This window comes from Anomaloglossus baeobatrachus, chromosome 5 (genome assembly GCF_048569485.1).
Source record: "Anomaloglossus baeobatrachus isolate aAnoBae1 chromosome 5, aAnoBae1.hap1, whole genome shotgun sequence".
Lineage (NCBI taxonomy): Eukaryota > Metazoa > Chordata > Amphibia > Anura > Aromobatidae > Anomaloglossus > Anomaloglossus baeobatrachus.
Window position 1 is genome coordinate 403,527,272 of NC_134357.1, and position 288,358 is coordinate 403,815,629.

A 288,358-nucleotide genomic window follows, 5' to 3' on the forward strand; every position below is an offset into this window, starting at 1 on the left:
ATCCTGCTATGATAGAGCCCCTGCCCTCTGAACACTGGCCCACCGTAATGGCCGCTCGAGGGGTGGTAGATGTAAAGAAGGGGAGAGTGCCCGTGAGGGTGCTGAACTGTGGGGAGGAAGAAGTCAGGCATCCCCGGTATGCCACCCTTGCCAAGCTGCTCACCCTGGATCCCCACACTATCCACGAGACAGCTCCCCCAGTCTCCCCACCCACTACTAGCACTCACCCACCCAAGGGGAGTTAAATGAGTGGCACCAACAGCTACACGTGGGCACTGACGATACCCCTACACATCACAAAGAAGGGGTGTACAGGGTGGTGCGAGAGTATGAGCAAGTTTTCAGCAAACATCCATTAGACCTCGAGCAGATTAAAGGGGTCCAACACCACATCCCCACCGGTGAGCACCCCCCTATCAAAGAGAGGTACAGGCCTATTCCCCCTGTGCATTACCAATGCGCCAAAGATATGTTGAGGAACATGAAAGAGGCGGGGGTTATTCGAGACAGCTGTAGTCCCTGGGCCGCCCCGTTGGTGTTGGTCAAAAAGAAAGATGGCACCATGCGGATGTGTGTGGACTACCGGAAGATTAACCAGATAACGCATAAAGATGCTTATCCACTGCCCCGTATCGAAGAGTCTTTGGCTGCACTGAGAACTGCAAATTACTTCTCTACCCTTGACCTCACCAGTGGATACTGGCAAGTGGCAGTGGCACCGGAGGACCGGGAGAAAACCGCCTTCACCACCCCAATGGGGCTCTGTGAATTCAATAGTATGCCGTTCGGGCTGTGCAACGCCCCTGGAACCTTCGAACGGCTGATGGAGTGCTGTCTGGGACATCTAAACTTCGAGACCGTCCTGTTATACTTGGATGATGTGATTGTGTACTCCCAGACGTATGAAGCCCATCTGGAGCACCTGGCCGAGGTGTTCGCGTCCCTTGCCAAATACGGGATGAAGTTGAAGCCCTCTAAGTGTCACCTGCTGAAACCCAGAGTGCAGTACCTGGGGCATGTAGTGAGTGCAGAAGGTGTCGCCCCCGACCCTGAGAAGATCACTGCCATCCTAGGCTGGCCAAGCCCAACCACAGTGAGGGAAGTAAGGCAGTTTCTGGGTCTGGTGGGGTACTACCGGCGCTTTATCAAGGGGTACACGAAGATGGCTGCCCCCATGCAAGATCTCCTCGTGGGGCAGACCAAAGGTGGTAGACCCATAGGAGCCCCACTGATGTGGGAAGAAAGGCATGAGGAATCCTTCCAACAGCTGAAAGCGGCCTTGACCGGAGAAGAAGTCCTGACTACGGCTGCCCATTCATCCTCTACACAGACGCCAGCAATGTGGGATTGGGGGCAGTCCTGTCCCAGGTCCAGGATGGGAAGGAGAAAGTGATTGCTTATGCTAGCCGGAAGCTCCAGCCAACTGAAAGGAACCCTGAGAACTACAGCTCCTTCAAGCTCGAGCTCCTGGCACTGGTATGGGCTATCACCGAGCGGTTCCGCCATTACTTGGCCGCAGCAAAATTCACCGCTTTCACGGATAACAATCCGTTGACTCACCTGGACACGGCCAAGTTGGGTGCGTTGGAGCAGCAGTGGGTGGCCAGGCTAGCCAACTATGACTTCACAATCAAATACAGGGCTGGTCGTGTCAACATTAATGCTGATGCACTCTCTCGGATGCCCCACTTGTCAGAAGAAGGGTGCGAGGATGACGACCTCGAAGAGATCGAGTTGCCTGCATTTCACCAGCCACCAACTGAGAAGGTATATGTCCACCAACAACGGGTGAACCTGGACCCACTGCCCAGTTAGGAGTGGCAGGAAGCTCAAAACCAGGCGCCCGCTGTCTGCCTAGTCAAGACCCTGGTGGAACAAGGCGCTGTGGGAATGGACCCTGCCGCCCCAGCTGAAGCCCAACGCTTGTGGAAGGAACGGAACCGGCTGTATCTACATCAAGGGAAGCTGTACCGTGAGCTGATCAACCCGAAGACTCAAGAGAAAATCCGCCAGTTGGTTATTCCCCAAGCTGACGTGCCCACTGTTTTGCAGGCATACCATGATGGTGCCGGACACTTCGGATGGAAGAAGCTGGAGATGCTGTTGAGAGAGCGGTTCTATTGGAGTGGGATGCAGGAGACTGTAGAGGCCTGGTGCCGAGAGTGCGGTCCTTGCACGCTGAGGAGGAAGGACGAGGCTAGCCAGAAGGCGCCCCTACACCCGATCATTACACATCAGCCGCTGGAGCTGGTTGCCCTGGACCATGTCAAGCTCACCCCCAGCCGAAGTGGGTATGCCTACGCGTTGACCATAGTAGACCACTACTCGAGGTTCATGATGGTTGTCCCAGTCAAGAACCTAACTGGTCGTACTGCCGCTAGAGCGTTCCAGGCTTATTTCTGCCGACCACCCGGATACCCAGAAAAAGTGCTTACTGACCAAGGTCCGGCTTTTGAAGCAGAGGTGTTCCATGAGTTCTGCCAGTTGTACGGCTGTAAGAAGATCCGGACCACCCCTTACCATGCCCAGACCAACGGCATGTGTGAGAAAATGAACCACTTGGTCCTGGGACTCCTCAAGACGTTACCGCTGGAAGAGCGGAACCTGTGGCCAGAGAAGCTACCCGACTTGGTCGATATGTACAACAACATCCCGTCCAGCTCAACGAAGTGCACCCCAGCATATCTGATGAGGGCTCGCCCCGGCCGACTGCCGGTGGACCTGGAAATGGGACTGGAGGTCCCAGAAGCATTCCCTTCGACAGCTGAATGGGAAACTCGGCGGAGGGTACAATACCGGCAGATTCAAGAATATGTTGAGAAGAACTTGAGTCGGAGTCGGGAACTGCAGGAGCAGCGCTTCAATCAAAAGGCGTCTGCTGGCCCTTTTCAGCCCGGAGATGTTGTATTGAAGCGGAAGAGGAGAACCCACAAGCTGGATGATCAGTGGGAACAAACCCCGTACGTCATACAGCCCACAGGATGGGAAGATGGGAAGGCCTACCAAATCAGTCGTGACCAAGGGGGCACTTTGGCCACGGTCTCCCGGGACCATCTGAAAAGGTGCCCACCAGCCTTAAGAGCGGCGGCTGAAGAACCAGTTCCCCTACCAGAAGAGAATGCAAAAGAGGGGATCCACACTGCGATGGGAGACTTCTCAGCAGACTGGCCTACACAGAACGGCGTGGTGATTCTTCCAGTGATACTGTTCCCACAACCCGTGGATGAAGAAGTGATGGAGGTGGTCAACCGTGAGTCAGTGCCAGTGCCCAGGGATGAACCTGTACCCAGCTCCCCTATGCCTCCGCCTGCCCCACACGATAGCAGGGAGGAGGAACTGATTGTTCCCTCTGACCCACTGCCTAGTCCTACTGACACCGGACCCTGGAGGTCCACCCGTCCTAACCTAGGTAGACCCCCGCTTAGGTACAGGGAAACCGTCCTTTAAAAGGGGGGAGGAAGTCTGTGTGTGTTTAAAAGTTTGCAAAAGTTGAAAAGTTTTTGAAGAAAATGAAAGTGATTACCGAGAAAGTAACCTGATTTGAACCGTGATTGGAACCAGCCATTGCCGGCATTGTTGTCCCGTGGGGACCATCCACAAAAAGTTGCATAGAGAACTTTCTATGGACAAGCCCGTGAACTTGCAGGACAACCACAAACGTTAAGTGGCTTGTAAATAAAAATGTTTTCGTTGCAGCACCGTTACCGCCTCCGGAGAGGCAGGTTGGAGGGAGGGCCCGCAGTAGAGCAGGCTGGGGCCCAGCCACCACAGGAACCGGTGGCTACCCTCTGGAGGGGAAGGACAGATCCCGCTCGGGTAACTGGTTCAGGACTGGGGTCAAGGGGTGCTGCCTGTTTCTTAGAGGCAGCATCAGGGCCAGGTTACTTGGGTGGGAGAGAGCGGCAGCAGCAACCGTTTAAAATGTTCCGTAACGTTTAAGTACCGTACCTCCCGCTGTGGGATGATGTTTTTCTAATTGTTCAAATGTTTATCCTTTTTTCAGAAAAATAAAACCGGTGTTGGACGGGCAGCCCGCGGACGGTCTGCATTTTGCTAAGGGGGAATGTGACGCCCTGGGCAAGCCAGGGGTCACAGGTCATAACACCATCACACCCTACACCCCGGATAGGTACACCAAAGCTACACAAAAATCCTTGTTGCCTTCCTCCAGGGGCTGATGTCCACACCAGGGGGTGGGCCAGGCGGTTGGCTCCGCCCTCCGAGTAGTTCACAGCCCTGGAGGCGAAAAACCAGGCAGATCAGTTTAGGGAGAGTGAGAGTAAAGAGGGAAGTGGTAGAGGAGCAAGAGAGAGGAGTAAAAGTGAAGGAGAAAGTGACAGTTGAGAAAGCCTGAAGTTGGTCCGGGTGTGTGCCCCGGACTGACAACAGCAAGGTCAGCAGACGGCGGTGACCGTCTGCAGGAGAGGCTACTTGGAGGTTGCCGAAAGGACCGTGCACGGGTGGTGGCCCGGCGGTACCGGAGCGGTATACGAAGAGAAGCCAGCACCATTGGCAGGGGCCTTTCGGATCCCGGCAAGGCTAGGAGTCGCCGTGAATTTGCCAAATCCGTCAGTGAAGGGGACCTCTGGGTCTCCCAACAACCAAGTCCCGATTGAAGGCAACAGTCCGACCGTTAGAGAGAGACACCGCCACCGCCAAGGCACCAGTTTCTCAGGGCCAGCGCCTGAGGGCAAAGAGGGGCTCCTCCGGCACATATCCAAGCCGGGGAGCGGGTTACCGGTGGGAACCCATCGCTACCAACATTTCACTAGGTGCAGGAAAAGTGACAGTCACCGTCAACTACCGGGGAAAAGCAACAGCAGCCGTCCGTGGGAACCATCTTTCCAGCCGTGTGTTTTACCGAGAACTGTGTCACCGTCTCAGGCTGAGCGAGTACCACAGTGCCGTGAGGCACAGCGCTGCCCCCGCGTCCCTGCACCCCACCAAGCCCTGCACCGGCCCCGCCATCCCTCATCCTCCAACTCATCACTGGGCCCCGGGACAACCACCCCCTACCCACGGAGGGGAGAACTAACAACTTTGCTGCTCCCTGTCACCGCTCCCGGGATTCCCATACAGAGCAGCGGTGGTGTCCCTACAATCACCACAACCGTGGGTGGTGTCACGGACAATAAACTATCCCAAAAACCAAACCCCTTTCACTCACGGGCGAGGAGCGCCGCTCGAGTCCCCGGGATCCGGCCCATCGCTCGAGCCACCGAGCAGCAGCAGGCCGCAGCAGCAGCGGCAGCCGTACCCGAGCAGTAGGAGAGTGCAGCGTCCCCTCCTCCGCCCGCGACACTGCAACATGTGCAGATTGAAATTCCTGCATGTCCGCACATCGCATTTCAGGCAGTGAACCGCCAGACCGAAAGACTTCTGGAGCGATGTAAGTTGTTGAGCTGCTGAGTGTGAATGGTGGAAGTGAGCACATAGTGAGCATGGCCGCTGCAGAAGCCCATGTAGGCCGGGATGGTGGTTTAAAAATTGCTGGAGAACCAGGTTCAACACGTGATCCATACAAGGCACATGTGTCACATTGTCTGACAAAGGGCCGCACCCAGGTTTGCATCATTGTTGCACACGGCTGTTAAGTCACCACTGGAGTACGCTCCAGCAACTTGTACTCCGATCGCCAGGTGACACCGTGTTCCTTTCGTACATAGTGCTGATGATGGGAGAGGAGTTGATGCCAGCGGCGCCAGTGGCCGCAGGTTACACACAGCCACTGGACTGGGTTACCTTGAGATCTGCTGTACCACTGGCTGACTGTAGGTGGTGGTTGTCTCACAGCGGAAGTACCATCATTCAGCTACAAACAATGGGAAGACACCACACTTTTTTTTAGGCCCCTCCTGTGTGCTGACCACTGCCAGACATAGTTCTGAGCTTCAGGTTCCTGTTCCACCCAGTTCTGTTTTGCGATTTTGTGTGCTGACTACCGCTTGTTTCCTGACTATGTCTCCTGCCTGCTGTTTATGTACCTTGTTTACCGATCCGCATTTGACCTCTGCTTGTTTTCTGATTAAGTCCTGGCCGTCCGATTCTGTACATGTTCCTCAATTCATGGTTTGATCCTGCCTGACTACTACTCTCTCGGACTGCAGCCTTCCACAGGTATTGATCACCTTGGGCCCTGTGTAATTCCAAATCCCTGTATAGGGGTTAAAGGGTTTCAGGATTCTGGGGGTCCTGCTTGGTGAGTAGCTTCCCTCAAGCCTATCCTTTACAGACCATCTGAGTGTGTGGATCCAGGCAGGCATTACACCGTGCCCTCTGCAGAAGGCCAAGTAGGCCGGGATAGTGGTTTAAAAATTGCTGGATAACCAGATACAACACTTGAGCCATACAAGGCACATGTGTCACATTGTCACGGCGAAGGGCCGCACCCATGTTTGCATCATTGTCGCACCCGGCCTTCCCTGACTGCTGGTTGAGTGGCGCAACCATTGATGAAACTCAGTCTCACTCTCCAGAGCTTACCGTCCACAAATCCTCAGCGGTGTGACTCACATTTCACAGACATTTCAAAGTAAAGAGTCGACCACCTGATGCCGTTGAGCTCTGCTGCCAGCATAGTAAGGAAGTGTGCGGGATTCCTTGTGCACAGCTACAATGCCGGTGGCCTTACAATATAGGTTTTGAGCCGAGGTGGAGGACCTAGACGAGATTGAGGAGGCAGAAGCAGTGGAGGAAATTCTACAAACAGAGGAAGGATTGTCACACAACTCATGGGGATGGCAAGACTTGGACAGCAGACCCTTCTCCATCTCTCACCATAGTTACCCAGTGCCTAGTCAGCAACATGTAATGCCCCTGTCCATGCTTACTGGTCCAAGTATCTGTGTTGAAATGCACTCTGTCACACACATAGTTTCTCAAGGAAGCAGTGATGTTGTGTGCGACATGCTGGGTTAGCGCGGGCACCCCTTTCTTTGAGAAGGAGTGGCTACTGGGCATCGGCTCATGGGGCACTGCGATGGGCATAAGGTCTCAAAAATCCTCTGTTCAAAAGTTTGGAAAGGCAGCATTTCTGTAGCCAACAGTTTGCAGATGCTGAAAGTCAACCTCTTAGGCATGTCATGCCCTTCTAAAATCATGTAAAACACAGCAAGGGGACTCCAACCACAGTCTCCCTCGTTTCCAAAAATTGGGCCACACACACCACTTGACTGGCATCAGTTGTCCCCCAGTTGCAAGCTTAAAAAGATGCTTTGCATGAAGAACTCTCAAAAATACACCAGACTTTCTCCTCCCCTGGCTGACACAGGGGAAGAAAAGTCCTCTGTGATCCATGACTTGTTCATCTTGGTTCTTTTTGAAAAAAGCAAGGGGACTCCAACCACAGTCTCCCTCGTTTCCAAAAATTGGGCCACACACACACACACACACACACACACACACACACACACACACACACCACTTGACTGGCATCAGTTGTCCCCCAGTTGCAATCTTAAAAAGATGCTTTGCATGAAGCACTCTCAAAAATACACCAGACTTTCGCCTCCCCTGGATGACACAGGGGTAGAAAAGTCCTTTGTGATCCATGCCTTCCTCATCTTGATGAACATTAGTCTGTCCACATTCTCAGTGGACAGATGCGTGCGCTTATCTGTCAGTACACCCCCAGCAGCACTGAAGACAGAACGCTGGCTGCGGGACACGACAAGATCCCCAAGGCGTAAGTGGCGAGCTCAGGCAATTTATCCAGATTGAAAGCCTAAAATGAGCAAGGCTCTAGTTGCACAGTAATGGCATCGATGTTCACTTGCATATACTCACATATCTGTGTATCCTCCTCTTTTTCCTCATCCAGCTGTTTTGTTTTTGCATGAGTATATGTCTTTGTCACTTTCCCATGTGTTTGTGGTGTCTTGGGAGTTGTTAGTCATCTTTTGGACACCTTTGAAGGTGTTTTCTATGTGTTTGTATGTGTTTGTGTTTGCCTCCCATTCTTTCAATGGGGTTCAAGAGGTTTGTCGAACGGTTCGTCGAACCGAACTCGAACGCGGCATCCTTTAAATGAACCAAACCGAACTGGAGCCTTTAGGGGGTGGCTCATCATTAGCTAGCACCTTTAACCGCTTAACAACACATGATGTACTTGGGTACGTCATGGATCGTGTGCGGTTAATCCCCACTCCCTGCCGTGGGCAGGCCACAGCGATCCGCGCACATTTCAGCTGATTTCAACAGCTGACATGTGTGCCTGCTAGTCGCGTGTGTAATCGTTTCCACCCGCGACTATTAACCCCTTACATCTCACTGCCAAAATCTGGCAGTGAGATGTATATGCGCTCCGCCATTATGCTGACTTACCCAGCCCCCATCAGAAGTCACGTGACATGATCACGTGACTTCCTGTGCTTGCCATGGTAGAACAGGGTCATGTGATGATGCCTGTAGCTAACATGAGTCCCATGCTCTCAATGCCGGAATACTGCCGGCATTGAAAGTAAAGCAGCATATCTGCAGATCTTAGCTCTGTAGCTGTGATCTGGAGATATGGCAGAGCGATCAGATTGCTGATCACTATAACCCCCTAGGGGGTCTAGTAAAATAAAAAAAAAGTTAAAAAAAGTTTTAAAAAAATTAAAAAACCTAAAAGTTCAAATCATCACCCTTTCACCCCAATGAAAATTAAAGGGTTAAAAAAATAAAAAATATACACATATTTGGTATCACTGCACTCAGAAATGCCTGATCTATCAAAATATAAAATCAATTAAACTGATTTATAAAGGGCGTAGCAGTAAAAAAATTCCAAACGCCAAAATTACATTTTTGGTTGCCGCACATTTTGCGCAAAATGCAATAACAGGCGATCAAAACACAGTATCTGCACAAAAATAGTACAGTTAAAAACGTCAGCTCGAGACACAAAAAATAAGCCATCACTGACCCAAAGATCCAGAAAATGAGAACGCTACAGGTTTCAGAAAATGGTGTAAAACGTTCGTCACTTTTTTTGGACATGCTTGTGAATTTTTTTTAACTCCTTAGATACAAGTAAACCTATTCTTGTTTGGTGTCATCAAACTTGCACCGACCTCAGGCATCACACTGACACATCAGTTTTACCATATAGTGAACACGGTGAAAAAAAATATTCTAAAAACTATTGTGCGATCACACTTTTTTTTGCCATTTTCCAGTACAATGTATGGTAAAACTTATGGTTTCATTTAAAACTACAACTCGTCCCACAAATAACAAGCCCTTATATTGCAAGATTGACGGAAAAATAAAATAGTTACAGCTCTCAGAAGAAAGAGAGAAAAAAAAATAGAAAAACGCAAAATGCCTGAGGGCTGAAGGGGTTATGCGTCTTAGCGTTAAGTACAAAGAATTAAAAAAAGATTTGAAGAGACTGGAGATGTTTTTGACAAGCCCAGGTCAGGCAGACCACACAAGACAACTGCTCAGAAGGAACGTTTGTTGGTTAGAAAATCCAAAGCCAGCCCCTCTTCCACTGCAGAAGAGCTCCAAAAGGCCTGGTCACCTCAAGTTCCTGTGTCAACTAGAACAGTTTGTAGGATTTTGTCTCAAAATGGCCTCCATGGTCAAATCAATGCCCAGAAGCCAGCACTAAACAAAAGGCAATTAAAAAACTGTGTGGCATTTGACAAGTCCCACAGCCTGCTAAACAGATGGATGCTGGAAAAGTGGCAGAAGGTGGATTTCTCTGATGAATCTTCAGTTGAATTACACCACAGCCGCTGCAAATACTGCAGGAGACCTTATTGGAGCCCGTATGGATCCAAAATACACCCAGAAAACAGGTAGGTTTGGTGGTGGAAAGATCATGGTCTGGGCTTGCATTCAGTATGGGGGTATGCAAAACATTTGCAAGGTGGAAGGCAATATCAATAGCCTAAAATTTCAAGAAGTATTAGCTACCTCTTACATTCCCAATAATGAAGGGGGTCAAATTCTGCAGCAGGATGGTGCTCCATCTCATACATCCATCTCTACAACAAAGTTCCTCCTGGCAAAGAAGATCAAGGTGCTCAAGGACTAGCCAGCCCATTCACCAGACATGAACATCATTGAGCATGTTTGGGGTAGGATGAAAGAGGAAGCTTGGAAGACAAAACCAAAGAATCTAGATAAACTCTGGGAGGTGTGTAAGACTGCATTCTTTGCTATTCCTGATGACCTCATCAATAAATTGTATGAATCATTGTTAAAACGCCTGGATGTACTTCTTCAAGCTCATGGAAGACACACAAAATATTAAATATGGCTCTAATAGCACCACAACTTCATTCACCAATGTTATGCAATATATCTTTGTATTAAAGATTAATTATTTGTTTGAATTTCACATTAATTTCTGTGGGCGACAAAACTTTTGTCTTGCCAAAATCTGACCTTTCTGTGTTCATTAAATGATCAAAATTTCAGCTTTACTGCAACTTTATTTTCATAACCTAAACCAAATTTGGGAGGATTTCAGCTTTTAAAAGAGTAATTTATAAAACCAATGGATGAATTTAAAGTCAGGTTAAAGGCTTTTATTTAAATAGCATGGGTAAGCGACAGAACTTCTGTCAGGGAGTGTATTGCTGGGTCTCAGGAAATGATTGATAACTTTGGTAGGCACATAAAAGATTTCTTCTTGGGTGAAGTAACATGGTGCAGTGTCTTCAAAACATAAGAGGCAGTCAATTTATTACATCTTTGAGCGTTTTAGAGTCAACTAGATAAGATATAGAAGTTTTCCATATACAAATCTGGCAGTCTCATTCAATCTGGTTTTGTTGTCTTGTGATTTGAACAGGAAATTTTCCACATTGAAGTTCCCAAGGATTTCCAACTCTTGGAGGACAAATGTCTGACGTTTTATGACTTATTAGTCAAAATTTACTTGGTTAGAATTGAAATAATTAACAGTCACACAGGCACAGACATACAGTAGTATTATTAGACAACTTCAAAAGTTGTTCTAGAAATAGCATTCGATCATGTAACAAATTTTAATGTATTTGTCCAAATTTATGCAGTGATCCATTAATAAAAATGGTGATATCCCCTTCCTGAAAAGCATATCAGCATATATCAATCAATGTATTTTATAATTTAATGTATAGCTGATTGACAACACGTACCGTAAGGTTTTTTTCCCTTCCTCTGGATCAACATGTTGGGCTACGGGTTGAACTAGATGGACTTAGGCGGGGTTTGCACACTACGACATCGCAGGCCGATGCTGCGATGCCGAGTGCGATAGTCCCCGCCCCCGTCGCAGCAGCGATATGTGGTGATAGCTGCCGTAGCGAAAGTTATCGCTACGCCAGCTTCACACACACACTCACCTGCCGTGCGACGTCCCTGTGGCCGGCGACCCGCCTCCTTGTTAAGGGGGCGGGTCGTGCGGCGTCACTGCGACGTCACACGGCAGGCGGCCAATCAGAGCGGAGGGGCGGAGATGAGCAGGATGTAAACATCCTGCCCACCTCCTTCCTTCCGCATATCCTACGGAAGCCGCAGTGAGGCCGGTAGGAGACGTTCCTCGCTCCTGCGACTTCACACACAGCGATGTGTGCTGCCGCAGGAGCGAGGAACAACATCGGACCGTCGCGTCAGCGTAATCATGGATTACGCCGACGCTGCACCGATGATACGATTACGACGCTTTTGCGCTCGTTAATCGTATCATCCAGCCTTTACACACTGCGATGTCACATGCGATGCCGGAAGTGCGTCATTTTCAATTTGACCCCACCGACATCGCACCTGCGATGTCGCAGTGTGCAAAGTGCCCCTTAGAGTCTCCCTTCAACCTTAAAAACTATGATACTATGATACTATGATACCAGAAAGAATATTGACTATTAACCATATAAACATTAACTACATCAATCATTTTGCTTCACTTACATTATAGCTTTGCTTTGTTGTTATATTTGGTTATTATCAGTTATAACACGGTCAAAGTTTAAGAATTTATTTGCACTAACTGATAATAACCAAATATAACAACAAAGCAAAGCTATAATGTAAGTGAAGCAAAATGATTTATGTGCTTATAGTTGTCATGTGTCCACATAGTAGATAAATCATAGGCATATACAGTACGTCATAAATGCAATAAATACTTAAAAGAAGAAAAAATGGACTACAATGCAGTCAGATCCAAGTAAAAAAGTATATATTTTGTTAATAAAAAACCATATATTTGAAATAATGTAAAAAATTACAGTGTTAAAAATGAGAATCAAAGAATATTGGTGGTTATGGTGGTTTCCTTAAAAGAGCCACTACTTGGCTAGGTCCTTCCCACAGGGATATCTGGCTAGTTTCTGTGTCGAGACTCCTAACAGAGGCTCCACGGACTTTTTTTGATTTGCATATTTCACAGGGGGCAATGCACCTAGGATTTCACTGTGTTGAGTGCCCTCATTGGCTGCCGGCAGTGTTTTCTCTGGCTGGTCTCCTCAAGATCAGTGATCGTTTTGTCTTGTTGGTCTGCTAGGCATTGCTCCCACCTGGCCAGAATCCTACTCCACACTGATGAGGGGCAATACTTCAAAACAGCTGTCTGTGGATGGATACCTGGCCTTGGTATTTCCCTTGTCATATCTTTTAACTCGTCAAAGAGGTGGATATTGACTAAAAGGGCCACTTAATATGGTGGTTATGGTGGTTTCCTAAAAAGAGCCACTCCTTGGCTAGGTCCTTCCCGGAGGGATATCTGGCTAGTTTTTGTGTCGAGACCCCTAACAGAGGCTCCACAGACTTTTTTGATTATCATAGAATAATAAATGATAATAAGTTCTTTAATTCAACACAGTGTGTAAATGATTGGTGACGTTTCGTTCATAGATTAGACCTTCATCAGAATCACACAGCTGTTGATGTTGTCAGTGGGTATATAGTATCCAGCGTAGTGTAAATAAGTGATCGCGTCACTAGGGAAGGGCCATTCAGGATCCCAGCAAAGATGGATGAAGAAAGAAACAAACTTCTCCTGATTTAGTAGAGAAATGGAATATTGCCTTCTAGAACCTCGAAACAAGCCATTACATAAGATCAAGGAAAATACTTTTGTCTTACTTCTGTAAACTAACACCATTTTTGTGCAATGAACTCTTTTATTTTTTTTGTCAATCATTTTTGTCTTATATAAAATACATTTATTTATAAACCTTAAAGTCTACTTTTGCTGAGCTTCATCACATTCTTACTTAAAAAAATATTACCCAGAGGAGCATTGCAGCTATAAGACTCCTCACCACTGACAGCCAGATTTGTTTGTCAGTCTCTGCAAGGAGAAATGTTTTCCCCTTAGACCCCAGTAGAGCTTCTCATTCAGCCAGATCAGATCTCATACTTTACACTGACGAGGGACTATCATCCCGAAATACCGTGTCTGCAAATTGAGGTTCTGTTCTGGCATAAATCCTAGGTCATATAAAAAGGCTCATTAAAAGGCCACTTTTAACTTTTAGGATTGCTACTTCCAATAGGTGGCATTAGGCTACATGCGCACGCTGCTTTTTTTGCTGCTTTTTTGGCTGCAGTTTTGGCTGCAGTTTTGTCAGCAGAATTTTCTGACATTTGACTTCCCAGCAAAGTCTATGAGAAGTCAGATTTGTCATGCGCACATTGCAGTTTATTTGTCAGCGTTTTTTTTGTCAAAAGTTTGTGACAAAAAAAATGCAGCATGTTCATTCTTCCTGCGTTTTTGTCAACATTTGTCACCCATTGAAATCAATGAGGGCATCAAAAACGCAGGAAAAGTGCATGCTAATCAAAAGTGGTGCATTTTACCTGCCTTTTACCTGCGTTTTTGGTACCAAAAACGCAGGTGATTTGTCAGGAAGTGAGGCAACAGGCAAGTGGTCCCGTCCAGTCCCATCCTCCACGTGTTCCCCGAAGTACCGCTGTCCCCAGCTCAATGTTTTCAGCTGCCAATGTCCATCTCCCTCTCGCTGCCGCTACCGCCACCGCTGCTGATAGTCCCGTCCTCCACATCATCTCCCCTGTGCGTGCATGCTGGGGACAGCGGTACTTCGGGGAACACATGGAGGACGGGACTATCAGCGGTGGCAAAGAGAGGGGGATGGATATTGGCAGCTGAAAACATTGATTTTTCCCTCTCGCTGCCGCCGCCGCTGATAGTCCCGTCCTCCACGTGTTCCCCGAAGTACCGCTGTCCCCAGCGTGCATGCACAGGGGAGATAATGTGGAGGACGGGACTATCAGCGGCGGCGGCAGCGAGAGGGAAAAATCAATGTTTTCAGCTGCCAATGTCCATCCCTCTCTCGCTGCTGCCGCTGATAGTCCACGTGTTCCCCGAAGTACCGCTGTCCCCAGAGTGCACGCACAGGGGAGATGATGGACCCCTCTCGCTGCCACCGCCGCCGCTGATAGTCCCGTCCTCCACGCTCCTGTCAGCTCCACGCAGTAGCTTGATCAGCTGAGCTGTCACTGAGGTTACTCGCGGCAACCGCTGGATTCAGCGGTGGCCGCGGGTAACCTCAGTGACAGCTCAGCTGATCGCTGCGGCTCTCTTCAGTTGCTGCATGGAGCTGCCGGAGCTGCGGTGTCTGCTGCTTCTCCGGTCACCTCCATGCAGCAGAGCTGGAAGCGACGCTGGACCATCCTGGATTACGCCGGACATGGAGGGCTTTGTCGGGCTTATTAAATGGGATAACGAGGGAATTTGTTAGTGTTTTTTATTTCTAATAAAGGATTTTTTCAGGTGGGTGTTTATTTACTGTAACTTACAGATTAATCATGGAAGGTATCTCGGGGAGACGCCTGACATGATTAATCTATGACTTATTGGCAGCTATGGGCTGCCAATAACTCCTTATTACCCCGATTTGCCAACGCACCAGGGCTAATCGGGAAGAGCCGGGTACTGTCCCAGAACAGCCGCATCTAATGGATGCGGCCATTCTGGGCGGCTCCTGACTGATATTGTTAGGCTGGGGGGCTCCCCATAACGTGGAGCTCCCCATCCTCAGAATACCAGCCTTCAGCCGTATGGCTTTATCTGGCTGCCATTAAAATTGGGGTAGACCGCACGCCAGTTTTTTTTTAATTATTTATTTATTTCTAATTTTTTTTTTTCAATTCGACAAGCTTTATGGGCTTGTTTGAATTGAAAAATACATGAAACAATTGTTGACAAAACTGCAGCCAAAAACGCACCAAAAAAGCAGAAAAACGCACCAAAAAAGCACCTACATTTTTTGTGACATTTCCAGGCTCTCTCTGACAAGGTGCAGTTTTGGCTGCAGTTTTGGCTGCAGTTTGTGAACACGAAACAGAAGCAGCATGCGCATGTAGCCTTAGAGTTTGTCTCCTTCTTCCCTGAAGAGACAATTTAAAAAAATAAGTAAGACATACACTTATATACATTTTTTTAGCAATCCACCACCACCAAAATGACCATATTACCAGAAGAGGAGGATAAATCTGTTATGAAATCTGATGAAATGTCTGTCCAAGTTTAACTAGGAACACTCAAAAGCTGCAAACATCCCGAAGGGTGAGAGTGAGATGCCTTAAAGCGTGCACAGGTGGCACAGGCAGACATATAGTTTATTACATCCCTCCGGATTCTAGGCCACCAAAAGCGATGCAATATGAGATCAAGAGTACCTTTAACCCCAGGGTAGCCAGCCAGAACAGAATCATGATGCTCTCCCAGAACCTTAAGATAAATATTCAGGGGAACAATGACTTATTCATTGGAACCCCAGAATGCGCATTACCTTGAGCCTTAGCTATTTCAGACTCAACATCAGTACCGAGTGCTGACACCATGACTCACTTCTGAACAATGGGGAAAGTTTCCTCACAGGGTTCCTTCCCCCCCCCCAGAAAACTCCTGGATAACGTGTCAACTTTAATGTTCTTAGAGCCAGGGCGATAGGTTACAAAAAAATTAAACTTATTGAAAAACGATGACCACTGAGCTTGTGTCGGTGAAGGATACTTAAGGCCCCGTCACACTAAGCAACATCGCTAGCAACATCGCTGCTAACGAACAACTTTTGTGACGTAGCAGCGATGTTGCTAGTGATGTCGCTGTGTGTGACATCCAGCAACAACCTGGCCCCTGCTGTGAGGTCGTTGGTTGTTGCTGAATGTCCTGGGCCATTTTTTAGTTGTTGCTGTCCCGCTGTGAAGCACACATCGCTGTATGTGACAGCGAGACAGCAACAACTAAATGTGCAGGCAGCAGGAGCCGGCTTCTGCGGAGGCTGGTAACCACGGTAAACATCGGGTAACCAAGAAGCCCTGTCCTTGGTTACCCGATATTTACCTTCGCTACCAGCCTCCGCCGCTCTCACTGTCAGTGCCGGCTCCTGCTCTGTGCACATGTAGCTGCAGGACACATCGGGTTAATTAACCCGATGTGTGCTGTAGCTAGGAGAGCAGGGAGCCAGCGCTAAGCGGTGTGCGCTGCTCCCTGCTCTGTGCACATGTAGCTGCAGCACACATCGGGTAATTAACCCGATGTGTGCTGTAATTAGGAGAGCAGGGAGCCAGCGCTCAGTGTGCGCTGCTCCCTGCTCTCTGCACGTGTAGCTGCGTGCGCTGGTAACCAAGGTAAATATCGGGTTGGTTACCCGATATTTACCTTAGTTACCAAGCGCAGCATCTTCCACGCGGCGCTGGGGGCTGGTTGCTGGTGAGCTCACCAGCAACTCGTGTAGCGACGCTCCAGCGATCCCTACCAGGTCAGGTTGCTGGTGGGATCGCTGGAGCGTCGCAGTGTGACATCTCACCAGCAACCTCCTAACAACTTACCAGCGATCCCTATCGTTGTTGAGATCGCTGGTAAGTTGTTTAGTGTGACTGGACCTTTAGTTGCCTCAAGGTAAAGAATGTTTTTATGGTCGGTAATTACTATATCAGGATAGATAGCTCCCTCCAGAAAGTGTAGCTATTCCTCAAACTCTAATTTAATCACAAGTAATTTCCTGTTGCCAATATTGTAAATACGTTTAGCTGAAGATAGTTTCTTAGAAAAGAAGGTGTATGGACGCAGTTTTCCAAGAGATGGACTCTGAGACAACACAGCTTCCACCCCCACTTCTGATGCATTAACCTTCATTGTAAAAGGTTGAGATACTGTATATCAGGTTGTATCAATACGGGTACTGATGAGAAGCATTTTTTAGGCAGTCAAATGCGTACAAAGTATCCTCAGATCAGTTTGAAAAGTCTGTACCATTTTTAGTAATGTCAGTCAGAGGTCTTGCTATGGCAGAGAAATTGTGTATAAACTTCCTGTAATAATTTGCAAAACCTAAGAAAAGTTGCAGAACATTAAGGTTTTCAGGTGTCAGATCTGGTGGTTTGCATGGTGGTGGGTGCCATGGCAGGTCTCCGGGGGTCAGGGAGGTTAATGCTTCTCATACCTCTGCACCCAAGCGAGTCATTTGTACTGCTGGGCATACTCTAGCTCTCCATCAGGTCACTTATCGCCCCTCACAGCCATTAGAGGTGGGGTGACGCCTCCAGGGGACAGAGCTAGTGCACGTACTCGCTCTGGCCATGTTTTGTGCTCTAAGATACTCACTTCATGTTGTGACATTGCTGGGAGGCGAGATGCCATGGCTCCCAGAGATTATGCAGTACAGGGATCCAAGGACGCCGGGTCCTCTAGTGTCAGCTGTTGCCAGGGGATATGGGACGCCATGTCTTCTGGTTCAGCAAGGTGATAAGAGGTTCCTTCCAGTCAATCTTCCTCACCCCCTCTTTTGCCACTCTGGGTTGAAGGTGAAGACTGGGAGTTACCTCAGCAGTGTCAGCTGATCCATGAGAGGGATATTTAAACCCACCATCTCCTCTGGTCAGTGCTGATTATTTTCAATTGTGCTTGATAGTAAGGTTACTAGTGGTGTTTCTGCTTGTTTGATCTCTGCTCTGGTCTTTTTATTTTGTCCCTAGCTTCCCCTAATACCTGTTTTGCTGTTGAAGTGATGGGCCAGGGGCGCCTCTGGCCTTGTAGTCGTGGCCTTTGTAAACTCAAGGCTCTCCCCTGACTCCATCACTACTTCAAGGTCGGGAGATGACTCGGTGGGGCAGAGTGTGGTGGTGCAACGATCATCCAGCACAAAAACACGCTTCAAGCAGGGTTCGATGCAAATAAACGACATGTTTTATTTTCACACTTCTTCTCCTCCAGAAACAGTGCAGTTGTAAATACCGGGTACACTTGCTTGAGCTGGGGGGGGCAACCTGCCCTGACCCTCCCTCTGATGGGGTGTGACCGGTTACTCCACTTCGCCGGGCTCCCACTAACAGCTACCCACAAGCCGGACCCACACCGGCTGCTTCACTTGCTAAGGTATCGTCTCCTCCTGTCTTCTCCGGCGTCCCCGATCAAATCAGCTCCCACACTCTGCCCCCTTGTTGTTCACTCGCTTCTCCCGGGCCCAACTGCACTTTCTACCCTACACACACTTTTTATCTTCCCCTGGCTTCTGCCGGCTCCTCCTCTTTCCCTGTGGCGACAGCCGTCCCACCCGGCCACTAGGGGGTGCCCTAACACAATACAATACAATACAATACAATACACTTTTATTAAAACAACTTTAACATTTCCGGATGATGTTTCTTTTGTAGGGGTCTGCCCACCCACTACACACCTCCCCTCTTAAAACCCGAGCCTCCCGGCACGGCTCCAACATAAAATAACACACATATTTAAAACTACGAACCAGTTCAGCGCCCGGAGTTCAACTGGGAGCTCCCGGTCTTTGGTGGCGCCCGGAGGCTGAGCAGCGCTCCCGGTCTTTGGTGATGCCCGGAGGCTGAGTAGCGCTCCCGGTCTTTGGTGGTGCCCGGAGGCCAACGTGGCACTCCCGGTCTTTGTCGTTTAAACAAGAGAACCACAACACTGAAACAGCACTTTTCCCTTTCGGCAACGCGGAGGAGCTCCTGGCTCAGTCCAGCCGCAGACTCCCTCCGAACTTAACATAACTTCTGCCGGTCAAACAACAACACCGGTCTTCACACGAGCCGATCAGGACGCTTTACGCTGGAGGCCAGGCTTGCTTCCATTCTGCTCTTTGTGCCTGAATGTAGTCGGACAGGGACTGCCCGGGCTGTCGACGTAACCTTCGGAAAGGTTCAGGAGCAGCGGCGGCCTCGGCTGTCGCGATCTCTTCATTCCCCGGCGGGGGTGATGGGGTCGCTCCCCGGGGTGGTTGAGGCACGTCCAGAACAATCACCGGGTGGTTGGTTATGCTCTGGTTGACCGCCAGTACCGCCGGGGTCTCTCTTTCCGGGCCAGGAGTCGGTCCGGGCATCATCTCCGGAGCCACCGCTAGTGTACGTCGGGGCTGAGAGGCTTCAGCCAGCACCGGTCTTGCCTGGGTCCGCCGCCGGCTTTGATGTTCCTCCCACTCTATCTCCTGTTGCCATTGAGCGGCTTCTCGTGGGGTCGGCATTCTGGTCACGCCGACCGCGAAGAGGCCGCGGCTTCCCGCCTCAGGTAGGAACTGGACTTTTTCACCCGGATAGAGTGTGTGGAGGCGCTGTGGCAGACCTTCCACATCCAAATGGACCCGGTTGTAAAAGTAATCGTCTCCGGTTGCCTCTTCCCGGATAAAGCCATAGCCTTCTTGTTGATTGAATTTTACCACTATACCAGTGGTAAACTGTAGCGCCAGCTCTTCGCCTCGGGGACCGGCCATCATCTCCCGGGCAATGGTTTCTGCAAGCAGCCGCTCCCGGACGGGGTCTGGTACCGGAGACGGAGGCCTTGAGTGAGGTATGGTGGACGGCTGGACGGGGTCCCAGAAAAAACCCCAGGGATCTTGTTCCAGCTTCCGGGCAATTTCTTCTGCCGGAGCCTGCACGGGGACGGCTGGTGCTGCGGCCGCAGGTAGGGGTGTCTCCAGGACGGGATAGGAGATCCCCAGGGGCCGATTCCCCACTGGTAACTGGGTGGCGTAGGTCGCCCGTACCTCGGTAGTAGTGCCTCCTGTCGCGGCGTCCCAGGTAGTTAGCCAGGTCACCTTAGCCGGACGTTCTGATCCTCCTGACGCGACCGGGATATCAAGAGGGGACACTTCTGCAGCATGTTTAGGACGCCCTCGGCCCAGGTTAGCGAGGGCCATAGCGGTCACTATTTCCTGCTGTTGTCCGGAGGTCTCCATCTCGTGAGCTTGCGAAGTCTCTAGTAATGGCGGCGGGGTCAGTGGAGAAGGAAGTGGAGGCGGGCTTATTTTTCCCGCTCTTGAGCAGACTCCACCCCCAGTCTCCCACATCATAACGACCCCTCCGCGGCGGTTCTTCTTTTCCTTCAAAACACCGCCCACTGTACATGTTCTTCTGCGTGCCCTGGGACTGGCACCTCCCCTCTTTGGGCGGAGTACTCCGAACTTCTTTTTCGGCACCGGCCAGCCCCAGGCTCTTCTTTTGGCGCCAACTTTTCGCGCGCTTTCTTTATCTTTACAGAAGACGGCCATCTTGCCGCCATCTTGTGCCCGGTCCAACGCTGCAGGCACCGTATCTTCTTCCCACCATGGGACTGGAAATCTTCTCGCATAGTCCGGATCCTGTGCCTTAGGCACCACTTGATCTCCGGCTTCTTGGGTTCCTGGCAGGGAATTCGTATCCTGCCGACTACGCCACATGAAGTGATGGGCCAGGGGCGCCTCTGGCCTTGTAGTCGTGGCCTTTGTAAACTCAAGGCTCTCCCCTGACTCCATCACTACTTCAAGGTCGGGAGATGACTCGGTGGGGCAGAGTGTGGTGGTGCAACGATCATCCGGCGCAAAAACACGCTTCAAGCAGGGTTCGATGCAAATAAACGACATGTTTTATTTTCACACTTCTTCTGCTCCAGAAACAGTGCAGTTGTAAATACCGGGTACACTTGCTTGAGCTGGGGGGGACAACCTGCCCTGACGCTCCCTCTGATGGGGTGTGACCGGTTACTCCACTTCGCCGGGCTCCCACTAACAGCTACCCACAAGCCGGACCCACACCGGCTGCTTCACTTGCTAAGGTATCGTCTCCTCCTGTCTTCTCCGGCGTCCCCGATCAAATCAGCTCCCACACTCTGCCCCCTTGTTGTTCACTCGCTTCTCCCGGGCCCAACTGCACTTTCTACCCTACACACACTTTTTATCTTCCCCTGGCTTCTGCCGGCTCCTCCTCTTTCCCTGTGGCGACAGCCGTCCCACCCGGCCACTAGGGGGTGCCCTAACACAATACAATACAATACAATACACTTTTATTAAAACAACTTTAACATTTCCGGATGATGTTTCTTTTGTAGGGGTCTGCCCACCCACTACATTGTTACTACATTCCTTGTTGGTTTTGGTGAATTTGATCTGACTGTGGCCTGTGTGCAAAGTCACCCCACTATTGTCACACTCTTCCAAAGTCCCCCCTCCAGGACCGGAATGCAAGTGAAAGTACCCCGGCCCTTAAGGGTGTACAGCTGCAAAGAGTGTCTGGCATCACTACCTTGGCATTACAGCAGTACGGTCCCATTTCAATGAAATATAATATAATATAAAATATATTCAATAATTTAGTGGGATCCATCCTAAAACTAGAAGCAGAATTTATGTAATCTAAAAACAGAAGTTCCTGAACGGCAAAAATTCACTTGTTCAATTTCGCATACCACTTATTCTCTCTAAGAATTTGCAATACCTGTCAGACATGATCCATATGAGACTCATAATCACATGAATTAATTAGAATGTCATCTAGATAAATTATTACAGAATTCCTTAAAAGAAGAGAAAACACACCATCGTCAAGTTTTGTGGAAAATCTCTGTTTGACACCTAAAAAGTTACCAGAGCTCACAGCGACCGGGTCTCCTGGCAGCTCTGAGACCCAGAAACCTTAAAAAGGAAGGATAGATCCAGCGAGCCAGGCTTGTGATAAATAAAAAAATCTTTTTTTTTATTTCAAATATAGATTAAAAATCTTTTCAATAGCAGCATAGTAAAAATACAGACAGAGATGAAAAATTAATGCTGTAGAGCGCACGGCAAGACGCGTTTCGGCTAAACCTTTATCATTGCCATGGTACACATTGCTATTTTACTGGGATATAAGAACAAAAAACTCCTAAGGTAGGTGGTGCTATAGTTAATTTGTCCGTAATTGATCACACTTGTGAGCTTCCACCTATGACATTAACTATTTAAAATCAAGTATTAACCCTAAAAAAGGCTGATACGCTAGCAGTAATATTTCTAAACAGTTTACAATACATGATATAACAAATTTTGTATAAAAAATTTTTTTCTTTCATCATATTAACATATGCAAAGAGAAGAAACAATTGACCCTCAATATAACTTTAGCATAGTGGCAGGTATTAGATCTTTGGGAGAGAGATTGGGAGAATGGGTCGATCATTATTTGCAGCCTCTGGTGAGAGAAATCCCTAGCTACATCAGAGATACTAAAGCCCTAGTCACCATGATGAAAAATTTTATGTGGGATGATCAATACTCCTGGATTACATGTGATGTAGTCGCATTATATCCATCGATCCCTCATGGAGTGGCCATGGATTCTCTAATCTATCATCTAGAAACATTCAGTAATTATGCCTTAGAAATTAAAGATTTTTTGGTAATGAGTAGAGATGAGCGAACCGGTCGCGGTTCGGCTCGAGTTCGGTTCGCCGAACGGAAGTCCCGCTCGAGTTCGGTTCGGCAAACCGCTCGAACCGCATAGGAAACAATGGGAGGCAATCACAAACACATAAAAACACCTAGAAAACACCCTCAAAGGTGTCCAAAAGGTGACAAACAACTCACAACACAACACAAACACATGGGAAAGTGACAAGGACATATACTCATGCGAAAACAAAAGAGCTGGACAAGGAAAAAGAGGAGGAGACACAGATATAGGCATGGCACGCCCTTCTAAAATCATGTAAAATACCGCAAGGTGACTCCATGCGGAGTCTCCTTTTTTTCCAAAAATTGGGCCACACACACACACACCCCTTCAGTGGCAGCACTTGTGCCCCAGTTGTACACTTCACAGCTAGATTTGCATCAAGCACATTCAAAAATACGCCATCCTTCACCGTCCCCAGGATGACACCAGGGTAGGTGGCAACGTCTTTGCTGATCCCAGATCTGTTCATCTTGGATCATTTTTAAAAACACAGCAAGCAAGGGTTACTCAAAGCGGAGTTTCCCTTTTTTCCAAAAATTGGGCCACACACCCACCCCTTCAGTAGCAGCACTTGTGCCCCAGTTGTACACTTCACAGGTACATTTGCATCAAGCACATTCCAAATCCACAAGCATTTACTCTCCCCAGGATGACACAGGGGTAGTAAACTCCTTGTGGATCCATGACTTGTTCATTTTGATGAACATTAGTCTGTCCACATTGTCACTGCACAGACGCGTGCGCTTATCTGTCAGCACACACCCAGCAGCACTGAAGACACGTTCAGAGACAACGCTGGCAGCTGGACACGACAAAATCTCCAAGGCGTAAGTGGAGAGCTCTGGCCATTTTTCAAGATTTGAAGCCCAAAATGAGCAAGGTTCCATTTGCAAAGTAATGGCATAGATGTTCATTTGGAGATACTCCTGTATTATCCTCTCCAGCCATTGACTATGTGTCAGACTTGTTGTCTCTGGTGGCCTTGCAAAGGAGGGTCTAAAAAAATTATGAAAAGATTCAATAAAATTGCTGTTACCAGCACCAGATACGGTGCTACTGGTACAGGTAGACTGTTGAAGATGATGAGACCGTCCCATGTTTTTCAAGTTACAACTGGGAGATTCACTCCCTGCACCTGCACGGTTGTTTGGTGGAAAAACCGAGCTAAGATCGAGTAACAGCTTCTACTGATACTCCTGCATACTTGCGTCCCTTTCTATGGCTGGAATTATGTCACAAAATTTGGACTTGTACTGGGGATCTAATAGTGTGGCAAGCCAGTAGTCATCATCACTTCTAATTTTGACAATACGAGGGTCATGTTGGAGGTAGTGCAGCAACAAGGCACTCATGTGTCTTGCGCAGCCATGCGGACCAAGTCCATGCTGTGTTTGTGGCATAGAGGTGCTAACCGTTCTTTCTTCCTCTGACATCTTCCCCCAACCTCTTTCAACTGAAATTTGACCAAGGTCTCCCTCATCCGCTGAGTCTTCCATGTCCATGGACAGTTCGTCCTCCATTTCTTCATGTTCTCCTGCACCTTCCTCAACATTTCGCCTGCTACCATGCGCCCTTTTTGATCCCTGTCCCCCATGGTCGCATGCCTGCCGCGTTGGTGATGATGAACGTCTGGACCTTGGTGATGTTGTTGTGTCTTGTGCATATGAATCCTCCTGTAGTTCCTCCCCTTCCTGTTGTCCCACCCCCCTGACTCCGAATAGTGTTTAGCGTGTGCTCCAGCATGTAAATGACTGAAATTGTCATGCTGATAATGGCATTGTCAGCGCTAAACATATTCGTCGCCATGTCGAAACTGTGCAGAAGGGTGCATAGGTCCTTGATCTGAGACCACTCCATCAGGGTGATCTGCCCCACCTCTGCATCTCGTTGGCCCAGGCTAAACGTCATGACGTATTGCACCAGGGCTCGACGGTGCTGCCACAGTCGCTGTAACATGTGGAGAGTCGAATTCCAACGTGTCGGCACATCGCATTTCAGGCAATTAACCGTCAGGCCGAAAGACTTCTGGAGTGATGCAAGTCGCTCAGCAGCGGTGATTGAATGGCGGAAGTGAGCAGACAGTTTTCATGCCCTGTTCAGAAGGCCATCTAGGCCGGGATAGTGTGTTAAAAATTGCTGGACAACAAGGTTCAACACGTGAGCCATACAAGGCATGTGTGTCACCTTGCCCAAGCGAAGGGCCGCACCCAGGTTTGCAGCATTGTTGCACACGGCCTTACCAGGCTACAGGTTGAGTGTAGACAACCATTTATTAAACTCAGTCTCCAGAGCTGCCCACAACTCAGCCGGTGTGTGACTCTTATTTCCAAGACATTTCAAGATAAAGACCGCCTGATGCTGCTGCGCTCTGCTGCCAGCATAGTAATGAGGGGTGCGTGATTCCTTCTGCGCAGTTACAACGCTGGTGGCCTGACCAGGCAGGCTTGGGGCGGAGGTGGAGGACCCAGACGAGGTGGAGGAGGCAGAAGCAGTGGCGGAACTTGGACAGACAGAGGATTGACACACAAGTCGTGGGGACGGCAAGACTTGTGCAGCAGACCCTTCACCATCTATCACCATAGTTACCCAGTGCCCAGTCAGCAACATGTAACGTCCCTGTCCATGCTTACTGGTCCAAGTATCGGTGGTGAAATGCACCCGTTGACACACAGAGTTTCTCAAGGAAGCGGTGATGTTGTGTGCGACATGCTGGTGTAGCGCGGGCACACCTTGCTTAGAGAACTAGAGGCGAATGGGCATCTGGTACTGGGGCACAGCGACAGACATAAGGTCTCTAAAATCCTGTGTGTCCACCAGGCGGAAAGGCAGCATTTCGGTAGCCAAGAGCTAACAGAGGGATAAAGTCAACCTCTTAGCTTTGTCATGGGTCGCAGGAAATGGCCTTTTATTTGTCCACATCTGAGGGACAGAGATCTGGCTGCTGTGTGTAGACGGTGTTGAGTAGGGTGTCCCTGGAAAAATGTAGGTTTGTGAGGAAAGTGCAGGCGTAGACAGGATGTTGCCTTCATCCAACGTTGGTGCTATAGATGACTGAGAGAGCTGTACACACGCACTTGTTTCCCCTTCCAAACCAACTGATGACCTACCAAGCAAACTGCCTGTTGCGGTTACAGTGGTGGAAGTTGTGCGTGGAAAACCAGGTGTGACAGCTGTCCCCACAGTCCTAGAAGATGAAGAGTGCACGGATGCACTGGAAGGGGCAGGCGGTGGATGGTTCGCTCTGCTAGGCCGCATTGCAGCACGGTGAGCTTCCCACCGGGACATATGATATTTGTTCATGTGACGATTCATGGAAGAAGTTGTCAAACTGCTGAGGTTTTGCCCTCTACTAACAGAATCACGACAAATTTTACAGATCACATGATTTGGGCAATATTTTGCTATGTCAAAAAAGGACCAGGCTAGGGAAGGCTTAGAGGGCATGCGACCTGCTGATCCACCCCGACAAGTGCTCAGAAGCACAGGGGTGGCTGAGGATGCAGTTGTAGACGTGCTACCATTGCTCCGACTCTGTCCAGGAAGGTGACTTCGTTGTCGGTTGCATCCTCCTCGACCGCCTCTGTTAACCTCCTCGGGTGCCCGACTGTGGGTTGACAGTAGGTGGGATCTAGAACTTCCTCATCAATTGTTGTGTTTGCACTCCCCTCACCCTCAGACTGAGCCTCTTCTTGCCCTGACAGAATATTTAAGTTGCCATCCCAATCTGGTATCTGCGTCTCATCGTCATCAGTATGTTCCTCATTGTCTATAACAACAGGTGTTACAGTTAGTGAAAAAGGGTCAACATTATGCTCAGAAACTTGGTTCTCACGGCCTGAAACAGAGTCACAAAGGTTCTGGGCATCACTGCAGACCATTTCCTGGTCTGTACTCACGGTAGCTTGGGAGCAGACCTCTGATTCCCAGGCTATAGTGTGACTGAACAGCTCTGCAGACTCAGCCATCTCAGTTCCACCATACTGTGCAGATCGGATGGGGACTTCAGAGCTGGGAGAAAGCAAGTGTGATTGGGCTGACAACTCAGAGGACTGGTGTTTTTTGGATGCGGTAGTTGAGGTTGTTGGACCACTTGAGATCCATTCAAGCATTTTCCTTTTTTGGCCATCATCTATCTTTGTTCCAGTTGTTCGTGTCCGTAAAAAAGGGAGCACATCGGATTGTCCACGGTAAGTAGTAGACATCTTACTTTTGCTGGAAGATGGTCTATCTTCAGCAGATGTTAATGGAGCTTTGCCACCTTTGCCACCTTCCCCACGGACAAACCCTTTTTTTTCTTTTCCAACACGCCTCTTCCCCTTTCCACCAGCATCTGTCATTTTGCCACTCATTTTGATTGCGACAAGATTGTGCACTTAAAATGCGGTAGTAAAAATTGAGAGGTGGTGTAGATTGCAGCAGTGGTCTAGCTTTATTAACAGCAGAATAAACAACAATAATTATCCCTGACAATGCAACTACGGCCCTTAAACTGGCATCATAGTTTGCTAGTTCAATGGCTTAGTAACAATGAGTTTGAGTGTACAATGTAGAGGTGCTGCAAATAGCTTTGCACTAGTGGGACACTAATGGAAGTCCAACTGCCACTTTTAGGATGCCACTAAGTTTACTCAGTGTTTGCTAGTATAATGGCTTAGTAACAATGAGTTTGAGTGTGCAATGCAGAGGTGCTGCAAATAGCTTTGCACTAGTGGGACACTAATGGAAGTCCAACTGCCACTTTTAGGATGCCACTAAGTTTACTTAGTGTTTGCTAGTATAATGGCTTAGTAACAATGAGTTTGAGTGTGCAATGCAGAGGTGCTGCAAATAGCTTTGCACTAGTGGGACACTAATGGAAGTCCAACTGCCACTTTTAGGATGCCACTAAGTTTACTCAGTGTTTGCTAGTATAATGGCTTAGTAACAATGAGTATGAGTGTGCAATGCAGAGGTGCTGCAAATAGATTTGCACTAGTGGGACACTAATGGAAGTCCAACTGCCACTTTTAGGATGCCACTAAGTTTACTCAGTGTTTGCTAGTATAATGGCTTTGTAACAATGAGCTTGAGTGTGCAATGCAGAGGTGCTGCAAATAGATTTGCACTAGTGGGACACTAATGGAATTCCAACTGCCACTTTTAGGATGCCACTAAGTTTACTCAGTGTTTGCTAGTATAATGGCTTAGTAACAATGAGTTTGAGTGTGCAATGCATAGGTGCTGCAAATAGCTTTGCACTAGTGGGACACTAATGGAAGTCCAACTGCCACTTTTAGGATGCCACTAAGTTTACTCAGTGTTTGCTAGTATAATGGCTTAGTAACAATGAGTTTGAGTGTGCAATGCAGAGGTGCTACAAATAGCTTTGCACTAGTGGGACACTAATGGAAGTCCAACTGCCACTTTTAGGATGCCACTAAGTTTCCTCAGTGTTTGATAGTAGTGATGAGCGAGTACTAAAAAGCTCGGGTGCTTGAGGCTCGGGCCGAGCATCCCAAGATACTCGTGTACTCGGCCCGAGCACCGAGCCCAATGTTATCCTATGGGACACCCGAGTATTTTTGTGAAATGACCCCCGGCAGCATGTAGAAACCCTAAAAATGGCACAAAAGTCTCAGAAGAGTGCTCAAATGACATGGCAACAGCATGGGGAAGATCCCTTGAAGCATTTATCACTCAAAAGTCACAGCTGTGAACAATTTTGTCCGCGTTTTACGCCATTTTTATGGACTCACCAGAAAACTTTCAAAAATGACACCAAAATGAATTTTCATGGCGGAAATGTTAAGGGCACATACCCAATAGTGAGATAGAGCTAATGTATGTTACTTTTTGAGATTAATACATGAAAGATTTTACGTAAAACATTGTGTGGCACTCCGATGTCCCTGAGAAGAGACGTACATAAAGGCCTCTGAGTCTAATGTGCCCATTTTGAGGAAGTGAGTCTTTGTAGTATTTTCCTTTGCCAGGGCAGTCCAAAATTGTGAGGTTCACCAATGCCCCTGCATACAGACGTGCATGAGGGCCTGTAAACCTGAAGTGCCCATTGTAAGGAAGTGGGTCTATTGTAGTATAGCCCTTAGGCAGGGCAGCCAAAAATTGGGAGGCTCCACGTTGTCCCTGGATAGAGACGTGCATGATGGCCTGTAAACCTGAAGTGCCCATTGTAAGGAAGTGGGTCTATTGCAGTATAGCCCTTTGGCAGGGCAGCCAAAAATTGGGAGGCTCCACATTGTCCCTGGATAGAGATGTGCATGAGGGCCTGTAAACCTGAAGTGCCTATTGTAAGGAAGTGGGTCTATTGTAGTATAGCCCTTTGGCAGGGCAGCCAAAAATTGGGAGGCTCCACGTTGTCCCTGGATAGAGACCTGTTAGGTTCTTAGTGCTTCCGTGCTTGCATTTAAAAACCGCACGTGTGTGCCTGTTGGTGGCAGCTTTCCGCTGCACTTGTGTGCGTTTTGCAAAAACTTGGATATAACGCACAAGTCTAGTGAATACACATCAGCACAGCATTGCAAAATGCGCAAGGGCGTTGTCAACGAACAAGGAAGTGGACGTGATGGTGGTGCAGGCAGAGACCGAGGTCGTGTGCAAGCTCTAATTTCGCCACAACAAAGGGCCACATCTACTCGCTCGCACGTCCTGTCCCAAATTCTTGGGGACCGCAGCAGTACACCGCTCTTGAACCAAGACCAGTGTCAACAGGTTGTTAGTTGGATAGCGGATAATGCTTCCAGTCAGATTGGCACCACCACAAACACTCTGTCTTCCACACGGTCAAGTGTCAGTAGCCGTGCTACTGCACCGCACATTTCAGAACCTGATCCTCCTTCCTACCACCAGGCCGAGTATACGTCCACGGACATTACTGATCCCACACTTTGATACTCGGAAGAGCTGTTCGTTCACGTTTCCATTCACACATTCTGGCCTCTCGCCAGCTCCTGTTGAAGTGGGCCATGACGAGATTGTATGTACAGATGCCCAAATATTTGAGCAGCCACATTCTCATGAAGTTGGCAACGTGTCTCAACAAGGGGTGGACGATGATGAGACACAATTGTCAGGAAGTCAGGAGGAGCAGGGTGCGGAAGAGGAAGACGACGTGGTGGATGATCCAGTAACTGACCCAACCTGGCAGGAGGATATGCAGAGCGAGGACAGCAGTGCACAGGGGGAGGGAGGCGTAGCATCCCAACAGGCAGTAAGAAGCAGGGTGGTGGCCCCAGGCAGACGTCAGGCAACTGTTCCCCGGAACAACACGACACAAGGTGCCTGTACAAATGTTAGGTCTTCCCGAGTCTGGCAGTTTTTTAAGTTGGCTCCAGATGATTCTAAAAAGGCCATTTGCAACACCTGCCGTGCCAGCATCAGCAGGGGTACCAAAACTAGCAGCCTGACCACCACCAGCATGATCAGGCACATGTCAGCCAAGCACCCGACTTTGTGGGATGTACAACAGAGTCGAGGAGTAGTGCTTGCTGATGTCACTGCTACGTCTTCGCTTGTTGTGCATGCGAGCCAATCCCCTGTCCATGCTGCCCGCGAACAAGCCTCCTCCGGCCCTGCACCTGCAGTTGCCCACGCAGAAATAACACCATCATCAAGCACGTCCTTGTCCCAGCGCAGCGTTCAGTTATCCATTCAGCAAACCTTTGAACGCAGGCGCAAATACACTGCCAACGCCCCACATGCCACACTTCTAAATGATATATAAGCGAATATGTCTGGCTCACAATAGAAGTGTAGGTGCCCAGAAAAAATAGTAAACGATCAATATAGTAATAAGTGTGCCAGAATTATTACTATATTGAACACTTCTAAATGATAACATTTCGTGACTGCTTGCGCTGGAAATGTTGCCTTTTAGGCTGGTTGAGACAGAAGCATTCCGCGACCTGATGGTGGCAGCTGTCCCACGTTACTCGGTCCCCAGCCGCCACTATTTCTCCCGGTGTGCCGTCCCTGCATTGCATAACCACGTGTCACAAAACATCACACGTGCCCTGAACAACGCTGTTTCAGCCAAAGTCCACCTAACCACAGACACGTGGACAAGTGCATGTGGGCAAGGCCGCTACATCTCGTTGACGTCACACTGGGTTAAAATTGTGGAAGCTGGGACCCAGTCTGAGCGAGGGATGGAACACGTCCTTCACACACCAAGTTTTGCAGGCCCTACCTCAGTCAGGGTTTCACCCACACTCTACAGCTCCGGAATGTCATGCTCCTCAGCCTCCTCCTCCTCCTGCGCATCCTCATCCACTTTACCCTCCACACCAGTCCCAAGCTGGAAGTGTCGCGGGCGGAGGAGGGGACGCTGCGCTCTCCCACTGCTCGGGTCCGGCTGCCGCTGCTCTACGGCTGCTGCTGCTCGGTGGCTCGAGCGATGGCCGGATCCCGGGGACTCGAGCGGCGCTCATCGCCCGTGAGTGAAAAGGGGTCGTTTGGGTTTTGGGGATATTGTCCGTGACGCCACCCACGGTTGTGGTGATTGTGTGGACACCACCGCTGCTCTGGACGGGGATCCCGGGAGCCTGTGACAGGGAGCAGCTTTGTTGTTATTTCTCCCCTCCGTGGGTAGGGGGGTTGGTTGTCCCGGGGCCCGGTGATGGGGTAGAGATGGATGACAGGCAGGTTGCGGGGCCTGATGAGGTGCAGGGTCGCAGGGGCAGCGCTGTGCCGCACGGCACGGAGGTACTCACTCAGCCCAATGATGATGACACAGTTCACGGTAAAACAAGTGGCTGGATGGACGGGTCCCTCGGACGGCTGCGGTTGTTCCTCCCTGCAGGTTAGTGATGACTGTCTCTCCCTGCACCTAAGTTCAGTGTTGGTAGTGATGGTTTCCCACCGGTAACCCGCTCCCCGACCTGGATATGGGCCGGAGGAGCCCCTTTTGCCCACAGGCGCTGGCCCTGGGAGATGGTTGCCCTTGGCGGTAGCGGTGTCTCCCCTTCACGGTTGGACGGTTGCCTTCTATCGGGACTTGGCTGTTTGGAAACCCTGAGGTCCCCTTCACTAACGGATTTGGCAAATTCACGGCGACACCAAGCCTTGCAGGGATCCGAAAGGCCCCTGCCAATGGTACTGGCTTCTCTTTGTATACCGGTCCGGTACGGCCGGGTCACCACCCGTCCACGGTCCTTACGGCAGACTCCAATCGGCCTCGACTGCAGACGGTCACCACATCCTGCCAACCTTGCTGTCCTGTCCGGGCCACACACCCGGACCAACTTCAGGCTCTTTGCTGTCACTTTTCTCCTCTCTACTACTTTCCTCCTTCCACTTCCTTAGCTTAACTCTCACTGCCTGTGTTTTCCCTCCTCCTTGGTGGGTGGAGACCAACCGCCTGGCTCCACCCCCTGGTGTGGACAACAGCCCCTGGGGAAGGCAACAAGGATTTTGTGTTTTGACTATGATATGCCTGCAGGGAGTGTGGGGTGTGTAAGTGTTGTGCTCTGTGACCCCTGACTTGTCCAGGGCGACACAGAAGCACTGTAGCACTGCCTCGGCGAAGCGGCAACAGGCTGTGCTGAAGCTAATCTGCATAGGTGACAAACCCCACAATGCAGAAGAGGTGTGGACAGCTCTGAAACAGCAGGCAGATCACTGGCTCACAACTCTGAACCTAAAGCCAGGAAAGGTCGTGTGTGACAATGGCCGGAACCTGGTGGCGGCTTTGAGGCGAGGCCAGCTGACACATGTTCCATGCGTGGCCCATGTGCTCAACCTCGTGGTTCAGCGGTTTCTAAAGTCATACTCAGAGCTGTCTGATCTGCTGGTAAAAGTTCACCGCCTGTCTGCACATTTTCGAAAGTCACCTACTGCTTCAGCCGGCCTTGCCGGCTTAAGACGCCGTTTGCATCTTCCGGCACACAGACTGGTGTGTGATGTCCCCACGCGTTGGAATTCAACTCTGCACATGTTGGTCAGGATATGTGAGCAGAAGAGGGCAGTTGTTGAGTACCTGCATCACCTAAGCCGTCGGGAAATGGGTCAAACTCCACACATAACACCTGAGGAGTGGAGATGGATGTCCGACCTATGTACCATCCGCCAAAACTTTGAGGACTCCACCAAGATGGTGAGCGGCGATGACGACATTATTAGCGTCACCATACCGCTTCTCTGCCATCTAAAATGGTCTCTGCTCAAAAAACAACCATGATGCATTGCAGGCGGAGCGCGATGAGTTTGAGCAAGAAACAGTAGTGGGTGTGGGTGATAACACACAGCCCAGCCTCGTCTCATCACAACGTGCAGTGGAGGACTATGACGAGGAGGAGGATGAAGACATGGAGCAACTCTCTGGCCAAATTGAGGATATGACATGCAGTCACTCTGTGACTCACACTATTATGACATTTCAGTGTATAGTGTGCGTGAACAGCGCCTTCAGATCACTGCTGTTTGTATAATGGCGATCGCCATTTTTTTTTTTTATTCCTTGTCTTCCTTCCCTAAGCGCGCGCGTGTAGTGGGGCGGGCCAGCATGTCAGCCAATCCCAGACACACACACAGCTAAGTGGACTTTTAGCCAGAGAAGCAACGGCATGTGTGATAGGATGTCCATGTCACATGTTCCTGCATTATAAAACCGGACATTTTCCTCCAGGACGCCATTATCTCTTCTGCGTCATGGGTGTCAGACATCACTGTCGCAGCTCTGTCCTTTGTCCTATCGCCGATACTGCTGTATGCGCTCCATACACAGCGCTGGACAGCTTAGGGAGAGCACTTTCTATCAGTCCTTTTAAGGGCTCAAACCGGCAGGGTCAGAGCCATAGGTGACAGGTCCTGAAAACAGCGACAGCGTCTGTGTAGCCAAGGTCAGGGATTTCGTCGCTGCATTTCCCCATTAGGAGGGAATAGAAAGACAGGCTTCCATTCCTCTACCCAGAGCCCCACAATCCTGGCACTGTACCCTCCTGTCCTCTGCACACTCCAACTATTTTTAACTAAGCCATTATACTAGCAAACAGTCAGTGTACCTAGTGGCATCCTAAACGTGGCTATTGTACTTTTGTGTAGTCACACTAGTGGAAAGATATTTGCAGCACGTCTGCCTGCATTGCACACTCAAACTCTTTTAAACTAAGCCATTATACTAGCAAACAGACAGTGTACCTAGTGGCATCCTAAACGTGGCTATTAAACTTTTGTGTAGTCACACTAGTGGAAAGATATTTGCAGCACGTCTGCCTGCATTGCACACTCCAACTCTTTTTAACTAAGCCATTATACTAGCAAACAGTCAGTGTACCTAGTGGCATCCTAAACGTGGCTATTGGACTTTTGTGTAGTCACACTAGTGGAAAGATATTTGCAGCACGTCTGCCTGCATTGCACACTCCAACTCTTTTTAACTAAGCCATTATACTAGCAAACAGTCAGTGTACCTAGTGGCATCCTAAACGTGGCTATTGGACTTTTGTGTGGTCACACTAGTGCAAAGATATTTGCAGCACGTCTGCCTGCATTTCACACTCAAACTCTTTTTAACTAAGCCATTATACTAGCAAACAGTCAGTGTACCTAGTGGCATCCTAAACGTGGCTATTGGACTTTTGTGTGGTCACACTAGTGCAAAGATATTTGCAGCACGTCTGCCTGCATTTCACACTCAAACTCTTTTTAACTAAGCCATTATACTAGCAAACACTCAGTGTACCTAGTGGCATCCTAAACGTGACTATTGTACTTTTGTGTAGTCACACTAGTGGAAAGATATTTGCAGCATGTCTGCCTGCATTGCACACTCAAACTCTTTTTAACTAAGCCATTATACTAGCAAACAGTCAGTGTACCTAGTGGCATCCTAAACGTGGCTATTGGACTTTTGTCTAGTCACACTAGTGCAAATCTATGTGCAGCACCTGTGCATGACACCCTCCTGCTCTGTTTTTAATAAGCTATAATGATAGCAAAAAATACTGCCATTTAGTGGCATCATAGAACTGGCTGTTGTATTCCATTAGTGCCCCACTGGTGCCAAGCTATTTCTAGCACCAGTGCATGACACCCTCATGCACATTTTGCTACGCTAATGTTATAGCAAACTCAGGGAATTCATTGCTGCATTTGATAATTCGGAGGGATAGAAAGTGAGGCTTCCTTTAGCTTTTCCTTCTGTTCATAGACAGCATCTCCAAGTTCACACCCGAAGAGCAGTTTCTCCTCCACGTCTTTGTGTGGAGAGGCAGGTAGTGCGCATGCGTGTGCCGATTTACCCCAGCTGCAGCCTAACTACAGTGTTTCGCCTAGTGAGTATGCTCAGCCTGACTGTGCCATTCCTGACGCTAAGTCTTCATTTCGGGATACAGCGCATGCTCCCACACTAAGTTTCAAAAGCCTCTTTGCACAGGTACTTGCATTCCGTGCCGGGTCTAAGTCCTGTTTTGTGCCTAAACACCATGCTAAAGCTGATAGTCTTTTTTCAGAGACTGTATTTCATGCTACTGAGCATGCTCAGGCACTTACTGCATCAGAGACTAGGTCCGGTAATGAACTCTTTGGCCCTGCCCCTGATGTGGGGGTCCCATATAGACCACAGGGCATCAGGTGTCCTCCCAAATGGCTTGCAGAGGCCCACCCCTATGACTTGTCACCGCATTATTGATGGTCAGACGATGACTGGTGAGGTGTTTGGGTCATGGCAGCCATGAGGTCATCATTGAAGTTGCGGTTCCAAATAGGACGCTAGTTATGCCACTCATGACGTGTCACTCTACTTTTGTCTCCAGGAGGTTCATTGTGGTTCACCCTGGTTTGGGGCGGACCCAGGTTATAAAAGGGGCTGGAGCCAACAAGGAGGTGCGCATTCTTCTATTATGCTCCGAAAGAGCACACCTCCATGTGTTGAACCCATTGCGGCTTTAGGCCAGAGGTAGGCAGGGATAGGGTGTCGATGCAGGCCACCACCACAGTTGGTAACGCAGAACGGTTAAGACCAGCTCCTGTCCTACCAGTCCTGCTTGTGCAGCCCAGTGGCATTAACAGGCCTGCTGCTGCTGATGCGCCTGCTGTCCACAGGTGTGGCCCCTACGCACACGGTCAGCGTACTCAATGGCTCCTGTGTTGTTAACAGAGAGTTCCTGGGCTGGGTGGGCATGTGGACCCTGTGACGCTAACAGGGCTTCCAGTCTCCAGATCCGAATGGCGTCTAACTCGGTTCAGGCTACTATTAGTTTCATAGCCACACAGCTCTGTATCCTCCACCAAACCTTCCAGTTGCCAACCTCTCCTTTTCCAACTGGGAGCACGGTGGACACTGACTGCTGATGGGGAGATATACCTTTCTTTTTCTTTTCTTATTAATTTTCGTTATATAGCGGTAACATAGTATATACCACCTTATCCAAATCTGCCAGTCCCACTGTAACAGATGGTGTTTCTTCATCAAATGTTACTTTTGCTTAACCACCAAATCCACGGACCAAAACTTTTTTCCCCTTTCAAACACACCTGTTCCCCTTCCCACCAGCATCTGTCCTTTTTCAACTCATTTTGGTATATGACCAATAGTGCAACTCTGCAGGGACACCGTACTCAACGCCATCTCAGCACAGCAGCCAGCCCTCGGTCCCTCCGATGTGGACAAGGAAAAGACCATTTCCTCCTATCCATGACAAAGCGTTGAGATTCACTCTGTGCAGCACTGGTGTTTAGTGGAAAAGCAGATCTAAGATTGCGTACCACATTCTGCAGATACTCCTGTATACGTGCGTCCATTTCTATGGCAGGAATTATTTCTCCAAATTTTGTCTTGTACCGGGGATCTAACAGTGTGGCAACCCAGTATTCAGGATTACTTCGAATTCGTACAATCCGAGGGTCATGTAGGTAGTGCAGCAAGAAGGCGCTCATGTGTCTTGTGCATCCAGGAGGACCAAGTCCTTGGTGTGTTGGTGGCAGAGAGGTGAGAATCATGCCTCCTTCCTCTGCCCTCTCCCCACAACCTCGCACAACCGAAATGTGAGCAAGCTCTCACTCATCTGCTGAGTCTTCCATGCCCATCGCCAGTTCGTCCTCCATTTCTTCATGTGCTCCTGCACTTTCCTCAACACTTTTTGCTGATACTATGCACCCTTGTTAATCCCTCTCCCTCACCATGACTGCCGCATAGGTGCCGCTGACCATCTGGACCTCGTAGATCTTGTTATCCCTTCCGCATATGACTCCTCCTGTACTTCCTCCCCTTCCTCTTGTCCCAACACCTGACTCCGAATAATAATTACAGTGTGCTCCATCATGTAGATGACCAGAATTGTCACGCTGAGAATGACATTGCCAGTGCTAAACATCTTCGTCGACATTTGTAAACTGTGTAGCAGGGTGCATAGGTCCTTGATCTGACACCACTCCAGCAGCGTGATCTGCACCACCTCTGGATCAAGTTATCCCAGGCTATATGTCATACCGTATTTCAGCAGGGCTCTGCGGTGCTGCCACACACGCTGCAACATGTGCAGATTCCAATTCCTGCGTGTCGGAACATCGCATTTCCGACGTTTAACTGCCAGACCCTAAGGGGCACTTTGCACACTGCGACATCACAGGTGCGATGTCGGTGGGGTTAGATTGAAAATGACGCACTTCCGGCATCGCATGCGACATCGCAGTGTGTAAAGGCTGGATGATACGATTAACGAGCGCAAAAGCGTCGTAATCGTATCATCGGTGCAGCGTCGGCGTAATCCATGATTACGCTGACGCGACGGTCCGATGTTGTTCCTCGCTCCTGCGGCAGCACACATCGCTGTGTGTGAAGTCGCAGGAGCGAGGAACGTCTCCTACCGGCCTCACTGCGGCTTCCGTAGGATATGCGGAAGGAAGGAGGTGGGCAGGATGTTTACATCCTGCTCATCTCCGCCCCTCCGCTCTGATTGGCTGCCTGCCGTGTGACGTCGCAGTGACGCCGCACGACCCGCCCCCTTAACAAGGAGGCGGGTCGCCGGCCACAGGGACGTCGCACGGCAGATGAGTGTGTGTGTGAGGAGATAAGGTATGCACACCAGTGACTATGGAAGGGGAATACATGGAATAGCAGAAACTGCTGTGTGAATACTGACATGAAAAATTCAATAGCTATCTGCAAGAATGAAATGTGAAAAATGGAACCTGCATTACTGCCATGAACATATGAATAAAGAGAAATCTAGCTACTGAATTGATCAATGCAGAAGAGCCCCAACACTACGCCAAAGTATTTCTCTACGTTGGGGTCCCTAGCTTGTGTGTGTCCTCTCATGCAGTTAAAAAACTTACCGTGTATGGGACGCTGAGACCCAGGCTATATATGCGTATAATGTGGATTGGCAATAGGTGTGTATGGGGAGGGTTCACAAACGAAAAACTACTAACATTAAGGAATAACGTTTGGAACTCTATTCTATGTCTGAACTGGGTGCAAAAAACCTAAAAAACATCACTATGGGGAGATAAGGTATGCACACCAGTGACTATGGAAGGGGAATACATGGAATAGCAGAAACTGCTGTGTGAATACTGACATGAAAAATTCAATAGCTATCTGCAAGAATGAAATGTGAAAAATGGAACCTGCATTACTGCCATGAACATATGAATAAAGAGAAATCTAGCTACTGAATTGATCAATGCAGAAGAGCCCCAACACTACGCCAAAGTATTTCTCTACGTTGGGGTCCCTAGCTTGTGTGTGTCCTCTCATGCAGTTAAAAAACTTACCGTGTATGGGACGCTGAGACCCAGGCTATATATGCGTATAATGTGGATTGGCAATAGGTGTGTATGGGGAGGGTTCACAAACGAAAAACTACTAACATTAAGGAATAACGTTTGGAACTCCATTCTATGTCTGAACTGGGTGCAAAAAACCTAAAAAACATCACTATGGGGAGATAAGGTATGCACACCAGTGACTATGGAAGGGGAATACATGGAATAGCAGAAACTGCTGTGTGAATACTGACATGAAAAATTCAATAGCTATCTGCAAGAATGAAATGTGAAAAATGGAACCTGCATTACTGCCATGAACATATGAATAAAGAGAAATCTAGCTACTGAATTGATCAATGCAGAAGAGCCCCAACACTACGCCAAAGTATTTCTCTACGTTGGGGTCCCTAGCTTGTGTGTGTCCTCTCATGCAGTTAAAAAACTTACCGTGTATGGGACGCTGAGACCCAGGCTATATATGCGTATAATGTGGATTGGCAATAGGTGTGTATGGGGAGGGTTCACAAACGAAAAACTACTAACATTAAGGAATAACGTTTGGAACTCCATTCTATGTCTGAACTGGGTGCAAAAAACCTAAAAAACATCACTATGGGGAGATAAGGTATGCACACCAGTGACTATGGAAGGGGAATACATGGAATAGCAGAAACTGCTGTGTGAATACTGACATGAAAAATTCAATAGCTATCTGCAAGAATGAAATGTGAAAAATGGAACCTGCATTACTGCCATGAACATATGAAGAAAGAGAAATCTAGCTACTGAATTGATCAATGCAGAAGAGCCCCAACACTACGCCAAAGTATTTCTCTACGTTGGGGTCCCTAGCTTGTGTGTGTCCTCTCATGCAGTTAAAAAACTTACCGTGAATGGGACGCTGAGACCCAGGCTATATATGCGTATAATGTGGATTGGCAATAGGTGTGTATGGGGAGGGTTCACAAACGAAAAACTACTAACATTAAGGAATAACGTTTGGAACTCCATTCTATGTCTGAACTGGGTGTAAAAAACCTAAAAAACATCACTATGGGGAGATAAGGTATGCACACCAGTGACTATGGAAGGGGAATACATGGAATAGCAGAAACTACTGTGTGAATACTGACATGAAAAATTCAATAGCTATCTGCAAGAATGAAATGTGAAAAATGGAACCTGCATTACTGCCATGAACATATGAATAAAGAGAAATCTAGCTACTGAATTGATCAATGCAGAAGAGCCCCAACACTACGCCAAAGTATTTCTCTACGTTGGGGTCCCTAGCTTGTGTGTGTCCTCTCATGCAGTTAAAAAACTTACCGTGTATGGGACGCTGAGACCCAGGCTATATATGCGTATAATGTGGATTGGCAATAGGTGTGTATGGGGAGGGTTCACAAACGAAAAACTACTAACATTAAGGAATAACGTTTGGAACTCCATTCTATGTCTGAACTGGGTGCAAAAAACCTAAAAAACATCACTATGGGGAGATAAGGTATGCACACCAGTGACTATGGAAGGGGAATACATGGAATAGCAGAAACTGCTGTGTGAATACTGACATGAAAAATTCAATAGCTATCTGCAAGAATGAAATGTGAAAAATGGAACCTGCATTACTGCCATGAACATATGAATAAAGAGAAATCTAGCTACTGAATTGATCAATGCCTCCCCATACACACCTATTGCCAATCCACATTATACGCATATATAGCCTGGGTCTCAGCGTCCCATACACGGTAAGTTTTTTAACTGCATGAGAGGACACACACAAGCTAGGGACCCCAACGTAGAGAAATACTTTGGCGTAGTGTTGGGGCTCTTCTGCATTGATCAATTCAGTAGCTAGATTTCTCTTTATTCATATGTTCATGGCAGTAATGCAGGTTCCATTTTTCACATTTCATTCTTGCAGATAGCTATTGAATTTTTCATGTCAGTATTCACACAGCAGTTTCTGCTATTCCATGTATTCCCCTTCCATAGTCACTGGTGTGCATACCTTATCTCCCCATAGTGATGTTTTTTAGGTTTTTTGCACCCAGTTCAGACATAGAATGGAGTTCCAAACGTTATTCCTTAATGTTAGTAGTTTTTCGTTTGTGAACCCTCCCCATACACACCTATTGCCAATCCACATTATACGCATATATAGCCTGGGTCTCAGCGTCCCATACACGGTAAGTTTTTTAACTGCATGAGAGGACACACACAAGCTAGGGACCCCAACGTAGAGAAATACTTTGGCGTAGTGTTGGGGCTCTTCTGCATTGATCAATTCAGTAGCTAGATTTCTCTTTATTCATATGTTCATGGCAGTAATGCAGGTTCCATTTTTCACATTTCATTCTTGCAGATAGCTATTGAATTTTTCATGTCAGTATTCACACAGCAGTTTCTGCTATTCCATGTATTCCCCTTCCATAGTCACTGGTGTGCATACCTTATCTCCCCATAGTGATGTTTTTTAGGTTTTTTGCACCCAGTTCAGACATAGAATGGAGTTCCAAACGTTATTCCTTAATGTTAGTAGTTTTTCGTTTGTGAACCCTCCCCATACACACCTATTGCTAATCCACATTATACGCATATATAGCCTGGGTCTCAGCGTCCCATACACGGTAAGTTTTTTAACTGCATGAGAGGACACACACAAGCTAGGGACCCCAACGTAGAGAAATACTTTGGCGTAGTGTTGGGGCTCTTCTGCATTGATCAATTCAGTAGCTAGATTTCTCTTTATTCATATGTTCATGGCAGTAATGCAGGTTCCATTTTTCACATTTCATTCTTGCAGATAGCTATTGAATTTTTCATGTCAGTATTCACACAGCAGTTTCTGCTATTCCATGTATTCCCCTTCCATAGTCACTGGTGTGCATACCTTATCTCCCCATAGTGATGTTTTTTAGGTTTTTTGCACCCAGTTCAGACATAGAATGGAGTTCCAAACGTTATTCCTTAATGTTAGTAGTTTTTCGTTTGTGAACCCTCCCCATACACACCTATTGCCAATCCACATTATACGCATATATAGCCTGGGTCTCAGCGTCCCATACACGGTAAGTTTTTTAACTGCATGAGAGGACACACACAAGCTAGGGACCCCAACGTAGAGAAATACTTTGGCGTAGTGTTGGGGCTCTTCTGCATTGATCAATTCAGTAGCTAGATTTCTCTTTATTCATATGTTCATGGCAGTAATGCAGGTTCCATTTTTCACATTTCATTCTTGCAGATAGCTATTGAATTTTTCATGTCAGTATTCACACAGCAGTTTCTGCTATTCCATGTATTCCCCTTCCATAGTCACTGGTGTGCATACCTTATCTCCCCATAGTGATGTTTTTTAGGTTTTTTGCACCCAGTTCAGACATAGAATGGAGTTCCAAACGTTATTCCTTAATGAGTGTGTGTGTGAAGCTGGCGTAGCGATAACTTTCGCTACGCCAGCTAGCACCACATATCGCTGCTGCGACGGGGGCGGGCACTATCGCACTCGGCATCGCAGCATCGGGCTGCGATGTCGTAGTGTGCAAAGCCCGCCTAAGACTTCCGGAGTGATGAAAGTTGTTGAGCTGCTGTGTGCGCACGATGGAAGTGAGCACATGGCGAGCGTGCCCGCTGCACAAGGCCATGTAGGCCGGGATGGTGTTTTAAAAATTGCTGGAGAATTAGGTTCAACACGTGAGCTATACAAGGCACGTGTGTCACATTGCCCTGATGATGGCCCGCAGCCAGGTTTGCATCATTGCCGCACACGGCTGTTAAGTCACCAACGGAGTACGCTCCGTCAATTTGTACTCCGGTCGCCAGGTGACAACGTGTTCCTTTCATGCATAGTGCTGATGATGGGAGAGGAGTCGATGCCAGCGGCGCAGGTGGACGCAGGTTATGCTCACCCACTGGGCTGCATTACCTTGACAGATGCAGAATCTCTGGCTGAATGTAGCTGGTGGGTATCTCACAGATGAAATACCATCATTCAGCTACAACCAATGGGAAGACACCACACCCTTTTTTATGCCCATCCTGTCTGCAGACCACTGCCAGACATAGCTATGAACCTCTGGTTAATTTTACCCCCAGTTCAGTTTTATGATTTTGTGTGCTTGTTACCTGACTACTTTTCCTGCTTGCTGTTTATGTACCTTGTTGGCCGATCCGCATTTCACCTCTGCTTGTTTTCTGATTAAGTCCTGGCTGTCCCATTCTGTTCCTGTTCCTCAATTAATGTTTTGACCCTGCCTGACTACTATTCTCTGGAACTGCAGCCTTCCACAGGTATTAATCACCTTGGGCCCTGTGTAATTCCTAATTCCTGTATAGGGGTTAAAGGGTTTCAGGGTTCTAGGGGTCCTGCTTGGTGAGTGGCTTCCCTCTAGCCTATCATTTACAGCCCATCTGAGTGTGTGGATCAAGGAAGGCGTTACACCGTGCTCTCTGCAGGAGGCCATGTGGGCCAGGATAGTGCTTTAAAAATTGCTGGACAACCAGGTTCAACACGTGAACCAAACAAGGCACGTGTGTCACATTGTCACAGCGAAGGGCCGCACCCATGTTTGCATCATTGTCGCAACCGGCCTTCCCTGGCTGCTGGTTGAGTGGAGACAACCATTGATGAAACTCGGTCTCCAGAGCTAACCGTCCACAACTTCTCAGCGGTGTGACTCACATTTCCCATACATTTCAAAGTAAACCTTTGAACGCCTGATGGCATTGAGCTCTGCTGCCAGCATAGTAAGGAGGTGTGTGGTATTCCTTGTGCGCAGTTACAAGGAAGGGTGGCCTGACCACACAGGGTTTGCGCCAAGGTGGAGGACCCACACGAGGTTGAAGAGGCAGAAGCAGTGTATTAACTTCTACATACAGAAGAAGGATTGAAACAACTCGTGGGGACGGCAAGACTTGTACAGCAGACCCTTCTCCATCTCTCCCCACAGTAACCCATTGCCCAGTCAGCGACATGTAACGCCCCTGTCCATGCTTACTGGGCCAATTATCTGTGGTGAAATGCACCCTGTCACACAGAGTTTCTCAAGGAATCAGTGATGTTTAGTGCGACATGCTGGTGTAGCGCGTGCACGCCTTTGTTGGAGAAGGAGTGGCGCCTGGGCATCGGCTCTTGGGGCACTGCGATGGGCATAAGGTCTCGAAAATCTTCGGTTAACAAGGTTGGAAAGGCAGCATTTTGGTAGCCAACAGTTTGCAGATGCTGAAAGTCAACCTCCAAGCCATGTCATGCCCTTCTAAAAGAATGTAAAACACAGCGAGGGGACTCCAACCACAGTCTCCCTGTGCCTGTGCAATACGCGTGCCTTTCCTGTCCCCTGGCTGACCCAGGGGAAGAAAAGTCCTCTGAGAGCCATGACTTGTTCATCTTGATTCTTTTAGAATCACAGCGAGGGCCTCCAACCACAGTCTCCCTCGTTTCCACTAACTGGGCCACACACACCCCACTTGACTGGCATCGGTTGAGCCCCCTTTTGAAAAAGAAAAAGATGCTTTGCATGAAGCACTCTCAAAAATACGCGTGCCTTTCCCGTCCCCTGGCTGACCCAGGGGAAGAAAAGTCCTCTGAGAGCCATGACTTGTTCATCTTGGTTCTTTTAGAAACACAGCGAGGGGACTCCAACCACAGTCTCCCTCGTTTCCACTAACTGGGCCACACACACCCCACTTGACTGGCATCGGTTGAGCCCCCTTTTGAAAAAGAAAAAGATGCTTTGCATGAAGCACTCTCAAAAATACGCGTGCCTTTCCCGTCCCCTGGCTAACCCAGGGGAAGAAAAATCCTCTGAGAGCCATGACTTGTTCATCTTGGTTCTTTTAGAAACACAGCGAGGGGACTCCAACCACAGTCTCCCTCGTTTCCACTAACTGGGCCACACACCCCCCACTTGACTGGCATCGGTTGAGCCCCCTTTTGAAAAAGAAAAAGATGCTTTGCATGAAGTACTCTCAAAAATATGCGTGCCTTTCCCGTCCCCTGGCTGACCCAGGGGAAGAAAAGTCCTCTGAGAGCCATGACTTGTTCATCTTGGTTCTTTTAGAAACACAGCGAGGGGACTCCAACCACAGTCTCCCTCGTTTCCACTAACTGGGCCACACACACCCCACTTGACTGGCATCGGTTGAGCCCCCTTTTGAAAAAGAAAAAGATGCTTTGCATGAAGCACTCTCAAAAATACGCGTGCCTTTCCCGTCCCCTGGCTGACCCAGGGGAAGAAAAGTCCTCTGAGAGCCATGTCCACATTGTCAGTGGACAGACACGTGTGCTTATCTGCCAGCAGACCCCCAGCAGCACTGAAGACAGGTTCCGAGAGAACGCTGGCTGCAGGACACGACAAGATCCCCAAAGCGTACGTGGCGAGCTCAGACAATTTATCAAGATTGGAAGCCTAAAATGAGCAGGGCTCAAGTTGCACAATAATGGAATCGATGTTTCCTTGCATATACTCATATATCTGTGTGTCCTCCTCTTTTTCCTTGTCCAGCTGTTTTGTTTTCGCATGAGTATATGTCCTTGTCACTTTCCCATGTGTTTGTGTTGTGTTGTGAGTTGTTTGTCACCTTTTGGACACCTTTGAGGGTGTTTTCTAGGTGTTTTTCTGTGTTTGTGATTGCCTGCCATTGTTTCCTATGCAGTTCGAGTTCGGTTCGTCGAACGTTCGACGAGCTGAACTCGAACGGGACCTCCGTTCGGCGAACCGACCTCGAGCCGAACCGGGACCGGTTCGCTCATCTCTAGTCAGGAATCAGTGGACAACCAAGGCGTACAGCCGAGAGGGGCACAAGTCCAATCCGCCAGAGGTAGGGGAACAGTCTTTAAGATGTGGGACAGTTTTCTCAGCCCCTCACATACCACAGCCCCTGAGGTGCGGGGTAGTGCCACAAGAAATCCTAAGTTTGCCCAGATGCTCAAGGAGTACCTTGCAGATCAAACAACTGTACTCCGACATTCCTCTGTGCCTTACAATTAATGGGTAATAGTGATGAAAACCGGTCTTTGAGCGCTAATGATGGATTAGAATCTGGATGTTCTATTGAAATAAGGCTTTATTGTTAAAAGGATAAAGCTCTTGTTATCACTTCACAACGCGTTTCAGCAAGATCCCCTTGCTTTCCTCAGGTGCCTTATCTTCAATAGAACATCCAGATTCTAATCCATCATTAGCGCTCAAAGACCGGTTTTCATCACTATTATCCATATTGTCTACTCCCGAAGGGGAATCCGGCAAAGAGCTGCTGAGGATTATAGAATCCATCAGTTCACCCTGAACAATCCAGCGGGAGGACGGAGAGCCGACCTGAAGCTTCAGGATCAAAGGAGTCGGTGAACCAGGAGCTATCAGCGGTAAACCTCCGACTCCATCCAGCCAGAAAGGATCAGGTAACATCAGTTACTACAGCCCCTCAATTCCAGAGGAATTACACGCTCATCACCGGGGTTGTGCGAGGGCGCACAACAAAACCAGGTGAGCAGCTTCTAACGACACATCTTTAATTAAGTATCTCGGGTGCTCCTTAGATTGCGCTATTGATTTTATTTTGACAGTTTACAATTAATGGGTATCCAAGCTGGACACGTGGCATGAATTGGCTCTCTACGCCTTGGAAGTCCTGGCCTGCCCTGCCGCTAGCGTTTTGTCAGAGCGTGTTTTTAGTGCCGCAGGTGGAATCATTACAGATAAACACACCCGCCTGTCAACTGTAAATGCTGACAGGCTGACTCTGATCAAGATGAACAAGGGTTGGATTGGGCCATACTTCACCACACCACCAGCAAATGACAGCGGAATTTAAAGTTTGTAACGGGAATTTGCCATGTACCTCCACTCACCCATGGTTACACACTTCTGGACTTTGGCTAATCGCTGGGCTGCTCCTCCTTCTCCTCATGCGCCATCATGATGACCGTTACAATAGTTAGGCCGTTGTTTCAGGTATACCCCCAGTGGTAAATGTTTCGCCCATTCTTTCAGAATGGGCATTACAACGACAGGAGACCCGCTCCTTTGCAATGGGAACAATGTTTTGAGGCCCTCATGCACATCTCTATCCAGGGACAATATGGAGCCTGACGCTGCCACCGACAGGCACACACGTGCGGTTTTTAAATGCAAGCACGGACGCAATAAGAACCTAACAGGTTTTTAGGAGCGACAATTACTGAGAAGTCTGACACTATCAGACACTGCTGACTGACGTGTATTATACACTAGACTTGTGCGTTATATAATAGTTTGTGCAAAACGTGCACCTGTACGCTGCCACCGACAGGCACACACGTGCGGTTTTTAAATGCAAGCACGGATGCAATAAGAACCTAACAGGTTTTTAGGAGCGACAATTACTGAGAAGTCTGACACTATCAGCCACTGCTGACTGACGTGTATTATACACTACACTTGAGCGTTATATAATAGTTTGTGAAAAACGTGCACCTGTACGCTGCCACCGACAGGCACACACGTGCGGTTTTTAAATGCAAGCACGGACGCAATAAGAACCTAACAGGTTTTTAGGAGCGACAATTACTGAGACGTCTGACACTATCAGCCACTACTGACTGACGTGTATTATACACTACACTTGTGCGTTATATAATAGTTTGTGAAAAATGCACACAAGTGCACCTGTACGCTGCCACCGACAGGCACACACGTGCGGTTTTTAAATGCAAGCACGGACGCAATAAGAACCTAACAGGTTTTTAGGAGCGACAATTACTGAGAAGTCTGACACTATCAGACACTGCTGACTGACGTGTATTATACACTACACTTGTGCGTTATATAATAGTTTGTGAAAAACGTGCACCTGTACGCTGCCACCAACATGCACACACGTGCGGTTTTTAAATGCAAGCACGGACGCAATAAGAACCTAACAGGTTTTTAGGAGCGACAATTACTGAGACGTCTGACACTATCAGCCACTGCTGACTGACGTGTATTATACACTACACTTGTGCGTTATATAATAGTTTGTGAAAAACGCACACAAGTGCACCTGTACGCCGCCACCGGCAGGCACACACGTGCGGTTTTTAAATGCAAGCACAGACGCAATAAGAACCTAACAGGTTTTTAGGAGCGACAATTACTGAGAAGTCTTACACTATCAGACACTGCTGACTGACGTGTATTATACACTAGACTTGTGTGTTATATAATAGTTTGTGCAAAACGTGCACCTGTACGCTGCCACCGACAGGCACACACGTGCGGTTTTTAAATGCAAGCATGGATGCAATAAGAACCTAACAGGTTTTTAGGAGCGACAATTACTGAGAAGTCTGACACTATCAGCCACTGCTGACTGACGTGTATTATACACTACACTTGTGCGTTATATAATAGTTTGTGAAAAACGTGCACCTGTACGCTGCCACCGACAGGCACACACGTGCGGTTTTTAAATGCAAGCACGGACGCAATAAGAACCTAACAGGTTTTTAGGAGCGACAATTACTGAGAAGTCTGACACTATCAGACACTGCTGACTGACGTGTATTATTCACTAGACTTGTGCGTTATATAATAGTTTGTGCAAAACGTGCACCTGTACGCTGCCACCGACAGGCACACACGTGCGGTTTTTAAATGCAAGCACGGACGCACTAAGAACCTAACAGGTTTTTGGGAGCGACAATTACTGAGAAGTCTGACACTATCTGGACTGTTTTAGACTGTGTACACCAGCCCCAGATATGATGAAGGCTGGTATACGGTCACCACTAGGAATGGCTATATACCCTGCCTGCCTGCCTGCCTGTATACTGCTACAATAGTCCTGACAAGGACTCTTCTGGTCACTAGCCTGTATTCCGACCTGGCTATACCCTGCCTGTATATAGCAACAATAGTCCTGAGAAGGACTCTGCTACTGTACTCCGACCTGGCTATTCCCTGCCTGCCTGTATACAACTTATTGTATGTCCTGAGAAGGACTTCTGGTCACACTGTTTGCAGCCCTGCTCCGGAACTAACTATAAAGGGCCGCAAACCTTTCCCTGAAGCAGCAACCCTCTCCCTGCACTGACTGTCTGGATGGCTGTGAGCAGAGCACAGCGCGCCCGCCGGTATAAAGGCTCGGTCACGCTGTGCGGGCCGGCCAATCACTGCAATTTCACAACTAACAGGGCTGTGGCATTGCAGTGGTCTGCCAGCCAATCCCTGCATGAGGGCTGGCTCTCAAAAGAGCGCCAACATGCAGGGATGAAGACCACGAGTACAGCACGAGTATCGCGAGATTACTCCATTCCCGCCGAGTAGCCCGAGTACAGTGATACTCGTGCGAGTACCGAGTAGTAACAAGCATGCTCGCTCATCACTATTTGCTAGTATAATGGCTTAGTAACAATGAGTTTGAGTGTGCAATGCAGAGGTGCTTGAAATAGATTTGCACTAGTGGGACACTAATGGAAATCCAACTGCCACTTTTAGGATGCCACTAAGTTTACTCAGTGTTTGCTAGTATAATGGCTTAGTAACAATGAGCTTGAATGTGCAATGCAGAGGTGCTGCAAATAGATTTGCACTAGTGGGACACTAATGGAAGTCCAACTGCCACTTTTAGGATGCCACTAAGTTTACTCAGTGTTTGCTAGTATAATGGCTTAGTAACAATGAGTATGAGTGTGCAATGCAGAGGTGCTGCAAATAGATTTGCACCAGTGGGACACTAATGGAAGCCTCACTTTCTATCCCTATTAATGGGGAAATGCAGCGAGGGAGTCCCTGACCTTAGCTACACAGACGCTGTTATCTTGTGTAGCTGTTAAAATCTGTTTCCACGGACCTGACTGTCACCTATGGCTCTGAGCCTGCTGTAATTAGCCCTTACAAGAGCTAAAAGAAACTGCTATCCCTATTCTGTATAGCGCTGTGTATAGAGCGTACACAGCAGTATCGGAGACAGGGGCTACGCCAGCGGTGACTGACACCAAGACGCAGAAGGCAGATAATGGCGTCCAGACGGGCAGATGCCCGTATTTATAATGCAGGGACATGTGACATGGACATCCTATCACACATGCCGTTGCTTCTCTGGCTAAAAGTCCACTTAGCTGTGTGTGTCTGGGATTGGCTGACATGCTGGCCACGCGTGCGCTTAGGGAAGGAAGACAAGGAAAAAAAAAATGGCGATATCCATTATCTCAGCAGCAGTGATCTGAATGCGCTGTTCCCGCACACTATACGCTGAAATTTCATAATAGTGTGAGTCACAGAGTGACTTACACTATTACAGCGGAAAGCCAGCTGGTAATTAGCTTGGCTTTTTGCTGCTAGAACCGTTCTCGAACGTAACTAGAACTATCGAGCTTTAGCAAAAAGCTCGGGTTCTAGTTCGATCTAGAACAGCCCCCAAAATCCCTCGAACCGCGAACTGGAGAATCACGAACCTCGAACCGCGTTCAACTCTAGTAATGAGGAAACAATTGACCATCAATATAACTTTAGCACTGGATTATATTTGTGAACCTAGAAAGAAACGGTCCATAGTTATTAACACTAGGAACATTATATTTAGATTATTAATAAATTCTAATTAAATTTTCTTTATTATTTAAGCCTATTGGCATCCTAGTTTCTAGAGTAAATATCCAAGCGGACTCTCTATTAAGTAGTTTACGTTTTCTATTGTCCCCTCCGGTAGATCGTGTTACTAACTCGATTGCTTTAAACCTGAAGCTGTCAAAATTACTAGAATGACATTGTGAAAAATGTCTGGAGACCGCTAATGGGTTGAAAGTGGAAGGGTTAATAGCATCAGAAATGTGCCTTCTGATTCTTTTTCTCAATTTTCCCGTTGTACAACCTATATACTGTTTTCAGCATGATGTACATGTAGTCAACCAAATAAACAACGTAGGTGGAATTACAGTTCAAAAAATTATTGATGGAATATTCCTTGTTCTTATGAAATGAAGAGAATTTGTTAGTTTTATGTACATATTGACAACAAGTAAATCTCTTGATTCCACATTTGAAAAACCTTTTCAATTTCAACCAAGTGTTGCTGGTCTCCAAGGAAGAATTCAGATACAGACTTGGCGATAATTTATCCTGAAGAGTAGATGCCTTTTTTGCCACATAAGAAATTTGGTTTTCTGCAATAATTTGTTTTAGTTTTGGATCCTGGCTCAATACTGGAATGTATTTTTTACTATTTTGTTATATTGAAGACTATATGGAGTAGAAAAAAAAAAAATTCTTTGGAGGTTGAAGTTTTTTTTATTTTATTATTTATTAACAGATCTTTCCTATCGATGTCATTGACTATTTAATTGCTCTTTGTAACATCCAATCTGGATATCCTCTGTTTTTTGTCTCATATTAACTGATTCCTGTGCGTTTTTATATGTTTTGGGGTCAGTAGAATTGCGTTTATATCTTATCATCTCTCCTATGGGAATGTTTTTTATTACATGTTGGGGATGGCAAGAATCTGCTGCCAGCAGTGTATTTTTGGCAAGACCTGCTGTTAGTGTAACGTCTAGAAAATTCACTGAGTTTTTATTACAATAATATGTAAAGGCTAGATTGAAATCATTCACATTAATGCTATTTATGAAGCTGGAGGCTTCCTCCTGTGTTCCTTTCCATATGATGAAAAACGAAGAACAGGTTTGGGCTAAGAAATGCACTCCACTCACTAATATACTTAAATTTTCATACAAGTTTATTTAGACAAAAAGATAAAAACATATTAAAAGCAAAGTGCCATCCATCGTAAATTCAGCATAAATAGAATTAGGTTGTCATGAGCAAAGTCGCTATGCAGCAATAAATAAACAGTGGATACAATATCTACACCAGGCTTAAACAGTCATCAAGATTATCCACATATAAAAGCCCTCAAAAAAGACATCAAGGCTGGAAATAATCTATGTCACTGGGATCCGATAGGTAATTATAATTCATAGCAAATATCACCCAAAAGTATTCAGTATACAACCTGTATCAGATACCCATGCTGCCACAACCAGACGGACAAAGACATCTCATCATAATGCAAAGAAAAGTGCTGACATGATGTGGAAGTTAGTAAATCCCCACCCGTGTTTATTTATTGCTGCATACGGACTTTGCTCATGACAACCTTATTCTATTTATGCTGAATTTATGATGGATGGCACTTTGCTTTTAATATGTTTTTATCTTTTTGTCTAAATAAACTTGTATGAAAATTTAAGTATATTAGTGAGTGGAGTGCATTTCTTAGCCCAAACCTGTTTCTTCGTTTTTCATTAACCCCCTTTTGGGCTCATGCACCCTCACATTATTAATCAAACATTATTTATTGCTGTGCATCCCCAACCTTGTTGTTTGCCTTTCCATATGATGACTAAGTCGTCTATATAACACCCCGTCCACACTAGGTTGTTAGAAAACAGACTGGAGTCAGCATATAGGACCAATTCCTCCCATCTGGCCATTACTAGATTAGCCAGAGACGGGGAGAATTTGGCCTCCATGCTGACTCCAGTCTTCTGCAGAAAAAATCTGCTATTGAAAGAGAAATAGTTATGACTAAGTAAAAACCTAACTGCCATTACCAAAAAAATCTTTAATTTCTAAGGCATAATTATTGAATGTTTCTAGATGATAGATTAGAGAATCCATGGCCACTCCATGAGGGATCGATGGATATAATGCGACTACATCACATGTAATCCAGGAGTATTGATCATCCCACATAAAATTTTTCATCATGGTGACTAGGGCTTTAGTATCTCTGATGTAGCTGGGGATTTCTCTCACCAGAGGCTACAAATAATGATCGACCCATTCTCCCAATCTCTCTCCCAAAGATCCAATACCTGCCACTATGCTAAAGTTATATTGAGGGTTAATTGTTTCTTCTCTTTGCACATGTTAATATGATGAAAGAAAAAAAAATTTGTATACAAAATTTGTTATATCATGTATTGTAAACTGTTTAGAAATATTACTGCTAGCGTATCAGCCTTTTTTAGGGTTAATACTTGATTTTAAATAGTTAATGTCATAGGTGGAAGCTCACAAGTGTGATCAATTACGGACAAATTAACTATAGCACCACCTACCTTAGGAGTTTTTCCTTCTTATATCCCAGTAAAATAGCAATGTGTATCATGGCAATGATAAAGGATTAGCCGAAACGCATCTTGCCGTATGCTCTACAGCAGCAATTTTTCATCTCTGCTTGTATTTGTACTATGCTGCTATTGAATAGATTTTTAATCTATATTTGAAATAAAGAAAAAGATTTTTTATTCATCATAAGCCTGGCTCGCGGAATCTATCCTTCCTTTATATCAATTGCTGGCAAGAGCTCCTGCCATTTATCCGTTGCTGAGTGTCTATATGGAATAGCAGCCTATTCATTGAATCAACTTGGTAAGCTGGCATTTTTTCCTCTTTTTTCATAGAAAGCTTGGTGTTGGCTATGAGCTCTGGTAACAGTTCACAGCCTCAATGAATGTTAAGTTACAGGGTTGAAAGCTGCTGGGAAATCCGGTGGTGGAAGCTCTGGTAACAGTTCAAAGCCTCCCAGATGTCCCAGCAACTAGTAACTCAATCAACATTAAAGGCCCCCTTAAAGTCTCCATAAAGGTTTTCGGGCCTCCCAGCTATTGGACTGTAGGACTGCTGGGCCTCCGTTTCCAGCAATCCAACAGTCCGGCAATCCGGTAGTGAGATCACTGGAGTTCACAATCACAGTATCCCAGGAATCCAGCAGAGGGTTGTGGTTGTGGTGAACTCCAGTGACCTGACTACCGGATTGCCGGACTGCTCTGCTGTCGTGTCCTGCAATTCGGCAGTGGGTTCACAGGTTCATAGACCAGATTGACATCACCATTAATCGCAGCTGGGTCCATTGCTGCCCTCAGTGTGTCCCAGGAGCTTCAGTAATTTTCATGTTTTTAATAACAGCAGCTTCTAGATGTAGCAAAACTGGGATCATCATAGGACGTCATGTGGATAATGTCAGACCTACAGGAGTATTTGGGGGTGTGAGGAAAGAGTTAACTTTTCACTGGTTAGGAAAAATCATAGAAATTCATTCTCATTTTGCAAAGAGCACAACCAGACTTGTTTATGTAAAAGACTTTGAGAAAGTTTCAAGGACTTGGAATGTTTTGACTTAGAAGAGAGAGAAAAACACCTTGTTATGGGTAACAGACTGTCTTGGGAATAAAAGTCATCATGTTAATTTCTCTTGCTGGGAACATGTAATCCACGCCTATGATGAATGTAGACTAATGAATATGCATGTTACATAGTTACGCCCTAATTGTTTTTTGTATAACCCTGTGTATGTAAACAAATCAATACAGTTCTTTTTGGAGCGCACATCTCTTGCTTCTGTGTAGATATCAGCGCGTGCCTGTATCTCGCTAGAGCTGAGGAAGCAGGGGGGATTACCGGGACTCCCTCTGCATTAGGTCATCACTGACAAAAGTTATGACCGTTTGGTCAACCTAACATTTCTGGCACCCGAAAGCAGGAACCCGTTTCCCAGGACCCGGTGGATCGTCTTGCCAACCCGAGGAGGAGGTGACCAGATGTGGGGACCAGAAATACCTGGCCAGGTAAGAGTTGAACGCTTTCTGCTCTTTGCTCTTCTCCCCATCTCTGTTCTCTTCCCTCCTCAACGTGCAAGAGGTACACTGTGAGTAGATACTGGGTAATTGGTGGGTCACTACTGAACTCTGAGAGAACTTTTGCCAGCAGATGTTTTCTGTGTCCTTGTCTGCTGCTCTGTGCTTTGCCTTTGTTGTCCGTCCAAGATCAGAGGAGTTGGTAACATCTGGTTCCTCCAGGCTAAAACTGTGTGCCCAGGGCCAGACCGGACACCTTCGGGTTACGGGCGAGTGTAGTGGGACCAGTGCCAGTGCTAAAACCACCTTGGGACGAACCAGATAACCAACTCCATTGGCCCTCACGTCAGTGAGTGTTGCTAAGGGAACAGTGTGTCTGCCCTGTCCAATGGATGTGATATTCACTGCCCTAGTGTCAGTTGGAGGAACCCTGTTTGCCATTGCTATCGGATATAGAGTGTACCTTTGGTACAAGAAGGGTAACCCAGCGCCATTCAACATACTCAGCCCCCTCTGAACAAAGTTAGGACACCACCTTTCAGTAGGAATACAGATCAAGAGTCAGTCTCTGGGTACTTCCAGGATAGGTGGTTCTAGACCTCACCTTAAGTAGGAATACAGATAAGCAGTTAGTCTCTGGGTACTTCCAGGATAGGTAGGTCTAGTCCAAGGGACGTTCAAGAGTCTAAAAGCTGAAGAAGATAGACGAAGAATGGGGCAAGGAATATGAAAGGACAGAAGAGCTGGATGCACCCTGCAACATCTCATTACGTGTTATCATGGCAAAAGAACAGCCAGTCAGTTCAAGGAAGTTTTTAAGACATTTGGATTGAAGGGGAAGGATCAATTGGACCCCAACAAATGGGACAAAATAAGAGATACTAGAGCAGGAGTAATAGCAGATAGATCATGGACTGAACTGGTTAGAACTCTTTCTGACATGGCCAAGACAGCCCACGATCAAGGTCGGATATACCATGAAGAATCAGATACATGGGAAGAAACTGGGAAGAAGGCTAATGAGGATCACCAGCCTCCTCCGTACCTGTCAACTACTCCTGCAACAACTCTAAAAATAGCAGGACCCTCGGGATGGACCTGCACAAACTGTGGCCAACAAAATCCGGACTGGAGTGAAACATGCCTAGCCTGTGGAGCCCCACAGCACAAGCCACAAGCCACAGCACCAGTGCCTCTTTATCCCATAGTCGAAAGAAGAGTCCTAATAAGACCACCTGTTAATCCACAAAACCCAGATGCTCCCAGAGATGCCGTTCCTTGTACGTATGAAGACTACGTACCCTGGACTCCAGCCGAGCAGATGGCTTTCCTGCAAAATGCTCCAGACCTGACTAGAAACCCAGTCAGTTTTTCACGCTACCTGAACCAAATACAAGTCTCTTACAGAAGCACTTGGTTGGACATGGAGGGCTTATGTAGAGTTAAAATGTCCCCTGAGATGTATGCCAAACTCACTGCCCATCTGACAGGACATGTTCCAGCTGATACCCGTACTGTGGAATCGGGCCAAGACTTCATGACAAGACTCAATCTCTTCTGCGCCCAGGAGCAACAAACTAAGGGCACAATGGGACCAGTGCATCAAGGTCCTGTGGAGAATGTCAGCTCATTTTACTATAGATTAATGCAGTCATTCGCAGATGAAGGGTTTGACTTGCAAGAAGGCACAATACGTCGCCTGATGGTAAGATCCTTCATGGATGGAATACATGCACCTCTGGCAGATAGATTGAAAGCATGCTGCCCCGAATGGAGAAACATGAAAGACATAGATCTTCTAGTCAACAAAGCAAGTGGCTTGGAAACCAACGCAAAGGTTAAAAGGACCAACAAGAAAGTTGTCATAGCAGCAGTGGATGGTCAGCCAGAAGGCGCAAGAAAAAAGGCACCGACATGCTACTATTGTGGAATGAAAGGACATGTGATCAGACTCTGTAGAAAAAAGAAGAGGGACACTCAAAACCAGCCCGGGAGTCAGGAAGAAATGACTGCCTGACTTGCGGCAGCACGGGATAGGGATGCCAGAGGTCCATTTATACACGTCCCCCTCCAAATTGGCAGCAAGGAAATAAGGGCTCTGGTGAACTCAGGAGCCTCATGCTCCGTACTCCCTAGGAACCTGGTGCCTGAAGGCTCCATCTCATCTGAAGCTACTATAGTATCCGATTTTGATGGACAAACCCAGATAATCCCAATAACACATCCACTGAAGGTGAAACTGGGACCACACATGTTCGTGTCCAAATTCTTAGTGTCCCCCCTGGGTGGAGATGCCTTAGTGGGAGCAGATGTACTATCAAGATTACAAGCTCAGATTGTATACAGTGAAGATGGATCTGCTATCCTACAAATTCCGGAAGATATTCCAGAAGAAGTCCTGTGCACTCTTCAAATGATCGAAGATCAACCAGAATCTGATGTCACACAGGAAGCAGACACGGATCCAGTACTTCTACAAGTTCCTGCAAAACTCTGGTCCACATCGAAAACTGACCTTGGCACACTACCCGTGCCCCCCGTAAAAGTTTCAGTCAAACCTGGAATTACACCACCACAGCTGAGACAATATCCTCTTAATGCTCAACGGGAAGCTGCTCTGGATCACCAAATAAAAGAACTGTTGAAGTTGGGAGCTCTCAGAACATCTAAGTTTCCTTACAACACTCCGCTGTTTCCTGCCAAGAAGAAACAAGTGAAGAAAGGTGACCCAGTCACGTACCGGATGGTACACGATTTGAGGGCAGTGAACTCAATACTTGAGCCCCTCACTCCTGTTGTTTTTAATCCACATACACTGCTCACACAGGTACCGGCTACATCTACCTATACGTAGGTAAATGTGCACCTGTGTATGTTAGTAGCACTTAGCAGTTTGAACAGCAATAGTATTGTAGGTTAGTGAATTTAAATCATGGCAACTATTGCAATTTATTTATCTACTGCTGCTCAAACACCAGTGCAGAACAAAGAATTACTCCATATACAGTTAGGTCCAGAAATATTTGGACAGTGACACAAGTTTTGTTATTTTAGCTGTTTACAAAAACATGTTCAGAAATACAATTATATATATAATATGGGCTGAAAGTGCACATTCCCAGCTGCAATATAAGAGTTTTCACATCCAAATCGGAGAAAGGGTTTAGGAATCATAGCTCTGTAATGCATAGCCTCCTCTTTTTCAAGGGACCAAAAGTAATTGGACAAGGGACTCTAAGGGCTGCAATTAACTCTGAAGGCGTCTCCCTCGTTAACCTGTAATCAATGAAGTAGTTAAAAGGTCTGGGGTTGATTACAGGTGTGTGGTTTTGCATTTGGAAGCTGTTGCTGTGACCAGACAACATGCGGTCTAAGGAACTCTCAATTGAGGTGAAGCAGAACATCCTGAGGCTGAAAAAAAAGAAAAAAATCCATCAGAGAGATAGCAGACATGCTTGGAGTAGCAAAATGAACAGTCGGGTACATTCTGAGAAAAAAGGAATTGACTGGTGAGCTTGGGAACTTAAAAAGGCCTGGGCGTCCACGGATGACAACAGTGGTGGATGATCGCCGCATACTTTCTTTGGTGAAGAAGAACCCGTTCACAACATCAACTGAAGTCCAGAACACTCTCAGTGAAGTAGGTGTATCTGTCTCTAAGTCAACAGAAAAAAGAAGACTCCATGAAAGTAAATACAAAGGGTTCACATCTAGATGCAAACCATTCATCAATTCCAAAAATAGACAGGCCAGAGTTAAATTTGCTGAAAAACACCTCATGAAGCCAGCTCAGTTCTGGAAAAGTATTCTATGGACAGATGAGACAAAGATCAACCTGTACCAGAATGATGGGAAGAAAAAAGTTTGGAGAAGAAAGGGAACGGCACATGATCCAAGGCACACCACATCCTCTGTAAAACATGGTGGAGGCAACGTGATGGCATGGGCATGCATGGCTTTCAATGGCACTGGGTCACTTGTGTTTATTGATGACATAACAGCAGACAAGAGTAGCTGGATGAATTCTGAAGTGTACTGGGATATACTTTCATATCTTCATATACTTTCAGCCCAGATTCAGCCAAATGCCGCAAAGTTGATCGGACGGCGCTTCATAGTACAGATGGACAATGACCCCAAGCATACAGCCAAAGCTACCCAGGAGTTCATGAGTGCAAAAAAGTGGAACATTCTGCAATGGCCAAGTCAATCACCAGATCTTAACCCAATTGAGCATGCATTTCACTTGCTCAAATCCAGACTTAAGACGGAAAGACCCACAAACAAGCAAGACCTGAAGGCTGCGGCTGTAAAGGCCTGGCAAAGCATTAAGAAGGAGGAAACCCAGCGTTTGGTGATGTCCATGGGTTCCAGACTTAAGGCAGTGATTGCCTCCAAAGGATTCGCAACAAAATATTGAAAATAGAAATATTTTGTTTGGGTTTGGTTTATTTGTCCAATTACTTTTGACCTCCTAAAATGTGGAGTGTTTGTAAAGAAATGTGTACAATTCCTACAATTTCTATCAGATATCTTTGTTCAAACCTTCAAATTAAACGTTACAATCTGCACTTGAATTCTGTTGTAGAGGTTTCATTTCAAATCCAATGTGGTGGCATGCAGAGCCCAACTCGCGAAAATTGTGTCACTGTCCAAATATTTCTGGACCTAACTGTATTAACCTCGGGAGGCAATCTGGCTAATAAGGCCTAAGCCACACGGCGAGAAAAACAGTGCGAGTGGAGTGCGATAAAACATCGCATTCCCCTCGGACCAATTCTAGCCTGTGTGTCAGCACACATGAGCGATTATTTTCTCAGCCCTAATCGGACCGAGAAAACAATCGCAGCATGCTGCGATTGTAAGCTGAGACTCTTTCTCTCGCACCCATTCAAGTGAATGGGGCGAGAGAAAAATCGCACTGCACTCGCGGTACACCGGTGTACTGCCAGTGCAGTGCGAGAATGGCAATATCTGACTACGCAGGAGAGAGGGAGAGAAATCCCTCCCTTCCCTCCTGAGTGCCGGCACGCCCCCCCGCAGCTGAGGTCTACTCGCACGAACGGACCTCAGTTGCAAGGACACACGCATGACACTCGGCTCAGCTGTACTGCCAGCACGAGCCGAGTGTCATGCAAGTGGATCGCAGTAGTCCCCGTGTGGCCCCAGCCTTAGGCACATACTAAAAGGTGCTCCACTAAGACGATCTAAATATAGGTGGCATTCAGACACCTCACATGAGGGCTTGTTGATCAACAATCCATATGTAGCCCAATCTCATAGCAATGGCCATTCCCTGATGAAGCTGTAATGCGAAATTCGCATTGGAGGCATACGAGGTCCCATCTAACTGCTGCATAATTGACATGGGTAAATTAGAATCAATTCACAGGTTGAACGTATTGTGAGCTATGAGATTGGGCTACATATGGATTGTTGATCAACAAGCCCTCATGTGAGGTGTCTGAATTCCACCTATATTTAGATCGTCTTAGTGGAGCACCTTTTTGTATGTGCCTTATTAGCCAGATTGCCTCCCGAGGTTAATATATGGAGTAATTCTTTGTTCTGCACTGGTGTTTGAGCAGCGGTAGATAAATAAATTGCAATAGTTGCCATGATTTAAATTCACTAACCTACAATACTATTGCTGTTCAAACTGCTAAGTGCTACTAACATACACAGGTGCACATTTACCTACGTATTGGTCTTTATGGTAATGAAGGAGTAACTCCTTGCCCCGCACTGGTGTTTGAACGGCAGTAAATAAATAAAAGTGCAGTAACCACCACGATCTAAAATCACTAATCTGTATAGATTACTATTGCTGTCCAACTGCTAAATGCTGTCAGCACATAATTGGTGTACATTTACCCACGAACTAATATGAATGGGTCTAAACAAAATGGTGGATTAACCCTTTATGTGCAAAAAATGTTGAAAAATTAAATACACTCCCTATTTTCGTTGCACATCAAGGACTCAATTAGTCTTTATCTAAATTAACACAGCTGGAAACCTGGAAATCTACTACACATGTTGAAAACTGTATGAGATTTTTTGATTCATTTGGGATTTGTTTCTGCAGCATGATGTGTGAACCTGTTTCTTCCTGGATCATGACTCGTTGCTTGAGATCTCACTTGTGCTTTTTTAGGATGTTTGTAAAATGTTTCTCTTACTCTAAATAAAATAACTTTTGATATTTGTAAAAATACATGGTTGCATTTGAGACTCTTTTTCTTCCTTTTTTTGTGTTAAATCTCTTTGCATTCATGCACAAGCAAAATCAATACACGTGGACCAGGCTCCCACAAGGGATGCAACATTCCCCTACGCTATATACTCAGGCTATGAGTAGTGTCCTTCAAGGCTGGCAGCCTCCTGAACGCTGTGTCCTCCTCCAGTACGTGGATGATTTACTACTGTGCTGCCCTAGTGAAGAAGAATGTAAAACGGCTTCAATAAGCCTTCTTATCTTTCTAGCAGAAGTAGGCTATGTGCGCACAGTGCGTTTTTCGCGGCGTTTTTGCGCGTTTTTCGGGTGCGTTTTTGGCCTCAAAACTGCAGGACTTTGCTTCCCCAGCAAAGTCTATGAGTTTTCATTTTTGCTGTCCGCACACATCTGTTTTTTTTACCTGCGTTTTTGAGTTAAAAAAAAAAATAGACATGTCAGTTCTTTCCTGCGTTTTTCTGCGTTTTCCCCCCATGCAATGCATTTGAAAAACGCAGAGATCAAAAACGCAGCAAAACGCAGCCAAAAACGCACCAAATCGCGGCAAAAACGCATTTTTTGATGCGTTTTTTCGACGCAGGTGCGTTTTTGTGCATTTTTAGCGGCCAAAAACGCACAAAAACGCAGCATCAAAAAGACGCAGTGTGCGAACCTAGCCGTAGGCTGCAAAGCAAGCAAAGATAAACTACAATTCTGCAAAACGAGGGTCACTTTCCTGGGTCACTGTCTCTCTGCGGGACAAAAACACCTCAGCCCGGACAGACAAGAAGTGATTAAAAAAGCAAACATTCCCAGGAATCTCAAGCAACTCAGAGGATTTTTAGGACTAATATTATTCTGCAGACAATGGATTCCCAATGCGTCACTACTCATGCAACCGTTGTATGATTGCACGAAGAATGTTCCTTTCTGCCTTACAGAAGAAGCTCGACAAAGCTTTCAACAGCTCAAGGAACTAGTGATTGATGCACCTGCTCTGGCACTATCAAACTATGATCTCACCTTCTATCTGTTTGTAGCAGAGCTTCAAGGATTTGCTGTAGGAGTACTCACCCAGAAGACGGACAAACCTCACATAATCGGGTACTACTCCGCTCAACTCGACAACGTCACCAAAGCAGCACCAACCTGTGTCCGTGCTGTTACAGCAGTTTAAAACATACTGCAGAAAGCATCTGAAATCTCACTCGATTTCCCGACCACCATCCTTACAAGCCATGACATCTATGCTATTCTCAATCAAGTGCAGTTGAAACATCTCTCCATGGCAAGACAAGTCAGTGCACGCTGTTGCTACCCCCAAACATCTCATTTTCTCGAGTTACAAGTCTAAACCTCACTGATCTGCTGATCTTCACAGGTTTAGAAGGGGGGATAGAGGAAGAGAGCGCACCATTTGATCATGATTGTCAGGAACTCATCGAGCATGAGGCAAAGCCCCTGCACAATATTCAGGCAACACCGCTTACAAATCCAGACTTTGAACTTTTTGTGGATGGAAGCAGATATGCCGATGACACAGACAAGTTCCACACCAGATTTGCGGTAGTAACACTATATGCAGTCTTAGCCAAACAACCGCTACCTCCGCGCATATCTGCCCAAGAAGCGGAACTTCTCGCCCTCATCTGGGCAATTGAGTTTCTGGAAGAACGAACAGCGAACATCTACACGGACTCAGCCTATGCACACGGCATTGTGCACGATTTTGGCACTATCTGGCAGACTAGAGGGTTCCTCACATCAGCAGGAAATCCCATCAGGCATGGAGCCTCAGTGAAGAAACTAATGGAAGTAGCCTTGATACCAAAGCAGCTAGCAATCATAAAGGTTGCTGCCCATACCAAGGCTCAAACACCCGAGGCAAGGGGAAATCGCTTGGCCAACCAAAAAGCAAAACAAGCTGCCTTACTCCCTTTGAAGGAGACGGAAACAGTATCAATGACGGAGGAAGAAACGCAGAACCTCTCTGAGACAAAGGAGAACGCCTCTGAGGAAGAAAAGGCTGGATGGCGGGCCAAGGGGGCAGAAAAGGTGGAGGGGATTTGGCGCCTAAACGGACTTACCGTCCTGCCACGCAGTTGGTTCCCTGCCATTTTCCAAATACTCCACTAGCCTACGCACGGTAGCACAACCTCAATCATGAACCAGATGCAACCTCATTGGGTAGCCCCCGGCTTTAGACAATACACCTCCCAGAGAATAAAAGCTTGTCACATCTGTCAACAGCAAAATCCAGGCCAGCTAACTAAAACCCCGCAAAGACACATGCCAAATACGTCTGCCCCATTTCAAAGAGTACAAATAGACTATATTCAGCTGCCAAAACATGGCATCTATGAGTTTGTACTTGTCTGTGTAGACCTCTTCTCAGGATGGCCAAAGGCCTACCCTGTCAGCTCAGCCACGGCCAGAATCACAGCAAAAAAACTGGCCTGTGAGCGGGTACCCCGGTTTAGACTTCCTGAAGTCATAGAGTCAGACCAAGGTACCCATTTCACTGGACAAGTTTTCCAGAATATTTGTGCCCTGTTAGGCATTCAGTCAGCCTTACCACATACAGTCATCAGGGAAAGTGGAAAGGTTAAATGGAACTCTAAAGCTTAAACTAGCCAAGGCAGTGGAAGAGACTGGTAGACCATGGACAGAATGTCTCCCCATAGCTCTTTATTCCTTAAGGACCACCCCACAGGGAAAGAACAGGCTCTCACCCTTTGAAATACTCTTTGGTAGTGCACCCAGATTAGGATGCTACTTCCCACAGGAGTTACACCTGCAATGTGATAGCCTAACGTCTTATGTTGTTTCCCTGCAGAAGAGGCTAACTGAGACCCACCAAAGGGTCTATTCTTCTCTACCTGACCCTGATGCCGTTCCAGGACCCCACTCCCTAAAGCCTGGTGACTGGGTCTACCTAAAGAAGCACATGAGAAAGACCCTTGAGTCACGATTCGAAGGGCCTTTGACTGTCCAGCTGACCACTTCAACCTCTGTCAAACTTGAGGGGAGATCGACATGGGTCCATGCCAGCCACTGCAAGAAGGCCTAATACGGCTGATAAGTATTTCTATGTGTACTTCCTTTTTGGGGCCTTCTGCACCATGGCAGAATTCATTTGAGACCCATCATGAAGTGTTAGCTGAAAAACTTGAGATCACAGACTGCTGGATATGTACACACGCACCTGTGACAGCCTCTTCCATGCCTTACTTAGCCATACCAGTCCCAATAAACGAAGTGTTCCAATGGGGAGGCTGTTACAATAGACTATCAGTCAATGACACCAAGTATCAAAAACTGTGGAACACTAGTGTGCCCATACCAATAGTAGGATGGGTAGATTTCCCCTGGTGGCAAGGCAACCTTACTACTGGCCTTCCAGGAACCCAGCAATATTTAGCTTTTGAAGGAAGCAGCTAGGTACCCCGTAATTACACAAAAACACCTATTATGGGCAAGATTCCAACAGAAGGAATCAAAATAGGTTTTGGGCGAACCTCTGACAGAACAGATGCATTTAAACCCTTGCTGTTAGAGAGACATCTGCATGACCATGGGTGGGTATACAATTCATTGTTTCCAGAAAGCACAAATGATACTTGTTACTCCCAACCCAGAAATTTATGGTGCAATGATTGAGACCCATATGTGCCAGGCCGAGAAACCTGTAGTGAACAGTCCGCAGGGTATTGTACTGATGCAGAGAAAACCTCGCATCACCTCTTGTGGGTGCTCAGGTGAAAAATAAGTCAGACAGTATAGGAACTCCGGCACACTCACTATCACCCTTAGAGACACAGAAAATCGGAAAACATGAAGTTGATGTCAAAATCCTTTTCTTTTTATTTTGTAGTGAAAAATGTGCAAAAAGTGCTGTACAATAGTCCGCCAATCACAACGTTTCGGCCAATATGGCCTTCTTCAGGTCGGACAGGCTGAATATAATATATACAAAAAAACAAAACAAAAATACAGGACATCCATCAGTATAGAATATTGGAACAAATGAAGACATCATAACATGCATACTAGGATAACAGAAAATCAAAATAAGAGACAATGATATAGAATCATGGGTACACTGTGTTAGCAAACGCGTCAGCATACATGATTCAGAGTGAAGTAGAGAAAAAACGTTGAAAAAACATTGAAAAAATGTAACTAACCAAAATGGGTGTTCCCATGCGTCCATAGTAATATGTGTGCGTTTGTATGATGTAAATACTATGTGACGTATATGGTAAAGAGGCTCACCTTAAGAATAGAGTGACACAAAGTGGATGAATATGCACAGGACACTATTGTTTGACCTATGGTATAATAGAATTGGTCATATTATGAAATAATGGCGTCAGGATGTCACGTTTAATAGATTGTTGTGTAACTGTACCAATGCTGGGATGCTGTATGGATCAAGAGATGCAAGATAGTCAGTTTCGGAATGCACTATAGGTAGAAGGTAGCACTAGGGAAAGATAACAAATATATAAAATAAAGGAAATCAAGACTATGTGTGGTTTAACGTGCAATGGTTACCTGTTATCAAAACGTATCAATCCCAGACATTGTATTTAAATCAGTAGTATGGTGGTGCATGGTCATGCACAAAGGGTCTGGATTACATCGGAGCCAACACCTATAGCAGATGACATATATCCTGGTAAATGTGATTCATAAGAGGAATGTCATAGGGGATGACAAAAAATCGTAAATTACCTCAGTGATCCATAGTATGTGGATAAGTCTCTGACGTAATCAGAAGTCTAAGATGGCCTATGGAATGCGGTGATTTCTATTGAGGACCAGAAAGAGGGGGAGAAAGAGAGGGAGAAAGAGAGGGAGAAAGAGAGGGAGAAAGAGAGGGAGAGAGAGAGGGAGAGAGAGAAAGAGAGAGAGAAAGAGAGGGAGAAAGAGAGGGAGAAAGAGAAAAAGAGAGAGAAAGAGAGGGAAAAAGAGAGAGAGAGAAAGAGAGAGAGAAAAAAAGAGAGAGAAAGAGAGAGAAAGAGAGAGAGAAAAAAAGAGAGAGAAAGAGAGAGAAAGAGAGAGAAAGAGAGAAAGAGAGAGAAAGAGAGAGAAAGAGAGAAAGAGAGAGAAAAAGAGAAGAGAAAGAAAGAGAGAGAAAGAGAAGAAGAGAAAAAAAGAGAGAGAAAGAGAAGAAGAGAAAAAAAGAGAGAGAAAGAGAGAGAAAGAGAGAGAAAGAAAAGGAAAAAGAGAGAAAGAGAAAGAAAGAGAGAAAGAGAGAGAAAGAGAGAAAAGGAGAGAGAAAGAGAAAGAAAGAGAGAGAAAGAGAGAGAGAGAGAAAAAAAGAGAGAGAAAAAAAGAGAGAGAAAAAGGGAGAGAAAAAAAGAGAAAAAAAGGAAAGTAAAGAAAAGGGGGGAGAAGAAGAAAAGAAGATAGAAGAGAGTAGATATGTCAACATATGAAATAGAGTAAATACCAGATATGAATAAACAATGGGGATAAACAGACAGATAGTTATAGTATACCTGGAGTAATATATAGGGGCCAAGGGTAAGAGGCCACAATGTGGTCACAATTGTCAGCAATTGGAAGAGAATGGATGTTGGTTCAGGTAACTACCTGACTGTATGAGAAAAAGAGAGGATATTGAAAAATAGAGCCAGAGAAAGGATACTATGAGCCATGAAAGATGGAAGAGCATAGTGGGAAAAGGATCTATACCTGAGACTCCACTGGTATTTGGTCTGGATAGGGGTCCTTGAGGTACAGTGGTAGGAGTCCGGGTAGCTAATGGATTAAGAGTAAGAGGGAGGAGGGATCGCTCTGTAAGTATCAATGGCCTAATGAATGTGTCCCAATCATCAAGATGAGCCACTTACCATGTGCCTGCGTGGTGTCAGGGGTGAACCGCTCGTCCTATGGGTAGTGAGACCTGGCTGTAAGTGATCTATTTAACAAGGACGGTGTCGCAACGTCACTTCCGGTTTTGGGCTGTCAATCCACAATGGAGCCGGAAACGCATTACTGCGCATGCGCGGAGGGAAGAATACACAAGCCAGTTGTTGTGGGAGGTGGTTGCCTGGCAATAGGCGTCATGCCACTGGGTGGAGCGTAGGGTGGGAGTGTTAGCGCGCTCATGTGCCTATGAGGGCGTGTTTTCAAGGCACATAGTGATGCCGGCCGGTGGTCCCAGATGAAAACAGGGCATAAGTGCAGGGGCGAGTGAAAGGCTAGTGGTGGCCCAGGATCATATATAAGGTGCCCCACCACAGAGATGTTGTTAGTTCTGTAAAGGAGCAAAAAAGAAGATAAAATTAGAAAACATGAAATGCAATAGAAAGCACATATAACATCAAACCAGTGAATGACATCTATTTTAGGTACATTCTTGTTGCTGTGAGGATGTGGTATATTATCGGCTGTATAATAAATGTCATAATAGTGCAACAATTGAGTGACAATGTCAACATCATTACCAGATAAAGGACTCTGAGAGATCCTATGCAGGAGATGGCATGTAAGTATACATAGAGGGAGAGAACATATTAGTACATTGTGTTAATACATGATGGATAAACGAGATCACAGGTATGTAAAATCATCAAAAACCTAATTCATATTTGCGATTCAGACCATGGGGTTCAAGAGTCCCCAGGGTATGAATCCATCGCGCCTCCCTTTCGCGGAGTAGTTTAACCCTATCCCCACCCCTACGGTGCATGCCCCCCTGGTCAATGACCTGGAATCTAAGTTGAGAAATCCTATGCCCTGCTGAAATGAAATGGGAAGGGATAGGCAACAAAGTGCGTCCACATCTGATGTCGGACTTGTGTTTGTTTATGCGGTCTCGGACATGCTGGGTAGTCTCCCCAACATATCCGAGACCGCAAGGACACTTTATATAGTAGACCACGTAGGAGCTGTCACATGTGAAAAAATCTCTGATTTGGAAAGATTCACCTGTTCTGGGATGAGTGAAGGAGCTGCCCTTGGTAACATTTGAGCACTGTGCACATCTGAGACAGGGAAAAGTGCCAAATTGTGGGTTGTGTAGAAATCTCTGTTTGGGGACCTGGGTGGAAGAGCCTATGTCGGCTCGGACAAGTTTGTCCCTGATGTTGGGTGACTTCTTATAGCAAAATAATGGGGATGCCTGAAATTCATTGATCTGTGGATAAGCGAGGCCTAAAAGTGGCCAGTGTTTCAATACTACTTTCTTCACTAATGGAGAGAAAGGATGGAAATTATTCACCAAAGGAATCCGATTGGATTGTATTGATGGATCAGATGGACGAGATGTCTTATTGTTGGCTATATTGGCAGGATATCCTCGCTGTATGAATTTGTTGCCCATCTCCCTGTGTCTCACCATGCGGGCCTCACTACAACTCACTATACGGTCAACTCTAGTGTGTTGGCTAATCGGTAGGGAGTTTTTGGTGTGTTTGGGATGACTACTTGTAAAATGGAGAAGGCTGTTCCTGTCTGTCAGTTTTGTGTAAATGTCAGTTGAGATAGTGCCATCACTGTTTTTAATGATCATGCAGTCCAAGAAATTGATCTCATTGGTACTGTGATGGATGGTAAATGTTAAACCTGGTAAAAATGTATTGATCTCACTAAAAAATGTCATCAAAGTCTCAAGGGGGCCGTCCCAAATCACAAAAATATCGTCGATATATCGACGCCATAATAGAGCATGACGTACGATTAAGGGATGAGAGTGTATGTATTTGTCTTCAAAGGACGCCATAAAGATGTTTGCATAGGGGGGCGCGACATTAGAGCCCATCGCGGTCCCCCTACGCTGCATGTAAAACTGGTCCTGGAATAGAAAAAAGTTTTTTTCAAGGATAATCTTAAGGAGATCCATGCAGAATTCCTTATTATCGGCCGGTAAGGTAGTAAATTGATCCAGGAACCAGTGTACGGCCAGTAGGCCATCGTGATGGTTAATGCTGGTGTATAATGAATCGACATCCAATGTGACAAATTGAGCTGTGGTCGGGACTTGACGTAAATCAGTGAGTATCTCTAAAAAGTGAGATGTATCCTTGAGATAAGATGGTGTTAGAGGGACAAATGGTGATAAGATTTTTTTAATAGTTTTGGCCAGAGGTGAGAGAACTGAATCCGTGGAAGCCACTATGGGTCTACCGGGGGGTTGAGTCAAATGTTTGTGGATCTTTGGAAGGGTATAAAAAACAGGGGTGATGGGATGTGGATTATTCAGGAAATCTCTTAATTTTTGATCTATTGTGCCACGTTCAAAATATTGTTGGGCCATGGATCTGACTAGGGAGGCAATATCCGCGGTGGGATTATGAGGAATTGGTTCGTAAGTTGATCTATCGGACAGTTGTCCCATAATCTCGGTGATGTAGTACTGTCGGTCTAGGATGACTATAGCGCCCCCCTTGTCAGCTGGTTTAATTATGATTGACTGATTGTCTTTAAGACTCTGTAGGGCTCTAGACTCCTCAATGGATAGGTTGTTTTTAATGTTGAATTCACCTGTGTGAATCCGTTTGTTTAGTGCCTCAATGTCATGTGAACCTAATGAAATGAAGGTTTCAACTGGATGATAGGTCCTGGGAGGCATGTAAGGGCTATTTGTTTTAAGTTGTAAATTTTTAGGTGAAAAGCAAAAGGAAGAAGTCGGTGGATCATCACCTGCAGGGTATTGTAGTCCCCTAGGCCAATATCCCGGATGGTGTATGCTGAGAAACATATCGGCCTTTATAGATATAGTACATAGACTCATACTCCAACATTCGGCCATCTGGGATCTCCCGCCGCAAACCTACTGGGTTTGTGGTTATAATGCCTACAAATGGCTACCAGTAGGAGTAAATGGCGCCCAAACAGGGACCTTTTTCTCTATCCCATGATAATGCATATGTATGATCAGTTGGTGGACAGCACTGACTAGCTTGATGATCAAATTTTTGAGGTTCTCCAAGCAGTAAATAGTACCATTGCCATACAGAGACAATTAATCATTGTAACCAACCAACATACTTTGGTACTGGATTACCTCACTGCGGCCCAAGGGGGATGTGCCAAATAATAGGTTCTAGCTGTTGTCACTACATAGATCCAAAAGGAACCTTAAAAGCCCAAGCCAGTTTAACTGAGATACAAAAGCTAAGGAAAAAACATGATGAGGAGGTACTCAGAAGCTCAGATGCTTAGTGGAGCAATACCTTTTCAATGTTCAACCCTGCAAACTGGTTTAAGGGAATAGGAGGATGGTTAATGGGGATACTGCAATCAGTATTCCAAGTGCTACTCTGTTTATTAGTTGCCTATGTAGTGTTTAAGTTGCTAATGGCTTTGTTTTCCCACTGCTTGAGGAAATGCAAATACAATGATTATTCAACACCCCTATGAAATCACTAATATGTTTTTTTCTCTTTCTCTGCTCTTTCCTCTAGAAATCACCTTGGCGTATCATGATGCGACACCTGTCGGGAGGCTTGCAGGCAGTTTTCTGGAGGATGGATGTGGACGACACTCCCTGAGCAACCCGCGGCTCAGATAGTATCTAGTGGCTAGCCTGCTTTAACAGCTTCTCGATGGGCCCCCGTCCATCAATCACGCTAAAAGGGGGGATTGTGAGGAAAGAGTTAACTTTTCACTGGTTAGGAAAAATCATAGAAATTCATTCTCCTTTTGCAAAGAGCACAACCAGACTTGTTTACGTAAAAGACTTTGAGAAAGTTTCAAGGACTTGGAATGTTTTGACTTAGAAGAGAGAGAAAAACAGCTTTTTATGGGTAACTGACTGTCTTGGGAATAAAAGTTATCATGTTAATTTCTCTTGCTGGGAACATGTAATCCATGCCTATGATGAATGTAGACTAATGAATATGCATGTTACATAGTTACGCCCTAATTGGTTTTTGCATAACCCTGTGTATGTAAACAAATCAATACAGTTATTTTTGGAGCGCACATCTCTTGCTTCTGTGTAGATATCAGCCCGTGCCTGTATCTCGCTAGAGCTGAGGAAGCAGGGGGGGGGGGGGGGGGTTACCAGGACTCCCTCTGCATTAGGTCATCACTGACAAAAGTTGTGACCGTTTGGTCAACCTGACAGGGGCTTAATATGTTGGTGAAAGAAAGGTGTTTTTTATTAATTAAAATAAAGGACTTGTGTGAGTTTGTGTTTTTTCTTTTTAGTTACAGGGTTAATAATGGGGGGTCTCATAGACCCCTCTCCATTACCAACCAAGGGATTGATGGCAGTTGTGATTTTTTACAAATCCCAGCTGACATCAATCCCATATATTACCTTGATTACCACTATATCAGGACAATCAGGATGAGCCGTCTAAAGCGCCACAATTGGCACATCTAATGGATGTGCCAATTATGGCCAACTGCGGATTGCTATTTTTAGGCTGAGGAAGGCCCAATAACCATGAAACTTCAAAGCCTGAGAATACTAGTCCACAGGTGTCTATTTTATCTGCACTGGTTATCAAAAATGGGCAGGAGCCCACGTGGTTTTTCAAATTATTTATTTAAATAAGTTTTAAAACAGTTTTGGGGGAGGCTGTATTTTTTCAATTTAGCCAAGATAAAGCACACAGCTGGGTGCTGCAGCCCAAGCTGTCTCCTTTACCTGCACTGGTTATCACAAATAGGCAGGTGTCACATGGTGTTTGGCTCTAAACTCGCCAAGTATCATGATGGCATCTGACGTTGTTGACACTGCAGAGTCCGACACTCCTCACCATACCACCTTTGCTGCTTTTGAGTTACATAGACAGGCTCGGGTGTCAAGCAGCTGTGTTCTCATTAGTGATCTAGCTTGCCAGAGTTAATTTCTGCTACCATGCTGGTTACATCTTTTATCACATGTTGTGGGAAACCTACTCCCTGCCTTTTTAAGATGTAGGAGCTTATCTTTCTAAGCCAACTATAGCTTTAGCTACACTGGTACATGTGCTGTTGTATCTCAGTTCTGCTGGTGATTTGTTTGCTTTATGCGTGGAGTTGTTATGGAGAGCTCTCTCATCTGGTTGTTTCCTTCCTGCTCATCTTTTCCTCCTTATCACTGGTTGTCTAATACCTCTGTGTGAGCATGCTGAGTGATCGAGTTTTGGGTTCCCCTGTTTGTCCTTATCTGTGTGGCTATATCACTTCTGTCCTACCCCTCCCATGGGGTGATGGAAAAGAGGTATTAGATCAGGGCTGTACAGGATCAGGGCTAGGAAGGTGGCCCTGACATTGTCACCATCAGATGTTTCTCTGGGATCTAATAAGCTTATGTTTTTTTAATTGTTTTTATACTTGTCCATGTTTTGGTGTTTTTTTCTATGTAATAAATGATATTGTTCGCTATACTTGGTGATCCCACTTTTTGCACATCTTTTTCTTTTGCATTAAGTTTCTCTGGGATCGGGGACAGCTAGGGCTTCCCCAGCCTGAAGGCCAGTTTTGAAGCCATGATCCCTGGTTATTCCATCACATCCCATGAAAGCAGGGCATTGGACATCAAAGTGGTGTAATACTCTGACAACATTGTTCTCAGAGGTGACCTGTATTTCAGAGATGCATCCAGGCATCTTCCCCAAGCTGTTCCCATTCAATTTCAGCACTTTTCCATCCATTTCAGCATTTTTACAACTCCGCCAGACAACATGAAAGGGTCTGCCAGAAAATGAGTTGCATTAGATTCGTTATTCGCTATGAAAACGAAAGTGGTACGAAATATTTGAGAAAAATAATCCGAAACCAAAATTGCTTTCCTTTTGGATTTTACTATCTCGTGTCACTATTCAGAGAAGAATTTTTCCTGACATTTATTTAGTGTAAAATTCATTTTATCTCTGTCTTTTTATGTTTTATTGTCACTCTGTAAAAGTTACATGATTCTCTGAAAACATTGTTCCTAAAGGCCCAGTCACACACAACGACTTACCAGCGATCCCGAAAATGATGCGACCTGATAGGGATCGCAGGTAAGTCGCTGGGAGGTCGCAGGTGAGATGTCACACAGTCAGATCTTACCAGCGATGCAGGAACAATACAGGTCGCAGTAGCGACCTGTAAAACGATCTCAGCAGTCACTGTGACCTTGTCACACAGTGTCAAACGCAGCGATGTGTCCTGCCCAGCAGGACATCGCCTTTGAAGAAAATAGCGTGGACCATTCTGCAATGACTAGCGATCTCACAGCAGGGGCCTGATCGCTGGTAGGTGTCACACATAACAAGATCGCTAACGGGATCGCTACTGCGTCACAGAAACCGTGACTCAGCTGTGATCTTGCTAGCGATCTCGTTATGTGTGACGGTACCTTAACAGTTCCCATTCCATTGAGCATTGTTTCCATCCATTTCAGTGATTTTATTACCCCCCAAAGATCTCCTAGAAGGGTCTGCTGGAAAAATGCTTGAGTTTACCATTGATTTCTATTATACTTGCTGCTCAAGATGAGTCCGTCTGACCTACTCGATTCTAGTAACGACCACTATAGCATTTTAATGCCCGCTCATCATTAGTCAACATGTGTCACACCCAGTGACCTTAGATTCCTGTTTCTGGTTAGAGATGTGATTTGCAATGGGGGAAAGAGGAGACAATTTGAGGAACGGATGACAGGTGGCAAGCAGTGAAGGTGGCAGACAGGTTATCAGTGAGTATAATTTTTGTTTTTCCAACTTTTTCCCTACCAACTATGATTCTGCAAAAGGTGGTTTTCAATATGACTGCAAGTGCTAATTATATCTTTTTCTAGAAAGGTTTTAACTCCTTTAAAATAATTTTGCAGTTTGCCAAGATATATTGTAATCTACATACATTTGTTCTAACAATCTAAATACATTAATACTAAACTAAACAAAACAATAAGCATAAACTATTAGGGATGAATAAAGAAAAAAATGTAAAAAATTAACCTAAAGAAAAATGAAAAGAAATGTTTTGTGTTTTTATTAAGACATATACACATATTTATTACATGGCAGTCATTTTTCTAGTAAAATTTCCTAAATACGTGATCTTTTTCTAATAAAGTCACAAAAAATTATTTGACTTTTGTAAATATATACTGTATCTAAAAATAAATAACATTAATAAATTCAACATATATAAGAAAGAAACAGATTGATTTGGTTTTTAAGAATTATTTCTGATGGATGGAGATCATATGATCCATAGGCTATGGTCATGTCCCAAACATCAATTACACCGACGTTAAGTCCCCTGAAGATTTCCTTCACCAAGAGATATTGAACGTATCCATGAAAATCACTGAATCGTTCAACATCATTCTTCATTTCTCTGGTGTTTTCTGACTTTATGATGACTTTTGTACCCGGGCTTCTTAAAAATAAATTTTCAATGGCTTGGCGTATACCAAGAACTCTTCTGATGAACAAGTCAAGAGGAAAAAATCTGAAATGGTGTCCTACAGTAATGACTATTATAATGTTAGGACCTCCACCAATTCGGTCGATTTCTTGAGCAATATAAGCTTGGTCCTTCACTGAATAGTAGCTGTCAGTGCAAAACGGGTGTCCATGTCTCTTCCACTGGATATAAATATGATTTGCTAAATCGAGGTGTAAAACTGTCCCGTGCGCACCATTCCCATGATTATTAAACCACTTGAGTGCTGCAAACAAGAGGAAAAAATGAATAGCTGTTAAAGGCAAAAGAGATAATGAAAAAACACTAAGATATACGTAAATTGAATATAATTTAAGGTAATATTCTTAGATTATTATTAACATAACTAAAGTATTATCTATACAGGTTCTAAAATATAAATCTAATAAACTACAAATCCAAAATTATATTATTACTGCAATCACAACTTTTTTTTATTAAATGTCCCTTTCATTACATATCATTTATATGGAGAATGTCAATCTATTTGAGGCAATTTCAAAAGCATTTTCCATTTTTGCGCTTTTGTTTTTCCTCTCCTTCTTCCAAGAGCCATAATGTTTTCATTTTTCTGGCACTACAGCCATATGAGGGCTTGTTTTTTCGTTGTACGAGTTGTACTTTTTAAAGAAAACATTCATTTTACTATATAGTGTACTGGAAAATAGTAAAAAAAAAATTCCAAATGTGGTCAAATTGCAAAAAAGTGCAATTCCTCGATGTGTGTGTGTCTTTTAATTTACCTTGATACCTACTATATGGCAAAACTGTCATGGTAGTATGATTCTCCAGGTCACTTTGAGTACGTAGATACCAAACATTTAAGGTTTTTTTCAATTTAAGTAGTGAAAAAAATAATAATAGTTTTGTAAAAAAAAATACAAATTTGCTTTTGATTTTTTATTTTGATTTTCCAAGAACCGTAACATTTTTGTTTTTCGGTATCTGTTAAGTGATGGGGTTTTTTTTTTTGCAATCTAAGCTGATTTTTTAACTGATACCATTTTTGGGTAGATGCAATTCTTAATCGCCTCCTATTGCACTGTATTGCATTGTTATGGCAGCCAAAAATCTATAAGTCTGTCACTTTTCTTTTTTGTTACGTTGTTTATTGATTGGTATAATTTATTTTATATTTTTATAGATCAGACGATTCTGAAAGCAATGATACTGAATACGTGTAATTTTTTTAAATTATTTTATTTTCAATGGGGCAAAAGGAGGTGATTTGAACTTTTGGATTTTTTTTTTCAAAACTTTTTTTTCACTTTTTAGCATTTTTACTAGTCACCTTAGGGGACTTGAAGCTGCAATAATCCAATTGCTTGTGCTATACAGAGCAGTGTGAGATGAATCAGCATTTGGCCACTTGTGTGGGAGTGAACTGTTCTTAATAAAGCCAGACGTATGGGTTGTATTGTTTGTTAATTCAATAGAAGTTAACCATTCTTTTTTCCCAGAATGATTGGAACTTTACTTCTGTAAATGTGTATTCCCTCAGGCTTTCTAACTACATAGTTCAGAGCAGTGGCGTAACTAGAGTTTGATGGGCCCCGGTGCAAAGTTCAGACCTGCCCCCCCCCCTCCACGTACACCGACACTTGGGATACGGGATAATAACGGGGTATGGTATAAAAAGCACCCAGGTTTCCCATGATCTGAAATATCTCTATCAGCGTTCCTATGTTCTGATATCCATCTTGTCTTTGGCAACCAGCTTTCCCATGCTCTGCTATACATCATTCCCTCAGCACCCAGCTTTCCCATATCAGAGCACGGGAAAGCTGGGTGCTGAGAGAAGATGTATAGAAGAGCATGGGACAGCTGGGTACTGAGGGAAAGAGCCTTTTTCGCTCAGCACAAAACATTCCAATCCCATGCTTGTATCTTTGTCCCCCTTGTATATAGTTCTCCAAATACTATAATGTGTTACACCTCGTGGCTCTCCTGTGGCAAGGAATGAGACAGTCTCCTTGCCTGCCACAAGCGCTCCTGCTCCGCAGCGCCGAAGGTCTGCCAGACTGCGCAGAGTGCAGGAGAAACCTCCTCAGAGAGGCAGCACAAGGGTGACACCTAGTGGTACTCCTGTTGCAAGAAATGAGGCGGTCTCCCATTCCTTGCCTGCCACAGCTCCTCCTGCTCAGCAGCCTCGAAGGTCTGTGAGGTTGCGCAATGTGCAGAGATTTGCTACTCAGGGAAGCAGTGAGACTCCCGTTATCTCTACACATTGTGAGACCGAGGATCCCGCCTCTATTTCCCAGAGGCAGGAGGGTGAGCATGTGCTATGCTTGGTGGATCCTGATTCGCCCACTGACGTCACACGGCTTGATGACAAGGCTGGTGACGTGGTGAATCCTGACTGGCCAGGCTGGGATGTCGTGGATCCTGATTGGGTCAAGTCCGTCATCTCCGCCTCGCGCCCGCCCTTGGCTGGAGCTACACCTCCTTAAAAGCTCCTCCTGCCATCATGGCGGCGCGCGACCGTCCTTCTATGTTTGGATGTCTGGCAGCGTGCTGCCACGCCACTGCTCAGGCATTATCTTCTTCTGTGGGCTTGGCCCTTGCTGCTTAGGCAGCACCTGGTTTGCAGGCCGTGTCCCTGCCTTGCTGCTCCGGCAGTAGCTCCTTCTACAGGCCGTGTTCCTGTCCCAGGTGAGCTCCTCGAGTCTCCACTGGACTCAAATGGTTATTGAAAGCACACGTGCGTGGGCACCTCTGTGCTACCCTCGTGCCATATTCTCGTGACTTCCACTGGCACACGTGCGTGGGCACCTCTGTGCTTCCCCGTGCAACAGGTACACCGAGCCGTGTGATCCCTGCCGTACAACCCACACGGGTTAGGGCAGACCGGTGTACATAGATCGTCTGTGACATTCCAGACGATCGCTAGCAGCAACCCGCTCACTCTTCACCCACCATAGCAGCGGTCCCTTACACCGCACAGTGGACCTTGACCGGCGGAAGCTGTCCATTCCCCATCTTGGCACGCTTCCCCGGGTCCCCCTCGTAACAATAATGGCCCGCTCATAGCCATCTAAATAGTATAAAGGGGCCCACATAATCCTTCATATATTAGAATGCACCTCCATAGTCCTCCATGTATGCATTTTCCATAGTTCTCCATGTATTATAATTCACCCCATAGTTCTCCATATATTATACTGCACCACATAGTCCTCCATATATTATAATGCACCCCTATAGTCCTCCATGTATAAAGTAGCCCTCATAGCCCTCCAATTATTATAATGAATTTCTCATAGTTCTCCATGTATTATAATTCAGCTCATAGTACTCCATATATTATACTGCACCACATAGTCCTCCATGTTTTATAATGCACCCCCATAGTCCATGTATAAGGTAGCCTCCACTGTCCTCTATATATTTTAATGTAGCCCCCATAGTCCTATATGTATTATAACGCAACCCCATAAAACGTCATATTGTATTTTGCAGCCCCATACTCCTCCATTTATAATGTACCCCTATATTCCATGTATAAAGTGTCCTTCCAGCCCCTAGACCTCCATGTATAATGCTGCCCTTGTCCATATATAAGGTGTCCTTCATGTTTATAATGTAGCCCCCCCCAGACCTCCATGTATAATAATGCAGCCAGCCTCCCCAGGCCTCTATGTATAATAATGTAGCCAGCCTCCCCAGGCCTCCATGTATAATAATGCAGCTTGCCTCTCCAGGCCTCCATGTATAATATAGCAGCTAGCCTCCTCAGTCCTCCATTTATAATAATGTAGCCAGCGTCCCTAGTCCTCCATGTATAATATAGAAGCTAGCCTCTCCAGGCCTCCATGTATAATAATGCAGCCAATATCCCCAGGCCTCCATGTATAATAATGCAGCCAGCCTCCCAGTCCTCCATGTATAATATAGCAGCTAGCCTCTCCAGGCCTACATGTTTAATAATGCAGCCAATCTCCCCAGGCATCCATGTCCAGTATAATGCAGCCTCCTCATGCCTCCATGTATAATATAGCAGCTGGCCTCCCCAGGCCTCCATGTACAGTATAATGGAGCCTCCCCAGGCCTCCATGTACAGTATAATGCAGCCTCCCCAGGCCTCCATGTACAGTATAATGCAGCCTCCCCAGGCTTCCATGTACAATATAATGCAGCCTCCCCAGGCCTTCATGTACAGTATAATGCAGCCTCCCCAGGCCTATGACCACCGTGTACTCACCAATATATATATATATATATATATATATATATATATATATATATATATATATATATATATATATATATATATATATATATATATATATATATATATATAAAAACAACAAGTAGTCACCGCTCTCCTCCTTCCACCGCTGCTCTGTCCTCACGTTTCCTCTTTCCACCACTGCTGTCCTCACCGCTCTCCTCTTCCACCCCTGCTGCTCCGTCGTCCCATCTCCTTGCTCTCCCTGTGCTTCGGTCGGCGTCCTCCCTCCCTGTGCTTTGTGCACTCAGCACAGCAGTCGTACAGGAGTGACGTCTCCGCGCAGGCACAGGGGGAGAACGATGATGCATAGAGCGCTGCCGGCCGCTCTATGCTTCATAATTACTGTGCGCGGTGACAGGGGAGGGGGGCCCCAGTGCCACCGTTGACACTGGGCAAGGGGGCCCGGTGTTGGCAGCGGGTCATATAGTGGCCGCGTGCACTATGACAGATTAGCGCAACTCCTCTCTCACTGACAGGAGCTGGCTGCTGATCTGCCGGGCAGCCGCCGGGCCCCTGACCTCCCGGACCCGGTCACAATTGCGACCACTGCAACTGCGGTAGTTACGCCCCTGGTTCAGAGGAAAACTGTTCAGTTGGATAGAACTTGTGATCAATGATATAACAGCCATCTCCAATCAATCCTGTAAGACCCAATACCCTCAATTGAGAACTAAGAGCTAAAAGGGCTTTGCTTCTGTCACCAGTGAGAAGGATTCTACATGCTCTTGGACAATGAACTTTGGATCCAGCTACGGAACCACCGAACTGGTTTACTTCAAATATTCTACAGGATTTCAGCTTAGGATCCAAGGTTCCAACTGAAGGTTTACAAAAATGCTTTCCTGTTCAACACTGAACCCACAAATTCACCTGGAGAACCCAGGTTGGGACTACTTGGTTGCCTGGCTACATATCTGCTGTGCTCAGTAAGCTTCTTATGCATGCTACTGTGACGCCCCAGGGGCTGTGGGGTACTCGGTCCCGGGTATGCGGTGCGCAGTGGGGAACAGTCGTGGTCGAGCTCCGGTTCCGTGACCCTGGGGGTTCGGCCCTCAGAAAAAGGGGTAAAATGAAAATAAAAGAGTTCTCGACTAGGCCACTTGCGGTATGCAGCCATGTTATTAAGGCCGCTGCTGCAGGATCTTGCTGGGGTTGATGGAATAGTGCAGCGTACAGTGCTGGCCAAAAGTATTGGCACCCTTGCAATTCTGTCAGAGAATACTCAGTTTCTTCCTGAAAATGATTGCAATCACAAATTCTTTGGAATTATTATCTTCATTTAATTTGTCTTCAATGGAAAAAAAAAAAAAAAGTCAAAAAGCCAAATTGGATTTAATTCCACACCAAACATAAAAAAGGGGGTGGACAAAAGTATTGGCACTGTTTGAAAAATCATGTGATGCTTCTCTAATTTGTGTCATTAACAGCACCTGTAACTTACCTGTGGCACCTAACAGGTGTTGGCAATAACTAAATCACACTTGCAGCCAGTTGACTTGGATTAAAGTTGACTCAACCTCTGTCCTGTGTCCTTGTGTGTACCACATTGAGCATGGAGAAAAGAAAGAAGATCAAAGAACTGTCTGAGGAGTTGAGAATCCAAATTGTGAGGAAGCATGAGCAATCTCAAGGCTACAAGTCCATCTCCAAAGACCTGAAAGTTCCTGTGTCTACGGTGCACAGTGTCATCAAGAAGTTTAAAGACCATGGCACTGTTGCTAACCTCCCTAGATGTGGAAGGAAAAGAAAAATTGACGAGAGATTTCATCGCAAGATTGTGCGGATGGTGGATAAATAACCTCGACTAACATCCAAACAAGTTCAAGCTGCCCTGCAGTCCGAGGGTACAACAGTGTCAACCCGTGCTATCTGTCGGCGTCTGAATGAAAAGGGACTCTATGGTAGGATACCCAGGAAGACCCCACTTCTTACCCAGAGACATAAAAAAGCCAGGCTTGAGTTTGCCAAAACTTACCTGAGAAAGCCTAAAACGTTTTGGAAGAATGTTCTCTGGTCAGATGAGACAAAAGTAGAGCTTTTTGGGAAAATCCATCAGCAGAGAGGTTACAGGAAAAAAAAGAGGCATTCAAAGAAAAGAACACGGTCCCTACAGTCAAACATGGCGGAGGTTCCCTGATGTTTTGGGGTTGCTTTGCTGCCTCGGGCACTGGACTGCTTGACCGTGTGCATGGCATTATGAAGTCTGAAGACTACCAACAAATTTTGCAGCATAATGTAGGGCCCAGTGTGAGAAAGCTGAGTCTCCTTCAGCAGGACAATGACACAAAACACACTTCAAAAAGCACTAGAAAATGGTTTTAGAGAAAGCACTGGAGACTACTAAAGTGGCCAGCAATGAGTCCAGACCTGAATCCCATAGAACACCTGTGGAGAGATCTCAAAATGGCAGTTTGGAGAAGGCACCTTTCAAATCTCAGGGACCTGGAGCAGTTTGCCAAAGAAGAATGGTCTAAAATTCCTGCAGAGCATTGTAAGAAATTCATTGATGGTTACCGGAAGCGGTTGTTCGCAGTGATTTTGGCTAAAGGTTGTGCAACCAAGTATTAGGCTAAGGGTGCCAATACTTTTGTCTGGCCCATTTTTGGAGTTTTGTGTGAAATGATCAATGATTTGATTTTTGTTTCATTCTCTTTTGTGTTTTTTCATTGCAAGCAAAATAAATGAAGATAATAATACCAAAGAATTTGTGATTGCAATCATTTTCAAGAAGAAACTGAGTATTATCTGACAGAATTGCAGGGGTGCCAATACTTTTGGCCAGCACTGTAGGTTTTGGGCCCTCCGCAAGCAGGGACAAACCCCTGAAGTGGATGATGGGGATTGTAGTAGGGAATCATCTGTGTACTGGTGTCCATACCAGTATTGCAGTTTCAACTTGCCTTGGTTTATTTTGTTTTATTATTATTTTTATTATTTATTATTATAGCACCATAATTACATGGCACTTTACAAGTGAAAAAGGGTATATATAAAAACTAGTACAATAATCATTAACAGTACAAAACATACTGGTAAAGGAGGAGAGAGGACCCTGCCCGAGAGGACTCACAGTCTACAGGGAATAGGTGAGGGTACAACAGGTGAGGACAGAGCCGTTTGCGCAGTGGTGTACTTGACTGAGGGTAATTGTAGGTTGTAGGCTTGTCGGAAGAGGTGAGTTTTAGTGCTTAGACCCGCTGGTTTCGGTTCCAGGTGTTCACGCTCCCCTTGTTCTCCGTACCAGCTGTGACCTGGGTTAGCTGTCCTCCGTGCACACTTGTTGTTAATGGGCTCCCGTGGCCTAGAGCTGCTTGGGAGTCCCTTCTCTTCAGTCTTGGTCCTATTGCAGGCAGCCTGGACTATTCAGTCCCTGGTCCCCTCTTCGCTACTGATGCTTCAGACTCTTTGGGTTTGCGATGGACCCTGGAGATCTTCTTGCCTGGCAGATTTAACAGTTGACCATAAAGTGTCACGCTGTCCTAGGGTTTGCACCCCGCCTTGTGCTGAGTCCTGTGAGCCTTTGTTCCAGACATCCACAGGCGTCCCGCGGTTCTTAGAGTCATACACTTCCACAGGTAACACTGGTTCCATACTCCACAGTCCCTCACTCCTATTACAGCACTCCGTTGTTACGTCAGGTCTTTCTGTACTTTTACTCTCAACTCCTTCTCTCTCTCCTCACAACTCCTCTACTCCTTCCTTCACACTCCTCGACTCTACTCACTTCTCTTAACTGACTGCTACCTCCATCAAGCAAGAGATCTACGTGCTAGATTCTCTGAGAGAGGATATCCCCCGGATGTTCTAACTAGGGCATATAAAGGAGCAACCGAGAGAAATAGACATGATCTCCTTATCCCCAAGGAGAAAGAAACCTCTGAACAGATAGTGCGTTTGATCGGTACTTTTGATAATTGTAATCAGGAGGTGCTGACAATCTTACGCAGACACTGGGGTATCCTTAGGGCTGACCCAAGTCTACAAGACTATGTTCCACCTAAACCATTGGTAACATTCAGGAAAGGTAGAGCCCTTAAAGATCAGCTAGTTCATAGCTTTTAGAAGGCCCCAAAAGCTATGGGAACATGGTTAGACAGGAAACCAACAGGAACCTTCAGGTGTGGACACTGCAAATTTTGCAAGTGGATTGCCCAGAAAAAAAGAAATACTAAGTGTCAGCACAGGAAAGAGTTATCAGATACGGGAATTCGTAAATTGTGGTTCCGAGGGAGTGATATACTTGATTACCTGTAGTTGCCCTTTGAATTACATAGGGAAAACGAAGAGGGAATTCCGTAAACGAATAGGAGAACACCTGGGGGATATACATAATGCTAGGGATACCCCAGTGTCTAGGCACGTTAGGCTTGTTCATGGGGGAGATCTACAGAGTGTAAATTTTACCGCAATTGAACAAGTGTCACCTTCACCAAGAAGAGGGGATTGGAATAAAATCCTGCTCCAAAAGGAATGCAAGTGGATTTATCGATTCAGATCTACTAGTCCTGATGGTCTGAACGAGCAACTGGTTTTTAACTGTTTTCTGTGATTGTGGCGGTGCACTCCGGGGAGGGATTGTCGGTTTCTGATACATAGACTGAGGATGGTTTTGAATTTCCTGTCTGGGGGTCATCCCACATATAAATAATTTGATATGATTTTTTTCCTGATGTTGTCCTTTGAGTAGGGTCCAGTCTATTCCCCCTCTTTGTAATTTGATGCACACATGCGTATTGCCTTACTAAGAGCCTAATATAATGTGAATGCATGGAAATATATTATAGGAATTAAGTGGATGAAGCTTCCTTTGTGTTGCTTTTAGCAATTGCATCTCTTTATGAGAACTAGGTTCTGTATACCGATGACATCTACTGGTGGCTTTTGGAAAGTGCAGAGGCATTAAATGAATATAGACCTATTGAAGATAAAATATATTTATATAATGATAATATTAATATCTGCCACTGGTCTGCTCTTTCTGGCTCTATTAGTACCAGATAGGAGCGCTTTTGAATTAATTTTCTATATATTTGCTAAAAGAATCAAGGCTGTGCCCGACGTGATCCTGGCACAACACCCCTCCATAAAACACCAACACCTCTATGACGACAAGCACCTAAACAAACAAGGGGTCAGCCTACTGGCCAAAGAGCTGAAGGACATTATACTAAACAGAGACCCCATGCCTGGACTCAACAACAACCAAAATCCCATGGAAAGACCCCCAACAATAAAAAGACAGGAAACCCCAATTTCATCACAGGAGGCCAGAAACAAAGCCCTTCACCCAACATCGGGCCATCAGAGGAGGAGACCACCATGGAGGGGACCATCAGCCCCACACAGAGACATGCAGGGCAGAGATATGGAAGAGATTAGAACCCTGCTCAGTACATTGTGCAGGAAACTAACACACCTATAAACCAGTCGTAAATCCAGAGTGTCTTACACAGCCGCACTCATTACAAGGTATATACACATGAGGTATATAGAAAAAAAAAAATGACCTAATTCACAATCAGCAGCTGGAACATCCAAGGCCTGAGCACCTTGGCCTTTGGATGTAAAACAAATGACCCCGACTTTATTCAAAGACTGAAGAATATAGACATTCAGATCCTCCTGGAAACATGGACCAGAGCTGAAAACGAATCTCTGGTGCCAATCTGATACAGGGAAATCTCTTTCCCTGCCCTTAAAAATAAAAACACCAAACAGGGCCGCTGCTCAGGAGGAATACTGATCTGGTATAAAGAAGAGCTCCACCAGTACATCAAACCAGTGAAGAGAGGAGGCAGCCACATATGGATCAGAATCAGAAGCTCCATCCTCACCTCTCAGTCCGATGTCTACCTTTGCACCACCTATATACCACCGCCAGAGTCCCCCTACTTCAATCCAGACAGCTTTGAGATCTTACAAGAAGAAGCCACCCATTATCAGGTCCTGGGAAAAGTTCTCATCTTTGGAGACCTCAATGCAAGAACAGGGAGAGAAAAAGACTTTCTGACCACAGATGGAAACATCTACATATTTGGGGCAGAGAACGACAGTCACGACTCAGAACACTCAGAGAGAAACAGCTATGACAGTACAGTCAACAAAAGTGGCAAAAAGCTCCTGAACTTATGTAAAAGTTTAGGTCTTCATATTCTTAATGGACGTACAAAGGGAGACTCACTGGGAAGATATACACTAAACTCCCATGTAGGAAGGAGTGTAGTAGACTACGCCATTACAGATATGGACCCGGCAAATATTAGCGCCTTCATAGTCACCCCACAAATGCACCTGTCAGACCACAGCCAACTTCTCCTGTACATAAAATCTACAGAGAAACCATCCACACAAAAGCCACAGCAGAGCAGCCTCTACAACCAACCTCAATCCTATAAATGGTCCAAGACGTCAGAAGTAAAATATAAAGAGGCTCCCAACAGACCGGAATTACAGGAGATGCTCCACAACTTTTACAGCTACAAGTACAAGTCAAACCCAGAAGGAGTGAATCAAGCTGCAAAAGACCTCAACAAAATATTCCACACCATGGCCAAATTGTCCGACCTCAAACAAGTCAACTATAAGAGGCCAAAAGAAAAGCAGATCAATGGTTGGTTTGACAAAGAGTGTAAAGCCGTTCGAAAGACGCTGAGAACAGCCTCAAACAATAAACACAGAGACCCCAACAACCCAGACCTGAGGGAAGCCTATGACACCATACAAAAGCAGTACAAAACCATCCTCAGGAGGAAGAAGCAGAGCTACATCTCTACCAAACTTAGCCAACTCCAAGACGCCCTCCAAGACAACTCCTTCTGGGAAATATGGAGCCACATGGACACAAAGAGCAAGAAAAAGAATGACACCCATATCCAAAATGGCAACATCTGGCTCCAGTACTTCAGAGACCTCTACAAAGACATCCCAAAAGAAGGACTAAGCCAAGAGCAGGAAAACATAACATCAAAACTAAAGGCAATGGAAGAGAAAATCAAAAACTTCCAAAACCCACTGGACACACCAATTACATTACAGGAAGTTGCAGAGAAAATCACTTCCATAAAGTGTAAAAAATCTAGTGGTCTGGATGGAATCCCCCCAGAGATGTTGAAGTACAGCCCACCAGAAATTCTAGCTGCAATGGTTAAACTGTTCAACATTGTGCTGAATGGTGGTTACTTCCCTCGTACCTGGAACCAAGGACTCATTACACCGATCCACAAGAGTGGGGACAGGTATGACCCTGCCAACTACAGAGGCATATGTGTCAGCAGTAACTTGGGAAAACTGTTCAACAGCATCCTAAACAAAAAGGTTCATCAGTTTCCTTACCGAGCACAATGTCCTGAGCAAAAGCCAAGCAGGGTTCGTGCCAAACCACCGCACCACGGACCACATCTACACCCTGCACAGTCTCATTCAGAGCCACGTCCACAATACAAAGCATGGGAAGATATACGCCTGCTTTGTAGACTTTAAAAAGGCCTTTGACTCAGTGTGGCACCCGGGCTTGTTCTTAAAAATGCTGGAAAGCGGAATAGGAGGAAAGACCTACGATGTCATCAAAAGCTCCTACACCGAGAACCTCTGCAGTGTGAGTGTGAACGGTAGAAGAACGGCTTATTTCCAGCAGAGCCGAGGAGTCAGACAGGGCTGCAGCCTAAGTCCAACGCTCTTCAATATTTACATCAATGAGCTGGCTACTGCTCTAGAATCTTCACCTGCTCCAGGTCTCACACTCCATGACGCCCAGGTGAAATTCTTGCTCTATGCAGATGACCTACTGCTGGTGTCACCAACCGAGAAAGGTCTCCAAGACAACCTACAAATTTTGGAGAAATTCAGCTCCACATGGGCACTACCGATCAATCTAAAGAAAACCAACATCATGGTGTTCCAGAAGAGAAAAAGAAGATTTGACCAGCATCCTTCATTTGTCGTAAACGGCTGCACTCTAACAGGAACAGACAAATACACCTACTTGGGCCTGGAAATTCACCAGTCAGGGAGCTTCAAACAAGCCATAGAGACCCTGAAAAACAAGGCCTGCAAAACCTTTTATGTCATCCGAAGGAAATTGTATCATCTGAAGCCACCAGTGAGGGTCTGGCTAAAAATCTTCGATTCCATCATTGCCCCAATCCTCCTGTACGGCAGCGAAGTCTGGGGCCCTCACACTTACCCAGATTGGTCAAGGTGGGATTCCAGCCCAACAGAAATATTCCACCTGGAATTCTGTAAGCACCTTCTCCAGGTCCATCGAAGCACCTCCAACAGTGCCTGTCGAGCTGAGCTGGGCAGATTCCCTCTACACCTAGCAGCTCTGAAGAGGTCACTATCATTTCGGGCTCACCTACAGAGTAGCAATCCAAGCTCCCATCACCACAAAGCTCTGATATATATACGTGGGCCAGATGAACCAGGACCCCTGGCACAGCTCTCCCAAACCCAACTGGACAAAATAACCAATCACAGCAGCCTGACAAGAACCAGAATCAGGAAGATGGTAGACGAGGGCCAGGAGAGGTATGTCAGTGACTGGAGGACCGACATCAACACCTCACACAAACTGACCATGTACCAGAGACTACAGAGAGACTACAGACTGGCCCCATATCTGGAAAAACTCCCGGATCCCAGAGACCGCAGGACCCTGAGCCGATATAGACTCAGTGCCCACATTCTAGCCATCGAATCCGGTCGACACAAGCAGAGCTACAAGCCCAGGGAGGACAGACTGTGCCAACACTGTGACCTAGAGGCCCTGGAGGATGAAACCCACTTCCTGCTACACTGCACCAAGTACTCAGCAGTGAGGGACACTCACTTCAGGAGACTCTCCCATCTCTTCCCGGATTTCAGCTCCATGAAGGAGGAAGAGAAAATATATCTCCTGCTGGGAGAAGAAGAGAGCGCAGTGGAGATAGCAGCGCAGTATGTGAGCGAATGTCATAGACTTCGAGAAAGAGAACTATGATAAGTCATGGACTTCCATAGCCTCCCATCCCAGATGTGGCCCCCCCAATCCCCACCCTGGATATGCCCCAACCATCGTTACTACAGTCCCCACCCTGGATATGCCCCATCATAAGCCATGGACTTCCATAGCCCCCATCCTAGAAGTGCCCCCACAGTCCCCACCCTGGATGTGCCCCATCCATCCTTCCTACAGTCCCCACCCACCATCCCCACAGCCCCAGTCCCTAATGTACACTTGCTTTGGCAAAACTAATTTGTATTTGGTCCTGCCAATAAAGCTTATTTGATTTGATTACTCCATTGCTAGGCAGGAGTGAGATGATAGAGGGAGCTTTTATCTGAAAACATATCTGTGTTTATTTCTTGTCTTATTGATTGGGTGTCTGAGATATAGGTAGTCTTCACCACTAGAGAGACTTTTTTGAATATAGTTGAATAGGGTGAGAGAAGGGATTTTTAAGGGAGAGCCGCCGAGGAATGGGGGCATCGGTTAAATGAGGATGTACTCCATTGACAGGCAGGAAAAGTCCTGGTTAGGGTAAGTTTAAGGACATGGCCATTTTTTCTACCTGTCTCCCTGTAATATTGATGGAGTATTGCTCTAAAGTATGGTAATTTCCCTCCCTTCCACTCTCTAATAGTCTCAACTATAAGTGGCTTAGACACCTTCTTAAGTTTTCACTATATATTTGTTGTTTGTCTAGGTCCGGCAAATAATTTTTTAATGCATATAAATAAAGAAAAATTTTAATGAGTTATTAATTGAAAATGGGTATATTCTGACACAAAACTGACTGTTTCCTCCCCCAACTTCCCAACTATCCACTGGCCCCACCCCCTCGCTGAGTCTCTCCCTACAGATTGGGTGGCGACTATCCAATCAGTGCCCATCCCTTTTACCTGTTGCTAGGCAGTCTCCCAGTCTGGTGTTGGGGTTGTGTATGTGGCCTGTAAGTGTTGGTGTACTGACTGGCATGGATATTCCGGGGTTTGGTTTTCAACGTTCACATTTTGTGGCACCTGGTATCGTAGGGGTGCTGCACCACTATCTCTTCTCAGTGGATGCCCGCCAAAAGTGGGGGGCTGCTGGACTGGGATAGTTGGCCTTGGGAGCATCAAAGTCACAAATACACTAATCCCTGGCTGGCCAGCGGAAGGATGAGACTCTTGTTGCTTGTACTATCTTGTGTTCTTGCTGGGAATATACAATATGATTTTACCTCTTGGTGAACCAGTAAAATTTTACCCATGTGTGTTCACTCACTCCGTGTTGTCTGAGTAGTGTTTTGCTCATGGGGAAGGAGTGTGAACATTCAGTTGGATGAGCCGTGGTTCGTGACGTTTTTCTGAAGACAGCCAGGCCAGTGGACAAGAGCACCCACTGACCCTCGCATCTCCACACAGTGCCTCAACACTACTCAGTACAGCAAAAATGATGACTTCCTATGAACACCAGCTCACAGCCAGCATTCACAGGAATTTGGTCATGATAGACAAAGAGGTCATTAGCTGACCATCGGCTGTCATGATTACTCATTGACACCCTTGGATCACGTCACGGGGCTGCCGATGGGAGCAGGGAGTGGAGGTGCAGAGATAATCCCCCCACCTCCGTAAATTGCTCAACGCAATCAGGCAGTGCTGAAATTAATATGCATTGGAGAATGCAGTCATACAGCTGCAGAGTTGTGTACAGTTATCCAGGATAAGTTTGATCAATGGATGTCTCCAATGAAGCTTGGAACCAGGGAAGAATGTGTGCAATAATGGTGTGAACTTGGTGACAGCTCTACGCCTGGGCAACTTCACACAATGAGTGCATAAACTTTCAGGGTAGGAGTCTGACACTTTTTAGAAATGACACAAAATTTAGTTAGAGGCCCTCCTCTAGATCTCTTGCTGCGTGTACAATCCTTCCATGGAATTCTTGATAGACCATTCTTCCAATGAGTGCATAGGCTTTATCAGGGTAGGAGTCTGAATCATTTTAGAACTGACACAAAATTTAGTCAGAGGCCCTCCTCTACATCTCTTGCTACATGTATGTCAATAGGCCAGATCAGTTACCCACACTTTGCACTGACGAGGGGCAATCACCTCGAAACACCGTGGATTCTGATCTGGCATATTTCTTAGGTCATATGAAAAGGCTTGTTAGAAGGCCACTTTTGACTTTTAGGATTGCTACTTCCAATAGGTGGCGCTAGAGTTTGTCTCCTTTCCTGGAGCGACAATTTGAATAATTCCCAGAGGGGCATTGCAGCTATAAGTCCCCTTACCACTGACAACCAGACTGGTTTGTCAGGTCTCCATAAGGAGAATAGTCTTCCCCCGTGGTCCCCCATTAGCTTCTTACAGGTCAGATTAGTTACCCACACTTTGCACTGACGAGGGCAATCACCCCGAAACACCGTGTCTGTAAAATGGGATTCTGATCTGGCATATATCCTAGGTCATATGAAAAGGCTTGATAGAAGGCCACTTTTGACTTTTAGGATTGCTACTTCCAATAGGTGGCGCTAGAGTTTGTCTCCTTTCCTGGAGAGACAATTTGAATCTCATCTGAGAATGTTTTCTAGGTTTTGAACTGATTGCATAGCTTTTGCCAGTTTTGGTGTCAGATTCTTTGTAATATCGTTCCAGCATTGGATCAGCATATCTCCTCTACATCTCTTGCTGGCTATATTGCATTACCTACCTCCAATTTTTGGCTGCCCTTGCACAAGTCTAAAGGGGGCTTTACACGCTGCGATATCGCTAATGATTTATCGTCGGGGTCACGTCATTAGTGACGCACATCCGGCGTCCTTAGCGTCATCGCAGCGTGTGACACGTACGAACGATCTTAAACGATCGCAAAACAGGCAAAAATCATTGGTTTTGGAGAGGTCGTCCTAAAACCAAATATCGTTGCCTGTTTATTAGCGATATTGTTCCTCGTTCCTGTGGCATCACACATCGCTGTGTGTGACACCGTAGGAGCGACGAACATCTCCTTACCTCCGTCTACCGGCAATGCGGAGGGAAGGAGGTGGGCGGGATGTTACGTCCTGCTCATCTCCGCCCCTCCACTTCTATTGGCCGGCCACTTAGTGACGTCACGATGACGTCGCGGTGACGCCGAACGCACCTCCCCCTTGAGGGAGGGATTGTTCGGCAGTCACAGCGACGTTGCCAACCAGATATGTGCGTGTGAAGCTGCCGTAGTGATAATGTTCACTACGGCAGCGATCACCAGATATCGCATGTACGACGAGGGCGGGTGCTATCGCTAGCAATGTCGCAGCGTGTAAAGCCCGCTTAAGAATCACACTTCTTAAAAATGGTCAAAAAATGTTGTCTGAAGCCCTCCTCTATGTTTCTTCTAGGGGGTATTGCAGTTACTTCTTCTAATTTTTGGCAGCCCTTGAACTTAGTGCATAGCCTTTATGAGTGTAGCAATCCCACTTCCTAACAATTTTACCAGAATGTGTATAAGTCCCTGCTTTATGTCTAATACAGGGTGTATCAGAGTCTCTCTTCTTTTTCATTTTTTGCTGTTCTTGCATAGTCCGCATAGGCTTTGAGCGTTTTAGAGTCCATCCTTCATAAATTAAGCAGAATGTGCCTGACCATGTCACACACATCACATGCCTAGATAAAGTAAAATATTAAAATCACATTTACCGGTGACTACCAGTGGATGTAGTTTTATTTACCCCTATACTATGTCATCTACTATAGAATCAGTATAATCTGAAAATATTTCATTCGAGTCGCAATTAATTGATTTTGACATAATTCCATCAAAGTATATGAGAAGGGAAAAACTCCAAACAAAGGATAAAGTAAAAAATAAAGAGTTCATATCATAACCCAAAACAATGAATTAAAAACAGACATTTTATTAGATATGACAAAGTAAAAGCATATGAAAATTATTATGAAGGCTAAAGTGCTGAATCCAGATGGTGAACCAGTCGATCCTGCAATAAAACTATATAGAGAGGGTAGCAGCAAGCTAATATGAAACATGTACTATGGAGTGTGGCCTAAATGACAGTGGATTAATACATATCTCAAATAGAAAGGTGAATTACTGTTGTTGCATGCTAAGTTTATTTGGACAAACATACTGAAAGACTATGTCTAGCATTATTCCATTTACTAATATTAGTATTCCCATATGGTCTGGAAATAAACAGCTTCCTTACCCATACTACTCTGTGTGTGGATCAGCTGGACATGGACCCCAACACGCATTTTGCGTGGGCTTCCTCAGAGGACTATGATAACTTTGTGTTTGGGCTGCTATATACATGTTACAAAGTGCAGGTAAATATTCTCGGTATCTGAAAGTGGTGCATGCTCACACCATGGACTCCCCCACTCTGCGCATCACTTCCGGCTATCACAATGATGCGGCCGGTCAAGAAAAATCCAGAGACATCACTGGACACAGGCATATCATCAACATATGTATAGCAACCTTCTACACATAGTTATCATGGTCGCCCGAGAAAGCCCACACAAAACGCACATCGGGACCTGTGCCCACCTGGTCCACACACAGTACTATGGGTAAGCATGTTTCGTCACTTTTTGTACTTTAAAATCCCTTTTATCTTGGGTTTTGTATGTTTTATTGTCAGTCAGTAAAAGTGGCTTAATACTCTGAGAACTTTGTTCTCAGCAGCGACCTAGGAGTCAGAGATGTGTCCAGGCGTCTTCCACATGCTGTTCCCATTCTATTTCAGCAGTTTCCATCAATTTCAGTGATTTTCAGGCACCTGCAGACATCCTGGGAGGTCTGTCAAAAAATGCTTGAGTTTAACTTCAATTATGCTTTATACTCAAGTCAAGCAACCGAGCATTAGAAATTACTCTACTCGAGTAACGAGCACCCTAGCATTTTACTGCTCGTCCGTCACTACTCGTTACGAGTACCGAGCATTTTAGTGCTCACTCATCACTAATTAAGGCACACTTCTTTGGGGCAAGATCATGCCCATCTCTACATTAAGTATAAGTACAAGCTTCTCAGAGGTTCTAGGAACTCTAATGTGGATGTGGATTCATACACACCTCATTTATAATATTTAATTTACTGGTCATAGGAGGATGTTCTTGGAAAACTCTACAGCTTTCTAAAATTCATCTAAATAAATATAAAGGATAAACAGGAGATAAAAGAATACAGTAATATCATACATACTCTTTACGATGTTCGGGATGTAATCGAACCATTGATGAAGAGTTGAATCTCCCATTAGGTATATCATTTTGTTAGCAAGACATGATGACATATGAGTGAAGGGTTCATAGGTTGATAAGTTACAGTATATTGGAAACCATTGGTTATTAAGGGAATATCCACTGGGAAAAGGGGGATGCATCCCAATTTGGCATTTTGTTAACACTTTCCTTGAGCGATCTGTAAAATGCATTTACGAGAAATAAAAATTAGCATTGTTTCCTAAAAGTCCATGCTGAGAAATTAATATTTATCCACTTTAACATTACTGCAAGTAGAATACGAAAAATTAGGATGAGTGTAATAAAGGTCTGACTTTGCAGCCAAGACAATAATTAACTGCAGGGACCAGAAGGTGAATCCTATGGCTAATGCACTTCATCCGTAACATGTAAAAGCTGTAATTTAGTATAATAGTCATACCAAAATTTTATGGAGAAGGTTACAGTCACACAAACACAAAAATACAAACTAGTCAGAACTAGTTGAAGATGACCCTTTAGTCAGCAGAGAATTTTTTTTCTTTACAATTTCATTTTTTTCCTCATCTTCCTTGGGCCATACATTTTTATTTTCCATTGATATAGACGAGCTTTTTTTTTTTTGGTGTGAAGATCTGGAATTTGTATGATGTCATTCATTTTAATATTAAATGTACTGAAAATGAAGAAAAAATCAAAGTGGGATAAAAAGGTGAAAAAAATACAATTCCACTATTTTAAGGTTAATTTTTATAGCATTCACTGTAGTAATGACTTGTTTGAAACTTTATAAAAAAAATATTCTCCAGGTCACTGCGATTACAGCAATGATAAACTTGTCTTGATTCATTTCTATTTAAAGCATAACTGTTGTTTACATTTTAATTTAATAAATCAATAATACACATGAAAATCAGTAACTTTGCAATGTATCTTATCAGACAAATTTGCTTTTTTCTCTTCCAGAATTGATCAGTCATTATTGGGGATGAGCGAGTAGTGAAATACTCGGACTCGCAATACTCGTAACGAGTAGGTCCTAATACTCAGGTACTCGTTACGAGTAGCGAGTCCGATGCAAGTCAATGGGAAAGGCGAGTAATTGTCTAGGGGCTAAGTAAAAGGCCGTGGGGGGCTGTAAAATAAAAAATATAGTTAATAATAAACATTGTCATTATACTTACATGTCCTACGACGCGTCCTACAGCCTCTGTCTCCCGCCGTTTCTGCTTCCAAGTCCATTTATCGCTGTGCCGCACGGTAAACAAAGGACCTTCCATGACATCATAGCAGGTGACCAGTCACATGTGAATGTTCTGTTACCTTATTGGCTAGAGACCGGTCACATGGCTATGACATCATCCTAGGTTCTGTCAGTGCATCTCGCCGGTATCTGGTGCTCGCCCAAGCATCTCAGTACTCAGTATACTTGGCGAGCGCCATGTACCGGCGAGATGCTCGGGCACACACCTTGGTTCCCCTCTCTGCATGTCGGTACTCTTTACAGTCAGCCCACATGCAGGGATCAGGTGATCGGAAATCACCATTGCTATAGTATCCCGCTCTTTAGGTTACTATGGCAACGGTGGCAACGGTGGCAGCAGTGACATCATCGCTTACCAACCCGCAGCCTTTGCTCATTCATTGAGTTATTAGACTGCACTGGGAGGAACAGTGCTTTCCTCCCCGTGCATTCTGAAACAGCAGAGCTAGATGGGTTGAAGAAGATAGAAGACCAGAATCGTGAAGGGGTGAGAGGGAGTAATAAACATGGAGTAGCTAAGTGTGTCTGTGTATTTATTTTATTTTAAGTATTTTTTCTCTGTGTGGTGTCTTTATTGGAGATTCTTAAAGGCCGGGTCAAACTTGGCTTGACATAAAGAATCTCGGGCTTTATACCAGCTGGTAAAACAAAGCTGGTATTAACCCCTTATTACCCAGCGTGCCACCCAGCACCAGGGCCATTAGAGGAGAGTTGGATACTTCTATGAAAGCGCCAATTTCTGGGGCGGCTGCAGACTGTAATTTGCAGAGGGGGGCCCAGAAAGCTTGGGCCACCCTGCGCTGAAGATTCAAGTCCCCAGTTGCCTAGTTATACCTGGCTGGAGACAAAAAGTGGGCGAAGCCCATGTGTTTTTTTTTAATTATTTCATGAAATAATTAAAAAAGGGCTTCCCTATATTTTTGGTTCCCAACTGGGTACAAATAGGCAGCTGGGGGTTGGGGGCAGCCTGTAATCTGCCTGCTGTACCTGGCTAGCATACAAAAATATGGCGGAGCCCACATCACTTTTTTTTTAAAAAAAAGGGCTTCCCTGGATCTTCTATTGTCAGTGAAGGTAACACGAAGCACTGAGGGTTAGAGGCAAGTAGCTGCTTGGATTACCCTTAGCTAGTATAGAAAATGCGGGAGCCCACACATTTTTTTTTTAATTATATTTTTTAACTACTAAAAAAAAAAAAAAAAAAATAATGGGCTTTCCTGTATTTTGATTGCCAGCCAAGGTAAAGCAACGCAGATGGGGGTGGCGGCCGTAGTCGTCTGCTTTATGTGCCCTGAGAATCAAAAATACCGCGGCGCACTACGTCATTTTTTTTATTTATTAATTATTTATTTCTTTTTATACAACTATATATTGTGTGTGTGTGTGTGTGTGTGTGTGTGTGTGTATACATACAGTATGTACACATTTACATACACATGTACATACACATACATACATACATACATACATACATACATGTACATACACACAGCTCTGGCAAAATTTCAGTGACCTCTGCAAAATCTTCAGTTTTTCTGATTTTTCTCTTTATATTTTTGAGTGAAATATAAATTGTTCTTTTATTCTATAAACTACTGACAACATCTCTGAATTGTCAAGCAATACATTTTGTATTTATTTTCTGAAAATACTAGTTTATAGAATTAAAGAGCAATTTACATTTTACTAAAAAATATACCTATAAAGAGAAAAATCAGGAAAAACTGACAATTTTGCAGTGGTCTCTTAATTTTGGATAGAGCTGTATATTATTATATATACACATAAATATATATATATATATATATATATATATATATATATATATACACACATATACATACACATATATACATACACACACATATACATATACATATACACACGCACACACACACACACACACTATATATAGTTGTATTAAAAGAAGTAATTTTAAAAAATTATGTAGCTCTCTAGGTATTTTTGAATCTCAATGCAGATAAAGCGGGAGGCTATGGGCTGTCATCCCCCTTCCATCTGCCTTGCTTTACCTTGGCTGGCAATCAAAATACAGGGAAGCCCATTATTTTTTTTTTATTAAAAAAATAATAAAAAAAAATGCGTGGGCTCACACCGTAATTTGATCGCAAGTCAGGTAAAGCCAGGCACCTGGGGGCTGGGATTCTCCGCAGCCCGCAGCCGCCCCTGGAAATGGCACATTGTTTCTTAGCGCCATTTCCAGGCGCTCTACCTGGCTTGGCCAGTGGCACTGATGGCAGTGGCACACTGGGTAATAAAGGGGCTAATACCAGCTTTGTATACTCAGATGGTACTAAGCCTGAAATTCATGGTGTCACGCCAAATTAGACATGGCCACCATGAATTTCTAGTAAACAGTAAAAGAAAAACACAACTCAGAGGAAAATATTTTTATTAGAAATAAAACAAAAGAAAAACATTTAGAGACTCCATTTTTATTATAAACAATCCTTAGTCCACAGGTACAGCAATGTCACATCTGCTTCATCACTCTGTACAGACAGTCTATACAGTGTGAGAAGCAGAGAGAGCAATGAACAATGTCCACTCTGCTACATCACTCTGTACAGACAGCCTATACAGTGTGAGAAGCAGAGAGTGCAATGAACAATGTCACCTCTGCTACATCACTCTGTACAGACAGCCAATACAGTGTGAGAAGCATAGAGAGCAATGAACAATGTCATCTCTGCTACATCACTTTGTGCATACAGTCTATACAGTGTGAGAAGCAGAGAGAGCAATGAACAATGTCACCTCTGCTACATCACTCTGTACAGCAGCGGCTATACAGAGTGAGATGAAGGCTGACACTGAGGCCGGAGTTCCACTTACGTGTGACTCATGCAGTCTCCCATGGGCATCTCCCCGAATGGACTGACACTCTCCGGACACGAGGGTTGACTGCTCCTGTCAGGAGAGTGTGCCGCCCGTATCGGGTGATGCTGATGCGACACTAGCACAGTAACTGTCAAAGTTCAGTTACCAGAACCTTTGAGACATCATAGTCATGTGACCAGTTTGTAGCCAATGAAGTAATACAGAATTCACACGTGACTGAGTTATATGGTTATGACGTCATTGAAGGTCCTTTTGTAGAGAGTGCTGGTTACCAGGCAGCATAGCAATGATCGGACAGGCTCGGAAGGAGAAGCGCTGGGAAGCAGAGTCTGCAGGACGCGTCGCAAGACCTGTAAGTATAATCATAATGTTTTTTAATAATGTGATTTATCTATCTTTATAGTTCAGGATCGCCCATTACTACTCGCTGCTCCTAACGAGTAATCACAAGGATACTTTTGGAGTAACGAGTAGCCCGAATGCCGTACTACTCGGCAAGTACCGAATAGTAACAAGTATACTCACTCATCCCTAGTCATTAACAACATCTCAATTCTGAGGTAAAATCTGTATTCAGTGAATACTTTTCTATTACTGAGATAGGAGATGATGGTTGGTACTGATGAGATTCTATGTAGCTAGAAAAGGGTGGATGGATGAAGCTCAGCCTCTAGCTCCTCCCTCTCCCTCTATCTCCTCCCTCTGGCTCTAGCTCCTCCCCTCCTCCTGTTGTAATAGAATCTCATCAGTAACAGCTGCCATCTCCTCTCTCAGTGATTTGAAAGTCTTCACTGAATACAGATTTTACTTCAGAATTGAGAATTTTGATAATGACTAGTGATAATTGAAGCCGTTGATATTCAAGTTCCCCAAACCAGTATGGACCCCCGAAAAATCGGGTTCAGCAGCCAAAATTGACCCTGAACCTGACCCCAACATCGAACCTCATGCAAGTCAGTGGAGATCTGAAGTTGAGGGCTGTAAAATGGTCATAGTAAGGGCTAGGGAGCTGCAAAAAGAACCTAAATTGGGGGTAAGAGTATGTCAATTGCCCTGCAAACAAATGTGGATAAGTAAATTACCATTTTCACCATAGCAATTATGGTTAAATAACAAGTAAATGAAAAAAACTAAAAATTTTAACACTGACCCCCATAGAGATGTATTTCAGAGATTTTCCACAGACCAACAATTTCTGACCTTGGATATACTGGTGTGTCCTATTTTAACATCACGTAACGACCAGGGATGTACCAGTACGTCCTAGCAAACGCGTGGGCACAGGGCGCAAACTCAATCGCGGCCAGTTACTCGGCTTACCCGACAACGGAGCCTTGGCCCTCAGAGCCAGGGATGGTGCCCACACCATCTATGGCTGTTTAATCCTCTAATTGCCACGCGATCATTATCGATCGCAGCACTTAGGGGATTGGACGAGGGATCGCGCTTAGGTCCACGCGATGCAATTTTAAAGGCTTGATAATTGTCATGGTGACCCATGGTCGTCTTGATGACCTCTGGGTCAGCTGACTTTGGAAAGCCTGTGTAATAGTGCCTACACCATGATCACACAGGGTTTCAAAGTGCAGCTCTGACAGCTGCGATGTACTGCAGTGATCGAGCACTGCAGAACATTGCAGCTACGCACAGAGTCCTGTGGGGGGATGTCCCATAAAGGGACTAAATGAAAACGTAAAACAAAGTAATAATATATAAAAAAACACCCAGAAAATGAAGAACAAAAAAAATGATTCCAATAAAGTTATATTTGTATTAAAAATATACAAAAAAAATACACATATTTGGTATTTCCACGTCTGTAACAACCTGACCTATAAAACGGTTACATTAGTTAACCCCTTAAGTGAACATCGTAAAAAATAAATAAAAAAGTAGCAGCGACCATAAAAAAGTAGCAAAAACTATATCTTTTCAACATACAGCTGACAAAAAAGGTGGAATAAAATATGATCAAAAAGTCATATATACTATAAATAAAAATGGTACAGATGAAAAATTCATCTTGTCCAGGAAAAAAGAAGCTGTGATACATCAGCCAAAAAATAAAAAAGCTATAGCTCTCAGAATACAGCAATGCAAAAACAGGTTTTTTTCTCTATAAAATTGTTTTTAAGGTGTAAAAGTGGCAAAAAAACTATACAAATATGGTATCATTGCAATCATGCTTACCAGAAGACTAAAGCTGTCTTATTACTTTTATAGCACGGGGAACAGCATAAAAAAAATATTCCTGAGTTGCTGTTTCTTTTTGATTCTGCCTAACAAAAAGTGGAATAGAAAGCGATCAAAAATTATGTGGCCAAATATGGTACCAATAAAAACTCCAGAAAAATAAAAAAAACTATAGCTTTCAAAATTCAGTGATCCAAAAACCCTTTATTTTGTAAAAAGTGTTTTTTAGTGTGATAGTTGACAAACCTAAAAAAAATATATATAAATCTGGTATTGCTGTAATCATACTGACCTTAGGAACAAAGTTGCCTAATCACTTATACCACAAAGTGAATGGCATAAAAAATAAATAAAGCCAATTCTTCAACCACTATTGATTTGTTGATTCTGCCTATAAAAGATTGCGGTACGGCACGGCTCATATTTTTTTTTTAATATTGTCTTTTATTGAAATTCTCTCAAAAACAAATGCACATATTACTTGAAACATGCATATATATGACAAGGGCTAGGCAATGCCTGCAATCACATGCAGGCTGCATTACCATCAGATAATAAGTAGTCAAATATATATTCCAAATAGGGTTACTTTGACTCAAAGAAGAATAAACCAAAAACTTGGAGGGGGGAGGGGAGAAGACAGCACATCTGAAACAGGTACCTGTCTTGCATGTAAATCACCCAACATGGGTCTACACTGAGCGCTTACACCGGGATTAGGTGTTAAGGTGTGTGCCCACAGTCAGGAATAGCAGCATTTTGGATGCAGCGTATCTTTGCTGCATCCAAACCACTGCTTTGTGCAGTACCCTGTGGCGACCCTGAGGCTTCAGTCACCACAGGGTACTGCACCTCAGCAGAGGTGCAGTATGCATCCCGGATAAGGAGGAGGTCATTGCCGGTAAACCACCACAATCCACCAAAACACACAGTTAGTTGCCTTTCCACTGGGACTGGGTTAGGGTAGGGTCATTTGGATGGTCACCACAAGATATGGGACCTCCCACCCACTAGTTCAGTAACCCCGGGGGTGGAACTAGACAACAGGGAGTAAGGCAACATGCAGACTCAGACAGCCAGTCAGTGACAGTTAGTCAGCAACAGTGAACAAGTGAGGCATAGGGAGAACATGGTCGCTGAGGGGAGAGCTGCGCCATAGCTCCCTTAGGAGCGAGCACACAGAATAAGGTGCGAAGCCCTAGGCTGGTGGGCATTGCATGTCCCGCCAGCAGAAACCACCGGGCAGAAGATTTCAAGTCTTCTGGCCCACACAAAGTGCCAAAGGCACAGCAGCATATAGAGCCAGGAGTCGTAACAAAAGAGCGGCACCAGTAACGGACTCACGCTGCCTGCCATACGGGACAGGAATGGAGCTAATCCAAGGACTCGGGTCCCAGCGTAGCTTCAAGCCACAGGAACTCACACAACACTGCGCAAGTAGGAAGGACTCACAGAAAGAAACATCGGTTCTGGCCTCCTCACTATCTAGGATCGGCTGGAACCCATGACAGCGGAGTCCGGCAGTCCAAAGGCGGTGACATCTCAGTTAGTAAAAACTTTAATTGCAGACCCTGTGTCACTCCTTTTCTTCGCCGCCTCTGACCTTGCGCTCCGCCGAAAGATTACTACTACTCCCAACCTCCCTGTGGGCCTCAGCTCTGCCTGTGGAGAGTTGTACCAACCTAGCTGCACTACAATCGGCCCTCAGAGGAAACCTCTTGCAGCGGCGGCTCCTATTATAGCCACACACCAGAGGTGGTGTCATAAATAACTACTATCCCTATAATTATGCCCCCCTTTATTGACACTGCCGGGGTCACTTAACCGGGCCTAGCTTCTGTGACATCCCAACCTCCTACACCGGCCCAGTGATGAGTAACCCCCCAGACACCATGGGCGCGTCACAAGCACAATGGATGGATTTAGAGATATATCATGATCATGTCCACTGTGCTTCTTTTCTCTGCAGAGTAAACTGACATATTGTGCGGCTTCCCTAGATGCAGCATGTGAATTTATGCTGTGGAGCTGGGAGTGTCCTCAGCTGGGAAAACAGAAAGAAAATTGTCAATCCCCCAAATCCTGATCATGGTCATGGGCAGCTGCAGTCTCCTGCGGAAAACACTTGCGTCTCCACAGTGGAAGAAACGCTACGTTCAAAACGCAGTGTGTGCGGATTGTGGATACATACCTTAAGGAGATTCAGAAAAAAAATCCTAGTGGGAAATTCACTACAATGAGGAAGAGGGAGTCACTTGGACCTCCCATCTGGCCTGTGCTTCGGCGGTGTCCATATTTTTATGCCTCCTTTTAGTTGTGCACAAAAGTGCGGCTATCAACAGTTTTGTTCACCTTTGAAAAGGCATACTGCGGTACAGGCTTCGTCTGAATCACGTATTTCGAAGATGTAGATGGAAACCCCGATGTAAATCTTCAGCATAGAGCACAAGATAAATGTGAACTGATCCAAAATGTTCTGTAACAAAATTGCCACCAAATAGCATTCAACTAAACCCACAGAAACACAAGTCCCCACTCAGGTCCATCATCTGTTAAAGGAAATATAGGGGCATTCCACAATACTGGTAGCAAAAGCTGTCAAAAAACGCTATGGCAACCCCCCCTTAAAAAGTAATCCAGCAAAATCTGCACTCCCAAATCCAAATGCCCCCCTCTCTTCTGAGCCCCACAATGTGCCTAAACCACAGTTAGCATCCACATGTTTGGCATTGTTGTAGTGCGAAGAGCCCCCTTAAATGCATGGGGTGCAAGTTTACAGAAGTATGAGGTGGGCACAATGTACGGGCACTAAAATGTACTGGGCACAACAAGGACTTACTTGCAATTTTTAATTCTGCAACATTCACTGTGTTTAACACCATGGGTGTTTCTCAGAGACTAAATCATAGCTGCACCTGTTAGGTCCAGGAGGTGGAGCCACTGGACCGTGCACCCTACCGGAGGCCTGGGTACACGGTAGCCGGAGCACTAGCGTGGCCGGGACAGCGTCCCACAGTGGACGGGAAGAACAAAGTCACCGGGGTCACGGAGTTCCTTAAGACAGTACGGACTACTGGTACAGGTGCCGGGTAGTAATGACAAGCAGTAGTACAGGTAATGGGACACGGCACAAGGGGACCTGAGCACCTAGCTTTCAAGACTAAGCTTCAAGACACGTTGATCAGGCCCCGCCCACATGGAAAGGCCAGTCTTATATACCCAGCACAGCCCTACGTCATATCCTGCTTCAGGTGTGCTGGGCCCATAAGACCAGGAGAGTGGGCGCGGCCCGGTCCTATACAGAAGCATGAGTCTAGGACTCAGAGTCAGACACATGAGACTGGGGACAGGACACAGGAGAGCACGAGCGGGAGCGGCAGCCGTGACCGGTGGACACGTGGACAGGATCAGTGGTTAAGGAGTGGTGAAGTGACGATGAGGCCGGATCAGTGGGTAAGGAGCGGTGCCGGGATGGTGCGACCGGATAAGTGGGTAAGGAGCGGTGCCGAGGCATCGGGAGCATGACAGCACCCATAGATTAATTCCTTGAGGGGTGTAATTTGCAAAATTTGGTCACTTGAGGAAGATTTATCTGTTCTGGCACTTGGGGTTCTGCAAATTATGTCCGTAAACTAGTCTTGGAAAATCTGTGCTCCAAAAATCAAATGGCGCTCCTTCCCTCCCGAGCCCTGTGGTGTTCAAGAAACATTGTGTAACATAATACGGGGCCTTTTTTTACTTATTCCCCTTGTGAAAATTGGAAATCAGGTTAAAACAACTTTTTTTGTGGTAAAAATGAAATTATTTTTTGTTCACCACTCAAAAGTAAAAAATTTTGTGACACACCTGTAGTGTCAATATGTTCACGACAAACTTGGATACATTTATGGAGGGGTGCAGTTTGTAAAATGGTGTTACTTGTTGGGGATGTTTGCTGTTTTGGCACCTCTGGGGCTCTGCCAATGTGACACGACATCCGCAAACCATTCCAAGTAAATCTGCACTCCAATATGGCAATCTTTCCCTTCCTCCCTTTGTACTGTGCCTCAAAAGTTGTTTTTGACCACATATGGAGTGCTGTTGTACTCAGGAGAAATTGCACAACAAATTTTATGGTTCATTATGTCCTGTTACCCTAGTGAATTTGAAAAATATGGCTTTAACGCAATAGTTTCGAGGTTAAAAATGTCTTTTTATTTTCACAGCTCAACATTATAAAACTTTGTGAAGCCGTCGGGGGAGTTCCAGGTGCTCACCAACCATGTAGATAAATTTCATGAGGGGTCTAGTTTCCAAAATGCAATCATTTGTGGGGGAGCTCTACTGTTTAGGCACATCAGGGGCTGTACAAACACGACATGGTGTCCGCAAAGGATTCCAGCCAATTTTGCTGTCAAATGTCACTCCTTCCATTCTGAGCCCTGCCATGCTCCCAAACAGTTGATTTCCAAAACAGGAATTGGCTGCATACTCAGGAGTAATTTTATGATGCATTTTTTCCTTATACCCTTGTGGAAAAAAAGCTATCTGGTTGAAGTAACAATTTTGTAGTAAAAATGTTTTTTTTTATTTTCATTGCTCAACATTATAATTCTGTGAAGCCCCCGGGATTTCAAAGTGCTCACCAAATATCTAGAAAAATTCCTTCAGGAGCCTAGTTTCCAAAATGGGGTCACTTGTGGGGGAGTTACACTGTTTAGGAGGTCTCCAAACGCGACATGGCGTCTGTTAATCATTCCAGCTAATTTTCTTTTAAAAAATTCAAAAGGCTTTCCTTCCCTTAATTTCCACTACATATTTCCACTATAAATTTTGGAAAGGGCAAAAGTAAAATTTTTATTGAAAAAAAGTAAAATTATCATTTTTTCCTTCAATATTGCTTTGGTTCCTGTGAAGAACCTAAACGGTTATTAAACTACTCAGAGGTGGTTTTGAGCAGTTTCAGGGATGCTGTTTTTAGGATAGGGTCAATATTTGGTATTTTCTTATATAAGCCTCTCAAAGTCACTTCAAATGTGATATGGGACTTTAAAAAAATGGTTTTGTAAATATTGTTGGAAAAATGAGAAACTGCTGATAAACTTTGAACCTTTCTTCTAATATCTTAAAAAAATAATGTTTCAAAAATTGTGTTGATGTAAAGTAGACATGTCGGAAATCTTATTTATTAACTACATTGTGTGACATAACTCTTGGATTTCTGGGCATAAAATTTCAAAGTTTGAAAATTGAAAAAATTTCACCAAATTTCCTATGTATCCTATATATTCACAAATAAACGCAAAAAATATCGACCTAAACTTACAACTATCATGAAGTACAATATATCACGAAAAAACAGTTAAACTCACCGGGATCCATTGAAGCATTCCAGAGTTATAACCTGTCAAAGTGACACTGGTCAGAATGGCAAAAAAATGGCCTGGTCATTAAGGTGAAAATGGGCTCAGGGGTAAAGGGGTTAAAAAAAGTGCCCTTGCAGAGCCTATATTCCTGGTTCACACACAGTCAAGCTTGCCAGACACCCCCCACAGAGCTAGAAGTTTAACAAATTTGCCCTTGCAGAGTCTGTATTCCCAGTTCACCTACACAGTCAAGATAAGCAAAGTTGCGCCACAGAGTAACAATTTTAAAAAAGCTCATATGGTGTTTGTCCATAGCTCCAGCTCGGTGGGGAATTTTAACAACACATGAGTCTCAGAACAGCCTGCGGTTGTTTCCCCCTGGTTGTGCGGAGCTGAGGTTGGTCATACAGGTGTTATCCTGACTGGATGAGGAGGAGGTGGACAAAGCGGAGTAGTAGTAGGAAGAAACAGAGAAATGTGCACCAATCCTTGGTGGTGATAGGACATGTGTGACACTCTGGCCTATCAGGTCGTCACAGGGTATTGTGCAATCTGCCTTTCTGCACAGTATCCACTCCTCCTTGGTTACGGATCCTGGTCCTTTGGTGTTGCTAACAGCTTAGGCAGTCAAAATCCTAGAAAAACTTTACACTGAACCCACCAGACACAACATTGGGGGAAGAAAAACAAAAAGCCAGCACTAAATGTGCACTTCAGCACTAAAAATTCCAAACTGTACTTATTATAAAAATGTTTTGAGATTTTTGGCCAAAAATTGCAATTTCTTGAGCTGCCTCGCCACGTCACGGCAAATCTCATTTGAGGCAGTCCTACACTAAAATATTTTTATAAAATGTGCCATACGGCCTCACATATGAATAGTAGAACTGCTCTTAGCAGCACTCACCTGGTCTATTTCAATCCCGTACCCATGACTGAGTCATGGCTGTGGGCGGGACAGGTCCGAGCAAATGCTGCATGAAGTAAATAGCCTGTGGACAAGGCCTGATGACAATGTGAACAGTCACCAACCGCCAAAATCTAGACAGATGGAATACATCCCAAATTGGGGTGCATAGCATGGTGGGGGTCAGCCACCGACCAATTCAATGAAGAAAAACAATAAGCCAGCACTAAATGTGCACTTCAGCACTAAAAATTCCAAACTTTAGTGCTGAAGTGCACATTTAGTGCTGGCTTTTTGTTTTACAACATTGGGGGGCCTGAAGGGAATAGGGCCGCCCATATGGGGGGTTGGTAGAGAGAAGTGTGAAAGTGACAGAGAAGTGAAACAGGAGTGAAAGGAGGAGGAGGTGGAAAGTGACCCTCTGGGAGAGAGAGGTCACTGGTCCGGAGCAGGGCTCCTGGAGTTACTAGGTGGCAGACGTTGGTCTGGGCCTAGTAGGATCTGGAACCCTGGTTGCAGGGGATCATGTCAAAAGGCACGGACTGCCGAGGAGGGCAGCCGGCGGCCTTGAGCCATCATTGGGAAGGGGCCAGGGCACGACGTGGTACATGGACCCTAGCCCGGGAAATAGCTTAACGCGTCCCGGTAATTTACCTGACGGGGGTGAAGACTTCAAGATTCATCCTCGACCTGCTCCAAAATCGGGGTACCAGCGCACCGATGGGATAGGACTTTCCCAAATACAGTCCAAAGAAATCGTACGCGTGAACCATGAGAGCAAGCTCACTTCGTTAGCCATACGGGTGAGCGGAACCCGAAAAGTTTCAAGCTTTAGGGTCCAACTAGTGAGAAGGTGCCACGGAAAAGGCCACAGGCTAACAGTAACACCAAGGGCACGGATCCCAGCGTGCTCCCTACAGGCTGCAGTGGTGCTCAGAATTCTAGTTTACAAGCTGTCGGTGTCATTATTCGTGGGCTGAGTGAGTACGCTGAAAAGCCCCTTTTACTCTTTTACTCTATCTAACGGCACCCCAAACACCAACACCCAATGGGCCCTGGGGCACAATCCCCCTACCCACGGAGGGGTTAAACATCCTGCTGCTACACCATTGCCACCGGGCTCCCCCAAGAGCAGCGATGGTCTCTTACATTACCACACCGTGGGTGGCGTCACAAACTTTCGATATCCCTGTAAATATCCCCCTTTTTCTGAGTGGCCACACAACCCCCGGGTCCGGAGACACCTCGAGCTACCGTGGATCTGGATCGGAGCAGCCCGGCTGCTGGCACGGGGACGGCACACCTCAGATTTTCTGGCATCACGAACAGGATACGAGCAGGACCCACTTACCTGGGTGACGTACGCCTTGAAAGCCGAAGACTGGAGGTCCAAAGTCCTTTTCCCGCCAATTCCGCCATTGTTCGCCATCTTTTCGCTCCAAAAAGCTGTATTCATCGGAAAAGTGCGCAAAGCCTAAGCCCTGCCCTTTGTCTTCCTTGTGATGCCGGAACCGGAAGTTCCCAGAGGGCCACGGTCAGCGAGAGAGTGCTGCAAAAAGACAGAGGGGGCGGGCCAGAATGCGTTACTAGCAGAAGTGGAGCAGGGACGCCAGGACTCTGTGACAATGTTCCTGGAAGATGCAGTGGCAAGATGGCGGAGTGAGACTGATCCCCAGAACGTGCTGTCCCTGGGACCGCGACATGGATAGAGGCGAGGAAACAGAGCAACTGTGCAGGTGAATGCGGACGCAGTTCCGGTTCATTCTGAATCATTGGAGGGAAGAGATGAGGAGCCTGGCAGTGGCGGTGCGAGCCCGTGAGATTGGAATCCCACGTGAAGAAAGGGTAAGCGGTTACCCAGTCCCTATTGATTTCCCAAATCCGGCCAGAGCGGACGCCGAGCTGCCCACACCAACTCCCACAGTAAAACCTTCAGTGTATCTACAGGAAGCTCCAGCTGCAGAGATCCAGACCAGAGCCCTCATTTCAGTCACGGCAGCAGTCATCCAGACACCGGCCAGCCAGACCTGGCCGCATTACTGGGCCCGTCCTCAGAGGTGGAGTACCCGGACCCTGCAACCCCGGCTGCGGAGCAGTCGGTTCATCAGTTTACACATGCGGGAGCGGAACCAAGATGTCACCTGGTCCGGAACCGCGAGGCTTCCTGACGGCTGTTGGGGCCGCCAGAGTCCAAGTAAAGCCAGAGCCAGATAGGGAGCGGAGGCCGGATGCCGATGCCCCCTACTGGGAACGACAACCGCACCAACAACAGATAACGCCAGCAATGACCACGCAAGAGCGACAACAGCAGGAGAAGCTTGCCCGAACCTGGAAGGCCTTAGAGTACCTAAGGAAGGCCACCTTCCATGTCCTTGGGCCGCAGCACATAGGGTATGTCAGGCGGTTCAACCCTGAGAAGGGATGGGGTTTTCTATGGGAAGCGAATCTCTCCGAGGAAGTGTTTGTCACACGCTGAGATGTTGAGCAGCATCTCCCCAGTGGTCACCCAGGTCGTAACCTGGAGGCTGGAGAATTGGTCAGCTACACCCGGCATTGGCGTGAACGCGCTGGTACGCCTTGGATGTGAAGCAGCTCGCTATAGTCGATGAGCGAGAGTACCAGCCGCCGCTGTTGATTACCTGCCTCCTAGTGAGCGGAGCTGAGTTAAAAAAAATGTTGCAGTACCAGTAGTTGCGATACCATAGAATTGTTAGGTATCGGTGCTTTCGTTTGTTATTTTTCATAGTTTGTTATTTTCCATATAGAAAATGTTAGTGAATAAGTGCCTAATCAACCAGTTTTAATGAAAAGAGTGAAAGTTACCAGATTTACAAGTAAATTGTTGAAAAGTGTACAATCGGTACATGGACTTCGTTTAAATTTTTATGCATAGGTAAAAATGGACCACGGTCACAGAACCGCCGGCTGGCACGGGGGCGGCACACATACACTAAACCAATTTTCATCTAAGGCACAGCCCATATTACATTACATCTTGCTGACTATGTTTTGACATTTCACCATCACAGGCAAGATTGGAAAAGTACTCTCAGAGAACAATATTTTGTTTAAAAAAGGGCCCGAAAGAGTTTGTTTTCCAAGTCCCTCCCTGCAAAGCCTAATTTTGAGCTCATGTTGTTTACAGCATAGCTGTTTCAGTTAAAAATCTCATAGTTCGATTTGTAATCTAGTTGGTGGTCCACCAGCTAGACTTGCTACCACCATTCCCTGGCATTTAGCCTTTAGGCGTCTTCCCGATGCGGTTACTGAGTGTCCCCTGGCCTGAAGTATTTATTTTTAATATATTCTTGTTCAAAGCAGGCAGACGTACAACATAGGTGTGACGCCCCAGGAGCGCTGATCCTGTTCGGGGACGCCACAGTGCTCCTTCAGCAGGACAACAGGTAAGTTGAGTTTTACTATCTTAGTCGTGACACCACTCTCAGTTTTGCGGTCAGGGGTGGGTGACCGCCACTGCAATTTAACGAGCGTCTGGGGCTGGTGGATTTCTGCAGTTAGATGGTGTGGCCTCCCGAGAGTGAGGCTGGCCCCAAGGGCTCGGGTGTATGTGTGTGGAACCACAGGTCGCAGAATGACTCAAACACAGTCCACAAAGTGTTCTAACTTGTCTACTCACTGTTTGATGTTCTGTGAGAAACCCAGGCGATGCTGTGGTAGACCAGGGGGAACCAGGTATCCTTTCAGACCAGTCCAGGGGTGACTGTCAACTTGCTTTCCTAGCCCTTCTTGTTTGGGATGACCCCTTACCTGAAGTACTGCAGGAATCATCCAGGGAAGTCGCAACTTTTCTCCCCTTTCTGGCCCGCTTGCTGACAGCGTGGACCAAGTAAAGATGGCTTCTTGCCCTATCTCACTTATGGGCCCCCTCGTTGCTGTTGATACTGCGGACTCTGTGTTGGTTGGTGAGGCACATCCAGCACCCTTACCGGCAGGTTTAGCAGACCAAGTAAATGGGTTTCTGCTCTGGGGACCTGTTTCCCCGTGCGGGCCTAGCCCTCCAGAGGTCTCCGTACATGACCAGCTGATTTCCTCAGTGTCCTCCAGACCAAATGGCTTCCTCAGCGTCTTTCTGTCTAACGTCTGGTGGCCGTTCTCCCCCGCCGACAACCACTACACGTACAGTGTCTGACTAGTGACTCTGCACCACTGTGTCTCTTCTTGTGACCACACACTGTGCTTCATCACTTCAGACCGGCTCACTACTCCCTCCCCTCTGTGCCTGCCTCTGCAACCTAGCAACCAGCTTCTCTACCACACCCCTTAATTGGATGTGGAGGCCACACCCCCTCCTGGGTCAGCTCAGGGGTCCCTTCAATGGTATGTGTGAGACCTGGTCACTATGTGTCTGTGTGTTCACACCCTATTCCAGCCTTTAGGATTACCTGTTTGCACTCACCCAGCATGGTTGCAGTACTCAGTGGTGCCTGACCAGGTCAGGGGCGCCACATAGGTATAGTTTACTCACAGAGCAACTAGTTTAATAAATAATTTCCCCTATATAGCCTGTATTCCCAGTTCACCCACACAGACAAGATTGACAAAGTTCTCCCACAGACTATTTGTAAAAAGACCATGAAACATCCTGTTTACCAGGTTGATCCTCACAGCTTTCATTGCCTGAGATCCAAAGCATTCATGTTAAAAAAAAATTCTTGTTCAAAGCAGGCAGCTCTGTCTGAATACGACAGCTTTGAATAATGGAATAAGACTCTGTTTCCATTCTCGGGTTGGTACTGTGGCCGTAATGAAGAGGGGACACGGTCAGTGATGGAAGTAACCATGGCACCTTAAAGTAGTAGTGGGAATCCAGCATTGTGGCTGTGAAGCCCCACAGGTGTTGTATCGGTGCATACCTTCAGGGACTCCACTCGGCTGGTTCTGGTCACAGGTAGGGAATCTTCGGTTTTGATCGTGACGCCACTCTCAGTATTGCGGTCAGTGGGGACCGCCACTGCAGGTTAGGGGACGCCTGGGGCTGATGGTGGGTGCAGTCGGATGTAGTAGCCTCCTGAGAGTGAGGCAAGCCCCAGGGCCCGGTGTAGGTTTGTAGTACCACAAGTCGCAGAATGACTCACACAGGCAGAACTGTCTTTCAAGGGCTTTACTCACATTTGATGGCAGGGTGAGTAGCCCGGGCGTAGCTGGGATGAACCAGATGGGAACCAGGTATCCTTCAGGCTGACTTTATGAGGGTGACTACTGACTCGCCTTCCTTAGCCCTTGGTGGTTTGGGGTGACCCCGACTTTGAGTCCCTATGGGGGTCACCCAGGGAAGATGCTGCAGCCTCTCTCCCCCTTTTGTTTGCCGTTTGCTTGTTCCCCGGACCAGGCCACTCCAGCTGCTTGCCTCCTGTGACCTATGGGCCCTCACTGCGGTTACGTGGCTGCGGCTTTTGTGGTGTTGTGGTGTGGGCTTTGAGAGCCCCACACCGGCAGGTTTAGCAGAAGAAAGCTGGATCTATCTTCGCTTCGGGATCTGCCGCCCGGTTGGGCCTGGTGCTCTCTAGCAGTCTCCTTACTTCCCACTCCGTGCTTTCTCTCTAGCTGAAGCTGGCTTTCAGGTAGCACTCCTAGTTGACCGTTCTCCCCCGTCAGTAGCCACTGCGCGGGCGCTGTTAGACAGCATCAACCCCACAGGTCTGCTCCTCACTGAGCCCTCTGGAGTTCTCCTCTAACTGACTCACTGCTCCTCCTCTCCTGTTCTTGCCTACGCCACCTAGCAACCAGATTCTCTTACCACACCCCTTGAGAGGAGATGGAGGCTTTTGGCCCCCTCCACTATTCCAGTGAAGGTCAAGGCTTTTCCCCCTCCTGGGATCCCCAGGGGTCCTCTCATGGGTACATGTGTGAGACCTGATCACTATGCGCCTGTGTTCCACACCCCTGTCAGCCTTCTGGATTACCTGTATTGTACTGTCCCCAGCGTGGGTGCAGTACTCAGTGGTGCCTGACCAGGTCAGGGGCGCCACATTCCCCCTTAGTTATCACCAGCACGTCCTCGGGCTGCAAGACAACATTTTAAAATGCATATAACATTAAAACATGTAAAACATTTTTAAAAGCACCAGGTACCATACATCACCACCCTCCACCCACAAGTCCGTTAACCCACCCAAAACCCTTTCACGTTGGCCGCGACTTCAGCCACTTCTGGCAGGATGTAGAGGCGGCTTTCATGGGCTGGTGGTCTTCAGGGTATACCTGGCCTGGTGGATCCGCGCCTTCAGCCTCTTCTGGCAGGATGCAGAGGCGGCCTCCACAGTTGGTGCTGACCAGGTACCCTCTTTGTGGTGGTGAGCCAAGGCCCCATAAACAGGCGTGCTCTCTGGTCGCAGGTGAGCCAAGGCCCTATATACGGACGGGCTCCTCCTGGTTGCAGACGAGCCAAGCCCCTAAACAGGCTGACTCTGGTGGCGGTGGTGCCCTCTGGTGTAACTATTTACACTGCGAGAGTTTGTGGCTATAGCCAGTTCATAGCCTTAAGGTTTATGGTTTTCTCACAATAGTTTTTGTGGGCACATACTTGAACTTGAGAACGTTGCAAACCAAAACTTTTCAAAACTTCATCTGGTAACTTCTTTCTTTACTTTACTTTACTCCTCTTTACCAGGGCTTGAGCCTGTATGGCTGCGTCACTTGCTGCTTTCCTGCTCTTTATCGTCGTCTGTGGTCGTCTCATCTGTAGGTTCCTTGTCTTTTCTCTCTTGATCTTCATCTGTGTCTCTATCTCTGTCTTTTCTTTCTTGTAGCATGGGGTGGCTGTAAGGTTTGCTGGTGCATAGTGCTACGTCAAGCGCATACAATCCTCTTTCGCCTTGATGCATAGTAAACTGGACTGAATCTCCCATCTTTAGATTTCTGCCAGGGTGTCCTCTGGGCAGATTAGCTCTGACGTCTCTCCTATTGACGAAGATACCTTCCTTTATGCCAGGTGCAACGATGAATCCATATCCACTTCTCAGATTAAAATCCTGGTTTGGGGTGACCCCGACTTTGAGTCCCTATGGGGGTCACCCAGGGAAGATGCTGCAGCCTCTCTCCCCCTTTTGTTTGCCGTTTGCTTGTTCCCCGGACCAGGCCACTCCAGCTGCTTGCCTCCTGTGACCTATGGGCCCTCACTGCGGTTACGTGGCTGCGGCTTTTGTGGTGTTGTGGTGTGGGCTTTGAGAGCCCCACACCGGCAGGTTTAGCAGAAGAAAGCTGGATCTATCTTCGCTTCGGGATCTGCCGCCCGGTTGGGCCTGGTGCTCTCTAGCAGTCTCCTTACTTCCCACTCCGTGCTTTCTCTCTAGCTGAAGCTGGCTTTCAGGTAGCACTCCTAGTTGACCGTTCTCCCCCGTCAGTAGCCACTGCGCGGGCGCTGTTAGACAGCATCAACCCCACAGGTCTGCTCCTCACTGAGCCCTCTGGAGTTCTCCTCTAACTGACTCACTGCTCCTCCTCTCCTGTTCTTGCCTACGCCACCTAGCAACCAGATTCTCTTACCACACCCCTTGAGAGGAGATGGAGGCTTTTGGCCCCCTCCACTATTCCAGTGAAGGTCAAGGCTTTTCCCCCTCCTGGGATCCCCAGGGGTCCTCTCATGGGTACATGTGTGAGACCTGATCACTATGCGCCTGTGTTCCACACCCCTGTCAGCCTTCTGGATTACCTGTATTGTACTGTCCCCAGCGTGGGTGCAGTACTCAGTGGTGCCTGACCAGGTCAGGGGCGCCACATGGCCACCCAGTAATAAGTACTGGTAACAGTCAGGGGAACTTGACGGTCACTTTGCACACTTGGCAGTCACTGAAACAAGGATTTGCTCATGTTAGCCTCTAACCCTCATATTTTAAAAAGGTCCCTAAACAACCTCTTTATTTGGTTTACCCTCAATGTCAAGATTGCTCAAGATCCAACACTCTTGCACAGTGCTGTAATGGTTTTCAGAGCTCCACAACACTGTGCTGCCTATAAATGAAAGTGGAAAAAATCCAGCAATGTGAAACAGCAGCTTACAGGTAGTGTGATTTATTCGCTCAGTCTACCAGAAACCAGAGTGTGTATAGCGTGCCTTGCTATTATGTAAATATCTCTGAAACCTCATACTGTGTTGCATCATACAGCTTTGCATACAGGCAGTGTAATTTATTAGCTCAATCTATCAAAAACCCGAGTATGTACAGCATGCCTGAATTTGGTGGTGCAGAGCTTCCTGGAAAATTATGTGACCCCCTGGCCTATCAGGTCATCACAGGGTGTTGTGCAACCTGCCCTTCTGTGCAATGACATTTCCAGGAGGGATTTTCCGGTCGTTGATTCCTATATTATTCCCAATTACCCTTACCCGGTATCAATAATACACGGACACTGCTTGCGACTTGGTAAAATATGGCCACAGCAGCCCTTTATTGCCTATTGTTTACACACTAACACAAGGGGGCGCCGTCCAACGGGCGTCCCCAACATTTAACAATAGGTAATACCATAATAATAATAATACAGTACGTAATACAATACGTAACCCTGGGTAGGCCCGGTCCAGAAACCACCTTCCACCACCAAAACATGATCCCTGGCCGCAACACACACCGGGCCGGAGATGAGGTATGAATCACCTACGGATCAATACCCCCCACCTTGCAGGACCCATGCCTGCAAGATCCTTGTAACCGGAGCCACTATATCCTTCAAGTGACTCTCCAATCAAACAACATTATCCGTTAAACCGCCTCTGGACCAGACCTACCCCCGCCATAAGTCTGGTCCAGAAGCCATACTCCACCACCAGAACACAATCCCTGGCCGCAAGACACCGACCCAGAGATACGAGGCATTAATCACCTACGGATCAATACCCCAACCTTGCAGGACCCCATGCCTGCAAGATCCCTGTAACCAAAGCCACTGTATTCCGCAAGTGACTCTTCAATCACACAAACCGTCAGAAAACACGATCCCTGGCCGCAACACACCGACCCAGAAATACGAGGCATTTGTGTAGCCCCACAAGTGCAGTGTCGGTGCATTACCTTCAGGGACTCCACGCAGCTGGATCTTGTCACAGGTAGGAAATCTTCTATTTGTCGTGACGCCACTCTCAGAATTGCGGTCAGTGGGGACCGCCACTGCAGATTGAGGGATGCCTGGGGCTGATGGTGGGTGCAGTCGGTTGTAATAGCCTCCTGAGAGTGAGGCAAGCCCCAGGGCCCTATGTAGGTGTGTAGAACCACAAGGCGCAGAATAACTCCACACAAGCAGAATGTCTTTCAGGGGTTTTACTCACAGAAGGTGGCAGAGTGAGTAACCCGGGCGTAGCTGGGATGAACCAGGCTGGAACCAGGTATCCTTCAGGCTGACTGATGAGGGTGACTACCGACTCGCCTTCCTTAGCCCTTTGCGTTTTGGGGTAACCCCGACTTTTAGTCCCTATGGGGGTCACCCAGGGAAGTTGCTGAAGCCTCTCTCCCCTTCGTTTTGTCCGTTTGCTTGTAGCCTGGACCAGGACACTCCGGCTGCTTGCCTCCTGTGAACTATGGGCCCTAACTGTGGCGACGTGGCTGCGGACTTTGTAGTGTGATCTTGGGGGTGTGAAGTGCCCCCTCAAGCAGGTTTGGCAAGGAAAGGTGGATCTATCCCTGCACTGGGACCTACTACCCGTTTGGGCCTGGTAACTCCCTAGCAGTCTCCTTACTTCCCACTCCGTTGCTCTCTCTTTAGCTGAAGATGGATTTCGGGTAGCACTACTAGGTGACCGTTCTCCCCCGTCGGTAGCCACTGCGCGGACGCTGTCAGACTGCAACAGCCCCAGGGGTCTGCTCCTGACGTCTGCTCCCCCTGAACTGCACACTGAACCGGCTCACTCCTCCTCCTCTCCTGTTCTTGCCTACGCCACCTAGCAACCAGGCTCTCCACCACACCCCTTGAGTGGAGATGGAGGCTTTTACCCCCTCCACTATTCCAGTGGAGGTGAAGGCTTTGCCCCCTCCTGGGATCCCCAGGGGTCCTCTCAAAGGTACATGTGTGAGACCTGATCACTATGCGCCTGTGTAGTCACACCTCGGTCAGCCTTCTGGATTACCTGTGTTGTACTGTCCCCAGCATGGGTGCAGTACTCAGTGGTGCCTGACCAGGTCAGGGGCGCCACACATTAATCACCTACGGATCAATACCCCAACCTTGCAGGACCCCATGCCTGCAAGATCCCTGTAACCAAAGCCACTATATCCTACAAGTGACCCTTCAATCACACAACCGTCAGAAACACGATCCCTGGCCGCAACACACCGACCCAGAGATGGGGGCATTAATCACCTACGGATTAAAACCCCCCCAAGAAGCATCAAGTATCAACCGTGTCTCAAAACCTTACATTCCTCTTTACCTCCAACTCAATATTATCCCCGGCTGCAACCTCCAGCCCAGAGATATGAGGCATCACCTACGGATCAATCCCCCATGTGCATGACAGTAACTGTGACCTCAAAAACCTTAAAGCCCATTAGCGACTTTAATCCAACAACATCCCCGGCTGCAACTAGCCCAGAGATAAGAGGTATTAATCACCTACGGATCAAAACCCCTATGCCTTGCAGAACCACGTGCTTGCACTGCACTTGGATCCAGAACCATGACCCCAACCAGTGACTCCTCCTGCGATTACCATTTCACCAAAATGGATCACTGACCATAACAATGGTCTCATATTTAAATGAGGTAAAAGTCACCAAAGGAGTAATACCCTTACCCAAACCAAAAACACCCGTACTTTCAATTACCTATCACCTGGGGCACTATAGCCACCTGTGACTCCCTGGCAACCATCAACTCCTTAATATATAATCCTTGGCAACAACCCTGACCCATATATAAGGCATATAAGGCATTGATCACCAAAGGAGCAATACCTCCTCCCTGCAGACAACCTTGTACCTGCAGGTCACCAGTAACCGGAGCCACTGTACCTTCCCCAGTGGCTCTCCATCCAAACACCAGTAACAATTAGAGCTCCTCTGGACCAGACCTACCCCCGCTGCTGTGACAAAGGACATAATCCCCATTATTTATGCTGATCATACACATATACATCATACACATCATATACATATACATATATTCCCACATTACCCCCATCTTATTCACCCACTTACAAAAATCCCAAATGACAATATACATCACAATCCACAAAGAAATCTCTTTTCTTTCGTTTTTTTTTTTTTTTATTTTATAAACGACACTTTCTCCAATCCTTTCTTTTCTCATTTTTTTTTTTTTTGTTGTAATGGCTCTTCAAATTGAATAATTATCCATGCATATAAACACACCAATAATAACAATACACAATAGAAGGGAGGGTGGGTGGGAAGCTGTCATCCAGGAAGTGCAAAAGGAGGTAATTGACTCCCACCTCCTATTATATACACCATAAAGCTCCCTCTTTTCCTTCCACCACACTCCACCCCCTAACCAATCACCTTCTTTTCCTCATTCCTAAACGAACCAACACTGTTTAACCCCATCAACTCCCTACCCTCCGGGCTGTCATGTCGCCCCTACACCCTATGGGTTCCATGGCTTTCTTATCCACCTCCTCCTTGGTTATGGATCCCCAACTAATGGTGTTGCCAAAATCAGGTAATTAAAATCCTAGGAACACTCTGCCCCTACACCCTATGGGTTCCATGGCTTTCTTGACATTTCCAGGAGGGATTTTCCGGTCGTTGATTCCTATATTATTCCCAAATTACCCTTACCCGGTATCAATAATACACGGACACTGCTTGCGACTTGGTAAAATATGGCCACAGCAGCCCTTTATTGCCTATTGTTTACACACTAACACAAGGGGGCACCGTCCAATGGGCGTCCCCAACATTTAACAATAGGTAATACCATAATAATAATAATAATACAGTACGTAATACAATACGTAACCCTGGGTAGGCCCGGTCCAGAAACCACCTTCCACCACCAAAACATGATCCCTGGCCGCAACACACACCGGGCCGGAGATGAGGTATGAATCACCTACGGATCAATACCCCCCACCTTGCAGGACCCATGCCTGCAAGATCCTTGTAACCGGAGCCACTATATCCTATAAGTGACTCTCCAATCAAACAACATTATCCGTTAAACCGCCTCTGGACCAGACCTACCCCCGCCACAGAACAGGCCACGTGACACCTTGCGTGGCCTGGACCCCCACACACCCAACGCTTGCTCCCCCAACTTGCAAGCCAAACCAACCATTAAAACCTTTCCATCCATCACTTAAACTCTGAGCATCCAATATATGCACCAGCCAGCGTACCCAGTCCACCTTACTGCACCGCACTCCCCTGATCCTTGGTGGCAAGAGCCACCGGGTCCCTCTGACGGCCACTCAGGCCCACCGGCACACCATGCCACAAACTCCCAAACTATACCGGAATCCACACCATGCCCCGCTGGCCTTATTATAGCGAATTAAATGCAGTACCGACTGTACCATCGTCCTCCCCAGTACCGACCAAAGAACCACTGTACAGTCACCCTGCTCCTCCTCCTGTCTCCAGCTGAATTAAACCACCACTGGGGTTGAAATACAACAACAGGATGACACTCACGCTGCTTATGCTACTGGGTCACTTCGCACCCCAAACCTAGTTCTCCCAGGAAACCGCTAAAGTGAAACCCCGCTGTAAAACGACTGCAATCCATAGCCTTGAAATTTCCCTACAGCTGACCTTGCAGCTTTCCCAGAGCCAAATATCACTACCGGTCTCCCCTGACCAATTTATTCCGCCATCACACCCTCTGACAACAACAGAGGCTCGAGCTGTCTTCCCCAGAAAATCCCAAAATCTTCCCACATACTCAACTACCACACTAATGGACCTTCTTCATCCGAAATCAGGCCCACTTAATTTCAATGAGGCCCACACGGCCTAACAGAACTATGCTCTACCCCAAAATTAATACGGCCTCAAAAAACAAAACAACCGCAATCATCGCCCTGTACCCCTTACTGAGGCGAAGATATTGAAGCATTACCTTCGATCCCAAGGTCCCCAACAACACCTCCAACCATAATGCATAGTCCGCTTGCCTCCGCAAACCGGACCACGACAAGCTCCCTGTACTACAATGCCCATCGGAAAATTGCAGCCACACCACTGGCCCGATTGACTCCATATGCAACTATGGGCATCAGGAGACACAACTTTACCAAACACCATGTCCGGGCCTTTCGATCTCAAGGAAAAACCTTGTGACACGCAACCCCCTTTGAGCTCTCATATTACACCACAAGATAAATTAAAACCTTGGCCACACCATAGTATCCGCTCAAAGCCGACCACCGAGGGGCGTACCACTATTTTCCCGTAACGCACAACTGCACCTTCAAACCAAATAACTTCGTGCCGTGAGACCGGAGCACCACGACTCCCTAAGCAAATCCTTACCCAGATGCCCATACCTACCACCGGGCCAAGAATTCCTTTTTTTTTTTTTTAAATTGTATATGAATATAAAATAGACTCCACCAGCCCACAGATGCCAGGAGTCCACCCATGCAAAACACCCAATAATACCAGATGGCCCCAAGCTATCCGACTTGCACTCCATGCACCACAAGTACCCAATCCTCTAGTCCAAACCATAACTCGCATAGTCCCCACCCGTAATCACGGCTGTCCAAAGAACTCCATTATTCCGTCCGCAGCCCACCATTGCTGATTAACCGAGTTCACCCACAGCAGCCCAAAGCTGCCCAGCACCTACATTAACACCAATTCAGTCACGCTGGACTCAACATTCCTCCCAGCACCAACTTCCACAATGGGATAATGCTGACTAGCCACAAATTAACCCCATGTTACCATTGATGCGGTTGCAAACCTATAAACCCATTACAGCAACCAACACTTCACCTTCTCCTACATTTCCGCTCTCCTTTATTCACTTATCCACAGCAACCCTCGCGCCATACCGGGGCCCCGCACCTACACATCACTCACAAAAACCCCCCGAAAACTCCTCGCACACACCGTACCGCGGGACCCCCCGCCCCTTTACCTGACGCACCATAATTCATCCAATAAGAACCACCATGCATCAGAAGATTAATAATGAAACACCCCAGCAAACCTTCAATAACTGCGCCGTCTCACCCGCTCACATGTGCCGCAATCATCAGCCCCCTTAACCAAGTCTCACAAGACCTAAACTGCGGTAAACGCCGAACCTCGCCATCCCCAACCTGCAACTGTAACCACCGGACCTGACGCCACCTGCACCCTCACGGCCCCGCTGCCATGATACCACCCCGTCCGTAACTCTGCCCCTGGCCTCCAGAACATGAACCCACACCCCCCGGGGACCACGGCACCAACCGACCTATGAACTAACCACATGCTCCAAACCCCCCCAGCCGCTACCCATATCTCCAGACACTACTCCACTACAGCGACTGTCACCCCACCACTACAAAAAGGCTGAAACTTAAATTGATTACCGCGCCAGGCTGCCTCCAGAGGACGCCCTCAGCCGTCACCGTCCTTTTCGCCAGTCGTCTGTCGCTGATCCCGGGACAGTCCCTCAAGTTGCAGGCACCTAATGCCCGCCGGGTTCACCCCCTGACGCCAGGAGCACCGTGTCCACATGCCCTGTTTGGGCCGATTGTCACCTCCACAATGCTGGGCGCTCCTCTCCTGGGGGAAGCTGCTACTGATTAGAGCTGCACGCTTGTCCCAATGCCTGCTCCAGGATAGACAGCAGGCCTCCTGTCTCCTCCTCGTCGCCACCTGCTGCGCCCAGTCCTCTGGTCCAGATGATCCAGCCACACAGGTGAGGTGACCCTGCAGGCGCCTCCTGTCTCCTCCTCGCCGCCGCCTACTGCGCCCAGTCCTCCGGTCCCGATAATCCAGCCACACAGGTGAGGTGACCCTGCAGGCGCCTCCTGTCTCCTCCTCGCCGCCGCCTGCTGCGCCCAGTCCTCCGGTCCCGATAATCCAGCCACACAGGTGAGGTGACCCTGCAGGCAGCCGTCCTCCGGCCCCCCCGCGGAGGGAGGGGGGGGGTGTTGTCCATCCACCGCCGCTGGGCGCGCTCCCGGCCGGGAGCGGCCGCATCGCTCAAAAATCCAGGCTGAGGCCTCACACCGGAAGTAGGCCCCCGGGCTGGACACGCCCCCTTTTCGGCCGTCGCGGCCCTGCAGGAGATTCCTCCCGACAGCCAGAGCGAGCGCAGCAAGCTACCGCCGCCCGCCCAGCTGCGGAGGGTCCCCACGGGAGTGGGGGCTCTCACGTTGTCCTCCTCACCCCCACCTCCCCCAAAAGACCCCGGCGAGTCCTGAAACTGCCAGCACTGCAGCAAAGAGGAGGGGGGGAGGGGAAGGTGCCGAGGAGACACCCAGGCAGCCTGGGTGTGGGACTGCACTGCCTGGGCGCCCTGCACCGCCATGCTGACCAGATGCGAGGATTCCTCAGGACATCATGATGGAGGTTCCCCAGCCCGTCCAAGCTGCAGATCTGCGATGTTCGGATCCATCAGGCTGGATGTCATGATGGAGGTTCCCCAGCCCGTCCAAGCTGTCATCCAGGAAGTGCAAAAGGAGGTAATTGACTCCCACCTCCTATTATATACACCATAAAGCTCCCTCCTTTCCTTCCACCACACTCCACCCCCTAACCAATCACCTTCTTTTCCTCATTCCTAAATGAACCAACACTGTTTAATCCCATCAACTCCCTACCCTCCGGGCTGTCATGTCGCCCCTACACCCTATGGGTTCCATGGCTTTCTTATCCACCTCCTCCTTGGTTATGGATCCCCAACTAATGGTGTTGCCAAAATCAGGTAATTAAAATCCTAGGAACACTCTGCACCACACCCACCAGACACACCAGTGGATGGCCTGAGTGGAATAAGGTCGCCCACTTGGGGGGTTGGTAAGGGAGATCAGGAGTGTCAGGAGCAGTCAGCTGAGTCAGAGAGTGAAGAGGGAGGAGGTCAGGAGCTAGGCTCCTTGAAAGCAACTAGGTGGCAGACGGTGGTCTGGGCCTAGTAGGAGCTGGACACCCTGTCGCAGGGGATCGGGGAAAGGGGCACGGTATTGTTGAATAGGACAGCCGGCGGCCTTGTACCATCACCGGGCTGGGACCAGGGCATGACTGGGTATGCGGACTTTGGCGCCCTGGACAAGCCAGGGGCCACAGAGAACAACACCAACACACCCCACACTCCAGGTCAGGCACACCGAAGTCAGACAAAACCCTTGTTGCCTTCCTCCAGGGGCTGATGCTCACACCAGGGGGTGGGCCAGGCGGTTGGTCCCGCCCACCGAGGAGTTCACAGTCCTGGAGGTGGGAAAAGGAGACAGTTGAGTTGTGGAGTTTGAAGTTGGAGGAAGGAAAGTGTGGTAGTGGAGCAACTATCTGACAGTGTCCGGGTGTGTGGCCCGGACAGATCAGCAAGGTTGGCAGACGGTGGTGACCGTCTGCAGGAGTGGCCTATCGGAGTTTACCGTAAGGACCGTGGACGGGCGGTGGCCCGGCGGTACCGGACCGGTACACAAAGAGAAGTCAGCACCATCTGGCAGGGGCTTGCGGACCCCAGCAAGGCTAGGAGTCGCCGTGAATTTGCCAAATCCGTTAGCGAAGGGAACCTCCTGGGTTTCCCAGCAGCCAAGTCCCGTCAGAAGGCAACCGTCCAACCAAGAGAGGGAAACACAGCCACCACCAAGGCTACCGTTCCCAGGGCTCCTTCAGCTCCCATCCTAGCTGGGAAGCGGGTTACCGGTGGCAACCCATTGGAACTGTTTACAGTACACAGGTGCAGGGAGAGGCAGTCACCATCAACCTGCCGGGAGAAACAACACCGCAGCCATCTGTGGGACCCGTCCATCCAGCCGTGTGTTTTCCGAGAACTGTGTCTTCATCATTGGCTGAGTGAGTACCACCGTGCCATGCGGCACAGCGCTGCCCCCGCGACCCTGCACCTCGCCAGGCCCCATAACCCGCCTGCCATCCATCCCTACCCCATCACCGGGCCCCAGGACAACCAACCCCCTACCCACGGAGGGGAGAAATAACATCCAGGCTGCTCCCTGTCATCGCTCCCGGGATCCCCGTCCAGAGCAGCGGTGGTGTCACCAATATCACCACAACCGTGGGTGGCGTCACGGACAATAACCAAATCCCCACCCTTTTCACTCACGGGCGAGGAACGCCGCTCGAGTCCCCGGGATCCGGCCCACCGCTCGAGCCACCACCGAGCAGCAGCAGCAGCGGCCGGACCCGAGCAGTGGGAGAGCGCAGCGTCCCCTCCTCCGCCCGCAACACGTACCCTAGGTCAGGGAGTAGCTTCAGGCAACCTGACAATTGACCCGACGAGAATGGAACCTTCAAGATCTAGTTCTAGCGCAACAAGGGGGATAGGACTTTCCACCAAAATGGTCCAGAAAATCCCAAGCGTGAACCCGGAGAGCAAGCTCCCTCAGTTAGCCATACTGGGGAGCTGGACCCGACCAGTTTCAGACTACAGGGGCTAACTAGCAAGTGAACTAGCTACCAAGGGAAAGGTGACAGATCATTAGGCAACACCAGCAGAAACAGGACACAAACGTGCTCCCCTCAGCGGTAGCAGTGTCCAGAACTTTGGTTTATCAAGTTATTGGTGTCAGCTTTATGGACTGAGGTACCCTTTCACCCCCAACAGCATATCCTTGTCACTATCACGAGTCCCGGGGCATTCCCCCGACACGTGGAGGGGTTAAACACCTAGCTGCCCACTCCATCGCCACCGGGTACTCCACCTTACCACACACCACGGGTGGCGTCACAAACTCTAAACAAACATCCCCTTGTAAATACCCCCTTTATTTGAGTGCCCACACGATCCGGATCCGAGCAGCCCGGCTGCTGACGTGGGGGCGGCACACCTCCCCACATATGACAGAGCTTCTGCTGAAAGAGCGGGCAGTATGTGTGCACTTTTGCTGTTCTCACCCTGATGCTGCTCACCTGTCAGAGCTCCAAAGTCACTTTGGCCTTCCATCCCACCACCTCATATATTCAAAGCAAGAAGGCCTGCGGAGACACCATCACATGTTTCTCAACGCTGGCAGGAAACTAGTCAGGTCTTTCACCGGGAAGGAACAACCACAGGAAGGGCAGTCTCCAGTCAAGGAGACCACCTATGCCAAACATGGTATCCATCCACAGACAGCCGTTTCGTTTCGGTTTTAACTGAAGATTCAGTTAAAAAAAAAACCATGACTAGTCACTGTGCACCAGGTATTGCAGACTTAAAGGGAACCTGTCAGCAGAAATGTCCCCTAAAACCTAACAGATTCCCCCTCTGCAGCTCCTGGGCTGCATTCTAGAAAGGTCCCTGTTATGATTGTGCCCACTTTCTGACCAAAAAAAAGAGTTTTTTTAAAGTTGTACCTTTTTGGCTTCGGATTCGGTAAATCTGACACGGGGGCGGGCTGCCTGATGGCCGTTATTCTGCCCCCTGGTCCTGTATGCCGCCCCCATCGCTGATTTCCATACTTCTGGACGCCGCCCACTGCTCCAGCCATCCCCGCGCATGCCCAGTGCCAGTCTCACGGGACTGAGCAGTGTGACCGCTGGTGACGTGTGCGCAGACAAGTGATTATGGACGGGACTTTGACTGTTATCAGCAAGTACCCGCCCATAATCTCGTGAGCGCGCAAACCTCTCCAGCGGTCACACTGTGCTCAGTGTAGATGCTAGACTGTATGGGCTGCTTCCAGGGATGACGTCCCTTTGTCACGTGATAGGGGCGTGTTCAAAATACTATCACGTGACAAAGGGACGTCATCCCTGGAAGCAGCCCATACAGCGTTATTTAGCTGCAGATTTGCCATGGTGTTATGCAAATCCATGCTAAGAAAACGCAGCTTTTTGCAGTCCCTGCAAAGTCTATGAGATTTCTGAAATCTCATGCACACACACAGGGCTGCCACTAGACATTTCAGGGCCCCATACTGGCAGTTAGGTCCAGAAATATTTGGACAGTGACACAAGTTTTGTTATTTTAGCTGTTTACAAAAACATGTTCAGAAATACAATTATATATATAATATGGGCTGAAAGTGCACACTCCCAGCTGCAATATGAGAGTTTTCACATCCAAATCGGAGAAAGGGTTTAGGAATCATAGCTCTGTAATGCATAGCCTCCTCTTTTTCAAGGGACCAAAAGTAATTGGACAAGGGACTCTAAGGGCTGCAATTAACTCTGAAGGTGTCTCCCTCGTTAACCTGTAATCAATGAAGTAGTTAAAAGTTCTGGGGTTGATTACAGGTGTGTGGTTTTGCATTTGGAAGCTGTTGCTGTGACCAGACAACATGCGGTCTAAGGAACTCTCAATTGAGGTGAAGCAGAACATCCTGAGGCTGAAAAAAAAAAAAATCCATCAGAGAGATAGCAGACATGCTTGGAGTAGCAAAATCAACAGTCGGGTACATTCTGAGAAAAAAGGAATTGACCGGTGAGCTTGGGAACTCAAAAAGGCCTGGGCGTCCACGGATGACAACAGTGGTGGATGATCGCCGCATACTTTCTTTGGTGAAGAAGAACCCGTTCACAACATCAACTGAAGTCCAGAACACTCTCAGTGAAGTAGGTGTATCTGTCTCTAAGTCAACAGTAAAGAGAAGACTCCATGAAAGTAAATACAAAGGGTTCCCATCTAGATGCAAACCATTCATCAATTCCAAAAATAGACAGGCCAGAGTTAAATTTGCTGAAAAACACCTCATGAAGCCAGCTCAGTTCTGGAAAAGTATTCTATGGACAGATGAGACAAAGATCAACCTGTACCAGAATGATGGGAAGAAAAAAGTTTGGAGAAGAAAGGGAACGGCACATGATCCAAGGCACACCACATCCTCTGTAAAACATGGTGGAGGCAACGTGATGGCATGGGCATGCAAGGCTTTCAATGGCACTGGGTCACTTGTGTTTATTGATGACATAACAGCAGACAAGAGTAGCCGGATGAATTCTGAAGTGTACTGGGATATACTTTCAGCCCAGATTCAGCCAAATGCCGCAAAGTTGATCGTACAGCGCTTCATAGTACAGATGGACAATGACCCCAAGCATACAGCCAAAGCTACCCAGGAGTTCATGAGTGCAAAAAAGTGGAACCTTCTGCAATGGCCAAGTCAATCACCAGATCTTAACCCAATTGAGCATGCATTCCACTTGCTCAAATCCAGACTTAAGACGGAAAGACCCACAAACAAGCAAACAAGGCTGCGGCTGTAAAGGCCTGGCAAAGCATTAAGAAGGAGGAAACCCAGCGTTTGGTGATGTCCATGGGTTCCAGACTTAAGGCAGTGATTGCTTCCAAAGGATTCACAACAAAATATTGAAAATAAAAATATTTTGTTTGCGTTTGGTTTATTTGTCCAATTACTTTTGACCTCCTAAAATGTGGAGTGTTTGTAAAGAAATGTGTACAATTCCTACAACTTCTATCAGATATTTTTGTTCAAACCTTCAAATTAAACGTTACAATCTGCACTTGAATTCTGTTGTAGAGATTTCATTTCAAATCCAATGTGGTGGCATGCAGAGCCCAACTCGCGAAAATTGTGTCACTGTCCAAATATTTCTGGACCTAACTGTATATATATATATATATATATATATATATATATATATATATATACATATACACACACAGTACAGCCCAAAAGTTTGGACACACTTTCTCATTCAAACAGTTTTCTTTATTTTCAGGACTCTGAAAATTGTAGATTCACATTGAAGGCATCAAAACTATGAATTAAAACATGTAGAATGAAATATTTGAAAAATATGAAACAACTGAAAATATGTCTTATATTCTAGGTTCTTCAAAGTAGCCACCTTTTGCTTTCATTACTACTTTGCACACTCTTGGCATTCTCTTGATGAGCTTCAAGAGGTAGTCACCGGAAATGGTCTTCCAACAGTCTTGAAGGAGTTCCCAGAGATGCTTAGCACTTGTTGGCCCTTTTGCCTTCACTCTGCGGTCCAGCTCACCCCAAACCATCTCGATTGGGTTCAGGTCTAAAGACTGTGGAAACCAGCTCACCTGGCGTAGCACCCCATCACTCTCCTTCTTAGTCAAATAGCCATTACACAGCCTGGAGGCATGTTTTGGGTCATTGTCCTGTTGAAAAATAAATGATGGTCCAACTAAACGCAAACCGGATGGAATAGCATGTCGCTGCAAGATGCTGTGGTAGGCATGCTGGTTCTGTATGCATTCAATTTTTAATAAATCCCCAACAGTGTCAGCAGCAAAGCACCCCCACACCATCACACCCCCTCCTCCATGCTTCACGGTGGGAACCAGCCATGTAGAGTCCATCTGTTCACCTTTTCTACAAAGCCATGGTGGTTGGATCCAAAGATCTCAAATTTGGACTCATCAGACCAAAGCACAGATTTCCACTGGTCTAATGCCAATTCCCTGTGTTCTTTAGCCCAAACAAGTCTCTTCTGCTTGTTGCTTGTCCTTAGCAGTGGTTTCCTAGCAGCTATTTTACCATGAAGGCCTGCTGCACAAAGTCTCCTCTTGACAGTTGTTCTTGAGATGAGAAGGTGTGTCCAAACTTTTGGTCTGTACTGTATATATATGCATGTATGTATGTATGTGAATGTCCGCTAAAGAAATCCGCACCGTCACATTTACATTAATGAAATTTTGGACTAACGCCTCATGTGACTCAGGGAACGTCATAGACTATTGTTTTGAGTGGAAAATTTAACCCTGCAGTTTTACCTTTACTCTCCAAAAATCTTGCTTACATTAAAGTCAATGGAGATGGGAGCTACAGCTTATTAATAGGAGCTGTGATTGGTTGCTATAGGCAACAAAGTACATTCTTAGTACAATAAGCTTATGTGTGAGGTGATATGATGGAGAGACAGATAGAGAGAGACAGAAAGAGAGAGTGAGAGAGCGAGAGAGAAAGAGGCAGAGAGACAGGGAAAGAGACAGAGACAGACAGGGAAAGAGACATACAGAAAAAGAGACAGACAGGAAAAGAGACAGACAGGAAAAGAGACAGACAGACAAAGACAAACAGACAGGGAGAGAGACAGAGACAGATAGGCAGAGAGACAAACAGACAGACAAGAAATGAGACAGACAGAAAGACAGAAAGACAGACAGACAGAGAAAGAGACAGACAGACAAGGAAAGAGAAAGACGGAAAGAGAGACAGAGAAAGTCAGGGAAAGACAGAGACCGACAAAGAAAGAGACAGAAACACAGCAGACTGCAGCACCTATAGTCAATGGCCGCTTGTGTAGCACACAATCCGGTGGCGATGGGACGCCCGTCCAGTATCAAAGGATAGAGACAGAGACTGACAGCCAGACAGACAGGAAAAGAGACAAACAAAGTGATAGAAAGAAGGAGAAAGACAGGAAAGAGACAAACAGAGAAAGAGACAAACAGAGAAAGAGACAAAGAAAGAGACAGAGAAAGACACAGAGAAAGACACAGAGACAGACAGAGAGAGAGCCAGAGACAGCCAGGAAAAGAGACAAACAGAAAGAGGCAGACAGGGAAAGAAGCAGACAGGGAAAGAGGCAGACAGGAAAAGAGGCATACAGGAAAAGAGGCAGACAGGAAAAGAGGCAGACAGGAAAAAAGGCAGACAGGAAAAAAGGCAGACAGGGAAAGAGACAGAGACAAACACAGAGACAGACACACAGAGAAAGACACAGGGAAAGAAACAGAGAGGGAAAAACAGGGAAAAAGACAGACTCACAGAGACAGACAGAGACACAGAGACAGACACAAAGGGAAGAGACAGACAGGGAGAGAGACAGACAAAGACAGTGAAACAGGCAGACAGACAGAGGTGGGAGAGAGGGACAGTGGGAGAAGACAGAGAGACAGTTACTATCCCAAGCAATGCTGGGTACTACAGCTAGTACATATATATATATATATATATATATATATATATATATATACACACATGCGCACACACACACACACACACACACACACACACATATACACAAACACACACGGCCAAAAGTTTTAGCACCCTTGAAGTTGTTCCAGAAGAAGTATTTCCCTCAAAAAAATGACATTACAGACATCATTAGGGGGGCGCACAGACATCACTAGGGGGGCGCACAGACATCACTAGGGATGGCGCACAGACATCACTAGGGGGGTGCACTGACATCATTAGGGTGGCTCACAGACATCACTAGGGGGGCGTGCAGACATCACTAGGGGGGCACACATACATCACTAGGGGGGCGCACAGACATCACTAGGGGGGGTGAACAGACATCACTAGGGAGCGCACAGACATCACTAGGGGGGCATCCAGAGATCACTATCACTAGGGGGCACACAGACATTACTGGGGGGCACAGACATTCCTAGAGGGGCACGGACAGCACTAGGGGAGCACAGCAATCACTAGGGATGAACGGACAGCACTGGGTGACACAGACAGAAATTGTGGAGCACAGACATCATTAGGGGGGCAAACATCACTGGGGGTGGTACACAGCATTAGAGGGAACACAACACTGGGAGGGATAAACAGCACTGGAGAGTGCTGCTCACAGCACTGTGGGGTGCTGCACACAGCACTGTGGGGGGGTGCACACAGCACTGTGGGGGGGCTGCACACAGCACTGAGGTGGCTGCACACAGCACTGTTGGGGGCTTTACACAGCACGGGGGCTTCACACAGCATTGTGGGGGGGCTGCACACAGAACTGTGGGGGGGCTGCACACAGCACTGTGAGGGGGGCCAGACAGCATTGGAGAGCGGGCACACAACACCAGTGGGCGTACTCCAGGCACACAGCAGGTCCTGACCACATTTGTAAGTGTAAGCGCCCGAGCCCTGCTGTCCCCGGGAGTCTGCCCGAGGCTGCAGAAAAACTCATTGCAGGCCCGCGGTTCCAATCCTTGAGCTAAAGCAAGGCAGGGGCGCCCCCCACCACCCACAGTGGTGTTCAGCTTACCGAGCGCCTACCTTTCCTCGCAGGATGCCACGTCCTTGCCACCTCCGCATTGCCCGCAGCACTGTGATGAGGCGGAGAGTGATGACCTCATCACACTGAGCTGCGGGATGACGCGCCGCCTCCCTGCTCCACTCGCGTGCTTCCGGCCACATGGCTAATTTGCATGCGATGCCCTAGAAGGGCTTCGCTTACAATTTAGCAGTGTGTGCAGTGGCTGAAACGACACGGCCGGGCCCCTCTACTGTGGCTGTGATTGGGGCTCAGTGAAGAGAGGGCCTGGCCTGACCGGGGCTTAACAAACCTAAGTATTTACCCCAGGCCTGTCCGGGCCCCCTCTCTTCACTACAGCAGGCACAGTAGTAATGCCCTGATGGCGGGCCTGCACACACACAGAAACACGTTAAAGATTTTTTCCTGACGGTTTTGTGAACCACCTCTGGTTTTGCTGCATTCTGAAAAGAATAAACATGTCAATTCTTTTCAGCGCTTTTGCTACGGTTTTCACCCTAGTGACAGGTGAAATCGAAGATACCCTGGATCAAATCCGGGCCTAAAACCCGGTTAGACCTGCTGATCCAGGGTATCTGGCCGGCACTTAAATGGTGGTGGTTATAGGGGGATTGGAGCAGGCGCGGTATATTTAACAAATCCCCGACACCACTGTACCTCCGGCGGCTCTTCCACTTCCTTGCTCATTCCATATTTACTGCTTTCATCTGTGATTGGTTGCAGTCAGATGTGCCCCCAGCATCTGACTGCAACCAATCACAGACCTGGTCTGCGGGTCTATACAGAGAATGAGTGTGCTGCTGATTCAGCGGGGACCTCACTCAGGCTACTTACAATCACAGGTATCGCCAGCTGTGACCGGGAATCACCTGAGTGAAGTGACCGCTGATCGTGTGGCTGATTCATTCTCTAGAGCTCACAGCAGGGAGTCCAGTTCTATGGCGCTCACTGTGATCTTCAGATGTAGCAGAGCTGAATCGCCGTGGGACCTCGTGTGGATTATGCCAGACCTGCAGGGGTGTGATTATGAGGTTAATAAAGTGGAGAAAGAGGGGGCTTTTTGTATTTTATTTCAAATAAAGGATTTTTTCGGTGTTCGTGTTTATTTCCTGTCACTTATTACAGATTGGTGATGGGGTGTCTCATAGACGCCTGCCATTACTAATCTAGGGCTTTGTCACAGCTATGAGATGCGATTAACCCCTTATTACCCTAATTGCCACCGCACCAGGGTAATTCGGGAAAAGCCAGGTAAAGTGCTCAGATTGTCGCATCTAATGAACGCGACAATCCTGGGCAGCTGCAGGATGATATTTTTAGGCTGTGTATCTCCAGTCTGAAAATACCAGCCCCCAGCTGTGGGCTTTAACTTGGCTGGGTATCAATATTGGGGGGGACAGCATGCTGTTTGTTTTTTTTTTAATTAATTAATTATTTAAATAATTTAAAAAACAGCATAGGGTCCCTCTTATTTTGATACCCAGCCAAGATAAAGCCCACAGATGGGAAATGCAGCCTGTAGCTGTAGGCTTTAGCTGTGCTGGGCATCAAAATATGGGGGGACCCTACGTCATTTTTTTAATTTATTTTTTAATGTACGATAGACCCACAGACTCCAGTGGAGGGAGCAGTGAATATGCATGAGGCTAATCAGCAGCACTAGAAGTAGCAGGGGCCGCTGGAGCAGATACGGAGGATCCTACAATGTATGGGCTCCTTCAAGGTTAGTGGGCGTGACCAGCTGGGTTAGTGAGCTTGGCGATGTTTTTTACCTTCCACTACAATCATGCTTCTCCCCCCTTCCCCCTCTGTGATGGGGCTGGTTGAATGACATTGTAGCGCCCCTGAAGCCATCAGGGAACTACAAGGTACTGCATCCCCATCAGGATTCAGGGCCTACCCCCAGTGACTAATACAGGCTTAGTGCAATAGGGATCCAATGGAAATCCTAAAGGTAATTGTGTAATAGTGAAAATCTCTCCAGGTTGATTGAACCATATAATGCATATCAGAGATCCACATTCAAATCAGGCTGTGGTATGCTTCAAGGAGACCATTGGAAATGCCTATGAATGGAGTCATTGGGGAACAGGTAGTGCACATCTTAAACGCCAGGGGACAGCAGGAGATAAAGTTTATTGGATCCCTATTGCACTAAGCCTGTATTGACGGTTGCCATTAAAATACCCCTCTGTGGCGCCACAGGCGATTCATGCTCTTCAACTCCCAAACTTTTTATTTTCCGCTGAGGACTATTGCGAAGGACAGCATCACTTTTTGCCAGTGTATATTGGCATCATCACCATTCCTTTTCACACCTAATTGTATTATTGCAGCAATAGGCATCATCCCACAAACACGTTTTGATCCAATTGATCCATCTAATGTATGGTCTATGTCCTTATACATCTTTTTTAGTATCACCTTGATAAAAGCTCTACGAACTGAAACGTTGGTGTAATTGATGAACCTTTTTTTGTGCCCTGCAATAAAATCACCTGAAAATGTTTTTTTCATTTCATATTCTCTTAATTGAGTGTGCCGAAGCTTGCTCTTTTTTTTTGTGAATAAAGAAAAACTGGAACCCACACTCCGTGATTGGTGTGAGTAGATGCCGCCGCCCTGTGCCCCCAGTGTCCCTGAGTACTGCTGCCCTGGGTCTCACTAACCTCCCGGGGCTATCCCGCTCCACCCGTGGGGAGCGTTTCCATCTAGCTGCCTGTAACACCTGCCCCAGAGAGAGACTGCACAGCGGCGGCTGAACACCTGGCCGCATACCATGGGTGGCGCTGCTAGCACCCTGTCCCCGTCCCATACCGTTTCCTGAGGGAGAGCTGTGGCAGAGGAGGCCGGGACCTCAGTGGCTGCTGCGACCGATGGCGTGCTCCCCAGGAACCCTGTCACCCTCCTTCCCTCCCCCTTGTCACACCGGATTGACTGTCGGACTTTCCCTTTATTGAAACCTGCCGGGGTAACGGAAGCCGGGTCGGGCCACTCACTGCCTGACCACGAATAGCACCGGCCCAGTGACCGTGCCACCCCCTGCAGGCCCAGGCGTTTCAGGAGCATGAGGCAAAAGCCCTATGGATGACCCATAGCCAGTAAGTTGGCTGCTAATGCCCGTTGCGCCATTGAAAAACTCCCATCAAAGCCAGATCAAAAGAGCTCCCTGGCACGGCATTTCTTCCGGAAATGTGCTGATGACAGGAGAGTTGTGGTTTCTTATGTTTATTTCCTTTCCTATATAATAATTGTTCCCTGGATGTTCTCAACACCTTATTTTATGCAAACTTAATTGATTTTGCATTATGATAATTATTATATAGGAAAGGAAAAATTAAGTATTACTTACAGCAAGATGGGCTGCAGTGTGTACATCGCCCTGGCCAAAAACTAGTACTCTACCAGGATACAGCTAAACCCCCACTAAAGTGGAAGCATCACAGGTGCAGGAGGAGCAAATCACACACACACACCTCCATGAAATGGAGGGGGGAGATTGCTAGATGATAAAACTGCACACTAGTGGCTTGCATAGCGCGCTGTTCACATATGCACACAGTCACAAACCCGCAGCCTATTAGGTGACGCCCTTCTATTAGATCAGGCGGGCTGCCAAGCCGTACCCCACCTGTGTATCATGCACGGACAGACACTCTACAATGCAAGGCCCAACAGAAAGAGGCCTAGCTGTATCCTGTACAAAAAAATATGAGGTTTTTGTTGGTATTTATGGCCATAAAACGTAAGCCTCGTCACGGGACCTCATGCTTGTAGGTCCCTACACTAAATATAAATATGAAAATAGCAACAAAAAGAATAAAATATCCTCCAAAAATTTTATAAATACCAACAAAAACCTCATTTGTTTGTTATTCTGGCGCCCTGGACTAGCCAGGTCGTCACAGGTAACACACATACACACACACACACACAAACCCCACCCCCCGGACAGTAACAGTAGTCACACACAAACCCTTGTTGCCTCCCTCCAGGGTCTGATGTCCACACCAGGTGGGGCGGAGTCAGGTGGTTGGCCCCGCCCATCGAGGAGTTCACAGGCCTGGAGGCGGGAAAAGGCAGTCAGATTAGTTTGGGGAGTGAAGTGGAAGGAACTGCGAGTGTCTGGGTGTGTGGCCCAGGCACTGACAGCAAGGTTGGCAGACGGTGGTGGCCGTCTGCAGGAGTGGTGAATCGACGCGGAACCGTAGTACCGGGTTCGGGCGGTGGCCCGCCGTTACCGAACCGGGGAGCGAAGTGAAGCCAGCACACACCGGCAGGGCCTGCGGACCCTGACCAGGCTTGGAGCCGCCGACAAAGGTCAAATCCATTAGTGACCAGAACCCCAGGGGTTTCCTAGCAACCATGTCTCGTCAGAAGGCAACCGTCCGCACCGTGAGGGTATACAGCTACCGCCACAGCTAGAGACCCAAGGGCCAGCGCCTGCGGGCAACACGGACTCCTCCGGCACATATACACCGGGAGTGGACTACCGTTGGGCAAACATCATAGTCAAAAGTACAAAAGGGTGCAGGGAAAGCCGCCATCACCTGTCCGGGGAGAGACACTGCAGCCGGCTGCGGGACCCGTCCATCCAGCCGTTTGGTTTACCAGAGACTTTGCCTGTTTGTTATTAAGTGAGTACACCAGTGCCATCCGGCACCGCGCTGCGCTGTCCCTGCAACCCTGCACCTCACCAGCCCTGCCTCCCTGTCACACCACCGGGCCCCGGGACCACCAACCCCTACCCACGGAGGGGGAAAACAACATCCCAGCTGCTCCCTACCATCGCTCCCGGGATCCGCGTTACCAGCAGCGGTGGTGCCCATCTTCACCACAACCCGTGGGTGGCGTCACGGACTAAATCCCCAAACAAAGTACCCCCTTTTCACTCACGGGCGAGGAGCGCCACTCGAGTCCCCGGATCCGGCCCACCGCTCGAGCCACCGAGGAGCAGCAGCAGTGCCGGACCCGAACGTTGGTGAGCGCAGCGCCCTGCCGCCTGTGACATTATCTGCATGTGTGAACAGCGCTCTATGCAAGCCACTAGTGTGCAGTTTTATCATCCAGCAATCGCCCCTCTCCATTCCATGGAGGTGTTTGTGTGATTTCCTCCTCCTGCACCTGTGATGCTTCCACTTTAGTGGGGGTTTAGCTGTATCCTGGTAGAGTACTAGTTTTTGGCCAGGGCGATGTACACACTGCAGCCCATCTTGCTGTAAGTAATAGGAAAGGAAATAAACATATGAATAGGGACAAATGGTATAATTACAGTAATAAGGTTAATTTTGTGACTGCATTTAGTGAGCAGTTTCATAAGATCAGAGGCATTGTCTCCAAATATCTGCCCATATTAAGTCAGGATGAGGTATTACATCAAATCCTGAAGAATGGATGTCATTTTTCGTCATGGAGGGGTAAAACCCTGGGCAACATGTTGCCACCTGTGTTTATTTGAGAACAACAATGATAAGGGATCGGGCACATGGTTGTCCTGTATGGGATCCTATAAATGTGACAGCAGCAAGTGTAACATTTGCCTTTATATTTTTAAGAGCAATTCAGTTACATATAGGAATGGTAAGCCATACACTCTCAAGTCATTCATTAATTGTGACGCTACTCATGGGGTGTACATTATTAGATGTGAGAAATGTTACTTGGCATATATTGGATGTACAACCAGAAAACTGATAACTAGAATGGCGGAACACATTGCCAATATAAAAAAAAGAAAATTATTAACACCTCAGGATCTAAGCATTTCTCACAAAAACATGAGTGTGAACTGAGTAACTTCAGGAGCATGGGTTTCCTACAGGTTAACAAACCAAAACGGGGAGGTAACTGGAAAAAAGCATTATAAAAGGCAGAGCTTTATGGATTCTCAACTTTAATATTAGGATCCCTTTTGGATTGAATTACCGCAATGATTTGATGTACATTTATTCAGATGTGGATCTCTATTGTATTGTTCAGACTTTGTACATTATTAAATATTTATTTATGTATGCTAATTTTGATGTCATGAAATAGGAGGGGCTTATTGTTTTAAACTGTTTTGTGGAATAGTCATGTTACAATTAAGATTGTCAGATCAAAAAAGTGTCAACATGGACTGCTCTCCCTAACCTGTAGAGATGTTTTTATCAATAATAATAATTTTATTAATTTATATAGCGCTATTAATTCCACAGCGCTTTACATACATTGGCAACACTGTCCCCATTGGGGCTCACAATCTAGAGTCCATATCTGTATGTCTTTGGAGTGTGAGAGGAAACCAGAGAACCCAGCGGAAACCCACGCAAACACGGGGAGAACATACAAACTCCTTGCAGATGGTGTCCTTGGTGGGATTTGAACCCAGGACCCCAGCGCTGCAAAGCTGCAGTGCTAACCACTGAGCCACTGTGCCACCCATACATATCAATTTGACCTAATTGGGATTTTAAGTAATACCGGAATTTTCATGTTTTTTTCTTGGATTTATACTATTACTCAGCTGTGGCCGATGTTTTTTCCGGTCTCATGAACAAGCTGCTAGGAGCAGCAATGAAGTAACAAGGTGGTGAGTTCTTTTCTGAACTTTGCAAGTCCAGATTATGATAGCCTCTCTCCCTGCACTCAAGGCACCTGGTCCTGATGGTTTTAAGCTATTTGTGCACTCTGCGTTTTTTTTACGCTGCGTTTGTGGCTGCTAAAAAACGCACAAAAACACATAAAAACCCACCCGCGACATAAACCCGCAAAAAACGCATCGGTAAAATTGCATGCATTTTTTACTGCGATTTGCTGTGCTTTTGGCTGCGTTTTGCTGCGTTTTTAATCTCTGCATTTTTCTGCATTTTCCAATGCATTGCAAGGCTATGTGCGCACAGTGCGTTTTTGCGGCGTTTTTGCGCATTTTTCGAGTGCGTTTTGGGGCTCAAAACTGCATGACTTTGTTTCCCCAGCAAAGTCTATGAGTTTTCATTTTTTTTTTTTAAGGCTATGTGCGCACTTTGCGTTGAGTTAGTTCTAAACACATCCTCTGGCAGAAATTGTCTTTGTCAAATTTGGTTTTGACCACAAAAACGCTAAAAATACGCTTGCGTTTTTACCGCGTTTTACATGCTTTTTCATTGCTTAAAGTTAGATGTGTTTCACAATTTTGAAAGCTGCAAGCAGTGGACAGGGTCTGCGTGAACCTGTCAGGGTAAAAAAACAAAACTGAATTATGTATATGATTGCTGCGCTAATAAAGGAAACAGTGAGAAGGGAATTGGATAAAATATGTATGAATATATAAAATATTAAAAAATATTTTGGATACCTGCAGTTTTGGAGGTTGATTGAGTAAGGAGGTAATGTAGGTCCAAAGTAGTATGCAAAGTTTCACTAGTATGGCAAAAAAAAAAAGGTTTAAAATGAGTATGAAACAAAAAAGTGGGGGGAAGAGGGGGAGGGGGTAGTGAATTACAGTGGGGTCATAGTATAAACATGCCTTTTGGGGTTCCCGGATGGAGATAGGGTTTGTAGTCCTTAGATAGTGGACTCTGAAAGGGAAACAAGGGTGTATGGGTGACTGAATGTTGCCTAAGGGTACCGTCACACTTTAGCGACGCAGCAGCGATCCCACCAGCGATCTGACCTGGTCAGGATCGCTGCTGCGTCGCTACATGGTCGCTGGTGAGCTGTCAAACAGGCAGATCTCACCAGCGACCAGTGACCAGCCCCCAGCAAGCAGCGACGTGCAAGCGACGCTGCGCTTGCACGGAGCCGGCGTCTGGAAGCTGCGGACACTGGTAACTAAGGTAAACATCGGGTATGGTTACCCGATGTTTACCTTAGTTACCAGTGCACACCGCTTAGCTTAGCGTGTGCAGGGAGCAGGAGCCGGCACTGGCAGCGTGAGAGCTGCGGAGGCTGGTAACGAAGGTAAATATCGGGTAACCACCTTGGTTACCCGATGTTTACCCTGGTTACAGCTTACCGCAGGCTGTCAGACTCCGGCTCCTGCTCCCTGCACATTCAGGATTTTTGCTCTCTCACTGTCACACACAGCGATGTGTGCTTAACAGCGGGAGAGCAACAATAAAAAAACGAACCAGCACTGTGTGTAACGAGCAGCGATCTCACAGCACGCCGCTGTCCCCGTCACCACCAGCCGCAACGCTGCTGTTCCCACCTGCCATGCCGCTGTTCCCGCCGCCACCGCCCTCTTTCAGTCGCACCCACCTTTTTCAGCCGCCGCTGCCCCCAAATCGGCTGCCAGTGTTCCCGATCGGCCGCCGCCTCCTCCATTGGCTGCCCCTTCTCCATCCGCCACTGCACCCGATCAGCCGCCGCCACCTCCATCGGCTGCCCCTTCTCCATCCGCCACTGCACCTCCCCCCATCCATGTGTTGCCCCCCCTCCATGTGCTGCTTCCCCCCCTCCATGTGCTGCTTCCCCCCTTCATGTGCTGCCTCCCCCCCTCCATGTGCTGCCTTCCCCCCTCCATGTGCTGCCTCCCCCCCGCCTCCCCCCTCCATGTGCCATCACTCTCTCCCATCAGATTCTGCTCCCCTCCCCGATCTGCTGCCTTCTCTCTCCCATCCTCTTCATCTACTGCCCCCTCTCACCCTCCTCAATCTGTTGCTTCCTTCATCTGCTGCCTCCTCTGTCTGCTGTGATCCTGCTGCCCAGATCCATCCTGTAAGTTAGCTATCCCCAATCTCACCTCCCACACCCCCATCCTCCACCGCTCCTCCATCCGCTGCGCCATTTCCCATCCTCCATCCGCTGCGCCCTTTCCCATCCTCCGCCGCTCCTCCATCCGCTGCGCCATTTCCCATCCTCCATCCGCTGCGCCTTTTCTCATCTGCTGCCCCTCCATCCGCCTCCACGCCCTCTTGCATCGCATTATCCAGCACAGTTGCTCGCTTCCAGACAGGAGCGGATGATGTGATGCGAGACTCGTGCATTGCTCTCACGTTTGGCACTGGTCTTAGCGGCAGGCGCTCATATTTTTTTTATTCATTTTTTTTTTTTTACTGACGTCCGTATTTTTTATTTCGCCAAACTAATTTTTTTGTATGGGGGGGGTCTAGTTTCCAAAATAAGGTCACATGTGGTGGAGCTCCATTGTTTAGGCACCTCAGGGGGTCTCCAAATGCAACATGGCGTCTGCTAATAATTCCAACCAATTTTGCTGTGAAATGGCGCTCCTTCTCTTCTGAGCCCCGCCATGCGTCCAAACAATTGATTTCCACCACACATGAGGTATCTGTGTACTCAGGAGAAATTGCACAATACGTTTTATGGTGCATTTTTCCTGATACCCTTGTGAAAAAAAAAGCTACTTGTTTGAAAAAACAATTTTGTTGTAAAAAAAAAAACAATATTTTCACGGCTGAACATTACAAACGTTTGTGAAGCTTCCAGGGGTTCAAAGCTCCATTGTTTAGGCACCTCAGGGGGTCTCCAAATGCAACATGGCGTCCACTAATAATTCCGACCAATTTTGCTGTGAAATGGCGCTCCTTCTCTTCTGAGCCCCGCTGTGCGCCCAAACAATTGATTTCCACCACATATGAGGTATCTGTGTACTCAGGAGAAAATGGACAATACATTTTATGGTGCATTTTTTCCTGATACCCTTGTGAAAAAAAAGCTACCCAGTTGAAGCAACAGTTTTGTGGTAAAAAAAATGTTTTTCTTTTCACGGCTCAACGTTATAAACTTCTTTGAAGCCCCCAGGGGTTGAAAGTGCACATCAAACATCTAGAAAAATTATTTGAGGGTTCTAGTTTCCAAAATGGGGTCACTTGCGGGGGAGCTCCATTGTTTACGCACCTCAGGGGGTCTTCAAACCCGACATGGCGTCCGCTAATTAGTGCAGCTAATTTTGCACTCATAAATTCAAATGGCGCTCCTTGCCTTCCGAGTCCTGCAGTCTGCCCAAACATTTGATTTCCACCAGATATGAGGTATCTGCGTTCTCAGGAGAAAATGGACAATACATTTTATAATGCATTTTTTCCTGATACCCTTGTGAAAATGCTAAATTTTATGGCTAAAGTAACATTTTTGTGTAAAAAAGTAACATTTTCATTTTTTCCTTCTACATTGCTTTGGTTGCTGTGAAGCTCCTAAAGGGTCAATAAACTTCTTGGATGTGGTTTTGAGCAGCGTGAGGGGTGCAGATTTTAGAATGGGGTCACTTTTGGGTATTTTCTGTTGCCTAGGTTTCTCAAATCACGCCAAATGTGATGTGGTACCTAAAACATTTTTTGTTGTAAATTTTGTTGGAAAAATGAGAAATTGCTGATGAAATTTGACCCCTTCTAACTTCCTAACGGAAATAAATTGTTTCAAAAATTGCGCTGGTGTAAAGCAGACATGTGGGAAATGTTATTTAGCAACTATTTTGTGTGACAAATCTCAGATTTATGGGCATAAAATTTCAAATTTTGAAAATTGTGAAATTTTCAAAATTTTCGCCAAATTTCCGAAATTTTCACAAATAAACGCAAAACATATCGGCCTAAATTTACCACTGACATGAAGTACAATATGACACGAAAAAACTATGTCAGAATAGCCAGGATCCGTTGAAGCTTTCCAGAGTTATAACCTGTCAAAGTGACACTGGTAAAAATTGCAAAAATGGCCAGGTCTTTAAGGTGAAAACAGGCTGGAGGCTGAAGGGGATAAACATCACGCAATCAACCTCCAAAACTGCAGGTATCCTAAATATTTTTAATATTTATATATTCATACATATTTTATCCAATTCCCTTCTCACTGTGTTTCCTTTATTAGCGCAGCAGTCATATACATATATCGAAAATATTGGCAAATTGCTTGGCAGATGTCCTTCCAACATTGATAGGGATGTAGTCAGTAATATCAGACAAACACTATTGGCAATTGACGGGAAAAGTGACTGAGAATGAAGGAGGTAAGCTTGTCAATTCCGGCTCTGACCCCAAGCTCATCCCAATTATCTTGGAGCGATGACAATCAGGATAATATAAAAGATTAATGACAGCTGTGATTTGTCAAAAAACGTTAGTAATGAGGAGAGGCCTATGAGCTCCCCCCATTACTAATCATGTGACAAAACAGATATAAACACAAAACATAGAAAAATCACTTATTTAAATAAAACACCCTCTTTCTCCAATTTATTAACCCCCAAAACACCCCTGCAGGTCAGACATAATCCACATGAGGTCCTGTTACGAGGGGGACCCGGGGAAGCGTGCCAAGATGGTATATGGACAGCTTCCGCCGGTCAAGGTCCACTGTGCGGTGTAAGGGACCGCTGCTATGGTGGGAGAAGAGTGAGCGGGTTGCTGCTAGCGATCGTCTGGAATGTCACAGACGATCTGCGTACACCTGTCCGCCCTAACCCGTGAGGGTTGTATGGCACGGGGCTCACAACTCGGTGTACCTGTTGCACGGGGACGCACAGATGTGCCTACGCACGTGTGCCAGTGGGAGTCACAGGAATATGGCACGAGGGTAGCACAGAGGTGCCCACGCACGTGTGCTTCAGAAACCAGGTGAGTCTGACAGAGATTCAAGGAGCTCACCTGGGACAGGAACACAGCCTGTTAAACGGAATACTGCCGGAGCAGCAAGGCAGGGGCAAGACCTGCAAAATACAATGTCTGTACAGTGGCGTGGCAGCACTCTGCCAGACATCCAAACATAGAAGGACGGTCGCGCGCCGCCATGATGGCAGGAGGGGTTTTTAAGGAGATGTAGCTCCAGCCAAGGGCGGGCGCGAGACGGATGTGACCCAATCATGATCTGTGACGTCCTGGCCCGGCCAGTCAGGATTCAGCACATCACCAGCCTCGTTATCTGGCCGTGTGATACCAGTGAGCGAATCAGAAGACGTCACGTGGGGCACATGCTCAACCTCCTGCCTCTGGGTCATAAAGGCGGGATCTTCGGTTTCACAATGTGCAGAGCTAAGGGAAGTCTTGCTGCTTCCCTGAGCATCTAGCCTTTGCACACTGTGCAAGCACTCAGACCCTCTGCGATGCTGAGCAGGAGGACACGTGACAGGCAAGGGATGGGAGACCACTCCATTCCTTACAAGGAGTAAACCACTAGGTGTCACCCTTCTGCTGCATCTAGGAGGAGGAAACTCCTGCAGTCTCCTAGGCCTTTGGCGCTGCTGAGTAGGAGGGCTCGCGGCAGAAAAGGAATGGGGGACCACCTCATTCCTTGCAAGAGGAGAGCCACGAGATGTAACATGGGCCTCCCCGCCACCTGTGCTCAAAGGCTGCTACCAAACCCGGAGCGTGGACACGATCCTCCAATTCCCAGGTCCTATGCTTCGGTCCACGACCGACCCACTCCACGAGGAAGTACCTCTTGCCCTGAACGATTTTTGTTTTAAACCAACCTCGCTACTTCAGGGTTGTCGGACGAGGAGTCGGCCGTCGGCCACCAATCATGCCTGGCCTCTAGAACTCTGGTCCTTTTGGACCTGAAGAGGCCCACGACCTGGGAGGTATGGTCCCAGGAAAGTACATCGTTCCGTAACCTAGAGGGAACGAGGGTCTGGCCAGGTGGCACCAGGTCTAGGGGAGTGGGTGACCCGGTGGTCCCGAGGTGTTCTTTACATGACCCTGCCCAGGACGAGATCTCCCCTGTTGTCCAGTTGAGTATCGGAGCATGCCGTTTCAACCAGGGGAGTCCTAGTAGGATCTCATCCGTCCCTTCTGGAAGCACCAGAAAGGACACCTGCTCATGGTGGCCTGGTGGTACATCCATCCTGAGAGGGACGGTGATCTGGGTAATGGGTTTGACAAGTAGGGACCCGTTGACTACCTGGACACTGATTGGTTTAGGCAACAGGACCAGGGGAACAGAGCACCTAGTTGCCAGGGAGGCTGAAATGAAATTGCCGTCAGCGCCAGTGTCTAAGCAAGCCAGGGCAGGGAAGACAGTGGTGCCGAACTGCAACTGGGCGCTGAGGGTTAATTTAGAAGGAGAGGCAGCGTCTAGGGTTCCTCCTCTGATGGAAACCAGACTTTGTCTCTTTTCCGATGGTTTTGAACATCGGGTAGCTACATGTCCCCTCTGCCCACAGGCAAAGCAAACGACCGGCGGCCGAGAGCCTGTGGTAGAGGAGACCACCTTGGAGACTTCCATGGGCTCCACAGAGTCATCAACAGGACTGGCTGGGAGACTGGTCTGGTGGGGAAGGAGAGTCAGAGGCTCTGTAGGCCAGGTAGACGTGGGTGCCGAAGAGACCTCGAGCCTCCGCTCCGCGTGGCGGATGTCTATGGGAGAAGCAAGCCGTATCAAGGCCTCTAAGGTGGTCGGCACATCACGAGTGGCCAGCGCGTCTGACGAACCCTGCCAGACCCTCCCAGAACACAGGGACAAGGACTTTATCTGGCCAGTCCAGCTCTGCGGCGAGTGTCCTGAACTGCACCGCAAAGTCCCTGACTGAAGTGGACTTTTGCTGAAGGCGTAGGAGTCGCAGCGCGGAGTCGTGGGTGACTTGAGGCCCGAGGAACACCTTTCTCATGGCCTCAAGATAAACTGGAAGGTGATTCACCACCCGATCTCCGAACTCCCACAACGGCGTGGACCATTTTAGCGCTCTCCCTGTGAGCAGGGACTGGACGAATGCTACTTTCGCCTTCTCAGTAGCATAAAGAGTGGCGGACATCTCCAAGTAGGTGGTAACCTGGTTTATGAAACCACGGCACTCGGAGCTGTCCCCGTTGAAGCGCTCTGGGAGCGCAAGGCGAGGCGACTTTCCGCTCAATTCCACAGCCTGAGTAGCCGCTTGGGTGGCAATTGTCGCTAGAGCAGCCTTATCGGGGGAAGACCGCTCCACAGCTGCCAATCGTGACTCCAACTGCTGCACATAACGCAGCAACTGCTGCTGCTCTTCTGCCATAGCCAGACCTTTGGCGTGACCGTAATGTTACGAGGGGGACCCGGGGAAGCGTGCCAAGATGGTATATGGACAGCTTCCGCCGGTCAAGGTCCACTGTGCGGTGTAAGGGACCGCTGCTATGGTGGGAGAAGAGTGAGCGGGTTGCTGCTAGCGATCGTCTGGAATGTCACAGACGATCTGCGTACACCTGTCCGCCCTAACCCGTGAGGGTTGTATGGCACGGGGCTCACAACTCGGTGTACCTGTTGCACGGGGACGCACAGAGGTGCCTACGCACGTGTGCCAGCGGGAGTCACAGGAATATGGCACGAGGGTAGCACAGAGGTGCCCACGCACGTGTGCTTCAGAAACCAGGTGAGTCCGACAGAGATTCAAGGAGCTCACTTGGGACAGGAACACAGCCTGTTAAACGGAATACTGCCGGAGCAGCAAGGCAGGGGCGAGACCTGCAAAATACAATGTCTGTACAGTGGCGTGGCAGCACGCTGCCAGACATCCAAACATAGAAGGACGGTCGCGTGCCGCCATGATGGCAGGAGGGGTTTTTAAGGAGATGTAGCTCCAGCCAAGGGCGGGCGCGAGACGGATGTGACCCAATCATGATCTGTGACGTCCTGGCCCGGCCAGTCAGGATTCAGCACATCACCAGCCTCGTTATCAGGCCGTGTGATACCAGTGAGCGAATCAGAAGACGTCACGTGGGGCACATGCTCAACCTCCTGCCTCTGGGTCATAAAGGCGGGATCTTCGGTTTCACAATGTGCAGAGCTAAGGGAAGTCTTGCTGCTTCCCTGAGCATCTATCCTTTGCACACTGTGCAACCACTCCGACCCTCTGCGATTCTGAGCAGGAGGCCACGTGGCAGGCAAGGGATGGGAGACCACTCCATTCCTTACAAGGAGTAAACCACTAGGTGTCACCCTTCTGCTGCATCTAGGAGGAGGAAACTCCTGCAGTCTCCCAGGCCTTTGGTGCTGCTGAGTAGGAGGGCTCGCGGCAGACAAGGAATGGGGGACCACCTCATTCCTTGCAAGAGGAGAGCCACGAGATATAACAAGGTCCCATGATGATCCCAGGTTTCCTACATCCCAAGGTTGCAGTGCGCAGTCACATTAGGAAACGTGACCACTTACTGCGGACATCAGGGTCACACTGACTGAGCCGCAGCTGTGAGCGATGACATCAGTGAATTCACCTGACATCCCACGGTACCCCAGCTATGACCTCAGGTGAATTGATTTCAGGTGAAGTCATTGATTTCAGGTGAACTCATTGACTTCACCTCAGGTGAAGTCATTGAAGCCAATACCAGATTAGGTGATGCACACATATTTCTGCACCAAATTTGCATCTCCTGTCAAAAAACACACCAAAAACGTATTCAGTTTCGGGGGCATATTTTTTGTCAGGAGATGCAGATTTGATGCAGAAATTTCTGCAACCAAATACTCAATGTGCACACATTGCCTAATATTAAGTGCAATGGTTTCATCTGAGGTGAGGTTACTGAGTTCAATGATCTATGAAGTCATTGAACTCAATACCAGATTAGGACATTTCTGCACCAAATCCTGGCAGGAAAAGGCATCAAAATCAAATGCGTTTTTGATGCAGTTCTTGTGTGTTTTTTGACAGGAGATGCAGATTTGGTGCAGAAATGTCTGCGACCAAATACTAAATGTGCGCATATGGCCTAGTCCAGTAATCCGTCATTGAGTTCAATGACTTCACCTGAGGTGAGGTGTCACACTGGTCTTTTTCCAGCGAGACTCGTCCTCATTTAAATGAATGTTTTTTCCTTTTAGCATCTGAGGGGTTAATGCTTCTTTTGCAAGTTTGCGTGGAGGCATTCCCTCAGTAGCTCTAAGTTTTTAATTAGACTGGGCCTTTAAAAAGTCCCAGCATCCTTCACACAGTGCTGGTTATTTTCTGTCTTCTGTTTACAGAGACAGCCTATGTGTGTGATCGTACCATATCTCAGTTCCAGTAGCCTTCTGCAGACAAGGAGTAGTTTGCAGAAGCAATTGTAGTTTTGTTATTTTTATTTTATTTTTGGTGTTATCCCCTAGAGGCGCCCCGCAGAACAGATAGGGGGTCTGTAGACCAGGGTCCGGGTAGGAGCCAAGGACAGGTCGGAGGGTCACGCCTCCCTACCTTCAAGTGTACCTGTGGCTTGAGGGCAAGTCAGGGAACTGTAGTGTACAGGGTAAGAGTAGTCCCCTGTTCCTGTGTAGCAGCCTTACACATAACATAATAGCCAGCCCACCATTTTTTCGGTTCCATTATGGATCCTACTGCACCTGCTTTTGCTGATCTTGTGCGGGTGGTGAACTCCCTGTGCACGGCATTCATGCAGCAAATGCAGCACATCTCGGGGCTCTTAGTAGTAGAGTCCCAGTCGGCACTCCCTGACAGGTTTTCGGGGGGTCGGGACAAATTTTTCATGTTCCGGGAGTCTTGTAAATTTTATTTTAGACTCCGTCCCTGATCGTCAGCAGATTGGGGTGATAATCTCCCTGTTGCAAGGGGATCCCCAAGCCTGAGCTTTCTCTCTGCCAGCCGATTCCCCGGCTTTGCGGTCGGTAGAGGAGTCTTTCATGGCTCTGGGGTTGGTGTATGGCGATCCGGAAGGCGTCTCTTTGGCAGAGTCCAAGCTCCACCAACTCCACCAGGGAACACGACCAGCAGAGGAGTACTGCTCGGAGTTCCGGAGATGGGCCACAGACACCAACTGGAATGACCCGGCATTGAGGAGTAATTTCTGCCATGGGTTGTCTGGTAGGCTTCAAGACTCCATGGAGCAGTTCTCCATCCCAGAGTCATTGGAGGCCACCATGTCACTTGCCATCCTGATCAACAGGCGGTTTAGGGAGCGTCGGACCCGTTTCCTGCTTCCCGTACTCCCTATGGAGGAGGCCCCACAGGTGGAGGAGGACGAACCAATGCAGTTGGGGGGATGTCCTCTTGTCGTACTCCACCTGCAGTACAGCGTGGGTTGGGAGTTTGTTTCTTCTGTCCGTCTGTCTTCACCACCCTGCTACCATCTAGAGAGCTGTGTCCCCCTGGTCGTGTGGGAGGTAGCGACCAGGGCGTCCATTGTCCTCCGTGCTCCCCTCTCTCCCAGTTCATTTCCCACCGGGGTGGAGTAGGGTTGGTGGTCTCACTTCTCGGGGTAAGGTCCGCCTCCACGAAAGTGTGGTTCCCAGGCCGGTCTTGCCCAGCGTTCCCCTTGCTGGCAGACTGCCCTCTCCTGGTCGTGTGGGGGATTGCATCCAAGGAGTGTGTGTGTCCTCCATCTTTCCCTCGCTCCCAGTTGCTTCCCCTCCAGGACACAGGGGGGGAAAGCTTCCTACTCCTCAGGCTTCTGTCTGCCTGCTTGAGTGCAAGGTCCCTATGGCGAGTTTCCCTGGTGTGCCTTGCTCCTTGGAATCTCTGGTGGAATCGTCTCCCTCAGGTCCCAGGGAGGAGGGTGGCCTAAGTGTTTTCGTCTCCACTGGTACTCTTGCACTTCCGGGTACTGAGTTTGTGGGGATGCCTGGAAGTACCATGTCTTAGGGTCACATGTGCCGTCGCCGACAGCGGGGCCGAACTAATAAACGGACAGGTCCAAACCTGGTTATGGGTGACTGCATTTGGCTGCCCACAAGTGCCATTCAGTGGTAGGGTCAGGCTGGGGTGGTTGGCTCGGGGTTTCTGGGTCCATATTGTGTGGCTGAGGTGTTGTGCCCCTCAACAGTCCGGATGGAGTTGCCCCCCATGCTTGGTGCCCATGCGGTTTTTCCAGTCTCCCGACTCTGTAGATTTGTTGCCTCTTTGGGGTTTCTGTTTTTTTTCGGTCCGTGTTAAGCCTGCTTTACACGTTGCAATTTCGCATACGATATCGTATGCGATTTGCAACGCCCCCATCGTATGTGCAGCACGTTCAATTTGTTGAACGTGCCGCACAAACGATTAACCCCCGTCACACGTACTTACCTTCCATACGACCTCGATGTGGGCGGCGAACGTCCACTTCCTGGAGTGGGAGGGACGTTCAGCGTCACATCGACGTCACGCGGCAGTCGGCCAATAGATGCGGAGGGGCGGAGCTGAGCGGGACGTAAACATCCCACCCACCTCCTTCCTTCCGCATTGCTGGCTGGGAGCCGCAGGACGCAGGTAAGATCTGTTCATCGTTCCCGGGGTGTCACACGCTGCGATGTGTGCTAACCCGGGTACGATGAACAATCTAACGTTCAATTCTAGAGAAATTAACGATGTGCGTGCGATATACGTTATAACGTTCAATCGCACGTACCTGTCACACACTGCAATGTACCTTACGATGCCGGATGTGCGTCACTTACGACGTGACCCCGCCGACACATCGTAAGATACATTGCAGCGTGTAAAGCGGGCTTTAGTCTTCTCGGTCTGGTGGTTGTGCCTGATCTTGGGGAGGTACAGTCAGGCTGGTCTCTTTCCAGCGAGACTCATCCTCATTTAAATGGACTTTTTTCCTTTTAGCATCTGAGTGGTTAATGCTTCTTTTGCAAGTTTGCTTGGAGGCATTGCCTCAGGTGCTCTAAATTACTAATTAGGCTGGGCCTTTAAAAAGTCCCAGCATCCTTCACACAGTGCTAGTTATTTTCTTTCCTCAGTTTACAGAGACAGCCTGTGTGTGTGGTCGTACCATATCCCAGTTCCAGTAGCCTTCTGCAGACAAGGAGTAGTTTGCAGAAGCGATTGTAGTTTTGTTATTTTTATTTTATTTTTGGTGTTATCCCCTGGAAGCATCCCACAGAACAGGTAGGGGTCTCTAGACCAGGGTCCGGGTAGGAGCCAAGGACAGGACGGAGGGTCACGCCTCACTACCTTCAAGCGTACACGATGCTTGAGGACAAGTCAGGCAACTGTAGCGTACAGGGTAAGAGTAGTCCCCTGTCCCTGGATAGCAGCCTTAGGCGTGACATGAGGTCACTTAGTTCAATGAATTCACCTCAGGTCATTTCACCTGAGGTCACAGCTGGGATACAGTAGGAACCCCAGGTGTGACGTCAGGTGAACGTACTCACATCACCGCTCACAGCTGTGGCAGTGTTATTGTGTCCCTGATGGCTGCATCAAGTGGACACATTTTTTAATGAGACCACGCACTGCAACCTCAGGAGGCAGCAGAGTTGGGATCATCATGGCACCTCGTGTGGATTATGTCGGAGCTGCAGGGGTGTTTAGGGGTGTTAATAAGCTGCAGAGAAAGGGTGTTTTTTGTTTCCTTTTTTTAAATAATGGATCTGTCTCTGTGTTTTGTGTTTATTTCTTTTGACTTACAGGGTTAGCAATTTTGTTGACAAATAACAGCTGTCATTAACCCCTTATATTACCTCGATTTCCACCGCATCAGGACAAACAGGATGAGCTGGGGAAAGTGTTGTGGGCGGGGGCCGCTGCCGCTTCTGTGGCTGCTCGGATCCGGGTTACTGCTGCGGCTCTAGTGGTGACCGAACCCGAGCTCGCACGACCGCCCATCCTCAGAGCCATCGGAACGGGGATATTTATAAGGGAGGTTGTCTGTGACGCCACCCGTGGGTTGCGGTGAAGGATGTTGGCACCGCCGCGGCCTGTTGATGGGGCGCCCGGGGCTGATGGAGCAGGGGGGCAGCAAGATGGGATCCCCTCCATGAATAGGGGAGGTGTAGTCCCGGGGCCCGAGGGTCGAACACGGGAGTGATGGCTGCTGGAGATGTCTCACCGGACCGAGGGACAATAATTTCACACAAGTCCAGTGGTAAACCAAGTTACCAGTGGCCGACTGCCTTTGGATTGTGCATTCGGGTCCCGCACCCAGGTTAATGAGCAGATATCCCTTCCCCTGCACTTTGTGTTTCCTTCTCTTTTGGACGACTTCGCATGGAACGGAGAAGTCCACTCCCGGTTCTATTTGTGTTGGGAGCTGTGGCCCGCGAAAGCTGACCATTGGGATTTCAGTGGGTTCTTGGCAGACTCCCTATCCCCCGCATTGGGCTTCCGTTTCGCTATCTGGGCAGTAAATTGGAGCAACGTCTGAAACCTTGTACCCGGCTGGTTAATTGGAGAGGGGCTTGCAACCTTCCTTGCCCTAGGGTCCAGGCACCCCGCCTGTGCACGGCCTCCGGACCGGATTCCCGCTGTCGGTACCGGCGGGCTACAACCCTGCCCCGGTCCACTTTAGGTCTCCCATGACCGGATCTCCGTCGCCTGTGGCTCTGCTCACCGTCTGCCACCTAGCCAAGTAGTCCAGGGGCTACAACCCCTGACTACACTACAGTCAGCTCTCCACACTTCAACTTTTACTTCCACTTCAACTTAAACTCCAAACTCATCTTGAACTGACGTGTTCCCATCTCTGACACCTCAGGACCCCTAGGTGGGCGTTCTCATCCGCCTGATCCCGCCCACTGGTGTGTCCTAGTTATCATGAGGGGGTGGCTAGGGTTTTATGGCTGTGTGTTATGCCTAGGTGTGGGTTGTGGTGATGACAAGGAGGATGTGAACTGTTTGTGACTACCTGGTTTCGCCAGGGCGTCACAAAAGCACCAGGATTGGTACATTTAATGGATGGATTTTTAAGCTGGGAAAGGCCCAATAACCATGGAAATCCCCAGCCTGAGAATGCCAGCCAAAGATTGCTATGGCATTACTGTAATTGGAAGGCAATCCCCGCATATTTAGTGGCTGAAAATCAGGCAACAAAAATCTGGATAGGGGACTTGTCAACAGGAGGCAAATTCCAAAATAATAAATGAGTAATGAATATCCTGATTCACGACACACGTGGGTTGTGCATGTGCAATCCGTGATACGTGATCCATTTTTGCACATGGAGGTAAACTGTCCTGTCCCCACTCCTGCTGTCCGTGGTGCTGAATCTCTGGCTCTGCTGCATCTGGCCGCTGTGTCTCTTACTTCTGCAGGTACTTCCGGGTCGGCTCTGGCTGCATAACTGAATATGCATGCCATAATGAGCCGGCCAGAAGGAAGCAGAGAGCAGCTGACGAACACAGCATCACTGGAGACAGGTGAGTTGAAAATGCTTTTTATTTTCAATGTACGTTTTTTTCTGGTACGTGTTTCATGAACCACACCATAGTGGGGTCCGTGGGACATCAGTGATGCCAGAAAAAAATGGACATGCCTCCGTGCGGCAATCACTGACACGTGTGTACACTTCACGGGGACACGGTCAGTGAAAAATCACTGATGTGTGCGCAGACCTATTGATTATAATGGGTCTGCGTATGTCAGTGATTCTGGTACGTATAATAACAGCAACATACAGTATGTACCAGAGTCACTGACGTGTCAAACAGCCCTAGCAAATAATGCTGAATATATTCACTCATCACTATTTAGCAAGTGTAACCAACAATTTAACATATCATTTTCTAGGAGCAAAGCAGCAGTAATGTTGCTAGTATGTAATAAAGCCGGCATTTACTGCATGTAGAGTGGTATTAACTCCTGAGCCTACATCTGACTTGTGCACCCCTGACTAGGACATTTATTACCATCCTAATATGGAAAGGGGATAATAAAGTCTCCTTTTAAACAGTTTTAAAGTTGGCGATTAGGAAGTCACCAACAATTCAATAGCACGGTAGTGACAAAGAATATTAAAAAGATGAAAGCACTTACTTGAACACTTCTGAACTTCAACACTTTGTATTAGTTTGGAAATTTCTGCTCCAAAATTGGAGGATCTTTAATCATGAAAAAAAGAGAAAGAAAACATTAACTTCTTTAAAGATGCATAATTAAATTTCTCTGCCAATATGAAGGCTTGATATTTTTTGTGGAACAGTTTTAACCCTTTCACGACAATTGAAGTTTACATCATAGTCGGGAAGGGGTTGCTGAAAAATTAAACAAATTTACATCATTGTAATCATTAGGACACATACCAAATATGTGTACCAAAAAAATATACATATTTGGTATTGCTGTTTCTGGAACAACCAGATCTATAAAACTATCAGTTAACCTCTTCAGTAAACACTATAAAATAAATAAATTAATATAGCAAAAACTATGTCGTTTCATCATAGAGCAGGCAAAAATCTAATATATAAAGCTGAGTGTGTGTGTGTGTGTGTGTGTGTAAGTCCTCTAAAGGAATCCGCACCATAGCATTTACAGTCACGAAACTTTGCACAGACACCTCATGTGACTCAGGGAACATCATAGACTATGTTTTGATGGTAAGACTTAACCCCACACTTTACAGTTACTCTCCAAAAAACCTGCCTCCATTAAAGTCAATGGAGCTGAGAGCTATAGGTTATTAATAGCAGCTATAATTGGTTGTTATAGGAATAAAATCAATTGTTAGTATAAGAAGCTTATGTGTGAGGTAATAGGATGTCGGTGGGGAGACGGATAAAGAGAGACAGTAAGATACAGACAGGCATAGACACAGAGTAAGAGGCAGACAGGGAAAAAGACAGAGACAGAGACAGACAGACAGAGACAGACAGTCAAAGAGACAGAGGCAGACAGACACAGACAGACAGAGATCGAGACAGAGATAGGGAAAGAGATAGAGACAGGGAAAGAGACAAAGACAGGGAAAGAGACAAAGACAGGGAAAGAGACAAAGACAGGGAAAGAGACAAAGACAGGCAAAGAGACAAAGACAGGGAAAGAGATAAAGACAGGCAAAGAGACAGAGACAAGGAAAATGACAGGGAAAGAGACAAAGACAAGGAAAGAGACAGGAAAAGAGACAGAGACAGGAAAAGAGACAGAGACAGATGGGGTAAGAGATAGACGGGGAAAGAGACAGACCTGGAAAGAGATAGACTGGGAAAGAGACAGACGGGGAAAGAGATGTGATGATGATTAAACGCAGATATCTCAGGCACATGCGCACTGTCCTATGATGTCAGGTCAGGAAGAGGAGGAGTGGGACAACACAGAGCATGACGATGAAGTTCTAGAGCCCACTTGGTATGAACCCAAAGGCTGAGTAGCTCAGCAGATGAAGAGGAAAAGGAGGATGAGGATGTTATGTTGATTCCTGCACAAACACGTAGTGGTACAACCATGAAAAGCACTGCGTCCTCAGCCACAACTTGGCTGTGGACAGCAGTGGTTGAGGGTCTGCATTTCGCAGGAAAGGCTGCCTAGCCTGGTCCTGTTTTCAGACTGCAAAGGATGACCCAACTTTTATTATCTGCCAATGTTGTAAACAATGACTCAGTAGAGGTAAAATTCAAATAATTTGACTTCTACATACATGAACCGCCACATGTCTAACGAACTTGCATTACTTTAAACCTATAAAAATATGGAGCAATTATCAGTTACGCTATCATGGGTGAGTGCACTGGATGATTGTATACATGCTTCATGACTTTACATTACTGGGAATGATGCTATCCTTGTTAAATAATGTCTGTGCTCATAAGCCAGTGGAAATAATTCTCCCCCCTATATACTTAGATATTTACCCTATAGGCACCTGAGCTATTTTTTTGAGTCCTGCACTATGCACTTTCTATTGTTATGTAATGAGTCTTTTGTCTGTATTTATGTTTAATAAAATTTGTATTGATTTTTCATAATTTTGGTGATATCTATGGCTCCTTATTTTTATAGGTTTAAATTATGCAGGGGAGCTTTTCACAGCTTTACTAGTGAATCTATTGATCCTAGCCACCAGGTGTCATTAATGGTCAGTGGGGTATTCTCTAAAGGTGCTCAGATGTGGTTTATGCCAATTGCATTACTGTGGGAAATCTTGCTGCACTAAAATGCAGACTATCAGGCCTACCCAACCACCGGCTGCCATATCAACCTCATCTGCTGCTTCTTCCTCCTCCTGCATCACCATATAAAGTATTCTCACACAGGCCTCCTGTAGCGCCCCTGAATACATCAGGGTACTACAGGGAACTGCATCCTTTTCCCAGGGTTCAGGACCTACGCCCCATAGTTCCAAGTTTCCAGAAACCGGTGTCACTTCCATCAGCACCACAAATCCCAACCAACACCTCACATCATGACCTTTCAGACACACCAGTGGGTTGGTCTAGATGGAAAAGGTCCACCCACCTAGGGGTCATTCAGACTGTTAGGAGAGAGATAGTGAGTCTAGAGAGAGCCCTCAAGGTGAGAGGAGCTGGAGTGTTAGCTCCCGGGGAGCTAGAACGACCGAGGTTGGGTTGCAGACAGTGGTCCGGGACCAGTGGAGTCGGGGACCGGTAGCAGTGACATTAGAAAAGGGTGTGACGGACATAGTCTTGAAGGACTGTCAGCACCAGAAAGCCCAAAAGAACTGACCGGTACCGAGCACGACGAGGTACAGGATCCTAGGTCAGGAGCCGATTCAACGTCCTGACAATTAGCCTGCAGAGGAAAGGGACCTTCAGGGACCTTCCCAGAGAGCTCAGAGACTGAGGGCATCAGCACATCGTGGGGGACAGGGTTTTCCAGAAATAGCAACCCACTGAAGTCCAAAGTGCCAGCCCTTAGGAGCAAGACTTCACTTAAAAACTGAAGAACTGGACCTTACAGCTTCAAGCTATAGGGACCCACACAGACACGAAACTGTGCACGGAGGCAGGCTCCGGATTACTATGTGACACCGGTGGGACCGGGTACTTGGACAGGCTTCCCGCAGTGGCACACTGAGACTTTGGTTTACCTACAGCGTGTGGGTCTCCTTTATAAACCTCATCTAGCACCACGACTACCCACAGTGAGTACCCTGGTCCCCTACACCCTGCTCTCCTAAATAACTACCAACACCCTGAGCCCGGGGCCATCCCTACCTGTGGATGGACTAACATCTGGCTGCTTAACTCCAACTGCCCCGGTACTCCTTAGAGCAGCGGCGGTACTCACATTACCGCAACCCACAGGTGGCGTCATGAAGGTATCCCCTCTAAATACCCCCTTTATACGGATCAAAGTGTCCACCAAACCGGGTCCGGACCCCCCTCGAGCCATGATCCCGGATCCGAGCAACCCGACTAACACCGGGGCGGTACACTCCTACCGCACAACCTCCATATGTTTATCTGCTACAGTTGGGTTAAGGGAGAGGCCCATCAGCTGTTACAGATATGACCATTCCTGATGTATTTGACCCATGTGAGACATTGAGCACACTACATTTTTCTCAATGTAGCATTACATCTCCACCTTACTTCTCCCTCTCTCAACACAGCAGCCAGCCCTCGGTCCCACAGTTTTGGTCATGTAAAAGATCGTTTCCAACCATACATGCCAAAGCGAAGAGGTTGAACGTCACCATATCTAAACTATTGACCACGGAAATGCTGCCTTTCCACCTGGTGGATACAGAGTGTTTCAGAAACCTGATGGCCATTGCAGTCTCCCAATACCAGCTGCCCAGTCACCATTACTTCTCTAATAAAGCTGTGCCTGCGCTATACCATCATGTTGCACACAACGTTACCTTTTCCTTAAAAAACTCTGTCTTCCATCATGCATATCACCACTGACACATGGACGAGCAAGCATAGCCAGGTGCAATACATCTCTGACTGGGCACTGGGTTACTCTGGTGGCTGTGGGGGCAGGCAGGGAAGGAGCTGCTTCCCAGGTCTTGAAATTCCTTTAAATCCCTTGATCTGCTGCTTCCTCCACTGCTTCTGCTTCCTCCACCTCCATTAGGACCTCCACCTATGCCCTCAACCTGTCCCTTAATGTAACACGCATTCCAGGGGTGCAGAGAGAATTCCCCGCACCTCGATGCAGTTCATCCAAGGCTCAACGCAATCAGGCAGTGCTGAAAATAATATGCACTGGAGAAGCAAGTCACACAGCAGAAGAGTTGTGGAGCTATCTGGGTCACGTTTGATAAATGCCTGTCTCTACTGAACCTGGAGCCAGGGAAGGCCGTGTGCGATAATGGCGGAGACCTGTTGGTGTCCCTATGCCTCTCACATACTCAACCTGGTTGTACAGAAATCTCTAGCCCACTATCCCAGCATGGATGCGCTACACAGAAGGCTCGGTCACTGTGTGCTCACTTCCGCCATTCACACCCCATGGCTAATAGACTTGCAACACTGCAAAGGTATTTTGGCCTACTGGTTAACGGGTGATAAGCGATGTGGCAACACTTTGGATTTCCACTCTGCACATATTGCAGTTACTGTGCCAGCAGCAGCAAGCCATGATGCAGTATACCATGAGGCATAGCCTGGGAGTATGCAGTGCGGATGTGGTGAAAATCACGATTGTCGAGTGGGCACAGATGAAAGACCTCTGTACCCTTCTACACAGTTTTGACATTGCTACAAAGGTGATTAGCGCTGATGATGCCGTCATCAGCATCACTATTCCGCTCATCTACATGTTGGAACATATTTTGAATAGTCTGCGGTAGGAGGTGGAGGTCCTAGAGGATGAGGATGAAGCAGAGGAGGATGAGGAAGGGATACAATTTCCTGTAAGGTCCAGAAAGTCATCGCGCAGGGAGGTGTCTGGGGAGGGTGGAGTCCATTGATTGAGGCAGGCTCATGCTAACAGACAAACTTGTAGCGAAGGTGGTAGCAGCCAAGGAACAAATGCAGGAGGAAGAGGTAATGGGCGCAGCAAACTCAGGAGATGAAGAAGATCTTGATCCCATTTCTTTTGTCTGTGGTTGGTGGGAGGGGACGGAGAAGACAAGCTTGAGTGTTACCCCGTCAACAACATGGATTTGGATCTCTTGGAAGCAACGAACACATGAGCGCCTTCTTGCTGCACTTCTTCAACATGATGTTAATATTATTAGTATTAGAAATAGTGCTGACTACTGGGTTGCCACTCTGTTAGATTTATGATAGAAAAGTAAATTTAGCAAGATGCTTCTCCCCCTGGAGAGAGACATGCAGGTGCTGTAGTATCAATACAAGCTTGTAGACGATCTTAAAAGTAGTTTTCCAAAAGACAGCATTGAGGCACACAGCATTTATCGCAGTTCTTGAATTCCAACCACGGGAATGTTGAGTCGTCATCGAATTAACATTAGCAGCAGTTCAAGTGGCAGAAGCAATTTCTGTGAAGTTTGGCACACATTTTGAAGACCATCGCGTGCACCAGCAGAACAGAGTACAAGTCAGACACACAGTGAATGACTGGAGAGGATGTTGCAGGAGTATCTAAAGCTCAATATCAATGCCATAGGGAGAGGGATTGGATCCTTTTACATTTTGGTCTTTAAAAATGTAAGAGTGGCCTGAGCTTGCCAGTCATGCTTTGGAAATTTTTGCCTGCCCGGCATCCATCGTTCTCTCAGAATGTGTCTTCAGCGCTGCTGGTGGTGTATTGATGAATATGCACATGCAGCTGTCCCTTGAAAGCGTAGACCACCTAACTTTCATAAAGATGAACAAGTCGTAAATGTCCAATGACTTTGCCACTCCTTTCCCAGACTGTGCAGACTAGGCGATGGTGTAGTGCCAGGGTTTTGGGAGCAAGCGGCCTATCCCTGCCTGTCATTTTGCTGTCTTTGGTGAAGGTAGAAATGTTGGTTCAAGTCTTGTTATAGGGCTGGTCCCAAGCATCCATGTTGCGATATTCCACTATTTTTAGTCTGTGCCAATTGTTGCCACTTTCTTGACTTTAATTTCTGAAAATGTGGAGATGCCAAGTGCGGTCTACAAATTGTCTTTTGTCTGTAGTGCCAGGGTTCTGGGAGCAAGAGGCCTATGTCTGTCACTCATGCATCTCTTGATTTTTAAAATAAAAATGCCAGACCACATTCTATGTGTAAGTCAACACAATCAGGCAGTGCATAAAATTAATATGCATTGGAGAATGCAGTCACACAGTTTCAGAGTTGTGAACTACTATCCAGACCCAATTTGATCAATGGTTGTCTCCACTGAACCTGGAGCTAAGGAAAGATGTGTGTGATAACGGGGGAAACCTGGTCATGGCACTATGCCTGGGTGACATCACATGTGCATTGGATGGCTCACTTGCTCAACCTGGTTGTACAGAATTTTCTAGGGCACTATTCTGGCCTGAATGCACTGTTGCAGAAGGCATGGTCACTGTGTGCTCACTTTTTAAAATGGAAATTCCAAGCCACATCCTGTGTGTTACATGGACCATACCTCCATGTTGTGCAAACACACTATGTGAAAATAAGGGGGGAGTGCAATTGATGTTACTGTCTGGCTGTCTGCCTGAAAGTTGTTTAAATCTAAAGACTTAAAGATGGGTCTCCAAGATGTGTCTTGTCTGTATCTGCCAGAGTTCTGGGATCAAGAGGCCTACGACTGTCACTCATGCATCTCTTGCTTTTTAAAATGACAATGCCAGGTCACATCCTGTGTGTTGCATGGACCATACCTCCTTTTTTTTTTAAATCAGATACTTTTTTATTAAAACAGAATACATACAACAGAATAACAAATCGGCATAAAAATTAAGATTATCACATCTATTACCCCTTTAACTCCCCCTCCCGCCCCCTCCCCCACCTCGGCAGCAACACTTCTCCCCGATACTACATCCCATTTAGTACACACTTAGAATACCCTCCAACTGCAGTATAGCAACCATCCCGTTGTGCAGGAGGAACAACTAGTAACACAAATAAAACAAAACACACACATCAGAGGTCTCCGACGGCTATCCCGGTCCCAAATCAGTTTACTGGTCCATCACTCGTCCTATTCACATTGCAGCCAAGGAGACCATAGCTTCTCAAACATTTTAACATTCCCCCTTCTTTCATACACTCCCTGTTCCAGCTGAAGAATACATTTCACCCTTTTAATGTACTCTCCCCTGGTCGGGGGGTCTTTTTTAATCCAGGACCTGGCGATCAGCTTTCTTGCCGTATACAGCAGCCTAGCAATGGCAATTTCATAGTATTTTCCACCCCAAGCTCCTCAACATATCCCAATATGCATAGCAATGGTTCCCTGGGAAGGACACACCTATATGTTCTTCCTATCTTGTGGATAACCTTAGTCCAAAAGGAGACCAGTCTCGGACAAGACCACATCATATGAAAAATACCTGCGTCAGATCCCTGACACCTTGGACACTCCGAATTCCTTTTCAACCCCATTTTAAACATCAGTAAAGGAGACCTATATACTCGGTGAATCACGTATAGGTGAGATAGTCTGGCCGGTTCGCTCATGGAAAGTTTAGGGACATACTCTAAGATACTCTCCCACACCTCCTCCGTTATCGGCCCAACTTCCTCCTCCCATTTAGATTTAGTTTTAACTGGGTAGTCTAAAAGAAAGGTATGTCTTTATATGTGCCAGAAATGATCCCTTTAGTGCTTCCTCCCCCCTTGCACACATACTCCAGTACCAGGTCAGTCTGTATGTCCACACTTTTTTTAGCCGCTTGGGCTGCAATCGCATGTTTTAATTGACTGTAGTGGAGCCAGCCAGACGCCGGTAACTGAAACTCACTCTGTAACTGTGGGAACGATTTCAGAATTCCCCCGTCCAATATCTGATGCATGTATATTACACCCTTGCGTCTACATTCCTCAATATTCCCCATTTTCTGAATCTCCGGGAGATTACTGTTATCCCAGATAGGTGAAAACGTAGTTAACCGGGTCACCCCTCTCACCCTTTTCAGCCTATCCCAGGTCTTGTTTATAAGTGCCATTGTAGGAGACGTTCCACCCAAGATCCCCACCACACCATCCTCTAGTCCCATTACCAATGGACTTCTACCCACTATGTATTCCAGCACTTCTTTAATGCCCCCATTTTTCTCTCGATCAGACCAGCCCCTGAGGTGTTGACATTGCGCCGCCATATAATACAATTCTGGATTTGGGATTGCTAGACCCCCCTCATCTTTTGGCCTTTGTAAAGTCTCTAATCGCACCCTAGGCTGCTTTTTACCCCACACCAGGTCCCTAAACAGCGAGTTTATCCCTTTAAATCTTTTCTTTGAAATACAAACAGGGGCATTGTGCAGTATGTATAGGAGTTTAGGCATTACTACCATCTTTAGTAAATTAACCCTTTGTGAGACTATGACCGGGGTTATCTATGACGGCCGGTACGTCTCGCCCCGGTTGTGCTCACTCCATGCATAGAAAGCCACTCCACTCCAGGGTTTATGCTGTTTCCCTGCAGGCTGAAAGGAGGGTTAAAAGGAAACAGGAACATGGGCGTGGGGCCTTAGTGTGAGGGAGTGAACACAACTCCCTGAGTGTCTGCCTGGGGAGCACATGTATATTGTTGTTGGACTTTTGGTTTGTGTAATAAACCGTGTGCTGTGACCATTGGTGCCTGGATCCCGTGTCTTCTGCCGTGCAGCCGACCACGCTACCTCACAGATGGTGGAGAACGGCGGGCATGCCAGCCCGGTGAGGTGTAGCATCCATCCCTGATGACCCGGTAGTATATGTCCTGGATTCGAGCGGCTATACTACAGCCCAAACCCGGTGACGCCATGGAGGACATACTAAAGCAGCTGGCTCAGGCTAATGCACAGCAACAACAGGCTAATGCACAGCAACAACAGGCTAATGAACAGCAGCAACAGACCAATGCACACCTGCTCCGGTCGTTGGAACGTCAGCAGCAATCCTTGCAATTGCAGGAAAAAAGGCACCAAGAACAGATGGTTCTCCTGGCCAAGTCGATCCGTGCCGGACCAGCAGCAACAACCCTGGAACCGGGTGACGACGGCAGCGTCCGGAAAGTGGTGAGACAAGTGTTGCAAAAGATGACCCCGGGGGATGATGTGGAAGCGTTCCTGGCGGTGTTTGAGCGGGTGGCCGAGCGGGAAAAGCTGCCGACCCCCCAGTGGGCTGAGGTATTGTCGCCCTATCTGACGGGGGAGCCCCAAAAAGCGTACCTGGACCTCTGTACCAAGGACGCCATAGAATATGCGACCCTGAAAGCCGAAATACTTGCTCGGTTGGGGGTGAATACCTATGTACGGGCTCAGCGGGTAAATCAGTGGGTCTATGAGGAAGCCAAACCCGTACGCTCCCAGGCCTATGACTTGTTGCATCTGGTAAAGAAGTGGTTGCAGCCTGACACTCTGAGCCCTGCGCAAATGGTGTAAAGGGTAGTAGTTGATCGCTTTGTGCGCACTTTACCCGTCACCATTCAACGGTGGGTAGGACAGGGCGACCCAAGTACCCTGGACCAATTAGTATGCCTGGTGGAGCGGCATATGGCTATGCAGGACTTGATACGGGACACTGAGACTTTGCGTACCGCCCGTCGGTCCGGCCCCTCCAAGCCTAGAGTCAAGGACCCACCGCTGACACCGGTGCGGGAGACCGCTACCGTCCCGTCCGAGGCCGCGCCCGCCGTCCCTGAGGTCCGGAAGGCTATGTACCCTAAACGACAACTCGTCAAGGGGGTTTCCTTCCCTATTAGATGTTGGCGGTGCCAGCGGGTGGGACATATGGAAGCCCAGTGTCCACTCACCACGGAGCCCATGGATTGTGGGGTTACCCGGCGGGGTTCAATGTATGCTCAGGTGGTGTGTACCGCTGACCTTGTCTCCCCGGAGACTGAGCCCCACTTGTGCCAAATACAGGTGAATGGATGTCCGGTTACAGGCTTGTTGGATTCCGGAAGCTTAGTGACCCTGGTGCGATCAACCCTAAGGGCTGAAGTAAAAGCCACAGGACGTACCGTGGGGGTGATTTGCATACATGGGGACCGCCGAGACTATCCCACGGGAATTGTCACCATCACAGCACCCTGCGGTCAGGTGCAACATGAGGTGGGACTTATTAACACTCTTCCCTATGACGTGATCCTAGGAAGGGATCTGCCCTATTTTTGGACTTTATGGAAGGGGCCTCCTAAGTCCCCTCAGATATTGGACAGTCCGGGACCTGAGCCCGACAATCCCGAATCCGGGACGCCTGCCGTAGGGATCCCCATGATAGGGACAGAATGTGAACCCGATAGGTCGCCCCTAGAGGTTTTGGCAGGAGAGGCTGAGATGGTCGAGCCCATCCCGGAGTTGGAGGCATCCCCGGATACGTTTGGGACAGCCCAACTCCAGGATCCTACATTAATACATGCCCGGAGTCGGGTGACAGTGGTTGACGGGGTGGCACAGCTGCCCGGTGCCCAGGAAAGGTACCCCCATTTCGCTCTTAAACAGGATTTACTCTACCGGGTAGATGAAATACGGGGCGTGGGGGTAGAGCAGTTGTGGTGCCCCGGCCATATCGCCGGCGGGTCCTCGACTTGGCTCATAAACACCTGATGAGTGGCCACCTAGGGGTCAAGAAAACGCAGGAGCGAATATTGCAAAGGTTCTATTGGCCCGGGGTCTTTGGGGAGGTAAAACGGTTCTGCGAAACCTGCCCGGAGTGTCAGCTTACCGCACCCCTGGCCCACTTTCGCAGTCCGTTGGTACCCTTACCCATTATAGAAGTCCCTTTTGAACGGATAGTGATGGATCTGGTGGGGCCCATCGTAAAGTCCGCTCAAGGGCACCAACACATCCTAGTGATCGTTGACTATGCCACCCGGTATCCAGAGGCGATACCTCTCAGACATACTGCAGCGAAGCTTATAGCTCGGGAGTTGTTTGCTGTGTTCTGCCGGGTGGGGTTGCCCAAGGAGATCCTTACGGATCAGGGGACCCCATTCATGTCTAAAGTGACCAAAGAGCTATGCCGGCTACTCCAGATCAAGCAGTTGCGTACGTCTGTGTATCATCCTCAGACGGACGGTTTAGTGGAACGATTCAATAAAACCCTGAAAACCATGCTCAAAAGGGTGATTTCCAAAGACGGGAAAGACTGGGATATGATGCTTCCCTATTTGATGTTTGCCATCCGAGAGGTGCCACAGGCATCCACGGGGTTTTCTCCTTTTGAGTTGTTATACGGGCGACATCCCCGGGGATTGTTGGACCTGGCAAAGGAAACATGGGAGCAAGAGCCCACCACCCATAAAAGTGTGATTGAACACATTTTAGGAATGCAGAACCGCATAAGCGCGGTCATGCCAATTGTGAAGGAGCATTTACAGGAGGCTCAGGCCGCGCAAAGCGGCCGCTACAATAGACAAGCCACCGTGCGGACCTTTAACCCCGGGGATCGGGTGTTGGTATTGATCCCCACGGCGGAGAGTAAATTCCTGGCTCAGTGGCAAGGCCCCTACGAGATAAAGGAAAGAGTCGGGGTGGTCAACTATAAGGTATTGCAGCCCGGTAGGTGGAAACCTGAACAAATATACCATATCAACCTATTAAAATCTTGGCAGGAATGGGAAAGCCTGATGGTTGCTTTTTTCCCATCTCCCTCCTCTTCGGGTCGTTCAAACCCGGCTCCAGCGACTTCCGGAGAGAACGAACCGGAAGTAAGGATTGGAGAAGCCCTCACCAAGCAACAGAGGCAAGAGGCCAGACGGCTGGTTCAGCAGAACCCCGATGTCTTCTCCGAACTGCCTGGTAGGACCAGTCTGATACGACATGACATTGTCACCGAGCCTCACCTGAAGGTACGCCTGAAGTCATACCGGGTGCCGGAGGCTCGAAGACAAGCCATATCAGAGGAAGTGAAGACGATGCTACGCCTCGGGGTCATCGAAAAATCCCGGAGTGAATGGGCTAGTCCCATTGTCCTAATACCAAAACCCGATGGCTCCTTAAGGTTCTGCAACGACTTTAGGAGATTGAACGAAGTATCCAAGTTCGATCTCTACCTCATGCCCCGGGTGGATGAGCTGATTGATAGGCTGGGACAGGCGCGATATTTCACCACGCTCGACCTGACCAAGGGGTACTGGCAGGTGCCACTGACTGAGTCTGCCAAGGAGAAAACCGCTTTTGTTACGCCGGAGGGTCTCTTCCACTATGTTGTCTTGCCTTTTGGGTTACATGGCGCTCCGGCCACGTTCCAGAGGTTGATGGACCTGGTGCTGGAACCCCACCAGGCGTATGCATCAGCGTACCTTGATGACATCATTATTTACAGCTCTGAGTGGCAGACCCACTTGGAACAGGTACAAGCGGTGGTGAACGCGCTCCGAACAGCCGGATTGACAGCCAATCCCAAGAAATGTGCGTTGGGGCTCACGGAAGCCCGCTACTTGGGCTACGTAATAGGCCAAGGAGTGATTAAGCCCCAAATTACCAAAGTTGAGGCGATCCAGAAGTGGCCTAGACCCCTGACCACGCAGCAGGTTAGGGCCTTCCTGGGTATCGTGGGGTACTACAGGAGGTTTGTAAAAAATTTTGCGGGACTATCAGCCCCCTTGACGGACCTTCTCAAAGGCAAGAAGTCCGTCATGGTGCGCTGGACTCAGCAGGCCGAGGACTCATTCCGGGCCCTGAAGGGGGTGCTGTGTGGACAGCCCGTTCTTATCAACCCTGATTTCCGGAAGGAGTTCATAGTACAGACTGATGCCTCGGAGGTCGGCCTGGGGGCAGTGCTGTCTCAGGTGGTTCAGGGGGAGGAACACCCCGTCACCTTCTTAAGTAGGAAGCTCACCCCTCCCGAGCGGAATTATAGCGTAGTGGAGAAGGAGTGCCTGGCGATCAAGTGGGCCTTGGAGTCCCTACGCTATTACCTGCTGGGACGACAGTTTCGCTTGGTGACTGATCACAATCCGCTGGTCTGGATGAGGTCCGCCAAGGAACGGAATACCCGGGTTACCCGGTGGTTCCTTTCTTTGCAGAACTTCTGGTTTACGGTTGAACACCGGGCCGGTAGGTTGCAGGGCAACGCCGATGCCTTGTCCCGCGGCCCGTGTTTGATGGCGGGAGTTCAACCCCGCTCGCTTGAACTGAGGGGGGGTGTGTGAGACTATGACCGGGGTTATCTATGACGGCCGGTACGTCTCGCCCCGGTTGTGCTCACTCCATGCATAGAAAGCAACTCCACTCCAGGGTTTATGCTGTTTCCCTGCAGGAAACAGGAACATGGGCATGGGGCCTTAGTGTGAGGGAGTGAACACAACTCCCTGAGTGTCTGCCCGGGGAGCACATGTATATTGTTGTTGGACTTTTGGTTTGTGTAATAAACCGTGTGCTGTGACCATTGGTGCCTGGATCCCGTGTCTTCTGCCGTGCAGCCGACCACGCTACCTCACACCTTCCAACAACTGACAAATGTAGCTTGTTCCAGGCATCCACTTTGGCTCTCAATTTTTTAAGAAGCGGCCATAAGTTCACCTGTATGTATTTTTCTACTGGCAGAGATACCTAGATATTTAAATTCGTCCACACTCTTCAGTTTGTTAGCCCCAATATCATCATTTGTCCAGGCTACTTCCCCATCCACTTTGAAAGAGGCTCGATTTAGACCAATTAATGGTCAGTCCCGAAACTTCTCCAAATTTCTCTATTATCTGCATGGCATGATCCAATGAGGCTGACGGATACCCCAAGAAAAGTAATAAATCGTCAGCATAAAGAGCTATTTTCTCCTCTAAATGCCCATACCTAAATCCATGGATCTCCTTTGATTTCCTAATGGCCGCCGCCAGAGGCTCTATTGCAACAAATAGGAGCGGCGATAGTGGGCAGCCCTGCCTCGTTCCCCGGTGCAACTCAAACGCTGAGAAGGTCATACCGTTAACTCTAACTTTAGCAGTAGGCCTATTATACAACAGCTGCACCCACTTTACAAACCGTGGGCTAAACCCCATATGTTGCAACACTTTCCACAGATACCCCCACTCAACACTATCGAACACTTTCTGGGCATCTAGCGAAGCGATCACCCTCCGGCCAGGGTTGTCAGGCGGCAACTGTAGATTAAGATATAATCTCCTGATATTAGCAGCTGTCGACCTATTGGCCATGAACCCTGATTGGTCCATATGTATTAGGTTAGATATAACTCCAGTCAGCCGGTTTGACAACACCTTAGCCAGAAGCTTCACGTCCGCTGTTAATAACGAGATTGGTCTATATGAGTCTGGAAGCCTCGGATTTTTATCCTCCTTAGGAATTACTACTATTATTGCTTCTCTCATAGATTCAGGCAATACACCCTCCCCCTCCGCCACCTCAAAGACTTTCAAATGTTTGGGTAAAAGGATTTCTACTAACTGTTTATAAATTTCAACTGGTAGCCTGTCTGCTCCCGGTGCCTTGTCATTGCTCATGCCATGCAGAGCGCCCTCCAGTTCATCAATAGTAATAGGTGACTCCAGTTTATCTCTATCCGCCACAGACAACACCGGAAGCTCACCTCGCTCAAGACATGAGTCCACCTCTTCCACCCTCATCTCTCCGCTAGAAAAATATAGCGTGCGATAGAAATCTTTAAAGACCCCAAGGATCTCCTCAACCTCAGTGACCTGTGTCCCCTCCACTGTGTCCATACCATGCACAAATGAACTACTCCTTTGAGCTGCAGCTATGACCGATAATAGATGACCAACTTTTTCTCCCTCCTCATAAAAATGCAATTTTTGGAATGCCTGCTTCCTTACCGCCTTCTCCAAAAGCATCTTATTAACCTGTTCATGCGCCTGCCTAAGATTTTGCTTCGCGTCCGTAGTATTACTCCGAATTGCTTCCAGCTCCGCCTTATCTAAGGCCTCCAGGCTATCTTTCTCATCCAGCCTCGTCTGTGTTTTATGTTTACAGATATCCCTGAACAGGAGCCCCCTGAGGTATGCCTTCATCGCATCCCATACCACCATGGGACCAGTGCTACCCTCGTTGTGGATAAAGAATTCCCCGAGATCCCGTTCTATATTCCCCATATTAATATGATGGATCCATGCTGGATGAAGCTTCCACTCTCCCCTCCTTCCCCCTGTCAGGATCCCCCGTCGTATGGACACTAGAATCGGGCTATGATCTGAAATCACTCTTGTCAGATATTGCACGTCGCCTATCATTGCATCCATCAGATTACTAGCTAGAGCCATGTCAATGCGGGACAGAGTGTTATGCGAAGCCGAATAACAAGAGAAGCAGGATACCCTCCCATTCCTCACTCGCCAGGCATCCACCATTCCAAGTTCCCCAATAAGAGTGCCAAACGAAGTCATCCAACTATCCTGGATACCTGGAGTCTACTACTCCTATCCCAGTACAGATCTATCACATTATTGAAGTCCCCCACCAGTAAAAAAGGGATTACTCCCCCCTTCTCAGAGAACTCCCTTATCTCCCTTAGTTTGGTGCACATATATGGAGGTGGTATATATATTGCAGCTATACACATGAGTCTGCCAAATATTTTACACTTGACAGCCACACACTGTCCCTCTTTATCCACGTACACTTCTATCTCTTCATATTGCACAGAGTTATGGATCAGCAGTGATACACCCCTGGCATAGTTGGAAAAGGTGGAATGATAGGCCTTCTGCACCCATCTCCTATTTAAAACATGCATTGTCTCCTTTGTTAAATGCGTTTCTAGTAGACATATTACTAACAGGTTCTGGTCTTGAACATATTTAATTATTGCCGCTCTCCTAGACCTATCTAATAACCCTCTAATATTCCAACTCAACACCTTAATTTTATTTATCCCACCCAGTAAAACCATCAAACCTTGTAGTATCTCCCCATGCTGCCTCTACCCTACCCCTTTCCCCCCTCCTCCCCTGCTCCCCTCCCCTCCTACTCCCCACCACTTCCTGTTTTTGAGTACTCCCGTGAAGCATCGGGTTTTCCAAACCTGGTCCATAATCCCTACTAAATTCCCCCCCACCTCCCTCGCCTTCCCCTCTTAGACACATTTTAAAACTCGTCCCTTTTCCAACAATTCTCCAGTCCCACCCTTTATATGTATAATCATATTCCACTCAACCAATATAACAGTAAACTGGCGAACAGTAATTAAACTGGAATCTCAAATTGTAAACACCACCACCGCGCCTAATTAGGCAGTCCCCATGTCCTGCGAAGCTCACATCAAACCCTTTGCATTCCCCCTGCATACTACCTCAATCTTAAAGGGAAGGAGGAAAAAAAAAGGGGAGAAAAGAAAGAAAAAACAAGAAGGGTCCCCTGTAAGCTCCTAAGGATGTCGTAGAGCCTCAGTCGGCCTTCTCCAACACACTGCAGATTCAGACAGTCAGCTCATTCCTTCCAACGGATCCGCTTTTCGTTTGCGTCCAACCACTGCATGGCTTCCTCCGGAGTTGTAAAAAAGTGCACCCGCTCCAACGCCGTCACTCTTAGCTTTGCCGGGAACATCATTGAGTATTGCACCCCAATCTCTCGCAGGCGCCTCTTTACTCCTGTAAAAGTCATAGGTAGCTTTTGAACAGAAATGGAGTAGTCCGGGTATATGGAAATTCTCTGGCCGTCAATCATAAGATCCTCCATGTTTCTTGCCTTTCGCAATATAGTGTCCCTGTCCCTGTAGTTGAGGAGCTTGGCTAGCATAGTGCGAGGGCACCTGCCTGCTGGTTGTGGCTGCATCGGGACTCTGTGTGCACGTTCCACGGCATAGAGCTTGGATAAGACATTAGCACCAATTTTCCCCCTGAGCCAGTCTTCTACATATTCAGTGGGGTTTCTTCCTTCCGCTTGACCATACCTCCTTGCTGTGCACACACACTACAGAAAAATGAGGGGGGGGGGGGGTGATGACACTGTCCCGCTGTCTTCCTGAAAGGTTTTTAAAACTCAAGACTCCAAAATAGGTATCCAAGTTGTGTCTTTTCTCTACTGGCAGGGGTATGGGAGCATCAGCCCTACAGTTGTCTTTCATCCACCTCTATATTTCTTATGTCAATAGTCTAGGAAGCTGAAGGCTATGCCAAAAGAGTGGTGCTGCATTGTAAAATGTATTTTTGCTGTTTTGGAAGCTTTTTGACCCCCCCCCCAAAGGTGTTTTCTATACCTTAGGTTTGGCCTCCCATGGAATCCAGTGAGGTTCAGGAATGAATCAATGAATGGGTCGGCAAACGTAACGTTTGTTTGGTAAAGCTCGGCGAACCGAACTTTGAAAGGGTTGCTCATCTCTACTCATAAAACATTGTGTTACTATTGCAAATTGTTCACAAAAAAGGAAAAAGAAACCTCTCACTGCTTCAGGAGCAAACCTGTATAAATACTACAAATGAATATCCTGGGTCCCAGCACGGTACTCGGCAGCCAGCCATATGATAACATGAAGCAGGGAATGGAAAGAAAGATCCAGCTCAGACTCCAAGGATAAATAAAACTTTATCTTTATTTTTTCTTGTTAAAATATATATATCCAAATAGGTATTATGTCACCGGCTTAATCACAATGACAGATGGCAGATGTATAACACACAACACATCTCGGCGGGACGCCTTCTTCAGGTCATAGCTTCAGCAGTCATCAAGTTTTGTTCACCTTTGAAACAACGGACACCACTGAACATAGGTTAAATTGGTTCCAGAGTAACTCTACTATCTCATTAGTGAAAGGATCCATAGTGAATTATACCTGAATCACATATTTCATAGATGTCGATGGAAACACCAATGTAAGTCTTCGGCATAGACCACAAGATAAATGTGAACTGATACAAAATGTTCTGTAACAAAATCACTACCAAATAGCATTCAGCTAAAACCACAAAAACACAAGTCCTCACTCAGACCCATCATTGATTAACAGAAATATAAAGGGATTCCACATTACTGGTGTGCCACCCCCGTGGCTAAGTGTGGGAGCCAACTCTCAGGGCTCACACTTGGGATTTTCTCTACCGTTTTGGGTTGGAAAGTCCTATCCCCCTCGTTGCGCTAATGCCCCGATTCTGGAGCGGATGGGAACAGACTGTAAAGGCTCTGTTCTCCTAGGTTTATTGTCGGGTTGCCTGAAGCTACTCCCCGACTTAGGGTCCGTGTACCCCATTGTGCCTTCGGTCCCATACCGGTGATAGTGCTTGGCTGCCAGCTGTCCTCCTCGACAGGTTCAGGCACCTTGGCACAATCCCCTGCGACCAGGGGTCCGGCTCCTCTAGGCCCAGACCACCGTCTGGAACCTAGACAGTTTCTCCAGGAGCCACCGCTCCTGACCTCCTCTCACTCTCACCCTCTGAATACTGACTGACTACTCTCCTCACCTCCCCTCCCTGACCCCCCAAGTGGGCGACTCCATTACACTCAAGCCACCCACTGGTGTGCCTGGTGAGTGTGGTGCAGGGTGTATCTAGGATTTGATTTGCTGTTGGAGGCAACACCACTTAGTTAGGGACCCAGAACCATGAGGAACGTGGAACACTGCACAGAATGGCAGGTTGCACAGTAGCCTGTGACGACCTGATTGTCCAGGGGTGTCACATTGGTAACACAAAAGCTCTCAAAAAACACTATGACTCCCACCATCTTAAAAAAGAAATCCAGCAAACTCTGCACTCTCAAATCTAAATTAACCCTCTCTTCTGAGCCTAACAATGTGCCTAAACCATAGTTGGCATCCACATGTTTGGCATTGTTGTAGTGAGCAGAGCTTGCATAAATGTACGGGGTGCAGGTTTACAGAATCACAAGCTGGGCACAATGTACAGGCACTAAAATGTACTGGGCACAACAAGGACTTATTTGCAATTTTTAATTCTGCAGCATTCACTGTGTTTGACACCATTGGTGATTTCAAGAGACTAAATAGTAATTACATCAATATATGAATTCCCAGAGGGGTGTACGTTCCAAAATTCAGTCACTTGAGGTGGATTTCTTCTGTTGTGACACTTAGGGGCTCTGCAAATTGAGTTTGCAAACTATTTTAGGAAAATCTGTGCTCCAAAAATCTAATTTTGCTCCACCCCTTCTTTGTCCTGTGGTGCAGCCATACAGTAATGTACAGTCACATGAGGGGTATTGCCATGGTTAGGAGAAATTGTGTAAAACAGTATGTGGCCTTTTGTACCTATTCCTCTTGTGAAAATTAGAAATCTGGGGGGTAAAACAACATTTTAGTGGTAAAAATGTATTTATTTTTTGTTCACTGCCCAATAGTTAAACTTTTTTCACATACCTGTAGTGTCAATATGTTCACTGCACCCCTGGATGAATTAATTAAAAGGTGTCGTTTTTAAAATGGTGTCACCTGTGGAGGGTTTCTGCTATTCTGGCACCTCAGGAGCTCTGTCAATGAGACATGGCACCAGCAAATCATTCCAAGTAAATCTGCACTCAAATATGGTGATCCTTCCATCTTCACTTTATACTGTGCCTCAAAAGCAGTTTATAGGGTACTAGCATACTCAAGAGAAATTGCACAACAAATTGTATGTTTCATTATCTCCTGTTACCTTAGTGAATTTTAAAAATTTGGCGTTTACCCAACATTTATGAGGTTAAAAATGTATTTTTTCATTTTCACAGGTCAACGTTATAAAATTCTGTGAAGCCTCCAGGTGTTCCAGGTGCTGACCAATCATCTAGATAAATTCCATGAGAGGTAGTTTTTAGTTTCCAAAATGGGGTCACTTGTGGGGGAGCTCCACTGATTAGGCACATCAGAAGCTCTATAAACGCTGATACCCGCTACGGATTTCGTCCAATTTTACAGTCAAATGTTGCTTCTTCCCTTTTGGACCCTGCCATGTGCCCAAACAGTTGATTTCCACCTGATGTGAGGTATAGGCATCCTCAAAATAAATTTTATGGTGCATTTTTATCTGATACCCTTGTGAAAAAAAAGCTAGCTGGTTGAAATAAGAATTTTGTACTAAATTTATTTTTTTATTTTCATGGCTCAACATTCTAAACGTCTGTGAAGCCCCAGAGGGTTCAAGGTTCTCACTAAGCATGTAGATAAATTCCTTGAGGGGTCTAGTTTCCAAAATTGGGTCACTTGTGGGGGAGCTCCACTTTTTAGCTACCTCAGGAAGTTTTCAAAATGCAACATGGAGTCCGCTAATTTTGCTTTCAAAAATTCAAATGGCACTCCTTTCCTTCCAAGCTCTACTGTGCGCCCAAGCAATTGATTTACACCACATATGACATACTGGCATACTCAGGAGAAATTGCTCAATAAATTTTATGGTGCATTTTTTTCCTGATAGCTGTTTAAAAATGCTAAATTTTATAGCAAAATAACATTTTTGTGTAAAAAGTAAAATTTTCATTTTTTTCCTTACACATTGCTTTGGTTACTGTGAAGCACCTAAAGGGTTGATAAACGTCTTGGTAGTTGGTGGTTTTGAGCAGATTAAAGGGTGCAGCTTAGAATGGCATCCCGTTCTGTTTTTTTCTGTCACCTAGGCCTCTCAAAGTCACTTCAAATCTGATGTGGTCCCTAAAAAAATGGTTTTGTAAATTTTGTTGGAAAAATAAGAAATTGTTGATTAAACTTTGAACACTTGTAACAAAAAAAAAAAATATGTTTCAAAAATGATGCTGGTGTAAAGTAGACATGTGGGAAATGTTATTTCTTAACTATTTTGTGTGACAGAACTCAGTTTTATGGGCATAAAATTTCAAAGTTTTAAAATTGCAAACTTTTTGCCAAATTTACAATATTTTCACGTATAAATTCATAAAATATCAACCTAAGTTTACAACTATCATGAAGTACAATATGTCACGAAAAAGCAGGTCAGAATCACCGAGATCCATTGAAGTGTTCCAGAGTTACTGTATAACCTGTCAGAGTGACACTGGTCAAAATAGCAAAAAATGGCCTGGTTATTAACTTGAAAATCGGCTTGCAGGTAAAGTGGTAAAGGTCCTCAAGATCCTATCCCAATATGTAGGTGTAATAGTAATAAATAATTCTAGCAAATAACTGTCAAGCACGGACTTCGGGAAGGTCTTTCATGGGATGAGACACACAACAAATTAGGGTTCTACCACAACAAACATGGGATACACCGGGACACTTTAACAATGGTGGGCCCTGGTGCTACTGAGAGGGATGATGGGACAACTCCTGCACCTGCAGCTACACTCTGCACTCCTAGCCAGTCCCTATACAGTTTCCGCACTTGTCACCGAGCTGGAGCTGAAGTCCTGAGAGACCCTGTATTAACCCTGGCTAGTGAGCTGGCAGGTGAGGATTTCTGGTCCAACTGCTGTACTAATACAACAAGAGGGGAAGATGCAACAGACAGGGGAAACAACAAAGGAAAAACCCCAACTTCACGGCTGAAGTCAGACACCAGGACTGCAACTTACACCACTTCACTGCATCAAGGGCTTCAGCAGCTCCTTCCACATTGAGGCCTAGCAACAGCATGAAGTCAAAATAACTGGCACCCTCTACTGGGAGATGTGATCAAATATAGGGGAAGGGAGTGGTCCCCAACTGGAAGCATCTGAGGCCAGGAGTCAGAAGCTGCTGCAAAGTAAAACTGACATTAAACCTTTCAGCACCAAAAGAAAGGGAATATGTTTAATGTGAGGAGTCTTAAGGGTGCTTTACACGAGACGATCTACCTTGCGATAGATCGTCGGGGTCACGGTTTTTGTGACGCACATCCGGCATCGCTTGCGACGTCGGCCTGTGTGACACCTCCTAGCAACGCAGTATCGCTCACAAATCGTGAGTCATGTACTGGTCACTAGGTTTCATAAAATCGTTCATGAAACATAGCGCAGGTTGTTCATCATTCCCGTGGCAGCACACTTCGCTCCGTGTGACACCACGGGAAAGAAGGACATCGCTTACCTGCATACCCGTGGCTCCCGCCGGCTATGCGGAAGGAAGGAGGTGGGCGGGATGTTTATATCCCGCTCATCTCTGCCCCTCCGCCTCTATTGCCGCCCGCCGTGTGCCGTCGCTGTGACGCCGAACATCCCTCCCACTCCAGGAAGTGGATGTTCGCCGCCATCAGCGACATCACATGGGAGGTAACTACGTGTGACGGGGGGTTAACGACTTTGTGCGCCACGGGCAATCAATTGCCGTGACGCATAAACAACGGGGGCGGTAACGATCGATCCTGAAATCGCATGATCGATCGTACCGTGTAAAGCAGGCATTAGATGGCAAAGAGAGATTCTGTCTAGGATCCTGTCACAAGTCTCTAGATGCAGATAGATTACCCATGACAGTACCCCCCCCCCACTTAACAACTGGCCATAGGGTTAATGATGTCCTCAACACGGTACGGATTTAAGAACCTTGAGCCCAGAGCCCCAGATGCACACCTCCACTTGTTTTTTTTGGGAAGACCCATACATAGTCATTCACACCATAGGTCCAGATCTGCACATTTATTACCATGCATGTTTGCTGAAAGTTGGTAACTTCCCAGAAGGACCAACAACAGAGGAAACACCGCGAGGCTCCAAAACCTTACACTCAGAAATCCCGACCACCCCTCTGACCACCTCTACAGGGGGACACCGACACCTAGAATTGATCTGATGAGCGGGAAAGTTAACATGGTTTCTCTCCAAATGAGACTTAGAGACTTCAGAAGGGAAAACGAGTGTTACAGAGGAAATATACACACCAAGACTGTCATCCTCCACAGAGCCTGCGGGGAGCAGGTTTTCAGATGGAATGACACATTGGAGTATAAGCTTAAAAAATAATTTTGTAACCATACACTCAGGAGTATGATCAGGGGAAACCAAAACCTAACATTATCCGGTGGGGTGGGAGGAGTATCCCCTCTTTGTCCTGGAAAATCCTTAGCTGGAAAAGAAGGGATAACAGAGGAAATGTACAGACCCAGGTTGCCTTCCTCAATGCAACCTGGGGAGGTGGCTTTTTACATGGATTTACGGTTATGGGTTTAGACAGACTAGCCGCAATATAATGACTCTTGTGACCACAATAGAAACAGGCTCCCATCCAACGGCGAACTGCAGGCAACCTAATGAGAGGAGGCACCCCCCACCAGCATGGGTTCAGCAGACTGCACCAGAGGGACCTCTTCCTGGTGAGGGACTACAGGAAACTGGGCCACAGTTGGTCTTTAATTGAGGCATCTATCTACCCTAATAGAGAGGAACATAGCGGCCTCCAGTAACTTGAGAGCAACATACTGAACCAGAGAATCCCTCAGACTATCAGACAGACCCTGAACGAACTGACTCCTGAGAGCTGGATCATTCCATTGCATGTTTGTGGCAAATCTCTGGAACTCAGAGCAGTACTCCTCAGCCGGCTGTGGCCCCTGCTAGAGACTATGTAGGTTAAATTCCACAAGAGAAACACCATCAGGATCACTATAAACCGGGACCAAGGCTACAAAAAACAAGTCCACCATTTGTATCGCCAGAGAATTGGTCAGCAGAGAGACGTCCCAGTACTGGGTATCTCTCAACAACAGGAAGACTACTATCACCACTCACTGTTCCTGTTGTGTGTGCCAATGCTGCATCCTGAGCCATAAGGGCTCAGCAGAAGTGTTTGGGCTGGTTATTATATCACACACGGATTTGGGGAAAGTCCAGTGTTGGGTAAGACACAGAACAAATGGGATTCCACCACAAGAAACAAGGAATACCCGGAGACACTTTAACAATGGTGGGCCCTAGTGCAAAAGAGAGGGATGATGGTATACCTCCTGCTCTTACCTGCAGTTGCACCCTGCACTCCAAGCCAGTCCAGGTTCCACACCTGTCGCCAAGCAGGATAGCTAAAGCCCTGAGAGACCCGATATAAACCCTGGCTAATGAACTGGGAGGTGAGGATCGCTAGTCCTATCACTGCACTAATACAACAAAAGGAGAAGGTTTGACAGACAGGGGAAACAACAAAGGATAAATCCCTTCACGGCTGCAGTCAGACACCAGGACTGCAGCCTACACTGCTTCACTGCAACAAGGACTCCAGCAGCTCCTTCTAAATCGAGGCCTAGCAACAGAATGGAGTTAGAATAACCGGCGCTTTCTACTGGGAGATGTGATCATATATAAAAGAAGGGAATGGTCACCAACTGGAAACACCTGAGGCCAGGAGTCAGAAGCTGCTGCAATGTAAAACTGACATTAATCAGCACCAAAGAAAAGGGAATAGGTTTAATTTGAGGAGTCTCAGAAGGCAAAGAGAGACTCTGTCGCTAGATCCTGTCACAAGGCTCTAGATACAGAGAGACGACCGTGACAATACCTTCAATTAGAAATGTAGTACAGTTCTCCTGATTAGCTATGTCTCTTACCTCATGTGCAGTTCATTGCAGCAGCTTAAGTATCCAATGTTATGATCACTCATATAGTGATAGTTGCTCGTGGTCATAACCATAGATACCTTAACTACTGTAATGCCCTGAAAATGGGGAAGAGACATACTTTATCAAGAATACTAAGCTATATTTCTAAATTGAGGTATTTGCTAATACTATTATTATTACACCTACTACATATTAGGATATTGGAGATGTGAATAACCCTTTCTCTTTTCTCCTCTCCCCATTTGCATTTTCAGAGCAATTAAAAGATTTCCATCATTGATATTCACTCAAATCAAGTTTTGAGAATCTGGCAAATTCGAATTTCAAAAGATCCGCTCTGTCTAGAATTAAAGCAAATTGCCATTATATAAACTGAAGCAGCAAGCTTTGTTAAAACTAAAATTTGTCCTAGTCCCCAACCTCTTGAGGATGACTGTATGGTGAAAATCTCCTATGAACACCAGCCACACTCTGGTCTTCATAGAACCACTGTCATGGCAGGTACAGAGACCTTCATCAGATCCCTGTACCTGCTTCAATGGCAAACCATTGGTACACCGTGATCACAGCATGTGGGGCCAATTCAGTTAACTGCAGTGGGTCATGCTCAGCTTATCTTTCTTCTTAGAGGCAGATGATGGCTATGTAATATGCATCAAATACAGAGACCTGACCTGTTAGTACATTTTTACACATGAAAGTAGACTATATAGGTGCTTGTCTCCAAATAAAAGGGTATTTTTTTAGTTGAAATCTGAAATGCTATATCATGAGAAATCCTGCATAGAAAACAAGTAAATCTGTTTGTACGTACACTGTGGGTACGTAAATGATCTTAGAATATGCAATGTTATAAGTATAGTCTGTATTCACATATTCAGTGCACACATATACATTGATGTACTCAGAGTGCGGTATTATTTGGTTGTATATTATACCATTGCAATCACAGCAACATCCATCTGTATATTCATTTCATTTTTCTCAGAGGAGCATTCTTTTGTAATATAACCACTTCAAATCAGAAAAATGCTAAAAAAAAGAACCACAAAAAAAACCTTTTTTTTCTGTTTGTTAAGTAAATGAAATTGGTATTTACCTTGCAAAGAGATCCTTCTGAAGTCTGGTCAGATTGGTATAAGGACTGCTGTCACTGTTCAAAAATATAAAACTCTCACAATCTACACCGGTAGGTCTAATACAGTAGAAGGACTCTCCATATTGGTTATCCGTGTAGCTACATTTCTCCTCTTTTGTATCTAAACGAAATCCACATTCTGTCTTTACTTCTTGACTTTTATTGAGGAATTTTCCGGTAAATTTGACATATTCGTAGCCAAGGTTCCTTGACTTCCATAAAACAGTGACTCCTTCACTGGGATGCATCAAGAGTATAGATATCTTCACTTCACCTTCCCAAAATAGAGTAAAATCCACATTATAGGTCCCATTGTTAAAATCTTTAATTTCCCCAGAAGCTCCAGCTCCAAGATTTGGAGAAAAAATACGAGCTCTTAAGAAGTCTCCTCCATAGGTTTTTTTTCCACCCAAGTAGTTATACATCTCCACCTGAACTGTTATGGTGTCTCCAACACAGTACATAGGTTTATAGTCTATAATGGTTGCGGTGCTGTGTTTGGCACTGGTTGTTACATTTAAAAATGTAAAATCCACATGTGGAACAGTTTGATTCACAAGCGTCATTAGCTCACGTGTTTGCACTTCTATGCTGTTTGGCTCAGTTGATGGGATTGATGTTTTAGCCTTTTCAGATACAGAGATATACTGGTTTGGTAGGATTTTAAGGTCACATGGCTGATGAGAAATTAGCAAAATTTATTTTGTTAAACAAATTAAAATATTGTGAAATGCATTATATAAATGAAAACCATGTGAAATGCGTGATAACATTTCATGAAGGACCTACCTTGAGATGAATGATGAAGCTAAGTATAGCAATGGAAAATATTCCAAGACATAAGACCATCTTAAACTGGATTTTGCTAGAACTGGACATTCTAATGGTTCTCCTAAAAAAAAAAGGATCAAGAGAATTGTCACAAAATCCAGAGACACATATAGAAGCTTTGAATCTAGGAGGATGAAAATCATAGCAACACTCTGCTTCTGCAGTCTTTAACCTACTCCCTAAAAGGAACATGTCACCAGCTTTTTCCCTTATAAGCTGCCGCCAGCACCATTGAGCCCTTATATACAGCATTCTAGAATACTGAATATACAGTAAGTGCCCAGGCTGCTCTGTACAATGTCTCTCACACACCTCACTAATTTCTTATAATGAATGTGACCTAAGTTGTGTGGTGACCTATTCACATACTCACCAAGTCTAAGATCAGTTTCTGATCGAAACGCGTTTGGTGTCCAGTGCTGTTTGTGGCTCCTGTCTTTTACTTGTGAGATTCACTATTTTCTATGATTTTAAAGAATCTAATAAAGGAGCAGATTTTATTGAATTTTTTCATTGAAGCTGGTTCCTTTTTCTTCACTTAAGAATGTAAAAAATACCTTTATTATGCTCACCTAGAGAGTGGTCAGGTCCAATGGGCATCACTGAAGTTGGTCCGGTGCCTACTCCATCTTGTGCAGTCGTCAACCTCCCTCCCAGCCCCGTATGTCATGCACACAGAGGCCACCATTGTGCTCCTGAGCATGCACACTTTGATCTGCCCTGCTGAGGGCTGGTCAAAGTATTGTAGTGTGCATGCGCTGTCGGTCTTTGACCTTTCCTCGCACCTGCACGTTACAGTATTTTGCTCTGCCCTCAGCAGGGCAGATCAAAGTGTGCATGCTCTCTGCATATAAAAAGCATTTTGTGAATGTTAAATGTCAGAGAAGGTGCTGCCGCTGGTGCTGCTGGCAGGTCTGCTAGACAGTTAGTTTAGCTGGAGGTTTAATAAAAGGTAGTTGAGATAAATAGGAGAGCAATTGTATAGAATAGGGACATGCAGTGTAGAGAAAGGTGTGTGCCACATATCGGTATTTAATGTTAGAAATAGGGATATCTACTTGTCAGTGCCTGCTAAAGAGTTGCCAGTGAAGCATCTAAATAGCTCTTGCTACTTATTACAGCCAATCACATTTCTAGGAGTTGTTTGTTAGTACTGGCTGCTGTAAATTTGCTAGTGAACTAGGTAAAAAGGTCTTGGCAGTTTCCATGGCCTGGTCAAAATTACGCAGTCAATCACATTTGTAGGTATTGTTAGTAGTGTCTGCTGTAAATTTGCTAGTGAACTAGGTAAAAAGGTCTTGGCAGTTTCCATGGCCTGGTCAATAGAGTTGAGCGTGGTTCGCGGTTCGAGGTTCTCCAGTTCTAGGCTCGAGTGATTTTGGGGCCTGTTCTAGATCGAACTAGAACTCGAGCTTTTTGCAAAAGCTCGATAGTTCTAGAAACATTCGAGAACGGTTCTAGCAGCAAAAAAACAGCTAATTCCTAGCTGGCTTTCCGCTGTAATAGTGTAAGTCACTCTGTGACTCACACTATTATGAAATTTCAGTGTATAGTGTGCGGGAACAGCGCCTTCAGATCACTGCTGTTTGTATAATGGCGATCGCCATTTTTTTTTTTTTCCTTGTCTTCCTTCCCTAAGCGCGCGCGTGTAGTGGGGAGGGCCATTATGTCAGCCAATCCCAGACACACACACAGCTAAGTGGACTTTTAGCCAGAGAAGCAACGGCATGTGTGATAGGATGTCCATGTCACATGTCCCTGCATTATAAAAATGGACATTTTCCTCCAGCACGCCATTATCTGCCTTCTGCGTCCTTGGTGTCAGACATCACTGGTGCAGCTCCGTCCTGAGTCCTATCGCCGATACAGCTGTATGCGTTCCATACACAGCGCTGGACAGCTTAGGGAGAGCACTTTCTATCAGTCCTTTTAAGGGCTCATAGCGGCAGGGTCAGAGCCATAGGTGACAGGTCCTGAAAACAGAGACAGCGTCTGTGTAGCTAAGGTCAGGGATTTCCTCGCTGCATTTCCCCATTAGGAGGGAATAGAAAGGCAGGCTTCCATTCCTCTACCCAGAGCCCCACAATCCTGGCACTGTACCCTCCTGTCCTCTGCACACTCCAACTCATTATAACTAAGCCATTATACTAGCAAACACTGAGTGTACCTAGTGGCATCCTAAACGTGGCTATTGGACTTCTGTATAGTTCCAGTAGTGCACAGATATTTGCAGCACGTCTGCCTGCATTGCACACTCAAACTCATTATAACTAAGCCATTATACTAGCAAACACTGAGTGTACCTAGTGTCATCCTAAACGTGGCTGTTGGACTTCTGTATCGTCCCACTAGTGCAAAGATATTTGCAGCACGTCTGCCTGCATTGCACACTCAAACTCATTGTTACTAAGCCATTATACTAGCAAACACTCAGTGAACCTAGTGGCATCCTAAACGTGGCTATTGGACTTCTGTATAGTCCCACTAGTGCACAGATATTTGCAGCACGTCTGCCTGCATTGCACACTTAAACTCATTGTTACTAAGCCATTATACTAGCAAACACTGAGGAAACTTAGTGGCATCCTAAACGTGGCTATTGGACTTCTGTATAGTCCCACTAGTGCAAAGATATTTGTAGCACGTCTGCCTGCATTGCACACTCAAACTCATTGTTACTAAGCCATTATACTAGCAAACACTGAGGAAACTTAGTGGCATCCTAAACGTGGCTATTGGACTTCTGTATAGTCCCAGTAGTGCACAGATATTTGCAGCACGTCTGCCTCAATTGCACACTCAAACTCATTGTTACTAAGCCATTATACTAGCAAACACTCAGTGAACCTAGTGGCATCCTAAACGTGGCTATTGGACTTCTGTATAGTCCCACTAGTGCAAAGATATTTGCAGCACGTCTGCCTGCATTGCACACTCAAACTCATTGTTACTAAGCCATTATACTAGCAAACACTGCGGAAACTTAGTGGCATCCTAAACGTGGCTATTGGACTTCTGTATAGTCCCACTAGTGCAAAGATATTTGCAGCACGTCTGCCTGCATTGCACACTCAAACTCATTGTTACAAAGCCATTATACTAGCAAACACTCAGTGAACCTAGTGGCATCCTAAACATGGCTGTTGGACTTCTGTATCGTCCCAGTAGTGCACAGATATTTGCAGCACGTCTGCCTGCATTGCACACTCAAACTCATTGTTAATAAGCCATTATACTAGCAAACACTGAGTAAACTTAGTGGCATACAAGAAGTGGCTGTTGTACTCCATTAGTGCCCCACTGGTGCCAAGCTATTTCTAGCACCTCTGCATGACACCCTCCTGCTCTGTTTTTAATAAGGTATAATGATAGCAAAAAATACTGCAACTTAGTGGCATACAAAAAATGCCTGTAGGACTCCTTTATTGTGCCACTTGTGCCAAGCAATCTCAAGCACCTCTGCATTCTACCCTCATGCACATTTTGCTATGCTAGTTTTATAGCAAACTCAGGGAATTCCTTGCTGCATTTGATCATTAGGAGGGATAGAATGTGAGGCTTCTTTTACTGTCCTGGTACCCACAGAACACGGCCACTGTACCCATCTGTCCACTTTTGCCACGCTATTTAATTTGCCCAAAGAGCTGACTCTTTTTCTGCCATCCTAAAATTGTCTGGAATACTAAGTTAGTGTTCCTTTGCTGCCAAGCAAGGTACAACACATGTGCATTCTACTCTCCTTTCCATTTCTGGAATGCAATTATTAACTGCAGGTAGTCCTGCCAATCTGTGACGAAGGTGCAGGCGTGGATATAATGTAGCCTGCATCCAATGATGGTTCTCTCGATGTCTGACAGAGCTCAACAATACCTTCTGTTTCCACTTCCAAAACAAGTGATGGCCTATCACACTCCCTGTTGCGGGTAAAGGAGTGGAAGTTCAGTGTGAAAAAGCATGTGTGACTGCTGTCCCCACAGTCACAGAGGATGAAGAGCACGCAGATGCACTTGATGGGGCAGGCGGTGGTTGCACAGGCACGCTAGGCCGCATTGTAGCACAGTGAAATTCACATTGCGACTTATGCTTCATTTTAAGTCGTGTACAGGGTGGGCTCCCCAGTATGCAGCAAAACCAGGCAACAGGAAAAGGACTCTAGGCAGTTGGGTTGATAAATGATTGTTTAACTTTACCAAAACAACAATAAGAACCATGCATACAATTTAAATAATTGAACAATCTATTCTGTTGCCTACTACCTGCTAATCCCTCTGTGTAGCAGTAATTGTGTGTTTGTGCGTGTGTGTGTGTGTGTGTGTGTGTGTGTGTGTGAACACGACTTACCAGTGGCGCATCACAAGAGCTTCCAAGTTATCTACCTAAACATAGACAAAACACATTACTCCCCCTGAATACCCTTGTTAGCTGAAGCCTCACAGATAATGCAGATGATAACAGTGTGAATGCAAACCACACAGCTCTGCAACACAGTCATGGAAATCTTGAAAAGCAACAGTCAATGCAAACATGTGTTGCTGTCCCTCTATGATTTAAACTGTGTGTGACAATTTGACAGTGCAGAGGCAGCAAGTCTTATTGTCTATATAGTCGGCCTACACAGAACAGATATGTGTTTTGCTAATAAAACAAAGTGTTGCGTGCCCGCATTTTTTGTCTGGGCACAGCCTACCGTACCCGGGTACTGTGATGTCCAGTTGCCAGAAATACAGACTTTACGCTCCTCTCACGGTAAACAGTATAGATAGCACCGTAAGAATGTTGGTCTGTGGCACAGGATGCTGCTCACTGACGTTACAGTGCTCATCATCAAAGTACAACACAACTCCCCTCACAATTGAACGAAGTGTTTCCGCGGTGGCTCCTTGCTGTAACACACACCTTTAGCTTTTCCTTCTGTTCATAGACAGCATCTCCAAGTCCACACCCGAAGAGCAATTTTATATTGCTATAGTGACCAAAGGCAGATCCAAAAAAAAGCAGCCCCTTGTGTGTAGTCTTCAACAATGCATGCAATGAACGGCAAATAAGCATATTGCGTTGACAGTTGCTAAAGCTGAGCAATACACCTTCATGCTGTCAATTCATATCCATGTGATATTTCATGGAGGAAGTACTCAAAAGTGTGAGTTTTTGCCTTCTACTTTCAGATTGTTGACAAATCTTACAGATTCCATGACTTGGGTGATCCTTTGCGATGTCCAAAAATTCACAGGCTAGGAAAGGCTTACAGCCCATACGACCTGCATAGCCAACACGACTTCTGCTCAGAGTCAAAGTTGTGGTCCAGGACTCAGTTGTTGACGTGCTTCCAGTACTTTGTCTCTGGCCAGGAAGACGCAACGTAACCTCGTCATCAGTAGCATCCTCCTCCACCTCCTCTGCTGACCTCATCGACTGGCTGACTTTGGTTTGACAGTAAGTGTGGTCTCCAACCTCATCAATAGCCCTGTGTGTTTTCATTCCCCTCGTCCTGAGTCCTCCGAGACAACCTCTTCCTGCCCTGACCGAATAGTAAAGTTGTCCTTCCAATCAGGTATCTGCGCTCCTCATCATGTTCCCCATTGTCTCCACCAGGAGGATTTACTTTTTGGAAATGAGGGTGTAGATTAGGCTCAGCACCTTCTTCATCGGGGCCTGGATCCCACTCACAAAGCTTCTGGCCATCTGCGCAGATCATTTCCCCTGTCTCGTCTCATGGAACTCGCTACCTCAACACGTCAGATTATCTGCTACACACGCAAGCTTCAAACTGAATCTGAAAACTCATCTGTTCAGAAATGACTATAACCTTCAATGACACCACCACCATACGTACTTGACGCTCAACCTAAACCACTCCTACTGTCTCCTCCCAAAAATCCTTTAGAATGTAATCCCGCAAGGGCAGGGCCCTCTTCCCTCTGTACCAGTCTGTCTATAGTTACTTGTATATGTATTCTGTATGTAACCCCCTTCTCATGTACAACACCATGGAATCAATGGTGCTCTATAAATCAATAATAATAAAAATAATAATAACTTCCTTGTCTGTACTCATTGCAGCTTTGGAGCAGACCTCTGATTCCCAGGCTATAGTGCGACTGAATAGCTATGCAAACTCAACCATCTCTGTCACCCCATACTCAGCAGGGCTGGTGGAAACTTGAGAGCTGTTAGGAAGCAAGTGCGATTGGATTGACACCACAGAGGAATGGAGTATTTGGGATCTTGAAATTGGGGTGTAGGAGAGGCCACTTTATGGAGCACTTCAGATCCATTGAAGCAGCTGCTGTTTTGGCCTCATCTACATTTGTTAGCGATGGTCGTGTCCATGAAAAAAGGGATCATATCAGATTATCCATGGGAAGAAGTACACCTGTTCTTTTGGATGGTATTTGTTGTTACAAAACGGTGACGCCTTAAACGCAAGCAGCCTGCTGCGGTTTCAGTTGCGCCCAGGCATCAGCTGCCATTTAGGCCTGTGCCTCGGGTTGTCCAGCTGGCTGCTTTCTCCTCCACGTCTAAATGTGGAGAGGCAGCTAGTGCGCATGCGTGTGCCGATTTACCCCAGCCGCAGCCTAACTCCAGTGTTTCGCCTAGTGAGTATGCTCAGCCTGACTGTGCCATTCCTGAGGCTAAGTCTTCATTTCGGGCTACAGCGCATGCTCCCACACTTAGTGCGAAAAGCCTCTTTGCACAGGTACTTGCACTCCGTGCCGGGTCTAAGTCCTGTGTTGTGCCTAGACACCATGCTAAAGCTGATAGTCTTTTTTCAGAGACTTTATTTCATGCAACTGACCATGGTCAGGCACTTACTGCATCAGAAACTAGGTCCGGTAATGAACTCTTTGGCCCTGCCCCTGATGTGGGGGGCCCATTTAGACCACAGGGCATCAGGTGTCCTGACGATGTGGCCAGGCCACTCCCAAATGGCTTGCAGAGGCCCGCCCCTATGACTTGTCACCTCATTATTGATGGTCAGACGATGACTGGTGAGGTGTTTGGGTCATGACAGCCATGAGGTCATCATTGAAGTTGCAGTTCCAAATAGGACGCTAGTTATGCCACTCATGACGTATCACTCTGCTTTTGTCTCCAGGAGGTGCATTGTGGTCCACCCTGGTTTGGGGCGGACCCAGGTTATAAAAGGGGCTGGAGACAACAAGGAGGTGCGCAGTCTTCTATTATGCTCCGAAAGAGCACACCTCCATGTGTTGAACCCATTGCGGCTTTAGGCCAGAGGTAGGCAGGGATAGGGCGTCGATGCAGGCCGCCACCACAGTTGGTAACGCAGAATGGTTAAGACCAGCTCCTGTCCTACAAGTCCTGCTTGTGCAGCCCAGTGGCATTAACAGGCCTGCTGCTGCTGATGCGCCTGCTGTCCACAGGTGTGGCCCCAATGCACACGGTCAGCGTACTGAATGGCCCCTGTGATGTTAACAGGGAGTTCCTGGGCTGGGTGGGCGTGTGGACCCTGTGACGCTAACAGGGCTCCCAGTCTCAAGATCCGAGTGGCGTCTAACTTGGTTCAGGCTACTATTAGCTTCATAGCCACACAGCTCTGTATCCTCCACCGAACCTTCCAGTTGCCAACCTCTCCTTTTCCATCTGGGAGCACGGTGGACACTGACTGCTGATGGGGATATATACCTTTCTCTTTCTTTTCTTATTAATTTTCGTTATATAGCGGTAACAGTATATACCACCTTATCCAAATCTGCCAGTCCCACCGTAACAGATGGTGTTTCTTCATCAAATGTTACTTTTGCTTAACCACCAAACCCACGGACCAAAACTTTTTTCCCCTTTCCAACACACCTGTTCCCCTTTCCACCAGCATCTGTCCTTTTTCAACTCATTTTGTATATGACCAAAAGTGCAACTCTGCAGGGACACCGTACTCAATGCCATCTCAGCACAGCAGCCAGCCCTCGGTCCCTCAGATGTGGACAAGTAAAAGACCATTTCCTCCTATCCATGACAAAGCATTGAGATTCACTCTGTGCAGCACTGGTGTTTAGTGGAAAAGCAGATCGAAGATTGCGTACCACCTTCTGAAGATACTCCTGTACACGTGCGTCCCTTTCTATGGCAGGAATTATTTTGCCAAATTTTGTCTTGTACCGGGGATCTAACAGTGTGGCAACCCAGTAGTTAGCATTACTTCGAATTCGTACAATCCGAGGGTCATGTTGTAGTTAGTGCAGCAAGAAGACGCTCATGTGTCTTGTGCATCCAGTAGGACCAAGTCCTTGGTGTGTTGGTGGCAGAGAGGTGAGAATCGTGCCTCCTTACTCTGCCCTCTCCCCCCAACCTCGCACAACTGAAATGTGAGCAAGCTCTCACTCATCTGCTGAGTCGTCCATGCCCATCGCAAGTTCGTCCTCCATTTCTTCATGGCTCCTGCACCTTCCTCAACAATTTTTGCTGATACTATGCGCCCTTGTTAATCCCTATCCCCCACCATAACTGCTGCCTAGGTGCCGCTTACCGTATGGACCTTGTAGATCTTATTATCCCTTCTGCATATGACTCCTCCTGTACTTCCTCACCTTCCTCTTGGACCAATACCTGACTCCGAATAATGCTTACAGTGTGCTCCATCATGTAGATGACCAGAATTGTCACGCTGAGAATGGCATTGCCAGTGCTAAACATCTTCGTCGACATTTGGAAACTGTGTAGAAGGGTGCATAGGTCCTTGATCTGACACCACTCCAGCAGCGTGATCTGCACCACCTCTGGATCAAGTTAGCCCAGGGTATACGTCATACCGTATTTCAGCAGGGCTCTGCGGTGCTGCCACACACGCTGCAACATGTGCAGATTCCAATTCCTGCGTGTCGGAACATCGCATTTCCGGCGTTTAACTGCCAGACCCTAAGACTTCCGGAGCGATGAAAGTTGTTGAGCTGCTGGGTGCAAAGGATGAAAGTGAGCACATAGCAGCGTGCCCACTGCACAAGGCTGGAGAATCAGATTCAACACGTGAGCCATACAAGGCCCGTGTGTCACATTGCCCTGACGAAGGGCCGCAGACAGGTTTGCATCATTGCCGCACACGGCTGTTAAGTCACCAACGTAGTCCACTCAATCAATTTGTACTCTGGTCCCAATGGGAAGACACCACACCCTTTTTTAGGCCCCTCCTGTCTGCAGACCACTGTCAGACAAAGCTATGAACCTCTTGTTACTGTTACCCCCAGTTCAGTTTTATGAGTTTGTGTGCTTGCTACCTGACTACGTTTCCTGCTTGCTGTTTATGTACCTCGTTGGCCGATCCGCATTTCACCTCTGCTTATTTTCTGATTAAGTCCTGGCCATCCCATTCTGTTCCTCTTCCTCAATTAATGTTTTTGACCCTGCATGACTACTATTCTCTGGAACTGCAGCCTTCCACAGGTATTGATCAACTTGGGCCTTGTGTAATTCCAAATCACTGTATAGGGGTTAAAGGGTTTCAGGGTTCTGGGTGTCCAGCTTGGTGAGTGGCTTGCCTCTAGCCTATCCTTTACAGCCCATCTGAGTGTGTCGATCCAGGCAGGCATTACACCGTGCCCTCTGCAGAAGGCCATGTAGGCCGGGATAGTGTTTTAAAAATTGCTGGACAACCAGGTTCAACACGTGAGCCATACAAGGCACGTGTGTCACATTGCCCTGAAGAAGGGTCGCAGACTGGTTTGCATCATTGTCGCACCCGACCTCCCCTGACTGCTGGTTGAGTGTAGACAACCATTGATGAAACTCGGTCTCACTCTCCAGCGCTAACCGTCCACAATTACTCAGCGGTGTCTCACATTTCCCCTACATTTCAAAGTAAACATTTGACCGCCTGATGGCCTTGATCTCTGCTGCCAGCATAGTAAGGAGGTGTGTGGGATTCCTTGGGCGCAGTTACAAGGAAGGGTGGCCTGACCACACAGGGTTTGGGCTGAGGTGGAGGACCCACACGAGGTTGAGGAGGCAGAAGCAATGGAGGAACTTGTACATACAGAGGAAGGATTGACACACAAGTCGTGGGGACGGCAAGACTTGTACAGCAAACCCTTCTCCATCTCTCACCATAGTTACCCAGTGCCCAGTCAGCAACATGTAACTCCCCTGTCCATGCTTACTGGTCCAAGTATCTGTGTTGAAATGCACCCTGTCACACACAGAGTTTCTCAAGGAATCGGTGAGGTTGTGTGCGACCTACTGTGGTAGCGCGGGCACGCCTTTCTTGGAGAAGGAGTGACGACTGGCCATCGGCTCTTGGGGCACTGCAATGGGCATAAGGTCTCAAAAATCCTCGGTCTCAAAAGGGTGTAAAAGCAGCCTTTCTGTTGCCAACAAGTTGCAGATGATGAAACTCAACCTCTTAGGCATGTCATGCCCTTCGAAAATCATGCCACTAATTGGGCCACACACACCCCACTTGACTGGCATCAGTTGACCCACCTTTTGAAAAAGAAAAAGATGCTTTGCATGAAGCACTCTCAAAAATACGCATGCCTTTCCCGTCCCCTGGCTGACCCAGGGGAAGAAAAGTTCTCTGAGAGCCATGACTTGTTCATCTTGGTTCTTTTAGAAACACAGCGAGGGGACTCCAACCACAGTCTCCCTCGTTGCCACTAATTGGGCCACACACACCCCACTTGACTGGCATCAGTTGACCCCCCTTTTGAAAAAGAAAAAGATGCTTTGCATGAAGCACTCTCAAAAATACGCGTGCCTTTCGCCTCCCCTGGCTGACCCAGGGGAAGAAAAGTCCTCTGAGAGCCATGTCCACATTGTCAGTGGACAGACGCGTGTGCTTATCTGCCAGCAGACCCCCAGCAGCACTGAAGACAGGTTCCGAGAGAACGCTGGCTGCAGGACACGACAAGATCCCCAAGGCGTACGTGGCAATCTCAGGCAATTTATCCAGATTGGAAGCCTAAAATGAGCAGGGCTCAAGTTGCACAGTAATGGCATCGATGTTTCCTTGCATATACTCATATATCTGTGTGTCCTCCTCTTTTTCCTTGTCCAGCTCTTTTGTTTTCGCATGAGTATATGTCCTTGTCACTTTCCCATGTGTTTGTGTTGTGTTGTGAGTTGTTTGTCACCTTTTGGACACCTTTGAGGGTGTTTTCTAGGTGTTTTTATGTGTTTGTGATTGCCTGCCATTGTTTCCTATGCAGTTCGAGTTTGGTTCGTCGAACGTTCGACGAGCCGAACTCGAATGGGACGTCCGTTCGGCTAACCGACCTCGAGCCGAACCGCGACCGGTTCGCTCATCTCTACTGGTCAACATTACGCAGTCAATCACATTTGTAGGTATTGTTAGTAGTGCCTGCTGTAAATTTGCTAGTGAACTAGGTAAAAAGATCTTAATTTTCATCGCCCGGTCAAAATTACGCAGTCAATCATATTTGTAGGTAATGTTAGTTAGTACGGACACATGGTAGGGAAGAGTTAATCCAGCTCAACGGTGGAGGATAGCCGGCATGCACAGATCAGTGCTCTGAGTCACGGGAAATGTGAATAAGAAGAATGAATCCAGCTTCCGATAAATCTTTCAAATTTCAAATTTTATTCATTAAAAATCCAGGAAAAACACGAACATGCATCAAAATATTTAAAAAAAAAAACAGAGTAGCAGAGCACACAGCAACACGTTTCAAACACGGTCTGTGTAATTTGTCAAGCCTGAAGGGAGATTTAACCCATAAGGTATATCAGTCCACTTCAACCAGTCAGGTATAGAGTGGACTTAATCACCAAAAACACACAAAACACATGTCATGAGAATAACAGAAAACTATAAAAAAAGACATGTGAAGTATAAATATATATACAAACATACAAATGTATAAAAAATTGACAACATGCACAAATCTAATAATGAAACATGTCATCGCGTCTCAAATATAAACCATTAGCTGATCTTGCTCCTAAATGAAAAGTCCAATAAGCCTCATGAGTCAGGACTCGATGTGCAATATCACCTCCTCGGAGAGAACTTTTAACCCTTTCAATTCCATAAACACATAAGAAGTTAATATTACAATTATGTTGAGTGACAAAATGTTTATCTGCAGCACATAAATGTCTATGAGTTAGGGTACGTGTCCATGATCAGTGCACTGTGGTCTTTTACTTGTGTTCTCCCTATGGAGGATGCATGCAAATCCGCAGCAAACAATTGACATACTGCGGTCTGGAAAGACGCACCGCAGGTCAGTGTTTGCTGTGGAAAAAACAACCACAGTGGGTACGGGATTTTTAGAAATCCCATCCACCTTGCTTGTGCTGTACAATGCAGCGTTTTAGACGCAGCTGACGTATGCTGTGTCCAAAACTCTGCAACCACTGATCGTGGGCACTCAGCCTTACAATATGATTTTGAGAATTAGTGATATCCATAATATGCTCATTAAAACATATTTTTAACCTATGTGAAGTACAACCTATATATAATAGATTGCATTATGTGCACTTAATACAATAAGTTAAATACAATATACAAGTACAACTATTTTTTCTGAGTTGTAATTTATATAGTCATGTATGGAAAATGAAACTGTACCATTATAGTTATCAAAAGTGGTGCAGTGAGTCACAAAATCACATGTGCGGCAACTATTTGAGCCGCATTTATAAAAACTCTTGTGTTTTAGCCAAGTGGAGGTGCGTTTGTTTTTAATAAACAAACCGTGAGACAAAATGTTTCCCACTGAAGGCGCCTTCTTGGCCACAATATTGCAAACAAGTTGCAACAAAATGGCAAGAATGGGATCCTCACTGAGAATGGGTAAATATCGATTAATTATAGATCTGATGTTATTAAATTGAGTACTGTATTGAAAAGACAACTAATTTGTTTGAAATTTCCTCATTCTTAGAAACATATTTGTTTGCAGTATTTTTGGAAAAACTATTAAATCGGTATGTTTTTTAGTTGAAATCAAATTACGCGCACTTTTTAGCAAACCACTTGAATAGCCTCTGTCCCTTAATCTTGCCTCTGTAAGAAAGATTAAATTCCTGTTCACATGTGTGGTAATCAGTGCCGTTGTGGAGCACCCTCGTAAATTCACCCACTGGTGCGAATGTAATTGTATGATCAGGGTGGCTGCTACTGGCACGTAAAATGGTATTTCCACCCAAAGGTTTGCGGAACAGTGAAGTTTAACTAATTTGACCAGGAATCCCAGAAAAATACAAATCTAGAAAATCAATTGATGTTTCATCATGATGAAAAGTAAATCTTATATTTAGTTGGTTATCATTCACATAGTGCATAAAATCAGAAACCAATGAAATGGGAACTCTCCATATACAACTGGTCATCAATAAATCTTCCGTTGCAGTGGATGAATTCAAAAATGGATTTTGACTACAGCACAAAAAATTCTCCTCCCAAAAAGACATGACCAAATAGGCTATCGAGGGTGAAAATCTAGCACCCATTGAAACTTTGTGATGTTGGAGATAAAATTGCTTGTTGAATGAAAAAAATGATGCTCCATTAAAAAGGAAGAAACCTGGCAAAGAACACAGACTGTGTTTGAAACGCGTTGCTGTATACTCTGCTCCTCTGTATTTTCTTTACTATTTTGATGGATGTCTGTGTTTTTCCTGGATTTTTAATAAATACAATTTGAAAGAGAATTAATTGGAAGCTGGATTCATTCTTCTTATTCCTTGTTAGTTAGTACTGCCTGCTGTCAATTTGCTAATGCACTAGGTAAAAAGGTCTTGGCAGTTTTCATGGCCTGGTCAAAATTACGCAATCATATTATTAGTTCACTAGCAAATTTACAGCAGCAACTGCTAACTAGCAATACCTAAGTAAATAGGTTTTGGCAGTTGTCATGGCCTGATCAAACTTATGTAGTCAATCAGATTTTTAGGTATTGTTAGTTAGTACTGCCTGCTGTCAATTTGCTAGTGAACTAGGTAAAAATGTCTTGGCACTTTTCCTTGCCTGCTCAAAATTCTGCAGTTAACGACATTTCTAAGTATTGTTAGTTAGTACTGCCTGCTTTAAATTTGCTGGTGAACTAGCTAAAATGGTCTTGGCACTTTTCAGTGTTTGCTAAAAATTACGCAAGGGGCAAGATGCCTACGCCTGTGACTCGTGCATCTCTTGATTCTTAAAAATGAAAATTCCAGGCCACATCATGGAATTTGTGAGCACATGGGCACCTTTTTGCAGCATTATCTGCAACATGATGTTAATATTATTAGTATTAGAAATAGTGCTGACAACTGGGTTGCCACTCTGTTAGATCTATAGTACAAAAGTAAATTTAGCAAGATGCTTCCTCCTGGAAATGGACGCGTGGATGCTGGCGTGTCAAAGTAGACTTTTAGACAATCTTAACATTAGTTTTTCCCAAAACAGCTGTGAGGCACACAGCGTGCATTCTAGTATTACAACCATGGGAACGTTGCATTGTCAATTCATAAACATTAGTAGCAGCAGCAGTTCAAGTGGCAAAAGCAATTTATTTTTTTAATCTTCATTTTATTAACAACATAGTCAAACATGGTACAGCTTGGATTGTACATAGCATCATACAAACAAGACACAGGATAGTCTATGATCGATGATGAACATAATTATGAGATATCATAAGATCTCTATAACATCAGCTGTACCTAAAGGAAAATTGTTTTTTGTGTACTTTAGCATTTATTCATTTGATAGATACCTATATTGAGCACACAGACAACCTTATTCAATATGGCTTGAAATAACTAAAGCTGAAAAAATACAACCATGACAACTTCATATTATCTTGATATATACCTCTGGAAAATGCTGCACATTCTAACACTGAGAGGGGTCTGTCAATTTAAAAATGATCACCGTTAGACCTCAGTGAGTGTGCTGGGAGAAAGAGTTCCACTAGTCCCAAATTTTATTACATTTTTCTGGTGCCTCCTGTTGTAATATACTACTCATTCATAAGGTATAATTGAATTAACTAATTTAACCCAGGATCTTACAGTTGGGTCCGAGCCACCCATCCCTCTCAACGTTATCAATTTCATAGCCATGAACAAGGTTTCCCTGAGTAGTATTTTCATGTAATGATCCCACGATTCCTCCTCCACTAACCCAAACAGGCAAAGCAAAGGGTCACACAGAGCAGGCATCGACACAATGGATGATTGTAAAGAGGTCACCTCCTGCCAGAATGAGGATATAATTGGACAACTCCATACCATATGTGTAAAGTTTGCTCCTGAAAGATGACATCATAGACACTCCGTTGTACGAGAATGGCCCATAGCAAACAGGCGAGTGGGTGTGATATATGCCTGATGAATGATATAGCATTGAATCAACTTATTATTGGTGGATGGTGATACCGTATTTCGGTATCCCAGTACCTCCTCCCCCTCCTCTCCATATATGAAAGGAATCAAAAGTTTCCATTTGTCCTGAACTGGCAAGGAAGCCGACTCCACTCCGACTGACAACAGGTAAGTATATATAGCCGATATCAAACCTACAATTTAAGAATGCCTATCATTGGAAAGGACAATATTAATTTCCCTGCCCCTGTTCTCTGTAAATATGATTGTATTGCTGTGAGGAGTTGAAGGTACCTAAAGAACTGGGATCTTGGGACACTGTATTCGGTTTGTCTCTGCCCAAAAGATTTAAAAGTATTAGTTCCTGGAGCAGATCTCCTAACACAAGGACCTTGTGGGTGATCCGGAACTGCGCTGAAGGATAATCCATTAGGTTAGGGATGTAACCATATCCCCATAGCAGGTGCTCTGCCACTGCACCCTCGAAATGCACTACTTTCTTAATTTGTCACCATACTGATCTTACCAACCTAAGGATAGGAAACAGCTTTGACCACCACAACCGTGCGGAGCTGCCGCCTCACCACCGTGCTACCCGCCGCCTCACCACCGTGCGGAATTGCCGCCCAACCTACATCCCACCTACTGTCTCCTCCCCAAAATCCTATAGAATTTAAGCCTGCAAGGGCAGGGTCCTCTTCCCTCTGTACTAGTCTGTCTGCTGTAAGTTGTATATGTATTCTGTAAGTAACCCCCTTGTCATGTACAGCACCATTGAATCAATGGTGTTCTATAAATAAATAATAATAATAATAATAATAATAATAATAATAATAAATTCACCAGATCTGTACAACTCCAAAAAGACAGACAGCCTATCCCAACTGCACGTGCCAAGTAATCCTCCAAGTTAGGTAGCTGACAGTCTGTCATCCAGGGACCTAACACCCTGAGTTGTCCTGCTAGGTAGTACAAGAAAAATTCCGGTAAGGCCATCCCCCTAACGACTTGCATCTCTACAAAGTGGACAGCTGGAGTTTGGGCCTGGATTTCCACCCATGTAAAAGAAGATTTGAGCAAGTTAAGTGTTGAGAAGAAAAATCTGGGTACCAGTATTGCACTGTGTTGTAAGGCATAACTAAGCTTGAGGAGCAGTATCATTTTAATTAAGTTTATCCTACCGACCACTGAGAGCAGCAGTTTCCCCATAAATTTAAGATTAACATGTTCCAAAAGTTGTAGTATGTTCATTTGAAAGGCCAGTGTATGATCTTTCTGAATATGTATACCTAAGTATTTAATGCTAGACATGACAGGCAAGGATGAGAGACTATCCAGCAGGGCTCCCAAGCTGTGCATCAACGGCATTAAGGCCGACTTGTCCCAATTAATATAAATACCGGAAAACTCCCCAAACCTATCTATGGTGTCAATAACAACTGGTAGGGTTTCCCGTACTTTGTCCATAAAAAAAACCATGTCGTCTGCTTATAAGCCTATGGTGTCTGTGCGATCAGCCACAGTAATTCCGGCAATAGATGAGGGAGACCGAATTTGAATTGCCAGGGCCTCGATGACAAGCACAAACAGGGCCGGAGACAAAGGGTACCCTTGGCACATGCCCCATCCCAGAGAGAAGGGTGTAGATAAGACATTATTGACTATAATCCAAGTCGTAGGGGATCTATACAGCAAGCGAACCTCTAGAGACAAGCAGGCAGGAAGGGCCATTCTACTGAGTCAAATGTCTTGGCTGCGTCCAGCGAGGCCGAGGCCTACTCATTTTCTGGGACCAACTTACTGTATAGCACTTTGGATTGGACCCGTCTGATATTAATGGAGGAGGTTTTCCCGGGCATAAATCGGGTTGTTCTGGATGCATTATATCCAATATGACAGAGTTAAGCCTTAATGCAATATTTGGTGAAAATCTTATAGTCAAAATTAACTAATGATATAGGCCGGTAGAAGCCACAATCCAATGGATCTTTTCCCTTTTTTTCTACGCAATAATATGCGCCTCGTATTGAGAGGCAGGTAGAGAGCCACCAATTGAAAGGTGTGAGAAGAGATCTAAAAGGACTGGGGCCAAAGCGTCACAGTATTTGCAGTAGAATTCTATAGGAAAGCCATCCGGTCCAGGAGCCTTCCCCCTAGCTATATCCAATATGGCTGTAGTTATCTCCCCTATTGTAATGTCTGCCTCCAAAAACTCTTGCTGTGACTGACTCAAAGTGGGGACTTCTAAATATGATAGATATGCCAAGCAATCATGGACACTTCTAGAGCTATACAGTGTTTTCTAAAATGTGTAGAAGCATTGTAAATGTCATCTGGGGATGTGACAACTGAGCCATCAGCCTCTCGTATACCCAGTACTGTTTTGGAAACATTATGCTGCCTAACCATATATGCCAGTAATTTACTCGACTGGTTCCCTAGCTCAAACTATGACTGTCGGGTGAAGAACAGCTTACTTTTAGACTTGGCTTCAGAGTGTTGTACATATGACCTATATGATTGTAACCAAGCTGCCCTATTCTCATCGGTCAGGCTCGATATCTTGCTTCTAAGTCCCTGAGTCTTCTTTCAATTACTTTGTCCTCCGCCTTAGTCAACCATTTTATATGTGTTATGGTTGAGGCCAAACATACCCGAAAGTAAGCTTTAAGGGTTTCCCATACAAGACTACTGTTTCGGATGTAGGATGAGCTGCTAAGAATTCCTCCAGTTGAGCTAGGGTCCTGTCACTTTGATCAATTAATTTAAGCCAAAAGAGGTTTAGCCGCCAGAGGGGTTTACTGATATTCCGGTTGTATCTAAGCTTGAGAATTACTTTACAATTGCCCAATATACCCCATACCCCATGTAAAACACTGTCTACCCAGGCTGCCATGTTATTTGATCCAAAGATGTAATCTAAGCCAGTGTGCGTCTTGTAGAAGAGTGGCAAGTGAATTTCCATACATAGGGATGTCGCAGTCTCCAAAGATCAACCCACCCGCCTCCCTCAATACATTGTCGCAGATCAGTTGAGGTTGAAGTCAAGTGTTGTCCCCCACTGTCCAACCTAAGCCTATCTAGCTACTCATCAACTACAAGGTTAAAGTCTCCCATGCACAGGATACATGAGTCTGGATAATTAAGGGCAAAACTCAGTGCTTGTTTGGGAACAGAGTGCGAGCTGGCAGGGGGTTGTAAATGCATAGTAGACCATAATCTGAATCCCTCTTGATCACCTTAACCTCCTACCAAACCGATTTGTGGATTAAGAGGGAGGCACCTCTAGAGTAGCTAGTATGGAATGGGTGCCCAAACCATTGAACACATGGCTTTTTCACTAACCTAGCCATGAGTTATGACTAACACCACCAATTGAGCCTTAAAGGGGCTTTACACGCTACGACATCGCTAATGCGGAGTCGTTGGGGTCACGGAATTTGTGACGCACATCCGGCCGCATTAGCGATGTTGCTGCGTGTGACACCGATGAGCGATTTTGCATCGTTTCAAAAATGTGCAAAATCGCTCATCGGTGACATGGGGGTCCATTCTCAATTATCGTTACTGCAGCAGTAACGATGTAGTTCGTCGCTCCTGGGGCAGCACACATCGCTATGTGTGACGCCGCAGGAATGAGGAAGCTCCCCTTACCTGCGTCCCGGCCGCTATGAGGGAGGAAGGAGGTGGGCGGGATGTTCTGGCCGCTCATCTCCGCCCCTCCGCTTCTATTGGGCGGCCGCTCAGTGACGTCGCTGTGACGCCGCACGGACCACCCCCCTAGAAAAGAGGCGGATCGCCGGTCACAGCGACGTCGCCGGACAGGTAAGTAGTGTGACGGGTCTGGGCGATGTTGTGCGTCACGGGCAGCGATATGCCCGTGTCGCACAACAGATGGGGGCGGGTACCCACGCTAGCGATATCTGGACCGATATCGCAGCGTGTAAAGTAGTCTTTACACTGCTTAATTTGGGAGAACACCTTGATCCACTTTTTGGGCGATTTGATGTCCTGGATATTACAAGTCATGAACACTAGTTCTGAATCCACTTTATACTACCCACAATGATAGAACCAGGATCCCTGATATGGGAAGGCAAACCTTGTATCCAGTGGATAATACTCCTCCCCTTACATCCAGTTTCTCTTACGAGTTCCCCTCAGGGTGGATTTAAGTCAATCCCCCAAGAACTGTTCAGGTCGTCTGCTTTCTGGTGCCACAAATTTATGGAGCCAGCCACCTTAGTCAGCTTTGTTGTCAGTGGTGTCACTTTATCTTCCAGCTCGGACACTCTTGTCTCAAACTCTGCAGTATGGGCCCTCAGAGTCTGCATATCCTGGCATAGAAGGCCAACTTCTGAGTGCACCTCCTTAATTCCCCATGAGAGAACTTTTATATGCAGAGATCGCTTGCATGAGCTGTTCATATACTTGTCTCAGGGTCAGGTCTTCTTGATCTCCTGCATCATCATCTGCTGGTGCTTGACCCTTATGGTTTTCCATGTTTTTGTGAGAAGCATTTCTAATAGCTCTAGGAGTGTCTGGATGGTCTCCCCTGGCAAACTCCTTGAGCTTATCAATGGCTCCAGAATGTCTGGGGCGGCTCATAATGTCCCACCAAGTATTTGTGGAATATATGTCCCACTCCTGCTCTGCCCCAGGCTGCTTATTCCTGTGCCTCTGTGTAATATGCATCCAGTAAAAGGAGTATCTCCATTCTCTCGCCTAGCTCCAGGTAGCCAGGTGACAGCCACACATACTGTATGCCAGACTATAGTGATGGGAGTCCAGGGTCCACACCGGGCACTAGACGCAGCTTGTGGTATGAGACAGACCTGTACAGAGAGGGAGGGGATTTATTGTGGAGCCTCATTGTTCTGTCCATGGCCAGGGGAAGATCCGCGGGGCCCGTTTTTCAGGGCACATCCCACGGACTTCCCGACGCTTATGTGGTTACTGTCCCTCCACCATCATGGGTCCTCTCTGATGTGCCACCAGCTAACCGCCAGCGAAGAAGTCTATGTTATTTATATAATCCAGTGCTCACCACCCCCCGGATCCCTATATTCACCTGCCACATCGAGGAGCACTGCTGACACCCCTAGCTCCACCGCTTCTCCTGCTGACAGGCCGGCCGCCAGATGCTGGGACTCTGTGGCACTGTGTGCTGTGCAGATGCAGGGCAGTGTACAGGAAGATGACTGCTGTGTCTCTTGCTCCAGCCTCAGAGAGCACAGTACCCACAGTCAGGAGCAGGGGGAAAGCTCTGGTGAAGTCGCTGACCTACAGACGACATCCCCCACCCAGGGGACCGACTTGCAAGTGGAGAACAGACAGCCAGGTATGCAGCCAGGATAGTATTCCGGATGACAGAAGCCCCTGTCACATGTGACCGCTCTTCTTGGCTACATAGCCACCCCCTCTCCCCCCGACACAATATCTGTGAGGTTTGGCACACATATTTTAGACCATCGCATGCACCAGCAGAACCGATTAGAAGTCTGACACATACTGAACGACTGGAGTGGATGCTGCAGGAGTATCTAGAGCTAAATATCAACTCCATAAGGGGGGGATTCAACCTTTTTTCATTTTGGTCTTCAAAAATGCAAGTGTGGCCTGAGCTCACCAGTCACGCCTTGGAAGTTTTCGCCTGTCCAAAAGCCAGCATTCTCTCAGAACGTGTCTTTAGTGCTGCTGATAGTGTATTGATGGATAAGTGCATCCAGCTGTCCGCTGAAAGCGTAAATGGCCTAACTTTCATAAGGATGAAGTTGTGGATGTCTAATAACTTTGCCACCCCAGACCCAGACTGTACAGACTAGCTGATGGTGTAGTGCCAGGGTTCTGGGAGCAAGAGCACTGCGCCTGTCTGTCATCTTGCTGTCTCTGGTGAAGATATAAATGTTTGTTCAGGCCTTGTTATAGGGCCAGTCCCAAAAATCCATATCACTTTTTTGGACTATTTGTAGTCTTTGTCAATTGTTTCCACTTTTCCTCTTGCATGACCTTAATTTTTAGAAATGTGGAGCCTCAAAGTAGGGTCTCCAAGTTGTCTTTTGTCTGCAGAGCCAGAAGCTCTTTGTTCTGTGAGCAAGAAGCCTATACCTATGTGTCAGCTTGCTGTCTCTGGTGAAAGTAGAAATGCTAGTTCATGACTTGTTCCTGGACCGGTCCCATGCACCCATGTTGCAGCTTTCCACTACTTTTAGTCTGTGCCAATTGTTGCCACTTTTCCTGTTGTTTGAACTTAATTTTTTGAAATGTGGAGACTCCAAGTATGGTCTCCAAGTTGGCTTTGGTATGTAATGCCAGTCTTTCGGGAGCAAGAGGCCTATGCCTGCCTGTCATGCATCTCTAGATTTTTCACTTTTAAATGCCAAGCTACATCCTGTGGGTTGCATGGACCATACCTCCCTGCTCTTTGAAGGCCCTATGTGGAGGGCAGCAATTGATGCTACTGTGCTGCTCTCTGCCTGAAAGGATTTTCAATGTTGAGACTACAAAATAGGTCTCAAATTTGTGTCTTGTGGGTAGAGCCAGTGTTCTGGGAGCAACAGGCCTACACCAGTTACGCTAGCATGTCTTCATTTTTAAAATTTAAATGCCGGGCCACATCCAGTTTGTTGCATGAACCATACCTCCCTGCTCTTTTTGGCGCTATGGGGAAGGAGGGACAATTGATGCTACTGTACTTCTGTCTGCCTGAAAGGATTTTCATTGTCGAGACTACTAGAAAGGTGTCAAAGTTGTCTCTTGTCTGTACTGCCAGGGGTATGGGAGCACCAGGCCTACACCTGTCTCTCATCCACCTCTATATTTATTATGCCAATAGTCTAGGAAGCTAATGGCTATGCCAAAACAGTGGTGCTGCACTGTAAAACATATTTTTGCTGTTTTGTAAGCTTTTTGACCCCCAAAAGGTGCTTTCTCTGCTTTACATTTGACCTCCTATTGAATTTATTGAGGTTCGGAAAGGTTCGATAAAGGTTCGATAAAGATTCGAAGTTTGGTTGGATAAAGGTTCTACGAAGGTACCACTTGTTCGGTTGGGCTCGGCAAACCGAACCTTGAGACATTCACTCATCTCTTATTGTAATAGCATTTTAAAGTGCCTTTAAATGTAGTGAAAACTTCCCATTCTGGAATAATCTGTACAAGTAGTCCACGTGGAAAATTAGATGCCCTCAGGTACTCTTCCAAATTGCAGATGTTCCACCACACTTTGGTAATGGATTTGTGTGTTTCAGTAAGTTCTTAAGAGATCTGGTTAAAATCAGTATATTCAATTGTAGCTGTATCTGAAAAATTTTATTGCCACCATTTAAATTCCAAAGGACTTCTCTGCCATCAAGATCAAAACCCATGGTAGATCCTGAAAAGCAGAGTAAAGTAGAGATAAATAACTAGATCAATGACACATATAAAAAAATATTTTCTTAGACCAATTATAGGCGTGTACTACTTTTTAAGAAAATCAAAAAAGGCAAAAACCAAAATTATAAAAAACAAAGAATAAACGGGCACCACCAATAAAAGAATAATATAGAAGTAACTAGCTGTTCTCAGCCAGCTAATGCTCGGCGCACGGGTATACAGCTCTTCTCCCCAATAGTATAAAGCTCTCCTCCCCAAGGGTATACATCTCTCTTCCCCCACAAGGGTTATACAGCTCACCTCCCTGGTATATAGCTAACCCAAAGGTATACAGCTTTCCTCCCCCCAAGGGTATTCAGCCCCCTTCCCCTAAGGGTATACAGCTCCTCTACCCCAAGTGTATATAGGTTCCCTCCTCCCAAGGGTAAACAGCTCTCCTCCCCAAGGGTATACAGCTCTCTTCCCCCACAAGGGTATACAGCTCACCTCCCTGGTATACAGCTCTTCCCCAAGGGTATACAGCTCACCTCCCTGGTATATAGCTCCCCCTAAAGGTATACAGCTCTCATCCTCAAGGGTTTACAGCTCTCCTACCCCCTAAGGGTATACAGCTCACCTACCTGGTATATAGCTCCCCTCAAAGGTATACAGCTGTCCTCCCTCAATGGTATACAGCTGTCCTTCCCCAAAGGGTATACAGCTCTCCCTTCAAGGGTATACAGCTCCCCTCCCCCCAAGGGTATACAACTCCTTTCCCCATAAGGGTATACAGCTTTCCCCTCAAGGAGGGGGGGGGCAGCACTGCTTGAAAAATGAAGTGCAAACAATAAAAAGTGTAAATTCACAAATAATTCCAACTGTACTACAATGCAAAAATGAGATTTTAAGTAAAAAATTGATCAACCTTTTGAGCCACCCCTGCCTTGTTACGGCAAATCTCAATAGGGGGGTCCTACTCTATAGTTAATATTTCCATTGTGCCATGCGGCCTCAAAAATTCATTAAAAGTAGAACCATATTAAAGCAACACATTTACCTGAAACATTTCAGAAACCGCTTCCATGTTTGCAAGGAGAGGTCACTGCGAATAATGGTAGCCCAGGTCCCAGCATGTGCAGCGAACGCCACACACATCAGCTTTCCCCGCAAGGGTATACAGCTCTCTTCCCCCAAGGGTATACATCTCACTTCCCTGGTATATAGCTCTCCCCCAAGAATATACAATTCTCCCCCCAAGGGTATACAGCTCCCTTTCCCCAATGGTATACAGCTGCCATTACCCCCAAAGGGTATACAGCTCCCCCAAAGGGTATACAGCACCCCGATCTCTATACAGTTAGCTGTGTACAGCTGGGGGTGTCACTGCGAATAATGGTAGCCCAGGTCCCAGCATGTGCAGCGAACGCCACACACATCAGCTTTCCCCGCAAGGGTATACAGCTCTCTTCCCCCAAGGGTATACATCTCACTTCCCTGGTATATAGCTCTCCCCCAAGAATATACAATTCTCCCCCCAAGGGTATACAGCTCCCTTTCCCCAATGGTATACAGCTGCCATTACCCCCAAAGGGTATACAGCTCCCCCAAAGGGTATACAGCACCCCGATCTCTATACAGTTAGCTGTGTACAGCTGGGGGTGTAAGGGTTAATCCCCGTGGCACTATACTGCAGCCTTGAATATTGGGTTTCCCGGTGGGCTAGCGGTGTAAGGGTTAATCACGTGACGCTACACTACAGCCTTAAAAATTGGTGGGTTTCCCGGTGGGTGCAGGGCAGACAGCGGGTACGTGAAGCTTAGGAACACGGCCAGTAGAAGGCAGGCGGATCCACAAGAGAGGAGGCATGGCAGGAGAGAAGGGGGCAGTGGCAGCGCATGCGAGTTTATGTGTGGGACAGCTCGGCTGTGATGACGTCACATGGAGGGGAGGGATTAGCGAATAACCACGAGTAATCACAACGGCGAGAGTTGAAAGATAAAAAGCTACATGGTATAAATAGGACACAAAAAAGGTTAGGACAGTTAGATTTGTCATAATTTGTTTGTAGTAGGGCAACACCTGTATAGATGCACACATACTAAAGAAAAGGAATAGGAGTATTTAAATGCCCAAAATGTAAAGTAGTAATTGGCCTTGTCAGTAAGTACAACAATCTTTATTGAATATCAAAAATACAAGTAATAAAGTACATCCATACCAAAATATACATAAAACATGTCCAGGTGAGTGATAATACAGATGAAAATTGCCTGATGCACAAAACCACATGACACTCAAAGGTGAACAAGTGACCGTGTACAGAAAACTCACTGCATAGATAAGGAATATGAGAGGACTGGAAGGTACTGTAGGTCTCCTACCAAAAAGAACCACAAGATGGCGTCAGGCTATAAATGATATTCATGGAGAGTTCAGTCAAGCTTCCCATGAAACCCTAGTAATTCAATTGCAAGAAAGTATACAATTATATTCCCTCCAAAAATCTGCGTATATAAACAATATGTAATATTTCACCATAATTATTATTAATAATAATAATAATAACATGAATTATTAAAGATTATTTACATACATATATATATAATATAAACATATATATATAAATATATACAAATATTAACCCGGTTTATCCATTCTTTATATCCTCACTCTCTGTCTCTAAATGTCGCTGTGTTGAACAGTTCATGCACTACATCGTTACATGGGGTACTTTATTCTTTGCGTACACGCCACTTACAGCCTTTAGAATGCAGGACCACATTTGGTCAGCACTCCTAGGTCTGTTTAAAATGCATGACCATATCCGGTCTGTGTTTCAGCGCATGCGCAGTAGGGTCATACTAACCTCTTCCGGTGTATGGAGTTGCCATGCCAATATAGATGGCGTTAATTCACAATTAGTAGGAGACCTTTATATGCCACTTACCTTCTGGATAAACCCTATCCCTGATGATGCCACATTGGTAGCGATATGTGTGAGGTCATCTCCTCGAGGTGTTGTACTCATTATTCTGGGCTACCCTCATCTATTATCAGCGGTGCGCCAGGCCGGGAGTGATCCTGCTGCAGAGTATAAGCAGCGGAGCCACAGGAATCCCCCTGTGGCTAGTATGTATTTGCTCCTGTGAGGTGATGATATCACTGGAAGGGGCGGGGCTTCCTCTTCCAGCGCGGGAGCTATGATCACTGATCGGCGTGTACTGTGGCTGCTGAAGAGGCTGAGGTTTCTGGAAGAACTGAGAGGACTGAGGGGCTTTTTCAGTTTTCTGCATTCAGGCACAATCCTTTTTTTTCCTGATCCAAAGGATCCGGCAAAAAAATGTAAAACCGTATCCACCGGATCCGGTTTTTAACGGATCCGTTATGCCGGATGCGTACAAAACCGGATCCGGTGGATACGGTTTGCATCCGTTTTTGCATCCGGTTTGTCCTTTTTTTTGAAGGATCAGCTTTTTTAATTAGTTTGGTGCATGTGCAGTTTACAAAAACGGATCCGGTAGCCGCATCCATTTTTTACCGCATTGCGCCGGATCCGGCGTCCATAGGCTTTCATTGTAAAACACGCCTTATCGCGCCGGATCCGGCGCGATGCGGCTTTTTTGCCGGACAAAAAAACGCTGCAAGACACGTTGTCTCCTGCCGCCGCTTTGATCAACTTTGCCGTATCTGGAAAAAAACGGATACAACGCAAAGCCATCAGGTACAATCCGGTAACAATGCAAATCTATGGGGATAAAACGGATGCGGTACCGGATCCATTTAACCCGTTTTTTTCCGGATTGTACCTGATGGAAAAAAACTGATGTGTGAAAGTAGCCTAAGGGTGAGTAATTTGAGGAGGTGTTTGTTTTTTGGGGGGTCGCAGTATAACTAGATTTTCCAACATTAGCCTGGATATTAAAAAGGGAACCTGTCAGGGCAAAAATGCGTTCTGACCTACAAGCAGGAGCCTGTGTGAGCTATTAACCCCTTCCCTACCCATCCCTGTGTTGTTATATTGTTTAATATGAAAGTAATAAAATAACGTTTTATTACTTACATATTGCCTATGTAAATGAGCAAGGGCTCTAGCCCCATGGGCGTCACATCGTCCTGTGGGCATTTGCATGCTTTCCATGATATCACGCTCCTGTGGGTGTGATACCGTGGATTTACATGAGCGACGTCACGTCTGCTCCTTCAGAATCTCTTGTGTGCGCGCTTACCATTCTCGCCGCCTCATCCTGGTGTATGCTGGTCGGCTTCTGACACGCACTGAGCATGCTCAGAAGACTCCTATGGTTCCTATCATGCGCAGTGCGCGTCAGAAGCCGACTAACAAACACAAGGATGAGGCGGCGGCGAGAATGGTAAGCGCGCACGTAAGATTCTGAAGGAGCAGACGTGACGTTGCTCATGTAAATACATGGTATCACGCCCACAGGAGCGTGATATCATGGAAAGCATACAAATGTCCACAGGACGATGCAGCACCCATGGGGCTAGAGATCCATGCTATTTACATAGGGAGTATGTAAGTAATAAAACATATTTTATGTCTTTCATATTATACAATATTACAAGAAAGGGATGGGTAGGAAGGGGTTACTAGCTCACACAGGCTCCTACTTGTAGGTTATAACGCTTTTTTGACCTGACAGGTTCCTTTTAAGGATTGTACAGTATGGGCCTGCATAAAGGGGGGTTGTACAGTATGAGATGCCTGCATATTGGGGATTGTACAGTATGGGCCTGCATCCTGGAGGATTACACAGTATGGGCCTGCATATTGGGAATTGTACAATATGAGCCTGCATACTGAGGGATTGCACACAAGTAAAAAAAGAAAGAATACAGCTCACCGTATGATATTATGCTGGTTAATTCAGGTTGTAGAGAAGTTCAGACGGTGCATAGAATAAGGGAGGCTCAAACGTGATTGTAGAAAAAAGAAAAAAATATCCAGCAGCAACTTCTTCACAGGGAAAATATTTTTCTTAAAATTCCATTTTATTGAAAACTAATTAAAAATCATAGTGCAGCAAGTTATAAACACACGGTTGATGCGTTTCAGAAGTTAGACTTCCTTAATCATAACCATGATTAACCGTGTTTATAACTTGCTGCACTATGATTTTTAATTCGTTTTCAATAAAATGGAATTTTAAGAAAAATATTTTCCCTATGAAGAAGTTGCTGCTGGATATTTTTTTCTTTTTTTCTGAGGGATTGCACAGTATGGGCTGGTATATTAAGGATTGTACAGTATGAGCCTGCATATTGGGGGATTGTACAGTATGGGTCTGCATAATGGGGCATTGTACAGTGCATATTGGGAATTGTGCAGGGAAAGGGTGATTTTATATATATATATATATATATATATATATATATATATATATATATACAGTTAGGTCCAGAAATATTTGGACAGTGACACAATTTTCGCGAGTTGGGCTCTGCATGCCACCACATTGGATTTGAAATGAAACCTCTACAACAGAATTCAAGTGCAGATTGTAACGTTTAATTTGAAGGTTTGACCAAAAATATCTGATAGAAATTGTAGGAATTGTACACATTTCTTTACAAACACTCCACATTTTAGGAGGTCAAAAGTAATTGGACAAATAAACCAAACCCAAACAAAATATTTTTATTTTCAATATTTTGTTGCGAATCCTTTGGAGGTAATCACTGCCTTAAGTCTGGAACCCATGGACATCACCAAACGCTGGGTTTCCTCCTTCTTAATGCTTTGCCAGGCCTTTACAGCCGCAGCCTTCAGGTCTTGCTTGTTTGTGGGTCTTTCCGTCTTAAGTCTGGATTTGAGCAAGTGAAATGCATGCTCAATTGGGTTTAGATCTGGTGATTGACTTGGCCATTGCAGAATGTTCCACTTTTTTGCACTCATGAACTCCTGGGTAGCTTTGGCTGTATGCTTGGGGTCATTGTCCATCTGTACTATGAAGCGCCGTCTGATCAACTTTGCGGCATTTGGCTGAATCTGGGCTGAAAGTATATCCCGGTACACTTCAGAATTCATCCGGCTACTCTTGTCTGCTGTTATGTCATCAATAAACACAAGTGACCCAGTGCCATTGAAAGCCATGCATGCCCATGCCATCACGTTGCCTCCACCATGTTTTACAGAGGATGTGGTGTGCCTTGGATCATGTGCCGTTCCCTTTCTTCTCTAAACTTTTTTCTTCCCATCATTCTGGTACAGGTTGATCTTTGTCTCATCTGTCCATAGAATACTTTTCCAGAACTGAGCTGGCTTCATGAGGTGTTTTTCAGCAAATTTAACTCTGGCCTGTCTATTTTTGGAATTGATGAATGGTTTGCATCTAGATGTGAACCCTTTGTATTTACTTTCATGGAGTCTTCTCTTTACTGTTGACTTAGAGACAGATACACATACTTCACTGAGAGTGTTCTGGACTTCAGTTGATGTTGTGAACGGGTTCTTCTTCACCAAAGAAAGTATGCGGCGATCATCCACCACTGTTGTCATCCGTGGACGCCCAGGCCTTTTTGAGTTCCCAAGCTCACCAGTCAATTCCTTTTTTCTTAGAATGTACCCGACTGTTGATTTTGCTACTCCAAGCATGTCTGCTATCTCTCTGCTGGATTTTTTCTTTTTTTTCAGCCTCAGGATGTTCTGCTTCATCTCAATTGAGAGTTCCTTAGACCGCATGTTGTCTGGTCACAGCAACAACTTCCAAATGCAAAACCACACACCTGTAATCAACCCCAGACCTTTTAACTACTTCATTGATTACAGGTTAACGAGGGAGACGCCTTCAGAGTTAATTGCAGCCCTTAGAGTCCCTTGTCCAATTACTTTTGGTCCCTTGAAAAAGAGGAGGCTATGCGTTACAGAGCTATGATTCCTAAACCCTTTCACCGATTTGGATGTGAAAACTCTCATATTGCAGCTGGGAGTGTGCACTTTCAGCCCATATTATATATATAAAATTGTATTTCTGAACATGTTTTTGTAAACAGCTAAAATAACAAAACTTGTGTCACTGTCCAAATATTTCTGGCCCTGACTGTATATATATATATATATATATATATATATATATATTTATTAATATTAGGCCGGATGGGAAAAAGGGTGATCTTGTATGTGTGGGGCTGCGTACTGGGATGCTGTGCAGGAAGGCGGGTGATTTTACACTCTTTGGGAAGGAGGGGGTGGTGTTACAGTTGTTAGGGGCTGCATACTCTGGGGCTTCATGCTGGGTTACTACCTGCTAAGGGGAAGGGTTAGGGTTAGATTTACTTGCTTGGGGCAGCAGGATAGGGGGGCTGCATTGAGAAGAGGGTGATCCTTCTCCTTATAAGTGCGGGCAAGCACATCCGCTATACGCTTTTCTTGGGCTGCGATCTCCCTGCACAGCTGCTGCCGCTCCCAGTACGGGGCAAGGGTTCCATGCTCAGCTCCTGCTCAAGAGCCAGGCCCACACGGATGTCCTCTGCGCCGGCGCCGACCGGCCTCTCACTTTGCCGTGGGCCCCATCGATCAGTGGTCTGCTCCGCCTCTCGGCAGGTACATTCCGGCTGCTCCACAGCTGGGACGGGGTATTTGGGAGCGGCTGGCGCCACAGCTGGGGCACGCTTCCGGTCAAGTGCCATCTCCGTTGTGGCCGGGCGGACTGCCAGAGCCGACGTCATGACCGTTGCGGCCGGGCGGACTGCCGGAGCCGACGTCATAATCGTTGCAGCCGGGCGGACTGCCGGAGCCGGGGCAGACGTCCTCGGGGTTGCGGCCTGCCTCGGGGCCAGATGGGATGTCATCAGGGTTGCAGCCTGGCTCGGGGCCGAGACGGGTGCCGGATAGGTGGTGCGGGTGAGGCCCGAGGTCCCTGTTGCTGAGTCCTCCTCTTTAGATGAGACGGGTTCCACTACCGCAGCTTGGGGTAGCGGGTCGATCGGGGCACTGGCCGTGGACACGGGTGGCGAGGGAGGCAACATGCCGGATAGGGGCAGACCGGACCCCTCAGCTGGGACAACCGGTTCCTGGGGAATATAGGGGCGTGGGTCACTGCTTTCCCGCACCTCGGAGGCCATCTCTATCTCGCGTGCCCGGACAGCTGCAGCCAGGCCCTTCATTTCGGTCTTCCACTTCGTCAGGATGAAGTGAGCCTGGGCCTAGATTCTTCAGCACATTTTCTCCGTCTGCTCCTCAATCCAGTCGGTGGTCCCGGGAATGGGACCCTCCACATGCTGGTTGCTGGACTGCTGAGACATCCTGCCGCTTTAGTGTCCAGGAACGGAATTTTTCAGAGTCCTGGTGTTCCTGCCCTTTATCCTCACGGACAACATGCTGCTTTTTCCTGCCCTCCCCCTTGGTTTTCCAACAGTAGTCTCGAGGGACCCACTGTCCTTTGCACTTCCTGCTTTGGGAGTCACTGCATTCTTAGGGGGTGGGGCTTCAACTTTTTCGGGGAGATGACGGCGTTGTTGTTTTGGCGCCAAAGATGGCGGGCAAGATGGCAGTTCAAAATTTTCGATAGTTCACGGAATTCAAAGCAAGCCGCATGTCATCAAAGTCTACAGATGGGGTAGGAATTCTGTTCATGATGCCAGGTTCGGGTTGTTGTGGGCGGGGGCTGCTGCCGCTTCTCTGGGCCTGCTCGGATCTGGGTTCGCTGCTGCGGCTCGAGTGGTGACCGGACCCGGGCTCACACGGCCGGTCGTCCTCACAACCGTCGGAAAGGGGGGTGTATTTTCAGGGGGTTTGTTGTTTCGGTGATGCCACCCGTGGGTTGCGGTGAGGGATGGTGACACCACCGCTGCCTGGTGATGGGGCGCCCGGGGCTGATGGAGCAGGGCAGCAAGATGGGATCCCTTCCACGAGTAGGGGAGGTGTAGTTCTGGGGACCGCGGTCTGAACACGGGAGTGATGGCTGCTGGAGGTGGCGCGCCGGGTTGGACCGGGGGACAATGGTGTACTCACAGTTCAGTAATCTCACACAAGTCCAGTGGTAAACCAAGTTGCCAGTGACCAGCTGCCGTTGTGGGATGCATTCGGGTCCCACTCCCGGGCTAGTGAAGAAGTGTCCCTTCCTCCTGCACTCTGTGTTTGTCTCTCCTGTTGGACGACTTTGCATGGAACGGAGAAGTCCATTCCCGATTCTGTGTGTATTTGGGAGCTGTGGCCTGCGAAATCTGACCCTTGGGATCTCTGTGGGTTCTGACGGACACTCTATCCCCCGCGTTGGGCTTCTGTTTCGCTCTCTGGGCTCCGGGAGAACATGGCCTGATACCTCGTCCTCTGCTGGTTAATTAACAAGGGTTGTGACAGAATATACCTATTACTGTTGATAAAACTTATTTTTTATTAATTAATTAACAAGGGGCATGCAACCTTCCTTTTCCTAGGGTCCAGGCACCCCATCTGTGTATGGCCTCCGAACTGAATTACCGCTGTCGGCACCGGCCGGCTACGACCCTGCATCGGTCCACTTAAGGTTTCCCGCGACCGGATCTCGATTGCCTGTGGGCCTGTTCACTGTCTGCCACCTAGCCGGGAAGTCCAAGGACCCCTACCCCTGACTACACTTCTCTGTCAGCTTGACTACTACTTGACTCCACTGTCAGAACTGTTCTCCCTCTTAAACTCAAACTGAACTGACGTGTTCCCACCTCTGACACCTCAGGACCCCTAGGTGGGCGTTCTCATCCGCCTGATCCCGCCCACTGGTGTGCCCTTATTATCAGGAGGGGGTGGCTAGGCTTTAATGGCTGTGTGTTGTACCTGGGTGTGGGTTTTTGGTGGTGACAAGGAGAGTGGACACTTTTGTGACTACCTGGTTTTGCCAGGGCGTCACAGGAGCGGTCAGAGAGATAAGAGGAGAAACAAGAAAGAATGGTGCCCTTGAGCCCGATAGAGAGGAGCATAGTGAGGAGGAGCTAGTGATCCACATTATCAAATGCAGCAGAGAGATCCAGGAGAATCAGCAGGGAGTAGTGACCATTAGATTTAGTGTGGCTCCCCTGAGGCTTCTGTCGCCACAGATATATTGCACCTCATCCAGAGGCGTGGTATCCCCTCCCGGGTAAGAATGGGGTTGTCGCGGGCGGGGAGGAGGGTGTCAGCACACTACGCTCACCCCTTCTGCTCGGGTCCGGCGGCTGCTGCTCAGTGGTGGCTCGAGCTGTGGGCCGGATCCCGGGGGTTCTCGAGCGGCACTCCTCGCCCGTGAGTGAAAGGGGGGTTTTGGGTGTGGGGATAGTTTATTGTCCGTGACGCCACCCACGGTTGTGGTGATTTCACCACCGCTGCTCAATATGGGGATCCCGGGGATGGTGATGCGGAGCAGCCAGGTGTTGCGTTGCCCCTCCGTGGGTAGGGGTTGGTGATCCCGGGGCCCGGTGATGAGATGGGAGATGCAGGGCCTGGTGGCGCAGGGACGTGGGGGCAGCGCTGTGCCTTGCGGCACTGTGGTACTCACTCAGCCTGAGACGTTGACACAGTTTTACGGTAAACCACACGGCTGGAAAGACGGTTCCCACGGACGGCTGCACTTGCTCTCCCAGTAGGTGACGGTGATGTCCCTCTGACCTGCACCTGATGTTTCTAAGTTGGTAGCGATGGGTCCCCACCGGTAACCCGCTCCCCGGCTTCAAGCTGGACCGGAGGAGCTCTACTTTGCCCGCAGACGCTGGCCCTGAGGAACTGGTGCCTTGGCGGTGGCGGTGTTCCTCCTTAATGGTTGGACTGTTGCCTTCAATCGGGACTTGGTTGTTGGGGGATCGACGTCCCCTTCACTGACGGATTTGGCAAATTATGGCGACTCCTAGCCTTGCCGGGGTCCGAGAGGCCCCTGCCCTGGTGCTGACTGTCCTTTGCACGCTGCTCCAGACCGCCGGGTCACTACCCGTCCGCGGTCCTTCCAGGAACTCCCGAACAGTCACCCCTCTGGACAGTCACCGTCGTTGCTGACCTTGCTGACCCGGTCCTGCACACAGCTGGACCAACTTCAGGCTTTCCACTCTCTTTCTTTCTTGTCACCACTCTTGCTTGCCTCCTTTACCACTTCACTTCCTTCTCCTTTCACTTCCTTAACTGATCTTCTCCTAAACTCAACTTTACTCGAGCCCTGCCTGGGCTAATCTGCCTTGTACTTCCTGCCTCCAGAGCTGTGAACTCCTCGGTGGGCGGAGCCAACCGCCTGGCCCACCCCCTGGTGTGAACATCAGCCCCTGGAGGAAGGCAACAAGGATTTCTGGTTAGCTTTGGTGTTCCTAACTGGGATTTAGGGTGTGGTGGTGTGATGACCTGTGACCCCTGGCTTGCCCAGGGTGTCATAGGGTCAATTACCTGTCCACAGATAAAACCTGCACACACCAATTGTTAGGACACACTGGGTCAGGGTTTAAGGCAGGCACCCACTAATGCTGAGAGTAGCAACCAGTATATCTGGTCCCCGGGGCCTTAAATCCCATTCACTGGCCTGAAGAGGTGGAGCCTGGCAAGAGGGAGTGTGGGTGGAGTCAGAAAGTGTGAGTAGAAAAGGGAACTAGGGGAAAGTTCAGTGAGTAGTCTGGGAGAGACAAGGAGGAGAGAGGAGGTGGGCTGTCAGGAGAGGACAGCAGAGAGAAAGCACAGAAACAGAAGGAGGTTCCTGGTGGAGATCCTGGGGTCTAGTTAGGCCCAGGTGACACCCAAAGAAAGAAAGGATCCCAGGGCCACAGAAGGGCATATTGGCTCGTGGCCTGCTCCACTGAAAGATCGGGTAGAGGGATCTGGCTGCATTCGGGGACGGTCCCCAGACAGAGGGAAGAAAGACAATTCCTCAAAAGTAACATCGAAGGCCTATGGTGGTTGCAAGCGCCCAGGGCCACAACCTGCCACAGATCCCCTGTGAAGTGGGCAAGATACAACTGCGGTTAGCCCCCTTTGTTCAGGCCCTGTGGTGGAGGCCAAGACCAGCTCAGCTAAAACAGTCAAGGCTAAGAAGTGAGTCAGGAAAGGACACAAAGAGGGGTGCACCGGTACTGGCCCTTGAACTACCTGGGAGGTCCCTGACAGTGGATCCCAGCATACTGTGGGCAACCGGACAGCTGCCAAATTGAGACTAAACTGTGAGTAGAGACCTTAACTGCAAGCCCTGTGTCATCTGTTTTATCCTGCACTGCATCTACAACACCATAGACTTTACAAAGCACCAAAGGTTGCCCCGGGGTACCCGCTCTACATATGGAGAGCAAGCAACATCTCAGCTGCTATAACATCATCCCCGGAGGTCCCTTCCAGCAGCTGCGGCCCTAAAGAGCTGCAATTTACCACAGGTGGCGTCACGAATCTTATATAAACTTTAACGCTATCATCACCCCCAATACCACCACATTAACTGACTCCACCAGGGTCACAGAATCGGGCCCCGCCACTGCTGACTACCCCGGACTAGTCCGGCCCGACACCGAGTCACCTAAGGCCCTGGGGTGGGCAAGTCATTAGCTGTTAGTAGATCTTAGAGACTTTGTTAAGAGAAGTTTCAGTAGATTGTAAGGAGCGAGGGTCGAGGAGAGAATTATCTGACAGGTAGAGGATTAGACAGGAGTGGACCAAGCGTTCCAGGAGTTTGGAAATGAAGGGGAGATTAGAGTCTGCAGATATAGCAGAGCTGAAGTGGTCACTTGTTAGAATTAATTGTGGCGTCATTAACTGTAGATTTACAGCAGTTATTAATATGTGGGAAAACACCTGAAATCTGAAAACATAACTATGAATTTTAATTGAGATTTTTTTGGAAACTAAAAAATCCCCAATAAACCAGCGCTGATATGAGGTTTTTTTGTTGTTAATATTTTATACTTTTTATTGCTATCCTTGTTTTTAGACACAGATTTATTCAAAACAATTCACACAATAGAAGAAAAGAAAAATACACCACATATGGTAAAAATATAAAAATAAATTAAAAAATAATAAATATAAATAATTATTAGTGCAGCAAACAGACACCAGGTGTCTGGTTGCAGTACCCCGGCCGGTAGTATAGCAATTATTAAACCTAGTATAGTGTATTAAGTGATGTTTCAAGGCATATGATATTTAATGCCAATTGAAAATATCACTGCAACCTGATTTTTCAGATACCTGGAGAATTTTTTTCCTTCAATCCATAAGCACAAAGGTTTTTAATAGAGGCTGAATATATTATAAGCAGCAATTTCAGCGTTCCAAGTACCTTTAAGGCCCCTTTCACACGTCAGTGATTCTGGTACGTTTGTGCTTTTTTTTAAACGTACCAGAATCACTGACATACGCAGACCCATTATAATGAATGGGTCTGCTCACACATCAGTGATTTTTCACTGCACGTGTCTCCGTGCAGCGTACCCGCGTGTCCGTGATTGCTGCACGGAGACATGTCCATTTTTTTCTGGCATCACTGATGTTCCACGGACCACGCAGTGGTGTGGTCCGTGAGACACGTGCCAGAAAAAAACGTGCATTTAAAATAATAAACATTTTAACTCACCCGGCGTCCAGCGATGTCCTCTGCAGCCCATTCTCCCTGCTGCTTCTAAGCCGGCTGATTCCTGTCGCGCATCTTAATGATGCGCGACACAGCCGACCCGGAAGCAGCTGCTGCGGGGGTCAGCGCCGGCCGGATGCTGCACCGCGGGAGGATTCAGCACCACGGAGAGCGGGAGCGGGCGCAGGTGAGTTGATTTCTAAGTGCAATCACGGGCCACGGAGAACGGAGCCCAGATTGCACTTAGACAACCCACGTGTGCCGTGATTTTCGGCACACGCAGGGACATGTGCGTGTTTTACACGCCAGTGAAAAACGTCTGTGTTTTTCACTGATGTGTAAAACGGGCCTTAATGAAATTGAAGAAACTGCACATCAACATCGTAGTGAGGATGAGGTAGAGCCCCAGCTCAAATGTTCCAATAGGGTTTACCTGCAGTCAAGTTCAGGCATCAAGCTTCCACATGCTGGGTGACTGCACGATACTTTCTCCTCCTAGAGATATAAAGTCATTTCCATGCAGGAGTTTCCTATTTGCGCTCCTACAGTCAAGTTCAGACATCAACCTCCATAAGCTGGGTAACTGTGCGGAACTTTCTCCTCCTGGAGATATAGAGTAGTTTCCGTGATAGGGACTCCTATTTGCGCTCCTATTTTAAATGGAGCAGAGCCACACAGCACTATTCTGTGCTAGTTCACAGGATGGTAATTGAATCAGGCACGCAGCTTCTCCTGCTCCTTTAGTGACAGCCCGGGCGTTCGCCACATACAGGGCTGGATATTCGCAAGGGGGAGAGAGGCTGCTAGATTATTGGCATCTCGCAGGGTGAGCTGAGCAAATGTCCAATCCGATGCGCGTTTCGGGGGCGTTACCGGTCCCCTTCCTCAAGGATCCGTTTAAAATAGGAGCGCAAATAGGAGTCCCTATCACGGAAACTACTCTATATCTCCAGGAGGAGAAAGTTCCGCACAGTTACTCAGCTTATGGAGGCTGATGTCTGAACTTGAGTGTAGGAGCGCAAATAGGAAACTCCTGCATGGAAATGACTTTATATCTCTAGGAGGAGAAAGTATCGTGCAGTCACCCAGCATGTGGAAGCTTGATGCCTGAACTTGACTGCAGGTAAACCCTATTGGAACACTTGATGAGCTGGGGCTCTACCTCATCCTCACTACGATCTTGATGTGCAGTTTCTTTAATTTCATTGAAAGGCACTTGGAACGCTGAAATTGCTGCTTATAATATATTCAGCCTCTATTAAAAACCTTTGTGCTTATGGATTGAAGGAAAAAAATTCTCCAGGTATCTGAAAAGTCAGGTTGCAGTGATATTTTCAATTGGCATTAAATATCATATGCCTTGAAACATCACTTAATACACTATACTAGGTTTAATAATTGCTATACTACCGGCCGGGGTACTGCAACCAGACACCTGGTGTCTGTTTGCTGCACTAATAATTATTTATATTTATTATTTTTTCATTTATTTTTATTTCTACCATATGTGGTGTATTTTTCTTTTCTTCTATTGTGTGAATTGTTTTGAATAAATCTGTGTCTAAAAACAAGGATAGCAATAAAAAGTATAAAATATTAACAACAAAAAAACCTCTTATAAGCGCTGGTTTATTGGGGATTTTTTAGTTTCCAAAAAAATCTCAATTAAAATTCATTTCTGATTCCAGGCAAATTAAAGGGGTTTTTGCCTATAAATCTAGCTGCAGATTTAATGGTTATTGGTAGTGATGAGCGAGTACTAAAAAGCTCGGGTGCTCGAGGCTCGGGCCGAGCATCCCAAGATACTCGTGTACTCGGCCCGAGCACCGAGCCCAATGTTATCCTATGGGAGACCCGAGTATTTTTGTGAAATGACCACCGGCAGCATGTAGAAACCCTAAAAATGGCACAAAAAACTCAGAAGAGTGCTCAAATGACATGGCAACAGCATGGGGAAGACCCCTTGAAGCATTTATCACTCAAAAGTCACAGCTGTGAACAATTTTGTCCGCGTTTTACGCCATTTTTACGGACTCACCAGAAAACCTTCCAAAATAACACCAAAATGAATTTTCATGGCGGAAATGTTAAGGGCACATACCCAATAGTGAGATAGAGCTAATGTATGTTACTTTTTGAGATCAATACATGAAAGATTTTACGTAAAACATTGTGTGGCACTCCGATTTCCCTGAGAAGAGACGTACATAAAGGCCTCTGAGTCTAATGTGCCCATTTTGAGGAACTGAGTCTTTGTAGTATTTTCCTTTGCCAGGGCAGTCCAAAATTGTGAGGTTCACCAATGACCCTGCATACAGACGTGCATGAGGGCCTGTAAACCTGAAATGCCTATTGGAAGGAAGTGGGTCTATTGTAGTATAGTCCTTAGGCAGGGCAGCCAAAAATTGGGAGGCTCCTCGTTGTCCCTGGATAGAGACGTGCATGAGGGCCTGTAAACCTGAAGTGCCCATTGGACGGAAGTGGGTCTATTGTAGTATAGCCCTTAGGCAGGGCAGCCAAAAATTGGGAGGCTCCACGTTGTCCCTGGATAGAGACGTGCATGAGGGCCTGTAAACCTGAAGTGCCCATTGGAAGGAAGTGGGTCTATTGTAGTATAGCCCTTAGGCAGGGCAGCCAAAAATTGGGAGGCTCCACGTTGTCCCTGGATAGAGACGTGCATGAGGGCCTGTAAACCTGAAGTGCCCATTGGAAGGAAGTGGGTCTATTGTAGTATAGCCCTTAGGCAGGGCAGCCAAAAATTGGGAGGCTCCACATTGTCCCTGGATAGAGACGTGCATGAGGGCCTGTAAACCTGAAGTGCCCATTGGAAGGAAGTGGGTCTATTGTAGTATAGTCCTTAGGCAGGGCAGCCAAAAATTGGGAGGCTCCACGTTGTCCCTGGATAGAGACGTGCATGAGGGCCTGTAAACCTGAAGTGCCCATTGGAAGGAAGTGGGTCTATTGTAGTATAGCCCTTAGGCAGGGCAGCCAAAAATTGGGAGGCTCCACGTTGTCCCTGGATAGAGACGTGCATGAGGGCCTGTAAACCTGAAGTGCCCATTGGAAGGAAGTGGGTCTATTGTAGTATAGCCCTTAGGCAGGGCAGCCAAAAATTGGGAGGCTCCACATTGTCCCTGGATAGAGACGTGCATGAGGGCCTCAAAACATTAAGTGTCCATTGTCAGGAAGTGGGTGTATTATAGTATAGCCCTTTGGCAGGGCAGCCAAAAATTGGGAGGCTCCACGTTGTCCCTGGATAGAGATGTGCATGAGGGCCTCAAAACATTAAGTGTCCATTGTCAGGAAGTGGGTGTATTATAGTATAGCCCTTTGGCAGGGCAGCCAAAAATTGGGAGGCTCCACGTTGTCCCTGGATAGAGACGTGCATGAGGGCCTCAAAACATTGTTCCCATTGCAAAGGAGCGGGTCTCCTGTCGTTGTAATGTCCATTCTGCAAAGAATGGGCGAAAAAATTTACCACTGGGGGTATACCTGAAACAAAGGCCTAACTCTTGTAACGGTCATCATGGTGGCGCATGAGGAGAAGGAGGAGCAGTCCAGCGATTATCCAAAGTCCAGAAGTGTGTACCCATGGGTGACTGGAGGTACATGGCAAAGTCCCGTTACAAACTTTAAATTCCGCTCTCATTTGCTGGTGGTGTGGTGAAGTCTGGCCCAATCCAACCCTTGTTCATCTTGATCAGAGTCAGCCTATCAGCATTTTCAGTTGACAGGCGGGTGCGTTTATCTGTAATGATTCCACCTGCGGCACTAAAAACACGCTCTGACAAAACGCTAGCGGCAGGGCAGGCCAGGACTTCCAAGGCGTAGAGAGACAATTCATGCCACGTGTCCACCTTGGATACCCAATAATTGTAAGGCACAGAGGAATGTCGGAGTACAGTTGTTCGATCTGCAAGGTACTCCTTGAGCATCTGGGCAAACTTAGGATTTCTTGTGGCACTACCCCGCACCTCAGGGGCTGTGGTACGTGAGGGGCTGAGAAAACTGTCCCACATCTTAAAGACTGTTCCCCTACCTCTGGCGGATTGGACTTGTGCCTCTCTCGGCTGTACGCCTTGGTTGTCCACTGATTCCTGACCTATGCCGCTAGCGTTTTGTGAGGGGAATGCTTTGCCTACTTCCGTGACTATGGCCTTCCGGAACTGCTGCATTTTGGTTGACCTCTCCGCCTCGGGAATAAGAGACATAAAGTTCTCCTTGTAGCGTGGGTCTAACAGTGTTACCAACCAGTAATGATTGTCGGCCAAGATGTTCTTAACGCGAGGGTCACGAGACAGGCAGCTTACCATAAAGTCAGCCATGTGCGCCAGACTCTTAACAGCCAGGACTTCAGTAGCCTGACCAACACGATGACTGAACATGCTGTCCTCCTCCTCCTCCTCCTCATCTACCCTGTCCTCTGGCCAGCCACGCTGAACCGAGGATATGACTGGTGTGCATGTCATATCCTCAATTTGGCCGGAGATTTGCTCCATGTCTTCATCCTCCTCCTCGTCATAGTCCTCCACTGCACGTTGTGACGAGACGAGGCTGGGCTGTGTGTTATCACCCACACCCACTACTGTTTCTTGCTGCAACTCATCGCGCTCCGCCTGCAATGCATCATGTTTGGTTTTGAGCAGAGACCGTTTTAGAAGGCAGAGTAGCGGTATGGTGACGCTAATAATGGCGTCATCACCACTCACCATCTTGGTGGAGTCCTCAAAGTTTTGGAGGATGGTACATAGGTCGGACATCCATCTCCACTCCTCAGGTGTTATGTGTGGAGTTTGACCCATTTCCCGACGGCTTAGGTGATGCAGGTACTCAACAACTGCCCTCTTCTGCTCACATATCCTGACCAACATGTGCAGAGTTGAATTCCAACGCGTGGGGACATCACACACCAGTCTGTGAGCCGGAAGATGCAAACGGCGCTGAAAGCCGGCAAGGCCGGCTGAAGCAGTAGGTGACTTTCGAAAATGTGCATACAGGCGGCGAACTTTTACCAGCAGATCAGACAGCTCTGGGTATGACTTTAGAAACCGCTGAACCACGAGGTTGAGCACATGGGCCACGCATGGAACATGTGTCAGCTGGCCTCGCCTCAAAGCCGCCACCAGGTTCCGGCCATTGTCACACACGACCTTTCCTGGCTTTAGGTTCAGAGGTGTGAGCCAGTGATCTGCTTGCTGTTTCAGAGCTGTCCACACCTCTTCTGCATTGTGGGGTTTGTCACCTATGCAGATTAGCTTCAGCACAGCCTGTTGCCGCTTCGCCGAGGCAGTGCTGCAGTGCTTCCAGCTTGGGACTGGTGTGGAGGGTACAGTGGATGAGGATGCGCAGGAGGAGGAGGAGGCTGAAGAGCATGACATTCCGGAGCTGTAGAGTGTGGGTGAAACACTGACTGAGGTAGGGCCTGCAAACCTTGGTGTGGGAAGGACGTGTTCCGTCCCTCGCTCAGACTGGGTCCCAGCTTCCACAATATTAACCCAGTGTGCCGTCAACGAGATGTAGCAGCCTTGCCCACAAGCACTTGTCCACGTGTCTGTGGTTAGGTGGACTTTGGGTGAAACAGCGTTGTTCAGGGCATGTGTGATGTTTTGTGACACGTGGTTATGCAACGCGGGGACGGCACACCGGGAGAAATAGTGGCGGCTGGGGACCGAGTAACGTGGGACAGCTGCCGCCATCAGGTCGCGGAATGCTTCTGTCTCCACCAGCCTAAAAGGCAACATTTCCAGCGCAAGCAGTCGCGAAATGTTAGCATTTAGAACTGTGGCATGTGGGGTGTTGGCAGTGTATTTGCGCCTGCGTTCAAAGGTTTGCTGAATGGATAACTGAACGCTGCGCTGGGACAAGGACGTGCTTGATGATGGTGTTATTTCTGCGTAGGCAACTGCAGGTGCAGGACTGGAGGAGGCTTGTTCGCAGGCAGCATGGACAGGGGATTGGCTCGCATGCACAACCAGCGAAGACGTAGCAGTGACATCAGCAAGCACTGCTCCTCGACTCTGTTGTACTTCCCACAAAGTCGGGTGCTTGGCTGACATGTGCCTGATCATGCTGGTGGTGGTCAGGCTGCTAGTTTTGGTACCCCTGCTGATGCTGGCATGGCAGGTGTTGCAAATGGCCTTTTTAGAATCATCTGGAGCCAACTTAAAAAACTGCCAGACTCGGGAAGACCTAACATTTGTACAGGCACCTTGTGTCGTGTTGTTGTTCCGGGGAACGGTTGCCTGACTTCTGCCTGGAGCCACCACCCTGCTTCTTACTGCCTGTTGGGATGATACGCCTCCCTCCCCCTGTGCACTGCTGTCCTCGCTCTGCATATCCTCCTGCCAGGTTGGGTCAGTTACTGGATCATCCACCACGTCGTCTTCCTCTTCCGCACCCTGCTCCTCCTCCTGACTTCCTGACAATTGTGTCTCATCATCGTCCACCCCTTGTTGAGACACGTTGCTAACTTCGTGAGAACGTGGCTGCTCAAATATTTGGCCATCTGTACATACGATCTCCTCATGACCCACTTCAACATTAGCTGGCGAGAGGCCAGAATGTGCGAATGGAAACGTGAACAGCTCTTCCGAGTGTCCAAGTGTGGGATCATTAATGTCCGAGGACGTGTACTCAGCCTTGTGGTAAGAAGGAGGATCAGGTTCTGAAATGTGCGGTGCAGTATCACGGCTACTGACACTTGACCGTGTGGAAGACAGAGTGTTTGTGGTGGTGCCAATCTGACTGGAAGCATTATCCGCTATCCAACTAACAACCTGTTGACACTGGTCTTGGTTCAAGAGCGGTGTACTGCTGCGGTCCCCAAGAATTTGGGACAGGACGTGCGAGCGACTAGATGTGGCCCTTTGTTGTGGCGAAATTAGAGCTTGCCCACGACCTCGGCCTCTGCCTGCACCACCATCACGTCCACTTCCTTGTTCCTTGCCAACGCCCTTGCGCATTTTGCAATGCTGTGCTGACGTGTATTCACTAGACTTGGGCGTTATATCCAAGTTTGTGCAAATCGTGCACCTGTACGCTTCCACCGACAGGCACACACGTGCGGTTTTTAAATGCAAGCACGGACGCACTAAGAACCTAACAGGTTTTAGGAGCAAAAATTAATGAGAACTCTGACACTATCAGCCACTGCTGACTGACGTGTATTATACACTACACTTGTGCGTTATATAATAGTTTGGTAAAAACGCACACAAGTGCACCTGTACGCTGCCACCGACAGGCACACACGTGCGGTTTTTAAATGCAAGCACGGACGCACTAAGAACCTAACAGGTTTTAGGAGCAAAAATTAATGAGAACTCTGACACTATCAGCCACTGCTGACTGACGTGTATTATACACTACACTTGTGCGATATATAATAGTTTGGTAAAAACGCACACAAGTGCACCTGTACGCTGCCACCGACAGGCACACACGTGCGGTTTTTAAATGCAAGCACGGACGCACTAAGAACATAACAGGTTTTAGGAGCAAAAATTAATGAGAACTCTGACACTATCAGCCACTGCTGACTGACGTGTATTATACACTACACTTGTGCGTTATATAATAGTTTGGTAAAAACGCACACAAGTGCACCTGTACGCTGCCACCGACAGGCACACACGTGCGGTTTTTAAATGCAAGCACGGACGCACTAAGAACCTAACAGGTTTTTAGGAGCGACAATTAATGAGAAGTCTGACACTATCTGGACTGTTTTAGACTGTGTACACCAGCCCCAGATATGATGAAGGCTGGTATACAGTCACCACTAGGAATGGCTATACACCCTGCCTGCCTGCCTGCCTGTATACTGCTACAATAGTCCTGACAAGGACTCTTCTGGTCACTAGCCTGTATTCCGACCTGGCTATACCCTGCCTGTATACAACAACAATAGTCCTGAGAAGGACTCTGCTACTGTACTCCGACCTGGCTATACCCTGCCTGCCTGTATACAACTACAATAGTCCTGAGAAGGACTTTTGGTCACACTGTTTGCAGCCCTGCTACAGAAATAGCTATAAAGGGCCGCAAACCTTTCCCTGAAGCAGCGACACTCTCCCTGCACTGACTGTCTGGATGGCTGTGAGCAGAGCACAGCGCGCCGGCCGGTATAAAGCCTCGGTCACGCTGTGCGGGCCGGCCAATCACTGCAATTCCACAACTAACAGGGCTGTGGCATTGCAGTGGTTTGCCAGCCAATCCCTGCATGAGGGCTGGCTCTCAAAAGAGCGCCAACATGTGTCACGCTCCCCGGGTCCTTGGCTTCCCTCCCCGGGTCCTCAGCCCCGCTCCCCGGCTCACCTGCCACGCTCCCCGCTCTCCAGCCTCCGGTCCCCGTCCTTCCCAGGCCCCCTGGTCCCCGATCGCGGCGCCCGACGGCTTCCCAGGCCCTGGCCGGCTCCCCTGCGTCCTCTTCTCAGCCTCCTTCCCTGGCTTCTGGCACCCGGGCTGCGCGCATGCGCATTAGGGCGCGCGCGCGGTCACTGACCCTTTCTTAAAGGGCCAGCGTCCATTAACAGGTAATGAGGCTAATCAGGTACAGGGTATAAAGGGGTGTATTGTCCAAGGGGGCGGGGCCTGATCTTCGTGTTCCCTAAGCTAGGAGTCAGGTCTCCTGGTGTTCCAGTGCATGTACTCACCTATCTCTCTTTGTAGAGCCGTGCTTGCCTCGCCATCCAGTCTGCCGTATCCTGAACCCCGAACGCTGTCCTTCTGCCATCCTGACAGTCCGCACCATCTCGGATCCCTGCGGTGACCCGTCATCTTGCTCCCAAGGTTCCGGACCCCGCCTGACATCATCTCGGCTTCCGAACCTGAGCTGCGTCACCCGGACTACCACCCATAACTCCGTAGTCCCAGGGACTTCTCCGCTATTCCCGTGTGCAAGGACTGTTCTGCTGTTTCTAGTGTTCCAGCTGCCGGACTCTTTCCTACCATCTAGGAGTTCGGTCCAGTGGATCCACCTCCTGGGCCTGCCCGTACACCTGGCCGTGACAGTAAGATCAGGCCATGGATCCCGCTGCAGCACTAGCGGCCTTGCAAGAGGAACTCCAACGCCAGCGTGAAGTCCAGACCCGCATGCTGAACTTCATGACTTCCGTGGACACCCGCCTGACCATGCTACAAGCGGCAGTCACGTCTACAACATCCCAAGCCGCCACTAGTCAAGCCACGTCCCCCGCTCCCGTGGCCGCTTCTTCGGATGCTTCCAGACTGCGTTTGGCCTCACCACCCCGGTACGCCGGAGATCCCAAGACTTGCAGGGGGTTTATAAACCAATGCTCCCTCCACTTCACGCAGCTGCCACATCTGTTTGCCTCCGACCAAGCCAAGGTCGCCTTCATCATGTCTCACCTGGAGGGCGAGGCACTGGCGTGGATGAACCCGTTGTGGGAGAAGGAGGACCCTATGACCAAGGATCTTCAAGAGTTCCTGCAGGCCTTCCGCAGCACCTTTGACGAGCCGGGACGCGCCTCTGCGTCTGCTTCATCCCTCCTCCGCTTACGTCAAGGAACACTGACGGTGGGCCAATACGCCATCCGTTTCCGCACGTTGGCTTCTGAACTCGGGTGGAATAATGAGGCCCTAACAGCCGCCTTCTGGGAAGGACTCTCGAGTCGCATCAAAGATGAGTTGGCGGGTCGTGACGTGCCCTCCACCCTAGATGCCCTGATTGCCCTAGCAACTCGAGTGGACATTCGTTTTCAGGAGCGCTCCAAAGAGCTGTCTCGGGAGAGACGTCCGGTACGACATTCCCCTCCTCCACAGAAGCCCTCCGTATCGCAGTCATCAACAGCTGGGATTCCCGTCCACGAGCCCATGCAGATCGACCGAGTACGGCAATCTGAACAACGTCGAGCAGAGCGGCTCGCCAAGGGCCTCTGCTTTTACTGCGGAGAGGACACTCACCTCCTACGCTCCTGTCCGGAAAGGCCGGGAAACTCCAAAGCCTAGGGTTGGTAGGAGAGGCCACCCTAGGTGCTGGGACTCTCTCAGACCCGGTTATGTGGACTGTGCAAGTGTCAACGGGAGAGACGCGCTTCACGGCTGAGGCATACCTCGACTCTGGAGCAGCAGGCAATTTCATCCAGCAGGCCACGGTGGACAAGTACCAGCTGCCTGTTACTCTACTCGAGAAGCCCCTAGTGATTGCCTCTGTGGATGGGAGACCCCTCTCTGATACCATCTCCTGGGTCACCAGACCGGTCGAACTGCGTATCGGTGCCCTGCACACCGAGAACATCACTCTCTACGTCCTTCCACACATGTCCCACCAGATCCTGCTGGGACTTCCCTGGTTGCGGACACACGAACCATCAGTCAGCTGGGGTACTGGCGAAATCACCCGATGGGGTTCTGCTTGTCATGAGAAGTGTCTGAAGTCCATACAACCTATCCGACGACCTCCGGTTCCAGAGAACCTACCGGAACTGCCCTCGGCCTATTGGTCCTTCGCAGACGTTTTTGACAAGAAGGAGTCTGAGGTACTTCCGCCACACCGTCCCTACGATTGTGCCATCGACCTGCTCCCAGGAACAACACCACCTCGAGGACGGATATATCCGTTGTCTCCGGCCGAAACCAGGGCCATGTCTACCTACATCACAGAGAGCCTGGCAAAAGGGTTCATCCGGAGATCCTCCTCTCCTGCGGGAGCAGGCTTCTTCTTCGTGAAGAAGAAAGAGGGTGACCTACGCCCATGCATCGACTACCGGGGTCTAAATCAGATCACCGTCAAAAACAAGTACCCTCTGCCGCTCATCCCCGAATTGTTCGACCGGCTCAGAGGAGCCCGTGTGTTCACCAAGCTGGATCTTCGGGGTGCCTACAACCTAGTTCGTATCCGCTCTGGGGACGAATGGAAGACCGCGTTTAATACTCGCGATGGGCACTATGAATACTGCGTGATGCCCTTCGGCCTGTGTAACGCACCAGCAGTCTTCCAAGAATTGGTGAACGACATATTCCGGGACCTCCTCTACGTCTGTGTCGTAGTTTATCTGGATGACATCCTTATCTTCTCTCCGGACCTCCAGACCCATAGAGAGAACGTACAGCTGGTTCTGCAAAGACTGAGGGAGAATCGTCTTTACGCCAAATATGAGAAGTGCGTCTTTGAGCAGTCTTCTCTCCCTTTCCTGGGATACATCATCTCGGGCACTGGACTGCAGATGGATCCAAAGAAGGTCTCCTCCATACTCAACTGGCCTCCTCCTTCTGGACTGAAGGCAATCCAACGGTTCCTGGGATTCGCCAACTACTACCGCCAGTTTATCCCTCACTTCTCTGCCCTGACTGCTCCTCTCTCCGCTTTGACCAAAAAGGAGGCTAATCCAAAGGACTGGTCACCTGCGGCCGACGCCGCGTTTTGCTCCCTGAAGCGAGCATTTGCCTCCGCTCCTGTACTCCACCGTCCGGAGTTAAACCGCCAGTTCACCTTGGAAGTGGATGCCTCCTCCTCGGGGACTGGAGCAGTGCTCATGCAGAAATCCTCCTCCGGCAAGATGGTGACTTGCGGTTTCTTCTCCAAGAGCTTCTCAGCGCCGGAACGTAATTACACCATCGGTGACCGAGAACTATTGGCGGTCAAACTGGCTCTGGAGGAGTGGCGCTACCTCCTGGAAGGAGCAGTGTACCCCGTGATTATCTACACGGACCACAAGAACCTGGAATACCTGCGGTCCGCTCAGCGACTGAACCCACGGCAAGCCAGGTGGTCCTTATTCTTTGCCAGGTTTGACTTCCAGCTCCATTTCAGACCCGCGGACAAGAATGTACGCGCTGATGCCTTGTCTAGGTCTTTCGTGCCCATGGAGCAGGAGGAAGAGACTACCCAACCTATCATCCCTCCTAGCAAGATTATTCCGGTGGCCCCTGTCACTCTGGCCCAGATACCGCCCGGGAAGACCTATGTCTCTGAGACTGACAGGCAAAAAGTGTTACACTGGGGTCATGCCTCCAAAACAGCCGGTCATGCAGGCCAGAAGAGAACATGGGGTGCGATTGTACGCCATTACTGGTGGCCATCCCTTCGCACGGACGTCGCTGCTTATGTCTCTGCCTGCTCCTCTTGTGCCAGGAACAAGACGCCCAAACACCTGCCCTATGGCCGTCTTCTGCCTCTGCCTATACCCTCAGTTCCGTGGCAACACATAGCGATGGATTTTATTACGGACTTGTCATTATCCTCCGGACACACAGTCATATGGGTCGTGGTGGACCGGTTCTCCAAAATGGCTCATTTCGTCCCTATGGCCGGACTGCCCTCTGCTCAGGAACCCGCGGAAGCCTATATACATCACATCTTCCGCTTGCATGGCTTTCCATCCCACATCGTGTCCGACAGAGGAACTCAGTTCACCTCCCGCTTCTGGAGGGCGCTCTGCAAGCATCTGGGAGTGACTCTGGACTTTTCTTCTGCTTACCATCCTCAGTCTAATGGCCAAGTGGAGAGGGTCAATCAAATCTTGACATCCTTCTTACGTCACTATGTCAACGCCCATCACGACGACTGGTCCACGCTTCTGCCTTGGGCTGAATTCTCACATAACCACCATATCAGTGAGTCGTCCTCCAAATCTCCCTTCCATGTCGTTTACGGACTTCAGCCCTCCGTTCCATTGCCTATATCCCCTTCTTCGGATGTCCCTGCGGCTGATACTGTAGCCCGTGACTTCGCTACCATTTGGGACTCTGTCAAGGCGTCCCTTGGACGCGCTTCCCAGCGGATGAAGAAACACGCTGACAAGAGGCGTCTGGACCCTCCGTGTTTCTCTCCTGGTGACCTGGTCTGGCTTGCTTCCCAGTACATCCGATTGAAGATACCTTCCTACAAGCTGGGTCCTCGCTACATCGGGCCGTTTAAGGTCCTCAGCAAGATCAATGAGGTCTCCTACAAGCTACAGCTCCCGGCCACGATGAGGATTCCCAACTCTTTCCACGTCTCCCTGCTCAAGCCGGTCGTCCTTGGTCCCTTCTCCGCTGCTGCCTGTCCGGCTCCTCCACCTATTGCCGATGACGACATCTATGCGGTAAGGGATATCGTGGCCATGAAGACCGTTCGAGGTCGTCAGTTCTTCCTGGTGGACTGGGAGGAGTATGGTCCTGAGGATAGGTCCTGGGAGCCCAGGGAGAACGTGGGCACTCCTCTGATCCGTGCCTTCATGTCCCGGTTGCGGGGAGGGGGGCGTGGGGGGGGGGGTACTGTCACGCTCCCCGGGTCCTTGGCTTCCCTCCCCGGGTCCTCAGCCCCGCTCCCCGGCTCACCTGCCACGCTCCCCGCTCTCCAGCCTCCGGTCCCCGTCCTTCCCAGGCCCCCTGGTCCCCGATCGCGGCGCCCGACGGCTTCCCAGGCCCTGGCCGGCTCCCCTGCGTCCTCTTCTCAGCCTCCTTCCCTGGCTTCTGGCACCCGGGCTGCGCGCATGTGTGGCGCCCCTGACCTGGTCAGGCACCACTGAGTACTGCACCCATGCTGGGGACAGTACAATACAGGTAATCCAGAAGGCTGACAGGGGTGTGGAACACAGGCGCATAGTGATCAGGTCTCACACATGTACCCATGAGAGGACCCCTGGGGATCCCAGGAGGGGGCAAGCCTTCACCTTCACTGGAATAGTGGAGGGGGTAGAGTCTCCATCTCCTCTCAAGGGGTGTGGTAAGAGAATCTGGTTGCTAGGTGGCGTAGGCAAGAACAGGAGAGGAGGGGCAGTGAGTCAGTTAGAGCAGAACTCCATAGGGCTCAGTGAGGAGCAGACCTGTGGGGCTGTTGCTGTCTAACAGCGTCCGCGCAGTGGCTACAGACGGGGGAGAACGGTCAACTAGGAGTGCTGCCTGAAAGCCAGCTTCAGCTAGAGAGAAAGCACGGAGTGGGAAGTAAGGAGACTGCTAGAGAGCACCAGGCCCAACCGGGCGGCAGATCCCGAAGCGAGGATAGATTCACCTTTCCCTGCTAAACCTGCCGGTGTGGGGCTCTTAAAGCCCACACCACAACACTACAAAAGCCGCAGCCACGTAACCACAAGTTAGGGCCCATAGGTCATAGGAGGCAAGAGGCTGGAGTGGCCTGGTCCGGGGAACAAGCACACGGCAAACAACAAGGGGAGAGAGGCTGCAGCATCTTCCCTGGGTGGCCCCCATAGGGACTCAAAGTCGGGGTCACCCCAAACCACCAAGGGCTAAGGAAGGCGAGTCAGTAGTCACCCTCATAAAGTCAGCCTGAAGGATACCTGGTTCCCACCTGGTTCATCTCAGCTACGCCCGGGCTACTCACCCTGCCATCAAATGTGAGTAAAGCCCTTGAAAGACATTCCTGCCTGTGTGGTCATTCTGCGACTTGTGGTACTACAAACCTACATCGGGCCCTGGGGCTTGCCTCACTCTCAGGAGGCTACTACAACTAACTGCACATACCATCAGCCCCAGGCGACCCTCAACCTGCAGTGGCGGTCCCTACTGGCCGCAATACTGAGAGTGGCGTCACGATAAAAAACAGAAGATTTCCTACCAGTGACGGAGATCCAGCAACGTGGAGTCCCTGAAGGTAACGCACCGACACCGACACAACACCTGTGGGGCTTCACATCTGGCGTCACGAACAGGATAAGGACTAGACCTGTTCAGACAGGTGACCATGTGCCTGGGAGGTCCGCTTGAAAAATTGGAAGCGCCGCCATATTGCCACCATGAAAAGCGCGCTGAAAAACAACAGCAGCCCGCGCTGGAAGAAGTTACCGCCCACGAAGAGGTGTGGCTACCCAGAGATCCTCTGCAGAGTTCGGAGCTTGCCAGCAAAGAAAGCGGAAGCGTCCAGAAACGGCGAGAGAGAAGGGAAGCCACAAACCTGCTGCTGCGGAGAGCAGAAATGGAATCCAGACGCGGATACCCAGAACCAGGCACTGCTGCCTGGTGGTGCCGGGAGCTTGCCATCTTCTGCGACCGGCTGGAGGCCGGGATTGTGCGACGGCTCAGAGAAGAACGCACGGAGCTCCTGGAAATGGCTGCGGCGGTGCGGACCTATGAGGAGAGAGCCGCGCGGAGCCTGCCGGATCGAGCGGCGACGACGATTCAGACCCCGATGGGTGAGTCCGGTGTTGCCCCGGCTAGAACAAGAGCCCCGACCCTAGCTGCTGCGACCGCGGTCCCAGAGGAGGCGCCCGATGCGGCGACGCTGAGTGAGGCCGCAGCCACGCTAGGTGCGGCCCGCCAAGCCCAGGCCGCTGCAGCGATGCCCCGCCTGTCCCGCCGGGCTCCGACCACCACGGCAGTGCTCATCCGTGCTGCAGGTGTGACGCTGACCCAGGCTGCCACCCTGCTGAACCCGGTCCGCCAAGACCCCAACGCAGCAGCGACGCTCGTCCGCGCCGCAAGTGATATGCTGAACCAGGCCGCAGCCCCGCCGGGTGCGGCCCGCCAAGCTCCGATCACTGCCGCGGCGCCCGACTCAGCCTGCACGGACCCCATCGAGGCTGCGACGCCAAGTGAGACCGCGGCTGCAGTGTCCAGTCCGGCCCTCCAGGAACCGGCCGCGACAGAAACGCCAATTCAGGCCGCCGCCATACAGGGCGCGGCCCGCCAAGACCAGGCCGCCGCCATGCCAGGCGCGGCCCACCAAGATCAGGCCGCCGCCATACAGGGCGCGGCCCGCCAAGAGATTGCATCACTATTTTCCCCGGCCTGCAAGGCCAGAGCAGACACCGCTCCCCAGTCCAGAGAGGTCCCTGCTAGGAAGACCCTGATAGGAGAGGACCCCGAATACTGGAAGCTGAGGGCTGATCTGGAGGCCCAGTTCCCGCAAGAGATGGTGGATCGGTATCTGCTCCCTCCGCATACCCCCAAGGAAATACAGGCAACCCCTGCAGCTGCGCCAGAGAGTCCACCGCCCAGACCAGCTGAAGAAAGCCCATCCCCAGCACTGCCACAACCAGAGTGCAGCGAAGAACTAAGGGGGAGAGGAGGCCAGGAAGCAGAAGGGCTGACTCCGACGCCAACCGCAGCAGACCCCTACCCAGAGCCGGAGATGCTGCCCTATTCCCGCTGGGAGGAGGAAGACTTGACACCGTCAGCAGACGAAGATCAGCCCAAAGACCTCACCTGGGAGCCTGCAGGCATGAATCCAGCCCGCAAGACAAGGCGTAGCAGAACAAAACGTCCTCCAACACCACAGTCTCCAGAGCAGAGGGAGGTCACAGCCCGAGACCTGCAGGAGAAAAGGTGCCTAAGAAGGTCCGAAGCCCAGGCTAGAGGACCCCTTTACAGAGGAATAGTAGAAGACTTCAACCTGAAAAGCGGATACGGCTTCATTGTCGTGAAAGGAATAAAAGAGGGCATATTCGTAAATCGGAGAGATGTTCAAGCCCACCTGCCCAGAGGACATTCAGGCAGAAATTTGAAAATTGGGGACTTAGTACAGTTCACCTTGCATCAAGGAGAAAGGGGCTACTATGCCTTAGACGTAGCACCATGTCCAAGACAAGAAAGACAAGAAAGAAAAGACAGAGATAAAGAACCAGATGTAGAAACAGACGAAGACCAAGAAAGGAAAGATAAAGAACCTACAGATGAAACAACCACAGACAAAGATCCTACAGATGAAACAACCACGGACGACGACGGAGAGCAAGAAAGTCACAGGTGCCGGTGCCCTACATGCCCACGCCCTAGTGAAATGGAGGAGTAGAGAGAAGTAAAGAAGTACAGCAAGTTACCAGTTGAAGTTTTGACAAGTTTTGTTTGCAACGTTTAAGAAATGCGCCCACAAAAACTATTGTGAGAAATAAACTCTAAGGCTATGAACTTGCTATAGCCACAAACTCTCGCAGTGTAAATAGTTACACCAGTGGCACCACCACCAGGGCCAGCCTGTTTAGGGGCTTGGCTCGTCTGCAACCAGGGGGGCCCGTCCGTAGAAAAGGGCCTTGGCTCACCTGCGACCAGAGAGCACGCCTGTTTATGGGGCCTTGGCTCACCACCACAAAGAGGGTACCTGGCCAGCACCAACTGTGGAGGCCGCCTCTGCATCCTGCCAGAAGAGGCTGACGGCGCGGATCCACCAGGCCAGGTATACCCTGAAACCACCAGCCCATGAAAGCCGCCTCTACATCCTGCCAGAAGTGGCTGAAGCCGCGGCCAACGGGAGAGGAAGATTGGAGGAAAGGTCTGGGGAAACGGATGGCCCAGATCTGGTTACCAAAAGGACCGGTGACCTGCCTCCTGAGAGGGTTTTGGGTGGGTTAACGGACTTGTGGGTGGAGGGTGGTGATGTCTGATATCTGGTGCTTTTAAAAATGTTTTACATGTTTTAATGTTTTATGCATTTTAAAATGTTGTCTTGCAGCCCGAGGACGTGCTGGTGATAACTAAGGGGGAATGTGGCGCCCCTGACCTGGTCAGGCACCACTGAGTACTGCACCCATGCTGGGGACAGTACAATACAGGTAATCCAGAAGGCTGACAGGGGTGTGGAACACAGGCGCATAGTGATCAGGTCTCACACATGTACCCATGAGAGGACCCCTGGGGATCCCAGGAGGGGGCAAGCCTTCACCTTCACTGGAATAGTGGAGGGGGTAGAGTCTCCATCTCCTCTCAAGGGGTGTGGTAAGAGAATCTGGTTGCTAGGTGGCGTAGGCAAGAACAGGAGAGGAGGGGCAGTGAGTCAGTTAGAGCAGAACTCCATAGGGCTCAGTGAGGAGCAGACCTGTGGGGCTGTTGCTGTCTAACAGCGTCCGCGCAGTGGCTACAGACGGGGGAGAACGGTCAACTAGGAGTGCTGCCTGAAAGCCAGCTTCAGCTAGAGAGAAAGCACGGAGTGGGAAGTAAGGAGACTGCTAGAGAGCACCAGGCCCAACCGGGCGGCAGATCCCGAAGCGAGGATAGATTCACCTTTCCCTGCTAAACCTGCCGGTGTGGGGCTCTTAAAGCCCACACCACAACACTACAAAAGCCGCAGCCACGTAACCACAAGTTAGGGCCCATAGGTCATAGGAGGCAAGAGGCTGGAGTGGCCTGGTCCGGGGAACAAGCACACGGCAAACAACAAGGGGAGAGAGGCTGCAGCATCTTCCCTGGGTGGCCCCCATAGGGACTCAAAGTCGGGGTCACCCCAAACCACCAAGGGCTAAGGAAGGCGAGTCAGTAGTCACCCTCATAAAGTCAGCCTGAAGGATACCTGGTTCCCACCTGGTTCATCTCAGCTACGCCCGGGCTACTCACCCTGCCATCAAATGTGAGTAAAGCCCTTGAAAGACATTCCTGCCTGTGTGGTCATTCTGCGACTTGTGGTACTACAAACCTACATCGGGCCCTGGGGCTTGCCTCACTCTCAGGAGGCTACTACAACTAACTGCACATACCATCAGCCCCAGGCGACCCTCAACCTGCAGTGGCGGTCCCTACTGGCCGCAATACTGAGAGTGGCGTCACGATAAAAAACAGAAGATTTCCTACCAGTGACGGAGATCCAGCAACGTGGAGTCCCTGAAGGTAACGCACCGACACCGACACAACACCTGTGGGGCTTCACACATGCGCATTAGGGCGCGCGCGCGGTCACTGACCCTTTCTTAAAGGGCCAGCGTCCATTAACAGGTAATGAGGCTAATCAGGTACAGGGTATAAAGGGGTGTATTGTCCAAGGGGGCGGGGCCTGATCTTCGTGTTCCCTAAGCTAGGAGTCAGGTCTCCTGGTGTTCCAGTGCATGTACTCACCTATCTCTCTTTGTAGAGCCGTGCTTGCCTCGCCATCCAGTCTGCCGTATCCTGAACCCCGAACGCTGTCCTTCTGCCATCCTGACAGTCCGCACCATCTCGGATCCCTGCGGTGACCCGTCATCTTGCTCCCAAGGTTCCGGACCCCGCCTGACATCATCTCGGCTTCCGAACCTGAGCTGCGTCACCCGGACTACCACCCATAACTCCGTAGTCCCAGGGACTTCTCCGCTATTCCCGTGTGCAAGGACTGTTCTGCTGTTTCTAGTGTTCCAGCTGCCGGACTCTTTCCTACCATCTAGGAGTTCGGTCCAGTGGATCCACCTCCTGGGCCTGCCCGTACACCTGGCCGTGACAACATGCAGAAATGAAGACCACGAGTACAGCACGAGTATCGCGAGATTACTCGGTCCCCGCCGAGTAGCCCGAGTACAGTGATACTCGTGCGAGTACCGAGTAGTAACAAGCATACTCGCTCATCACTAGTTATTGGGGTCAAGCGCTAACAATTGTCTGTAGACAACTTGGTATAACCTTGAAAACATAACTATACAGTGGTCAATTACAGAAACACTTCACTTACCTAATGTCGTCAGATGAGACTGGAGCAGAGATGATGTGGGAAAGGAATCCACAGAAAGGTTTGATCATTTATACAGACAGGGAGGTGATACTGCAGCTCATTAACGTTCCTTACTGGGCAGTGTTCTTAGGGTTGTACAGTATGTGACCTGCTTTTCAACAAAATTTATTTTAAGTTTGCAAACCAGCACATCAAGCCTTACCAATAGATGCAACATCTAATTTCTTAATCTTGTCATGGTAATTTGATGAGGTAATCATGGTCGTTAATTAATAGTGCTGAACGAGCTTTCTCCTTGTTACTCAATCAACCCTGCTCATAAGCTTACAGTCTATGAGGAAATAGGGGAGACACAAAAGGTGAATGGGGAGAAAAGCTTGTCATATATGGTCCAGCCATCGATTTCATAGGGGATTCAAAACCAGCTGCATGGACCGGTCGCCAGCCAGAATTTATACAGGTACAGAGTGTAAAAAAGTACATGGAAAAGTACCCTAACCTACTGTATCCTCACCTATCCCTTGTAGACTGTGAGCCTTCGCGGGCAGGGACCTCTATCCTCCTGTACCTGTCTGTGTCTTGTATTGTTTATGATTATTGTACTTGTCCCTATTATGTATACCCCTTTCACATGTAAAGCGCCATGGAATTGATGGCGCTATAATAATAAATAATAATAATAAAAAAATAATAATGGAGAGGAATGGAATCAGAAGATACAGGGGACAAGAATTGGAAGTACATTTTATGAAGGGCAGAAAGGGACTAGATTAGATGAGGGAGGTGAGGTGATAAGCTAGTCTAAAGAAATGCGTTTTTAGGACCCGCTTAAAGGTGTGGATGTTGGGAATTAATAGGATTGTTCTTAGTAGTGTCTTCCAGAGCATAGGTGCAGCTCGTGAGAAATCTTGAAAACGGGAGTGGGAGGTTCAAATTGTTGAGGATGTTAGTCTTAGGTCATTAGCAGAACGGAGGGCACGGGTGGGGTGATAGACAGAGATGAGGGAGGTGAAGTAAGGTGATGCAGAACTGTGGACAGCTTTGTGAGTGAGAGTGATAAGTTTATGTTGGATTCTGTAGCAGATAGGCAACCAGTGCAATGACTGGCACAGAGCAGAGGCATCAGTGAAGTGGTTGGAGAGGAATATTAAAGGGGTGGTTCACCCATTTTTTTTATTTTCCCAATGAGTGTCACTTACCATTGTATGCATCTTCTCCATTGGCTTGTATTTCCAGTTCTGGCACTGAGCGGCGCTATCCTGTACGCTCAGTGCCTGTCACATAACCCCCTGGAGCTGTGGCCGCCAGTATCCTCTGACGTCCCGGCATTTCCGGGCTCTCAAACTTGACGCTTACGTCAGAGGATGCCGGCGCCACTCACACTGATTGACTGGGCTGTGGGCGGTGACTACCGCACGTCACAGCCCAGCATCGAGGGGAGGATCCAGAGGACGCCAGTGTGGAGCGGTGAAGGCAGAGTGTGCCGCTTACCATCGGTCAGCTGTGGGAGGTACGGGCTCCAGTGTGGAGTACAGGGGGGGTTTCCTCCACTGAAATCCCCCCTGTCACGCAAGTATGTGATCACACTGTCCACCCGCCCGCTGTGCTCAGTTGTCAGGAGAGCGGGCGGTGTCGGCAGTGTGATCATGTGCTCCTACCAGCAGCACAAGTGACCGGACGCTGCATGGGACCAATCTGCTCCACTCTGTCACCTGCACAACAAGTCCCAGAGTGGAGACAGTGACATGTAGCACCCAGTCACCTGCACAACAAGTCCCAGAGTGGAGACAGTTAGTGACATATAGCACACTATGTGTCAGAGCAGAGCATGTCACTGTCTCCACTCTGGGACTTGTTGTGCAGGTGACCGGATGCTACATGTCACTAACTGTCTCCACTCTGGGACTTGTTGTGCAGGTGAGAGTGTATTCAGTTGTTACTATGCAGCAGAAGTCACAGAGTGGAGCAAGTTAGTGACATGTATCATCCGGTCACCTGCACAACAAGTCCCAGAGTGGATACAGTTAGTGACATGCAGCACACTATGTGTCAGAGCAGAGCATGTCACCAACTTGCTCTGCTCTGTCACCTGCGGTGCTGCATGTCACCAACTAAGGGTAAATTCACACAGTGCGTTTTTCGCTGCGTTTTTGCTCAGAAAACTGCATGACTTTGCTTCCCCAGCAAAGTCTATGAGTTTTCATTTTTGCTGTCTGCACACAGCATTTTTTTCAGCTGCGTTTTTGTGGTGCCCACAAAAACGTAGCATGTCAATTATTTTTGTGTTTTTTCACTGCGTTTTACACCCATTGAGTTGAATGAGATGTTCAAAAACGCAATGAAAAACACAATTTGCAAATACAGCTGCGTTTTAGTGCGTTTCTATGACTAAAAACGCAGCTATAAACGCAAGGGGTGGGTAGTAAAGTGACATGTACAGGAAGAGGATTCCTCCTGTCATTAAACACAGAAGCGTGAATCCTCCCGGTACCGTCACCACCGCTTCCATCTCCCGTCCGGTGCCATGTCAGCTCCCGTGCGGCGCAATGTATGGGCGGGAGATGGAGGCAGCTGCTAAATCAAAAGTGAACAATAGAAAAAAAAAATGTCATACTCACCTGTCTGCAGACTCCCGGTACCATGTCCGCTCCCAGCTCCTCTCCCAGGACCGCCGCTCCGGCTGTGTGCAGACTCTCCGGGCATGTCCGATGCCTGCAGGACCTGGCGCTGATCACCTGATGCGGTCACCTGACGCATCAGCTGATCGTAGTCTCGTGGTGACGCCATCTTGTTAGCGCCGGCTGGCTATCAGCTAATGCCATCAGGAGACTTCATCAGCTGATTACCGGCAGCGATCTGACGGGATCAGACTCCCGTCCGATCGCTCCAGGAGCTGTCAGTAATCAGCACATAAGTGAGTTTTTTTTTTTTTTTTCACTGATGCATCAGCTGATTGTATAACCGGCTTTTATACAATCAGCTGATGTGTCGTGTGATTCATGTCCTTTAACCTGACATCATCTGATCGCTTTGCCTTCCTGCAAACCGATCAGATGATATTGGATCTGGATTGGACGGCGCGGGACCCTTGACCCAGGATTACTGCGGAGGGGGGTTCTTTATTTCAATAAAGATGGAGTCACTAATTATGTTGTGTTTTATTTCTAATAAAAATATTTTTCTGTGCGTTGTGTTTTTTTAATCTTTACTAGAAATTCATGGTGGCCATGTCTAATATTGGAGTGACCCCATGAATTTTGGGCTTAGGGCCAGTTTATAATTTACAGCTAGCCCTAACCCATTATTACCCAGCGAGCCACCAGTCACCAGGGCAGCTGGAAGAGTTGGATACAGCGCCAGAAGATGGCACTTCTATGAAAGCGCCATTTTCTGGGGTGGCTGCGGACTGCAATTCGCAGAGGGGGTGCCCAGTAAGCTTGGGCACCCTGCACTGCGGATTCCAATCCCCAGCTGCCTAGTTGTACCTGGCTGGACTCAAAAATTGGGCGAAGCCCATGTCACTTTTTTTTTTTTTAACTATTTCATGAAATTTATGAAATAATTAAAAACAAAAGGGCTTCCCTATATTTTTTGTTCCCAGCAGGGTACAAATAGGCAGCTGGGGGTTGGGGGCAGCCTGTAGCTGCCTGCTGTACCTGGCTAGCATACAAAAATATGGCGAAGCCCACGTCATATTTTTGGGGTGCAAAAAAAAATCTCCTGCATACAGTCCTGGATGCAGCATGCTGAGCCTTGTAGTTCTGCTCCCCCTGCCTCTCCCTCCAGCATACAGTCCTGGATGGACCATGCTGAGCCCTGTAGTTCTGCAGCTGTCTGCTCTCCTGCATACACTAGTGGAGAATGAAGAACATATTGAAGAAGGAAATGACTTCAGACCTTTTCTCTTTTTTTTTTTTCCTTCAACAATCTTTCACTGATAAAAAAAGCATAAACACAGTGAGCAAAAAACGCACCAAAATACGGTAAAAACGCGCCTGCGGATGTATTTTTTGCCGCAAAAAATGAACAAAAACGCAGCGTCAAAAAAACGCAGTGTGTGAACTTAGCCGAACTCCACACTGTGACTTGTGCTCCATGGAACCCACTTTCTCCACTCTCACCTGCACAACAAGTCCCAGAGTGGCTCAAGTTGTGATAATCCCTGCAATCATTCGAGGATTGGAGATTAGATGCTGTAACATTAAATGTTTAGAGCAATATTGTTATATTGATGGTGTATCCTAAGGCTGGGTTCACACATAGCGACAGCGACAACGACGTCGCTGTTACGTCACCATTTTCTGTGACGTAACAGCGACCTGGTAAGTCGCTGTTATGATCGCTGCTTAGCTGTCAAACACAGCGACGCAGCAGCGATCATAACGTCGCTACATGTGCAGAGAGCAGGGAGCCGCGCACACTGCTTAGCGCTGGCTCCTTGCTCTCCTAGCTACAGTACACATTGGGTTAATTAACCCGATGTTTACTGCAGCTACAAGTGCAGAGAGCCGGAGCCGGCAGCACAGGCAGCGTGAGAGCTGCGGAGGCTGGTAACTAAGGTAAATATCGGGTAACCACCTTGGTTACCCGATGTTTACCCTGGTTACAGCTTACCGCAGCTGCCAGATGCCGGCTCCTGCTCCCTGCTCGCTTCATTTCGTCGCTCTCTCGCTGTCACACACAGCGATCTGTGTGTCACAGCGGGAGAGCGCCTTTGAAGAAAACGAACCAGGGCTGTGTGTAACGAGCAGCGATCTCACAGCAAGGGCCAGATCTCTGCTCAGTGTCACACACAGCGAGATCGCTAATGAGGTCACTGTTGCGTCACCAAAACCGTGATGTAGCAGCGATTTCGGTAGCGATCTCGCTATGTGTGAAGCACCCCTTAGTATAATACATCATTATCTGATCGTAGGGATCTGATACACGGCCATGTTCGCCACTAGGAATTTCAGGGCCACACACTGGAAAAAGTATTGGGTTCCTTGAGACTCTGCCCTGACTCCACCACAGCTAAGCCTCCACCCCTCAAACCTTCTACAATTACACCGCCAGGCAGTGCAGCCATTTTGAAAATTTATTAAAGTTTATTTTTCTCATTAATTTACACTTTGCACCCAATCTTGTAGAAAAAGGGTTTTTTTTAATAATTTTTTTTTTTAACCAAAAAAATTCCAATGTTGTTTTTTTTTTTGTGATACAAAATCATAGTGACCATTTCTAATTTGGCCTGACAACAAGAATTACGGGCTTAGTAACATGTGTGAATAAAAAAACTGTTATTAACCCCTTTATTATTGAGCGTGCCACTGCCACCTGGGCCACTGGACGGGCCGGATAAAGTGCCTTGCAATGGCGCTAAGAAACAGTGCGCCATGCGCCATTTTCAGGGGCTGCTGTGGACTGTCGAGAATCCCAGCCCATAGCTGCTTCCCTTTACGTGACTGTCGATCAAACTATGGCAGGGGTCCACGTTTTTTGTTTGTTTTTTTTATTTAAAACATATATTAAAATAATTAAATAAAAATAAATTTATGTGCTTCCCTATATCTTGATTGACAGCCAAGTTAAAGCCAGGCAGATGGGTTTGGCAGCCCGTAGCTGTCCACTTTATCTGCGCTGCCAATCAAAAAAATACGTTAATTTTTTAAAATATTTATTTCTATCCAACTAATATTGTATACATGTGTGTGTGTGTGTAAAATATATAGAGAGAGACATAGAGAGAGACATATATATATGGATATATTTATTACAGCTCTGGCAAAAATTTAAAACCCACTGCAAAATTTAAAATTTTTCTGTTTTTTATCGTTATAGGTATACTAGCTGTAGTACCCGGGCATTGCCCATGATCGTAACTACCTGTCTTCAAGTTTCTGTCTGTCTCTGTCTGTATCAGTTTCTATGTCTGTCTCTGTATCTGTCTGTCTGTCTGTCTCTCTGTGTCTCTCTCTTTCTCTGTGTCTGTCTCTCTGTCTGTCTCGTTCCCCGTCGGTCTTCTTCCATGGCTGTCTCTTTGCCCGGCTGTCTCTGTCTCTATCCCTGTCTCTTTCCCTGTCTGTCTCTTTTTCTGTCTCTGTCTCTCTCTATCCGTCTCCCCATCTTATTACTTCACACATCGGCTTTAATACTAACAGTTTATTTTGTTCCTATAGCAACCACTGACAGTTGCTATTAATAGTCCGTATCTCCCAGCTCCATTCAGATACATGTAGGCAGGATTTTGGAGACTAACTGTAAACCACGGGGTTAAATTTTCTCGTTCAAACATAGTCTGACGTTCCCTGAGTCACATGAGGCATCTGTGCAAAATTTCGTGATTGTAAATGTGACGGTGTGGATTCCTTCAGCGGAGACACACACACACACACACACACACAGCTTTATATAGTAGATTTTTTAGAAAAATGTGAATTGCTATATTTTTCAATAAACCACTGACATGTCTCCGAATTTCCATTGCACTACATTTTGTATTTTTCAGAAAATAATAGTTTATAGAATGAAAAACTATTTACATGTTACTTAAAAATATACCTATAAAGAGAAAAATCAGTAAACAGGAACTTTGATGATGTCATAGTCATGTGACCAATCTGAAAGCTAATATCTGTGCAACATTCACACCAGACTGGTCACATGGCTATGTTGTCATGGAAGGTCTTTTAGACCGTTGTGCATACCGGGGGACATAGCAATGATCGGAAGCAGAAGAGCCACGGAGACAGAGTCTGCAGGATGCGTTGCTGAACCTGTCAGTATAATGACACATTTTTTTTTATTCTTTTATTTACAGCACCTCACCCGCCCCGTACCATAACTGTAAAGCCCGAGTTTGTCGTTTGGCCGCAAGTTTGCGTTATCTCTTCAACACTGCCACTATGTATAATATCACCCACACACACTGCCAATCTGTATAATATCTTCCTGGTATACTGTAGATGTCCTCTTCTTGGTATTTATGTCTTCCTTTTGGGCCCATCATGGTATTTATGTCATCATCCTGGTTTGTGTCCCCTTTTTGGTATATATGTCCTCTTCCTTGTATAGAACTCTCCTTTTCTGGCCCTTCCTGTCATATTTGTATGCCGCAAAAAGAAAAGACAAAACATTTTACTCACCTTCTATAGCTCCAATGTTAGTCAATGTTCTCTTTGAGCCACGATGCGTTTTAGCTAGTTGTGTGCCTTCCGATGCACATCCAGCTGAAACAAGGCTGGTTCTGTGGTCAGCGTGCCACCCGACCACCCCCGGCATTTGTCCCGCGCATGTGTTCAGCTCACAGAGTGCTTTCATGCAGCACTGTGATGAGGTCTCAGACTAATGACCTAATTAAGCTGCTGCACACACAGCGCCTTGCTACATTGACCTTGCCTTCAGCACCTTGCTAATTTTCATGCAATGTTCCTTCGCATGCAAATTAGCTATGTGTCGTGGTAGAAGTGACATGGCTGGGTCCCTTTGCTGAGGCTGTGATTGTGGCCATTTGCAATGGTGGGCCAGACCGTACCTGGGCTTAACAAAGCTAAGTTATTACCCAATGCCTGGCCAGGCCCCCCTCTTCATCGGGACCCATACAACAGTCATTGTTTTCATGCCCTGATGGTGGCCCTGTACACGGCACCCCGCATATTTCATGTTTCTGGTGTCAAGTAGAGTAGCACAGTTGCGTAGCTGCATAGACCCTTCATTGTAATAGTCACCGTGGTCATGTAATGCACATGCGCCATCTATTCAAATCAACATGAACTGCTGATTGGCGGTGGCGCTTTTTGTTGTACCTACACCGATCACACAATGATTACATATCTTAAGGATTGACCATCAATGTAAAAGGTCCTAGACAAATAGCTTTCATGGAGTTATGCATTATTGACACTGTATTGCTAAATTTAAACCTAAACAAATATATGCATTTCTACTCTATACATTGAATGTTTTACAGAATGCCTTGCTGCATTGTCAAAGGTTGCTCTTGTGAATCCAGAAGGCTGAATACTGCTGTCGTTCTACATGTGTTCCCATGGAATCCACAGCGCATAAGAAATTGGCTACTTCAAACTGGACAGTATGGAGAAAATCTTGAAGACATGGTTCAAAAGGTTGGAAAAATTAATGATAATTATCAATTATGCTCACTACATTTTGCAAGTGATGCCTATATCTACATTGATGACCATCGTTCTCTGAGACCAGATGCAATTCCTACTCTCTTTCCCAAAAAATTATTACAAATACCACCTATTGAGTATTATGTGGAGCAACCGACAACAAGTGGTATAACAACAACAAGAACTCCTTGTTCCATGTGTGTCAACAAACACAAATACAACAACCAGAGTGTTATATACTTTAAGCTCAAGTTGCACAACTACATAAACTGTAACATCAAGCAATTATGTAAAATTTGTAGGAGATTTGTTTACAACAATACCTTCCATTGTATTGCAAACAGAGCAACCATCACGGAAGAGGAAGAGGAGTACCCACCAAACATTCCCTCCACCACAAAGTGGTGAAACTTCAGTGTTTAGTAAAATAAATAATACACGATCAGTTGCTGTGAACACAGAGTTTGAAAAATGTCAGAAATCAAGAATGACTCAAACATTTTTTTAAAAAAAAAATAAATACACGATGTGCAAAATGGGTCCTTCAGAAAAACCAAAGGATGACCAAACGCAAAATAATACTGTATTTGAACTGAAGACTAGAGATGAGCGAACCGGTCGCGGTTCGGCTTGAGGGCGGTTCGCCGAACAGAGCTCCCGTTCGAGTTCGGTTCGTCTAACGTTCGACGAACCGAACTCGAACTGCATAGGAAACAATGGCAGGCAATCACAAACACATAAAAATGCATTATAAATGTACACATACAGTAAATAAACATTGCCATAACACTTACCGGTCCCCGCGATCCCTCCTGCACTCTGTCTCCTGCCGCTATTCCATCCGATGATCACTGAATCCTCCCGGTGACCGGCACTGCCAGCAGAGAAGCAGGACCTATCGTGACGTCAAAATAGCCATGTGACCAGTCACGTGGCTATTATCTCATTGGCTACAGACTGGTCACATGACTATGATGCGTCATGTAGGACCTGCGAGTGCATCTCTCCGGTACATGGTGCACATTTGTGTATCGCCGTGTATATATATCGCTCTAGCACTGAATCCTCCCGGTGACCGGCACTGCCAGCAGAGAAGCAGGACCTATCGTGACGTCAAAATAGCCATGTGACCAGTCACGTGGCTATTATCTCATTGGCTACAGACTGGTCACATGACTATGATGCGTCATGTAGGACCTGCGAGTGCATCTCTCCGGTACATGGTGCACATTTGTGTATCGCCGTGTATATATATCGCTCTAGCACACGGTCGACTCCCCGTTCCGTCATTAACGGAGATCACCGTTGCCATAGCAACGCAGTTAGCGGTGACGTCACCGCTAACCGCGGCTCCGGGAGCACGGTTGCTATGGTAACGCGTCTGTCAGCGTTACCGCTGTTACCGCTAGTGTCGCGGGCGGGGAGGAGGGTGTCAGCACACTACGCTCACCCCCTTCTGCTCGGGTCCGGCGGCTGCTGCTCAGTGGTGGCTCGAGCGGTGGGCCGGATCCCGGGGGCTTCTCGAGCGGCACTCCTCGCCCGTGAGTGAAAGGGGATTGTTGGGTGTGGGGATGATTATTGTCCGTGACGCCACCCACGGTTGTGGTGATTTCACCACCGCTGCTCTATACGGGGCTCCCGGGGATGGTGATGCGGACCAGCCAGGTGTTGTGTTGCCCCTCCGTGGGTAGGGGTTGATGATCCCGGGGCCCGGTGATGGTGAGGGAGGTGCAGGGCCTGGTGGGCGCAGGGACGCGGGGGCAGCGCTGTGCCTTGCGGCACTGTGGTACTCACTCAGCCTGAGACGTGACACAGTTTTTACGGTAAACCAAACGGCTGGATAGACGGTCCCACGGACGGCTGCACTTGCTCTTCCGGTAGGTGACGGTGATGTCCCTTTTCCTTGCACCTTGATGAACTGGTTGGTTGCGATGGGTCCCCACCGGTAACCTGCTCCCCGGCTTCAAGCTGGACCGGGGGAGCTCTACTCTTTGCCCGCAGGCGCTGGCCCTAAGAAACGGGTGCCTTGGCGGTGGCGGTGTCTTTTCTATACTGGCTGGGCTGTTGCCTTCAATCGGGACTTTGTTGTTGGGGGATCTACGTCCCCTTCACTGACGGATTCGGCAAATTTGGCGACTCCAAGCCTTGCCGGGGTCCGAGAGGCCCCTGCCCTGGTGCTGACTGTCCTTCGGAACACTGCTCCAGACCGCCGGGCACACAGCCAACGGGGTCCTTCCAGGAACTTCCAAACGGTCCCCCTCCAGACAGTCACCGCCGTTGCTGACCTTGCTGACCTGGCCCTACACAAAGCTGGACCCTTCAGGCGTTCCTTCTTTCTTGTCACCTCACTTGCTTTCCTCCTTTACCACTTTTCTACTTTCACTTTCACTTCCTTAACTCCTCTACTTAGCTCCTCACTCCTGCTCCTCCCTGAGCTATCTCCTTCCACTTCTCCCTCCTAAACTGAACTGCCTGGTTTCTCCCGCCTCCAGAGCTGTGACCTCCTCGGTGGGCGGAGCCAACCGCCTGGCCCACCCCCTGGTCTGAATCATCAGCCTCTGGAGGAAGGCAACAAGGATTTTTGGTTAGCTGTGGTGTTCCTACCTGGGATGTAAGGTGTGGTGGTGTGTGACCTGTGTCCCCTGGCTTGCCCAGGGCGACACATTCCCCCTTAGCAAAATGCAGACCGTCCGCGGGCTGCCGTCCAACACCGGTTTTATTTTTCTGAAAAAGATAACATAGTAAAATAATAACATATGTACATTTTTAATAATAACTCTTCCCAAGACGGGAGGCACATTTCTTTTAACGTTGCAAACGGTTTACGGTTACGGTTTCCGCTCTCTCCCACCCAAGCAACCTGGCCCTGATGCTGCCCCTAAAACCCAGGCAGCACCCCTTGACCCACAGTCCAGCACACGGTACCCGAGCGGGATCTGTCCTTCCCTCCAGAGGGTAGCCACCGGTTCCTTTGGTGGCTGGGCCCCAGCCTGCTCTGCTGAGGGCCCTCCCTCCAACCTGCCTCTCCGGAGGCGGCATCGCGGAAAACGGTAACGGTAAACAACATATTTACAAGCCACTTAACGTTTGTGGTTGCCCTGCAAGTTCACGGGCTTGTCCATGGATAGTTCCCATGCAAAACCAAAACTTTTTAACGGTCCCCACGGGGACAACGGTGCCGGCTCCAGCCGGTTGCAAATCACAGCAAATCAGGTAAGGCACTCGGTCATCATCATTTTTCTTATCATTTTCAAACTTTTTCAAAACTTTTTAAACTAACAACCACTCCTTCACATTCGCGGACCCCTTTTACTCATAGAACGGTCTCCCAGTACCTAAGTGGGGGTCTACCTAGGTTGGAACGGGTGGACCTTCGGGGCCCGGTGTCAGTGTTGCTAGACAGTGGGGTAGAGGGAACAATCGGTTCCTCCTCCCTGCTATAGTGTGGAGCAGGCGGAGGTGTAGGGGGACTGGGTACAGGTTCATCCCTGGGCACTGGCACTGGTTCTGGCTCACAGTTAACCGCTTCCACTACTTCTTCATCCACGGGTTGTGGGAACAGTATCACTGGAAGTATCACCGCGCCGTTCTGTGTAGGCCAGTTTGCTGGGAAGTCACCCATTACAGTGTGGATTACCTCTGCTGCCTTCTCCACTGGTGGAGGAACCAGTACTTCAGCCTCTGCCTTCAACGCTGGGGGGCATTTTTTTAGATGGTCTCGAGAAACTGTGGCCAGGGTGCCCCCTTGGTCACGACTGATCTGGTAGGTTTTCCCATCTCCCCATTCTGTGGGTTGTATGATGTAAGGGACTTGCTCCCACTGATCATCCAGTTTGTGGGCTTTTCTCTTCCGTTTCAGCACCACATCTCCTGGCTGGAAAGGACCTGCGGGCGCCTTCTGATTGAACCGGTGCTCTTGCTGTTCTCGACTTCGACTGAGGTTTTTCTCCACATACTCCTGGATTTGCCGGTACTGGGCCCTCCTCCGACTTTCCCACTCTGCCGTTGAAGGGAGTGCTTCCGGGGCCTCCAACCCCATCTCCAGATCCACCGGCAGGCGGCCAGGCCGAGCCCTCATCAGATACGCTGGGGTGCACTTCGTCGAGCTGGACGGGATATTATTGTACATGTCGACCAAGTCGGGCAACTTTTCCGGCCACATGTTCCGTTCTTCCAGCGGTAGCGTCTTGAGGAGCCCCAGGACTAAGTGGTTCATTTTCTCACACATGCCGTTGGTTTGGGCGTGGTACGGAGTGGTCCGGATCTTCTTGCAGCCGTACAACTGGCAGAATTCGTGAAACACTTCTGCTTCAAAAGCCGGGCCTTGGTCAGTCAGCACCTTCTCGGGGAACCCATGGGGTCGGCAAAAATAAGCCTGGAACGCTCGAGCAGCGGTTCGACCAGTCAGGTCCTTAACGGGGACGACCACCATAAATCTTGAGTAGTGGTCTACCATGGTCAACGCGTAGGTGTACCCACTTTGGCTAGGGGTGAGCTTGACATGGTCTAGGGCGACCAGCTCCAGCGGCTGATGGGTGACTATGGGATGTAACGGTGCCCTCTGGCTAGTCTCGTCCTTTCTTCTCAGCGTACAAGGACTGCACTCTCGGCACCAGGCTTCCACCGATTCACGCATCCCACTCCAATAGAACCGCTCCCTCAACAGCATCTCCAGCTTCTTCCACCCGAAGTGGCCAGCACCATCATGGTATGCCTGCAGGACAGTAGCGACATCAGCTTGAGGAACGATTAACTGGCATATTTTCTCATGGGTCTTCGGGTTGATCAGCTCACGGTACAGCCTCCCTTGGTGTAGGTAAAGCCGTTTCCGTTCTTTCCACAAGCGTTGGGCTTCGGCTGGAGCGGCAGGGTCTATTCCCATAGCACCTTGTTCCACCAGAGTCTTGACAAGGCGGACAGCCGGCGCTTGATCCTGGGCGTCCTGCCACTCTTGACTGGGCCGCGGGTCCAGATCCACCCTTTGCTGACATACTTGTACCCTCTCAGTAGGCAGCTGGTGAAACGCAGGCAACTCGATCTCCTCGAGGTCGTCATCCTCGCACCCCTCTTCTGACAAATGGGGCATCCGGGAGAGTGCATCAGCATTTATGTTGACACGACCAGCTCGGTACTTTATGGTGAAATCATAGTTGGCTAGCCGGGCTACCCACCGCTGCTCCAGCGCGCCCAACTTGGCCGTGTTCAGGTGAGTCAGCGGATTGTTGTCCGTAAACGCGGTGAATTTGGCTGCCGCCAAGTAGTGGCGGAACCGCTCCGTGATAGCCCACACCAACGCCAATAGCTCGAGCTTGAAGGAGCTATAGTTCTCAGGGTTCCTTTCGGTCGGCCGGAGTTTTCGGCTAGCGTAGGCAATCACCTTCTCCTTTCCATCCTGGTCCTGGGATAGGACCGCTCCTAGCCCCACGTTACTGGCGTCCGTGTGGAGGATGAACGGGCTCCCATAGTCAGGGTACGCCAGGACCTCTTCTCCGGTCAAGGCCGCCTTCAACTGGCAAAAGGACTCCTCATGCTTGTCCTCCCACGACAGTGGGGCCCCAATGGGTCTACCACCTTTGGTCTGTCCCACGAGGAGATCTTGCATGGGGGCAGCCATCTTCGTGTACCCCTTTATAAAGCGCCGATAGTACCCCACCAGACCCAGGAACTGCCTTACTTCCCTCACTGTAGTTGGTCTCGGCCAGCTCTGGATGGCAGTGATCTTCTCAGGGTCGGGGGCGACACCATCCGCACTCACCACATGCCCTAGATACTGCACCCTGGGTTTCAGCAGGTGGCATTTTGAGGGCTTCAGCTTCATCCCGTACTGGGCAAGGGACGCGAACACCTCGGCCAGGTGCTCCAAATGGGCTTCATACGTCTGGGAATAAACAATTACATCATCCAAATACAGCAGGACGGTCTCGAAGTTTAAATGTCCCAGACAGCACTCCATCAACCGTTGGAAGGTCCCGGGGGCATTGCACAGCCCAAACGGCATGCTATTGAATTCGCAGAGTCCCATCGGGGTGGTGAAGGCGGTCTTCTCCCGGTCCTCTGGGGCCACGGCCACTTGCCAGTATCCGCTGGTGAGGTCAAGGGTCGAGAAGTAGTTTGCAGTTCTCAGTGCAGCCAAAGACTCTTCAATACGAGGTAATGGATAGGCATCTTTATGGGTTATCTGGTTGATCTTCCGGTAGTCCACACACATCCGCATGGTACCATCCTTCTTCTTAACCAGTACCAACGGAGCGGCCCAGGGACTACAGCTGTCCCGAATAACCCCCGCCTCCTTCATATTCCTCAACATATCTTTGGCACACTGGTAATGTGCAGGGGGAATAGGTCTATACCTCTCTTTGATAGGGGGATGTTGACCTGTGGGAATGTGGTGTTGGACCCCCTTGATCTGCCCAAAGTCTAGGGGGTGCTTACTGAAAACCTGTTCGTACTCCTGCACCACCCTGTGTACCCCTGCCCTGTGATGTGTAGGGGTATCATCAGTGCCTACATGTAGCTGTTGGTGCCACTCCTTTGTGTCCCCCTGGGGTGGGGGAGGGTTGGTGGTAGGTGGGAGTGTGGATGGACTGGCTTCATGGATAGTGTGAGGGTCCAGGGTAAGCAGCTTGGCAATGGTGGCATACCGGGGGAGCCTGACTTCTTCCTCCCCACAGTTCAACACTCTCACAGGCACTCTCCCTTTCTTCACATCCACCACCCCTCGGGCGGCCATTACAGTGGGCCAGTGCTCGGAAGGCATGGGCTCCATCATCGCAGGGTAGTCACGCCCCTGAGGCCCTACTGCTGCCCTACACCAGATCATCATCTCACTCCTAGGGGGCACAGTCAATGGAGCAACATCCATCACTCTCACTCCACCAATCTCCCCTCCTGTTGAGCTTACATGCTGGCGGTACATCAGGGCGCGGATCTCACGCTGCACAGCCCTCTGCCGGCTCCCCGCTGCTGTGGCGGCCAGCTGTTGCAATAGGGTCAACACATCAGCCATGCAGTGTTCCATCACATTGGTTCCCAGCACTATTTTCAGGTTATGATCACTGGGTTCATTCATGATCACAATCATACCCTGGTGTTGTAGTTCAGCTTGCCCCACTGTCATAGCCACTTGTTTATACCCCACCTGGGTCAATGGAAGTCCATTAGCGGCAATCAACGTTATACTATTGTCTGGAGGCGCCAGCTCGTCTATGGCCCAATACCGCTGGTACAACGTGTACGGTATGGTAGTTACCTGTGATCCAGTGTCCAAGAGAGCCATCACTGGTATGCCGTCCACAGCCACGGGGATGATAGGGCGGGCCCCGATATATCGGTCTCGCCAGTCCGGGGGGCCACGATGTTCTACTCCTGAGGATTGGCCCGGGGCCCCAGGGGTTGCTCGTTTAACGGGCACTGTCGGTAGTAATGGCCCGGCTTACGGCACTTGTAGCAGATTGGAGGTCTGCTCCGCGGGTCGTTAGCACTTCTCCGCTGCATCCAGGGAACATCCTCGGGACTGTCAGCAAGCTGTATCTGCGCTGGAGGCTGAGATCTGGTCAAAGGTTGCAGTGCAGCAAGGATTTTGGCAAGGTCTCCGTCCATGCGACGGACCTGGGCTGTCAGCTCTTCTACTGTGCTGCTCGGGGCTGCAGGTATTACAGAGGTTGGTTTGGCCGAGGCCGCCACAACGGGAGCTGTCTCGACGGGCTACGGGACGGGTTCCAGAACTTCAGCAGCTGGGGGCTGGAGTGCTTTGATAGCCCGCTCTTTTAACACAGCAAAGTCCACATCAGGGTGTTCCAGGGCCCACAGCCGGAGTTGTTTACGATCCTCAGGGGACCTCATCCCCTGCGCAAATTGCTCCACTAACATCTTGTTGCTATCCGCCTCATTAATAGAGTTCACCCGCTTCAGCGTGCGGAGGGCGGTCTGCAGACGTAGAGCATAGTCCCGAATGCTATCCCCAGCTCGTTGCCGGCACTGGTAAAACTGCATCCTCAGCTCAGCTTCAGTCCGGGTCTCGAAGGCAGTCTGTAGCTTCTCAAAGATGGTGGCTACAGAGAGCCGGTCCCCCTCGGCCCAGGTCTCCGCTTCCTGCTCCGCCGCACCGGTTAGCTGGCCTAGCACTATCGCTGCACGTTGCTTATCAGTCAGGGGGTACAGCTCTAGCAACGGGTTAAGCTTTTTCCGGAAGGCCTGTAGGGCATCCGGTTTCCCATCATACTGCGGTAGCCAGGCAGCTCCAGGCGCATAGGGCAAGGAGAACGGCATGACCTGAGTGAGCGCGGGGGCCGCGGCACCTCCCGCCGGTACAGCCGGGACTTGGGCAGGCCCATTCCCATCCGCGGGTGCCGCTGCGGCTGCGACCACCGCTCCTCCAGCGGCTCCGTCGGGCGCAGACATCTTGTTTTCGTCCCCCCTTAGCTCTTTCCGGCCCCTCCTCTCTGGGGGCGGGGTTTTGGCCTTCGCGCCTCTACTGCTCGAGAAGACGCTCGAGCGGGAACTTTTCGCGCCAAAGATGGCGGCTTCTGAAATTTTTCTGCCGGATACCTCCGGCGGTAACAAGGCGCACCTCTACCAGACGGCAGAGCGGTAAGATCCTGTTCGTGACGCCAAGTTGTCGCGGGCGGGGAGGAGGGTGTCAGCACACTACGCTCACCCCCTTCTGCTCGGGTCCGGCGGCTGCTGCTCAGTGGTGGCTCGAGCGCTGGGCCGGATCCCGGGGGCTTCTCGAGCGGCACTCCTCGCCCGTGAGTGAAAGGGGATTGTTGGGTGTGGGGATGATTATTGTCCGTGATGCCACCCACGGTTGTGGTGATTTCACCACCGCTGCTCTATACGGGGCTCCCGGGGATGGTGATGCGGAGCAGCCAGGTGTTGTGTTGCCCCTCCGTGGGTAGGAGTTGATGATCCCGGGGCCCGGTGATGGTGAGGGAGGTGCAGGGCCTGGTGGGCGCAGGGACGCGGGGGCAGCGCTGTGCCTTGCGGCATTGTGGTACTCACTCAGCCTGAGACGTGACACAGTTTTTACGGTAAACCAAACGGCTGGATAGACGGTCCCACGGACGGCTGCACTTGCTCTCCCAGTAGGTGACGGTGATGTCCCTTTTCCTTGCACCTTGATGAACTGGTTGGTTGCGATGGGTCCCCACCGGTAACCCGCTCCCTGGCTTCAAGCTGGACCGGGGGAGCTCTACTCTTTGCCCGCAGGCGTTGGCCCTAAGAAACGGGTGCCTTGGCGGTGGCGGTGTCTCTTCTATACTGGCTGGGCTGTTGCCTTCAATCGGGACTTTGTTGTTGGGGGATCTACGTCCCCTTCACTGACGGATTCGGCAAATTTGGCGACTCCAAGCCTTGCCGGGGTCCGAGAGGCCCCTGCCCTGGTGCTGACTGTCCTTCGGAACACTGCTCCAGGCCGCCGGGCACACAGCCAACGGGGTCCTTCCAGGAACTTCCAAACGGTCCCCCTCCAGACAGTCACCGCCGTTGCTGACCTTGCTGACCTGGCCCTACACAAAGCTGGACCCTTCAGGCGTTCCTTCTTTCTTGTCACCTCACTTGCTTTCCTCCTTTACCACTTTTCTACTTTCACTTTCACTTCCTTAACTCCTCTACTTAGCTCCTCACTCCTGCTCCTCCCTGAGCTATCTCCTTCCACTTCTCCCTCCTAAACTGAACTGCCTGGTTTCTCCCGCGTCCAGAGCTGTGACCTCCTCGGTGGGCGGAGCCAACCGCCTGGCCCACCCCCTGGTGTGAATCATCAGCCTCTGGAGGAAGGCAACAAGGATTTTTGGTTAGCTGTGGTGTTCCTACCTGGGATGTAAGGTGTGGTGGTGTGTGACCTGGCTTGCCCAGGGCGACACACTAGCAGCACTGATCACTCACGGAGTGAAGGCTGCACGCTGCTTCTCGTGCAGCTTTCACGGAGTGAATGCTCCACGGGAAGCAGCGTCTTCCCCCATGCAGCAGTGATGTAGCAGAGCTGCATTTGTTGAACGAGAAAGACAGAAGAGCAGGATCGTGGAGGGCTGACAGGGGGTAATAAAGATGGAGTCTCTAATGTGTCTGTGTATTTATTTCTATGAAAGTATTTTTTCTCTGTGTGGTGTCTTTTTTTTAACCCTTTATTGGAGATTCTTAATGGCCGGGTCAAACGTGCCTGACATTAAGAATCTCTGGCTTAATACTGGCTAGTAAAACAAAGCTAGTATTAACTCATGATTACCCAACAAGCCACCCGGCTCCAGGGCTGTTGGAAGAGTTGGATACAGCGCCAGATGATGGCGCTTCTATGAGAGCGCCATTTTCTGGGACGGCTGCGGACTGAAATTCGCAGCAGAGGCGCCCAGAAACCTCGGGCTAACCTGTGCTGCGGATTCCAATCCCCAGCTGCCTAGTTGTACCTGGCTGGACACAAAAATGGGGCGAAGCCCACGTCATTTGTTTTTTAATTATTTCATGAAATAAGTGAAATAATTAAAAAAAACGGGCTTCCCTATATTTTTGGTTCCCAGCCGGGTACAAATAGGCAACTGGGGTTTGGAGGCAGCCCGTGGCTGCCTGCTGTACCTGGCTAGCATACAAAAATATGGCGAAGCCCATGTCATTTTTTTGGTGGGCAAAAAACTTCTGCATACAGTCCTGGATGGAGTATGCTGAGCCTTGTAGTTCTGCAGCTGCTGTCTGCTCTTCTCCATACAGACAGACAGCAGCTGCAGAACTACAAGGCTCAGCATACTCCATCCAGGACTAGGTAGAAAGAGGTTTTTTGGCCAGCTCACCTGTGTGATGGAAGCCAGTAATCCTGGGCTGTGCACGGAGAAGAGGTTTGGAGAGCCAGTCCATGTGCATTGAAATTGGTTAAGGGATTTCACCAGCACAAAACTCCAGGCATTTTGTTCTTTAAAATAAAACTTCCTTTATTTTCTTATCATTAAAAAGTCCATGCTATGGTGGTCAAGCCCATGTCAGAGAGGACGCGTTTCGAACATCCAGTTCTTATTCAGTCTCTAAACCATCCAGTCACAGAACTGTTTAAAAAGGGCTGAACCCAAACATGTGATCAAATGCAAGTGATCTCCTTGCATTTGATCACATGTTTGGGTTCAGCCCTTTTTAAACAGTTCTGTGACTAGATGGTTTAGAGACTGAATAAGAACTGGATGTTCGAAACGCGTCCTCTCTGACATGGGCTTGACCACCATAGCATGGACTTTTTAATGATAAGAAAATAAAGGAAGTTTTATTTTAAAGAACAAAATGCCTGGAGTTTTGTGCTGGTGAAATCCCTTAACCAATTCCATCCAGGACTGTATGCAGAAGTTTTTTGCCCCCTGAAAAAATTATGTGGGCTTCGCCATATTTTTGTATGCTAGCCAGGTACAGCAGGCAGGTACGGCTGCCCCCAACCCCCAGTTGCCTATTTGTACCCGGCTGGGAACCAAAAATAAAGTGAAGCCCTTTTTTTATTATTTCATGAATTTCATGAAATAATTAGAAAACAAATGACGTAGGCTTCGCCCCATTTTTGTGTCCAGCCAGGTACAACTAGGCAGCTGGGGATTGGAATCCGCAGCACAGGTTGGCCTGAGCTTTCTGGGCCCCACTGCTGCGAATTGCAGTCTGCAACCGCCTCAGAAAATGGCATTTTCATAGAAGCGCCATCTTCTGGCACTGTATCCAACTCTTCCAGCACCTGCCTGCTATACCTGGCTAGCATACAAAAATATGGCGAAGCTCACGTCCTTTTTTGTAGTTTTTTGGCAAAAAAAATAAAAAATGCTTCCCTGGATTTTCCATTGCCAGTGAAGGTAACACCAAGCAGTGGGGGTTAGCAGCCAGTAGCTGCTTGGATTACCCTTAGCTAGCAATACAAAAAATGCAGCGGGAGCCCATATATATTTTTTTTTAATTATTTATTTAAATAACTAAAAACAAAATGGGCTTCCCTGTATTTTGATTGCTGGACATCACAGTGCTGTAAAAATAAATCTTTAAAAAAAAATGACGTAGCGCTCCGTGGTATTTTTGATTCTCAGCGCAGATAAAGCAGACAGCTATGGGTTGCCACCCCCATCTGCCTGCCGTTACCTTGGTTGGCAATCAAAATACAGGGAAGCCCATCAATTTTTTCTATTTAAAAAATAGTTAAAAAAAAAATGACGTTGGGTCCCCCCATTTTTGATAGCCAGCTAGGGTAAAGCAGACGGCTGTAGCCTGAAAACCACAGCTGCCAGCTTTACCGTGGTTGGGGATCCAATGTGGAGGTCCCCCCAGGCTCTTTTTTTATAATTATTTTATAAATATTAATAATTACACAAAAAAGTAGGGTCCCCCCCAAATTGGATCACCAGCCAAGGTAAAGCGGACAGCTGTGGTCTGGTATTCTCTGGGTGGGAAGGTCCATAGTTATTGGGCCTTCACAGCCTAAAAATAGCAGGCCGCAGGCACCCCAGACGTGACACATCCACTAGATGCGCCAATCCTGGTGCTTCACCCCAGCTCATCCCGTGCCCTGGTGCAGTGGCAAACGGGGTAATAAATCGGGTTGATACTAGCTGTAAAGTCACCTGAGATCAAGCCCAGCAGTTTGTGATGTCATGGCGCCTATTAGATACCCAACATCATAAACTGTCAGTACTAACAAAAAAAAAAATCGACAAAAGAAATTTATTTGAAAAAACAGTCCCCAAAACATTTCCTCTTTCACCAATTTATTGTAAGAAAAAAAATAAAGGGGTCCCACGACGACTCTGGACCATCTAGAATATGGGGGGGATACACTCAGGGAACGTATCCCCCATTTTCTAGGAGTGCGGACCCTTCATGTGAGGAGTGTGGGTGCAATGAATCTGCACTCACTCTCCCCGGGTCCACAGCAGCAGAGTCCATGTCGTAATGGTTGCTACCAAAGCTGCAATGCCCTGCTCATGAGGTAAGGGCATGCCTAATCAGGAGAACTACTGTAGAGGAAGCTCTGCTCACTGGTATATAGGTGCTCAGAGGTAATAATAGAAAAAATTAGTGAGTAACCTCGGCACTCTAAATCTCCCAGACTAAGTCAGTAAGTCACAACGGATAGTAATGCAAAATCACTCTTTATTGGTCCGTATTAAGAAAAAAATTTTTTTCATAAGCATATATGTTTTTGTCCAAAATAAGTTACAATTGACGTTTCGGCCTGAGCCTTCATCAGATTGGACTTATCTGCATGTAATCCTGAAAAATGACAATAATCAGTATCACATAAGAGTGAGAGAACAATAACATAAACTCGAACAATGTAGAGGTACAATTGGGATGCAGCAAAAAAATTATTACAACACAGCAAGAAATGAAACACATGATACAAATGTCATAATACAGTACAAGGACAATATAGTAATGACAAATATGGGGTCAGAGTAGGCTTAGACAGCTCTGGTACGAAAGAGATGTCAATCATAAAGTAACATGTGCAGTAGGTGTAGAGCTACACTATGCATGGTAGAGCTAATGGGTAGACCGACCATAGAAAAAGAACGGAGAAAAAGTGGAGAAAAAGTGGAGAAAAAATGGAGAAGGAGTGGAGAAAAAGTGGAGAAAAAGTGGAGAAGAAATGGAGAAGAAGTGGAGAAAAAGTGGAGAAAAAGTGGAGAAAAAGTGGAGAAAAAGTGGAGAAAAAATGAAGAAAAAGTGGAGAAAAAGTGGAGAAAAAGTGGAGAAAAAGTGGAGAAAAAGTGGAGAAAAAGTGGAGAAAAAATGGAGAAAAAATGGAGAAAAAATGGAGAAAAAGTGGAGAAAAAATGGAGAAAAAGTGGAGAAAAGGTGGAGAAGAAGTGGAGAAGAAGTGTTTGTTCATGCCAGATGGGAGATAAATAATTTTTTACCGGCGCTGTCATTTACTGTAACGTGATCATCGGTGTACGGTGTATACCTGTGATCACGTGAGCGGGGACCGGAAAAACCGTCCTGAATCATGATCTTCAGGGTCTCAGCTAGCCCTGAAACCCCGGAGATTTTCTGACGCCGGGGGGCGTTATTCACTTATTTCTGCCTGCTGTTTATAAATGGCAGATCACAATAAGGCTACATTAACACGACCGATCCATTTTTGCGGTCTGCAAAAAACCGTCCGTTTTTTTTCATGGGTGCATCCGTGTGGCATCCGTTTCCGTTCCGTAGACGGTCCGTATGTCATCTGTTTGTCATCCGTGTGCCTTCCGTTTTTTTTGTGTACTGCATAAAAATTGAAGGAGGGTAAATGCATAAATTTACCCAGGATCCATAGCTTCATCCTACATGAGGCGGTCACATGTTCACTCCAGTGCCATTTTCTACTGCTTTTCACAGCGTAGAGCGCTCTGGTGATTTTCTTGTGCTTGTACACTTCATATCAGTCTTTTCTGTCATTATAATGGCAGAAAGACACATAATGTCCCACTCTCCTGCATTTTGTAATTTTGCACCCTTTGGTGCCTTTCATGTGGCACTAAGGGGTGCTTAGCTTTGTATTTAGCCAAAAAAATGAAAAACAAAAAAATGACGTAGGGTTCCCCCTAGTTTTGTAGCCAGCTAGGTAAAGCAGACGGCTGCAGCCTGCAGACCACAGCTGGCAACCTCACCTTGGCTGTTAATCCAAAACTGAGGGCATCCCACGCTGTTATTTTAAATTAAATAAATAATTAAAAAAAAACAAAAAACGTAGGGGTCCCCCCAAAATTGGATCACCAGCCAAGGTAAAGCAGACAGCTGGGGTCTGATATTCTCAGACTAGGGAGGTCCATGGTTATTGGACTCTCCCAAGCCTAAAAATAGCAGGCCGCAGCCGCCACAGAAGTGGCGCATCCATTAGATGCGCCAATCCTGGTGCTTCGCCCCAGCTCATCCCGCGCCCTGGTGCGGTGGCAAACAGGGTAATATATGGGGTTAATACCAGATGTGTAATGTCACCTGGCATCAAGCCCTGGGGTTGGTGAGGTCAGGCGTCTATCAGATACCCGACATCACCAACCCAGTCAGTAATAAAAAAAAATAGACGACAAACACATTTTTATTTGAAAAAACACTCCCCAAAACATTCCCTCTTTAACCAATTTATTAGAAAGAAAAACAAATCCAGGTCTGGTGTAATCCAAGGGGTTGCCTTGACGATCTACACTGTCCCAGTCAATGAAGAGCAGAATGTTCCCCATTGGCTGGGAGAGCAATGCAGTGACCTGAGCTAACATCATTGGGTCAGCCCACGTCACTGCAGGGGATGACAAGTGCTGCTGTCAGCAAGGTACATTACCTGTGCTGATCTCCAGCACACTGACAGCACCTGTCACTGAGTTCAATGACCTTCACAGCCAAGTATCGCGAGAGGCCCGTGACGTCACCGCTAGTCAGTCTCGGGTCGGAAGCGAGAGGTGATGTGACAAGCGGCGGCCATGGAGGACAGTGACAGCGCTGAGGTCGGGATGGCGGGACTTCATCACCGCAGGTAAGCCGAGCGGGACCATGTGGGCAGAGTGTGTTTGTGTGTGTGTGTATGTATGTGTACATGCCGCGGGCAGGAGGGAGCGGAGCGAGCTGAGCGGGGAAGAGTGGGCTTCCTGCACGTAACTAGGATAAACATCGGGTTACTAACCAAAGCGCTTTGCTTGGATACCCGATGTTTGTCTTGGTTACCAGCTTCTGGCAGGCTGCCAGCGATGGCTCCTGCACACTGTAGCTGTAAAAAGCCCTGCTTTTTGCTGCTAGAACCGTTCTCGAACGTATCTAGAACTATCGAGCTTTTGCAAAAAGCTCGAGTTCTAGTTCGATCTAGAACAGCCCCCAAAATCACTCGAGCCTCGAACTGGAGAACCTCGAACCGCGAACCGCGCTCAACTCTACTGAAGACATTAGTAGGTGACTCAGGTAGTGATTCAGACCTGGAACAACATTGGTCACAACACAGGAAAAGGACAGATAATCAAGATTCAAGCGCAAAAGAATTACAATTTAATTTAAGCGCAGCGAGTGCTGTTCACATAGAAAAGCCTGTTACAGATCATTTAGAATATTCAGATGAGATGGATTTGGATGTATCCTTGCCAAGATCATCACAATCCACATCAACCCCATTGAAAAGATATAATCCCACAGTTCAAACATGTTTGCTTGAACATAATTATTGCGCATATAAAAGTACCGAACATGACAGACCAAAAGAATATGGCCAACACTCTGATCAGCTTTTGACAACATTTGAGGAAAGAGTGTGCCCACTATCACCAATACAAGAAGAAGTGGAAGGAACCGAAACATCCCCTCAGATTGTTGTGCATGAAAGTACAAGGGACCAAAGTGGCACTACTTACATTGATCCAAGTGATGCATCTTTTCATTTTTCTGATTGTGCAGAGGAAAGTGAAGATAGTTGTAATGAGGACGTTGATGAGGAAACCGAAGAAAGTGATTTCAAACTGTTGCATACACGATGTGATAATCATTCAGCTGAAAAGAAATATCTTGTATTTGACTGTTCTCTGAGGGTTTTAATTTTTATGGTACCTTGTCAATACACACCTCGATGCTCAGGTAAATTAAAAAAAATTAAAAGTCAATTAGTTGGCAGCATGATTACCGTATTTGTCCAGTGTGAAAATGGACATAATTATAAATTGTGGGACAGCCAACCTAAGCATGGATGTAGACTAATGGGAAATGTTTTGATTTCTTCTGCCTTAATTTTAAGAGGTTCAAGTTTTCTGAAAATGAAGCATTTCTTTAATACTTTAAAAATGGCTAGCATAGGAAAAACAATGCATTACAATAATCAAAAAGATTACATTTTCCCATCAATAGATCGTCACTGGAATCTAGAACAAAGAAATGTACTTGAGGACATGAAAAAAGGTTCGGTGTGCCTCTCAGGGGATGGACAGTCAGACAGTCCGGGGTTCTGTGCAAAATATTGCATATATTCTCTGATGGACACAGAAACAAAGAAAATTTGCGCTTTTTCTGTGGAGCAGGTGGTGCCACCAACTGCATCCGTTTCACTTGAAAAACTTGCTTTTGAAAAAAATGTAAATTTCCTCCTTGAACAAGGAGTGGACATTCAAATCATTGCCACAGACCGACATGTTGCAATACGTAAATTAATGAGGTTAAAATATCCAAATATTAAACATCAATTTGATGTTTGGCATCTGGCAAAGTCAGTGGGCAAGAAGATTCTAGCAGCATCCAAAAAAAAAGAAGGTGCAATACTGTCACATAAGATCCAGCCAATAAAAAATCATTTATGGTGGTCATCACGTACCTGCCAAAGAGATGCTGACCAATTGATATTGCGATGGAAATCAGTTTTGCCACATGTGAAAAATGTACATCAGTGGACTGTTCCTGAACCCTATATTGCATTGAGCATTTACCACTCACTGAGGAAAAATTGGCCAATACTAAATGGCTAGAGCCTACATCCACAGCCATGAGCCTGCTGAAAGACATAGTAGAAAACAAAAATCTTCTACGGGACATAAGACAGACCAACTACTTCTGTCACACAGGAGAATTGGAATTATATCATAGTGTGAGCTTAAAATACCATCCTAAACGTTTAAATTTCTTTATTGATGGCATGATTGCTCGAACTCAGTTGGCAGCATTGGACCACAATAGGAATGTCAATTGGATGAAAGCTGTCGCGGTGGCAGGAGTGGGCCCCCTCATGTCCAGTTTGGCCCGCTTCTGCCTTGGATTTTTCCAGTGGTATCTGATCTCCTCAGGAGAAGAACTGGGTGAGAGCTATCTATTTATTGTTATTTATTCATGCACTGCACTGCACTTTGTTCTATCATGATTTTACATTATTGATATTAAAAGTTACATTTTAAATCCTTGCTTTAACTGATACGCTATTTTTAGAGCAAACCGTGCTGAACATAAATGGCATCCAAAAAGTGGCTGCTATACTAATTTTGTGTCCCACCGGTGCCAAGCATCTTCCAGCACCTCTGCATTAAACCCTCATGCACTTTTTGCTACGCTATTTTTATAGCAAACTCTGGGAATCCCTTGCTGCATTTCATCATTAGGAGGGATAAAAGAGTGAGGCTTCCTTTACTGTCCTGGTACCCACAGAACACGGCCACTGTACCCACCAGCCCACTTTTGCCACGCTATTTAATTTGCCCAAAGAGCTGACATTTTTTCTGCCATCCTAAAATTGTCTAGAATACGAAGTTAGTGTTCCTTTGCTGCCAAGCAATTTACAACACATGTGCATTCTACACTCCTTTCCATTTCTGGAACGCAATTATTAACTGCAGGTAGTTTAGCCAATCTGTGATGAAGGTGCAGGCGTGGATATAATGTTGCCTTCATCCAATGGTGGTTCTCTCGATGTCTGACAGCTCAACAATACCATCTGTTTCCACTTCCAAAACAAGTGATGACCTGCCAATCACACTCCCGCTTACGGGTAAAGGGCTTAAAGTTAAGCGTGAAAAAGCATGTGTGACTGCTGTCCCCACAGTCACAGAGGATAAAGAGAACGCAGATGCACTTGATGAGGCAGGCGGTGGTTGCACAGCCCCGCTAGGCCGCATTGTAGCACAGTGAAATTCCCATTGCGACTTATGCTTCATTTTAAGTCATGTACAGGGTGGGAAACTAGAGTATGATCTCCAGCACTTCAAAGAAGGTTAAAAATATTTATTGAGGTTCTATTAAAAAAGATCCATCGATCATGAAAACAGTGAGGGGGGACACATTAAGAGAAATCCAACATGTTTCAGCTTGGAATGGAAAGGAACCTGATTCCTGGTTCCTTTCCATTCCAAGTGAGACTTTTCAGTATATCTGTGTGCACATTAGACATGTAAGTGCAATCCTTGAATAAGGCTCTACTAGCTGAAACATGTTGGATTTCTCTTAATGTGTCCCCCCTCACTGTTTTCATGATCGATGGATCTTTTTTAATAGAACCTCAATAAATATTTTTAACCTTCTTTGAAGTGCTGGAGATCATACTCTAGTTTCCTTGTCTGTGTTCTGCCTGAGGCCAGGGCAGCTCCGTGCACCAACACCGATCCTGACCTGGACTTTAGGAAGGGTGAGCTGAACTACTTTTTCTATTTTCTGTCAATGTACAGGGTGGGCTCCCATTATGCAGCAAAACCACGCAACAGGAAAAGGACTCTAGGCAGTTGGGTTGATAAATGATTGTTTAACTTTCCCAAAACAAACAATAAGAACCGTGCATAAAATTGAAATAATAGAACAATCTGTTCAGTTGCCTACTACCTGCTAATCCATCTGCATAGCGGCAGTAATTGTGTTTGTGCGTGTGTGTGTGTGTGTGTGTGTGTGTGTGTGTGCGCAAACACAACTTACCAGTGGCGCATCACAAGAGCTTTAAAGTTATCTACCTAAACATAGACAAAACACATTACCCCCCCTGAATACTCTTGTTAGCTGAAGCCTCACAGATAAGGCAGATGATAACAGTGTGAATGCAAACCACACAGCTCTGCAACACAGTCATGGAAATCTTGGAAAGCAACAGTCAATGCAAACATGTGTCGCTGACCCTCTATGATTTAAACTGTAAGTGACAATTTGACAGTGCAGAGGCAGCAAGTCTTATTGTCTATATAGTCGGCCAACCCAGAACAGATATGTGTTTTGCTAATAAAACAAAGTGTTGTGTGCACGCATTACTGTCTGGGCACAGCCTACCGTACCCGGGTACTGTGATGTCCAGTTGCCATAAATACAGACTTTACGCTACTCTCGCGGTAAATAGTATAGGCAGCACCGGAAGAATGTTGGTCTGTGGCACAGGATGCTGCTCACTGGCGTTACGGTGCTCCTCACCAAACTCCAACTTGACTCCCCTCACAGTTGAACGAAATGTTTCTGCGGTGGCTCCTTGCTGTAACACACACCTTTAGCTTTTCCATCTGTTCATAGACAGCATCTCCAAGTCAACACCCAAAGACCAATTTGCTATTGCTATAGTGACCAAACAGACAAAGGCAGATCCAAAAAAACATCAGCCCCTTGTGTGTAGTCTACAACAATGCATGGAGTGAACGGCAAATAAGCATGTTGCATTGATAGTGGCTAAAGCTGAGCAATACACCCTCACGCCATCAATTCATATCCATGTGACACTTCATGGAGGAAGTATTCAAAGTTGTGAGTTTTTGCCTTCTACTTAGAGATTGTTGACAAATCTTACAGATTCCATGACTTGGGTGATCCTTTGCGATGTCCAAAAAGTTCCAGGCTATGCAAGGCTTACAGCACATGCGACCTGCATAGCCAACATGACTTATGCTCAGAGGCAGAGTTGTGGCTGAGGATTCAGTTGTTGACGTGCTTCCAGTACTTTGTATCTGTCCAGGAAGACACAATGTAAACTCGTCGTCAGTAGCATTCTCCTCCACCTCCTCTGCTGACGTCATCGACCGGTTGACTTTGGTTTGACAGTAAGTGGGGTCTCCAACCTCATCATCACCTTGTGTTTTTCATTCCCCTCGTCCTGAGTCCTCCGTGACAACCTCTTCCTGCCCTGACCGAATAGCAAAGTTGTTGTTACAATCAGGTATCTGAGTCTCCTCATCATGTTCCCCATTGTCTCCACCAGGATGATGTACAGTTCGGAAATGAGGGTGTACATTATGCTCAGCACCTTCTTCATCGGGGCCTGGATCCGACTCACAAAGCTTCTGGCCATCTGTGCAGATCATTTCCCCTGTCTCCTGGAACTCGCTGCCTCAACACGTGAGATTATCTGCTACACCCACAAGCTTCAAATGGAAACTGAAAACTCATCTGTTCAAAAATGACTATAACCTTCAATGACCCCACCACCGTGCGTAGCTGCCACCCAACCTACACCCCACTTACTGTCTCCTCCCCAAAATCCTTTACAATATAATCCCGCAAGGGCAGGGCCCTCTTCCCTCTGTACCAGTCTGTCTATTGTGACTTGTATATGTATTCTGTATGTAACCCCCTTCTCATGTACAGCACCATGGAATCAATGGTGCTCTATAAATAAATAATAATAACTTATTTGTCTGTACTCACTGAAGCTTTGGAGCAGACCTCTGATTCCCAGGCTACAGTGTGACTGAACAGCTCTGCAGACTCAACCATCTCTGTTACCCCATACTCAGCAGGGCTGGTGGAAACTTGAGAGCAGTTATGAAGCATGTGCGATTGCGTTGACACCACAGTGGAATGGAGCATTTTTGATATTGAACTTGAGGTGGAGGAGAGGCCACTTTATGGCGCACTTGAGATCCATTAAAGCAGCTGCTGTTTTGGTGCCTCATCTACTTTTGTTAGCGATGGTTGTGTCCGTGAAAAAAGGATCATATCAGATTATCCACGGGAAGAAGTGCACCTGTTATTTTGGCTATTTGTTGTTACGAATCGGTGCTGCCGTAAACGCAAGCAACCTGCTGCGGTTCCAGTTGCGCCCAGGCGTCAGCTGCCATTTAGGGCTGTGCCTCGGGTTGTCCAGCTGGCTGCTTTCTCCTCCACGTCTAAGTCTGGAGAGGCGGCTAGTGCGCATGCGTGTGCCGATTTACCCCAACCGCAGCCTAACTCCAGTGTTTCGCTTAGTGAGTATGCTCAGCCTGACTGTGTCATTCCTGAGGCTAAGTCTTCATTTTGGGCTACAGCGCATGCTCCCACACTTTGTGCGAAAAGCCTCTTTGCAGAAGTACTTGGACTTCTGGCTGGGTCTAAGTCCTGTGTTGTGCCTAGACAGCATACTGAAGCTGATAGTCTTTTTTCAGTGACTGTATTTCATGCTACTGAGCATGCTCAGGCACTTACTGCATCAGAGGCTAGGTCCGGTAATGAACTCTTTGGCCCTGCCCCTGATGTGGGGGGCACAAATAGATCACAGGGCATCAGGTGTCCTGACGATGTGACCAGGCAACTCCCAACTCGCTTGCAGAGGCCCACCCCTATGACTTGTCACCTCATTATTGTTGGTCAGACGATGACTGGTGAGGTGTTTGGGTCGTGGCTGCCATGAGGTCATCATTGAAGTGGCGTTTCCAACTAGGACGCTAGTTATGCCACTCATGACGTGTCACTCTGCTTTTGTCTCCAGGAGGTGCATTGTGGTCCACCATGGTTTGGGGCGGACAAAGGTTATAAAAGGGGCTGGAGCCAACAAGGAGGTACGCAGTTGTGGCGCCCTGGACAAGCCAAGATGTCACAGGTATTACACAAACACACCCCACACCCCGATCAGGCACACCTAAGTCAAACAAAATCCTCGTTGCCTCCCTCCAGGGGCTGATGTCCACACCAGGGGGTGGGCCAGGCGGTTGGGGTCGCCCCCCGAGGAGTTCACAGTCCTGGAGGCGGGAAAAGGAAGGAGTGTGGAGAGTTGAGTTTTAGAGTTGGAAGTGGAAGGAGTGAAGTGGTAGAGGAGCAGACAGAAAGTGGTCCGGGTGTGTGGCCCGGACGGAACAGCAAGGTTGGCAGACGGTGGTGACTGTCTGCAGGAGAGGCCTATTGGAGCTAGCCGTAAGGACCGTGGACGGGCGGTGTCCCGGCGGTACCGGATCGGAGAGAAGCCAGCACCATCCGGCAGGGGCTTACGGACCCCGACAAGGCTAGGAGTCGCCGTGCAATTTGTCAAATCCGTTAGCGAAGGGAACCTCCTGGGTTTGCCAGCAGCCAAGTCCCGATAGAAGGCAACAGTCCAACCGTTAGAGGAAAACACAGTCACCGCCAAGGCTAAAGTTCCCAGGGCCAGAGCCTGCAGGCAAAAGGGGCTCCTTCAGCACATATCCAAGCTGGGGAGCGGGTTACTGGTGGGAACCCATTGGAACCGTACACACTACACAGGTGCAGGGAAAGGCAGTCACCATCAACCAACCTGCTGGGAGGAGAAACACCGCAGCCGTCTGTGGGACCCATCCATCCAGCCGTTTGTTTTACCAGAGACTGTGTATTCGTTACTGGCTGAGTGAGTACCACCATGCCGTGCGGCACAGCGCTGCCCCCGCGACCCTGCACCTCACCAGGCCCCGTAACCCGCCTGCCATCCATCCCTACCCCCTCAACGGGCCCTGGGACAACCAACCCCCCTACCCATGGAGGGGAGAATTAACATCCAGGCTGCTCCCTGTCATCGCTCCCGGGATCCCCGTCCAGAGCAGCGGTGGTGTCACCAATCTCACCACAACCGTGGGTGGAGTCACGGACAATATCAAATTCCCACAATCAATTCCCCCTTTCACTCACGGGTGAGGAACGCTGCTCGAGTCCCCGGGATCCGGCCCACCGCTCGAGCCACCACCGAGCAGCAGCAGCAGCCGGACCCGAGCAGTGGGAGAGCGCAGCGTCCCCTCCTCCGCCCGCGACACAGTCTTCTGTTATGCTCCGAAAGAGCACACCTCCATGTGTTGAACCCATTGCGGCTTTAGGCCAGAGGTAGGCAGGGATAGGGCGTCGATGGAGGCCGCCACCACAGTTGGTAACGCAGAATGGTTAAGACCAGCTCCTGTCCTACCAGTCCTGCTAGTGCAGCCCAGTGGCATTACCAGGCCTGCTGCTGCTGATGCGGCTGCTGTCCATAGGTGTGGCCCCTACGCACACGGACAGCATGCCCAGCGGCCCCTGTGTTAACAGGGAGTTCCTTGGCTGGGTGGGCGTGTGGACCCTGTGACGCTAACAGGGCTCCCAGTCTCCAGATCAGAGTGGTGTCTAACTTGGTTCAAGCTACTGTTAGTTTCAGAGTCACCCAGCTCTGTATCCTCCACCTAACCTTCCAGTTGCCAACCTCTCCTTTTCCATCTGGGAGCACGGTGGACACCAACTGGAGATGGGGATATATACCTTTCTCTTTCTTTTCTTAATTTTTTTATATAGCGGTAACATAGTATATACCACCTTATCCAAATCTGCCAGTCCCACCATAACAGATGTTGTTTCTTCAGCAAATGTTACTGTTGCTTAACCACAAAAAACACGGACACAAACTTTTTTCCCCTTTCCAACACAGCTGTTCCAATTTCCACCAGCATCTGTCCTTTTTTCAACTCATTTGGTATATGACCAAAAGTGCAACTCTGCAGGGACACCATACTCAACGCCATCTCAGCACAGCAGCCAGCCCTCGATCCCTCAGATGTGGACAAGTAAAAGACCATTTCCTCCTATCCATGACAAAGCGTTGAGATTCACTCTGTGCAGCACTGGTGTTTAGTGGAAAAGCAGATCTAAGATTGCGTACCACCTTCTGCTGATACTCCTGCATACGTGTGTCCCTTTCTATGGCAGGAATTTCGCCAAATTTTGTGTTGTACCGGGGATCTAACAGTGTGGCAACCCAGTAGTCAGCATTACTTCGAATTCGTACAATCCGTGGGTCATGTTGTAGGTAGTGCAGCAAGAAGGTGCTCATGTGTCTTGTGCATCCAGGAGGACAAAGTCCTTGGTGTGTTGGTGGCGGAGAGGTGAGAATCATGCCTGTTTCCTCTGCCCTCTCCACCCAACCTCGCACAACCGAAATGTGAGAAAGCTCTCACTCATCTGCTGAGTCTTCCATGCCCATCGCCAGTTTGTCCTCCATTTCTTCCTGGGCTCCTGCACCTTCCTCAACAGTTTTGATGATACTATGCGCCCTTGATAATCCCTCTTCCCCACCGTCCCATGACTGCCACCTAGGTGCCGCTGACCATCTGGACCTTGGAGATCTTGTTATCCCTTCCGCATATGACGACTCCTGTACTTCCTCCCCTTCCTCTTGTCCCAACACCTGACTCCGAATAATGCTTACAGTGTGCTCCATCATGTAGATTACCAGAATTGTCACGCTGAGAATGGCATCGCCAGTGCTGAACATCTTCGTCGACATTTGTAAACTGTGTAGAAGGAGTGCATAGGTCCTTGATCTGACACCACTCCAGCAGCGTGATCTGCACAACCTCTGGATCAAGTTAGACCAGGGTATACAAATAAGAAATAACGTTTGGAACTCCATTCTATGTCTGAACTGGGTGCAAAAACCTAAAAAAAAAAACCTAAAAAAATAAAAATAAAAAAAACATCACTATGGGGAGATAAGGTATGCACACCAGTGACTATGTAAGGGGAATACATGTAATAGCAGAAACTGCTGTGTGAATACTGACATGAAAAATTCAATAGCTATATGTAAGAATGAAATGTGAAAAATGGAACCTGCATTACTGCCATGAATATATGAATAAAGAGAAATTTAGCTACTGAATTGATCAATGCAATAGAGCCCCAACACTACGCCAAAGTATTTCTCTACGTTGGGGTCCCTAGCTTGTGTGTGTCCTCTCATGCAGTTAAAAAACTTACCGTGTATGGGAAGCTGAGACCCAGGCTATTTATGCGTATGATATGGATTGGCAATAGGTGTGTATGGGGAGGGTTCACAAACGAAAAACTACTAACAAATAAGAAATAACGTTTGGAACTCCATTCTATGTCTGAACTGGGTGCAAAAACCTAAAAAAAAACATCACTATGGGGAGATAAGGTATGCACACCAGTGACTATGTAAGGGGAATACATGTAATAGCAGAAACTGCTATGTGAATACTGACATGAAAAATTCAATAGCTATATCTAAGAATGAAATGTGAAAAATGGAACCTGCATTACTGCCATGAATATATGAATAAAGAGAAATTTAGCTACTGAATTGATCGATGCAATAGAGCCCCAACACTACGCCAAAGTATTTCTCTACGTTGGGGTCCCTAGCTTGTGTGTGTCCTCTCATGCAGTTAAAAATGTTTTTTTTAGGTTTTTGCACCCAGTTCAGACATAGAATGGAGTTCCAAACGTTATTTCTTATTTGTTAGTAGTTTTTCGTTTGTGAACCCTCCCCATACACACCTATTGCCAATCCACATCGTATATATAGCCTGGGTCTCAGCTTCCCATACACGGTAAGTTTTTTAACTGCATGAGAGGACACACACAAGCTAGGGACCCCAACGTAGAGAAATACTTTGGCGTAGTGTTGGGGCTCTAGTGCATTGATCAATTCAGTAGCTAAATTTCTCTTTATTCATATATTCATGGCAGTAATGCAGGTTCCATTTTTCACATTTCATTCTTACATATAGCTATTGAATTTTTCATGTCAGTATTCACACAGCAGTTTCTGCTATTCCATGTATTCCCCTTACATAGTCACTGGTGTGCAGACCAGGGTATACGTCATAACATATTTCAGCAGGGCTCGGCGGTGCTGCCACAGACGCTGCAACATGTGCAGATTCAAATTCCTGCGTGTCGGCACATCGCATTTCAGGTGTTTAACCGCCAGACCTAAAGACTTCTGGAGCGATGAAAATTGTTGAGCTGCTGGATGCGAATGATGGAAGTGAGCACATAGCGAGTGTGCCCGCTGCACAAGGCCATGTAGGCTGGGATGGTGTTTTAAAAATTGCTGGAGAATCAGATTCAACACGTGAGCCATAGAAGGCACGTGTGTCACATTGCCCTGACGAAGGTCCGCAGCCAGGTTTGCATCTTTGTCGCACACGGCTGTTAAGTCACCACCGGAGTCCGCTCCATCAATTTGTACTCCGGTCGCCAGGTGACAACGTGTTCCTTTCGTGCATAGTGCTGATGATGGGAGAGGAGTCGATGCCAGCGGCGCAGGTGGATGCAGGTTATGCTCACCCACTGGGCTGCGTTACCTTGACAGATACAGAACCACTGGCTGAACGTAGGTGGTGAGTGTCTCACAGATGAAGTACCATGAGTCAGCTACAACCAATGGGAAGACAACACACCCTTTTTTAGGCCCATCCTGTCTGCTGACCACTGCCAGACATAGCTATGAACCTCTGGTTACTGTTACCCCCAGTTCTGTTTTGTGATTTTGTGTGCTTGTTACCTGACTACTTTTCCTGCTTGCTGATTATGTACCTCGTTGGCCGATCCGCATTTCACCTCTGCTTGTTTTCTGATTAAGTCCTGGCCATCCCATTCTGTTCCCCTTCCTCAATTAATGTTTTGACCCTGCCTGACTACTATTCTCTGGAACTTTAGCCTTCCAGAAGTATTGATCACCTTGGGCCCTGTGTAATTTTAAATCCCTTTATACGGGTAAAAGGGTTTCAGGGTTCTGGGGGTCCAGCTTGGTGAGTGGCTTCCCTCTAGCCTATCCTTTACAGCCCGTTTGAGTGTGTGGATCAAGGAAGGCCATGTAGGCCAGGATAGTGCTTTAAAAATTGCTGGACAACCAGGTTCAATACGTGAGCCACACACGGCACGTGTATCCCATTGTTACGGCGAAGGGCCGCACCCAGATTTGCATCACTGTCGCACCCGGCCTTCCCTGGCTGCTGGTTGAGTGGAGACAACCATTGATGAAACTCATATTCAGGATGAAAAAAAGTCCAGCGCAGTCCAAGTTGCAATTAAAAAAAAAAATTTTCTTTTATTTGATAAATCCGTTAAAAATAAGTGGTGTACAAAGCGGTCAGCTAGAAGAGTATAGGGGACATAGAGAGGATTTTCTCATTTATTGATGAAACTCGGTCTCCAGAGCTAACTGTACACAACTCCTCAGAGGTGTCTCACATTTCCCATACATTTCAAAGTAAACATTTCACCGCCTGATGGCATTGAGCTCTGCTGCCAACATAGTAAGGAGGTGTGTGGGATTCCTTGTGTGCAGTTACAAGGAAGGGTGGCCTGACCACACAGGGGTTGGGCCGAGGTGGAGGACCCAGACGAGGTTGAGGAGGCTGAAGCAGTGTATTAACTTCTACATATAGAGGAAGGATTGACACACATCTCGTGGGGACGGCAAGACTTGTACAGCAGACCCTTCTCCATCTCTCCCCATAGTAACCCATTGCCCAGTCAGCAACATGTAACGCCCCTGTCCATGCTTACTGGGCCAAGTATCTGTGGTGAAATCCACCCTGTCACACACAGTTTCTCAAAGAAGTGGTGATGTTTGGTGCGACATGCAGGTGTAGCGCGGGCACGCCTTTGTTGGAGAAGGAGTGGCGTCTGGGCATCAGCTCTTGGGGCACTGCGATGGGCATAAGGTCTCGAAAATCCTCAGTTAAAAAGGTTGGAAAGGCCGCATTTCGGTAGCCAACAGTTTGCAGATGCTGAAAGTCAACCTCTAAGCCATGTCATGCCCTTCTAAAAGCATGTAAAACACAGCGAGGTGACACCAACCACAGTCTCCCTCGTTTCCACTAATTGGGCCACACACACACCCCACTTGACTGGCATCAGTTAACTCCCATTTTCAAGATGAAAAAGATGCTTTGCATGAAGCACTCTCAAAAATACACGTGCCTTTCGCCTCCCCTGGATGACCCAGGGGAAGAAAAGTCCTCTGAGAGCCATGACTTGTTCAAATTGGTTCTTTTAAACACAGTGAGGGGACTCCAACCACAAACTCCCTTGTTTCCACTAATTGGGCCACACACACCCCACTTGACTGGCATCAGTTGACCCCCATTTTCAAGATGAAAAAGATGCTTTGCATGAAGCACTCTCAAAAATACACGTGCCTTTCACCTCCCCTGGATGACCCAGGGGAAGAAAAGTCCTCTGAGAGCCATGACTTGTTCAAATTGGTTCTTTTAAACACAGTGAGGGGACTCCAACCACAGTCTCCCTTGTTTCCACTAATTGGGCCACACACACCGCACTTGACTGGCATCAGTTGACCCCCATTTTCAAGATGGAAAAGATGCTTTGCATGACGCACTCTCAAAAATACACGTGCCTTTCGCCTTCCCTGGATGACTCAGGGGAAGAAAAGTCCTCTATGATCCATGACTTCCTCATCTTGGTGAACGTTAGTCTGTCCACATTGTCAGTGGACAGATGCGTGCGCTTATCTGTCAGCACACCCTCAGCAGCACTGAAGACACGTTCCGAGAGAACGCTGGCTGTGGGACACGACAAGATACCCAAGGCGTACGTGGCGAGCTCAGTCAATTTATCCAGATTGGAAGCTTAAAATGAGCAGGGCTCAAGTTGCACAGTAATGGCATCGATGTTCCCTTGCATCTACTCATACATCTGTGTCTCCTCTTTTTCCTCGTCCAGCTGTTTAGTTTTCGCATGAGTATTTGCCCTTTTCACTTTCCCATGTTTGTGTTGTCTTGGGACTTGTTTGCCACCTTTTGGACAACTTTGAGGGTGTTTTCCAGGTGTTTTAGGTGTTTGTGATTGCCTCCCATTGTTTTCAATGGAGTTCGAGAGGTTCGTCGAACGGCTCGTCAAAAGGCTCGTCGAATGGGGCACCATTCGATGAACCGAACTCGAACTCGAACTCCAGGGGGGTGACTCATCTCTAGTTACAAGTAGAGATGAGCGAACCGGTCGTGGTTCGGCTCGAGTTCGGTTCGTCGAATGGAGGTCCCGTGCGAGTTCAGTTCGTCGAACGTTCGACGAACCAAACTCGAACTGCATAGGAAACAATGGCAGGCATTCACAAACACATAAAAACACCTACAAAACGCCCTCAAAGGTGTCCAAAAGGTGACAAACAACTCACATCACAACACAAACACATGGGAAAGTGACAAGGACATATACTCATGCGAAAACAAAAGAGCTGGACAAGGAAAAAGAGGAGGAGACACAGATATAGGCATGGCACGCCCTTCTAAAATCATGTAAAACACCGCAAGGTGACTCCAAGCGAAGTCTCCCTTTTTTCCAAAAATTGGGCCACACAGACACCCCATCAGTGGCAGCACTTGTGCCCCAGTTGTACACTTCACAGCTAGATTTGCATCAAGCACATTCAAAAATACGCCATAATTAACCGTCCCCAGGATGACACCGGGGTAGGTAGCAAAGTCTTTGCTGAACCATGACTTGTTCATCTTGGCTCCTTTTAAAAAAAACACAGCAATCAAGGGTTACTCTAAGCGGAGTCTCCCTTTTTTCCAAAAATTGGGCCCCACACACACCCACCCCTTCAGTGGCAGCACTTGTGCCCCAGTTGTACACTTCACAGCTAGATTTGCATCAAGCACATTCAAAAATACGCCATAATTAACCGTCCCCAGCATGACACTGGGGTAGGTAGATAAAGTCTTTGTTGAACCATGACTTGTTCATCTTGGATCATTTTTAGAAACAATGTAAGCAAGGGTTACTCCAAGCGGAGTCTCCATTTTTTCCAAAAATTGGGCCACACAGACACCCCATCAGTGGCAGCACTTGTGCCCTAGTTGCAAACAGGATGTTTTGATTTGCATCAAGCACATTCCAAATCCACAAGCATTTACTCTCCCCAGGATGACACAGGGGTAGTAAATTCCTTGTGAATCCATGACTTGTTCATTTTGAAGAACGTTAGTCTGTCCACATTGTCACTGGACAGACGCGTGCGCTTATCTGTCAGCACACATCCAGCAGCACTGAAGACACGTTCAGAGACAACGCTGGCAGCTGGACACGACAAAATCTCCAAGGCGTAACTGGAGAGCTCTGGCCATTTTTCAAGATTTGAAGCCCAAAATGAGCAAGGCTCCATTTGCAAAGTCATGGCATCAATGTTCATTTGGAGATACTCCTGTATCATCCTCTCCAGACGTTGACTATGTGTCAGACTTGTTGTCTCTGGTGGCCTTGCAAAGGACGGTCTAAAAAAATTATGAAAAGATTCCATAAAATTGCTGTTACTAGCACCAGATACGGTGCTACTGGTACGGGTAGACTGGATAAGATGACGAGACCGTCCCATGTTTATCAAGTTACAACTGGGAGATTCACTTCCTGCCTCTGCACGGTTGTTTGGTGGAAAAGCCGAGCTAAGATCGAGTAACAGCTTCTGCTGATACTCCTGCATACGTGCGTCCCTTTCTATGGATGGAATTATGTCACAAAATTTGGACTTGTACCGGGGATCTAATAGTGTGGCAAGTCAGTAGTCATCATCACTTCTAATTTTGACAATACGAGGGTCATGTTGGAGGTAGTGCAGCAAGAAGGCGCTCATGTGTCTTGCGCAGCCATGCGGACCAAGTCCACGCTGTGTTTGTGGCATAGAGGTGCTAACCGTTGTTTCTTCCTCTGACATCTCCCCCCAACCTCTTTCAACTGAAATTTGACCAAGGTCTCCCTCATCCGCTGAGTCTTCCATGTCCATGGACAGTTCGTCCTCCATTTCTTCATGTTCTCCTGCACCTTCCTCAACATTTCGCCTGCTACCATGCGCCCTTGTTGATCCCTGTCCCCCATGGTCCCATGCCTGCCGCGTTGGTGATGATGAACGTCTGGACCTTGGAGATGTTGTTGTGTCTTGCGCATATGAATCCTCCTGTAGTTCCTCCCCTTCCTGTTGTCTCACTCCCTGACTAAGAATAGTGTTGAGTGTGTGCTCCAGCATGTAAATGACTGGAATTGTCATGCTGATAATGGCATTGTCAGCGCTAAACATATTCGTCGCCATGTCGAAACTGTGCAGAAGGGTGCATAGGTCCTTGATCTGAGACCACTCCATCAGGGTGATCTTCCCCACCTCTGCATCTCGTTGGCGCAGGCTATACAGTTAGGTCCAGAAATATTTGGACAGTGACACAAGTTTTGTTATTTTAGCTGTTTACAAAAACATGTTCAGAAATACAATTATATATATAATATGGGCTGAAAGTGCACACTCCCAGCTGCAATATGAGAGTTTTCACATCCAAATCGGAGAAAGGGTTTAGGAATCATAGCTCTGTAATGCAGAGCCTCCTCTTTTTCAAGGGACCAAAAGTAATTGGACAAGGAACTCCAAGGGCTGCAATTAACTCTGAAGGCGTCTCCCTCGTTAACCTGTAATCAATGAAGTAGTTAAAAGGTGTGGGGTTGATTACAGGTGTGGGGTTTTGCATTTGGAAGCTGTTGCTGTGACCAGACAACATGCGGTCTAAGGAACTCTCAATTGAGGTGAAGCAGAACATCCTGAGGCTGAAAAAAAAGAAAAAATCCATCAGAGAGATAGCAGACATGCTTGGAGTAGCAAAATCAACAGTCGGGTACATTCTGAGAAAAAAGGAATTGACTGGTGAGCTTGGGAACTCAAAAAGGCCTGGGCGTCCACGGATGACAACAGTGGTGGATGATCGCCGCATACTTTCTTTGGTGAAGAAGAACCCGTTCACAACATCAACTGAAGTCCAGAACACTCTCAGTGAAGTAGGTGTATCTGTCTCTAAGTCAACAGTAAAGAGAAGACTCCATGAAAGTAAATACAAAGGGTTCACATCTAGATGCAAACCATTCATCAATTCTAAAAATAGACAGGCCAGAGTTAAATTTGCTGAAAAGCACCTCATGAAGCCAGCTCAGTTCTGGAAAAGTATTCTATGGACAGATGAGACAAAGATCAACCTGTACCAGAATGATGGGAAGAAAAAAGTTTGGAGAAGAAAGGGAACGGCACATGATCCAAGGCACACCACATCCTCTGTAAAACATGGTGGAGGCAACGTGATGGCATGGGCATGCATGGCTTTCAATGGCACTGGGTCACTTGTGTTTATTGATGACATAACAGCAGACAAGAGTAGCCGGATGAATTCTGAAGTGTACAGGGATATACTTTCAGCCCAGATTCAGCCAAATGCCGCAAAGTTGATCGGACGGCGCTTCATAGTACAGATGGGCAATGACCCCAAGCATACAGCCAAAGCTACCCAGGAGTTCATGAGTGCAAAAAAGTGGAACATTCTGCAATGGCCAAGTCAATCACCAGATCTTAACCCAATTGAGCATGCATTTCACTTGCTCAAATCCAGACTTAAGACGGAAAGACCCACAAACAAGCAAGACCTGAAGGCTGCGGCTGTAAAGGCCTGGCAAAGCATTAAGAAGGAGGAAACCCAGCGTTTGGTGATGTCCATGGGTTCCAGACTTAAGGCAGTGATTGCCTCCAAAGGATTTGCAACAAAATATTGAAAATAAAAATATTTTGTTTGGGTTTGGTTTATTTGTCCAATTACTTTTGACCTCCTAAAATGTGAAGTGTTTGTAAATAAATGTGTACAATTCCTACAATTTCTATCAGATATTTTTGTTCAAACCTTCAAATTAAACGTTACAATCTGCACTTGAATTCTGTTGTAGAGGTTTCATTTCAAATCCAATGTGGTGGCATGCAGAGCCCAACTCGCGAAAATTGTGTCACTGTCCAAATATTTCTGGACCTAACTGTACGTCATGACGTATTGCACCAGGGCTCGGCGGTGCTGCCACAGTCGCTGTAACATGTGGAGAGTCGAATTTCAGCGTGTCGGCACATCACATTTCAGGCGATGAACCGGCAGGCCGAAAGACTTCTGGAGTGATGCAAGTCGCTCAGCTGCGGCGGTTGAACGGCGGAAGTGAGCAGACAGTTTTCGTGCCCTGGTCAGAAGGCCATCTAGGCCGGGATAGTGTGTTAAAAATTGCTGGACAACAAGGTTCAACATGTGAGCCATACAAGGCACGTGTGTCACCTTGCCCAGGCGAAGGGCCGCACCCAGGTTTGCAGCATTGTCGCACACGGCCTTACCAGGCTGCAGGTTGAGTGGAGACAACCATTTATTAAACTCAGTCTCCAGAGCTGCCCACAACTCAGCCGCTGTGTGACTCCTATTTCCAAGACATGTCAAGCTAAAGACCGCCTGATGCCGTTGCGCTCTGCTGCCAGCATAGTAATGAGGGGTGCGTGATTCCTTCTGCGCAGTGCGAACGCTGGTGGCCTGACCAGGCAGGCTTGGGGCGGAGTTGGAGGACCCAGATGAGGTGGAGGAGGCAGAAGCAGTGGCAGAACTTGGACAGACAGAGGATTGACACACAAGTTGTGGGGACGGCAAGACTTGTGCAGCAGACCCTTCACCATCAAAAACCATAGTTACCCAGTGCCCAGTCAGCGACATGTAACGTCCCTGTCCATGCTTACTGGTCGAAGTATCGGTGGTGAAATGCACCCGTTCACACACAGAGTTTCTCAAGGAAGCGGTGATGTTGTGTGCGACATGCTGGTGTAGCGCGGGCACACCTTTCTTAATAATAATAATAATAATAATAATCTTTATTTCTATAGCGCCAACATATTCCGCAGCGCTTTACAATTCAGGAGGAACATATACATATCATATACATAAACATATACAGACAAGTAACAATTATAGAGGATACAATATTTAAAAAGGAAAAATGGCAACCCTGCTCGTGAGAGCTTACAATCTACAATGAGATGGGGGGAGGGGCAAGGTACAAGTGTTTATTTAAAATGAGAATCCAGCCAGCTCATGGGGGATAGATGATGGCTTCCTGGACCAGTTGGCCAGAGCCTTGAGATGGATTTGGGTGCCATGGAGTTTGACGTGGGGTTTGACGTGGGGTTATGTTCTGAGAAGTTGTAGAGGGATTAGGTGAAATTAGTTTGGCTAGGGAGTGTGATAGGCCACCCTAAAAAGATACGTTTTTAGGGAGCGTCTGAAGCTGAGTAAGTTGTGATTTGTCCTAACTTCTTGGGGTAGAGCGTTCCAGAGGTTTGGTGCAGCTCGGAAGAAGTCTTGGATTCGGGAGTGGGAGGTTCGAATTAGTGTGGATGTTAGTCGAAAGTCATTTGCAGAGCGTAGAGAACGGGTGGGATGATAGACAGAGAGGAGGGTGGAGATGTAGGAGGGTGCTGCACTGTGGAGAGCTTTGTGGGTGAGAACAAGCAGTTTGAATTGGATCCTGTGATATATGGGCAGCCAGTGCAATGACTGGCACAGAGCAGAGGCATCCGATCTTAGAGAAGTAGTGGCGACTGGGCATCTGGTACTGGGGCACAGCGACAGACATAAGGTCTCTAAAATCCTGTGTGTCCACCAGGCGGAAAGGCAGCATTTCGGTAGCCAAGAGCTTACAGAGGGATAAAGTCAACCTCTTAGATTTGTCATGGGTCGCAGGAAATAGCCTTTTATTTGTCCACATCTGAGGGACAGAGATCTGGCTGCTGTGTGTAGACGGTGTTGAGTAGGGTGTCCCTGGAAAAATGCAGCTTTGTAAGGAAAGTGCAGGCGTAGACATGATGTCGCCTTCATCCAACGTTGGTGCTATCGATGTCTGAGAGAGCTGTACACACTTACTTGTTTCCCCTTCCAAACCAACTGACGACCTACCAAGCAAACTGCCTTTTGCGGTTACAGTGGTGGAAGTTGTGCGTGGAAAACCAGGTGTGACAGCTGTCCCCACAGTCCTAGAAGATGAAGAGCGTGCGGATGCACTAGAAGGGGCAGGCGGTGGATGGTTCGCTCCGCTAGGCCGCATTGCAGCACGGTGAGCTTCCCACCGGGACATATGATATTTATTCATGTGACGATTCATGGAAGAAGTTGTCAAACTGCTGAGGTTTTGAACTCTACTAACAGAATCATACTTCATGCAGCATTTGCTTGGACCTGTCCCGCCCACAGCCATGACTCAGTCATGGGTACGGGACTGCAATAGACCAGGTGAGTGCTGCTGAGAGCAGTTCTGCTATTTATATGTGAGGCCGCATGGCACATTTTATAAAAATATTTTAGTGTAGGACTGCTTCAAATGAGATTTGCCGTGACGTGGCGAAGCAGCTCAAGAAATTGCAATTTTTTGCCAAAAATCTCAAAAAAAATTTTTATAATGCAGTTTGGAATATTTGATGCCTTAGTGCACATTGGTGCTGGCTCTTTGTTGTTTCTTTAACAGAATCATGACAAATTTTACAGATCACATAATTTGGGCGATCTTTTGCTATGTCAAAAAAGGACCAGGCTAGGCAAGGCTTAGAGGGCATGCGACCTGCTGATCCACCCCGACTAGTGCTCAGAGGCACAGTGGTGGCTGAGGATGCAGTTGTAGACGTGCTACCAGTACTCCTACTCTGTCCAGGAAGGCGCAAGGTAACTTCGTTGTCAGTTGCATCCTCCTCCACCACCTCTGTTGACCTCCTCGAGTGCCTGACTGTGGGTTGACAGTAGGTGGGATCTAGAACTTCCTCATCAATTGTTGTGTTTGCACTCCCCTCACCCTCAGACCGAGCCTCTTCTTGCCCTGACCGAATATTTAAGTTGTCATCCCAATCGGGTATCTGCGTCTCATCGTCATCAGTATGTTCCTCATTGTCTATAACAACAGGTGTTACAGTTTGTGAAAAAGGGTCAACATTATGCTCAGAAACTTGGTCCTCACGGCCTGAATCAGAGTCACAAAGGTTCTGGGCATCACTGCAGACCATTTCCTGGTCTGTACTCACTGTAGCTTGGGAGCAGACCTCTGATTCCCAGGCTATAGTGTGACTGAACAGCTCTGCAGACTCAGCAATCTCAGTTCCACCATACTGTGCAGGGCGGGTGGAGACTTCAGAGCTGGGAGAAAGCAAGTTTGATTGGGATGACAACTCAGAGGACTGGTGTTTTTTGGATGCGGTAGTTGAGGTGGCGGAGAGGGCACTTGTTGGACCACTTGAGATTTGTTCCAGTTGTTCGTGTCCGTAAAAAAGGGAGCACATCGGATTGTCCAAGGTAAGTAGTAGACATCTTACTTTTGCTGGAAGATGGTCTATCTTCAGCAGATGTTAATGGAGCTTTGCCACCTTCCCCACGGACAAACCCTTTTTTTCCTTTTCCCACATGCCTCTTCCCCTTTTCACCAGCATCTGTCATTTTGCCACTCGTTTTGATAGCGACAAGATTGTGCACTTAAAATGTGGTAGTAAAAATTGAGAGTTGGTGTAGATTGCAGCGGTGGTCTATCTTTATTAACAGCAGAATAAACAACAATAATTATCCCTGACAATGCAACTACGGCCCTTAAACTGGCAGCAGTGTTTGCTAGTATAATGGCTTAGTAACAATGAGTTTGAGTGTGCAATGCAGGCAGACGTGCTGCAAATATCTTTGCACTTGTGGGACAATACAGAAGTCCAACAGCCACGTTTAGGATGCCACTAAGTTCACTCAGTGTTTGCTAGTATAATGGCTTAGTAACAATGAGTTTGAGTGTGCAATGCAGGCAGACGTGCTGCAAATATCTTTGCACTTGTGGGACAATACAGAAGTCCAACAGCCACGTTTAGGATGCCACTAAGTTCACTCAGTGTTTGCTAGTATAATGGCTTAGTAACAATGAGTATGAGTGTGCAAAGGGCAGGAGGGTTCAGTGGAAGGGTTGTGGGTCTCTGGATAGAGGAAAGGAAGCCTGCCTTTCTATCCCTCCTAATGGGGAAATGCAGCGAGGAAATCCCTGACCTTAGCTACACAGGCGCTGTCATCTTGTGTAGCTGTAAACTCTGTTTTCACGGACCTGTCACCTATAGCTCTGACCCTGCCGGTGTCCGTTTTTATAATGCAGGGACATGTGACATGGACATCCTATCACACATGCCGTTGCTTCTCTGGCTAAAAGTCCCTTTAGCTGTGTGTGTGTCTGGGATTGGCTGACATGCTGGCCCGCCCCACTACACGCGCGCGCTTAGGGAAGGAAGACAAGGAAAAAAAAAAAAAAATGGCGATCGCCATTATCCATACAGCAGTTATCTGAATGCGCTGTTCCCGCACACTATACACTGAAATTTCATAATAGTGTGAGTCACAGTTACAGCAGAAAGCCAGCTAGTAATTAGCTGGTCTTTTTGCTGCTAGAACCGTTCTCGAACGTATCTAGAACTATCGAGCTTTAGCAAAAAGCTCGAGTTCTAGTTCTATCTAGAACAGCCCCCAAAATCACTCGAGCCGCGAACTGGAGAACCTCGAATCGCGAACCGCGCTCACCTCTAGTTACAAGCAAAATTCATATACAGCTTACAATAGACAGACAGGTACAGAGAGTAGAGGGCCCTGCCCTTGCGGGCTTACATTCTATAGGATTATAGGAAAAGACAGTGCTGTCACGTAATCCAGAGACACACGTAGAAGCTGTGAATTTTGGAGGATGGAAATCACAGCAATATTGTGCTGCAGGAAACCTACTACTTAACTAATTATTTAAATTAATTTTGAAAGGAACGTGCTGGGAGTTGTTCTGTTTAAAACACTCAACCTTGAAATTGCAACACTTACACTCAGTAAAGCGAATATGCTCGTCACTGCTTGTAACTATAGGGAGCATTGGCATGCTCGATACTGTATTGAACATTTTTCTGCTGGTACGGACAATGCAACACAGACCTGTGGGCCAGCATTAAAAGTAGAAAAAGGAAGACATGCTACAGTGACCAATGTAAGCCTCTTGATTACAGAAACCTGGGACTACCCACAAGACATAAGTTTCACACCCATTTTCAAGTCTTGACATTAAAAATTCTTTCAGGGGGGGCATGTCATGGCTGTTTCTCAGCTCCTGCTGCCAGACCACATATTAGCGGATCCACACAGCCTAAAGAACCTACAAGCAGACTATGAGCCAGAGGAGAAGAGGTAGAATGCAGGGGCGCAGCATTGAAGCCTCTCAGCCGGAGGACAGAGGGATTAAACAGTTTTTCTCCGGGCCTGGACAAACAGAGACCTCCCACGCCCTCGAGACTCCCAATATGGCCCCCACTGCTACACGCAGCAAGGCCAAAGGACCTATCAATGTGCCAGCAACCACAGAGATGCAGAGGGAGTCTCCAGTGCAGTCGTCACTGAGTGGACATACCCTACTCTGAGCAGAGGGGGCCCAGGTGGAGAGATCAGACAGATGGACTAGAAGGTACAAGGGCAGTGCAACGTGGAGGACGCAGGGGACCCTTTGACTCCAGACCTCAGCACTGTGGCCCCGAGGCCTCTTGAAACAGGGGGGCCCCCTCTTCTCCCACGCGAATGGAGGGTCGCATGGGGGCTAGCCAGGTGATCCACACACCGCTTCCGTGGACCAGAGCCTTAACAGCAGAGGGGCCCCTTCTGATGAGAAATGGAGCCTTGAGCAGGAGACCCCCGACAGTGAGGCCTCTTGAAAAACAGGGCTTACAGGAGTCAGGAGTCCTGGCTGAACTTAACAAGCTGCATACACACAAATAACTGCTATACCTTTCAGGGAGGACATGGACGCCTATATTGCTGGAGCAAGCGTACCGCATGGAACTGTCTGCCGTGAGGAGGTGGAGAGGGTAGATGCCCAGAGCCAGATACATGCTGATAAAATACAGTACCTTGAGGACACCTCACAAGCTCAGGAGGCCATCTGGAGCAATATTCCCACCAAATACGGTACATGGATGATGCATAAAATAGAGAAATAACCTTATGGTGCAAGACTTGCCAGAATCTGTTGAATCTAAAGATCTTCCTCATACTCTACAAGCTATCTTTGATGAGATCTTGTGTGAACCCCTGGTAAAACGTTGGCGTTAGAGCACACAGGGCTGTGGGTCCTAAACCTGCACAAAATGACGGTCCTAGGGATGTGATATGCAGAGTGCACAGCTATGTCCTGAAGGAGGCTATTATGTTTACGATCCGAAGCGAGACCTCACTCTCACATGATGGAGTACAAATCCAGATCCTGCCTGATCTGTCCCGCTTCACTTTGCAAAGAAGAAGGGCCTTAAAACCATTGCTGGACATGCTCAGCTCCTATGACATTCCATATAGTTTAGAATTCCCCTTTCGACTTCATGTCCGACTTGCGAGGTGTATGAGCATTTACTTCGGTCCCTGTCTGACATGCCTTCCCTCTCTGCAGCCCTGGATATCCCCATAGTGGCTATTGAAGAATGGCCGGACTTCCCACTGGGAGGGAGGTGCTTCTCCCTTGAGTGATTGGATGCGTGCCCCCCATCGGGGAGGGGAGAGATGGTTGGTCCCTCATCCCCCTTGATGGAGAGTGGCACGCTTTGTATGGAGTTGATGGACTGCTCTGCCTAGGGTCCCATTTGACAGTCTGATTGTTGTTCGACAGGAACTACCCTGGGTGATATGATGCCGGAATGTACCCCCTCTCCCGTTTTTGTGCCTGATGGGTTTTTGGGCCAGGAGGGACTCCCTCCTCATGCGATATGCCAGTTTAAAAGTGTTCCTATTTTTATTCTTTATCTGGAGTACAGGTTGCAATGTTAATTTGATACATACAGTCAGGGCCAGAAATATTTGGACAGTGACACAAGTTTTGTTATTTTAGCTGTTTACAAAAACATGTTCAGAAATACAATTATATATATAATATGTGCTGAAAGTGCACACTCCCAGCTGCAATATGAGAGTTTTCACATCCAAATCGGAGAAAGGGTTTAGGAATCATAGCTCTGTAATGCATAGCCTCCTCTTTTTCAAGGGACCAAAAGTAATTGGACAAGGGACTCTAAGGGCTGCAATTAACTCTGAAGGCGTCTCCCTCGTTAACCTGTAATCAATGAAGTAGTTAAAAGGTCTGGGGTTGATTACAGGTGTGTGGTTTTGCATTTGGAAGCTGTTGCTGTGACCAGACAACATGCGGTCTAAGGAACTCTCAATTGAGGTGAAGCAGAACATCCTGAGGCTGAAAAAAAAGAAAAAATCCATCAGAGAGATAGCAGACATGCTTGGAGTAGCAAAATCAACAGTCGGGTACATTCTGAGAAAAAAGGAATTGACTAGTGAGCTTGGGAACTCAAAAAGGCCTGGGCGTCCACAGATGACAACAGTGGTGGATGATCGCCGCATACTTTCTTTGGTGAAGAAGAACCCGTTCACAACATCAACTGAAGTCCAGAACACTCTCAGTGAAGTAGGTGTATCTGTCTCTAAGTCAACAGTAAAGAGAAGACTCCATGAAAGTAAATACAAAGGGTTCACATCTAGATGCAAACCATTCATTAATTCCAAAAATAGACAGGCCAGAGTTAAATTTGCTGAAAAACACCTCATGAAGCCAGCTCAGTTCTGGAAAAGTATTCTATGGACAGATGAGACAAAGATCAACCTGTACCAGAATGATGGGAAGAAAAAAGTTTGTCGAAGAAAGGGAACGGCACATGATCCAAGGCACACCACATCCTCTGTAAAACATGGTGGAGGCAACGTGATGGCATGGGCATGCATGGCTTTCTATGGCACTGGGTCACTTGTGTTTATTGATGACATAACAGCAGACAAGAGTAGCCGGATGAATTCTGAAGTGTACCGGGATATACTTTCAGCCCAGATTCAGCCAAATGCCGCAAAGTTGATCGGACGGCGCTTCATAGTACAGATGGACAATGACCCCAAGCATACAGCCAAAGCTACCCAGGAGTTCATGAGTGCAAAAAAGTGGAACATTCTGCAATGGCCAAGTCAATCACCAGATCTTAACCCAATTGAGCATACATTTCACTTGCTTAAATCCAGACTTAAGACGGAGAGACCCACAAACAAGCAAGACCTGAAGGCTGCGGCTGTAAAGGCCTGGCAAAGCATTAAGAAGGAGGAAACCCAGTGTTTGGTGATGTCCATGGGTTCCAGACCTAAGGCAGTGATTGCCTCCAAAGGATTCGCAACAAAATATTGAAAATAAAAATATTTTGTTTGGGTTTGGTTTATTTGTCCAATTACTTTTGACCTCCTAAAATGTGGAGTGTTTGTAAATAAATGTGTACAATTCCTACAATTTCTATCAGATATTTTTGTTCAAACCTTCAAATTAAACATTACAATCTGCACTTGAATTCTGTTGTAGAGGTTTCATTTCAAATCCAATGTGGTGGCATGCAGAGCCCAACTCACAAAAATTGTGTCACTGTCCAAATATTTCTGGACCTAACTGTATAAGCAGTCTCTTGGTCCAGGGCAGGGGGCTCCTCTGTGGAAAGTCCCCCCCCCCGATAGGGATAACACAACACCTAGTTGTGATGTGGGTTTAACATCCCTTGCATATTGAGTATAAAGAGAATTTTGTTTACTTACCGTAAATTCTTTTTCTTATAGTTCCGACATGGGAGACCCAGACCATGGGTGTATAGCTTCTGCCTCCGGAGGACACACAAAGTACTACACTCAAACGTGTAGCTCCTCCCTCCGGGCTATATACACCCCCTGGATGACAATCTAACCAGTTCAGTGCAAAAGCTGAAGGAGGACATCTACCCATAAGTAGAGACAGAGTAAAACTCGGAAAAACCGGAACCTCTGTCTACAACAACAGCCGGTGAAACACACGGAACAAGAACTGCCAACAGGCAACAGGGAGGGTGCTGGGTCTCCCATGTCGGAACTATAAGAAAAAGAATTTACGGTAAGTAAACAAAATTCTCTTTTTCTTCATCGTTCCTTATGGGAGACCCAGACCATGGGACGTCTCAAAGCAGTCCATGGGTGGGAAATAAACAAAACTGAGAAGTAGGCAAAACCTAACTTCACAAATGGGCGACAGCCGCCTGAAGGATGCGTCTGCCCAAGCTCGCATCTGCCGAAGCATGAGCATGCACTTGGTAGTGCTTCGAAAAGGTGTGCAGACTAGACCAAGTGGCAGCCTGACAAACCTGCTGAGCCGTAGCCTGGTGCCTGAAAGCCCAGGAGGCACCGACAGCTCTGGTCGAGTGCGCCTTAATCCCTGGCGGAGGGGGCACCTGAGAACACTGGTAGGCATCAGAGATGGCCGACCTAATCCAACGAGCTAGGGTCGGTTTAGAAGCCAAGAGACCCTTGCGCTGACCCGTGGTTAGCACAAAAAGTGAGGTGCACCGCCTAAAAGCGGCGGTGCGTGACACATAGATTCGGAGCGCCCGCACCAAATCCAAGGTATGCAACGCCTTCTCAAAGCGATGCACAGGGGCCGGACAAAGGGAAGGCAATGAAATGTCCTGGTTAAGGTGGAAAGAAGACATCACCTTAGGGAGAAACTCCGGAGTCGGACGGAGAACCACCTTGTCTTGGTGAAACACCAAAAAAGGTGACTCCGAAGAGAGCGCAGCCAAAGCAGAGACTCTCCTGAGAGAAGTTATGGCTACTAGAAAAACCACTTTCTGTGAAAGTCTAAACAAAGGAACCTCCCTAAGAGGCTCAAAGGGGGGTTTCTGTAAGGCCGTGAGGACCAGATTAAGATCCCAGGGATCCAAAGGCCGCCGGTAAGGAGGAATGATGTGAGATGCGCCCTGCATGAAGGTGCGCAGCTGAGCCAGTCGGGCGATACGCCGCTGGAATAATACCGACAGAGCCGACACCTGTCCCTTAAGGGAATTGAGGGACAGTCCTAGCTGCAGACCGGACTGTAAAAAGGACAGAATGGTCGGCAAAGAGAACGGCCAAGGAGCATGGCCGGAAGAGCGACACCAGGACAGGAAAATCTTCCAAGTCCTGTGGTAAATCTTGGCCGAGGAAGACCTCCGAGCCTGAGTCATAGTGGAGATGACCTCAGAAGGAATGCCTGAAGCTGTCAGGATCCAGGACTCAAGAGCCACGCCGTCAATCTGAGAGCCGCAGAATTCTGGCGGAAAAACGGACCTTGAGAGAAAAGGTCTGGGCGGTCCGGGAGATGCCACGGCATTTCTACGGACAGACGGAGCAGATCTGGGTACCAAGCTCACCTGGGCCAGTCCGGAGCAATGATTATGACCCGACGGCCCTCCATTCTGATCTTGCGCAGAACCCTGGGCAAGAGAGCCAGAGGGGGAACACATAGGCCAGACGGAACTGAGACCAATCTTGAACCAGCGCGTCCGCTGCGAAGGCCTGAGGATCGTGGGAGCGAGCCACGTAAACCGGGACCTTGTTGTTGTGCCGGGATGCCATTAGATCCACTTCCGGAGTGCCCCACTTGCGGCAGATTGACCTGAACACTGCCGGATGCAGGGCCCACTCGCCGCTGTCCACGGTTTGACGGCTGAGATAATCGGCCTCCCAGTTTTCTACGCCTGGGATGTGGACTGCGGATATGGTGGACTTGGAGTCCTCCGTCCACTGAAGGATTCGTTGAACCTCCAACATCGCCAGGTGGCTGCGAGTCCCGCCCTGGTGATTGATGTAGGCAATCGCTGTCGCGTTGTCTGACTGGACTCGGATGTGCTTGCCCGCCAACAGGTGGTGAAAGGCTACGAGAGCTAGAAGAACAGCCCTGATTTCCAGCACATTGATCGAGAGGGCTGATTCAGACGGAGTCCAAGTGCCCTGTGCTCGGTGGTGGAGAAATACTGCTCCCCAGCCGGAGAGGCTGGCATCCGTGGTGAGGATCACCCAGGACAGAGTCAGGAAGGAGCGTCCCTGTGACAGAGAGAGGGGCCGAAGCCACCACTGAAGAGAGCTCCTGGTCTGCGGCGACAGAGCCACTAGCCTGTGCAAGGAAGAGGTCCGCTTGTCCCAACAGCGGAGAATGTCCAGCTGCAGGGGACGCAGATGGAACTGGGCAAAGGGAACCGCTTCCATTGACGCCACCATCTGACCCAGCACCTGCATGAGGTGCCTGATGGAATGACGGCGGGGCTTCAACAGAGAGCGCACCGCCAGATGAAGGGACTGCTGTTTGACTAAGGGCAGCTTCACAAGTGCCGGCAGAGTCTCGAATTGCATCCCTAGGTACGTAAGTCTCTGGGTCGGGGTCAGAGTGGACTTGGGCAGATTGACAAGCCACCCGAATTGAACAAGCGTGGCGAGAGTGAGCGAGACACTCCGCTGGCAGTCTGCACTGGATGAGGCCTTGACTAGAAGGTCGTCCAGGTAGGGGATTACTGCCAACCCCTGGAGATGCAGGACCGCAACCACTGCTGCCATGACCTTGGTGAAAACACGAGGGGCCGTGGCTAACCCGAAGGGGAGAGCCACGAATTGGAAATGTTCCTCTCCGATTGCAAAGCGTAGCCAACGCTGGTGTGAAACCGCAATAGGCACATGCAGATAGGCATCTCTGATGTCGATGGATGCTAGAAAATCTCCTTGGGTCATTGAGGCAATGACCGATCTCAGAGATTCCGGAACAATTACCCCGTTGGCCTGCAAGGATGCCACGGCCTGTGAGAAGGCGGCGGCTTTGGAGCAGGGGGGAGTGGACAGAAAAAATCTGTTTGGCGGGCTGGAAGAAAATTCTATCCTGTAGCCGTGGGAGATGATATCCCGCACCCACTGATCGGAGACGTGTTGAAACCACACGTCGCCAAAGTGGGAGAGCCTGCCACCGACCAAGGACGTTGCTGGCGCAGCCAGATAGTCAAGAGGAGGCTGCCTTAGTGGCAGCGGCTCCTCCGTTCTTCTGAGGACGCGGCTTCGCGTGCCAGTTGGGTTTACGATCCTTGGCTGAGGTAGTGGACGAAGCTGAGGGCTTAGAGGATGACCAGTTAGAGGAACGAAAGGAACGAAACCTCGACTGGTTCCTGCCCTGGACAGGTTTCCTGGTTTTAGTTTGTGGCAAGGAAGTACTCTTCCCGCCAGTAGCTTCCTTAATAATTTCATCCAGTTGTTCACCGAACAGCCGGGACCCAGCAAAGGGGAGCCCAGCAAGGTACTTCTTAGAAGAAGCGTCTGCTTTCCACTCTCGAAGCCACAAGATCCTGCGGATCACGAGAGAATTAGCGGAAGCCACCGCCGTGCGGTGAGAAGCCTCTAGAATGGCAGACATGGCGTAGGATGAAAAGGCCGAAGCCTGGGAAGTTAAGGCAACCATCTCGGGTATAGAGTCCCTGGCGAGGGAATGTATCTCCGCCAGAGAGGCAGAGACTGCCTTAAGAGCCCACACTGCTGCAAAAGACGGGGAGAACGAGGCTCCTGCCGCCTCATATACAGATTTGGCCAGAAGGTCAACCTGGCGGTCAGTGGGATCCTTAAGAGAGGTGCCATCGGCCACAGATACGACTGTCCGGGCTGAGATTCTAGACACCGGAGGGTCTACCTTTGGGGACTGAGCCCACTCCTTAACCACCTCAGGTGGAAAGGGAAAACGGTCATCATAACTACGCTTTGGAAAACGTTTGTCAGGACAGGCCCTGGGCTTGGAAACAGTGGCCTGAAAACTGGAGTGGTTAAAAAAACGTACTCCTTACTCTCTTAGGAGAGGTAAACTGGTGTATTTCTACCAGAGAGGCTTGTTCCTCTGACACTGGTGGATTGAGGTTCAGTACGGAGTTAATGGATGCAATCAAATCACTAACATCCGCATCACCCTCAGATAAGTCAATGGGGTACATAGAGGTAGCGTCTGAACCCACAGTAAAAGTATCCTCCTCGCCCTGCACCTTAGCTCGTGAATCAGAGCCGTGGGACGAGGAAGGAGAAGGGTCCCTGCGTCTCCGTTTAGGAGGACGGGGTCCAAAAACATGCTCTGAGAGCTCTGCAGAGCTCGGAGCAGCAGAGGCGCCCTGAGAAGGGGGCTGATGCATGGTCAGCAGAGTCCGGGACAGCTGTCCCATGGAGTCGGCAAAAGACTGGGAGATAGCTCTGGAAAAAGATGCTACCCAAGCCGGGGGTTCAGCCACCGGGGCCGGAGCAGCCGGGGGGACCCCTGAAGAGGCTCCAGGCTGAGGCACCACCATGTTAGAGCAGGCATCACAATGTGGATATGTGCTCGGCTCAGACAGAATGAGCTTACATGCAGTGCATATAGAGTACAGCTTAGCAGACTTGCTCCTAGTGACAGACATGCTGCTGAGGTGGAGGCTCTGCAGTAAAGAATACACTCCTATAGAATGATCCCCTGAGAGTGTATAATAAAGCCCACAACCAGAGGTTGTGGCTTACCAGACCGCTTATTTTGTGTGCCCTCCGGATTCCACAGCTCGGACCCCCAGTGGATTGTGACCTCCTGGAACACAAAGCATTGAACTGGTTAGATTGTCATCCAGGGGGTGTATATAGCCCGGAGGGAGGAGCTACACGTTTCAGTGTAGTACTTTGTGTGTCCTCCGGAGGCAGAAGCTATACACTCATGGTCTGGGTCTCCCATAAGGAACGATGAAGAAAAGTACTTATTTTTCAGCTCGTATTTCATCAAGTGTAAGGAGTAAGTAGTGACACCATAGGCAAGTGTTTGCCTAACCTCTTTGCCTGTAATACTTATATCTCTGAAGTTAGTTCTCTTTCTGAACTTTTCTATTTTTCTGCCTTTTTCCTTTACTTCTCTCTCGCTCTCTAGTAAACCCTCCTTTTTCCCTGGTCCTAAATCCCTGCTCCTTGCCGGTGCTGCTCTTTAAGATGATGAAGGTTAACTAGGGCTTACTGAATGTGAGGGGCCTGAATATACCACATAACAGATATCAGGTACTCTTTTACATGCCTAAGAAGCAGATCCACATCCTACAACTACAGGAAACTCACTTCAAGACTGGTAATCTCACCAGTTTTAGGGACAGGTATTACACTAATTGGGTGCACAGTTCCAATCCAGCATCAAAATCAAAAGTGGTATCAATAGGTATCCATAAGGCTATAGTTCACTCAGTCCTAGACACAAAGGTAGACACCGAGGGAAGGTTAATTTTTCTGAAAATAAGTGTTAAATTTTACTATTGTCAATTGGTACTTGTCTAACAGAGACCCATTGACAACCTGCTCTCCCCTCCAGTCCTCACTGGCTGACTTTGCAGAGGGCACCTTGATTGTGGGTGGTGACAGGAATTTCACCCTGGAGCCTAAGGTAGACACAACCTTAGGATACAATCCTCTCTCCCTTTGGAAACTGTCTGGTGTCAAATGTTCCATACAAGATCTCCATTTGGTGGTTGTGTGGTGAACATTGCATCCTATGGATCGCGATTACATGTACTACTCCCAGCTCACTATTCATACAGCCTCATAGACCTGTTTCTAGTTAGTCAATGGGCTCTGACCTGGTAAATAAAGACCTCTATAGTTAGTATCTCCTGGTCAGACCATACTCCTATATTTCTGAGCCTCACCATCCCTTATGGTCTCGGAAAGCCCTGGTCTTTGCGGTTGAATGACTGTCTGCTCAGGGATCAGCTGTGTATGACGGATTTGCAGACTAAAGGGTTCTTTACACACTGCGACATCGCTAACGATATATCGTCGGGGTCAATGGTGTTTGTGATGCACATCCGGCGTCGTTAGCAACATCACAGTGTGTGACAGCTAGGAGCGACGATCAACGATCTCCAAAACATCAAAAATCGTTGATCGTTGACACGTCGCTCTTTAGCATAATATCGTTGGTGGTGCATGCCGCTGGTTGTTCGTCCTTCCTGCGGCATCACACATCGCTATGTGTGACACCGCAGGAACGACGACCATCTCCTTACCTGCAGCCACCGGCAATGAGGAAGGAAGGAGGTGGGCGGGATATTCCGCCCGCTCATCTCCGCTTCTCCGCTTCTATTGGACAGCTGCCGTGTGATGTCGCTGTGACACCCCATGAACCGCCCCCTTAGAAAGGAGGCAGTTCGCCAGTCACAGTGACGTCGCAGAGAAGGTAAGTCTGTGTGACGGGTGTAAGCGATGTTGTGCACCACGGGCAGCGATTTGCCCATGTCGCACAACCGACGGGGGCGGGTATGCTCGCTAGCGATATCGGTAGCGAT

The 288,358-nt window shown here is 47.7% G+C and overlaps 1 protein-coding gene across 1 annotated transcript; it reads right to left on the reverse strand.

The window, feature by feature from the left end:
* Positions 1 to 73,083: 73,083 nt before the first annotated feature.
* On the reverse strand, positions 73,084 to 231,990 carry LOC142310217 (NXPE family member 1-like). Its single transcript, XM_075347705.1, has 6 exons — positions 231,887 to 231,990; positions 176,396 to 176,498; positions 175,568 to 176,283; positions 150,140 to 150,204; positions 91,970 to 92,188; positions 73,084 to 73,791 (listed from the first exon to the last, which is right to left on the reverse strand). Exons 1-6 carry the CDS (start codon positions 231,952 to 231,954, stop codon positions 73,256 to 73,258), a joined length of 1,707 nt encoding a protein of 568 aa, XP_075203820.1. The 5' UTR covers positions 231,955 to 231,990; the 3' UTR covers positions 73,084 to 73,255.
* Between the last annotated feature and the right edge of the window lie 56,368 nt (positions 231,991 to 288,358).

What these genes read in the sequence shown, in the direction of transcription:
- LOC142310217 (XM_075347705.1), bottom strand. Translation starts at nt 231,954, where the DNA reads ATGATCAAACCTTTCTGTGGATTCCTTTCCCACATCATCTCTGCTCCA. An exon ending in TGAAGTTCAGAAGTGTTCAA is followed by an intron (nt 92,189 to 150,139) that starts GTAAGTGCTTTC and finishes TGCATTTTACAG; the next exon opens with ATCGCTCAAGGAAAGTGTTA. An exon ending in CATCCCGAACATCGTAAAGA is followed by an intron (nt 73,792 to 91,969) that starts GTATGTATGATA and finishes TCTTGTTTGCAG; the next exon opens with CACTCAAGTGGTTTAATAAT.